Source organism: Vipera berus (assembly GCF_964194415.1).
Source record: "Vipera berus genome assembly, chromosome: 1".
NCBI lineage: Eukaryota > Metazoa > Chordata > Lepidosauria > Squamata > Viperidae > Vipera > Vipera berus.
In genome coordinates, this window is record NC_138202.1 from 351,100,090 (window position 1) to 351,316,854 (window position 216,765).

Consider the following 216,765-nt stretch of genomic DNA (forward strand, 5'->3'; position numbering starts at 1 on the left):
GAAGGGCGGTATAGAAATCAAATTATTAAATTATTAAATTAAATTAAATATTTCAACATATAAAGAACGGTTGCTGGAATTGGATATGTCTAGTTTAATGAATGAGCTATGGTCTTCCCAAGGGACATGGTGGCTCAGTGGGTTAGGACGCTGAGCTTGTCGATCAGAAGGTCGGCAGTTTGGCGGGTCGAATCCCGAGTGCCGCATAACAGAATGAGCGCCTGTTACTTGTCCCAGCTTCTGCCAACCTAGCAGTTCGAAAGCACGTAAAAAAATGCAAGTAGAAAAATAGGGACCACTACGGTGGGAAGGTAACAGCGTTTCGTGCGCCTCTGGTGTCTAGTCATGCTGGCCACATGACCATGGAGACGTCCTCGGACAAGCGCTGGCTCTTCGGCTTTGAAACTGAGATGAGCACCGGCCCCTAGAGTCGGAAACGACTAGCACGCATGTGCGGGGGAACCTTTACCTTTACCTTTATGGTCTTCCCAGTTGCAGTGTATGGCTGTGAAAGTTGGCCCATAAGAAAGGCTGAGCGCCAAAGAATTGAGGCCTTTGAACTATGGTGCTGGAGAAGACTCCTGCCAGTCCCTTGCACTGCGAGGCGATCAAACCGGTCAGTCCTAGAGGAGATCAACCCTGACTGCTCTTTAGAAGGCCAGATCCTGAAGTTGAAACTCAAATACTCTGGCCACCTAATGAGAAGGAAGGACTCACTGGAGAAGAGTCTAATGCTGGGAAAGGTTGAGGGCAAGAGAAGAAGGGGACGACAGAGAATGGCTGGATGGAGTCACTGAAGCAGTAGGCGTGAGCTTAGATGGACTCCAGAAGATGGTAGAGGACAGGAAGGCCTGGAGGAACGTTGTCCATGGGGTCGCGATGGGTCGGACACGACTTCGCAACTAACAACAATAACAAGTTTAATGAAAAGAAGGACGAGGGGTGACCTGATAGCAGTCTTCCAATATTTCAGGGGTTGCCACAAAGAAGAGGGGGGGTCAACCTAAAGGCAGGACAAGAAGCAATGGATGAATACCAATCAAAGAGAGAAGCAACCTAGAACTAAGGAGAAATTTCCTGACAGTTAGATCAGTGGAACGACTTGCCTCCAGAAGTTGTGAATGCTGCAACACTGGAGGTTTTTAAGAAGAGACTGGACAACCATTTGTCTGAAATGGTATGTTTCCTGTCTGAGCAGAGGGTTGGACTGGATGACCTCCAAGGTCCCTTCCAACTCTGTTGTTCTATTCCAGGGGTGTCAAACTGCCAGCCCACAGGCCAGTTGCATCATGCGGAGGCCGCTCCCACCCCAGTTCCGGCAATGCAAAAAAAAAAAAAATAGTGATATGTCGCAACATGTCACGTGACATGGCGAGTTTGACACGTGTGTTCCATTCCATTCCATTCCATTCCATATTTCTATTTCTATTTTGGTTACTTCAGTTATTTCTATTTCTATTTTTATTTCTATTATTTCTTTTATAACATACTTGAAACGCTAGCAGTATCCCCCAGCATACCACTTTTTTTAAGCGTTTATTGTTGACTGGTGGCTATTGCCTACCTGTCGCACACGGCTGGGGGAGAGAGGGACTGGACTGTGCGAGTGGCAGGCTGGCACGTGTGCAGCTTGACTAGTTGAGCTGTATGTGCATGCGCGTGAATGCCAGTCTGCCACTCATGTGAGTCAACCTGCGTGCGTGCACAGGGCACCACTCATGCAGCCCAGTTTCCCTCCCCCCCCCCCCAGCTGAGCTGTCAAGCCGCAAATGTTGGGGACCATTGTGTTACAGGCAATCCTCATCTAAACAAACATTCAATTACCAACTGTTCAATCTTACAATGGCACTGAAAAAAGTGACTCATGAGTGGTCTTCACACTTACCACTCTCAACATCCCCATAGTCACGTGATCAAAATTTGGGTGCTTGGCAACCAGCATGTATTTACAACAGTTGCAGCATCCCGAGGTCACCCTTTATGATCTTCCCAGCCAGCCTCCCACAAGCAGAGTTAATGGGGGAAGCCAGGTTTGCTTATTGATTGCCTGTTTCACTTAACAACTGCAGGGATTTGCTTAACAAGCATGGCAGAATAGGTTGTAAAATTGGGTGTGGCTGACTTTTAACAATTGTCCCTTGATTGTCCCAAAGGTGCTTTTCAGAACTGAAGAAGCTTCTTGGATGAGAAGTGAAACGTCTTCAAGGAAACAACCAAGGAAGTACAGCTGCCTTTTGGAAAAGCACCTTTGGGGTAACCATGACCTGGATGATTGAGAGTCTCCATAGACCAGTGATGGTGAACCTTTTAAAGACCGAGCATCCAAACTGCAACCCAAAACCCACTTATTTATTGCAAAGTGCCAACACGGCAATTTAATTGGAATACTGAGGTTTTAGTTTAGAAAAAACAACTCATACATTAACGTCTTGTGTCTTAAAAGAAAAACACAATAACAAAGCTTTCAATGATAGAAACAACTTTTTACTGAAAGTTTGCATTTGGCATGCTTTTGAACAATGAATGTGATTTTTGCTGTTGTATGCATGCTGATAATTTGTCTAACCTTGGCTTATACTTTGTAAGTTTGAGAGCAACACATGCAGCACTCAGGTGATCTGTTAGTCTGTTTCTGGTGTCAGATTTGATATACCGGTAATTCAAAGCTGAAAACAGTGTGCTCGCTCCGGAGGCTTGTTTTGGCTAGGAAGGGGCTTGAGAAATGGCCTTTTCCTGTGAAAACTTAGCCAAAGAGCGAGGCGCACGTGCCCACAGAGAGGGCTCCAAGTGCCCCCTCTGGCACGCGTGCCAAAGGTTCACCACCACTACCATAGACAATTGCCTTGATTAACAATAGAAATTCTGGTCCCAGTTGTGCATGTAGATCAAGAACTACCTATATAACTTTGGGTTGGAGGCAGGCTGCTGTTGTAATGTCTTTGCAAACTATCCATGCTGCCTTCAAGCACCGGCTATCCTTTGCCTTATATTTGTCACAAGTCTCTAGGCCAGCGTTTCTCACCCTCAGCTGTGTAAAACTTGCCGATTTTTAAAAATTCTCTCTTCCTCCTTCATTAGTTCCCTATTCCTGGAAGGCTTCGTCTTCACAGCTTAGGAATGCATTAACTTTTATAAGTTCAGTGTCCATATACCAGGTAGATGCAGAGACTCTGAAGTTTTAAGGAGACAAATGGATGTCTTATGCGTAAGGCTTATAAACATAATAATAATAATAATAATAATAATAATAATAATAATAATAATAATAATAATAATAATAATAATAATAATATAATAAAGTTGGAAGGGACCTTGGAGGTCATCTAGTCCAACCCCCTGCTCAGGCAGGAAACCCTATACCATTTCAGGCAAATGGCTGTCCAGTCTCTTCTTAAAAACCTCCAGTGTTGGAGCATTCACCACCTCTGGAGGCAGGTTGTTCCACTGGTTAATTGTTCTAACTGTCAGGAAGTTTCTCCTTAGTTCTAGGTTGCTTCTCTCCTTGACTAGTTTCCATCCGTTGCTTCTTGTCCTGCTTTCAGGTGCTTTGGAGAATAGCTTGACTCCCTCTTCTTTGTGGTAGCCCCTGAGATATTGGAACACTGCTATCATGTCACCCCTCACCCTTCTCTTCATTAAACTACACATACCCAATTCCAGCAACCGTTCCCTATATGTTTTAGCCTCCAGCCCCCTAATCATCTTGGTTGCTCTTCTCTGTACCCTTTCTAGAGTCTCGACATCTTTTTTACATCGTGGTAAAAGGACTATCACTTTTGGCCTTGCCCACTTTGAAAGGGCCCCAGGAACCACAAAGAGGATCATGGCAAATTACTTGAGCATAAGGTACATTTTAGTCCTCCTGTTTCATTGTACGGCTGTTCAGTTCATTCAGAAATATTTGCCAAAGGATTATTTTTAAGGGTTTGGAAATGTAAGCACAAAGTCTCTCCTGGGCCATCTCTATCTTTAGACTTGTAGATATAGCAATAGCATTTAGACTTATATACTGCTTCATAATGCTTCACAGCTCTAAGCGGTTTACAGTGTCAGCACATTGGCCCCCAACGATCTGGGTCCTCAGTTTACCGACCTCAGAAGGATGGAAGGCTGAGTCACCCATGAGCCAGTCAGGATCGAACTCCTGACAGTGGGCAGAGTAAGCCTGCAATACTGCATTCTAATCACTGTGCCACCACGGCTCATATCCAGAGATCCCTACAGTGGTGTCTTGTGGTGATGTGTGTATCAAGATAACTTCCAAAAATGATGGGATTGTATCTTTTGTATCATGAGGTTGGCTGTGAGAACAGAAGTTGAGTTATTTTACCTGTGATATCGCAAAACACATGTCATTTGCCCTTTATGGGTTCCCATGGATTCCCCCCCCCAAGCTCTAAAAAGTTAACGCAGTATTTTTGCAGAAGATAAAAAAGATAGCAGCTCCTTTTCAGGAATTGCTGAAAACCATCTGATGTTTTCTATAGAATCCTCAACTCCCAACTATACTTATTCTAACCCAAGTTACATTTTAGTTACATTCCAAAGCCACAGAAACAGTCAGCATTATTGTTGTAAAAAATGTCATCACACGTGGTGTTTCATCCAGAGCAAAATTTTATTCACTTAAAGAAACTCTAAAATATCCAGAATTTCATTAGCATAGAACGTTCTTTTTCAGACTTTTTTCCTCTCAACAGTTGAAAAAAAAATACAGAACTCTTTGTTAATACTAACCATTTTTAAATTAAATTAATAGCCATTTCAGAAGACAAAACTTAGTTGATAGAAAATATTTATATATTTATATATAGGCATGTGTATTTACTGTACAAAGTTTACATTAAGAAAAAAAGTAAATTTTCTCCAATATTACAGACTTAAAAGTTTACGTACAGGGTTTAAATGGTGATTAGGGAGACTCTTGATGTGCAGATGTGCTTCCCTTTAAAAAGAATCAGAGAGACATGACCTCACAATGTCACAGTGCTAATTCTTTTTCTTACAATCAGCATAAAAAGAATAATTAACAAATGATAGCACAGTTTTGTTTCTTGATTTGTTTTGTGTGTGTTCCTGTGAAATATTACCTTAAGATGAGGGGAAAATGTGATTCCTTCTCTTTACTTGCTGGCAGATGCGTCTCTGGATATATAACAGTGTAAACAGAAGGGGTTTACAAGAGTGGAATCTGCATTGAATGTAGAGATGTGGGCTGCCATGTGAACCAGGACACAGAAATTCAGTTGAGCAAGGACATAACCTAAACTTTGTTAAGTGTTTATTATAATAATTACAATTAGTATGATTTCTCTTGCTGTATTCTGTAATTTTCATTCCTGGCATATTAAAAATAATAATTGTAATTTGCAGGTGACGTCTCTAAGGAACTGGCAGGCAGAGACAGTCAGACAGAAATGGCTTGTAACCTCAGGTCAGTATTCCTTTACCTTGGCACCTTTAAGATTTGTGGACCTCAGTTCCCAGAATTCCCATGGCTGGCTGGGGATTTCTGGGAGTTGAAGTCCACACATCTTAAAATTGGCAAGGTGTGGTGTTTAATGTCAAAAATGGACTGAGCCCATAATGTCACCTGTGAACCAGACACTTCTCAGTATATCCAGAACACTCCATGTTTCATTGATCGTACAGATAGAAACATGTTTATACCACTTATATTACTTCCATTCTATGTTTCTGAATGATAAATCCAAAGAATGTTTCAGAAACAAAGGGAAAATAAAATATTGCACCAACAACCTAAAAATTGGGTATAGACAGTAAGCTAAAGCCAATATACCCTGCTTAATATTTATTGTGTTCATAAAAAGGGCAGCTCTGAATAAACAGAGCTTCCACATTCCTCCACAAGGGGGCAGGAGAAACATGGGTTTAGATCATGGATAAGATTAGGATTGGCGCATGCTACTCCAAATGTGTTTAATCAGATTGTTATCCCTCTTGTCAGGAGGCCAGGATGATGGGATCTAAAGTCTAACAATACAGAATCTGGAGGGTACAGGTTTCTCTATTCGTGCCTTAAGGTGAAGTAGTTGTTACTTAGGAGAGGGTGGCAGCTGTGTAGAAGAGTGCAGGAACTATACACATGCACACACATGATTACCTCAACCCCCACCCCACTCTTGCCCTCCGATATTGGAGAAACTCTAATTCCAAACCCCATCACATACCGGTAAATGGTGGTTTACACAGTCTGAAATGAAACAAGACTGGGAGATCACAAAGGAAGGGATTGAGTGGTTAAAAAGATTCCGGAAATCGATAGTAAACCACTTTGAGTTTGTGGCAAAAAAAGTGACAGGAATGCCGTGGTCACCAGCATCCCACACAATTCTTCTTCTTTACACAGGATTAAAGTTCAGATGGCAATTTTCAGAGGTACAGCCACAACCCATATCAGGTCTCCAGGTAAGATGGCTTTATGGCATGTATTTTATTTCAGGCTCATTTTGAGTTTGGCAGCTTGAGAGATGCATATACTGTACAGGCTCAGAGGTCCTGTCTACCCAGTAGGATTATCACACTTTCAAACTGCACCCTGGCGGGGGAGGTTGGAAAAAAGGGCCCATAGTTTTCCAGGCCTTCCCCAAGCTGGAATGCTCTTTGGAGGGGAGAAACAGTGTCCTGCAGACAGCTTAGATCAGAGGTGGGGAACTATGGCCACTTTATGACTTGTGGACTTCAACTCCCAGAATTCCTGAGCCAGCCAAGAAGTCCACAAATCATAAAGGGGTCTTAGTTCTCTCTCTCTCTCTCTCTCTCTCTCTCTCTCTCTCTCTCTATATATATATATATATATATATATATATATATATATATATATATATATATATATATATATATATACATACACAAACACACACACTCTCTCTCTCTCTATATATATATATACACACACACACACACACTCTCTCTATATATATATACATACATACACACACACACACACACACACACACCTCTTAAACAGTACCATGCCTGCCCTCAAGGCCTATTTTGTCAGTCTTTCAGCTTGACAAAAGGTCCTCTCTCACCGCAAAATTCTTTTGCTTCTTTGCCAACAAAACCCAGGTTTGTTGTAATCCTACGGTTTAAATAGTGCCCGAATAATTTGAAATAAGAAAAGTGATACTGAAAATGCTTGGTGTTTGTTTGTTTGTTTGTTTGTTTGTTTGTGGGGTTTTTTTGTGGAAAAAAAGACATCTTTTTATCACGTTTATTATTAACCGTTAATCCACACAGAAAAAAAAGTAATCCAAATGTAAACATTTCAAGAAGGAAGCCTCTGACTTAAGCAAACATATCAAACGTCCATATTGCCAGGGCAGTGTGGGGGCGGGTAGTCCCACCATCTTCTCCTTCCGTGACTTTGGGGATTTTCCGTTTTAAGATCGCAGGCAGGTTTTTCCCAGGCGTGTGAATGGCACAGAGAAAAAAAACAAAACAAAACCACAGGAGCCAAGGACCATTAAAACACAGCAAGCTATATCTTTTGATTACTGGATTCCAGATCTCCCAGAGCAAATCGTTCAAAACGGATAACCATTTTGCTACTGTTAAGGCTGAAGGAGAGAAGGAGGAGAATGGAAATTAAAACAGTTACATGTTAATTTCTACAGTAAAATGAAATGCCAGTGAACAAACAGGTTCTAATTTCCAACGCAGAAAGCAAGACATGACAGCTCTCCTATAGTGCATGCACTTCGAACGTTTTGAACAACTTTGTCCCATAACATTTTCTCATTAAAAAATAATTTTCAGGATAAGAAAACCTCCATTCACATCCCTCTCTTACAAAAAGGGCCACTCTAGAGTATTTGTGAGTCTTGGGGCACTTTTCGGTCTGGACTACAGGTAGTCATTGACTTATGGCAGGGGTCTTCAAACTTGGTTCTTTTATGACTTGTGGACTTCAACTCCCAGAATTAGCGGCCCAGGTGTGTAGCATAATAGGCAAGGTATGAAACATTTAACAAGATGGTAATACAGGTAGTCCTTAACTTACAACAGTTCTTTGTGACCGTTCAATGTTACAACAACACTGAAAAAAGTGACTTAAGACTGTTTTTCACAGTTACGACTATTGTAGTATCCCATAGTCACATGATCAAAATTTGGATGCTTGGCAATTGACTTATGAAGGTCGCAATGTCTAGGGGTCATGTGATTATCTTCTGACAAGCAAAGTCAATGGGGAAGCCAGATTCAATTAACAACCATGTTACTCACAACTGCAGTGATTCCCTTAACAACTATAGCAGGAAAGGTCATTAACTGGGGCAAAATTCACTTAACAACTGTTTCACTTAGCAACGAAAATTGGGGGCTCAATTGTGGTCATTACGTCAAGGACTACCTGTGTAACAATGGTGTTGTGTCATCGAGACTTAATTAGCTTTTTCTTTTCTCTTCTGCCTTTAGTTTCCTTTGCTTGCTATTTCTTTTTCTGTGCTCGACACAACATTGTTTAGAGGTAGTCGTTGACTTCTGAGCAGTTGCTTAGCGATCATTCTAGGTTATGATGGACATAACTTAGATTCATACATCTGATGGCCATCCGCCACCCAGCAGTCGTGTGATTCTATTTTGGGTGTTCAGCAATTGGCCCACATCGACAACCATTTCCAGTGTGTCCGCAGTCACATGACCACAATTTACAACTTTTTTTTGCTGGTTTCCAGCAAAAAAAACACCCACTGCGGACAATGGTTTCACCTACTGTCTGCAGTATTTGCTTAATGACTGCAGAGTTCACTTTACATCCACCACATTCCCTTAATGACAACTGGAGGAAGTGTTATAAAATTGGGTTGGTCACGTGGGTTCCATGACTTACGTCTATCATGACATACGATGGAAATTCTGGGCTTCATTACATTTGTAAGTCAAGGGCTAACAGTACCGTGATCATTCCGCCGAGACCTGAAGACCTGGCTCTTCGAGCTTTCCGGCTCAGGCTGAGTTTTAATTGGGGTTTTAACTGGGGTTTTACATGTTGCAGGGACTTAGTTTAATCTTTTTTTAAATTGGTCTTAATTTTTGTATTAATGTTTTAAAAATTATACCCTGTAAACCGCCCTGAGTCCTTCGGGAAAGGGCGGTATATAAATTCAATAAAATAAATAAAATAAATAAAATAAAGGAAATTTGTGTGATGGATATTATCTATGGGCTACATTTACATATGAACACAGAAATGGATGTTGTATTTTGCTGGATGCTTTACTCACTATTATCTATGAAAAAATGTGCCCTGGCTATTTAGATGCCCAAGAACCCACTAGTTATCAGACTGGGGCCTTTCCTTTTGAGATCCTTTATGGAAGAAAAGCTGGAAGACTCTGAATTTCCCATGCTCTAAAACACATCATATCATCAATTCAAGGCCTTCTGCAGCTGATTAGCTAAATGGGTGTCATCAATCTCTCCACTGCTTTCTGCTATGAGAAAATTTCCAGGGAGGAAAAAAATGTCATGGGTGAAACTGGAACTGTTGAAATATTTAGGCTGCAATGGTATCCCTCTTACTTTAAAACAGACATAAATAGATTTGGATACATCAGAAGCTCAGAACCGAATTGCGGATTCCTCACTGCGTTCTGAACTTGCTTATAGACATTTCATGACCCAACTAGGTAACATCATCAGTGCTAATGAGTGTGGGGTTTGCTCCCTGTTCAGTCCTCAATAGACACATAGAAATAAACCACATTTAAACACCATTCAAAAGAGACAATAAAAACATTAAGTAAACCAAAAAAAAAAAAACAGTACGCATCCTCTCCAGCAACTAACACCCAGATAAGCAGGGATAAATACCAGACAAACAATCAAGCAAAAAACAATAGTCTAATCAAGGAACTACCAAGGAGAAACCATTTCCCCATCTGCACTGGTAGGTCAAACTATTGTATATAGCAATAGAAATTGCAATAGCACTTAGACTTATATACCACTTCACAGTGCTTTACAGCCCTCTCTAAGCAGTTTAGGGACACGGTGGCTCAGTGGGTTAGGACGCTGAGCTTGTCGATCAGAAGGTCGGCAGTTTGGCGGGTCGAATCCCGAGTGCCGCGTAACAGTGAGCGCCTGTTACTCGTCCCAGCTTCTGCCAACCTAGCAATTCGAAAGCACGTAAAAATGCAAGCAGAAAAATAGGGACCACTACGGTGGGAAGGTAACAGCGTTCCGTGCGCCTTTGGCGTCTAGTCATGCCGGCCACATGACCACGGAGACGTCCTCGGACAAGCGCTGGCTCTTCAGCTTTGAAACGGAGATGAGCACCAGCCCCTAGAGTCGGAAACGACTAGCACGTATGTGCGGGGGAACCTTTACCTTTACCTAAGCAGTTTCGAGAGTCAGCATATTGACCCCAACAATCTGGGTCCTCATTTTACCAATCTTGGAAGGATGGAAGGTTTCCTGCCTGAGCAGGGGGTTGGACTAGATGACCTCCAAGGTTCCTCCCAACTCATTATTATTATTATTATTATTATTATTATTATTATTATTATTATTATTATTATTATTATTATTATTATTATTAACCTTGATCCATTGAGAATCGAACTGCTGGCAGTCAACAGCCTGCAATACATTCTAACCACTACACCACCACGGCTTTATATAAAAAGGAGACAAACCCCACACTCCCTAGCACTGGTGATGTTACCTAGTCACGTCATAAAATGTCTGCAAACCAGCAACCAGGCTCAGAGAACAAACACCAAGGACAATACAGACATAAACAGGACTACACTGGAAATTAGTAAAACGACTGCATGTTCAAATTCCCCATTAAATTGTTGTTCCCATTTCAACTGGACAGCCATTTAAAAATGTTCTTGCTTTTAATACAAATAATAATGTACAAACTACAATCTTAAAAAAAAAAGTCCTCTTCCCCCCTTTCTCTTTCACGCATGCAGTAATGCTTCTTCCATTTATAGAAAGGCAGAATATACATTAAAGTGATAAACAGGAACAGTATACAATATTCTAAAAGACAATGGAAGTGAAACATGCAAAGATATATACCACTTTCGACACAACGGAAAATTAGCCAACTCAGCACTTGTTACAATCACTCATCAGTTCAGGTTTTGTTTTTTTTTAAGACTTGGTCTTAATTTATCCCCTGGCTGGGTGGGATAAAAATTTATACATTTCTAATTAGCCCCACTGGAGCTGTTATGGAAGAATCAACACAGGTTTTTAATGTCTCTCTTGGCTGGAAGTCAAATGCACACTAGAGTTCAACGTGTCTTTATTTCAAAACTCGCCTACCAAGGACAAGCACACAATGCTGTTAGGTTTTTGCCTTTTGTGCTTGCTTACATCTTGCAGACCAGGCTGGTGGTAGGAGTGCAGAGAGTGTGTGTGTGACAGAGAAAGCACTGGGGGTGGGGAGGTGAGTTGCTCCAAGGAGCAAGGCGGTTGCACTTTCAGGAGTGGGGAAATTTCATGTAGTCGAGTGTTAACAGAGAGGCAAGAGTTCTTAACAGACAGGTTACTTCAGTTGAGCAGCCCACACCAAGAAAAGAGGCAGGATGGGAGAAGGAACCGTTAGCAGCATCAGGGGCACTCAAGAGTTAAAAACGGAAAGCAGGTGCGTGCACACACAGCTTGTGTGCACAAGGTCGGAGCTGCTGGGTAGATTAGTCACAAGTGCTCATGCAAGAAGAAATTCAGCGATTGCGGGCCAGGAGCTACAACCTGTAAGAGAGAAGGTAGAAGGAAAACATACAAAAGAGAGGAGAGTTAGTTCACAGTCCAAAAGGTTAAAAGGTCAGAAACACGGGGGGGGGGGAGAGATTTGTGTGTTTAGCTATTCAGAGCTCATTTTCCTAACTGAACTGATTCCACAGAAATGTGGGTCTCAAATGGTCAGATTTTTTTTTTTGCTCTGGGCCAGAGGTCCCACGAGAAGAACCCCCAAGGTCAAAATTCTGTTTTGTACTTGACTGCACTGAAAAAAGCTGAACGTTAATGCCTTCTTTTTTTTTTTAACCCCTTTGCCCTACACCTCTCTTTCACCTTTTTTTCCTTCCCCTCCTTTCCTATTGTCTTTGTTTTCATTTTATCTCATGAAATTAATACATTTATTAAACTATTAATAAAATTCTTGGGGGGAAAAGACCTCCTTCTATGAAATCCTGAGAAAAAAGAGTACAGGTACTCCTTGATTTATGACCATAATTCAGTCCAGAATTACTGTCATAAAACATATCGGTCATTAAGTGGGTCACCATGTGACTGTGACTGATTTTGCAACCTTTTTTTTTTTGCTGTGGTGGTTAAGTGGGATCACTGTGGTTGTAAAGCGAAGTTCGCCATGCTGGGAACATCACTGCAAAAGGACAGCCACAGAGGGCAGACAGGAAGTCTGCCATGCTGGGAAGGTCACACTGCAAGAGGAGGGGACAGCCACAGAGAGCAGACAGGAAGTCCACCATGCTGGAAAGGTCACTGCAAGAGGAGGGGGACACACCATAGAGGGCAGACAGGAAGTCCACCATGCTGGGAGGGTTACTGACATAGAAAAAATAACAGACAGAAAGTTCTTCCCAGTCAAAGCAAAATATTACATAGTAAAATCACGTGGTTTGTTTGGGACTCCTCCTTTTTTGTACTCGTTGCCCCTCCCAGAAACAACCCCAAATACCGAGGTATCACTGTATAACAAGTGAACCCAGATGCTGCTTCTCTGATGTGAAATGATGGGAAGCTCAGAAGCAAGAATGTTTCAGTGATGCAGGGAGGACATTGTGTCTGTGTGTGTGTGTGTGTGTGTGTGTGTGGTGCATGTTTCTCACATTTTGTCAGATGCCACAATATTTGTTAGCAGCATGAGAAAAAGGGATTACAGATAGTTCTCAACTTACAGTCACAGTTCTGGGACCAGAATTTCTATTGTTAAGGAAGGCAGTTGTTAAGCGAGTGGCACCCGATTTTACAACTGTTTTTGCCCTGACAAAATTCTGCAGTTGTTAAATGAATCAGGCAGGCATGAAGCAAATCCAGCAATGGACTTTGCTCGTCAGAAGCTGGCTGGGAAGGTTGCAAATGGCGATCTCATGACCTTGGGGTGCTCCAAGCACTGTAAGTACATGCCGGCTGCCAAGTGCCTGAATTTTGATCACAGGAGCATGGGGATGCTGCAACGGTTGTTAATTGCGAGGAGAGATTGTCACTTTTTTTTTTCAGTGCCACTGTAACTTTGAACAATTAGTAAACAAATGATGGTAGATCGAGGACCACCTGTAAGACAGATACCGCTACCTGCATTTTGGCTAGGAGGGCTTCTATCCAGGCTTCAGGGATGTCCACAGCGTTGTCTCAAAAGTCAAGGTGGCAGTTGAAGCTCTGGTTGTTTTTTATGTGCACTGCACATAGGCAGTGTTTCCCAATCTTGGCAACTTTACAATATGTGGACTTCAACTCCCAGAATTCCCCTTCCTTCCTTCCTTCCTTCCTTCCTTCCTTCCTTCCTTCCTTCCTTCCTTCCTTCCTTCCTTCCTTCCTCCTCTCTCTCTCTCTCCCTTTCTTCCTGCCTGCCTGCCTGTCAGCCATTCAGCCAGCTAGCTTCAGGGATGAAAAAATTACTTTTTAAATGGCACAAGACTCTTTGGAAAACTCTGTCTTGGCGCAGTCACACCCACACTGACAACAAATGAAAGTGAAATAAAACATGATTGGTGGGAGGAGACAGAGGAGGCAGATTTAAAGTTGGATGATATTATGATTTGTTTAAAGAAGTCCCACTTTATTAAATAGCCACTTTATTTGGGAAACACACACAAGCCTTCCTTATTATTACCGTAAGTTGTAATAAATATGGAGGTGTCTATCGAACCTGCCACCCTGGGACCACGACTCATTTCTTCATCAATCAAAAGCCTAATAAAAATGCAATTTTGGGAAATGGGTGAGACAAGGAGAGACAATACGTACTCAGCTGATTTCCAGAAGTGTCCTGGGTGAGAAAGCCTCCGGTTAAGCTTTGGCAATTTTTCAAGCATTTCCATCAAGAGGGTGAATTTGGGCCGCTCAGCCACATCAAAAGCCCAACACGCCGAAAGGATTTCCTACAAGATAACAATCATCTTTTTTTTTAAAAAAAATAATCCATAGCATCCTTGGAAAAGAAAGCCATTCCAATACAAAGAACCCACACGGTACAAGTTTTTTTTTTTTAAAAAAAAGCCTGGGTTAACTGCAAGCGGCCCAAATAAGTTGCTCTACAACAGGGATCCAGCATGTCAGCAACTGGTCCGCACAAACAATCAAAGCCCCATCCGCAGGACGCAGGCAGCACACAAAACCACACACCCTCCGGTCCGCAGAAAAACCTCCCTCCACGGAACTGCTCCCTGGTGCCCAAAAGGTTGCGGACCTCTGCTCTACAACATCTACAATCCTTTGTGGCAATGGGAGTTGTAGTTCAAACTATCAGTTTGAAGATGGAGGCTTCTAAGAGCTGCTTCTTGGAAGGAATTGCAAAGTCACAGGCTAAACCTGGAGATTTGATAGACTGAATGTAAATGCAGAACTTCTGCTCAGTCATGTCAACAAATCCAGGCATTAATTGGATACAGAAAACATGAGCCCCCACAAGGGGAAAAGGAAGTCAGAAATCAGGCTGGGGATGTCACTGTCCTGGGAAACTGGACGGGGTGAAAAAGGAGAACCTACAGTTGGTCCTGGACTTACGACTACAACAGAGACTGGAATTTTTGTTGTAAGTCATGATGGTTGTAAATTGAGGCACCCACACGACTGATCCGAATTTAGTTGGGTTTGGTTTTTTTGCCGCAGCCATTAAGTGAACATGGCAGTTGTAAAACAAACACTGATTAAGTGAACATGGCAGTCATTAAGCAAGTCAATGCATTCCTGTGAGGTTTTTTTTTTTTGCCTGAAACCAGCCTTTCTGACAAAAAAAAAACCTTAATCGTATCACATGACTGTAGAATGTGGCAACTGGTCATAAAGGCGAGCCAGTTGCCAAGCACCTGAAATGGAGTCACATGACTGTGTGGGATGCCATTGTTGGAACTCCGGAGCTGCGTCGTAAATATAGCCAGCCATACCAACAGGCTGAAAAATAGCTTTTATCCGTGGGCTGTTAGGCTTTTAAATGGGACATAATCTCTGTGAACTTATGCAGAATTGACTTGGGAGGCCGGTGTGTGGTGTAGTTGGTTCACATGGTGTGGTAGGATGGAGGGTTTGTTGTCACTGTGTGTTGGGGGGAGAGAGCACGGGGGGAGGCTAAGCTAATCTCAATGTACACATGTTGTACTTTGACAATAAAGTTTATTATTATTATTACTGGTTGCTAAGCGATTGATCATTACGTGTATTGCTAATTATTTTAAAGAGGATAGGATACAACGTGGGCCACCTTGAGCTCCTCAATGAAAAGGGAAGTGTAAACCAAATTAATAAAAAGGAGGCATATTTGGATGCCCAAAGAAAGGCTCCTGGAGGTTTGAGAACTGAAATTCAAGTCCCACCTGATAAATGAGACAAAGGTAGAATTTGTGAATGGGAAGCGCATCCTTTGGTGCCCTAGGCTCCAGCTGGTTCTAAGATTCCTGGATCCCACTCTGGGACTCCATGAGGTGGAGGTTTGACCAGGAGGGCAGAGCCCACATCCACTTACCCCGACTTCTTTCCCCAGGCTACTGGCTTGCAGAACTTGTTTCATTCCTTCACCGCTTCCGATCTGCCAAATCAAGGCCTCCGCTGGCTGGCTCTGAAAGGGCCATTCCCTGGCCTGGAGCTCGTACCACACGGTCCTGAGAAGCAAAGCAGTTCCAAGGTGAAGGTCTGCACTGTTGACAGCCAAGTCACCAAATAGGCAAGCAGGCAGTGTTCATTCATTCATTCATTCATTCATTCATTCATTCATTCATTCATTCGTGTGGGCTCCTTTAAAAATCAGCCAGTGGAGCAGAATGCTACATGAAGTAGCAAATTCTTTGCTAGAGGTCTTCAAATAGAGGCTGGAAGATTAATTCTCATAGGGGTGAACACTGTGTTTGCCACTTGAACTTCGGTAGAAAAGGTGGGGTCTAAATAAATCATATGCCAGGCCAACCTGATTGAATTTTGTCTTTTTAATCTTATGGCTGACAGAATCCTGAAGGTGGCACAAGCTGCTGCAAAACACTGCTTTTCTGCTGGCTTTCCAATGGTGTGCTGGCTGGTGGTGTTGGGAATTGTAAACCAAAACATCCCATTGGGAATATTGTTTAACTAGCTGGAGGCAAACTTTGGAAACCAGTACTATGAGAACATGCTCTTGGCATTTTCATAAAATGACTACCAACTCCATATACCAGGAAGCAAACCACACCCCCATCTAGCTTCTGGGCAAATGAACTGTCCAAGATGCTTAATTCTGTTCCTGAATTAACTCAGTGTTCTAGGTTTGTACAATACACTGAACTATTAACTATACAGTGGTACCTTGGTACTCAACTGCTTTGAAACTCATCGAATTTTGTGGTGATACTCATTGTTTGTTTGGTGTTCAGCAAGCCAAACTTGTCAATGTCAGCTGTCTTATGACTCACTACATTATTCCTTATTGGAAAAATTTGGTACTTATTGTTTTTGTTTACTCACTGCACCGTCTAGAATCAATTTATAGGTATCACTGTAAACCTCAGAGTCTAGATTATCAGGACACATTTTAACAAATAGAAAATGCACAAATGACGCCGCCAGGTTTCAACTAGCTTAATTAAGCTGACACAGAAATACAGTGCCAATAAAACTCTAATATCAATCACATATGTTTGAGACAAAGTGTAATTGCCATGTTTTTGACACATTGTCCTTGGAGTTTTCCAACATATAGACCTCATATGCAGGTAGTACTCGACTTACAACAGTTCATTTAGTGACCATTCAAAGTTACGTCACTGACAAAAGTGACCTAGGGCTGTTTTTCACATTTACAACCGTTGCAGCATCCCCGGTGGTCATGTGATCAAAATTCAGATACTTGGCAACTGATTCCTATTTATGACGGTTACAGAGTCCCGGGGTCATGTGATCCCCTTTTGCGACCTTCTGACAACTAAAGTCAATGGGGAAGCCGGGTTCACTTAACAACCGTGTTATGATTTTACCAACTGCAGCGATTCATTTAACAGCTGTGGCATGAAAAGTTGTAAAGCTCCGGGAGATGAAGCGTCGGAGACGAGGTCTAGAGAGCGGTTGGAGGTCCAGCCGATCCGAATCCGACCGATTGCAGTTAAGAACCTTTATAAGGTCTTATCTTGCGGCGATAAGGACGGCGAAGTCTAACTACTTTGCCGCCCTTATCGCGTCCGCAGATAATCGCCCGGCCGCCCTGTTTAGGGTGACTCGCTCCCTCCTTAACCAGGAGGTGAGAGAAGATCCCTTGCGGGGACGAGCCGAGGAGTTTAGTCATCATCTGGCGGACAAAATCGCTCAGATCCGGACCGGTCTGGACTCTGACTGGGCAGAGTCTGATGTGGAGGAATCGGGCGGTCTTGAGCATGTTATCTGGACTGAGTTCGACCCTGTTTCCCCTGATGATGTGGACAGGATCATGGGGAGACTGAGCACCACCACCTGTTTGTTGGATCCGTGCCCCTCCTGGCTAGCTTATGCGGCTCGGGAGGGAACACGAGGCTGGTTCCATGCAGTAATAACTGCTTCTTTGAAGGAGGGTGTCTTCCCTGCCGCCTTGAAGGAGGCGGTGGTGAGACCCCTCCTCAAGAAGCCTGCTTTGGACCCAGCTGTTTTAAATAACTATCGTCCAGTCTCCAACCTTCGCTTTTTGGCGAAGGTTGTTGAGAATGTGGTGGCGCATCAGCTTCCTCTGTTCCTGGAGGAAACTGATTATCTGGACCCGTACCAATCGGGTTTCAGACCCGGACACAGCACGGAGACGGCATTGGTCACGCTGGTGAATGATCTCTGGAGGGCAAGGGACAGGGGTTGCTCCTCTGTCCTGGTCCTATTAGATCTCTCAGCGGCTTTCGATACCATCGACCATGGTATCCTGCTGCGGCGTCTCGGGGGTTGGGAGTGGGAGGCACCGTTTTACGGTGGTTCTCCTCCTACCTCCAGGGCCGCTCGCAGTCGGTGTTGACGGGAGGGCAGAGATCCGCCCCGAGGCCTCTCATTTGTGGAGTCCCTCAGGTTCTCTTGCCTCTCCTGTTCAACATCTATATGAAGCCGCTGGGCGAGATCATTCGTGGTTTCGTGGTGGGGTATCATCAGTACGCTGATGATACCCAACTTTTTCTTTCCACCCTGAACCAACCCAGTGATGCCCTCGCCGTGATGTCCCGGTGCCTGGAGGCGGTTCAGGTCTGGATGGGGAGAAACAGGCTTCGTCTCAATCCCGCCAAGACTGAGTGGCTGTGCATATCGGCATCTCGGGCTAACCAGACTATTCCACCTCTAACGATGGGGGGTGAGGTGTTACCCCCCGTTGATAGGGCTCGCAACTTGGGCGTCCTCCTGGATTCACGACTCAATTTTGAAGACCACATAGGAGCCGTGACCAGGGGGGCTTTTGCACAGGTTCGCCTGGTGTGCCAGTTGCGTCCCTATCTGGACCGAGACGCCCTACGCACAGTTACTCATGCGCTCGTGACCTCCCGTTTGGACTACTGTAACGCTCTCTACATGGGGCTGCCCTTGAAGACCACTCGGAGGCTTCAACTGGTGCAGAATGCGGCCGCGCGAGTTGTAATGGGGGTCTCCCGATACTCCCATGTAACACCTCTACTCCGCGAGCTGCATTGGCTTCCGGTTGCCCTCCGGGTGAAATTCAAGGTGCTGGTTATCACCTATAAAGCCCTACATGGCCTGGGTCCGGGGTATTTGAGGGAACACCTGCTGCCGGCATCAAATGCCCTTCGCCCAGTGCGCTCCCACAGGGAGGGTCTGCTCAGGGTCCCACCGGTAAAAGATTGCCGGCGGGTGACACCCAGGGATAGGGCCTTCTCAGTGGGGGCGCCTGCCCTCTGGAACCAGCTGCCAGTGGAGCTGAGGACTGCCCCCGACCTCCGGTCATTCCGCCGGGGCCTGAAGACCTGGCTCTTTGAGCTCTCGGGCCCAGGCTGAGGAGTAATTTATTTTAATCGGGGTTTTAATTGCACAGGGTTAGTTTAATCTTTTTTAAATTGGTTTTAACTTTTGTATTGCTGGTTTTTAACTCCCTGTAAACCGCCCTGAGTCCTCAGGGAAAGGGCGGTATATAAATGTAATAAAATAAATAAATAAATAAATAAATAAATAAATAAATAAATAAATAAATAAATAAATAAATAAATAAATAAATAAATAAATAAAATGGAGCAAAACTCGCTTAACAAATGTTTCACTTAGCAACAGAAATTCTGGGCTAAATTGGGGTCGTACGTTGAGGACTACCTGTATTCTGCATCCTGATGCTCAAGTATTTTGCTTCTGAAATACACCCCTTCCAGTCTGGGGCCCATCTCAAAGTCTCGGGTGGTAAGTCCCCATTTCTAATTCAGCCAAGGATCATAATACTGAGAACTGTACTACAGGTAGTCCTCAACTTGTGACTACAATGGAGCCAAAAACGTCTGTGCTGAGACAATTAAGAGAGTTTTGCCCCATTTTATGACCTTTCTTGACACAGCTATTAAGTGAATCACTGTAGTAGTTAAATGAGTATCACACTTGTTAAGTGAATCTGGCTTCCCCACTGACTTTAGTTGTTGGACAGTCGCAAAAGGGGAACAGAACAGTGCAACCATCATAAATGTGAGTCAGTTGCCAATGGTCTGAATTTTGATCACATGACCATGGGGATGCTGCAATGGTCGTAAACTGTGAAAAACGGTCATAAGTCACTTTTTCCGGTGCCGTTGTAACTTTCTATGGTCATTAAACAAGCTGTTGTAAGTCAAGGACTGCCTGTATAAACCATCAAGACAACTCTTAACTTAATAATTTAAATTAATAATAACCGGTAGACAAAATGCCAAATATAGTCTGCACATCTGGCTGACTGTGTGACAAACTATAAAAAATTTTAAAAACCGTCTTAAGTTAGACCACAATTGGGACTGTGTTAGGAGAGAAAAAGCTATTTTTTCCTTTTTAAAGAGAGTTGAAGTTTCCCGGAACAGCAATTTTCAAATGTCATGACTTTTGAAATGTCATTAATTTTCACAAGATGTAAAATATAAAAATCAGTGAATGCAAGTTAAACACCCACACCCACAGATGCAAATATTTCACTTGATTTTTGAAAACACGTTAGCATCTTTCCCAATCATTTTTAACGCTTAATTGCATCGCATATAATTGCTCAGTGAAAGGGAAGATCACCTGACTGCCACAGCAACCCAGCCACCCTGAGGCAGCCACAGCTTCCCCAAATTTCCGTCCCTTGGGAATCATAGGTCCTCCTATTTTGGACGCATGCTGTAACTTAGCTCATTTGAGGTACATGGTTCAAAAACTGTTGCCCTAGGCCCGGGGTAAGCAACCTTAGCTCTTTTATGACTCAGGGACTTCAACTCCCAGAATTCCTGAGCCAGCACGGCTCAGCTTGGAAACCTCTCCCTTTCCCCTCAGCATGGTTGGCTCAGGAATTCTGGGAGTTGAAGTCCACGAGTCATAAAAGAGCCAAGGTTGCCTACCCCTGACTTAGACTTATATACCACCACATAGTGCTTTATGGCACTCTCTGAGCGCTTTACAAGGTAAGCATTATTTGTATATTGCCCCCAACAACCTGGGTCCTCATTTTACCGACCTTGGAAGGATGAAAGGCTGAGTCAACCTTGAGCCTGTCAGGATCGAACTCCTAGTTGTGGGCAGAATTTGCCACCAATACTGCATTCTAACCACTGTGCCACCAGGATTCCTGGAGGTCCACTGGTTAGAATTCATGATTGTATACAACATAGTAAGATTTTTCAGGGCATGATATGGGGTGCCATCAAGGCACTGATTGTGTCTTTCTCAACATTCTCCAGCCAAGTTAAAACTGGGCTCTATGGGGGGTCTTCAGATCATCCCCCATCCAAGCGCTAACCCCTTCCAGACCTGCTTAGCTTTCCCCAGATGGCCACACTGTGTTCTTTCCAGAAAGGCAGTATATTTTTTTTTGGCTGATCTTGAGAAGAAGCATCTGCTGTGACCTTTTCTCCTTCTTACCCAAAAGCATAGACATCAGCAGCTTTGGAGAAGGGCAGCTTATCTTCACCTTTCCCTGGAGCCATCTCGCGCACAATCTCTGGAGCCAGGTAGCACAGCCAATCATGGGGCAGCTTCAGTTCATTTTCACGCCTGATGTCAGAAAGGGGGAGATTAAAACAGGGACGGGCTGTAGGAAGAGCTGGCATAATTCAGCAAAGACTGGTTCCCAAACATGTAATTGCTGCACCAACAAAGAGATTCCCTGGACGGTATCTCTTTACTCTCCTACCATCGGGTAGGAGATATAGGAGTATAGCCAGCCGCACCAACAGGATGAAAAACAGCTTTTATCCGTGGGCTGTTAGGCTTATGAATGAGAAATAACTTTTGTGAATTTTATGCAGAATTGACTTGGGAGGCTGGTGTGTGGTGTAGTTGGTTCACATGGTGTAGTAAGATGGAGGGTTTGTTGTCACTGTGTGTTGGGGGGTGGGAGCACAAAGGGAGGCTCAGCTAATCTCAATGTACACATAGTTGTACTTTGACAATAAAAGTTCATTTCAACAAATAATTCTCTACCATGGTGCTTCTCAACTTCAGCAACTTTAAGATGGGTGGACGTGAACTCCCAGAATCCCCCAACCAGCTACATAGTTGCTGAGGTTGAGAAATACTGCTTTATGTCTTAAATCACATGAATTTCTCCCTAGTTAATAGACTAGACTAGACTAGACTAGACTAGACTACTCTTTATTGGACAAGGAATTTGTCTTCAGTGCATAAGTCTCAGTGTACATACAAGCAAAAAAGTGGTAAGTCATAAATCATAGTTACAATCATTAATCCTGAAGCTTAGTTTCTTGATGTACTCTTCCTAATGAGGAGCAAAACAGGTGCTGCTCATCTGTCCAGATCTGCATCATGCTTCCCATCCATCATGCTCCACAGCTCACTGACCTTCCTTCCCCCTTTCAGGGTTGGGTGTTACCAGCCCTAGGCTCCATCTACCAGGAATTACCTGTCTATAAGGGCAAAAAGGGGATGCCTGCAGACTGATGCAACTGCCACAACCCAGGGGTCAAGCCCCCACTTTAAGTGCCGAAATCCTAGATCCAATTTTTAGTTTAAACCAATGGGGTGGAAGGAGATCTTTTAAACACTCTTTCTCTCCCATTCAAATGACCTACTTAACTAAGGAGACATGGTTTAGCTATTCAAATAAACATGGGGGCAAGCTTAACTCCTTGTTATTATATGACCAGTTCATTGGGGAGTGAGATGATTTCTAGAAATGGGGGACCTTTATGAGAATGCCCACTTCCCTTGCCTTTTAATAAAATAACAGAATAACAAGAGTTGGAAGGGACCTTGGAGGTCTTCTAGTCCAACCCCATGCTCTGGCAGGAAACCCTATACCATTCCAGACAAATGGCTGTCCAGTCTCTTCTTAAAAACATCCAGTATTGGAGCATTCACAACTTCTGGAGGAAGGTTGTTCCACTGATTAATTATTCTAACAGTCAGGAAGTTTCTCCTTAGTTCTAGGTTGCTTCTTTCTATGATTAGATTTCCACCCATTGCTTCTTGTCCTGCCTTCAGGCGCTTTGGAGAATAGGTTGAGCCCCTCTTCTTTGTGGCTGCCCCTTTGATATTGGGGCTATCAGGTCACCCCTAGTCCTTCTTTTCATTTTAGTGAAAAAGGGGTACAGATGGGGAGGGGATAGAGAAGAGTCTCTTAAGCTTCTCCACAGCAACATCGACTCAAACCTTGTCACTGATTTTTTTTAAAATTTTCTGCAATCACTGATCAGCCAAAAAGTTAAAATGATGCATTGATGGCATAGAAAGAAAAATCCATTGAGGACAAGAGCAGATGGTCAGGTCATCTGTAGGGTAGAAACACTGGACAATATTCTGACTTTTGCTTCTTAAGATGCTGGATAGTGTTGCCTCAAATTTTAGGCTTTAATATCAGCATTTTAAAAGATGACATTAGCATTTTTAACATGGTAGTCTGGGCCTCTGTTTTTTCAAATTTAAGAAAGCACGTTTTTTCCTTCTTGGCCAAGGCCATTTCTTTGGTGTGCGAGAACTTGCTTTCTTAGGAGCTACACTACACAATAGACAGTTTTTTCGGAAAGTCCTTGAATACTTTCAAGAAAGATGAAAATCTAGCTGGGAGAGGGTAATGTGACCCATAAATTTGTCACTTGTGGAATGTTATCTAGAATCAATGTTTTCTATTGTTCTAACTTCACATGCAATTAGTATCTTTTCCTGTTTGATCGTTTGCTTACTGAAGTATCACATATACAGAATCTATGTATATTTGTTTCTGTACATACTCTATAAAAAGGCAGGAACACCTCGCCCCACCCCCACCCCTTAATAAATGCTTTTTCCTTTGCCCGAATGACTTGGTGATTTGTATTTTCAGATGGACATAGAAGCTCCTTTGCAAAGGTTAAAATATCTCTCTCTAAGACAGGAGTAAAATTCTTTTTTTTAAAATTGAAAAGTTTTACAAAATTTTTAATAATAACCCCCCCTCCCCATCAACCCTCCCCCCTTCCCTCCCCCCCCCCCGGACTTCCCAAAGCAGAATACAGGGTATTACATATAGCAATCTTATGCAAGTGTCAGGACCCACCTCAATCCATATCTTAGGAAATAAGAACTCTTGGATGCAAGTTTAGTCCAAAAGGAAAATGTTTACTAGGATGGAATCGATTGTGGCAATACAAGACGGAATCTGACAAAGTTACATTTCAATCCTATATTAAGCATTCCCATTTCAGCCCCTCCCCTCATCCATTTGGTCAGATGTCAGGCCCTTCCATGGGAAAGGGAACTCTCCTTGGTTTTATGGTTATTGCTTCCTTTTTTGTTCAAATGTTCCCTGTTGTTTGAAGATGCCTAAAGTCTGACCTCTCCCCGCCCCCTTCCGGAGAGATGGCAGAATCCCCAGAATAAGCACATTGTTCTACCTATACATTTATGAAATGTGATATAAATGGATTCTGACAGCAAGCATATGCTAAATATCTATTACAACATTAACAAACTTTCCACCCTTTAACTCCCTTATAACAAAACTAAAGTAATTATAATAACACTTCTATAATTGTAAAAAATATTCATATGCTATTTGAAACTTTTTAGTCCCATATTTGTTCTGAATATAATCAATCCATCTTTTCCATTCCAAAATATATTTTTCTTGTGACTGTTCTTTCAAATATGCTGAAACTTTTGCCATTTCAGCTACATCCATTACTTTAAGTATCCATTGACAGGAGTAAAATTCTTATCGTGCCTAATTCAGGTGCCTGTGTAAATCCTATGTAGCCCCTAACACTCCCATTCCTGAAATGTGTCTATCTGTTTGAATTCCAAGTCTTAAAAAATTTATTCCAATAGTGAATTTTAGCCCTGCAAAGAAAATTAAGCATGTTTCACTTAAAGCTAAGCACTTTGATAGCAACTTCTTTACTTGGATCTATAACTGAAGGGGCATGGATCCCATTGAATTCAACAAGAGGGTTTGAAACAGGGGCTAACAGTCTTTGCATTGAATCAGTGGCACTTAAGACAGTCCTTATTTGGTCCAAATTATGAGCCTGAAAATACAGAAGGCTGTTTTCAACCAAAACAAGTATATCTTGTTCTTTCTTGGCAGCGAGCTGGAAACCAACAGTCTGGGGAAAACGTCATTGGCTGCAGCAATCAGATGACGAGTCAAAAGCAAGCTATAAAGTTAGCCGCATCTCATAGAAAATTTAAAATATATGACTCGTTGCACGTCACACACGTGTATCAGCATTTTATGTCTGTTGGAATGCAGTGGCTTTCCAGTAATACAATAACCAAGTACATCAGATTTTAAAAAAAACCTAGTCATATCATAAGACCAGGCTGTAAATTTGAAAGCAGTAAAACTGAGATTTAAATCCAGGAGAATCAAAAAAGCACTGGGGAATTTCTATTTCTATGCTATGATAGCACATGATATGGTGATATGATATGACATGATAGCAGTATTCCAGTATTTGGGGGGCTTCCACAAAGAAGAGGGAGTCAACTTATTTTCCAAAGCACCAGAGGGCAGGACAAGAAAAAATGGATGGAAACTAATCAAGGAGAGAAGCAACCTGGAATCAAGGAGAACATTCCCATCAGTGAGAACAATTAACCAGTGGAACAGCTTGCCATCAGAAGCTGTGGATGGTTCACCACTGGAGATTTTTAAGAAGAGACTGGACAGCCACTTGTCTGAAATGGTATAAGGTCTCCTGCTTGGACTATTCACTGGAAGATCTCCAAGATCCCTTCCAGCTCCATTCTGATTAGATAGAAATGTCATCATTATGAGACCCTATCACTGAGAAGATCCACATTTTTTTTAATTGAAAAGTTTTACAATACATTTTTTAAAAAGACAAAACCCCTCCCAACCCCCTTTTTTTGCTGGAAACTAGAAGCAAATGCTAATTTCTGACAAAAACATAGTAAATTGTGGTTATGTGTCCATGGGGCACCACAAACAGCTATAAATGTGGGCTGGCTGCAGAAACCAAAATACACTCATGTGGCTGCAGTGTGTATATGTATGGAAACTGGAACCTTAAATCCAGGCCATAAATTCCTTTTTGGGGGTCCACTGTAACTTCAAACAGTTGCTAAGTGACTGATCAGAGACTACCTATACTTTGTCGGATGGATTCTGGATTCCACAGCTAAATCAGAGATGCAGATTTTGAACCTGACAGCTAAGAGAAACCAACAATCATAAGAAACCCACCTTCCTTCTTGAACCACGCCAGAAATTCCAAACAGGCCAAAGTCAGTGATCACCACCTTTCCATTTTCATAGAAAATGTTCTTGGATTTGAGATCTTTGTGCACGATCCCTTTTGCATGAAGGTACCCCATGCCCTAGGGTGAAAAAATAATAATAATCATACACATGTGTATGCATGGGAGGAAAAAAAACGTTAAAACAGAAAAATATAAAATTGTTTCGATCCTGCTTGGTGTTAAACAGAAAAAACATACAATTGTTTCAATCTTGCTTCAGTGCCTATTCAAAATCCACTCAACTGATTCATTACACAGGTGAGTTGTGGTGCTTAGCAAATTGTGTGACGTTAGTCGCTGTAAACCACAGTTAATAGCTTTGTCTGTGAATTCAGATTTATTTTATTATATTTATTTGATTATTTATTATCAATTACCAAAACAGGGTTAAATGGCTTTAGCTTAGCACAGTGATGAAATACCTAAACAATGATTCAATGGTTGTTTGTTTTGAAGGTCCCCAGCAAGCAGCAGATCTGTGATTCACATTATTTTAAGACCTCGCCACAGCCAAGAATCATGAATACATATCTAGGTTTGAGGCCAATGAATAAGTCTTCTGGCTTGGGTCAGGGTTATGATTCTGCTCAGGAGATTCAAGGGAGAGAAAATAGCCTTAAATTAGTGTTTTTTTCCCAACCTTAACCAATTTAAGATATGTGTACTTCAACTCCCAGAATATCCCAGCCAGCACTGTAGTCATTAGGTTGGGATAAACTGCCTTGAATAAATACTGTGTAAAAGGAGAAAGCAATTGGGAAAATAAAAAAAACTTTTAATGTATCTAAATAAAATCCGGAGACTCTTTTACAATTGGAGTCCAGCGCAGTGAAACTGCTCTCCTCCGCCGGAATGAAGCCTAGGAAGAGCAGGTGCCTTATTCAGAAGACACTCAACACAAATCCCTCTGCAGACTCCTTCTTACCTTAATAATCTCCTGAGCTATTTGCCTGGTCTTGTTGATGTCCAGAGGTGTTTTAGGATCCCTGACTACTGAGTGAAGCGTCCTTCCTTTGCAGAAACTAAGGAACAAAGGCAGGCAAAATACATTAGAAAGCTTAACAACAATTGGCATCTACTGTAGAAACGGTACAGGTAGTTCTCGACTTATGACCGCAACTAGGACTGGAATTTCGGTTGCCAAGTGATGTGTTTATTCAGTGAATGATCATATATGACTGATTTTATTGTCTGTCTCTGTCTGTCTGTCTGTATTTATCTATATCTCTATCTATCTATCTATCTATCTATCTATCTATCTATCTATCTATCTATCTATCTATATCTATATCTATCTATCTATCTATCTATCTATCTATCTATCTATCTATCTATCTATCTATCTATCTATCTATCTATCTATCTATCTATCTATCTATCCAGTGCTTTTTTTGTAAAACAAAAAGGTGCCGGAACTCACACATGTCATACAACCCGCCTTGCCTACCCTACAAGGTTCCATCCAAAAAAAGGTGCCGGAACTCCGTTCTGAGCATTCTATGACAAAAAAAGCCCTCTATCTATCTATCTATCTATCTATCTATCTATCTATCTATCTATCTATCTATCTATCTATCTATCTATCTATCTCTATCTATTTCTATCTCTCTCTTTCTCTCTCTCTCTCTCTCTACCTATCGCATTTTTGAACTGCTCATCTTTTTTTTTTAATCCCATTTATATCCCGCCCTTCTTCGAAGACTCAGGGCGGCTTACAATCTAAAGCACAAATCAATGTGCTTAGCAATCTTCCTCAGATGATCGTTTTACCATGGTTGTTTAAAAAAAGATCACATAGTAGTTACGTGAATCACACGGTCATAAAGTGAATGCAGCTTCCCCAGGTGACTCTGCTTGTCGGAAGCCTGCTAGGAAGGTGGCCAATCACAACCAGGTGATTGCAAGATGCTGCAACTATTGTAAATGCCAGCCAGTTGCCAAGTGCCCAAATTGTGATCAGGGAAGCAGGAAGGCGGTGCAACGGTCATATGTTTGAGGTTGGATCATAAGTCACTTTTTCTGAGGCCGTCATAACCTGAAATCGCCATTAGAGGAAGGGTCATAAGTTGAGGGCTACCTTTACACGTCAGAGGGATGGGAGGAAAAATGAGTTGGAGGACAGGGCTAAGCAACTCCTTAAAGAAGCTATGTCTTTTCCTGGGGATGCCCAGCTGCCGTCTGCAGCTGGAATACAATCCAGAAGAAGATTCTTGAGTTAAGGAGATGTTGAGCAATGATATTTTTGTGCCCACACAAGCGCTGAGTGACTTTTTCCCCCTTCTAATTTTGACCTCTACACAGCCTGTTTCATACAATTCCAATATATACCTTCACCCTGACACATCAAAGCTAACTAGCCATGTTCACCATGAAAACACAGCTTGCCCCCCCAACATAAAACTATGCCAGTTTAACTATGCCAGTAGAATACATCATGGATGATATTCTCACAATTCTACATTTTAAAAGATTTCAAAGCAAATTGCTATTGCAACCACTCACTATGGAAGTAAAATTATACCTTAAAAATATACAGACCTAAAAGAAAATCTCCAGTTGGCTTATGATAAGTACTTAACACTGGCACACTGCAACAATTATTTTTTAAAAACTAGAAATTCCATTATCATTAACCCAAAGTAATAACACAATAGAATTCCTTTCAGCATAGATTGCATAACATTTTGCAAGCACTGATACATTTTTATCTGTAGTTTGGTATATTGCCATTAAATGATTAAATATGCAACACATTTAGGTGTATATCAGCTTAGTCTGTACATTTTTAAAAAAAATTTATTGTTTTCATTTTGGTATTACAATTTTACAACTAAGTTGTTGGGCAAGTACATGTTACCATTTTTCTTTTAATTTGATTTGATTTTGTATATTGCTTTCTTTGTATCTCTTTTTTTAACTGCAACCCAATTATTTCCCTTTTTTAAAAAATCAGGGAAAACTAGCTTTTCTGAGTTTGCAAAAGATATTACAGGTTCTTTTCATGAGCATATTCAGCACTTCAGGCTTTCACGTCTCAAGGAAGACTCATATATCACAGAAATTAACACAAGCTCCTAAAAACTCAGCATAGCTGGATATAGAACAGTAGTAACATTTTTATCAAATCTTGGCTGGAAAATGGCTCATGAGCAAAACTCCTTCTTCCTCCTTGTTTTTTGAAGGTCGCTATACAAAATGTTTGTACGGTGACTGGCATTGCTACTAACCCACCTTTAACTTAAACCCAATATACAACATCTAAGCTGCTATGTCTGATGAAAACTAACCATAGTTAAACTGAATTCATACATTTCACTGAAGCATTTCCTTGACTTATCATGACAATTGGGACCAAAATTTCCATTGCTAAATAAAGTGATTGTTAAGTGAGTTACATCTGATTTCGCTATCTTTTTTTGCCATGGTGCAACTGCAAATCACTCTAATTGTTAAGTGAATCACGCAGTCATTAAGAAAATCTGGCTTCCCCCATCGAGTCTGCTTGTCAGAGGTAGGCTGGGGAGGACATGAATGTTCATTCATTCATTCATTCATTCATTCATTCATTCATTCATTCATTCATTCATTCATTCTCTATAGCCACCCATGAGTCAATGACTCAGATGGCTCATAACTCAGAAAATATATTACAATTAAAATCCTATCCTTTGTTGCTCTTGTTGGGTTACATTTTCTAATTGTTTCTGGCATGATGACGAGATGGTGGCCATACAAATTGAAAAGGCCTGAGATCGACCAAGATGATGATCCTTACCTGGTAATGATTGCTAGATGCGGGGGGTTCATGCAAGCACCCATAAAAAGCACCACATTCTCGTGCCTGGTTTGCCGGTAGTTCATCACTTCTTTCTTGAAGAGTTTCAGGTGATCCTGGTTGTTCCCGTCTATCTGCAGCAAACGGATGGCTACCTCGCCATGCCACCTCCCCCGGTACACCTTGCCCCACCGTCCTTGGCCAATAGGGTCACCCAGTTCAATCTGCTCAAAGGGAATGTCCCATTCCTGCAAGTAGACGCTGGTTTGGCTAGCCTTGCGTGAGATCATCCCCCGCCATCGTGATCGCCGGGTTGGCAGGTCGTCAATCTCATCTTCATCATCCTCAGCTTCCAACTTGTTTTGTTCTTGGTCGTCCACATGCTTGGGAAGAAAGGGGGAACAATTGCAGTGATGATGAACACACCAGGCTTGGAATCCCACCACATTTTCCCCAAATGGAACCAACTGTGCAACCAAATCTACTTGGGCTATTCTTTATCCCAGGGTTCCTCAATCTTTTAAGATATGTGGACTTCAACTCCCAGAATTCCTCAGGTTGAAAAACACTGCTCTTCCCTAGGTCATTTCCTATGCCTCTTATGTTCAGCTTTCATGGTTACCTACATATTCACCAAACGAGCTATAATCAACAAAGTAGATTAATTGTAGCTCAGGCTGAAAGGAAGGGTCCTTGGTGCTCACTGAGCTTGGTTGTTTTCTTGCAGACATTTCATTACCCAAACTAGGTAACATCATCAGTGCTAGGAGGGAGGACTGCTAGCAAGTGGGAATTTACCTCTGTGTCCCGTTCTTCAACTCCATCAGTCTCTAAGGGCACCTCAGCATTGCTGGAGAGAAGAAGAAGAAGAAGACAGAATGCATGAACTGATCGAGCAAGATCATCATTATTCTTTGAATGTCCGTGCTGTCAACTCCATTCAGACTCATGTTGCGGAAGAATTCATTTTAAATATTGTATCAAGATAATGCTGCAGCAGATGAGTTACAGGAGGAGGAAACTCAGAACTGAGAAGACAATTCAGTAGAGTGGTTCCAGTGCTGGTAAGGTTGATACGTGTGCTATGTATTTGTACACTTTTGAGAGCTTTATTTATGCAGGATGTATAACACAACCTTGCTACAATAGGTATAGGTTTTTTTTACTCTTGAAGGCCATTTTTCTCTCCTCTTTTCTTTCCTGCCCTCTCAGCAAGTGTTACTAGGAAGATCCAATCATTCTGGCCAGAACGTATTGCATGCAGAAAGTTGGTGTGTTTTTTTTTTCTAATTAGGCCAGGGGTCTTCAAAGTTGACCCTTTTATGACTTGTGGACTTCAACTCCCAGAATTCCTCAGCCAGGCATGCTGGCTGAGGAATTCTGGGAGTTGAAGTCCACAAGTCATAAAAGGGCCAACTTTGAAGACCCCTGAATTAGGCTATAGTAAACACAGGACTTTGGATTAAATGGGGTTCCTCCACTATAAGCCATGAAACCCTCTTTCCACAGGGTACCTTTCCTATCCGAGCAAGGTAAGTTAAGTACAGGGTTAAAGATATCTCATTAAAAGGATTTTGAGTAAGGTTGTCTCAGTACAGCTGGCTGTAGCATCTGGCAAATCAGGTACCCAGATCAAATATTTAGAACTGAAAAAAGAATGTTGTTATATTTGCTGCTGACCACTAGGAGGCACCATACAACTGATTTTGTCCTTGTACTGGAATTTGTAAGAGCCTCCATATATTACATTTACAGTCCTCGACCTATTACTGTAATTGAGCCTGGCAATTACATTCATAAATCACTTTTTTCAGCGCTGTTGTAATTTTGAATGGTGGCTAAACGGCTGGTTGTAAATCAAATACTGCACGTACAGGAAAATACAGGAGACAAATAAAAAGAGGCTTACTTAGTACTTTCCGTAGTTTCAGGAGGCTGCGTTATTTGTGGAGTAGCAGGAATTTCTAAAAGAAAGAATATATGGGGAAAAATGGGCCGATGTTCACAATTCTCAAGTTCTCACTCTTTTTAGTAATTCAATAGTATACATCAAAGAAATATTTAGCTGTAGAGAACTAAAAAGTCAAAATGTATAACCCACAAAGCCACCGGATAAAGCTTGCTTGAGGATGGACTAGGTTTAGTTGGGGGAAATCACACAAGCTCTATGAGCTCCTATCTAGAAGCAATGAAATATTTAATAAAGGAAAGTATTTGTAACTCAGGGTTGAGATGAGGAGTCCTTGTGTGAGCCTGGTTGTTTTCAGACCAACAATCAAGAAGTAAACAATACCAGGCCACTAGAACAGGGATCTTCAAAATTGGCCCTTTTATGACTTGTGGACTTCAACTCCCAGAATTCCTCAGCCAGTATGCCTGGCTGAGGAATTCTGGGAGTTGAAGTCCACAAGTCATAAAAAGGCCAGGTTTGACGACCCCTGCACTAGAATATAAACCGAGAGCAAATCCCATTCCTTTCTAGTACCGATGATGTTACCCAGTTGAGTAATGAAATGTCTGCAAGAAAACAACCAAGCTCAGAGGGCATGGATGGATTTATTGGTTTGTTTTCACATGCAGGAATCTTCCAAAACGGGATTTCCTCTACTGCATCAAAACTATGACTTTCAATCTGAAAAACCATCAATCTTGATGAGTGACATTCACTGGAAGAGAGGGGAAGGGTCAAAAAAAGGCAATATGGCGGTGTAATGGTGTTGCAAACCCTGTCTGTTCAAAAGGTGTGGGGTTTGCATTATGACACCACATCTGCCCTCTTCTCTTTCTGACACCATCCTATGGATACAACAGATATTAGCATAGCACTACTTTTATGCACATTGTCTACGTGCCATTAAAACTCTCGTCTCTCTCATCTTTAATCGGGAGAAACAGCACAACAATTTTTGAACCAAGGTACCCCCAAACAGGTTAACTTACAGAACGGGTCTAAAATGTGGGACCCCTGACTCCCCTGGAGTTGAAATTTGGCAAATTTTATAAAACACTTCATGGCACTGAAATGACCACCAAACAGTTTATGACATAATACAAAATGTCATAAAACATTTCTTGTGCTAATGTTCGTGCTATACCAGGGGTAGGCAAACTTGGCTCTTTTATGACTCGTGGACTTCAACTCCCAGAATTCCTGAGCCAGCATGGCTCAGCGTGGAAACCTCTCCCTTCCTCCTCAGCCTGGCTGGCTCAGTGTTCTGAACCAGCCCTCTTCTCGCAACCCCTAATTAAGAGAAGAGTCTGGAAAGCGTCCAAGGCTAAAAGGCTTCTGCCAAGATTTAATTACGCAGTTAACAAAAACACAAGAGCTTGTCTTCTCAAGCGGAAAAGTTGCTTTCAGCAACCAGCCCCTCCCCAAACACTTCTTTTATAGAGAGCTCAGGGCGTGGTCTCCCTGTGCCTCCTCCCGAGGAGTCCCATAGTCTTTCTTTGTTTGTCCCTGCTCGTCTGCCTCCTACGTCGGGCGTCCTTGAACAGGGCCAGCTGTGGGTCATCATCCTCCGCACTCTCGGGCTCACACAGCTGAGAAGAGGTCCCCGGCTGAGGACTCTGCAAAGCCTCCAAATCATCATCAGCCGGTTCGTTTCCCTCCTCCCCCACATCTGAGTCCTCCGATACATCGGACCCGGCTGTCGGACCCACAGGCTGGCCCTGAGTCACAACACTATCCCGCACCGCAGGGCCCTTCCCTCGGGTCTGCCGATCCGGATGCGGTCGGGATGGGAACTGTTCGTGAAAAGCAGTCACCAACGCAGGGGCATGAACGGCGGTCGCGTCTTCCCATGTGAAGTCCTCCGGCCCGTACCCTTTCCACTCGATCAGGTACTGGAAGCGACCTTTCAGCCAGCGGGAATCCCTGATGCTGGCGACCTCGTACTCGGGGGTGCTGCCTCCATCACGAGTTCCTGATGGGGGAGGTTCCGCTTGGCGAAGTGGACAGGCCGGTTGTTCGGGGACCAACAAGGACCGATGGAAGACGGGGTGCACGCGCAGGGAACGTGGCAGAGTTAAACGATAGGCGACCGGGTTGATGACGGCCTCGACTGGGAACGGTCCAAGGTAACGGTGGTCCAGCTTCCTCGCCGGCCGAGTGGATGGTAGGTTCCTGGTGGACAGCCAGACCCGATCCCCCACTGATAGTGGAGGCGTATCCCTTCTCGACCGATCGGCGAACCTCTTGTAGTCGGCCTTGGCCTTCTCCAGCTGCCGTCGCACCAACCGATGGATCGCCTGTAACTCCGCCATGAATTCGTTCGCTGCCGGCTCCGGTGAGTCCACGGGAGAAAGAGGGAAGAACCTGGGGTGATAACCCACGTTGGCCAAGAACGGTGTCATCTGCGTGGAGGTGTGTTGCGAGTTATTAAAGGCAAACTCGGCTATGGCCAAATAGTCCACCCAGTTGTCCTGCTGCAGGTTAACATAGCAGCGCAGATACTGCTCTAAGATGCCGATGACCTTCTCGGTACCCCCGTCGGTCTGAGGATGATGCGCGGACGAGAGGCAAACCTTAATGTCCAACGCCCGCATCAACTCCTGCCAGAAGCGGGCTGTAAACTGGGCCCCCCTATCGGAGACGACCCTGTCGGGAAGGCCGTGCAGCCGGAACACCTGTTGGACGAACATGCGACTAGTGGCGCGAGCTGACGGTAAGCCGCGACAGGGGATGAAGTGCGCCATCTTGGTCAACATGTCCACCACCACAAACACTGTCGTGAAGCCGGAGGATGGGGGTAGATCCGTCAGAAAGTCCATGGACACAGCCCCCCAGGGTCTCTTGGGCGTTGGCAAAGGCTGCAGTAAACCAGGCGGGGCCCCTGTCGCTGACTTGGCCTGCCTGCATGGGACGCAGGAGGTGACATAAGACTGGACATCGTGTCGGACTCGGGGCCACCAGAAAGTACGGGAGACCAGGTTCAGAGTCTTGAACAGGCCAAAATGCCCCGCAGCCGGGTTATCATGACATTGGCTGAGGACGAGTCCCCTGAGTGGCCCTCCTGGAACATAGAGCCGGTCACGATAATACAGGAGTCCATCCGTGACCGACCAAGGCGAATCTGGCCCCACCTCTTCCTTCCGCTGAGCCACCCACGCCTCCTGCTGCTGCGCCTCCCGGATCCGAGCCCGTATATCCACCGGCTCCCGTACCGCAGCAAAAGACTCGACGGGGATCACTGTCCTGGGCGGAAGCTTGTCTTCCACTCGGGTGTACTCGGGCTTCCTGGACAGAGCATCCGCTCTCTGGTTGTGCCCGCTTGTTATGTACCGCACCCGGAAGTCAAACCTCGCAAAGAAGAGGGACCACCGGATCTGGCGTTGATTCAAATTCCGAGCGGTCTGCAGGCTTTCCAGATTCTTGTGGTCCGTCCGGACCTCGATTTGATGCCGCGCCCCCTCCAGATGATGCCTCCAAGCCTCGAACGCCGCCTTGATGGCCAGCAGCTCCTTCTCCCAGATGGTATAGTTGCGCTCCGAGGGATTCAATTTCCGAGAGTGATACGCGCAAGGGAAAAGGGTACCGTTGGGCGTCGCTGCCTGGAGTAACACGGCCCCAATGGCAATGTCGGAGGCGTCCGCCTCCACGACAAACGGCCGTTGCGGGTCAGGATGCTTCAAGATGGGCTCCTTCATGAAGGCGTCCTTCAAAGCTTGGAACGCCTGTTGTTCGGGGGCGTTCCACTGGAACCGAGTCTTCTTCTGCAGGAGCCGGGTGATGGGGGCTGTCAAGGCAGCAAAGCCAGGGATGAATGTCCGATAGTAGTTGGCAAATCCAAGAAGTCGCTGAACATCCTTCACGCGACGCGGGGGTTGCCAACTCTGCAACGACTCAACTTTACTTGGATCCATGGCGATGCCCTCGGGAGAAATGCGGTGGCCCAAGAAATCAATGGTCACCTGGTAGAACTGGCACTTCTCCAACTTGGCAAACAGCCGATGTTTCCGGAGGCGCTGCAGGACCTGACGGAGATGCCGATGATGCGCTTCACGCGACGGGGAGTAAATCAGGATGTCGTCCAGGTAAATCACAACAAACTGGTCCAACAGATCCCGAAAGATGTCATTCATAAAATGCTGAAACACAGCGGGGGCGTTGGTCAGGCCAAACGGCATCACCGTGTACTCGAAATGTCCATAGCGAGTACCAAACGCTGTCTTCCACTCATCACCCGGCCGAACCCTGACGAGGTTGTAAGCTCCACGCAGGTCCAGTTTCGTGAAGATCTTAGCCTCCCGGAGTCGGTCCAAGAGCTCGGGGATGAGGGGCAGCGGGTAGCGGTTACGCACCGTGATAGCGTTGAGTTTCCGGTAGTCACAGCAAAGCCGTAACTCGCCCGACTTCTTTTTGACGAAGAGCACGGGCGCAGACACTGGCGAGGACGAGGGCCGGATGAATCCACGAGCCAAGTTCTTTGTCAGGAAGTCCCGCAATGCGGCCAACTCGGGCTCCGACATGGAGTACAAACGCCCCACTGGGAGAGGCGCATCAGGGACTAGGTCAATGGAGCAGTCGTAGGGCCTGTGCGGGGGTAATTGGTCCGCCTCTGACTCGCTGAACACGTCAGCAAAGTCGGACAGTACGGGAGGCAAGGAAACCCCTGAGGAACCCTCCACCTGGCCGGCACAGATATGGCGGGTGTGGTCCACGCACTGCAAACTTGGGAAGGTGACCAAGTTCTGAGACCAATAGATCTGTGGATCATGCGCCCGGAGCCACGCCAGTCCCAAGACCACGGGGAAGTGCAGATCCGAAGTGACGTAAAACTGAATGGCCTCCACATGGGTACTGATGGCCATACACACGGGTTGCGTGGCGGCCGTGATAGGCCCGGACAGGAGCACTCGACCATCGATGGTCTCCACAAGCATGGGCGGATCCACCGGACACTGGGGAACAGCCCATTTGGCCACAAAGGCCGAATCCATAAAGTTAGTGGTAGCCCCAGAGTCAATTAAGGCATGGACCGGAATCCCCTCTGGCTTGCCAGGAAGGATCAGTCGTGCCTCCAAAATCAAATGCCGTGGAGGTTCACAGGCACCGTCGGAACGGCGTCGCTCGGCGTGATCGTTGTGGGTCGCCCGATCTTTCACACCGTCTAGATCGGGCTCGGACCGTTTCCCGATAGCAAAGCAGGGGACTTTCTCGGAGCTGGCTTGGTCACTGACGCCCGCTGACGCTTCTTTGGGCAAGAAGCAGCCAAATGTCCAGGGTCCCCACAGTAAAAACACAACCCCTCCGATCGTCGTCTGTCCATTTCCGTCACCGATAGACGGGACCTGGCGGCACCCAGCTCCATTGGCTCCTCCCTCTGGACTGGGGGCTCACGCACAACAGGGGCGGCAGGGGTCTGTGGGGTGGCACGGCGACTCTTACGCTGCTGCAGCCGGGCATCGATCCGCAGACAAAGATGGATCAGCCCATTCAGATCTGAGGGAATGTCCACGCGGGCCAGCTCATCCAACATCTCCTCTGACAAGCCATCCTGAAAGGCATCCACGAGCGCAGCCTCATTCCAGGCGGAATCCTGGCTAAGCAGCCGGAAATCGCTGATATAGGCCTGTAGGGGGCGCTGACCCTGCCTCAAAGCTTTCAGACGTCGGGTGGCGGTCTGCGCCTTAATCGGGTCCTCGTACATGAGGCGCATATGGTCACAAAACCCCCCAAAGTTATCCAACAAAGGGCTAGGCTGTGCCAACAGAGGCGTGCCCCAACGAGCTGCATCTCCCGACAGAAGGCTCAACACGAATCCCACCTTATCACGGTCAGTGGGGAAATCAGCTGCTCTCACGCTGATATAAAGCTGGCATTGTCCCAGGAAGGCAGGAAACAGTTCTGGTTTACCAGCAAATTTATCCGGCATAGCTAACTGACATTTCCTCCTGGGTGGGGGGGCAGCATGTACCTGAGCCTGCAGTTGTGCCACCTGAGTGGCCAGCAAGGTGAGTTGCTGGTTGAGCTGGGCATTATCGGCAAGAAGCTGCTCCATCGTAGTATTAAGGGGTGGGTGGCTGAAAGCAAACTGTTCTGAACCAGCCCTCTTCTCGCAACCCCTAATTAAGAGAAGAGTCTGGAAAGCGTCCAAGGCTAAAAGGCTTCTGCCAAGATTTAATTACGCAGTTAACAAAAACACAAGAGCTTGTCTTCTCAAGCGGAAAAGTTGCTTTCAGCAACCAGCCCCTCCCCAAACACTTCTTTTATAGAGAGCTCAGGGCGTGGTCTCCCTGTGCCTCCTCCCGAGGAGTCCCATAGTCTTTCTTTGTTTGTCCCTGCTCGTCTGCCTCCTACGTCGGGCGTCCTTGAACAGGGCCAGCTGTGGGTCATCATCCTCCGCACTCTCGGGCTCACACAGCTGAGAAGAGGTCCCCGGCTGAGGACTCTGCAAAGCCTCCAAATCATCATCAGCCGGTTCGTTTCCCTCCTCCCCCACATCTGAGTCCTCCGATACATCGGACCCGGCTGTCGGACCCACAGGCTGGCCCTGAGTCACAACACTCAGGAATTCTGGGAGTTGAAGTCCACAAAAGAGCCAAGGTTGCCTTCCCTTGTGCTATACAGTCCAAAATAGGCTATTTCCAAGGCAGCTGCATCTCTGAATGTATCCCAACTTTTCCAGCGAAGTCAGCACATCAGAAGCTCTGTCACTGCTGGAAAGACAGTGGTATGGAAATATCTCTCAAAGGATAACCCAGCACCTCACAAGTTCTCAAGTTGCTCATAACAAGGAGAGGGAAATTTATTGAATTGATTTGTGCAGAGGAAGGTCAAAGATCATACTTTATCATGTTGCAATAACCACACAGCTATAAAACTTTCGACATAGAATAAGAGGAATTGGAAGAAATGATGTCTCAAGAAAAACGCAACATGCAGAAGAGAAGTCCGTCCCTCTCTCTTGCTCTCTGTGCTTACATAAAAAGACCTTTGTAGGAGAACAAAGTGATGTCTGAGCAGCTACCTGTTAGAAGATGGACTTACCTGGAAAGATAAACTGTTGTCTATGCTGAATGTAGTGAGCGGCTGTTTATTTTGGTTTAGGCAGAAAAGGAGAAGAAAAGGAAAAAGGAAAAAAAACAAAATAAAAGGTCACGGCAGTTAGCACATGAGGCGATTAGTGTGTGTGTGTGTGTGTGTGTGTGTGTGTGTGTGTGTAGTAAATTAATCCCAGTTCAAGAGTTAGTAAACTACAAACAAGCAACCGGTGAGAGTGCTTTTGAGTGGAGGCAGTTAGAGAAGCATGCAGACAGTTGGAAAATGCTTGAGGCAGAAAAATAATAGTTTATAGTTTATTATAGTTTATAGTTTATTAAATTTTTATACCGCCCTTCTCCCGAAGGACTCAGGGCGGTGAACAGGGCATATAATAAAAATACAGAAATACAAAAGTTAAGAGAAAATTAAATTATTGCCCAAATAAAACAGTAAAGGTAAAGGTAAAGGTTCCCCCGCACATGTGTGCTAGTCGTTTCCGACTCTAGGGGCCGGTGCTCATCTCCGTTTCATAGCCGAAGAGCCAGCGTTTGTCCGAGGACGTCTCCGTAGTCATGTGGCCGGCATGACTAGACGCCAAAGGCGCACGGAACGCTGTTACCTTCCCACCGTAGTGGTCCCTATTTTTCTACTTGCATTTTTACGTGCTTTCGAACTGCTAGGTGGGCAGAAGCTGGGACGAGTAACAGGCGCTCACTCTGTTACGCGGCACTTGGGATTCGACCCGCCAAACTGCCGACCTTCTGATCGACAAGCTCAGCGTCCTAACCCACTGAGCCACCGCGTCCCTTAATAAAACAGTAAAAATATACAAATATTAAAACCCTAAGTTAACTCCCCATCAGGCCAGGCCAGCTTGTTCAAATAAATGGGTCTTTAGGCCGCGCCAGAAGGAGCGGAGATCCGGGCTCGCAACTTGGGAATCCTCCTAGATTCACGGCTTACCTTAGAAGACCACATAGTAGCCGTGACTAGGGGGGCTTTCACTCAGGTTCGCCTGGTGCGTCAGTTGCGGCCCTATCTGGACCGGGATGCCCTGTGTACGGTCACTCATGCACTCGTGACCTCTCGTCTTGACTATTGCAATGCTCTCTACATGGGGCTTCCCTTGAAGACCACTCGGAGGCTCCAACTGGTACAGAATGCGGCCGCGAGACTTGTCTTGGGAGTTTCCCGGTACTCCCATGTTACACCTTTGCTCCGCGAGCTGCATTGGCTACCAGTTGTCTTCCGGGTGAGGTTCAAGGTCTTGGTGATGGTTTTTAAGTCCTTACATGGCATGGGTCCGGAATACCTTGGGGACCACCTGCTGCCGGCGTCGACTCCCCTCCGCCCTGTGCGTTCCCACAGAGAGGGCCTCCTCAGGGTGCCTCCGGTCAGGGAATGCCGGCTGGTGGCCCCCAGGGGGAGGTCCTTCTCTGTGGGCTATCTCTAGTGGAGAAAAAGACTTGGGTTGTATTGCCCCAATTCTCAAAAAACAAAACAACACGAGTTCCTTTCCCCACCTTTTCTGCTACCTACGGGGAGTCCTTGACTTACAACCATTCATTTAGTGACCATTCGTAGTTACAACAGCACCGAAAAAAAGGGATTTACGACCGTTTTTCACACTTACGACTGTTGCAGCATCCCCACGGTTACATGATCAAAATTTGGGTGCTTGACAAATGGCCTGGATATAATGACAGTTGCGCTGTCCTGGGGTCATGTGACCTTTGTGACCTTCGACAAGCAAAGTCAACGGGGAAAGCCAGATTTGCTTAACAACGGCCCGATTCACTTAACAAATACAGTGATTCACTTAACAACTATGGCCGAAAAGATCATAAAATGGGGCGCAACTTTAACAGCTGTCGTGCTTAACAACAGAAATATTGGGCTCCATCGTGGTCGTAAGTCAAGGACTAACTGTACTGCCAGTCTATACAGCAATAACCCCTGACATTTCTTAAGCTTCTTAACCGAAGGGACATGTCAACCATCATTATCTTGAATGTGCACTTTTAATCAAGATACTTATGGTGAGATGGATTTTTTAAGTGTAATATAGGTAGAGCCATGAGTTTTTTTTTCTAAAAATAAAAGATGCAAACAGACTTAGAGTTATAATTGAGATCGAAATTTCTGTTGCTAAGTGAAGTGGTTTTTAAGTAATCAAGGAGAGAAACAATCTAGAACTAAGGAAAAACTTCCTGATAGTTAGAACAATTAACTAGTGGAACAACCTGCCTCCAGAAGCGGTGAATGCTCCAACAGTGGAAGTTTTTAAGAAGAGACTGGACAACCGTTTGTCTGAAATGGTATAGGGTTTCCTGCCTGAGCAGGGGGTTGGACTAGATGACCAAGGTACCTTCCAACTTTATTATTATTATTAAGTGAGTCACACCCAATTCTACAACCTTTTTCCCATGATTGTTAAACAAATCACCACAGTCATTTTGGGAAGCATGTAGTTATTAAGCAAATCCGGCTTCCCGCTTTGACTTTGCTTGTCAGAAGTTGGGAAGGTAGCAAACGGCGGTCACAGGACCTCAGGATTTTGCAAAAATGCCATTTGCCAAGGGGCTAAATTTGATCACATGACTTCAGGAACACCGGAACAAGGATCATAAGTCACTTTTTTCAGTACTGTCGTAACTTCCAATGGCCAGTAAACTAATGGTTATAAGTTAAGGATTACCTACAGTACTTGATATAGGTAGTCTTCAAATTACAATAGGAATAGCACTTAGACTTATATACCGCTTCACAGTACTTTACAGCCCTCTCCAAGGAGTCTACAGAGTCAGCCTATTGCCCCCAACAATCTGGGTCCTCATTTTACCGACTTTGGAAGGATGGAAGGCTGAGTCAACCTTGAGCCAGTGAGAATTGAACTGCCGAACTGCTGGCAGCTGGCAGTCAGCAGAAGTAGCCTGCAATACTGCTTTCTCACCACTGCGCCACCACGGCTCTACAACAGTTCATTTAGTGACCATTCAAAGTTACAACAGCACTGAAAAAAGTGACTTATGATCATTTTTCACACTTACGACCATTGCAGTATCCCCGGGGCCACGTGGTCAAAATTCAGATTCTTGGCAACTGACTGATATTTATGACGGTTGCAATGTCCCAGGATCATGTGATTTACCTTTTGTGACTTTCTGACAAGCAAAGTCAATGGGGAAGTCAGATTGACTTAACAAGCGGGTTCCTAACAATTGCAGTGATTCATTTAACAACTGTGGCAAGAAAGGTCGTAAAATGGAGCAAAACCCATTTAACTGTCTTTTTTCAGTACCAATGCTTAGCTCAGTACTGTCTTGCTTAGCAGGAAAACTTTTGGGGCTGAGTTTTGGTCATAGTTTGTAACGTTTGGTTTTTCCAGAAATGGAAAAACATCAGTGTGTTTTAGCAAGGACACAAATTCCCAGAGAACATATGGGAAAAGAAATGTATTACAGCAGAAGGTCTTATGAACAGATACCTGCCAAGAGCCTTGGTGGAGCAGTGGGCTAATGCCTCCTTAAGTAACACCAGCTGCCTGCAATTAGTGCAGGTTCGCATCCCACCAGGCTCAAGGTTGACTCAGCCTTCCATCCTTCTGAGGTAGGTAAAATGAGGACCCAGATTGTTGGGGGCAATTAAGCTGACTTTGTAATAATGCCGCCTGGGGGGTGTATGAAAGCCCTAATAAGCAGGCATATACATAGAATGAAGGCTACTGCTAAGCTTGTAAGCCGCCCTGAGTCTTCGGAGAAGGGCGGGATATAAATGGAATTAAAATAAAAAATAAAATAAAAATATGAACACTGTTCTATTCCACAAAAGTTACAGCCTAAGAATATTTTGGAAGTACCCAACTTCGCTGAGCAGACTTGACGTTTGAGTGGTCTGCTGGAGACTCACCACAAAAATGCCAGCAGGCAAAAAAAGGGTTTGTGGCAGGATTTTTAACTGCATACATCAAGTAGCATAACACTTAAGTTTTTTGTTTTTGTTTTGGGCACTCTTGGAACAAGCCAAAGGCGGATCATTGCCATCATCAAAATTGCAAGATGGGCGGCATATAACTTTAATAAATAATAAATGTGGGTTGGGCAGCTTTATTGTTTACATCTGAACGTCACCCAGAGAACTCTTGTTAGCGGGTGACTGATAAAATAAATGTAAACAAGGTGCCAAGGCCAAAAAAAAGTATATTAAGACAAACAGGTTGCATCTTTACTGAGTTTTTATTTTTATCTCTTCTTGGGCTGGGCAGACTACACAAAAGGCAATTCACCACTACTACTAATAATAATAAGTTGGAAGGGATCTTGGAGGTCATCTAGTCCAACCCCCTGCTCAGGCAGGAAACCCTATACCATTTCAGACAAACGGTTGTCCAGTCTCTTCTTAAAAACTTCCAGTGTTGGAGCATTCACCGCTTCTGGAGGCAGGTTGTTCCACTGGTTAACTGTTCTAACTGTCAGGAAGTTTCTCCTTAGTTCTAAGTTGCTTCTCTCCTTGATCAATTTCCATCCGTTGCTTCTTGTCCTGCCTTCAGGTGCTTTGGAGAATAGCTTGACTCCCTCTTCTTTGGGGCAGCCCCTGAGATACTGGAACTCTGCTATCATGTCCCCCCTCATCTTTCTCTTCATTAAACTAGACATACCCAATTCCAGCAACCGTTCCCTGTATGTTTTAGCCTCCAGTCCCCCGATCATCTTTGTTGCTCTTCTCTGTACTCTTTCCAGAGTCTCAACATCTTTTTTACACCGTGGTGACCAAAACTGGATGCAGTATTCCAGGTGTGGCCTTAACAAGGCATTGTAAAGTGGTATTAACACTTCACGTGATCTTTGGCAAACCTGGGCTTTTTGCTCTTCTGAAAACAAACTCACCTGGGAAGTTGAACCGGCTGTCCCGCTGGCCCATGGGAGATGGGTTTGGGGGCGGCGTTGCGCTGGGGGGGTTGGAAGACGGGAAGGGGGCTGGAGAGGACGGTGTGGAAGAAGTGGTAGAAGATGGGTTGCTACTGGAGTCGAGGTGATTGATTGCTGTCGGATGATCCTGTCAGAGATCAAAGCAACACAGAATTCTTGGATATCAGCAACTTCTGAGGAGATGAGACAAAGCTCTCTTCTTGGCTTCCCTTCCTTTGACAGAAAGCTTGGTTTTAAAACTCCGAGATCAAGCCATAACTGGCTATGTCTGGCCAACCCTTTAAGCCAGGATGGGCAACTCACAAGATACTTAAACTCTAATAATAATAATAATAATAATAATAATAATAATAATAATAATAATAATAATAATAATAATAATAATAATAATAATAATAATAATGTTGGAAGGGATCTTGGAGGTCATCTAGTCCAACCCCCTGCTCAGGCAGGAAACCTTATACCATTTCAGGCAAATGGCTGTCCAGTCTCTTCTTAAAAACCTCCAGTGTTGGAGCATTTTAAATCCTAAGATGACTAACTCAATAGATCAGGGGTCCCCAACCCCCAGGCCATGGACCAGTACCGGTCCATGGCCTGTTAGGAACTGGGTTGCAGAGTAAACTGCACGAGAGGAATCTGGGTTGTGCATTCCTCCTCCCCCCCACCACACACACACATCCCGGTCTGTGGAAAAACTGTCTACCACAAAACCTGGTGCCAAAAAAGGTTGGGGACCCTCAGTATAGATTACAATGCTGCTAAAATCTGGCAGCTTGATACAGGTAATCCTCAACTTACAACCATTTGTTTAGTGACCGTTTGAAATTACAACGGCACTGACGGAAGGGACTTTGCTCCACACACTTGCAACTGTCACAGCTGCAGTCACAAGTTCAAAATTTGGGCGCTTGGCAACTGGCATGTACTTACAATGGTTACAGCATCTTGGAATCGTGTGATTGCCATCCGCAACCTTCCTAGCCAGCTTCTGACAAGCAAACTCAAGGAGGGAAGCTGGATTCACTTAACGACTGCTTGATTCACTTAACAATGGCAGTGATTTCCTATCAACCTTGGCAAAAATGTTGTAAAACTGAGTGTGACTCACTTAACTACCTTGCTTAGCAACAGGAGTTCTGGTTCCAACTGTGGTCATAAGACAAGGAATACCTGCGCTAGCTTTCAGTAGCACAGGTTTTACTAAAATGTGTCTGCTAAACACTGTGCGGTGGATTATAACTTTGTCCTCACCCCACATGGCTCTGTGCATGTTCTTTGTAAAACTCAATACTGTACCTTTTTAGCTTGGGCTTTGGGGAGGGTCCCAAACTGTGGTTCTAAAGGCCGGTCCACCGGATTATTGATATCGGAAGGGACACTCTCTGTTCTCCTTAACCGTGGTACTATTGAAGCAGAGAGAAGAGAAAGTCAGCATTTTACTTAGCCTTCTTAAAACTACAACAGCAACATGGAATTCAGAATAACAGAGTTTGGAAGGGATCTTCTAGGATCTTCTTAGTACCGCTTTATAAAGCCCTAGTAAGACCACACCTTCATGGATTACTGCCTTGTCGTGGCGAAGGGGCTTGCGTAATTCAATGAAGCTATGAGCTATGCCGTGCAGGGCCACCCAAGACGAAAAGGTCATAGCAGAGAGTTCTGACAAAACGTGATCCACTGGAGAAGGAAATGGCAACCCACTCCAGTATCTTTGCCATGAAAACCCTATGGACAGTACCAAAAGGCAAAACAATATGACGCTGGAAGATGAGCCCCTCAGGTCGGAAGGCGTCCAATATGCTACTGGGGAAGAGCAGAGGGCTAGTACTAGTAGCGCCAGAAAGAATGAAGCGACTGGGCCAAAGCCGAAAGGACGCTCAGCTGTGGATGTGTCTGGTGGTGAAAGGAAAGTCCGATGCTGTAAAGATTTTTTCTCCATAGGAACCTGGAATGTAAGATCCATGAATCAAGGAAAGCTGGATGTGGTCAAACAAGAGATGACAAGACTAAACATTGACATCTTAGGTATCAGCGAACTAAAATGGACAGGAATGGGTGAATTTAATTCAGATGACCATCAGGTATACTACTGCGGGCAAGAATCCCTCAGAAGAAATGGAGTAGCCTTCATAGTCAATAAAAAAATAGGAAAAGCAATACTGGGATACAATCCTCAAAATGACAGAATGATCTCAGTTCGAATCCAAGGCAAACCATTCAATATCACAGTAGTCCAAGTCTATGCCCCAACCACCGGTGCTGAAGAGGATGAAATTGACCGGTTCTATGAAGCCCTACAGCACCTTATAGAACTAACATCCAGAAATGATGTCCTTATCATCATGGGGGATTGGAATGCTAAAGTAGGAAGCCAAAAGATAACTGGAATAACAGGCAAGTTTGGCCTTGGAGTACAAAATGAAGCAGGGCACAGGCTGATAGAATTTTGTCAAGAGAATACGATGGTCATAGCAAACACCCTTTTCCAACAACCCAAGAGACGGCTTTACACATGGACATCACCAGACGGTCAACACAGAAATCAGATTGACTATATGCTCTGCAGCCAAAGATGGAGAAGCTCTATACAGTCAGTAAAAACAAGACCAGGAGCTGACTGTGGCTCAGACCATGAGCTTCTTGTTGCAAAGTTTAGGCTTAAATTAAAGAAAGTAGGGAAAAGCGCTAGGCCAGTCAGGTATGAATTGAATCATATCCCTGTTGAATATACAGTAGAGGTGACAAATAGATTTAAGGAATTAGATCTGATAGACAGAGTGCCTGAAGAACTATGGACAGAGGTTCGCAACATTGTACAACAGGTAGCAACCAAAACCATCCCAAAGAAAAAGAAATGCAAGAAAGCAAAATGGCTGTCTGAGGAAGCTTTGCAAATAGCTGAGGAAAGGAGGGAAGCGAAAGGCAAGGGAGAAAAAGAAAGATATGCCCAATTAAATGCAGAATTCCAAAGAATAGCTAGAAGAGATAAGAATGCCTTCTTAAATGAACAATGCAAAGAAATAGAAGAAAACAATAGAATAGGGAGGACCAGAGATCTTTTCAAGAAAATTGGAGAGATGAAAGGAACGTTTCATGCAAAAATGGGCATGATAAAGGACCAAAATGGCAGGGACCTAACAGAGGCAGAAGAGATTAAGAAGAGGTGGCAAAATTACACAGAAGAACTATACAAGAATGAGCTTAACGTCCCTGATAATCACAATGAGGTGGTCACTGACCTTGAGCCAGACATCCTAGAATGTGAAGTGAAGTGGGCCTTAGAAAAGCTGAGCAACAACAAAGCTAGTGCAGGTGACAGTATTCCAGCTGAGCTATTCAAAATCTTAAAAGACGATGCAGTAAAAGTGCTACACTCAATTTGCCAGCAAATTTGGAAAACTCAAGAGTGGCCACAGGATTGGAAAAGATCAGTTTACATTCCAATTCCAAAGAAAGGCAGTGCCAAAGAATGTTCAAACTATCGCACCATTGCACTCATTTCTCATGCTAGTAAAGTTATGCTTAAAATTCTACAAGCTAGACTCCAGCAGTATGTGGATCAAGAACTACCAGAAGTACAGGCAGGATTTCGAAGAGGCAGAGGAACTAGAGATCAAATTGCTAACATACGCTGGATCATGGAGAAAGCTAGAGAGTTCCAGAAAAACATCTACTTCTGCTTCATTGACTATGCTAAAGCCTTTGATTGTGTGGATCATAACAAACTCTGGCAAGTCCTTAAAGAGATGGGCATACCAGACCATCTTATTTGTCTCTTGAGAAATCTATATGCAGGCCAAGAAGCAACAGTGAGAACTGGACACGGAAGCACTGATTGGTTCAAAATTGGGAAAGGAGTCCGGCAAGGCTGTATACTGTCGCCTTGCCTATTTAACTTATATGCAGAGCACATAATGAGGAAGGCAGGGCTAGATGAATCAAAAGTTGGAATTAAGATTGCCGGAAGAAACATCAACAACCTAAGATATGCAGCTGATACCACTCTAATGGCAGAAAGTGAAGAAGAACTAAAGAGCCTCTTGTTGCGGGTGAAGAAGGAGAGTGCAAAACTTGGGTTGAAACTAAACATTAAGAAAATCAAGATCATGGCATCTGGCCCTCTCAATTCCTGGCAAATAGATGGGGGAAAAATGGAGGTAGTGACAGATTTTATTTTCCTGGGCTCCAAGATCACTGCAGATGGGGACTGTAGCCAAGAAATTAAAAGACGCTTGCTCCTTGGGAGGAAAGCCATGACAAATCTAGACAGCACACTAAAAAGCAGAGACATCACCCTGTCAACAAAAGTGCGTATAGTCAAGGCTATGGTCTTCCCAGTTGCAATGTATGGCAGTGAAAGCTGGACCATAAGAAAGGCTGAGCGCCAAAGAATTGAAGCCTTTGAACTATGGTGCTGGAGAAGACTCCTGCGAGTCCCTTGGACTGCAAGGCGATCAAACCGGTCAGTCCTAGAGGAGATCAACCCTGACTGCTCTTTAGAAGGCCAGATCCTGAAGCTAAAACTCAAATACTTTGGCCACCTAATGAGAAGGAAGGACTCACTGGAGAAGAGCCTAATGCTGGGAAAGATCGAGGGCAATAGAAGAAGGGGACGACAGAGAATGAGGTGGCTGGATGGAGTCATTGAAGCAGTAGGCGTGAGCTTAGATGGACTCCAGAAGATGGTAGAGGACAGGAAGGCCTGGAGGAACATTGTCCATAGGGTCGCGATGGGTCGGACATGACTTCGCAACTAACAACAACAACAAAGACCACACCTGGAATACTGCATCCAATTTTGGTCAACATATCACAAAAAAAGATGTTGAGAGTTTGGTAAAAATTCAGAGAAGAGCAACTAAGATGACCAAAGGCCTGCAGACTAAAACATACGAAGAACGGCTGCAGGACATGGGTTTGGCTAGTCTAAAGAAAAGAAGAAATAGGGGAGACATGATAGCAGTATTCCAGTATCTGAGGGGCTGCCACAAAGAAGAGGGGGGTCACATTCACCAGAGCACCAGAGGGAAGGACGAGAAACAATGGTTGGAAACTGATCAAAGAGAGAAGCAACCTGGAATTAAGGAGAAACTTCCTGACAGTGAGGACAATCAACCAGTGGAATAGCTTGCCTCAAGAAATCATGGGCGCTCCATCACTGGAAGTTTTTAAAAAGAGGCTAGACAGTCACTTAACTGAGGTTCTTATGCTTGAGCAGGGGGCTGTACTAGAAGATTTCCAAGGTCCCTTCCAATTCAATTCAATTCAGTTCAATTCAATTCTACTCTACTCTACTCTACTCTACTCTACTCTACTCTACTCTACTCTACTCTACTCCAACACTCTGCTCAAGCAGGAGATCCTATACCCTTCTAGAACTATGGCTGTCCAGTCTCTTCAGTGTCACCTCCAGGGATGCAGCACCTACAACCTCTAAAGGCAAACTATCACACTGGTTAATTGTTCTCCCTGTTAGGAAGTTTCTCCTTAATTCCAGGTTGCTTCTCTCTGTTTCCATCCATTCCTTCTTGTCCTGCCTTCTGGTGCTTTTAGAAAATAGATTGACACCCACCCACCTGCCTCTTCTTTGTGGCAGCCCCTCAAATACTGGAACACTGCCATCATGTCACCCCTAGCCCCTTCTTTTCACTAGACTTGACAAACTCAATTCCTGCAACCGTTCTTCATATGTTTCAGCCTCCAGCCCCCTAATCCTCTTTGTTGCTCTTTTCTGCACTCTTTCCAGAGTCTCTACATCTTTTTTATAATATGGTGAGCAAAACTGGATATAACTGAACATAAACAGCAAGTAATCCGGTAAGAGGAAGAAAAATTGACAAAGAATAAAGAAGTACTTACTGGGTAAGAAAGATATTCTACAAGGTGGGGCTTCTTTGGTGCATTTGTTATGACATTTTAATCTGCAAAAGGGAAAAGATAGATTAGGGACAAACTAAGCTAAATGGTGGACAGAGAAAATACTCCCACTGTTTTTCTCAGGAGAAAGCAGGAGGCACGGGTCAGTGTGTGAAGCTGGGATTGGAAAGACCAAATTCAGCCACAGAACTTGGCTAGGAAGCTTTGTGGGTGTCCAGCTCAATCTCCTGAAGCTGTCTTAGATTGAAATTCCCGTTAACCCCAACTAGCATTGATCAAAGCTCATCCAATGACTTCTGTCATTAAATGGAAATAAGAATGCTTGTTTTTGTGAACCTAAGCCAGCATCCTAACCATTACATTATGTTGGGGTTTTTTTGTTGTTGTTTTTTTTGGAAGCCATGGAAAATATAAGCATCATAATCTAACAGTGCTTTTCAATCTCAGCCAGCCTCCTGGTGACTGGGGAATTCTGCGTGTTGAAATCCACACACCTGTACGGTAAAGATGCTGAGGTTGAGACACCCTGATCCTAAAGTTCTACTTTTAAAAGAGTTCTACTTCAACAGTTCTGATTTACCTTCTTAACCTCATTAGCAGTCTTTCCAGTAACTCATTCAAGTCAGTTTCCCAAAAAAGCATCAATCCTGTAAAAGGGCAACTCAACTCATATGCATCAGCTAAACCAGGGGTAGGCAACCTTGGCTCTTTTATGACTCGTAGACTTCAACTCCCATACGTGTGTGTGTGTGTGTGTGTGTGTGTGTCTGTGTGTCTGTGTGTGACAATAATGACTTTTTTTTTACTTCTTGTAGAGTGCAACTGCATCGTCTCCGCCTTTAGAAATCAACCATCCTAAAATCCCATTTTGCAATGTCTCTTTTTCTTCCCTTGAATGCTCGGGGAAAGTTACACAGAGTACTTTCAGCAGCTCTTGCTTCTAATTGTTATTCTCACCCAGTGATCTTCCCCCCCCCCTTTGACCATTTTAAGTTGCTCCACACAGGCATTTTCCAAAGCAGAGACTTTTATTTGAACTGATTAATCACCACAGTCATTCAGTGATTCATTCACTTTTGACTCTCTTCTGGCAGAAAGGCAAAATCTTATAATTACAGGCCCCAGTCCTTTGCTTTTTACTATTCAGGGCATTGTCGGTCAAAAAAAAAAAGCTTTCATTTTTTCATTCTCTTCCCAGGCTCTCTCATTTAGCAAAATATAAACTTTTGACTAAAGAAGAAACATTGGTTTGGGATTCTCCCCCAAACTCCCATTAATTTGTACACGAGTGAGTGATCTTAGGAACCTGGCTGCCTTATATTTTTCTCTACGATCTCTGCTTACTCAGCAGGTAGGCGTCATTTCGTCACTCGCTGGGCAATCAGCAGCTTTTACACAGCAACTCTTATAATCAGCAGCTATTCAGGGGATGGCTGCGTCTGCTCTAGAGCTGAGTGAGCAGTCTTCAGAATATGCAGCTTCTGTAGTCATTCTCATCTCTTTCTGTTGCTGGCGTTCTCGTTTTGCTTGCGGTATTTTTATAGATTATAATTTTCCATTGCAAGGGGGAATGCCCTTATCACCTGCTTACCTGCAGTGTTTGCATTTTACTCCAAACATCATGCTTTTCTGACACACTTGGCACACCTGAGAGAGCCAGGATTTTGTAGAAAACCTGAAGGAGAGGAAACAGAACACAGCTGTAAAAGGTGGCCCTGAATTAAGCAAAACAATATTATTGGTGAAAGATACACAGGCCAACGACGAGGCCGCATATCAAAATACAGGTAAGTCCTCGACTTACAACAGCTCATTTAGTAACCGTTCAAAATGACATCCCTGGAAAAGTGACTTATGACTGACTTTTTTCCCCCACACTTATGATCGTTGCAGCATCCCCAGGGTCACGTGATCAAAATTTGGACACTTGGCAACTGGCTTTTATTTATGACGGTTGCAGTGTCATGGGGTCAGCTTTTGCGGCTTTCTGACAAGCAAAGTCAATGGGGAAGCCAGATTCACTTAACAGCCGTGTTACTAACTTAACAACTGCAGTGATTCACTTAATAATTGTGGCAGGAAAGGTCATAAAATGGGGCAAACTTCACTTAACTATCTTGTTTAGCCACAGAAATTTTGGGCTCAGTTGTGATCGTAAGTTGAGGACTATCTGCTAAGCTTGTAAGCCGCCCTGAGTCTTCGGAGAAGGGCGGGATATAAATGGAATTAAAATTAAAATAAAAATAAAAATAAATAAATAAATCTGTATTATGTGGCTAAATTCTCTGGGGAATGTTTTGGCTTTATTCCTTCCCTACAGAAGACCTAATATTTTAGAGCAGTCTTGTAAATCCAGAAAATAAAAATACTAGTAGAAAGTGGAGCTCCATGGATGTTATAGAATCAAAGTCAAATCTATCATGTCAGATATATTAGACCGTTCACTGATCAAGAACCAATTTTTTTAAAAAAATTCCATTTATATCCCGCCCTTCTCCGAAGACTCAGGGCGGCTTACAAGCTTAGCAGTAGCCTTCATTCTATGTATATGCCTGCTTATTAGGGCTTTCACACACACCCCAAGCGGCATTATTACAAAGTCAGCTTATTGCCCCCAACAATCTGGGTCCTCATTTTACCTACCTGGGAAGGATGGAAGGCTGAGTCAACCTTGAGCCTGGTGGGATGCGAACCTGCACTAATTGCAGGCAGCTGGTGTTACTTAAGGAGGCATTAGCCCACTGCTCCACCAAGGCTCCAAATGCTGTACAGTAGTTAGGTTTTGGCCTGTACCTTGTATCTGATGTAACCATCTGTGCATGCAAACTGAACAAGTCACCAGGAGCCTATGTAATGCTGCAAGGATTTCTAGGATGCTTCTTCGTATTCTTATACCGGGTACTTTCAGGAAGGACTTTTAATGTCAAACTAACCAATCAGAGCTGTCATTTCCTTCCCTCTTTCCTTAAAAGGAAAACAATAGATGATGAAGGAAGGGAAGAGTCAAAACAGAGGACAACCGTATCTGAAACCATCGCAAAACACCCGAAAACTCCTAATAAGCAGTCTTTCGATGGGAGTTTGTCTCAGCATAACCTGCCTTATTTCAGATTCTTATAGACCAGTGTTTCTCAATTGTGGCAGCTTGAAGATATGTGGACTTGTAACTCCCTGGCTGGGGAATTCTGGGAGTTGAAGTCCACACATCTATAACCACGGTTGAGAAACACTGTTATAGAAGCCTGCCAAGTTTTCTCCACTATTGTTTTTGGGTTGTTGCTGGAGAGAGAGAGGCTTAACAAAAGCATCCATTAAACAAGGGAAGAGTAACGTGAAGTTCCTCATTATGGATAGTATGAGGAGTCCCCTATCAGAAAGCAACCCCCAAATAAATGCCCTTAAATCCACAATGCAAAAAAACAAAACAAAAAACAGAGCAGACTCCTTTGCAACTATTTCTTTTTATTTTTATTTTATTTTATTTATTTATTTATTTTCTTTGCAACTATTTCAAAGTCCCTGAATCTGAGTACTTAATTTTGGTAGAAAGCATCCAAAGCTTTGCTTAGAACAAGAGCAGGCAGGTCGTACTTCGGACTACAGATAGTCCTCGACTTACAACCATTCATTTAGTGACCATTTGAAATTACGATGGCACTGAAAAAAGGGACTTACAACCAGTACTTGCACTTTTGACCACTGAGGCATTCTCACAGTCACTTGGTCAAAACTTGGGCGCTTGGCAACTGGCATGTACTGCAGTGTGCCGGGGGGGGGGGAGAGGGGGACATGTAATTGCCATTTGCCACCTTCCCCGCCAGCTTCCGACAAGCAAAATCAATGGGGAAAGCTGGGTTTGCTTAACGACTGCCTGCTTCACTTTACTGCAGGGGTCTTCAAACCTGGCCCTTTTGTGACTTGTGGACTTCAACTCCCAGCGTGCCTGGCTGAGGAATTCTGGGAGTTGAAGTCCACAAGTCATGAAAGGGCCACATTTGAAGACCCCCTGCTTTACTGCAATAATTCACTTAACAAACCATGACCAAAAAAAGTCATAAAATTGGGCCCAACTCACTTAACAACCACTTTGCTTACCAATGGAAATTCTGGTCCCCATTGTCCTTGCAAGTTGAGGGCTACGTGCGTAACTCTCACGATTCCAGACTATTTCTCATAACAGCTTGGGCGGATGAGTTTTGCAATACAGCATATACCTGGATTAATTAACCCCTCTTCCTTCCCAATTCCGCCCCCCCCCCACATAGCCAAATGAACAAGAAAAGTTGTATAAGCAAAAAATGCCATCAGTCTCTTAAGATGATGGTGCTTGTACAGGTAGGTTTTCTTAGGCGGTTCTGGTTACTTCAAACGTTTCTCCTCCCAGCATATTATGCAACTGAGCTGGGAAATTATTCCAGCCCCACCCAGGTCAGTCAAGGACTTGCAGGTGGTCCAAATCACCATGTGACAGAAGCTGACTGGACCTGCATGTTCAACCTTCCGAGATACTTACCTGTGTGTTACAGACAGACCGATATCTCTTCGTACTGTTTGGGGCGATCCCTGGGGGAAATCTAGGAAAAGGAAGATTTTAAACAGTCGACATATTAATTGACGTCAATGTCTTTTGTCAAATGGCCTGCAAGTCGGGAGGGCCATTGAGGTAGAAGCAAATGCGGCAACTTTTCACAACTCGCCAGAATTTCTGATACAAGTCATCCTCAATTTACAACCATTCGCTTAGAGACCATTGGACGTTACAGTGTCCCTGAAAAAAAGTGATTGCAACCAATCTTCAAATGCGTGACCATCGCAGCATCCCATGGTCACCTTTATCGAAATTCAGGAGCTGGGCAATCAGCATGGATTTATGATGGTCACAAAATCTCAGGGTCACCTGATTGCCATGTGTGACTTTCCCTGCCGACTTCTGACAAGCGAAGGCAATGAGGGAAGCCAGATTTGCTTAACGACCAGGTGGTTCATGTCAAGGTATTGGTTTAACAGCTAACCAGCTTATGTGATGTAAGGTGTAGAATGTAATGTAATGATGGGAATGACTCAGCAGGGTCTGTGTCTCTTTAAGAGCCTTTGTATAAAGCAGGGGTCTTCAAACTTGGCCCTTTTATGACTTGTGGGATTGAACTCCCAGAATTCCTCAGCCAGGCATGCTGGCTGAAAAATTCTGGGAGTCTAAGGCCACGTCATAAAAGGGCCAAGTTTGAAGACCCTCTGGTATAAAGGGAAGGCTCTGCTGATGTGTTCTCTCTCTTTTCCATTTCCTGCTGTAATTGTGGTTTGTAGGATCCTGCTGTATTACATGTGTATGTATATTGTTACTGGTGTACGATATTGTAGATAGTGTAAGATAAACCACCGTTTAATACAAACCACTGTTTACTGTGTTTACTCCTGGATTATCTCAGCGCAATAACAACTGCAATGATTTGCTTAACAACTGTGGGGAAAAAGGTTGTAAAATCAGGTGTGTGTGGGGGTGTCATTTAACCGCCTTGTTTAGCAATGAAAATCCTGGTCCCACTTGTGGTCGTAAGTCGAGGACTACCTGTATACTGTATGTCAATTAACTTTCTACCCAGGAAGTAGAGGTGGGCCAGAAGGGGATGGGGACAGAACCCTTTGAGGGACAGGGAACTGGAGGTTTTAAGTTATGAAGTGGGTGCCTTAAGCTTTGCAAGGTTTATAACACCATTTTGTGTTGGGACAAATCCTGGGAATTGAAGGCTATCCATCTTAATTAAACTTTACAGAATTGAGGGAAACTGCTAAAAAGTTTCTAGCAGATTTTTTTTTCCTTCACAACTCTAGGTGGCACCAAATTCTCATTTCTCAATCTCTTCTGGTACTGTATGTCTATTTCTCAATAGAATTTTCTTTGTTTTTTTAAAAAAAAATACTTTTTTTTCCCCAACAGTGGTGGAGGGGATTGCCAGCCCAGTCAGTTGCTGGAAATCTGAGAGTAGCTAGCTCATTTTCCATAAATCCATCAGATTGTTTCAAATAACAAGTGCTTCCACAAGCAGAAGCAACAGGTCATCTTAGATTAAAATAAAATGAAAGAATAACAATTTTGAAAGGGACCTTGTTTCTAATCCAACCGACTGCTCCAGGATATTATGTACCATTTCAGACAAATGGCTGTCCAGTCTCTTTTTGAAATTCCAATAATAGAGCACCCACAACTTCTGGAGGCAAGCCGTTCCATGGCTCACTGTTCTTACTGTCAAGAAATTTCTCCTTAATTCTAGGTGGCTTCTCTCCTTGATGTGTTTCCATCCATTGCTTCTTCTCCTGCCTTCAGGCACTTTGGAGAATAGCTTGACTCCCTCTTCTTTGTAGCAACATCTGAGATATAGGAACACTGCTATCATGTCTCCCCTAGGCTTTCTCTTCATTAAACTAGACATACCCAATTCAAGCAACCGTTCCTTGTATGTTTTAGCCTCCAGCCCCCTAATCATCTTTGTTGCTCTTCTCTGTACCCTTTCTAGAGTCTCGACATCTTTTTTACATCGTGGTGACCAAAACTGGATGCAGTATTCCAGGTGTGGCCTTACCAAGGCATTGTAAAGTGGTATTAACATTTCACGTGATCTTGATTCTATCCCTCTGTTAATGCAGCCTAGCACTGTGTTGGCTTCTTGGGGGGCTGACGACTACAATCAATTTCAGAGGCAACCTTTGTACTTTCCAATCATTTTTTTTTTGCAGATCTCCCTTTTCATTTTATAGCCAGCACAATCAAGCTGAGGCAGGAGAATTCACAGGACGTTCACGAGTGGAATAATAAAAAAAGGCTTTACAGTGAATGAATATATTTGGAATTTGTAATGTCATGAGATGAACTGCAAAGTTTTGGAAAACTGTCTATATTTATCTTCAATGTGGTGTACGATTGGTATGCAAAATACAGGAAGTCTTCGACTTACGAGCACAATTGAGCCCAGAATTTCCGTTGCTAAGCGAGACAGTTGTTAATTGAGTTTTGCTCCGTTTTATGACCTTTCTTGCCACAGTTGTTGGGTGAATCACTGCAGTTGTTAAATTAGTAACATGGTTGTTAAGTGAATCTGCCTTCCCCATTGACTTTGCTTGCCAGAAGGTCACAAAAGCGGATCACATGATCCCGGGACTCTGCTACAGTCATAAATATGAGCCAGATACCAAGCATGCAAATTTTGATCACATGAACATGGGGATGCTGCAATGGTGGTAAGTGTGAAAAACGGTTGTAAATAACTTTTTTCAATGCTGTTGTAACTTCAAATGGTCACTGAATGAATGAATGGTTGGAAGTCAAGGATTACCTGTAGTCGTATTTCCAAATGAGGACAAAACTATAATGATCATCTGATAATCAACAGAAATTCCTAAAATTATCCTTTAGCCTAAAAGGAAGATCTGCATCAGTCTAAAAGGTAGGAGAGAAATCTGATCTGAATATTAATACACTTGCAGAAATAAAATATAGAAGTACTGTAGTTGCCCCAATTTCAATAGAACCAGAATACAGGTAGTTCTCATCTTATGACCAATTCCTTAGCGGTCATTCAACATTACAACAGACCTACGTGGTGGTTATTTATGACCCCCCCCCAGCAATCACATGATTGAATTTTGAGCGCTCAGCAACCAGGCTGCATTTTTGGTGTTTTATGATGGTTTTGCTGAAAACTTGGCATTTGCCATTGCAAAAAAGGTCATAAAATCAGGTTGGTCACAAAACCAATCGGTGACTGTCACAATTGTTTGTACTTCCTTAGTTGCAGGAGAGAAGCTCTACTCTAGTCAAGTGAAACCAGCAGGATTCTCCAGGAATGTCAACATGCTCTAGTAGAATACAGGTGGTCCTCAACTTATGACCAAACATTTGAGCCAAACATTTCTGTTACTAAGTGAGACAATTGTTCAGTAAATTTTGTCCCATTTTATGACTTTTTACCACCATTGTTGAGTGAATCACTGCAATTGTCAAATTAGTGACACGGTTGTTAAGTGCATCTGGCTTCCCCATTGACTTTGCTTGTCAGAAGCAAAAAGGGAATCACATGTCCCAGGGACACTGCAACCGTCATAAATGTGACTCAGTTGCCAAGCATCCAAATTTTGATCAGGTGACCCTGGGGATGCTGCAACAGTCATAACCATGAAAACCGGTCATAACTCACTTTTTTCAGGGCTGCTGTAACTTCAAACAGTCATTAAACAAATTGTTGTGAGTTGAGGACTACCTGTATTGACTCCCTATCAGAAACATGTCCCACAGATTCATTCCCAGACTGAATGATTGGTTATGTATCGTCAAGTTTGTTTGGACTCTCAGCAAGACAGACAGATTTTCTGCATTAAGATCTGTCCCTAACCCAATCTTTCAAATCTTCAAACAGCTCAATCTCAGATTTTATTCCTAGTGTTTTCCCACAAATTCAGGGTCTGCATTCTTCGGATTAGCCAGGTGTTGATCCATTGGTTCTAACAGGAATTGACAAACTGGCTAGTCAACTTACAACAATTTGTTTAATGACTGTTTGAAGTTACAGTGGCCCTGAAAAAAGAGTGGGTTATGACAATTTTTCACGCTTACGACCACTGCAGCATCCCCATGGTCATATGATCAAAATTCAGATGCTTGGCAACTGACCCATGTTTATGACGGTTGCAATGTCCTGGGGTCATGCGATTGCTTTTTGTGACCTTCTGACAAGCAAAATCAATGGGGAAACCAGATTCACTTAACAGCCGTGTGTTACTAACTTAACAACTGCAGTGATTCATTTACCCAGTATGGCAAGAATAGTTGTCAACTGGGGCCAAGCTCACTTAACAAGTTTCTCACTTAGCAGCAGAAATTTTGGGCTGAATTCTGATCATAAGTCGAGGGCTACCTGTAACAGAATAAAAGAGTTGGAAGGGACTTTGGAGGTCTTCTAATCCAACCCCCTGCTCAGGCAGGAAACCATTTCAGACAAATGGCTGTCCAGTCGCTTCTTAAAAACCTCCAGTGATGAAGCACCCACAACTTCTGGAGGCAAGTCGTTCCATTTATTAATTGTTCTAACTGTCAGGAAATTTCTCCTGACCCTGACGTCATGGGCTGAGAGTGTGTGAGTGGACCAAAGTCACCCATGTGGTTTTCACGCCAAAGGCAAAACTTGCAAATGGCTGTAAACGTGGCCTGATTGTTGAGCTCCTGACGTGCAGGAGCAGGTGGGGTGAGTCATGTCGGAACTTCAAATCCAAGTTGTAAGTATCCCCAGATAGGTCTGTCAGAACAGTTGCTAAGCAACAGGTCGTAAGTTGAGGACTAACCGCGTAAACCAGCACATAACGAACGAATTCCCATCGCCCAGTACGCTCACACAGAGAAGGCCTCCTCAGGGTACCGTCGGCTAGACAATGTCGGCTGGCGAACCCCAGGGGAAGGGCCTTCTCTGTGGGAGCGCCAGTCCTATGGAATCAGCTCACCCCTGAGCTTCGGATGGCCCAAGATCTCCAGTCCTTTCGCCGCGGCCTCAAAACACTCCTTTTCCACCTGGCTGACCTGGACTGACAGGCATTTTAATTATGTTTACAATTTTTAATTTATTTTTAATTTTTAATTTTAATTTATTGCACAGAGGACTTTAATTTTAATTTTATCTTAATTTTTGTACTTATTATATGTTATTGTTGTTAGCCGCCTTGAGTCCTTCGGGAGATAGGGCGGGATATAAATCCCATAAATAAATAAATAAATAAATAAATAAAATAACAATTCTCAACCAGGAGCCCCAGCAAGATTTTTTTTTAAATAGATTTTTTTCTAACATTCCCATCAGACCAGCTCTTTAGCGCCTCCTGTCTGTTGGTATTGCTGTGGCAGCTGGGAAAGCCCATTCGGGCAAACCTCTCACATCTCTGCACAAGATATGATGCTTATAATAAACTAACAGTGTGCCAACCTGGTGGAATCTTATAATTATCAGCAAGCAGAATGACCGTTTTTTACTCAGTGAAATGAAGAGGGGAAAAGCTGTGGGGGGAAACTCTTATAAAATGGAGCAGATCCTGGATGCCAGGCAAAGCAGCAGCTTTGCAGATGGACTGTCAAATATTTTATTTCTTTTTTTTAACCTCTCCTTCTTTTGTATCAGTGTTTCTCAACCTTGGGGAAGAATAGTAATAGTAATAGTAATAGTAATAGTAATAGTAATAGTAATAGTAATAGTAATAGTAATAGTAATAGTAATAGGAAAGGGAATAGAATAGAATAGAATAGAATAGAATAGAATAGAATAGAATAGAATAGAATAGAATAGAATAGAATAGAATAGAATAGAATAGAATAGAATAGAATAGAATAGAATAGAATAGAATTCTTTATTCGCCAAGTGTGACTGGACACACACAAGGAATTTGTCTCCAGTGCATAAGCTCTCAGTGTACATACAAACAACAAGTGATAATTCATGATTATTATCATCATAAAATACATTCATCATAAATATAAATAAATGAACAAAGATGTGGATTCAACTTCCAGAATTCCACAGTCAGCCATACTGGCTAGGAAAGTCTGGGAACTGAGCTCCACATCTTAACGTTCCCAAGGTTGAGCAAGACCTCTTTATATAGTTCCTTCATTTCTTCAGCCACCAAAAACAGCATTTCTTACTACATAATCGCTATCAGACCCAACTGCCAAAAACACAGCGAATCCACACCTCAATCTCATTATGAAGCATTTCAAAGCTTTGAACCGTAAAATCATAAGCTCAAAACCACAGATGTATGTGAAATTAGCCTTCTTTGTATTTATATGACTAGGAGCAGAACTAGGAGCCCTTAGGTGACAAAATTGTGCTTTCAGATATATGCATTGCATGTTCCTGCATTAGCAATTTTAATACCTAAAGCAGACATGTCAAACACAAGGCCCGGGGGCCGGATCCGGCCCGCGAAGTGGTTTCATGTGGCCCGCAAAGCCATCCTGGAAACAGTGAGGGAACGGCCCCCACTGCCTTGGCCCTGGCCCAGAGACCCTCCTTCTGCCAGAGACCCTCAGATCTGTCCCACTCCTGCCCAGGCCCCCATAGGCACCCTTGAGGCGAACGATGTAGAGCTGGCCACGCCTACCCAGTAGGCCATACGCACTCTAGCCACGCCCACCCAGTAGGCCACGCCCACCCTGGCCACACCCACCTGGCCCCCTGAGGGCAACCGCAATGCTGATGCGGCCCTCAATGAAATTGAGTTTGACACCCCTGACCTAAAGGCTCAGTTTACATTCATAATCATAATCATAACAGTAAAGTTGGAAGGGACCTTGGAGGTCTTCAAGTCCGTCCCTCTGCTCAGGCAGGAAACCCTATACCATTTCAGGCAAATGGCTGTCCAGTCTCTTCTTAAAAACCTCCAGTGTTGGAGCATTCACCGCTTCTGGAGGCAGGTTGTTCCACTGGTTAATTGTTCTAACTGTCAGGAAATTTCTCCTTAGTTCTAGGTTGCTTCTCTCCTTGACTAGTTTCCATCCGTTGCTTCTTGTCCTGCTTTCAGGTGCTTTGGAGAATAGCTTGACTCCCTCTTCTTTGTGGCAGACCCTGAGATATTGAAACACTGCTATCATGTCACCCCTCGTCCTTTTCTTCATTAAACTACACATACCCAATTCCAGCAGCCGTTCCTTATATGTTTTAGCCTCCAGACCTGTAATCATCTTTGTTGCTCTTCTCTGTACTCTTTCCAGAGTCTCAGCATCTTTTTTTATATCGTGGTGACCAAAACTGGATGCAGTATTCCAGGTGTGGCCTTACCAAGGCATTGTAAAGTGGTATTAATACTTCACATGATCTTGATTCTATCCCTCTGTTAATGCAGCCTAGCACTGTGTTGGCTTTCTTGGCAGCTGCAGCACACTGCTGGCTCATATTGAAGTGATTGTCCACTAGGACTCCAAGATCCCTCCTGCTATGGGGACCCTAAAGTGGCCTGGACTTTTTCTTGAAGACTGTACTTTCTATATAAGATTAAGCAGGGATAGGGAGATTTGAACTCTTGACAAGCCAAACCCTAATCTTAGCTAGAGGAATGCAACAGTAGATGCAGCATGAAAAACAAGAAGCTAGCTCTCAGGCAAATGCATGCAATGTCCTCAGGCTTGATATTTCGGGAATGCTACTGTTTTCAAATGGGTGTTCCTCCTCTTCAGGTAGGATCCCTAAGTAGGTTGGTAGGAATAACAGAATTGGAAGGGACCCTGAGGGTCTTCTAGTCCAACACCCTGCTCAAGCAAGAAACCTTATACCATTTCAGAAAAATGGTTGTCCAATCTTTTCTTAAAAACCTCCAGTGTTGGAGTACCCACATTTTTTGGAAGCAAGCCGATGATGATGATGATAATGATGATGATATTATTATTATTATTATTATTATTATTATTATTAATAATAATAATAATAATAATAATAATAATAATAATAATAATAATAATAATAATAATAATAATAATAATAATAATAATAATAATAATCTCACAGGAAATTTCTCCTTAGTTCTAGGTTGGTTCTCTCCTTCATTAATTTCCACCCATTGCTTCCTCTCCTGTTCTCAGGTGCTTTGGAGAAAAGGTTGACCCCCCCCTCCTTTTTGTGGCAACAGGAATGGTTATTAGTGGTAGATGCTGGCTGCCTTGACACAAAATACTAACTTTGGTTTAGCCACGGTTTATTAAATCCACCATAATGGGCAGGGTTCAATCGATATGCTATAATTCACAAACCATGGTTTACAAACTACAATAGCCGCTTCAGACAGTATGCTATAATATAAGGAAGCAAACTGCATTAATGCTTAGCCTGTATACATAGCCTTGCAGATGCTGCTGAACTACTATTTCCAGAAGCTTCAGCCACAGCCCTGGATTAACCATTAAGCAAAATAAGACTCTGTTTAGGGCATTAAGGAAAGGGGGGGCACCCCAGAGTTATTTACTTATTAAACACATTTGCATAATCGCCCAACTCATGCATGGTAACTCTGGGCAGCTTACCACATTAAAATTCCACAATGTGAAAAACCTATAAACTACCCAACCCCATTTTGATATAATCTAATATTCTAAGATAAAGGTAACAATATCTAGCTGACTTTTGCTGATTTTGAAGAATTAAGCAAGGTCAGAACTATTTGGTAATTGGAAAAGAGACCAACCCCCAAATCCCAGAAGTGTGTACTAAATTCAGGTTTTTTAAAAAAAAAATGGAAAAAGCCATTGGCAAACCACACCCATATTCTTGCTAAGAAAACTGGCAGTTTCTATGTTATCAGTTATCAGGGTTGAGGTAACTTTAGCTGTCAGCATCATTCTCAAGGATGTGGCATTCAAACTCTTTTTTTCTCTTGATCAATCAGCAAGATATTTAGGGTGTAAGATGGCGGACGTGCGGGCGGATCTGTTCGAGTGAGCTCTGCAAGTCTTAGAAAAATAGGTGTCCTAGGAGCCCCCCAGGGGTGTTTACACCCTCTGGGTTGGGGGGATAGTGAGCGCAATAGTTTAGGCAGCTGAAGGATGAAGGTTTTGGACTCCGTTAGCTGCCAGCCCTACCCTTTTTTCAACTGGATGTTGGGGGCGCCTACCTGCTCCCTCGGGCGTTTTTCGGGCCGTTTTCGCGGGCCTGGTGGTTGCGGCGGCCGGCGGCTTCGGCGGCGGCGTCCTCGGCGATGGCGGACCCGGCGTTCACGGGAGGTCCCTGGCTGCTGGCGGCCTTGGTGGCCTTGGCGGAGGCGTTTCGGGCCGTTCCGGGCCGCTTCTGTGGCCGGATTGGTCTTTCGCGGCTTTCCCTCGGCTGTGGCGGCGGCGGCGTTGCTGGTTCGTTCCGGGGACGACGGGGACGGCGTCGGCGGCGGCGGCGTTCTCCGGGGCCGTTCTGGGCCCGCCTTTCCATCGGCCATTTGCTGGGTGTCCTCGGCGGTTGCGGAGCCGGCCTTCGGATGGTCCCTCGCTTCTGGCGGCTTCGGTGGAGGCGTTTCGGGCCGTTCGGGCCGCTTCTGTGGTCGGCCTGGTCTCCCTCGGCTGTGGCGGCGGCGGCGTTCCTGGCTCGCTTGGATGGCGACGGGGATGGCGGCGGCGGCGGCGTTGTGCCGGGGCCGCTTTAGGCCTCCCTTTCCATCGAATGTTTACTCTCGGCTCCATCAGCGTCCTGGCGGCGGCAGCAATGGCGGTGGCGTCTGCAGCAATGCTCCGGTGGTGGCGGTCGCCCTGGCGGCTCAGCGGCGACGCTGTAATCAACTTATTGTTTCCTCTGCTTGCTTTGTTCCTTCTGGATGGCCTGGTACTCCTACTGCTGTTGGTGGCCCCGAGGGTTCCTGGGCTAGCCGGTTAATGCCGGTGGATCCCAGTGGAGCCCAGTGGTCCCTTGAAAGATTTATGTTTCCCGTGACACCAGTTGTGACTCTGGTTGGTGCCATTGGATTTGTGGACCTAAAAGAATTAGATAACTTGGAAGACCCCAATGACTGCAGAATTGGCCATGATAAACTTTTTCGAAGGACAGAGCAGCGAAGGATTTGGCCACCTAGTAGTTCAGACTTTGATGATGTACTATATTATTTTATCCCTGCCTTGGACTGTTCTCTATTGCCATTCACATATCGGCCCCAAAGGATTCAGAGTTCCCTGGGTACTGGCCACAGTGAGAGGGTGGCCTGAACTTACATCTGCTGCCCCTAGAGGTGAGAGCTCTAGGGGACATGCTGTACCCAGGATGGATATTTCGGACTATTCCCCCCTGGTATAGGCTTTCCAACTGTCGTGAGAGGGCGGTGGTTGGCCTATCTTGGGGGACACCCAGCTGAGTGGCAGTGGCTGGGTGGAGGCTCGGGACATCTACTTGTTCTCTGTTTGGTTCCTCCTTAAATCAATTGATTATGGACTGCCTATATCTGGACTGCTTTATGCCTTGTTTGAGGTACTCCTCTACAGACTTGCTCGCCCTCAGGGGTGCTCCCCCCTCCTGGAGGCGGCCCGCCTTTCCGGCCGAGTATAATCTCGAGGAAGGTCCCATTTATTGGGATCCTGAGAGATGGCCGGGCACGGTTACGGACCTCCGACGTAGACCCAACAGGAGGTCTTTGATTTGTTTTTTGTCAAAATTTTTTTGGGGGTTAGGGAGGAGGAAGGGTTCTTTTCTTGGTTGTTTGGACGAGGGGGGCAGTCCATCTACCGTTGTTCAGGCTAGTGCTGAGGCTGATCGCGATGGGGAGGAGCGGGGGTTGGCTGCTTCTGGGGCTCCAGGGCCAGTCGTGGGATTGCCTATTCCCACGACGATAGGGAATGGCAGCAGGTGTAGGAACAGAGGGCCGTATCGGTCTCAGGGAAGGCCTCTCCGCTGCTTACAAGCGGTGAGGCACTCCGACCCTCTGGTTCCGCCCCGAGGTCCCGGGAGTGAGGATGTGCAGCCTCCTGAGCTCCGGCTGGTGTATTTGAATGCCAGGTCGGTCGTTAATAAGGCTCCTCTCGTTCGAGACTTGGTCGAGGGTGAGCAGGCTGACCTGGCTTGCATCTCGGAGACCTGGTTGGGCCCAGAGGGCGGTGTTCCTCTGGTTGATCTTTGCCCACCAGGTTTCCGGGTGCTGCACCGGCCTCGGGCTCAGGGTAGGGGTGGGGGAGTGGCTGTTGTTGTGAGGGAGACCTTGTGTCCGCGGGAGGCCACCGTTTCCCAGACAGTCGGGTGTGAGTCTCTCTTTTTGAGATGCGGCCCTGGTGCGCAGTTGGGCTTGCTGCTGGTGTACCTTTCGCCTAGTCACGCAGCAGCAGCCCTGCCTGAGCTGCTTGATGTCCTCTCGGGGCTGGTGGTTGAGTTCCCGAAACTTATAGTTTTGGGGGACTTCAACCTACCATCGCTGGGAGGATCATCTGAGTTAGCTCGGGAGTTCATGGCTTCCATGGCGGCCATGGACCTGACGCAAGTAATTACGGGACCGACTCATGAAGGAGGCCACACCCTTGACCTTGTTTTCTTGTCTGGACGGTGGTTAGATGATCTTGGTGGGGGCTCTCCAATTATTATGCCCCTGTCATGGACCGATCATCATCTCCTGCGGCTGGTCTTCCGTTTTGCCACCCCCCGCCGTGGGTGTTTGGAACCACTCAAATGGTACCGCCCCAGACGCTTAATGGATCCCCAAAGGTTCCAGGCGGCGCTGGGGTCCCCACCTGCCTCCCTCACTCACAGCTCGGCCGAGACCCTAGTGGAGGCCTGGGAAAGGACGGCCACTGAGGCCCTTGACCGAGTTGTACCCTTGCGGCCCCTGACCCGGTGCAGATCCCGTCGGGCTCCATGGTTTTCTGCGGAGCTCCGGGAGATGAAGCGTCGGAGACGGGGCCTAGAGAGCGGTTGGAGGTCCACCCGATCTGAACCCGACCGATTGCGACTAAGAGCCTATATTAGGTCTTATCTCGCTGCAATTAGGGAGGCGAGGTCTAACCACTTCGCCACCCTTATTGCGTCCGCAGATAATCGCCCGGCCGCCCTGTTTAGGGTGACTCGCTCCCTCCTAAATCAGGAGGTGAGGGAGGATCCCTTGCAGGGACGTGCCGAGGAGTTTAACCAACATCTGTCGGACAAAATCGCTCGGATTCGGACCGGTTTGGACTCTGACTGGGCAGAGTCTGACGATCAGGACACGGGTGGTCTTGTCGATACCATCTGGGAGGAGTTTGATTCTGTAACTCCGGAGGAAGTGGACAGGATCATGGGGAGGCTGAGCGCCACCACATGTTTACTGGACCCGTGCCCTTCCTGGCTGGTTTATGCAGCCCGGGAGAGGACACGCAGCTGGTTCCAGGCAGTTATATCGGCCTCTTTGAGTGAGGGTATCTTCCCCGCCGTCTTGAAGGAGGCGGTGGTGAGGCCTCTCCTCAAGAAGCCTGTCCTGGACCCGGCTGTATTGAACAACTTTCGTCCTGTCTCCAACCTTCGCTTTCTTGCGAAGGTTGTTGAGAGTGTGGTGGCGCATCAGCTCCCTTTGGTCCTGGATGAAGCGGATTATCTAGACCCGTACCAATCGGGTTTCAGGCCCGGGTACAGCACGGAGACGGCATTGGTCGCGCTGGTGAATGATCTCTGGAGGGCTCGGGACAGGGGGCATTCCTCTGTCCTAGTCCTATTAGACCTCTCGGCGGCTTTCGATACCATCGACCATGGTATCTTGCTGCGGCGTCTCAGGGGATTGGGAGTGGGAGGCACAGTTTTACAGTGGTTCTCCTCCTATCTCTTGGGACGTTCGCAGTCGGTGTTGGCAGGGGGGCAGAGGTCGACCGCGAGGTCTCTCATTTGTGGAGTTCCTCAGGGGTCGGTCCTCTCGCCTCTCCTGTTCAACATCTACATGAAGCCGCTGGGTGAGATCATTCGTGGCTTTGGAGTTGGGTATCATCAGTACGCTGATGATACCCAACTTTTCTTTTCGACCCCAAACCACCCCAGTGATGCCCTCAACGTGATGTCCCGTTGCCTGGAGGCGGTTCGGGTCTGGATGGGGAGGAACAGACTCCAACTCAACCCCGACAAGACTGAGTGGCTTTGCATACCTTCGTCCCGGGTTTATTCGGACATTCCACCTCTAGTTATGGGGGGTGAACTATTACCCCCCGTAGATAGGGCTCGCAACTTGGGGGTCCTCCTAGATTCACGGCTCACTTTGGAAGACCATATAGGAGCCGTGACTAGGGGGGCCTTCGCACAGGTTCGCCTGGTGCGTCAGTTGCGGCCCTATCTTAGCCGGGACGATTTATGCACGGTCACTCATGCGCTCGTGTCCTCTCGTCTGGACTACTGCAACGCTCTCTACATGGGGCTGCCCTTGAGGACTACTCGGAAGCTCCAACTGGTACAGAATGCAGCCGCGAGAGTGGTGTTGGGAGCCTCCCGATACTCCCACGTTACGCCTCTGCTCCGTGAGCTGCATTGGTTGCCAGTTGTCTTCCGGGTGAGATTCAAGGTACTGGTAACGGTATTTAAAGCACTCCATGGCATGGGGCCGGAGTACCTCAGGGAACATCTGCTGCCGGCATCAAGCTCCCTGCGCCCTGTGCGTTCCCACAGAGAGGGCCTCCTCAGGGTGCCACCGATCAGAGAATGCCGATTGGTGGCCCCCAGGGGGAGATCCTTCTCTGTGGGCGCTCCGGAGCTGTGGAATCAGCTACCGGTTGAGCTCCGGATGGCGCCCGATCTTCGCTCCTTTCGTCGCGATCTCAAGACATTTCTGTTTGTACAAGCCGGCCTAGCCTGAGGGGGAGTGTTGGGGTTATTTTATTTTTCGTTTTTTAACTTTTCTGGGGGTTTTTAGTGTTGTATTTATATTGTTTTTAACTAGGGCAATTTGTTTAATCTTATTTTAATGTTTGTATTCGCTATTTTATTCTGCCCTGTGAACCGCCCTGAGTCCTCAGGGAGAAGGGCGGTATATAAATGTTATTAAATTAAATTAAATTAAATTAAATCTCTTTGATCCCTCTGTTCTCAAATTCTTTAAAAACTTGAGTTGTGGCATTCTTGGTGTTAGTCTCTGAGCTTGGCTGTTTGCTTGTAGATGTTTCAGGATCCAACTAGATCAGACATGTCAAACACAAGGCCCGGGGGCCGGATCCGGCCCGTGAAGTGGTTTCATGCGGCCCCCGAAGCCATCCTGGAAACAGTGAGGGAACGGCCCCCACTGCCTTGGCCCTGGCCCAGAGACCCTCCTTCTGCCAGAGACCCTCAGATCTGTCCCACTCCTGCCCAGGCCCCCATAGGCACCCTTGAGGCGAACGATGTAGAGCTGGCCACGCCCACCCAGTAGGCCATATGCACTCTAGCCACGCCCACCCAGTAGGCCACGCCCCCCCCGAGGGCAACCGCAATGCTGATGCAGCCCTCAATGAAATTGAGTTTGACACCCCTGAACTAGATAATATCTACGCTCCCTCACGCTGATGATGTAACCTGGTTGGATCGTGAACCCTCCGCAAGCAAACAACCAAGTTCAGAGAGCATCAAAAACACCACAGTTCAACCCTGAGCTACAGATTTCTACTGAAAAACTTGAGTCAGAAGTAGGGGTACCTGAAGATTTGTCAGGCAGAAATGGAGTGAATATCCCCACTGCTACAGCGGGTAGAACATAACCCTTATTTTCCAGAAACACAGTTTTAGGAGAAACTTCCTAAAATCAAAAACTACTTGGTAGCTGATTAAGTACAGCAGGGGTCCCCAACTTGTGGGCCTCATCCCAGTAGTGGGCCATGGCCTGCTGGCCACTGGGCTGCGGGACAGGCTGGCCAGTGTGCACATGTGTGCACGCACACCCCCTCACTTGTGCCAGCGCTGCGGGGCACAAAAATGGGTCGCCGCTGTGCCTCAGGGTGCAAAAACGGGATGCTGCCACGCCTCAGGGTGTGAAAATGGGCCGCCACCACGCTGCAAGGTGCAAAAATGGATGCCGCCACACTGCGGGGTGCAAAAATGGGCCGCTGTCACACTGCAAGGCGTAAAAATGGATGCTGCTGGCAGAAACAGGCCACTGCCACACCATGGGGCACAAAAACTGGTCGCCGCTGCTCTGCAAGGCACAAAAAGAACCGCCACCATGCCATGGGGCACAGAAACAAGGCGCTGCGCCAGGCAAGAATGGAGCAGGGCTAGTGACTATCACACGGGTGCTAGGCATGCCCCGTTTGTGGCATGTGAGTGCTCGCGGCCTCCGTGAGCATGCGTATGCACGCATGTAAAATGTTTCCCCCTCCCTTTTCCTCCAGTCCGCCAACTGACAATGGCCCTTGACTTACAACAGTTCATTTAGTAACCATTTAAGTTACAACAACACTGAAAAAAGTGACTTATGACCGTTTTTCACACCTATGACCATTGCAGCATCAAAATTTGGATGCTTGGCAACTGACTCATTTTTATGATGTTTGCAGTGTCCCAGGACCATGTGATCCCCTTCTGCGACCTTCTGACGAGCAAAGTCAATGGGGAAGCCAGATTGACTTAACAACTGTGGCATGATAGGTTGTAAAACTCAGGAAAAATGTCTCACTTAGCAACAGGAATTTTTGGCTCAATTGTGGTCATAAGTCGAAGACTACCCGTATTTAGAGTTTTGAAAAATGCCCACTGTGCTTAGAAAGAGGAATTGCTAAAGATCACTGTAAACAGCACAAAAGAAATGAATCCTGTTGGGCTACCCAGTGCACCAAGCAACGTGCAAAATGACTGTACTCCATCCATGGGTCCGATCTGAAATTCTCTTCCTCTCAAAAATGCACTTTGAAAACAATTTCCCTTTTATCAGCTTGAAAGAGAAGCCTTAGGGGAAAAATAAGACACAAGAGAATGCCTCTACTCCTCTCCAAATTTAGTCAAGCTTGAGTAGATAATCATCTGGTAGGAACATTGTAACTGGGTCATTCAGTGTAAAGCAGGGGTCTCCAACCTTTCCAGCTTTGTGGACTGGCGGGGGTGGGGTGGGGGGGGTGAGAGGAGATGGTTCTGTGCAAGCAGCGGGTGCAGAGATGGAGCATCGATCACGAGCGCAAGACAAATCTGGGAGCCCTCCAAATGAGTGGTCTTCAATTCCCAGAATTCTCAGCAACAGCTAGCCTAGTTGACGAATTCGGAGAGTTCCAAGTCCATATAGTCTTATTTAATTCTATTTTAAAGTGTACTTATTGTATTGTTTTAACTCGCCCTGTAAACCGCCCTGAGTCCTTCGGGAATAGGGCGGTATATAAAATCAATTAAATAAATTAATTAATAAATATACTTCGTAGGGGGCCAAGATGGTATAAGGTATGGGAAGGCAACTGCCAAAATTTAAGAGAAGGACCGTCAACATTCCAATTTAAACCCCAAAGGGCCAAAAAGGTAAATTAAACCTCAGTGCAAACTTGCTGTGGCAAACTTCATAGACGTTCCATAGTTTGGATACATTCCCTCTAGAGATCTGTGTTTTTCAAACTCGGCAACTTTTAAGATGTGTGGGCTTCAACCCCTAGAATTTCCGACCTGGTAAGTTGGCTAGGACGCTGAGCTTGTCGATCAGAAGGTCAGCAGTTTGGCGGGTCGAATCCTGAGTGCCGCGTAACAGAGTGAGCGCCTGTTACTCGTCCCAGCTTCTGCCAACCTAGCAGTTCGAAAGCACGTAAAAATGCAAGTAGAAAAATAGGGACCACTACGGTGGGAAGGTAACAGCGTTCCGTGTGCCTTTGGCGTCTAGTCATGCTGGCCACATGACCACGGAGACGTCCTCGGACAAACGCTGGCTCTTTGGCTTTGAAACGGAGATGAGCACCGGCCCCTAGAGTTGGAAACAACTAGCACACATGTGCGGGGGAACCTTTACCTTTTTAAGTTGGCTAGAGAATTCTGGGAATTGAAGTTCACACACCTTAAAAATTGCCAGTTTGAAAAACACTGCTCTAGACATTCCCCAAAGATGAGAAGAAAAATAAAGCGACAAAGCAAAAAAAAAAATAGTTCCAGTCCTGTTGATTTCTCTGAGATTGAGGTACATACCCCCTTCAGCCTTCTGAAAAAAGCAATTAGTAATCTGCCAGAATTTGAAAGATGCCCCCTACTCCAAATAAGGTATGGTGGACCCCGTACGGGCAGCATCTGGGCTAGCTGCAGATCCCTAGTCAGACTCCTGAGCATTTCACTGTTAGAAATAAAGGGATGGGTGTACACAGGTGGTCCTTGACTTACAACCATTTGTTTAGTGACTGTTCAAAGTTGCAACAGCGCTGCAAAAAAGTGACTTATGTCCAGTCCCCACACAACCATCATACCATCCCCCAAAGTCATGTCATGAAAATGTGGGTGTTTGGCAACAGACACGTATTTACGACATTTGTAGCATCCCAGGGTTTGCAATCTTCCCAGCCACCTTCCAACAAGCAAAGTCAATGGGGAAAGCCTGATTTTCTGAACAAGCACATGATTCAGTTAATAAGCGCAGTCATTTGCTCAACACCCATGGTGAAAAAAGGTCATAAACTCAGATGTGACTCACTTAACGATCGCCTTGCTTAGTAACCAAAATGGTGGGCTCAGTTGTGGTCATAAGTTGAGTACTACTGTGTCTTGACTCTCCAAATATTAATACGCATATTTTCAAATACAAATTTCTTGGCTAGATTAATCAAAATAAAAGCCAAGTTAACAAAACACAATTCCCATCCTCAGACTCGCCCAAGCAAATAAACCAAGGCACGTGTGGTTTTATATTATGGCCTGGTTCACACAACATATTAGATTCCCACAATATGCTACATCACGAAGAACCCAACACCATCTTGGAGAGATTCAAGTTTAAACATGGGTATATCTTGATAATCACTGAAAGTATGAAAGAAGTCAGAATACAGGGACTTAAACACTTTGGGGAAGTACTTTGTTAGCTTTCTCTCCTGCACTTATTTTTTTTTTAAAAAGCTGTTATTAAGAAACAGTTGGTCCTACTATTCCGAGGTCAACTTTCTGCAGCTTTTTCACCCCCTCTGGAGCAGGAATAAAGTTTTCCAAAACAAAGCATCTCTTACCAAATCTAAAAAGACACAAAAAGAAAGAAGGGAGAAAAAGTGAGTCACAATCATGTATAATTCATGTTAACGTACAAGAATCACCTTATATTGGAGTCAAACAATTGAAAATATCTGACTCAGGACAGCCTCTCTGTCAGATTTCACAAGAAGATTTTGCAGCTCTCAAAATGCTTAGGGTCAAATCTGAGACTATTTGCATGTGAGTCAGAACAGTGTTTCTCAACCCCCAGTCACTTGAAGATGTGCGGACTTCAACTCCCAGAGTTCCCCAGCTAGCATTGCTGGCTGGGGAATTCTGGGAGTTGAAGTCCGCACATCTGCAAGTGACTGGGGGTTGAGAAACACTGATCTGAGCAAAGCAATGAAAATGCACATATATCAATCTTTCCTGGGCATACTTTTGTTTTCCGATCTAGCTAATGGATTCTGAAGACAGCTAGTCCCTGATTTACGACAGTTTGAGGTTACAATGTTGCTGAAAAAAGTGACTTATGACCCATCCTAGAAGTTACAATCAACCAGCCATCCTTGTGATCATGTGATTGAGAATCAGATGCTTGGCAACCAGCTCGCATTCACAACGGTTGCAGGATCCTGTGATTACGGGATTGCAATTTGCAATTTTCCCAGCCAGCAAAATCAACAGGGAAAGTTATAAATTGTGATAACAGCAATAGCATTGTAAGTTTATATACTGCCCCATGGTGCTTTACAGCATGTTGAAGCATTACTGGAATATTGCCTCCAACAATCCTGGGTCCTTATTTTACTAACCTTGGAAAAGCGGAAGGCTGAGTCAACCTTGAGCCCCGTAAGGATCGAACTCCAGGCTGTGGTCAGAGTTTGCCTGCAGTATTGCAGTTTAACCACTGAGTCCAGTAGGGTTTAGTTGTGATAATGTGGTGCCTCTCTTTAACAACCACAGTGACTCAAGTAATGACTGTGGCAAAACAAGTCATAAAATTGGGTGCAGTCACATTATGCCTCGCTTAATGATGAATTTTCCAGTCCCAATAGGGGCTGGGGGTGGGATGACATGAAGAGAGCAACCATTGGAACTGGGTTGTAAATATTCCCAGGGAAGTCCATTGTAATTTTGAATAATCACTAAGCAACCACTCTTCTGGCAAAAACTGTCCATTCGGATGAATGGATTTACACTTACAACCATGTGTTCTACTTAACAACCACTGTGAAAACGACTTACAACCAGATTTCTGGCCTCACCACACTCGTAAGTTGAGGGCTACTTGTCAGTCATTCTAGGTGGCCACACCCACTTCAAATAAACACCATTGATGACCCAATGAAAAACAGTGAAAAATAACACAGTTCTTAACACCTTTCCTGAGAGTCGGAAGTGATTTTTTCCCAGGCTCAGGAGCAATGCAGAAGGCTTTAAATGGGCTATACCAGGGGTAGGCAACCTTGGCTCTTTTAGGACTCGTGGACTTCAACTCCCAGAATTCCTGAGCCAGCATGACTCAGCATGGAAACCTCTCCCTTTACCCTCAGGATGGCTGGCTCAGGAATTCTGGGAGTTGAAGTCCACAAGTCATAAAAAAGCCAAGGTTGCCTACTCCTGGACTATGCTAATATGGATAGCAAGGAGAGGAAAGAAGGACTCTTACTTCATAGGAGGAACTTCATCTATCCGATTGCCGAGTTGGGACTCATGAGATTTGCTCCTGGTGAGGGTTGGGAAGTTAGGCAGCAGCTGGAAAACCTTTCGGCTGGGTGGAGGTGGAGTCCGTGGTGGCTTCCCTCTCTTGAGCTGGGGGGTGGTTGGTGGGGTAATGGTAATGCTGTGAGGAGTTCTGAGGTTCCACCGCCCACAGTGAGTGGGGAAAACAAAGGATTCCAACAGGTTATCGGCAAAGGTAGGGGGACCTTGACTCGTAGGTAAGTTGTCTGAAGAGGGGATGGTGGAGATGGAGACAGAACGGGACTGTGGGCCGTTGCCTTTCAAATGGGAAAGGTTGCCTTGTATCCACGTGAGCCCTGGAGGGCAGGGGGAAAGTTCAGAAGGGGGCATCAGACTGGTTTCCCGGCAAACATCAGGTGGATTCCACATCAGATGGTCTTTGTGCTCTCCACCTGCATGGAGATATGAAGACACAGTTCATGAAAAGCCATACATGAAACAATGAGGCGCACAGGGGACACGACAGACTAAGGCAAGCGTTCCTGAACCTTGGTGACCAAAGGCTCTCCAAACCCCTCCTCCTCCTCTTCAGAATCATCCGACTCAGCTGCCGGAACCACAGGTTGACGCTGAATCACAACAGATGATTAGGGGACTGGAGGCTAAAACATATAAGGAACGATTGCTGAAATTGGGTATGTCTAGTTTAATAAAAAGAAAGATTAGGGGTGACATGATAGCAGTGTTCCAATATCTAAGGGCCTGCCACAAAGATGACACAGTTAACCCATTCTCCAAAGCACCTGAAGGCAGGACAAGAAGCAATGGATGGAAACAAATCAAGGAGAGAACCAACCTAGAACTACGAAGAAATTTCCTGACAGTGAGAACAATTAATCAATGGAATGGCTTGCCTCCGTAAGTCATGGGTGCTCCATGACTGCAGGTTTTGAAGAAGAGATTGGACAACCATTTGACTGAAATGATATAGAATTTCCTGCTTGAGCAGGAGTTGAACTAGAAGACTGCCAAGGTCCCTTCCAACTCTGAAATTCTCTTACTGAAAAACACTGGACTGAGGAGATGGATTTTGGGGGGGGGGGGATGGCAACTATAATTTCACGCTAACACCTACCTGTCTTGCTCCAATTCCATCCTCTACCCTTTAGTGGAGAGGTCTTCAAACTTGGCCCTTTTATGACTTGTGGACTTCAACAACCAGAATTCCTCAGCCAGCATGCCTGGCTAAGGAATTCTGGGAGTTGAAGTCCACAAGTCATAAAAGGGCCAAGTTTGAAGACCCCTGCGTTAGTGTCTCTTGTATAGAGACAAGTGAGTCCCTGATTCAAATGCATAATGGGCTGTGAGGATAAAGAAGACGAGAGGAAAAGCTGCAGCCTACACAACAGTCAGAGAAGAGATAGCTCACAGTAGGAGCAGGGTAGAAACAGCGTCTCAGAAGGGAACAGCCTAGTTCTCTGGAAAGGAGACGCAAGAAATATTTTCAGACTTGCACGATTCTGTTACCCAATCAAGTTCATACTAATGGTTTCAATAGAAGAGAGTATCTATAGCTCAGGGTTGAATTGTGAAGTCCTTGATGCTCTCTGAGCTCGGATGTTTGCTTGTAGACGTTACCCGTCTAGGCAACACCCTAATAGTTACTTAATAATACTTACTTAATAATAATACCCTAACTAGGTAATATCCTAACTAGGAAACTAGCAAGATGAACAATCAAGTAAAAGACAATACCTTAACTGAGGAACTACCAAGGAGAAAATCCACACTGGCAGGACAAGCAATGGTTATATAAACAGGGAACAAACTCCACCCTTTGATGATATTACCTAGTTGGGTCATGAGACGTCTGCGAGGAAACAAACCAAGCTAGGAGAGCACCAAGAACCGCCACAGACATAGACAGGACTACTTTGTAAATCAGTAAAATGACTTCCTGTTTCAATCCCCCCCATTAAAATGTTGCCCCCATTTCAAGTAGGCATGGCTGAGGAATTCTGGGAGTTGATGCCCAAACATCTTAAAAGTCACCAAAGTTGAGAAACACTGCCTTAATGCATGCCACGATAGCTGAAGGCATGAATAAAGTCTTAAAAACGGAAGTGGGGAATCTTTTGTTGTTTTGCCAAGAATCATATTCTTGGGACGGTGAGGGTAGAGAATAGTCCAGCTAGGGCTTCATGGGGATTGTGGGAGATTCTGAACCCAAAGCAGGCAGCCCTCCATAAAGTAGGGGAATAGGAAACCTAAAATAAATAAATAAATAAATAAAAATTTAATTTCACTTCCCTTGAATTTAAATTAAATGTGGTTAACTGGACTATTTTTTCCAATCAATTTTAATACATTCTCCTTCTTCCAGGTTACATATTTTGATCAGGTATTATTAGCTTTGGAACTTGGGAGGTTGGGAGCTTTCATGAGCTCCCTTGAAACTCCCTGCCTCCTAGTGTTCAACCCACCTTAACTCTTCCAGCCACACCTTCCTAAAGTCTAACCTGCCCATGTGCAAAAAAAAACACAAAAAAAACCCCGAAACCCCACCCCAAAATAAAGAGATGGAGGGGATTTTGGAGGACTTCTAGTCCAGTTCAGGCAAAGAAATCCTGAACCATTTCAGACAAATGGTTGTCGAGTCTCTTCTTAAAAATCTCCAGTGTTGGAGCACCCACCACTTCTGGAGGCAAGCCGGCAAGTCGCAACTCCTCCCGCAGCCCATTTTTCACACTCCCCTCTTCCCGCCGCAGAGCCCCAGCTCCCTGTGAACTCAAGGAAAACGTCTCCCTTCCCAATTCCCCTTCTCTTCTCCTCCCGCCTTGAAAAATCCCCATTGTCCCCAGAAGCCTTTGTTTACCCATCCGCGTTGCTTTCCGCAAGCAGGTGAGGGCTCCGTTCAGCCGTGAACATTCTTCCATGCTGGCCCCGTATCTCTTCATCGTGTCTTTGACTTTGGAGTCGTTCATTTCCAAGAAGGCATCGAGGGTGAGGTCCTCTGGAATCCTCTGCGGGAAAAGAAGGGTGGGGAGGGGAGATAATTTCAGATAATTTCCTTCTCCCCACCCGCAGGAAAGTTTTCAGAGATTAAGTTGAGGGTTGCTCTCTGCAGTATTTGGGGACTGAATGAGTCACCCTTTGTGGACAGGCGATGATGAAGGGTCTGACCAGGGTCAAAACAGAGACCTCTACACAATGCATTCAAAGCATGCAGCAGCTGCTTTGGCCCGTAATCCTTCCTGCATTTCTTTCTCTCTCGCTCTCTCTTTAAAACAAGAATAAAGGAAGAAGGCACGGCTTTTGTTGCTGCTCAAGAGTCCAGTCACTTCGGCTTTCGGGCAATGACGAAGCAGAAGCGGGAAAGGCTGGCCGAGGTTCATGCACCATCAACCCTACGCTCTCCCCTACAAGCAAAAGAGCGACATTGTGCGCTGACCTTTGTCGGAATCGCAAGGTTGCCAAAACTTTCCTCCCAGCATCGCAAATAGCTAGATGAGCCTGTTACAGCCAGCTTGCAGGAGCACATGCCAAATGCTTTAAAGAGGCTTGGGGCATGTCTGGCTGGCTGGTATGGGTGTTGTGCTCCAATGCAGTTGGAAGAAACAAAATTAGGGGAAGCAGAGTTTAATCAGCCCAATAAAGCTGGGGTGGGGGGGAACTTTCAATAATCTAAGACTGAAGCTGAGCTAGGGGTTGGTTTCCACCTTCCAGAAATAACAACAACAACAATAATAATGATGATGATGATGATGATGATGATGTAACAGTGATACCCATTGTCATCGGGGCACTGGGAACTATGTCCAAAAACTTTGCAAAATACATCAAGAAATTGCAGCTTCCTGCAATAACTCCAGCAAAGCTACAAAAGACTGCGCTACTCGGAACATCTTATATTTTAAGGAGATACCTGGTTGATACCTAGGACGCTGGCAGCAACCCGTGTCAACCATTAGTGCCAGTCAGTCTGAGTGTTCAGTTGACTGAGTTTCATGTTTTATGAATAAAAGTTTTATATAATAATAATAATAATAATAATAATAATAATAATAATAATAATAATAATAATAATAATAGGAATATCTACAGGAAATACCATTTGCCTGCAGGCAGGTACTGAGGGAGACCACGAAATAGGCAAAGTGATAGAAAATAAAGAAGCTTAAATGCTTGGCAACTTTAGAATTCAAACACACCTGCCACACAACACCCCAGAGTTAACAACTGTCGATAAGATTAAAAAAAATCTGGACAGTGGATATGGAGAGATCAGAAAGATAGTAACAATTCTAATAGGTGTCTTGGATGCAAATTCCAAAACTTCTGCAGCACCACTTGAATTACATCTGTACTGACAAAATCACCATCAACCAATTGCAAAAGGCAGCTTTACTTGCAACAGCTTACATCCTGTGACAATATCTTAAAACCATAAAACATCAACATCTGCCTATACTGGGTCCTTTGGAAGGACTTCTAAAGGTAGACAAAAATGCCATATCCTCTAAACATCTGGCTGTGTGACAAATCATAATTATAGGGTGATCTATAGTTAGATTCAGTCAAAAACTGGGGGAAATAATTCAAGTCCTAACCAAGGACCTAAGAATTATTGGTAGCATCTGAGGATATAGATAGTTCCAAGTAAGTTGTTATTCTTTTTTTAAAAAATAGGGCATTCGGGTCTAACAAATTTAAAGTGTCCAAACATCAAGAGAGTTCTATAGATATTGCTCCAAGAACTCCAGTCATGACTGGTATAACAGCAAATTTCTTTTTCTATCAGCATTCAACTTTGATCTGCACGTCGTGATATTTTGTAATTTTTTTTCAGATTGCTTTTCCTAAGTCCCAGGTCACTTAGTATAACAACAATGAATCAAACTTTCTTGTTTTCAAAGTGTTATATCAGACATGTTAAGAAAATTATTATTCATAATTATTATCACTTACATAGGATCTGACTCCCAACAACTCTAATGCTAGAGGCCAACATGAAAACTAAAATTGATTTATATGAAACTGGCTTTTAAACATAATTCAAATCAATGCATTAATAAGATTACTCTCCAAAAGCAGGCAATTAGTATTATTTAATAGTCTCTCCTTCGGCCCATTGATAATTACAATTTCATAAGGGCTCTGGGAAGCCTTGAGGGGCTTGTGTACATATGCACGCGCATAGACACACACACACACATACACACACACCAGCTTCAGTTGTACAATAAATGTCTATGGAGATTCTCAACGTCCAAATCATGGTTGTCCCAAAGGTGCTTTTTCAAAAGGCAACTGGACTTTGTTTTTCCTTGAAGACATTTTGATTCTCATCCAAGAAGCTTCTTCAAGTTCTCCAGAACCAAAGTGCTCCAGAACTGAAGAAGCTCCTTGGATTGAGGAGCGAAATGTCTTCAAGGAAAAACAAAGTCCAGTTTGCCCTTTGAAAAAGCACCTTTGGGACAATCTTAGCTCCAAGTTATTATTATTCCCTCCAATTTGAGAACCAATTTGTGAGAGGGAGAGAAAGCCTTTCCGTAGGCCACCGACCCAACCAACTAATCAGTGCAAAGTGCAGATGGGATTCAAAGTGAGAGCATCCAGATCCATCTCACAAGGACCGAGCTGCCTCAGCTGTCAAAATACAGGCTTTGCCTTAATACATGAAAGCGCAAGGCGGGAGTCTAGAAAGGAATAGGGCCGTGTGCAGCCCAAAAGCATGCCAGGGAGGGTTAGATAACTGAAAGCAGGCCAAGATCCAAGTCACGAAGCTAAGGAGCTGCAGCGTGTGCTAGAAATCTGTTCTAACACCAGATGATGCAAGAACATGGCTTAATGTATGCTGTACTGTCACAAAACAACAGCTTTTTGCTTCCAGAAGGGGTGGTTTCCCCACTCCCCTTCCTTTCATCCCCTGAACAAATAACAAAAAAGAAAGAAAGAAAAAGCAAGCCAGAAGGCATAGAATTGGAATTACCCACCCTGAGCCACATCAGTGAGCTAAAGCAGTGTTTCTCAACAACTTTTAAGATTCGTGGACTTCAACTCCCAGAATTCCCCAACCAGCATGCTTGGTTGAGAAAGATTGACTTATACGCTGGAAGGATAATGATGATGAGTAACAGAATAGAATAACAGAACAATAGAGTTGGAAGGGACCTCGGAGGTCTTCTAGTCCAACTCCCTGCTCAGGCAGGAAGCCCTATACCAGGGGTAGGCAAACCTTGGCTCTTTTATGACTTGTGGACTTCAACTCCCAGAATTCCTGAGCCAGCATGGCTTAGCATGGAAACCTCTCCCTTTCTCCTCAGCATGGCTGGCTCAGGAATTCTGGGAGTTGAAGTCCATGAGTCATAAAAGAGCCAAGGTTGCCTACCCCTGCCCTATACCATTTCAGACAACAAGGGTTGTCCAATCTCTTCTTAAAAACCTCCAGCATTGGAGCACTCACAACCTCTGGAGACAAGTCATTCCAGTGAAGGTTGACTAAAGTGCTGAGTGCCCGAAATGCAGTCACGCAACCAGGGGACCATTAGGATTTTGGAACCAGGTCGCAAATAATGTTTTTTGGGGGGAGGGGGTTCTGTTGCAATTTTCACTGGTTGCAACAGACTCCCCCCCCAAAAAAAATATTTATTTATTTATTTATTTATTTTAATTCCATTCATATCCCGCCCTTCTCCGAAGACTCAGGGCGGCTTACAAGCATTAGCAGTAGCCTTCGTTCTATGTATATGCCTGCTTATTAGGGCTTTCACACACACACCCCAAGCGGCATTATTACAAAGTCAGCTTAATTGCCCCCAACAATCTGGGTCCTCATTTTACCTACCTCGGAAGGATGGAAGGCTGAGTCAACCTTGAGCCTGGTGGGATGCGAACCTGCACTAATTGCAGGCAGCTGGTGTTACTAAGGAGGCATTAGCCCACTGCTCCACCAAATAGTATTTACAACCTGGTTCCAAAGTCCTAATGGTTACCTGGTCACATGACTGCATTTCGGGCACTTGGCATTAACAGCTTTTTGCAGCATCCCGCAATCCCATGACTTCAATTTATGGCACTTTTGTCAAAAAGCCTGTTTAGTTCTGGGCTTTGAGAAAAACACACCACAGCCAACAATGGGTTAATGATCGACCATGCTAAAACACTGCGGATTCAACCATGGTGTTGTTAATGACCACCATAAAAATAGTAATCAGTCACATGATGAACCACTTTATTACCCTCGTTACGATTATGATCAGCTCCATTCTGGTTGTAAATCGAGGACTACTGTACAGTAGTATGAAGTCAGGAAAAAACATAACTCAGGTGATCTTTCATCAAGCTTTGCATATTTTGCAAATATAGGTAATTATCTGTATCTTGGCCGGTTAGTTTAATGTTCAGCGTAGGGCGATTCCTGAAAATGGGTTACTTCAGGTTAAGTATGTTGCTTGGAGGACAACAGACACACCCCATTATTTGAGTAAGGCACTGACTATCCTGGATAATTCAGAATAAGAACTGGAAGGGACCTTGGAGGTCTTCTAATCCAGCCCCCTGCTCAAGCAGGAGACCCTATGCCATTTCAGACAAGTGGCTGTCCAGTCTCTTCTTAAAAATCTCCAGTGATGGAGCTCCCACAACTTCTGGAGGCAAGCTGTTCCACTGGTTAATTGTCCTCACTGTTAGGAAGTTTCTCCTTAATTCCAGGTTGCTCCTCTCCTTGTTTCCATCCATTGTTTTGTTGTCCTGTGCTTTGGAAAAATAAGTTGACCTCCTCTTCTTGTGGCAACCCCTCAAATACTGGAATACTGCAATCATACCACCCCTAGTCCTGTAGAATAGAACGGCAATGTCTTCCCACCAAACCAGAAGATGGATTTTCCCTTCTTGTCAACCTGATTCAATCCTGTGTAAGGTATTTCAGCTTCCAGATATAAAGGCCAAACTGCAACATAACCCTGAAGTGGTTTGCAAGTGGCACCTGACAAGAAAGAAAACTGGCTTTGCCACAAGCACGCATTTATCTAGGCCAGTGCCAAACTGGCAGCACCCACATGGAAAAGTTTACATGCCTTTAAGAGGGATTAAGAGAATATTAAAAGGAGTGCCAATGTTGCATTTTTACCAGCAGAGCAAAGAATACCCTTAGAAGCTGGCTGGTAAATATCCATGCACAGTGGAGTACTGAAAGGGACAGACTGAAAACGGAAAAACAGAGAGGAAGAAATTGACAAAACAGTTTGATCTGCCCCTTCCATAAACATACACTTATTTATTTACCTGACAAAGTAGGTTAAGAAACAGTGATGGGCCCAAAGTCACCCCATTAGGGATATGCCAAACATTTCCCTGCAAAACATTTACAGTCCAAACGTTTGGTAAATGGCACATTTCAAGCGCAAAGTGGAGTGGTTTCAGAATTTTTGCCAGAGCTTTGAGCTAGACAAAAAGCTATCTTGGGTATGAAGTACCGTTGGTTGTGTTTGAGACAGGTCGCTTTGTGGTCTTAAATTTGAAACAGGTTGTTTTATGAGTTTGGAGTTATTGCCCATCAATTCCAAGGATGAAAGTGGATGTGCCCTTCATTTTGCCTGCCCTAATGCATCACTGCTTAAGGGCTGCATACCACTGCAGAATACCGTAGTATGCCCTATCACCCTACGCCTAATCCTTGGTGATCTCCAAAATCTAAGCAGAGAGGAACCTTGTTAGTTTCTGGATGGGAAACCACCAAAACATCTCCAGGCTCTTGGTCAACGTTTCTTAAACTTGGCAACTCTTTTAAGATATGTGGACTTCAACTGTCAGAATTCCCCGGTCAGGCATATATCAAAACCACAGCAAATGACTTCCATTTTATGACCAAGAAAAGTTTATGGACAAGACCGTGAAATCTTCAGAAGCTAAGGTCAACTCAAAGGCGACTTGGTAGATGATGCTGGATGACAGTCGCACCCCATAAAATCACACAATCAGCCACCAATCAATGAAATTAAAAAGTAGCATGAGGCCGAAGAAGTCAAGGGTAAGGAGGGCGGCGGGGGAGAGGGATGGAAGAAGAAGAGGATGTAAGATGGTGGTCGCCCCCAAATGTTTGGGCACCAGGGACCAGTTCCATGGAGAGAGATTTTTCCATGGACTGGAGAAGGTGTGGTTTCGTGTGCTGCCTGCATCCGGGCCGGTTTCTGGCACGACACGGACCCATTCCAGTCCACGGACTGGGGGTTGCGGACCCCTGGTCTAGAGCAGGGGTCCCCAACCCCCGGTCTGTGGACCATTACCGGGCCACAGCATGCCAGCAACCAGTCTGCACAAACAAGCAAATCCCCATCCCCACACAAAAGCACACACCCTCCGGTCCGCAGAAAAAACTCTCGTAACTGGTGCCCAAAAGGTTGGAGACCTCTGGTCTAGAGGTTACGGCTCCAGGTTAGAAATCATGTGGGAAATAGTAGGAGAAAAGAGTATTGTTTGCCACGTTGAGTTGTTTTAAAAAATAATGAAAGCAGGATATAAAACAAGTAAATAAAAAAATGGAGGGAGAAACGGCACCAGCAAACTAAAATCAGGGATTGAAAAGTCACTGAAATTGTTTTAAAAAAATGTCTAGAGAAGATTGAACATAAAACACAATCTCAGAAATATATCGTAAATAGTTCCAGATAGGAGATTACCATGAAAACCATAATTTTGTGTAGCTGGAGAACATGCTCCAATCTCCTCAACTGCCGCTTTCCTGATATGCTGGACAATTCCTGCCTTTACCAGCTTAATTGCATATCTTCTCTGGGGATGAGGAGAAAGGTAATGCAAACATCTGGAACATTCCAGGTCAGGGAACACTGATTAGTCTGTTCATTAACATAATTATGCGTGCTGAAAAACTGGCAATCTCCACATTTCATGAGCTAATTTTCTCACATAATCGGTTGCCAGAACTGGATCCTGGAACATGTTGTTAATGCTTGCCAATGGGCTGGCTTGCACCCAGGATCTTAAAAAGATCTGCTACCGATATCAAGTTTGCAGAGGAGGGTGGGCGTACAATAAGTACTCATGCGAATAGTTGGTTTTTGCTCACTCCTATGTCTATACTTATTAAAAAACTTTCAATGTACAACTTTTGTTTTGGAAAAAGAAAAAAAAATCAGCCAATACTGTCAGCCCAGATCTAAGGACCTTGTTGGTTTTCCTGATGAAAATACACGGTCATGGAAAGATGGCTACAGCCAAGTTCTTTGCAGAGTTGACATACCCCCTCACTATTGTTTTGTCTAAGAGCATGATTTAATAGGGATATACAGCATGGGTCATAGTAATGAAAATTTGGGGGGGTGGGAGGGTGGGGGGAGTAAAAAAAAGTTTGAACTGCTAGGGCTTCTGAGCAATCCAGGAAGATTGCTGGTTACTTAACAACGTTAGGCTAGAATACTTGCTCAGCACGCTTAGTAATGCATTTGAATTTTGCGACTGCTGCTTAAGTATCAAAGGTCAGAATTCAGGCTGAGCAGAATCTGGGACACCTGTCAGCCCAAGAGGAATGCACTCTTCACGCACACAAACACACACAACTGCAATATTCTATCTCAAGCAAGCTATTATTAGCAAACAAGATCAGTACCAACTTTGAGAGCTGTGCAGAAGCCTCGTTCTTATTAAGACTTGTCCCTGGGCTACGCTGCCCCAGCTAGTAACTGGGGGAGCTCAGAGGAAGCATCTCATGCAAATATGTTCCCTGAATCTAGAAAGCTAGCATACAAAGGACAGAGAGTAATGCTGGCAAAGACTTAATCCTTAGTATTTAGTTTGCTAAATTATTCCAAAGGGAGGCTGGTAGGCTTAGAAAACTTCTAAGCTAAGAAAACCTAAATTGAGAACGCTTGTAATTTAAGGAAGGAGAAAAATTCAAATGAAGACTTAATCCCTGATGCTTGCTTTTCTAAATTCAGGACTGCTGTTTCAGTCCCTTGCTCTTTTTAAATTTGGTGGGACATTCAAATCAAAGGTTCCCCTCTTGCTCAACCCATCCAAGTTTCATCACAGGAATTTTAGAACATCAGAATGGAAAATAAGGAAAAAAAATTAAATGCAGCCAAGGTGATTATATTTAGATTTTCCTAGTGACTTTAATTTGGCAGGCTGACAGGGGAATTCTGGGAACTAAAGTCCCTACATCTTACAATTGCCAAGATTTGAAATAGACAAGTGGCCTGATGAATTTACCATCTAAGTGTAAGTCTATTATTATGAAGGAAAATCCCACTTTGGGAATCATTAGGAACAGATCTACCAATATCAGAATGCCACTATAAGACAGTGCAGCCATGTTTGGAAAGTTATATAAAATTTAACTCAGCATTATCTCCAAAAGGACTTGGTGTGTTTTTCAAAAGAAAGAGAAATCAGGTAAGGAGCTTCAGCAAAAACTGCATCTCTACCATCAGAAGGATGTTTTAATATCCTTTAACTGGAATTTACATTCTAGGTCGGCAGTTTGGCGGGTCGAATCCCGAGTGCCGCGTAGCAGAGTGAGTGCCTGTTACTCGTCCCAGCTTCTGCCAACCTAGCAGTTCGAAAGCACGTAAAAATGCAGGTAGAAAAATAGGGACCACTACGGTGGGAAGGTAACAGCGTTCCGTGCGCCTTTGGCGTCTAGTCATGCTGGCCACATGACCACGGAGACGTCCTCGGACAAGCGCTGGCTCTTCGGCTTTGAAACGGAGATGAGCACCGGCCCCTAGAGTTGGAAATGACTAGCACGCATGTGCGGGGGAACCTTTACCTTTACCTTTAGATTCCAGCACCTGGGCTTTCTACAGTCTATTCTGGGTACATTATCTTTATAAATTATTTAAAGGAGGGAACAGAAGAGACAGTCATGAAATTTATGGATAACACAAAGCTGGAGGGATTCCTAACAGCTCAGAACATGGCCTCAAGTTTCAAAATAATCTTGAGAGACTTGAACCTTGGGCCCTATCCAACAAAACAAGGTTCAATGTTGAGAAATACAAGATCCTGCACTTAGACAGGAAAAACCAGATGCACAGGTACAAGATAGGCGGGAGCTGATGAAGAAGAATCTGGGTATCTTGGTAGATTAAGCACAAGCCAGCAATATGCAGTTTTGGGCTAAGTCAACAGAGATATAATGTCAAGATCATAGGAACTATTAATATCACTCTCTGCTGGAACACTGCCCAGTTGTGGTCATCAAAACAAAAAGGATGCTGAGGAACAGGAAATAATGCAGACAAGAGTGAAAAAGGTTATAAGAGGCTAAGAGGTCAAATCCTATGAAGTGTGCTGCACTGCAGTGTGCTGCAGCTGCCACAAAAGCCAACACAGTGCTAGGCTGCATTAACAGAGGGATAGAATCAAGATCACGTGAAGTGTTAATACCACTTTACAATGCCTTGGTAAGGCCACACTTGGAATACTGCATCCAGTTTTGGTCACCACGATGTAAAAAAGATGTTGAGACATTAGAAAGAGTACAGAGAAGAGCAACAAAGATGATCAGGGGACTGGAGGCTAAAACATATAAGGAACGGTTGCTGGAATTGGGTAGGTCTCGTTTAATATCTCAGCGGCTGCCACAAAGAAGAGAGAGTCAAGCTACTTTCCAAAGTGCCTGAAGGCAGGACAAGAAGCAACAGATGGAAACTAGTCAAGGAGAGAAGCAACCTAGAACTAAGGAGAAACTTCCTGACAGTTAGAACAATTAATCAGTGGAACAACCTGCCTCCAGAAGCAGTGAATGCTCCAACACTGGAAGTTTTTAAGAAGAGACTGGACAGCCATTTGTCTGAAATGGTATAGGGTTTCCTGCCTGAGCAGGGGGTTGGACTAGAAGACCTCCAATGTCCCTTCCGACTCTATTGTTGTTGTTGTTAGATCAAGGGGAGAGATGATAGCAATCTTCCAATGCTTGAAAGGTTGTCACAGAGAAAAGGATGTGGACTTATTCTCCAGTGCTTCCAAGAGTAAGAGTAAGAGAAGAATCAGTGGGAAGAAATTTTACACTACAGAGAGAGAGCCAGACCTGAAATAAACAGGAATTTCCTGATTATGAGAGCTACTAAGGTGTGGAATAGTTTGTCTTCTGAAAATTATGTGCTCTATCTCTTGAGGATTTCAAAGAAAGTTCAGAGGGACATTTGTCTGAAGCTGTGTTTTTCAACCTCAGCATCTTTAAGATATGTATAGACTTCAACTCCTAGAATTCCCCAGCCAACACTGGTTAGGCCAATTCTGGAAGTTGAAGTTCACACAACTTAAAGTTGCTCAGGTTGAACAATAACGGTGAAGGGTTCTTCCTGGGCAGCAGGCTAGACTAGAAGACCATTAATGTGTTTTTCCTAGATTCCTGTTACCTTAACCACTATGGCTTTGGGTAAGAGATTTTAGCATTCTTCTTTAATCTATGCACAACAATGAACATTCAAGTCTTGAGTTTGGGTTGTGTCTTTAAAATAAACCATAAAAATGAGTTGGCTAATTTGGGAAATTCTGTGTAAATCACTACAAGTAATCCTCAACTTATAACCATAATGGAACTTGGCCATCACTGTTGTAAGTCACGATGGTCGTAAATTGGGTCACCTAAATCACTGAGCCAATTTTATGACTGTTTTGCAGCAGTCGTTAAGGGAACACCACAATAGTTAAACAAACCAATGTTTCCTGTGGGTTTGTTTTGCTGAAAACCATGAGTCCATGCCGGTTTTCAGCAAAACTGTTATAAAATGCGGTCATAAACTCTTTTAAGTAAATTTACATAAATTGTAACTTCAAAAAGTCACACAGCAATAGCAATAGCCTTTAGACTTATATACCACTTCATCATGCTTTATAGCCCTCTCTAAGCAGTCTACAGAGTCAGCAAATTGTCCCCAACAATCTGAGTCCTTATTATACCAATCTCAGAAGGATGGAAGGCTGAGTCAACCTTGAGCTGGTCAGGATCAAACTCCTGGCTGTGGGCAGCATTTGCCTGTAATACTGTATTCTAACCACTGTGCCATCATGGCTCAAGGCTGCCTCTAATCAACACAAATGAATTTACCCAATCAGACAAAAATGGGGTTGATCAGTTTCTGGCTTGGGATGCAAACATACGGTAGTCATTATCCACTTATTTCTTAGATTTGTGTTTGTCTAGTACAGCAGAGCGCAGTAGCAGTGAAACTTCTCAAAAAGAAAGTTCAGAAGTACAAACCTATCTAAAAATAATTTTTTTTACTACTTGATATGGTTTCCCTGCTTCGGAAATAGGGGAGATTGGTTGCAGTTGTCTAATTGTACAAGCAAAGTTATATCAAAGGTGTCTCTAAGTGTCATATCCTAGGAGCCAACACCAGTACTGATCATGCGGTATGTAAGACTGATGGATTGGTTTCCTTTTGCCAACAATTCAGAAGTTACTTGCTAAAAAAAAACCATGATGTAAATCAGTGCTTCTCAACCTTAGCAACTTTAAGGCATGTGGACTTCAGTTCCCAGAATTCCCCAGCCAACTTTGCTTTGCTGACTGGGGAATTCTGGTAATTGAAGTCCACATGCCTTAAAGTTGCCAAGGTTGAGAAACACTGATAGAAATAATAATAATAATAATAATAATAATAATAATAATAATAATAATAATAATAATAAGAAGAAGAAGAAGAAGAAGAAGAAGAAGAAGAAGAAGTTGGTCCCTTTATAATAATAATATAAAGTTGGAAGGGACCTTGGAGGTCATCTAGTCCAACCCCCTGCTCAGGCAGGAAACCCTATACCATTTCAGGCAAATGGCTGTCCAGTTTCTTCTTAAAAACCTCCAGTGTTGGAGCATTCACCACCTCTGGAGGCAGGTTGTTCCACTGGTTAATTGTTCTAACTGTCAGGAAGTTTCTCCTTAGTTCTAGGTTGCTTCTCTCCTTGGTTAGTTTCCATCCGTTGCTTCTTGTCCTGCTTTCAGGTGCTTTGGAGAATAGCTTGACTCCCTCTTCTTTGTGGTAGCCCCTGAGATACTGGAACACTGCTATCATGTCCCCCCTCACCCTTCTCTTCATTAAACTACACATACCCAATTCCAGCAACCGTTATAAATAAAAGAAGATCTAAACCTCACTTATCAAATTTAATAAGAAGGTCACTGGAAGTAGAAGGAAATGAGACAAACATTTCCAAACTAACTTTGAACACTGAAGTCTAATGAAGTTTCTTATCAGAGAAGGGGCGGGGGAGGGGGACAACTTTCCATGCTAAATGTGATGTTTTTGGTACCTGCCATTCCACCCAATTATCTCACTTCCGACCATTGCAATCTCCCCAATGAATCCAGCTATCAAATACGAAAAACAAAGGGGGAGAAATATTGAAGAGTTCACTTGTTCAAACATGCCTTTGGTTTTTTTTAACTGCTTGGAACATATCCCAATACAACATGTACAGGTAGAGAGAGAGAGAGAGAGAGAGAGAGAGAGAGAGAGAGAGAGAGAGAGAGAGAGAGAGAGAGAGAGAGAGAGAGAGAGAGAGAGAGAGAGAGAGAGAGAGAGAGAGAGAGAACAACAACAAACATATCCAGGGAAGGATCAGAAGGGACGTTGGAAGACAAAATAATCCACATCGGGGGTTTTTTTCCATTATTTGCTTCCTTGCTCAATCTTGTTTCGTTAATCAAAATCTCAACAGAAGGTTGCCAAGGATGGAGTTTCGGATAAAACTGTGTTATAGAATAAGCAGAGGATAGAACAGCTTTGAAGGGGGAAAAAATCAGTTTCACAATCTAAAGAACTTCGCCTCCCCCCGCCGCCCATTCCTTCAGTCTAAAATTAGCTAATTGTGCTGCTGAATCTATAGCACTCGATTTGCTTCAAGTCTGTATTTAATACTTCACAATTATGAACAGAACTAACCTAGAGAGAGAAAAAATGCTCTTTTTCCAAGTGATAAGGCCAGTTAGGGGACAGCAGGCTGATTACAAAACACTTGAAATTGGATGTATTAGTAGATGGTTTATTAGTGATTTGTTTTTATAGGCAGCCCTCCAATTATCACACAAATGGGGCCATAGCTGGATTCCCCAATTGGGAATTGCTGGTTGCAGTGCCCAAATTTGGATCACATGATCACGGGAATGCTGCGATCGTTAAGTACGAGGACCAATTGTAAGTAATTTACCAATCGAACGTTTTCAGTGCAGCTGTAACTTTTATTGTTTGCTAAACAAATGGCTGTAAGTCAAGGACTACCTAGAGTTGTACAGATAGTCCTCGATTTATGACCACAAATGAGCCCAAATTTTCTGTTCCTAAATGAAACCTTTGTTAAGTGAATTTTGCCCCATTTTGCGACCTTTCAAGCCACAGTTGCTAAGTGAATGAGTGCAGTTGTTAAATTAGTATCCCAGTTGTTAAGTGAAACTGGCTTCTCCGTTGACTTTGCTTGTCAGAGGATCGCAAACAGGGTATCACATGATCCTGGGTCACAGCAAAGGTCATAAATTTGAACCAATTGCCAAAGATCTGGATTTTTGTCTCATGACTACAGGGATGTTGCAAAGGTTGTAACTGTGAAAACTGGTCATAAGTCACTTTTTTTACTGCCATCGTAATTTTGAACAGTCACTAAATGAACTGTTGTAAGTCAAAAACTACCTGTACATCATTCATCAGTGGTGAGAGGCCACCAGGAAATCCCATGTTGTAAGCCAGACTGGAAAATCAAAAGCCCATCCAAGGACCTTGGAGCCAGTGTCAAGCACTCCTCTGCTGCTGGCTAAAAAATACACATGGTCCTCAATTTACGACCGGTCACTTAGCAACTATTTGAAGTTAGGATGGATATCCCACAGCTGCTTACAACTCAATTTTGAAATGACAGCTGGGTCACATGATCACATTTTGGATGCTCACCTTTATGGCCATTTACAGCATCCCATGGTCACATAACCATTTTTTTTTTGGTTTCTGGTGTTTATTTTCAGCTTCCAGCAAAAAATGCCCATTGGGTAAAACAGATTCACTTAACAACTCTAACATATGCTTAGCAATCACCTGGAAAAAAAATGCCCCAAAATTTGGACCAGTCACACAGTGGCCTGTCTAACAATCGCAATACCTTATCACTGTAATTCCAGACATGATTATAAGGTCTGCCTATAGTTCCAAAAGGGACGTGGTGGCTCAGTGGGTTAGGACGCTGAGCTTGTCGATCAGAAGGTCGGCAGTTTGGCGGGTCAAATCCCGAGTGCCGCGTAACAGAGTGAGCGCCTGTTACTCGTCCCAGCTTCTGCCAACCTAGCAGTTCGAAAGCCTGTAAAAATGCAAGTAGAAAAATAGGGACCACTATGGTGGGAAGGTAACAGTGCTCCGTGCGCCTTTGGCGTCTAGTCATGCTGGCCACATGACCATGGAGACGTCCTCGGACAAGCACTGGCTCTTTGGCTTGAAACGGAGATGAGCACCAGCCCCTAGAGTTGGAAATGACTAGCACGCATGTGCGAGGGAACCTTTACCTTTACCTTATAGTTCCAAAAACATGTATAACACATGTATAACAAGAGCAATAGTGCATAGACTTATATACTGCTTCCTAGTGCTTTACAGCCTTCTTTAAGCAGTTTATAAAGTCAGCATATTGTCCCCAATGATGTGGCTCCTCATTTTACTGACCTCAAAAGTATAGAAGTCTGAGTCAACCTTGAGTTGGTCAGCATCGAATTCCTGGCAGTGGGCAGAGTTAGCCTCAACTTACAACTATTACTTTAGTGACTGTTTTAAGTTACCACAGCATTGAAAAAAGTGCCTCATGACTGTTTTTCACACTTGTGACCGTTGCAGCATCCCCATGGACATGTGATCAGACTTGGCAACTGACTCACATTTATGACAATTGCAGTGTCCCCGGAGTCATGTGATCATCACCTTTTGCAACCTTCTGACAAGCAAAGTCAATGGGGAAGGCAGATGTTAGCAGCATTGACACCAGATTCACTTAACAACCGTGTTACTAATTTAACAACTGCAGCAATTCACTTAACAACTTTGGCAAGAAGGGCTGTAAAATGGGGCAAAACTCACTTAACAGCTGTCTCAATTAGCAACAGAAATTTTGGGCTAAATTGCAATCGTAAGTCAAGGACTTCCTGTACTGCATTCTAACCACTGTGCCAGCAACATATGCTTCGGTCTCTGTTAAAAACCTGAGCCAACTGCTGAGGGAAAAGCCGGTTTTATAGCCTTGTGGAAGGCCAGCAATTTTGCCTACAACCACTTTGTGAGGTAGACAAAACAGAGAGAGACTACTAGGTATTGCATCTGTGGGCCAGCTCCCTCTTATTTTAATCCTAAAGCAATCTTATTTAGTAAGCTGACCTGAGAGAAACTGATTGATCCAAAATCCCACAAGAATGAGCTCCACTTTTTAAAATCTTTTGTTATATATATATTTTAAAAAACCTAGCAGTAAGCTTGCAACTTATATCTCCTAAAGAAAAGAAACGAAGATTCCTCTGTGGTGCTGAGAGTGTTTCCCTTAGGTTATTGCAATAAGATGAATTAAAACCCAGGTCCTAATCCCGCTGTGTAGGGTTTAGTCAGTCCCTGTTTGGAATACTGGGTCCAGTTCTAGAGACCTCACTTTAAAAAGATATTGATAAGATTTTGTCCAGAGATGGGGTACAAAATGGTGCAAGGCCTGAGGGACAAAACATATTAGGAGAGATTGGAGGAACTGAAGGAACCTGGAGGACAATACATATTGGAGTGGTTGTCCAATCTCTTCTTTAAAGTTTCCAGTGATGGAACACCCAAAACCTCTGAAGCAAGCTGTTCTACTGATTAATTGTTCTAACTGTCAAGAAATTTATCTTTATTTCTTGGTTCTCTCCTTGATTAGTTTCCATTCATTGCTTCTTGTTCTGCCTTTGGGTGCTTTGGAGAATAGCTTGACTCCGTCTTCTTTGTGGCTAAAGGTAAAGGTAAAGGTAACCCCGCACATGCGTGCTAGTCATTTCCGGTGCTCATCTCCGTTTCAAAGCCGAAGAGCCAGCGCTTGTCTGAGGACGTCTCCATGGTCATGTGGCCGGCATGACTAGACGCCAAAGGCGCACGGAACACTGTTACCTTCCCACCGTAGTGGTCCCTATTTTCCTACTTGCATTTTTACGTGCTTTCGAACTGCTAGGTTGGCAGAAGCTGGGACGAGTAACAGGCGCTCACTCTGCTACGCGGCACTCGGGATTCGACCTGCCAAATTGAAGATCTTCTGATCGACAAGCTCAGTGTCCTAACCCACTGAGCCACTGCGTCCCTTTGTGGCTACCCCTTAGATATTGGAAGACCGCTATCATGTCTCCCCTAGTCCTTCTTTTCATTAAACTACTAGACATATTCAACTCCAGCAACTGTTCTTTGTATGTTTTAGCTCCCAGTCCCCTAATGGCAACAGCGATAGTACTGCTTCTCATCTTACTTTACAGAAATGACTTCACAAAAAAAGTGTAGCGCAAGCTTCCAGCAGAGGTAATGGGTCAATTACCAGTGGAACAACCTGCCTCCAGAGGTGGTGAATGCTCCAACACTGGAGGTTTTTAAGAAGAGACAGCCATTTGCCTGAAATGGTATAAGGTTTCCTGCCTGAGCAGGGGGTTGGACTAGATGACCTCCAAGGTCCCTTCCAACTTTATTATTATTATTATTATTATTATTATTATTATTATTATTATTATTATTATTATTATTATTATTATCTGAGTTTAAACATACTTGAGATAAAGACATGCACATCATCCAACAAAAAATAAAATAAAATAAAATTTAAAAAATAGATATAAAAGAAACTCAAAGGGCAGACTCAATGGACCATTAGGTCTTTTTCTGCCATCGCTTTTCTACGTTTCTGTCTTCTTGCTGCCAGCCACCACCTTCACCATTATTCCACTCTATTCATAGAGGGCTGGAGGAATAGAGGGATGAGCAGATTTTGGTGGTTTCACCTACCTCAAGAACCGCAAAATCTGGGCAGAGAAGGTCTCTCACACTCCGCAGCGTGACGGGCTGAGTGTCCTTCGTGCTGGCAGGAACTTTCCCAGTGGCCCAGTTCCATAAACACTCCATTGTTCAAACTGCAATCTCTCCCCCAAACTAAAGGATCTGACAGCCAGTCATTAGCCTCACTTTAAACATAGGCTTTCCAGATTTAAAATGGAAAGCAAGCAAGCCACCGTTTGAACAGGGCAGAGTTTTCCCACCCCTGAAATCAGGAGCTGCTCGGAAAACATCGGCCTTGGAAAGACTAGCCGCTCTGGGATCTGTGGAGTCAGCAGATATTTTAAATTGTAGTCAACCGGCTATTTATGAAAAAAAGGGGGGATGGTCTCGGGGCTTTCCAACCTGTCTGGAAGATTTATTTTTGGAACTGGCTGAGCAGAAGGGAATAAAAAAGCATCCCGATGCTGGAGAAATAAAAGGGCAGAGCAAACGAGAAAAAGGGCTGATGGTCTGGAACGCAGCTCTCTTTGCACTTCCCCAGCTGAAGATGACGATGTTATTCATTCAGCTGAGTCCGACTTTCGGCAATTCTGTGGGCCACGTTTCTCCACTTCTTCCTTGCACTATTTCTTTTGAATTTTTCTACGCTCTGGCTGGTGTCAGCTTTGATGCTGTCCAGCCACCGTGTTCTTTTACTGCTTGGTTTCCTTTTAGCGCTAACTCTTCCCCCCACATGATGTGGCAAATTAAGTGAGACCCCCGTTTTTGTTTTTGTTTTTTTGCCTTCTAGTGACAGGTCTGGTCTTCTGAACCTGCTCTCGGGGATATTTGCAAAAGGGTCTGCACTGTTAAGGAAGTGGAGATCGTCCTGGACCAGAACAAACACTGACTGGACATGGGTGGTGAAAGTCCCTCCCTGAGAAGCGGGACGCCCCAAAACCACAACCGGTACCCAAGGCCCACAGCAGCACTCAACTGCTTGCTTCAAATGTGGAAAGGAGGGGAATCGCCCAGCCAAGTGCTGAGCCAGCCATGCGGGGAAGAAACCAACCCTTAAGCCCACAAAGAAACCCACCAAGCCACCGCCACGGATCTGGAGGGAGTACAACTCATAGATGTCTCTGGAGATTCTCAGTCATCCAGGTCATGGTTGTCCCAGTGCAGATGGACTGCTGAATCTTGTCCAACCAATCCAGGACAAGACTGAGCAGTCCACCTGCATTTAAAAGACAAAGGCTACTCTTTGGAAGACAGCAAAGTCCACATTTTGGACAGAGAGAACTGCTGGTTTGAAAGAGGGGTCAAAGAGACCATCTATGTCAAAATTGAACAGCCCTCTCTCAACAGAGAGGGAGGGATCCAACATCATCTATCTCCAGTCTACAACACAATCCTTACAGCAGTTCCAAGAAGGCTCCACACCCATTTGCACCACTCAGGTGTCCCTGAGGACACAAACAAACCTCCACGTGGCCTCAATGACTCTCTAAAAGAATGCAAATGACCAGCTGTCTTCAAGGAGTATGAATCCTGCCATTCCACACCATCCAGTCAGAGCCGAAGAAGCTTCTTTGGATGAAAAGCAAAACGTCTTCAAAGAAAAACAAGAAAGTCCAGTTGCCTCCTGGAAAAGCACCTTTGGGGCAAGTCGTAGAGTTCTCCCCACCGTCCATGGGTGGCGATGGAACTCCGACCAACCCAGCGGAGGGCCCTGGAAAAATCTGATACCGACTCCGACAAGAGACAACTAGAGAGACCAGTGCGAAGACACACAGAGTTTTCTAAAACGGACATGCATAGAAAATGGGTCAAAAGTAAAAAAGAAAGAAAAAAAGCAGTCAACAAATATGCTGCAGACTGACAGTTGGAAAGCCTTGGAAAAGATACTCAGATCTATGCCCTCAAATATCAGAAATGTGCAAGTCATGGTTTTCCCTGTGATGTTCTCTGAAAAAGAAAGTTGGACTTGGAAGGAGCAGGATAGGAAGAGTACAGGTAGTCCTCGACTTAAAAAGGTTTGTTTAGTGAGTGTTCAAAGTTACAACAGCACCGGAAAAAGTGACTTGTGACAATTTTTCACACGACCGTTGCGGCGTCCCCAGGGTCACGTGATCAAAATCCAGGTGTTTGGCAACTGACTCATATTTATGATGGTTGCAGTGTCCTGAGATCATATGATCATCTTTTGTGACCTTCTGACAAGCAAAGTCAATGGGGAAGCCAGATTCACTTAACAGCCAAGTTACTAACTTTTATATACATACACACACACACACACACACACACACACACACACACACACACACACACATATACATATACATATACATATACATATACATATATATATATATATATATATATATATATATATATATATATATATATATATATATATATATATATATATATATATATATATATAAACATAATCACCTTGATATTTGATAAACAGTGTGTTGTCTGGGTTTATATTTACAAACAATCAATAACAATTAGTTTCTATAATTCCATAATCCACATAGTAGCTTTCCTTGATTTTCTCTTCTTCCAATAATATTCTCATTTATCAACCTTAAATTAGTACATTTCTTAGTATTTTAATAGACAACAATTGAGTATAAACATTTTTCTAGTATTTCTACACGTGTTACTAACTTAATAACTGCAGTGATTCACTTGAACAACTGTGGCAAGAAAGGTCTCAAAAGGGGGCAAAACTGACTTAGCACCTGTCTTGCTTAGCAACGGAAACTTTGGGCTCAACTGTGGTCTTAAGTTGAGGACTACCTGTACTGAGGCCTTTGAACTTTGGTGTTGGAGAAGACTCCATGGACCGTATCATGGACACTCAAGAAAACAAACCGATGGATCATTGAACAAATGTAATGGCATGTGGGAAGACCTTGGGAGACAGTAAGGCTGACGTCAGCCTCCTGAGGTAGTCCAGACAGGAGGCATCCCCAGAAGAACTAAATATATTTTACAGTAAGTTTGCATTAACAGAAACTTGCAACTCTGAAAATACTTTTCTCCTCTGTTGTCTTTCCAGCCCAAGAAACTAGAAGAGGTCCCTTCTGAGATTTTTGCCATGACCGTATTTCTGTTGGCGGGTCTGAGCTGCCTTTTATCAGAGCCTTTTCCCCGGGATCATTCCCATTACAACAAATCAACCCAGAGTACTCCGTCGAGGTACAAAAGATCTAGCTCAAATTATTCTATTTTGGACACATTATACAAAGACCCAACTCTCTGAAGAGGTGAAAAGGAAAAAAAAGAAAACAGTGACCAACCACAAGGTTGAGGGACTCAGTTACAGCACAATGGGTGCACCATTAGAAGACTCAAAATATCTGAATAATAATAATGATGATGATGATGATGATGATGATGAAGAAGATGGAAGGGACCTTGGAGGTCATCTAGTCCAACCCCCTGCTCAGGCAGGAAATCCTACACCATTTCAGGCAAATGGCTGTCAAGTCTCTTCTTAAAAACTTCCAGTCTTGGAGCATTCACAGCTTCTGGATGGAGAAAAACTTTCAACACATAGTCCTTGACATATGAACATAATGGAGCCTGCCCATTACAATAGTATGTCAAGATGGTCATAAAATGGGTCGGTTACATGATCGACCTGATTTTACAATGTTTTTTATGGCGGTTGTTAAGCCAAGTGTAAATGTTGAGTATTACCTCTATGTGGTCACTAAGAGTAGACCTCAACTTCCTGAACAAATTGACATTAAATTTTATATGGCAAGGGGAAAAACCAAGGATTAAAATGAAACATCTGCAGGATGTTAAAGAAAATGGGGGTTTTGGACTACCAGACTGGGAAACATATTATCATGCAGCAGCGTTAACTTGGATTCGAGAATGGATAATTTTAAAGAATAAAAGATTATTAACTCTAGAAGGCCATGATCTGCAATTAGGCTGGCACGCATTCCTATGGAATGAGAAGCAAGGGTTATATCAACATTTTCAAAACCATCGGATTAGACAAGCGCTACTTAAAATTTGGAGTAAAATTAGAAAACAAAATTACATTAAATTACCAGTCTGGTTGTCCACCCTTGAAGCAATAGTCTACCCAAATTTGTTTAATTTGGAAAACAGTACTACATATAAGGTTATTACGAATGAAATGGGAGAACTGAAATCTAGACAGGAACTAGAACAACAAGGGATAAAATTGGAATGGTGGGCTTACCTACAGATACAAACACGATATGGGAAAGATAAGAAAGAGTGGGGGATAAATATTCAAGAAACTGCATTGGATAAAATTTTATTGGGGCCAGATGAGAAACAAATAAGGAAATTATATAGTTTGCTATTGGGGTACAAAATGTTTGAGGAACAAGTTAAAGAACCAATGCTAATATGGGCTAAAAATTTGGGATTTGGCATAGATTTTGATATCTGGAAAACTCTGTGGAATAGAAATAAAAAGATAACGCTGGCCTCAGCTTATAAAGAAAATTTATATAAAATGTTTTATCGGCGGCATCTCCCCCCAGCACGATTAGCCAAAATGTACAAGACAATATCCCCTAGCTGTTGGAAGTGTTCCAAAGAATTAGGTACTTATTTTCATGTTTGGTGGTCCTGTAATAAGACGCAAAAGTATTGACAAAGGATTCGGACATGGCTAGAGGAAATATTAGGACGGAGAGTCGAATGTAGACCAGAATTTTTCCTGCTTGGCATAACAAAAGAGAAACATAGCAAAGAAGAGTTATATTTAATAATACATATCATCACAGCAGCGAGAATGACGTTCACCCAGAAATGGAAAAACAGTGAAATACCGGAAGAGAGTGAAGTGATAAGTAAAATTTGGGCGTGCGCAGAAATAGACAAGTTAACTTTGGAAATTAAAAATAAAGACCAGTCAAATGACTACAAAATTTGGAATAAGTTTTACTCATGGTGGGAACAGAAAGGAAGGTCACAACAGAAACACACAGGATGCTGATTTCACATATTACTAGAATAAGGTGGTTGATAAGATTGAATATTCTATAACTGTATATAAATGATATGTACATAAAGTGTATATATGTATATAAAACACAAAAATGATGTAATGACAAGAAGGACTGTCAGACCATTAACACCTTGTCCAAAGTTTTAAATAATAAAATTTGTTATAAAATAAAATAAAAAATTTAAAAAAGGGTAGACCTCAACTTGATAGCACATAATCAATCCATCAATTGAAAAAGGGACATATAAATAAAGACGGATAGAAGAAAATGACCAGAAATTGTAGAGATTAAGCTGAGGCCTGCAAGAAATGTCTCAAACAACAACAACAATTATCAAGTTACAGAAGGAAAGGCAAAGAGATTTTGGAAAGGGGTACATTGGCAATGGATGAGAGCAAGAAGGCAGAGTGCGGTAGCTCACATTTTTAATCTCTCTTTTCTCAGGAGAAATGAAACTGTGGCTGGCCATTGTTGTGCGCCTAGTGGGAGGGAGCTGCAGCTCAGAACAGACTGAGAACGCATAAAAGAACTCTTAGCTAATTTAAACAAATGCCCGTCTTGAGGGCCAAATGGTTACATCATAGTGTACTGAAGGAACTAGCAGAACTGCTAGCTGTAATCTTTGTGAAAGAACTTGCCAAAAAAAACCTAGGAGTGCAAACACATTAGCAGAAGGAGTCAGAAAGATTCTAGACAGACTTCAACTATGTGCTAAAAAGAATGAAATTACTAAGAGGAAATATAAAATTCTCCACCAGGGAAGAGAAGGGAAGGGTTACCCAGCTGCTCTCATTCCTAGGACAGGATTAGAACTCACAGTCTCCTGGTTTCTGGACCAGCCTCTTTAACCAGTAGACCCCCAACTCCCCCACAAGCCATAGCCCACTATCGGGCCTTGAGCCGATCAGAAGCGGGCTGCAGAAGTGGCAGGCAAGCAGGTGTGCATGTGTGCATCCCTCTTGCACAAGCAGTGGGTGAGCACATGTGCACATGCTTCATTTGCACGAGCAGCGGGAACGGAATGATCCTTTCTGTTCACATACACACACACACACACACTAGTCCACAAAGGCTGAAAGGTTGAGAAACTCTGTACTAGATCAAACTAATCTAATCTAAACTAAACTAGCAAATTAGTCACAGAAGCACAGAAGTAAACTGACAGCTATCTACAGATATCAAAACACCTAGAGTTCCCTTTGGTGAGATGGGCAGCTATATAAATTTGATCAATAAATACATGATTAATAAATCAAAAGATTACTGCATTCCAAAGGAGGTAACTTGTTTTCTATTTTTCAGAGACTATGAATAAAATCTATAGGGAGGTTAGAAGGAAATTTCCCAGTAGTAGGAACTATTAACAGCCGAATACACTGCCTCGTGAAGTATGTTCACTCAGCAGAAGTCTTCAGAGCCTGGATCTGCACTGAAGGGAAGTTAGACTAGATGACCTCTGAGGTTGTTTCTAATGAAAATTAGTCTACATGTGATTTGTTGCCAGTTATCACATCTGTATAGTCCAGTATGACTCTATTGAAGATTCACACACAAGTTCCTTGTTTGGAGCTTAAGATGTTGTGCAAACCTAACCAACTATGTTTTATTCAGCAAACAATTAGCAAGCCATGGCTCAGCATGCTATAGAAACTACATCTAAACCTCACTGCTTAAAAGAAGTGTATTCTTTTAAAGCAGGGGTCTCCAAACCTGGCAACTTTTAAGACTTGTGGATTTCAACTCCCAGAATTCCTCAGCCAGCCAGGGCTGGCTGAGGAATTCTGGGAGTTGAAGTCCACAAGTCTTAAAGTTGCCAAGTTTGACGACCACTGTTTTAAAGATTGAAAACAGCAATTCTGAGAAAGGAAGGCTAATGAGGATTTATTAATATGGTGAAGCTGGCAAAAGCCTTGTTACTGGACAAGGCAACCATCCTTGAGACACTGGAAGTGTGACTAGCAGCATTTTCTGTGAAATATTGTTGGGGGATGTATGGCACAACTCTAAGTACTGTGCAGTAATCTTTGATTTATGACCACAATTAGGACCAGAATGTCCATCACGAAGTGATGCGATTGCTGAATGAACCCAATTTCACGGCATTTTTACCACAGTAATTAAGCGAAAAACGCAGTGGAATCTGGCTCCTCCCACTGACTCTGCTTGTGGAAAGCTTCTAGAAAGATCACTTGCCTCCGCAGGCTTGAAGGGCTAGAAACTTGCCATTTTCCTCCCAACAGAAAAGCAGACATTCACGAGTTAAATTCCCCAGCTATCAGCCACTCTTTCTGCCCAGTTGTAAAATAAACATAAGGATTAGATCTTAAGAGTTCGGGAAAATGTGTTGCTAAACAAGATTAATTTTTCCCCTAGTGGAAAGTTGAGCAGGGAAATTGGTTAGACGTGATAACATCTCACGCATTCTGCTGATGTGTGTCTTTTACTTGAAAACCCAGGAAGAAGTCAACAAAATTGTGCAAAAGCTGTCAGACCTCATCCCGCAGAAGGAAAAGCTGACATGAAATACAATGCATGACGATGAATAGATATCTTTCCCGCTGCGCTCTTCCAAATAAAAGAAGACGTGTGATAGGCAACTGGAAAAATTACCTTGCAGTGAATGCTTGTGTGCATTCCAACACTCTTTTCCAACACCCTTTTCATGCCAACACCTTTCAAACCACTCTGAGGGAGGGGAAAAACCCCCACAAAGTTTCCTCTTTAGAAAGAAATTACCGTGTAAAGCCTCGTGGAGGGAACATTACACTAACAGCTGCCAGAAAATTCTGTAAAGTTTTGGTGAGGTTGAAAAGCAAACTCATTCTACGGACAACGAACTCTGGAGATTATGTATTGAGGAAGAAACTATGTCATAAAAACAGACGACCAAAAAAACAATCAAACCTCCCCACAAAAGCCATAAGAAGGCATAAGAAATCAGGGCATTATGCACTGAATACCTTTCTGCACAAACAGAAACGTTACAGTTAGTCCTCAGCTTATAAACACTATTGGGACCAGAATTTTTGCATTAGAATAGAATAAATAATAACTCTGTTTTTCACTTTGAATGTACACTAGTCGGCATACATTAAAATGAAATTTTGTTGCATGCAGTTCTCAAAGGGTCACCACCTCCAATATACACTACGTAAATATGACAAAAATAAATACAGAATTATGCACATATATTATGCACATATATTAGATGACACAGAGAGACAACACAGTCTAGTTCTGGTTATGTATACATATGCATGGCGAGAAAAATGAATCTTGCGAGTTTACCTGACGGATGGCATAAATTGAATGTGTCATTGAGGCCACCTGGAGGTTTACCTGTGTCCTCAAGGTCACCTGAGTGGTGCAAATGGGTGTGGAGCCTTCTTGGAACTGCTGAAAGGACTGTGTTGTAGCCTGGAGATAGATGATGTCCTACCCCATAACTCTGTTATTCTATTATTCTATTGCTGAGCAAGGCAGTTGTTCAGTGAGCTGTGCTCAATTTTACAAACTTTTTCCCCATGGCTGTTAAGTGAATCACTGCAGTTGTTAAGTGAATCACATGGTCATTAAATGAATCTGGCTTCTCCCATTGACTTTGCTTGTCGGAAGCTGGCTGGGAAGGTCAGAAATAGTGATCGTGTGATTCTGGGATGGTGCAACCATCACAAATTCCTGCTGGTTGCCAAGTTCCCAAATTCTAATCACATGACCACAGACAACCTTTTTCAGTGCTATTGTAATTTCAAATAGCCGCTAAATGAGTGGTTATAAGTGGAGGGCTACCTGTATAGCAATTGCAACAAAATTAAAGTTCTTAAAGCCTCCAGCTTGCCTCCAGAAATTATGAGCGCTCCATCACTGGAGGTTTTTAAGAAGAGACTAGACAGTGACCTATCTGAGACGGTATAGGTTCTCCTGCTTGAGCAGGCGGCTGGACTAGAAGACCTCCAAGGTCCCTTCCAGCTCTATTCTATTCTAAAGAGAGAGTAATATTAAATAAAAAATAGGAAGTCACCTATATCCATTAACCACGACAATTATTCAATTATACCCATGAGAAAACCACGGACTTTGTTTCCCTTACCTGGATGACGTCCTTCCGCAGGTTAACTAGATGTAACCAGTCGCTAAGCCTGGGATAGCTGTTCAGCTCCACCGTCCTGTCATTTAAAGGGAGGCTGAGCTTGCACTGTAACTGGATACTAATATAACGGACCAGTTTCACCTGTGGAAGGAGGAGAGAAAGATTAAAATGGCTCCAAGAAGTGAGTCCGAAACAGCAGAATGGGAAGGAACTGGCATGGATTTCATCACATTCACAAACTGAAGTCAGGCGGCCTTTCAGTGTCGCTCATTCTGCCAAGGGTTAGCAGCGCATCAAGGTATTTTATCACTGTCCCTTTGCTTGGGGATCAATGCTCAGCCTCAGGGTCTATGGAGATTCTCAGTCGCCAGGTCATGGTTGTCGCAAAGGTGCTTTTTCAGGAGGCAACTGGACTTTCTTGTTTTTCTTTGAAGACCTTCTAAAACAGGGGTGTCAAGCTGCACCCACCCCATTGCCGGCAATGGCAAAACTGTCCCGATACGTTGCGCGATGTCACGTGACGTGGCGAGTTTGACATGTCTGCTCTAAAAGAATGCAAATGACCAGCTGCCTGCAAAGAATATAAACCCTTCCATTCCCCACCATCCAGTCAGAGCTGAAGAAGCTTCTTGGATGAGAAGCGAAACGTCTTCAAAGAAAAACAAGAAAGTCCAGTTGTCTCCTGAAAAAGCACCTTTGGGTAAGCCTCAGTATTCTGCGTGTGTAAAATGGGAATAACTGCATTTTTATAACTTGGAGAGAAAACGTAAGTGGTGTTACATTCCTTCTTGTCAAGACAAAAAACATGTGATCCAGTTGGATTTCTTGATGTTATTTTCCTTCAAAACTTTTTTTGCTTTCTCACCCTCCCATCTCCCTTTTCCTGTCTTAGCTTTTAAGCAAATACAATTACCAGGCCCTTCTGAGTACCTACAGTTTCAACTCTACAAAGTGATCGCTTGACTTAGGAGATGCTGCATCTTTTCTGATAACAGGAGCAAGTAAATTTTCTCCTGGTTCAACAAAATTAATCAAACTATTATAAATATATGCGTGTATGTTTATACACACATACAAGTGTATGTGTACGCACACACTAAGTAACACCTTAAAAAGTAACGAGCTTAAGATCAAAACCTCTATTCTGATATGAGTTGTAGTGGTTTCTTTTCAATGCTATACTCAATTTTGGATAAAAAAGCAATATAATTTTATGCTTATAATATTATCAACTGAATTGTAACTAATATTTGTTTTCTATTCTCAGTATTCTGCTGTTTAAATACAATATTAATAATTTTTAAACACATTATACAATCAACGTATAGAAACAACACAAATGTACTAAGATTTATAATATCATAAAAAGGGGGAAATAAGTAAGGTATCCTGAAACTGCCTTGATTGGATTTCCTGAGATCAGGACTAGGAATAGAGTACTGTACAGGTAGTCCTCAACTTATGATCACAATTGGGACCGGAACGTCTGTCACTCAGCAAGGTGAGTTATGCCCAATTTTACAAACTTTTTTGCCATGGTCATTAAGCAAATCACATTTGTTAAGTGTCTTCCCCCATTGACTCTGCTTGTTCAGAAGCTCCCTGAGAAAGTTGTAAATAGTAGTCACATGATCCCTGAGATGCTGCAATCATTGTAAATACATGTTGGTTGCAAAATGCATGAATTTGATGTGATGGAGGGATAGTACGACAGTCATAAGTGTGAGGATCGGTCATAGGTCACTTTTTCAGCACCACTGTAACTATGAATAATTGCTAAACATACGTCGAGGAATATTTGCACTTCCCAATGGTGGAAGAATTAAAGTCTACAACATTGGGAAAGAGCGAGCTGAGATAAGATACCTCCAACTAGGCATTTGTTGATTTGTTCTGTGATTTTAGAAGCCACCTTAGTCCGTAAGACTCTGGACAACTTCTAAGGTTAAAAGCAGAAAAGCCATAAGACAATTATAATTCGGACTGCAAGCATTGGTTAGATAACAATAGTGTATCAGAGGAAATTCTACAGGGGCTCGGCATCCACCCTAACCAAGGTCTGTTGAAGGAACAAAGGTTTTCAGGCTGCCTTGGAACATCATCAGGGTAGAAGCCACATGATGTCTGGAGGGATGCAGAGGGCAGGTTTTGCAACAGGGAAGAGAGATGATGATAATGATGGTTTCCAATCCTACATGGTTAATTACAGTTATTATCTTTCATTCTAGAGACTGGGAGAGAGAGAGAGAGAAAGAAAGCGCCTGCAAGAGTATGTTGCAGTGTTTAAGGGTATCTACTGTAGTTAGGTGACCTTGAATCATGGCTGACCCCTGGTGAGGATCTAAACCAGGGGTCTTCAAACTTGGCCCATTTATGACTTGTGGACTTCAACTCCCATAATTCCTCAGCCAGCGTGCCTGGCTGAGGAATTCTGGGAGTTGAAGTCCACAAGTCATAAATGGGCCAAGTTTGAAGTCCCCTGATCTAAACAAATACCATACACATCACAGTGCTTTTCAACCTTGACAAATTTAAGATGTCACAATGTAGGCCTGCTGCCTGGGGGATTCTGGGAGGTGAAGTCCATCCATCTTAAAGTTGCCAAGGTTGAAGAATACTGTTCTATCTGTTGCAGTTCCAGGATGTTCCAATCAGTGGTGGGATTCAAATATGCGAACAACCGGTTCTCTGTGTGGATGCCGCTTCCGGAAGTCCATTCTAGGCCTGGGCAACAAAAAAATTAGCTACCGGTTCTGCCAAAGTGGTACAAACTGGCTGAATCCCACCACTGGTTCTAATGATATTCCCAACACTGTCTTCCCTTCTCCTTCGCTCAGCCTTGCCAAGCATAATCAGTTTTGCTAGCTCATTATCTCTTTGCATGACATGTCCAAAGGCTTTTCCTTCTCAACTGTCACCTCCATGAAGCCATCAGCTTTTGGCTGGCCCACCACCAACTGACAACCATCTCCAGATTTAAACTTTGAGGGCATCTACCTTCTTTCTTTCTGCTTTTTCTCAATGTGTAAAGTAAAATCTTGAAATCAACTATTGTGATTTATTACGCTTCCATATTTGTGCAACTCAAGATAGCACACATAATGCTTCCTTCTCCTATTTTCCATACAACAACAATCTTAATAAGGTTGAGAAAAAGAAGCTAGCCCAAAATTACTCTGTCAGCTTAAGGGAGAACTAGGATTGGTTGTTGTTTTTTAGTCCAACAATTTGCCATTATAGCAAACTAGCTCTCTGATCTTCGCTGTTTATGAAAAAGACCAGATGAGAATCCTATACAGGAAGTCCTCGACTTATTACGATCATATTGGAGCCTGTCCATTATGGTCGTAAGTCATAAAAGATCATAAAGTAGCTGAGCCATGCAAAGAACCTGATTTTATGACCTTTTTAGCAGTGTCATTAAGCAATCGCTCTGGTTGTTAAGCCAACAACCAAACCCATTTTTCACAAAGGGTCATTTTTGCCAAAGGCTAGAAGTAAATGTCAGTTTGGGGCAAAAAATGTCATAAACCACAGTCACATAAATGTGGACCTGTTGCCAAGTGCCTGAAATGTGTCACATGGGGGGGAGACAACCTCAGAACTGGGCTATAAATTCTATAAAATATGAATATATTTTTATGACTATAAGCTGCCCAGAGTTACCTTATGGCAAGATGGTCAGCCAATAAATTTAATACACAAACAAACAAACAAACAGCTAGCAAGCTTGGGGGGGGGCGGGTCCGTTGAGGATTACCTGTAATACCGTAAGATTATTAGCCTCAATCCAATTTATATCATAGATTCTCAATATTTCAAGTATTTTTTTTAACATGGAAACTTCTCTATTCGCTATCCTTTGCAACTTTCCATAATGTGGGCTGTTAAAGTTTTTTTTTAAAAAAAAATAACATCACCACAGGGATGATTAAAAAAAAGAGGTCAACTTAGACTACAATGCTGAAGCTCCACCCCCTTTAATGTATTGAAAAGGGGACAGGGCTTTGTTTGTGTGGTCACTGATGCCATTTTGACTTTTTGGAGCAGTTTTGTAGACACACCTGTCTAACCTGGTTTTTAAAATCACAATTTTCCTAAATGAATCCCTTTGTGTACAAAATTTTGACTTGATAAGAGGTTGACAGCCCAAATCTTTGCAGCACACAAAAAACATAAAATAGGGAGGGAGGGAGGATAAGGAAATGGCTTCCGATCTTCTTGACAGAGATTATATGCAAGTTACATTTATATTTTGCCTTCTGTCTTAATTTCATTCTTTGCATAAGCTAACCTTTCTGATCTTCAAACTCATAAATCACATGCTTATTTTTCTCTTTTTTTCAGCAAAAAATCCATAAAGGGCCAACTCATAACTTTTTCTCATGGCTTTTGCACTATGTCAGCTTAGGAAAAAAACAAGTTGCACAGTCATTTCTGAAATCAAATACTCTTCCCCCTGGGGCAATTAGAAAAAAAAAATCTGAAATGACAAGCTACAAATATCTTCTTTGTTTGATAAATAACATGCTCAACTTTTCCTATGCCTATGGCCATAACGTTTTTCCTGTGCTAATTTTCCAGTAATTTCAGTAAGAAAAGCACACGGCCCTCTAGGCCAGAATAAATGTGTCAGGCATTAAAATGTTATAAGACCACTTTTATTTTGTTTGTGGAAAAAAGTTTCAGTTGCCCTAAAGGAAGTTTGGGGAAAAAAATGCAGAGACCTTCTCAGTGTTATCTGTTTTTCGTGAACTAATTGTTTTTTCTTCCATTTTGTTTTCTGCATCTCTTTCCCTACTCCTCCCAAACCAACTAGACCAGGGGTGTCAAACTGAGGGCCGCATCAGCACTGCGGTTGCCCTCAAGAGGCCGGGTGGGTAATGGCCAGGGTGGGCGTGGCCTACTGGGTGGGCGTGGCTAGAGTGCGTATGGCCTACTGGGTGGGCGTGGCCAGCTCTACATCGTTCACATCAAGGGTGCCTATGGGGGCCTGGGCAGGAGTGGGACAGATCTGAGGGTCTCTGGCAGAAGGAGGGTCTCTGGGCCAGGGCCAAGGCAGTGGGGGCCGTTCCCTCACTGTTTCCAGGATGGCTTCGCGGGCCACATGAAACCACTTCGCGGGCCAGATCTGGGCCCCGGGCCTTGTGTTTGACATGTCTGAACTAGAGGAAAACTACTTATAGGCGGCTTGAATCAAATTTTTATCGTCTGGATGGACTTACCCAAAATCCTCTTTGTTGCCTGCCTGCCAGGAAGCCAGGGTTGGCCAACTACTCTCATTTGCTAAGTCCAATTCCAACAATATATGGAATCATTCACAAGTGATGCTTTATGACATCATCGAAGTCTAGAATCTCCAGTTAAAATAATCCAGCATGCTCTTGGTTCATCTGAAACAACTAAGAAAGTTGGATCTGGTTACTAATGGGTAGAAATTAGGAATAATCAGGACTATAGGTTATTTCACAGCCTTTCCTATGGGAGTAGGAACCTAGTGATGGGTAAGCAAGTCTGGACTATGGTAGACCGTAATGACTGAATCAAAGTCACCCAGCTGGCTTTCATGCTCAAGGTGGACTAGAAGTTATGGTCTTCTGCTCTGTAGCCTGATCACTAGACCACCAACACTGTTGGTTCTGCTACAGTAGGAGGAGGAATGGCAGAACCTGGGGGCAAGGTAAAAAGAGGGATCAGCCTAGAATCCCCATGTAGCCACAAAGGAACTAATTCAACTCTCCCTTGAGTGTTGTTGACTCCAAGCCCCATCTTCAGCAGACAAGAACTCAGGGTTTCCTAATTTCTAGGACCAGCACCTTCACCACTACAACAAACTGGCTCAATATATCTTGGCCCTAGGCCAGTGATGGCGAACCTTTTAGAGACCGAGTGCCCCAAAACTGGCCCCCTCTGCCCCTGCTCCACTCCCACGCCACCCCAGCCTGCCCCTGCCCACCCACAGGGTCACTCACTGCCTCCATGGCCCGCTGCAGATTGCCCAGGTGGCCCAACAGTGCCATGGCGGCCATGCCCTCTGCCCGTGCCCCGCAGCATCATCTGCGTGTAACGGGGCACAAGGGCGGAGTCTTGTCCTTGCTGCCCAGCTGCCATGTCCTTGGCTGCGCTGCTCCGTGCCAGCTGTGCTTGGGGGCAACTCTCCTCTGGGGGGGCTGCTGGTGAGGAGGGGGTCATGGGGGGAGATGGACCTGGGGCGATGGCGTGAGTGCCCACAGAGAGGGCTCTGAGTGCTGCTGCTGGCACTCGTGCCATAGGTTTGCCACTACTGTCCTAGGCCAAAGAAGAGATGCAGTGGGAGTTTGGTTCCAGCAGGCAAGGAGGGACTGGTAAAACAAGTTCCAGCAAGAGGGAGATGATGTCAGTACAGAAACACCATGGATTTCTATCTATCACTTGGCGGGGGGCTGCCTTGTTCTCCAGTACCATGGGCACAATCTAAGGGTTCTCTTGGATTTATAGTCCCTGCCAAAGTAATAGGTTGATGCTGTGACCTGGAGAAGCTTTGGCCAGCTTTGGTTGATCTGACTGTGATACCTCTACGGTCCGATAAATGCTTATGACAGCAATTCACCTCTTTCTCGTTGCCAGGTTAGGTTACTGCAATCCATAAGGTCTTTGGTATGCCAAATCCCAATTAAGCAGTCAGCCGTGATGGGATTATAATTGTAATTTCAACTTTTTAAAAACTTCTTTGAGGTGAAAAATGACAAAGTGTAATAAACAGGGCAAAATAATACCACATTGATTACGGTCAAAAACATTAGTATACTGCAGTGCCTAAAACAGGCACAAACTAAAAAAGGATCCATGTGTTAGTAATATAGTGCAAGCCTGTTTCCCCGAAAGTAAGACCCGGCCTTACTTTCTTTTGGGCTCTGAAGTAAGCACTACTGGGACTTACTTTTGGGGAGGGCTTACTTTTTGCACGTGAGGGTGGGGTGGGGTCTGTGCATGGGGTGGAGGTGCAACGCAGCAGCGAGAGCGTAGTAGCAGACCAAGTATGGTACCGGTGCGGGTAGGTGGGCGGGCCGTGTACCCTTCCTGTGCCAGGCCAGCCCCTGAAGCCCCAGGGCAGCTGTGCTGGGTGGTGGCGGGAAGGGCGCCAAGGTGAGGGCAGCCAGGCCGACACTTCTCCGGCCGAAGTGGGGGGCTTTTGCCTCGGGGAGGCCACTTTCCTGGCCTGGCCAGGCCAGGCCCACCTGAGAGGTGAGCGGGGAGGCGGCAGCCCAGGACCAAAGCGGCAGGTGGAGCCGGGAGCCTCGGGAAGGAAGGGTGCTGAAGCGAGCAGGCGTCTTTCCGTCAGCACCTGTGTCGGCTGCCCCTTCCCCACGGAGCTGGAGAGCTTGCCACACCACCTCCCAGGTGCCCTCGCTTTCCCCAAGAATTGCATTTCTTTAGTTACCTGACTTCCAGCCTGTCCCGTTTCTCCTCCTCTTCTGTGTGCAGGGAAAAAAAAGAAGTTTGTGAGTGTGGTGGTTGGGGGGGGGAAAGGTCAATCAATCAATTCCAACTTCTCGCAAAAAAAAAACAACAATCTCCCGAAGTTGGAATTGACTGACTGACTTTCCCCCCCCCCCCCGCCACAAACTTCTTTTGTTTCGCTGCATGCGGCAGCGGAGGAGGATGAAGGAGAAACGGGGGTGGAAGTCAGGTAAGCAAAGAAATGCAATCCCTGGGGGAAGTGAGCCCATCTGGGGGGGGGTTGGGGGGGTGGCAAGCTCTTTCACAGGGAAGGGGCAGCCAGCCGGCATGGGTGTTGAGGGCAGGACACCTGCTCGCTTCAGCGCCCTCTCTCCCCGAGCCTCTGGCGCTCCATCTGCCACTTTCGTGGCTCTGTGGTCAGAGCCGTGAAGAGGGCCGGGTGGCCGAAAGCGCCAGCAGTCTGGCTCGGGAGTGAAAGGGAAGAGGCTGGACAGGTGAGGGGGGGAACCTGCTTTCAGCTGAGCCGCGTTGCGCTCACCAATAGCACGGCCATGAGGCCTGGCGGATTCCCATCTGAGCCACATGAGGCCGTAGCCAGGCCTCCCATACCTACGGTAACCCTAACCTCCACTCCCCCCCAACCCTAATAGGAGATGGAAAGCCCTGGGGGAAAAAAGGGTAAAGATGGGTGGGGAAGAAAACGATTTTTCCCATCTGTTTCCAAAGCAGTTTGGAAACAAATGGGAAACAAGACCTGTTTTTTCACAAGTTTTCTGGGGGTTTTCCAGGCCTTCCCGTCTCTAACCCACAGTGCCTAATCCCAACTCTAACCCACACTCCACCCAAGGCAACAACAATGCCTAACCCTAACTGGAACTCACACTCCTAAGGTGTCTTACCTTAGGACCACCACAGCCAGGCCTCCCACACCCCGACACCTGTCGCACCACTTGACTTCTTCAGCGGCCGCTTGCTGTCACTTGCGGCTGGACGGCATGTGGTGCATTGCACCGTTGCCACTCAAAGGGCTGGGGGAGGGGGGTGAAGCTACCCCACACGCCCCGCACCTGTTTACCTTACCGGTAGGACCGCTGCAGCCAGGCATGCTGTTGCCCTTGGTTGAGGCAGAAATGGCCCGAAGCACCACACGCTTGACGAGTGTCGGGGCATGGGAGGCCTAGCTGTGGCAGTCCTACCGGTAAGATGAGCAGGGGACTTAGGGCAGCTTCATCCCCCCTACCCCCACCCTCGCCCCCAAACTAGGTCTTACTTTCGGGGGGGTTATATTAGGCCCACCCCCAAAAATCAAGCTGGGGCTTATTTTCGGGGGGGCTTACTTTTAGGGAAACACGGTAGCTCAATTTTTTTTACACAGTATTAAATCTACAATAAAGAAGCATATTGACTTGCTTACTTGCCATTTATATACAACTGTCTACATATTTTTTAACAATTAAATGGAAAGTCAAAGGTCACAATTCAGACTAACGCTAACTTTCTCCAGAAGGGAATAGAGGGGTTTCAAATGAGTAACTATGGTCCTGTTGACTTGGAATTCTGAAAGTTCTTGAGAACTTCATGGCACCAGGTTGGAGAAGACTGAGCTAGATCTAGAAGGAGGAAAGTTTGAGTGCTCCAGAGCTGAAACTGTTTAAACAGGTCCTTCTCAGAGTAAAATTGAGGTGGGAAGTAGAAAGACAGAGGCAAGATTTTATTTATCCTGGGTTGATGGACAGAAAACCCAGGTGTCTTCCTTCCATTTTCCAATGCAAACAACTCAAGCTTGCTTTAGGGTCCACACTAAAATTTTCATAAATTTCCTCTCTCAAAAGGCTGAAAAAACCACACACCAATTTTCAGTAACTGAAGCCACAAGTCTTTCCGGGGAGGGTGGGGTGAGAGAAAAAAAGGTTGGGGGGCAGATGATACTCCAGGTTGCCCCTCCCTGATTTAGACTATAACATTTTAAGAAGAAATTCTGCATACCTCTTTCTTTTGCAAAACCATCACGTTTGGAGATGTTATCTGAGAACTGGATAGGACTTGCTCATCAGAACAGAAACTCACAGAGCTGAGAGAACGAGTGAATGACTGAGCAAACTGCCAGGATATTAAACTCCCACAGATCTTGCCCAGAGTCAGCTATGGGAAGAAGGGAAAGCTGCCTATTTAGATAATAGCCAACTGTCAGCCCTTCGAGGTAGACCCAGCCAGGAACCACACTCCACAAGACTGCTGGAAGTCTAGTTTACTGACATAGACTAAAGCAATGGAATCTTGAAAAATCTGCCTGCATTTTCCCTTCCTTTTAGACCTAGGAAATTAAGACAGCATCTGTTTGAATTTCTTTTTAATGTTTTCTTTGTTCCCCAGGCTTAAAATATATATTTATAACTGTCACCACTTAGTTTCTCCAAGATTCTATGGCTCTCAGAATAACAGAATAGGAAGGGACCTTGGAGGTCTTCTAGTCCAGAGGTCCCCAACCTTTTGGGCACCAGGGACCGGTCCCATGGAGAGAGGTTTTTCTATGGACAGGAGGGTGCGTGGTTTTGTGTGCTGCCTGCATCCCACGGATGGGGCTTTGCTTGTTTGTGCGGATCGGTTGCTGGCATGCCACAGCCCGATACTGGTCCACGGACTGGGGGTTGGGGACCCCTGTTCTATTCCAACCTCCTGTTCAAGCAGGAAACCCTATACCATTTTGTACAAATGATTTTCCAATCTCTTCTTAAAAACCTCCAGTGATGGAACACCCACAACTTGTGGAGGCAAGTTGTTCCACTGATTAATTGTTCTATCAGGAAATTTCTCCTTAGTTCTAGGTTGCTTCTCTCCTTGATTAGTTTCCATCCGTTGCTTCTTGTCCTGCCTTCGGGCGCTTTGAAGAATAGCTTGACTCCCTCTTCTTTGTGGTAGCTCCTGAGATATTGGAACACTGCTATCATGTCACCCCTTCCCCTTCTCTTCATTAAATTAGACATACCCAATTCCTGCAATTGTTCTTCATATGTTTCAGCCTCCAGTCCCCTGATCATCTTTGTTGCTCTTCTCTGCACTTTCTCCATAGCACTGCAAAAAGCATAGCCAGGACTGTATGACCTGGTGTGGATCGGGGAGGGGAAAGGAGGGGGGAGGCAAAAGGTTGGATCCTCCAAATTTCACTTCACATGGATCTTATGGAAGTATAGAAATGTATACGGTGAATTTGGCTACATACATTCACTCTCACCTCAACCTCCCTTGCCCTATTTCAGGGGTAGGCAACCTTGGCTCTTTTATGACTCGTGGACTTCAACTCCCAGAATTCCTGAGCCAGCCATGCTGAGGGGAAAGGGACAGGTTTTCATGCTGAGCCATGCCAGTTCAGGAATTCTGGGAGTTGAAGTCCACGAGTCATAAAAGAGCCAAGGTTGCCTATCCCTGCTCTAGTTGCTACACTACATGAAGGGAGCATCCCAGGTCAGGTGGAATGTAAATTTAACAAATAAATGCTGCTAGATGACCCAGGACCCACTGTGACATGCTTTCAGAGATATTTCCTTACCAGATCCCTCAATGCTTTCAACAATGCAGAGATTATTATTATTATTATTATTATTATTATTATTATTATTATTATTATTATTATTATTATTATTATTATTATTATTATTATTATTAATTTTATTTGTATACCGCCCTTCTCCCGAAGGACTCAGGGCGGTGAACAGGGCAGTACATGTTAAAAGACAAAATACAAAAATTAAAAGAGATTAAACAAAATGCCCACAACTCTTACAATAAGTTAAAACACATTAAAAAGTAGGTTAAAACACATTAATAAAACCCAACCCCATCCCATCAGGCCAGGCTAGCTTGTTCGAAGAGGTAAGTCTTTAGATCGCGCCGGAAGGAGCGGAGGTCGGGCGCCATCCGGAGCTCAACCGGAAGATGGTTCCATAAATCCAGCGCGCCCACAGAGAACGCCCTCCCCCTGGGGGCCACCAGTCGGCATTCTTTGACCGGTGGCACCGAGGAGGCCCTCTCTGTGGGAGCGTACTGGGCGGAGGGAAGTTGACGCCGGCTGCAGGTGCTCCCCAAGGTATTCCGGACCCATGCCATGTAGGGCTTTGTAGGTCATTACCATCCTAATATACTGTCTTCACTGGATTCCACTTGGGGTACTTTCAGAGACACATCTGCCTTGAAAATAGCCCATGTTGAATAATCTAGCACAGTCAGCATGGGAGATGTTTTATGACATTTTGTATTACATCATAAAATGCTTTGTGATCATTTTTATGTCCTGAAATGTTTTATAAAATTGGCCAAATTTTATAAATTTGCCAATTCCATTGTGAGTTATAGCCCCCAGATTTTGGATGCATTCTGGACACATTTTATAAGTTAACTCATTTGAAATACCTTGGTTCAAAAATTGTTACCTTATGAGTTTTAGTAATATATAGATGGTGGTGAAAATGCTGGATTAGAAGATAGGAAATAGGACTAGGGGAAATTTAGGTTTTTAGTCCCCATCAGCCACAGAAGCTCCCTGGTGGAAACTTGACTCAATGTCCCAAAGGTGCTTTTTCAAAAGGCAACTGGACTTCCTTTGTTTTTGCTTCTACATTCAAGAGGCTTCTTCAGTTATTTGAAGAAGCTTCTTGGATGAGAAGCGAAACATCTTCAAGCAAAAACAAAGTACCGTATTTTTCGGACCATAAGACGCACCTGACCATAAGACGCACCCTGTTTCTAGAGCAGGAAAACAAGAAAAAAAATATTCTGAACCAAATAGTACCGGTATACTAGGAAGGAAGGAGGGGAGAGAGAGAGAGAAGGAAGGAAGGGAGGGAGGGAGGGAGGGAGGGAGGGAGGAAGAAGGAAAGAAAGAAAGAAAGAGAGAGAGAGAGAGAGAGAGAGAGAGAGAGAGAGAGAGAGAGAGAGAGAGAGAGAGAGAAAGAAAGAAAGAAAGAAAGAAAGAAAGAAAGAAAGAAAGAAAGAAAGAAAGAAAGAAAGAAAAAGAAAGGAGAGAGAGAAAGAAAGAAGGAAGAAAGGAGGGAGGATGGAGGGAGCAAGGAAGAGAGAAAGAGAGAAAGAAGGAAGGAAGGAAGGAAGGGAGAAGGAAGGAAGAAAGAGAGAAGGAAGGAAGGAAGAGAAGGAAGGAAGAAAGAAAGAAGGGAGGGAGGAAGAAAGAGAGAAAGAAAGAAAGGTAGGTACCAGTAGTTTCTTTTCCCTGAATAGGTTTTCTAAGATGCCGAAGCAATTTCAAACAATTAGCAGTATTATCTTGCAAATGGGAAATCACTTCCAATAAACTTCACAGAGAAACCTGCAGGGACAACTCCTCACGGCTTTGCTGGGGCAAGTCGCCTATGAGGTTTAGTTCAGCAAAAACTATTTCTTTAGTAGCGAGGTAAAAGAAAGAAAATGTGCGCGCGCAGGGACGGGGAGGCAGTCAGAAGGCATGGCAGGCACGTCCGTATTTCTTCCCCTGCCGACCAATCACACGGGCGGGACGGAGAATTCCACGTCTTTATTCAATCACGTCTCTCCAATGGAGCTCATGGACGGCGTTGACTGAACGGGAGACAAGTGTTTTCGCTTACCTTCGGACCATAAGACGCACCTCGTTTTTCCACCCACTTTTGGGAGGGGAAAAGTGCGTCTTATGGTCCGAAAAATATGGTAAGTCCAGTTGCCTTTTGAAAAAGCGCCTTTGGGATAATCATGACCTGGATGACTGAGAATCACAATAGACATCAATAGTCAATCTCCTTCAATCCAAGGCCCAACAGGGTGTAGGGTTAAGATGTTAGTTTCAGTTTCAGTTTCAGTTTTATTTGATTTGTATACCGCCCTTCTCCCTAGGGACTCAGGGCGGTTCACAAGGGATATATAAATAACAATACAATACAATACAAAAGTTAAAAAAGATTAAATAAATGCCCAGTTAAAAACAGTAATACAATTCTAAAACAACAATTTAAAACCCAAATCCCCCGTCAGGCCAGACCAGCTAATTCAAATAAATGGGTCTTCAGGCCACGACGGAAAGTTCGGAGGTCTGATGCCATCCGGAGCTCCACCGGCAGTTGGTTCCACAAAGCCGGGGCACCCACAGAGAAGGCTCTCCCCCTGGGGGCCGCCAGTCGGCATTCCCTGACTGGAGGCACCCTGAGGAGGCCCTCTCTGTGGGAACGCACAGGGCGGAGGGGAGTTGACGCCGGCAGCAGGTGGTCCCCGAGGTAACCCGGACCCATGCCATGTAAGGACTTAAAGATCATAACCAAGACCTTGAACCTCACCCGGAAGACAACTGGTAACCAATGCAGCTCGCGGAGCAAAGGTGTAACATGGGAGTACCGGGAAACTCCCAAGACAACTCTCGCGGCCGCATTCTGTACCAGTTGGAGCCTCCGAGTGGTCTTCAAGGGAAGCCCCATGTAGAGAGCATTACAGTAGTCAAGGCGAGAGGTCACGAGCGCATGAGTGACCGTGCACAGGGCATCCCGGTCCAGATAGGGCCGCAACTGGCGCACCAGGCGAACCTGGGCGAAAGCCCCCCTAGTCACGGCCACTATATGATCTTCCAGGGTAAGCCGTGAATCTAGGAGGACTCCCAAGTTGCGAGCCCTATCCACGGGGGGTAAGAGCTCACCCCCCATAGAAAGAGATGGAACATTTTGAATGTCCCGGGATGCCGGAATGCACAGCCACTCAGTCTTGTCAGGGTTGAGTTGAAGTCTGTTCCTCCCCATCCAGACCCGAACCGCCTCCAGGCAACGGGACATCACAGCGAGGGCATCACTGGGGTGGTTTGGGGTCGAAAAGAAAAGTTGGGTATCATCGGCATATTGATGATACCCAACTCCAAAACCACGAATGATCTCACCCAGCGGTTTCATATAGATGTTGAACAGGAGAGGCGAGAGAACCGACCCCTGAGGAACTCCACAAACGAGAGACCTAGGGGCCGATCTCTGCCCCCCTGCCAACACCGACTGCGAGCGTCCCAGGAGATAGGAGGAGAACCACTGAAGAACTGTGCCTCCCACTCCCAATCCCCTAAGACGCCGCAGCAAGATACCATGGTCGATGGTATCGAAAGCCGCCGAGAGGTCTAATAGGACTAGGACAGAGGAATATCCCCTGTCCCGAGCCCTCCAGAGATCATTCACCAGAGCGACCAATGCCGTCTCCGTGCTGTACCCGGGCCTGAAACCCGATTGGTAGGGGTCCAGATAATCCGCTTCATCCAGGACCAGAGGGAGCTGATGCGCCACCACACTCTCAACAACCTTCGCAAGAAAGCGAAGGTTGGAGACTGGACGAAAGTTGTTCAAAACAGCCGGGTCCAAGGCAGGCTTCTTGAGGAGAGGTCTCACCACCGCCTCCTTCAAGACGGTGGGGAAATAGCCCTCACTCAAGGCTTAGGACAGTAGTAAGTACCAGCACCAAGCATGGAAGCCCACTAAACTACTGCAGTTTAGTTACTCTCAACCTACTTAAAGAGTAACTGTTATGAAGAAAATTGGGAACGCTAAGCATATTACCTTTGAATGAATGAATGAAAGGTGGAATACGCATCTAATATACATTTAATAAATAAATAGTCATTAGTGATGTTTCTCAAGAGAATTTGGAAAGTGAAAACATCCTGTGTTAAATCTTTACATGCCTGTTAATGCCTCTGACACAAATATGCACAATGTGTTGCCTTTCATCACTTTCAGGCTAACATCCTTACGAAGAATGAAAATGTTTTTTCTCAGAACTGGGTAAAGATAGTCTTTCCCCATTTATCCCCATCATCCAGCACCATTTACTGCTTTCTGTGTTTCAACATTTCCTTCCACGTTGCCTACTTTTTCCAGAGACCCCATGGCTATTGAATTTTGCTTCTTAGTTAAATGAAATGGGGGGGGGGAAATAAACACTCCTCAGCTTCACATAGTATTTTATAATATTTTAATTAATCTTCTTAGGAACAAGCATCTGGAACCTCTAGATTTTATCTAAAATTAAAATCTTAAAAGTAAGATTTTGTCCAGGTAATGATTTAACAGCTAACCAGCTTATGTAATGCAAGATGTAAGATGTAATGATGGGAATGACTCAGCAGGGTCTGTGTCTCTTTAAGAGTCTTTGTATAAAGGGAAGGCTCCGCTGATATGTTCTCTCTCTCCCGTTTCCTGCTGTATTAGTGTATGTATATTGTTCCTGGTATATGATATTGTAGATCAGGGGTCTTCAAACTTGGCCCTTTTATGACTTGTGGACTTCAACTCCCAGAATTCCTCAGCCAGCAAAGCTGGCTGAGGAATTCTGGGAGTTGAAGTCCACAAGTCATAAAAGGGCCAAGTTTGAAGACCCCTGTTGTAGATACTGTAAGATAAACCACAATTTAATATAGACCACTGTTTACTGTGTTTTCTCCTGGGTTATCTTGCGCAATAAAACTGCACCCTCTGTCAGATTTTACTTAAAATTAAAATTAAAATCTTAAAAGCAAGATTTTACTTAAGAGCCAGTGCAGTCCTAGGCTTCTTTAACACAGGGATAAAACCAAGACCACATGAAGTGTTAGCACTACTTTCTAATGTCTTGGTAATTTAATTTAATTTAATTTAATAATTTAATTTGTATACCGCCCTTCTCCCGAAGGACTCAGGGCAGTGAACAGGGCAATACATAATAAAAAACCAGGATACTAAAATTAAAAAGTAATTAAACTACAATGCCCGTAATAAATTAATACATATTAAAAGTTAAAACCGATTATAAAACCCAGCCCCAACCCATCAGACCAGGCCAGCTTGTTCAAAAAGAAAGGTTTTGAGATCGCGCCAAAAGGAGCGAAGGTCGGGGGCCGTCCGGAGCTCAACCGGCAAGCGGTTCCAAAGGTCTGGCTCTCCCCCTGGGGGCCACCAATCGACATTCCTTGATCGGAGGCACCCTGAGGAGGCCCTCTCTGTGGGAGCGCACTGGACGGAGGGAAGTTGACGCCGGCCGCAGGTGTTGCCGTAGGTAATCCGGACCCATGCCATGTAGGGCTTTGTAAGTCATCACTAACACCTTGAACCTCACCCGGAGAGCAACCGGCAGCCAATGCAGCTCACGGAGCAAAGGTGTAGCATGGGAGTATCGGGAAGCCCCCAGCACAACTCGCGCGGCTGCATTCTGCACCAGTTGGAGTCTCCGAGTGGACTTCAAGGGCAGCCCCATGTAGAGAGCATTACAGTAGTCTAGACGAGAAGTCACGAGCGCATGAGTGACTGTACGCAAGGCATCCCGGTCTAGATAGGGTCGCAACTGGAGCACCAGGCGAACCTGGGCAAAGCCCCCCCTAGTCACAGCTGCAATATGCTCTTCTAAAGAGAGCTGTGAATCTAGAAGGACCCCCAAGTTGCGCGCCCTATCTACGGGGGGTAATAGCTCACCCCCCATGGCCAGAGATGGAATAATCGGAATTTCCCGGGATGCCGGCACGAACAGCCACTCAGTCTTGTCAGGGTTGAGTCGAAGCCTGTTCTTCCCCATCCAGACCCGGACCGCCTCCAGGCAACGGGACATCACGTCGAGGGCATCACTGGGGTGGTTTGGGGTCGAAATAAAAAGCTGGGTATCATCAGCGTACTGATGATAACCAACTCCAAAACCACGAATGATCTCACCCAGAGGCTTCATGTAGATGTTGAACAGGAGAGGCGAGAGGACCGATCCCTGAGGAACTCCACAAACAAGGGGCCTCAAGGTTGACCTCTGCCCTCCTGCCAACACCGACTGCGAATGCCCCAGAAGGTAGGAGGAGAACCACTGAAGAACTGTGCCTCCCACTCCCAACCCCCTGAGGCGCCGCAGCAAGATACCATGGTCGATGGTATCGAAAGCCGCTGAGAGGTCTAATAGGACTAGAACAGAGGAATATCCCCTGTCCCGAGCCCTCCAGAGATCATTCACCAGCGCGACCAATGCCGTCTCCGTGCTGTACCCGGGCCTGAAGCCCGATTGGTACGGGTCTAGATAATCAGCTTCCTCCAGGAACAGAGGGAGCTGATGCGCCACCACGCTCTCAACAACCTTCGCAAGAAAGCGAAGGTTGGAGACCGGACGAAAGTTATTTAATACAGCTGGGTCCAGGGCAGGCTTCTTGAGGAGGGGTCTCACCACCGCCTCCTTCAAGGCGGCGGGAAAACTACCCTCCCTCAGAGAAGCAGTTATCACTGCCTGGAGCCAGCCTCGTGTCCCGTCCCGGGCTGCATAAACCAGCCAGGAGGGGCACGGGTCCAACAAACACGTGGTGGAGCTCAGCTTCCCCATGATCCTGTCCACGTCTTCAGGAGTCACAGGATCGAACTCCTCCCAGATAACATCGACAAGACTGCCCGTATCCTCATCATCAGACTCTGCCCAGTCGGAGTCCAGACCGGTCTGGATCTGAGCGATTTTGTCCGACAGATATCGACTAAACTGCTCGGCACGACCCTGCAAGGGCTCCTCCCTCACCTCCTGATTAAGGAGGGAGCGAGTTACTCTAAGACCACACTTGGGTCCAGTTTTTGTCGCCATGATATAAAAAAGATGCTAAGACTCTAGAAGAGTGCAGAGAAGAGCAGCAAAGATGATTAGGGGCCCAGAGGCTAAAACAAATGAAGAACGGTCGCAGGAATTGGGTTTGTCTACTTTAATGAAAGGACTAGGTTTGACGTGATAGCAGTCTTTCAATATCTAAGGGTCTGCCGCAAAGAAAAGGGGGTCAACCTATTTTCCAAAGCACCTGAAGAACAAGAAGCAATGGATGGAAACTAATCAAGGAGAGAACCAACCTAGAACTAAGAAGAAATTTCCTGACAATTAGAAAAATTAATCATTAGAATGACTTGCCTCCAGAAGTCATGGCTTCTGATTGAACAACCATTTGTCTGAAATAGTATAGAGTTTCCTGTTTGAGCAGGGGGTTGGACTAGAAGACCTCCAAGGTTCCTTCCAACTGTTAAGGTTGATGCTGAACTTGGAGCTTGTTGCAAGCCCAGCAAACTGGCTCTCCCTGCCTGCTTTTTTTATTTCTTGTTATGAGAACACACAGGAAACTGCCTTAGAGCAAGTCCAACAAGCTGAATATTTCTCTCTTGTCTACCGAATTTGTCCAACCTAGCAATTTTCAGAGTGCTGGGACAACAATTTTGCTAACATATCTGGAGTGTTCTCAACCAGATGCAAAATGTGATTATCAAAGTGTGTTTTGCACAAGCCATAAAACTGATGAACTCAATTGCGTCTGTTGCTTCCTTGGGAGTTAGAAGAGCCCATGAATATCTTCCAGAGGCCTCACCTTTGCTTCCTGGACAGAAAGTGCACTCTAAAGTAAGAAGATTGAATTTAAAAGCATGTAACAGCAAGAGAGGTGTGTGTGTGTGTGTAAGAGAGAGAGAGAGATACAAAAAAAGACAAGAGAATGAAACTAGCACACCAACCCACACTATGTTGCTTTTCCAAACTAATCTGCAAAAACTTCTCACAGTTCTCCATCCTATAAACTGTATGAAGGTATAGCCCCCCCCACTTGCCGTCCACTTTTTGCTATTTAGTGGTAGACTGCTGTTAAATTTGGAGGCTTACATAATTTTCCCACCCAGCAAGCTTGCCTTCAAAAGCTGTGGATGCTCCAACACTGGAGTTTTTTAAAGAACAGATTGGACAAGCATTTGTGTGAAATGGTTTAGTGTTACCTGCCTCAGCAAAGGGTTGGACTAGAAGACCTCCAAAGTCCCTTCCAGTTCTGTTATTCTGTTAAGCTTATCCAGAGATAAAGCCTTACCACCTTGCTCTAATTCCCTGCTTTGTTTAATACATTTACTATATAGAGCAATGCTTCTCAACGTTGGCAACTTGAAGATGGGTGGACTTCAACTCCCAGAATCCCTCAGTCTACCCACCTTTATGTTGCCAAGATGCATTGTTTAAGTTTAAGTTTATTGGATTTATATACCGCCCTTTTCCCGTAGGACTCAGGGTATTTCTTCCATCAGTTCCAGGCACCACAAATTTTATTTCCTTTCCCAATTATAGTTCCATAACAAGATTTGGCCAAAGGTCAGCAACCAGACTCTGCAGTCTGAACCACAAACACCCCATTTAATTTCTCCATGAATATCTGCACTTTTATCGCATCGGGCACACTGGACCAGATTAGGAAATACAGAAGAAGTAGCAGATCTTAGCTAATCACAGAATACAGTTATAAACTAAACATCGGGATGGTCATATACATAGGAGTTGAGCCTTTAGCCAACCCCATTCTATCCCAGTTGAGAAGTCAACCTCAAATAGGACTTAAAAACAGTTCTTCTATCTTCTCTTCTGTATACACTGAAATAAGCAAAGTGGCAACTTCTCTATCACTCTGGGCCACCATCGGTTTAGCCCCCTCCAAGCACCCCTGTTCCTCCTGAGATTGGTACACAAACCATCACATCACTTCATAAGCAATTCTCAACTTCAGGTTTCAGCCCAGCGAGTTACACAGCCTGGCTAGCTAAGGAATTCTGAGAGTTGAAGTCCACATGGCTTAAAGTTGCCGACTTTCAGAAACATTGAGGTTACAGGTGGCTTCAGCTAGTATCCAGGTAGACGAGATTTTCTACTTTTCCATTTCAGAGACCCAATGAAATCACTTTCGGCTGAAACCTGTTATCACACCATTGCTGTGCCTGCAATCTTGCAATCCACATCTCTGAGCTTGCAAGCAGAGATGGTGGAAAGCAGGGGAAGAAGTGGGTCTGGCCCATGGACATTCTCATGGCTTGGATTTGGGGTTTCACGGCAGTACTTTCAATCAATCAATCGGAACAAAGCTGTAAGAGACCTTGGAGGTCTTCTAGTCCTAGCTCAAGCAGGAGACCCTGTACCATTTCAGACAAGTGACTGTCCAGTCTCTTCTTAAAAACCTCCAGTGATGAAGCACCCATGACTTCTGGAGGCAAGCTGTTCCACTGGTTAATTGTTCTCACTGTTCGGAAGTTTCTCCTTAATTCCAGGTTGCTTCTCTCCTTGATTAGTTTCCATCCATTGTTTCTTGTCATGCCCTCAGGTGCTTTGGAAAATAAGTAACTTATTGGAAAATAAGTTACACTCAAGAAAGTGTAATAGGTTGAGCCCCTCCTCTTTGTGGCAACCTCTCATACGCTGGAACGCTGCTATCATGTCTCCCCTAGTCCTTCTTTTCTGTCGACTAGCCAAACCCAAATCCTACAACCGCTCTTCATATGTTGCAGGATTTGGGTTTGGCTACTCTAGAGAAAAGTAGGACTGGGGGGACATGATAGCAGTGTTCCAGCATTTGAGTGGTTGCCAATTTCCCACAGAGGAGAGGGTCAACATGTTACACTTTCTTGAGTGTAATGTTCCAAAGTATGATCCATAACATTCCCCAAAACACAGTTCTGTTTTATTGGAAGAGGACATCCGATCGTGCCTTGCACCAAGGAATAAAAACATGGCTCATCTTTTTTGATCCAATACAGATAATTTTCGACTTACGACCACAATTCCCACTGCTAAGCCCAGGGGGCTGTTAGGTGAGTTGTGCCTGATGTGACGACCTTTTTTTGCCATGGTTGTTAGGTGAATCACTGCAACTGTTAAGTGAATCGCACAGTTGTCAAGTAAATCCAGTTTCTGCTATTGACACTGCTTGTTGGAAGCCAATTGTGAAGGCTGCGAATGGCAATCACATGATCCAGGGACACTGCAACCATCATAGATAGATGCTGGTTCCCAAGTGCCCCCAAATTTTGATCAAGTCACTGTGGGAATGCTGCCACGCTTCTATGCGCAAGCAACAGTTGCAAAACATTTTCTTCCTTGCCGTTGTAACTTTGAACAATCGCTAACAAATGGTTTTACGTCAGGGATTACACGTACAAGGGGCTCCATTCCACTTAACAGCAGAAGCAACAGAAGCAGAAGCATGATGAAAGACCCAATAAAAAACAGAAGCACCTAAAAAAAACCAATCCTGCATCCCCCATCTTTAGAAGCCCCTTTATTTTTATTTTATTTATTTTTATTTTAATAATATTTCTATACCGCCCTTCTCCCGCAGGACTCAGGGCGGTGAACAGGGCAAGAATAAAAATACAAATTACAAAAGTTAAAACTAAATTAAATAAATGCCCACATACTAAAATAGATATTTAAAACCTAATAAATAGCCCCCGATCCCCCCATCAGGCCAGGCCAGCTTGTTCAAAAAAGTATGTTTTTAGCTCGCGGCGAAAGGAGCGAAGGTCGGGCGCCGTCCGGAGCTCAACCGGGAGCTGATTCCATAGCTCCGGGGCGCCCACAGAGAAAGATCTCCCCCTGGGGGCCACCAGTCGACATTCTCTGACCGGTGGCACCCTGAGGAGGCCCTCTCTGTGGGAACGCACAGGGCAGAGGGAAGTCGATGCCGGCAGCAGGTGTTCCCTCAGGTACTCCGGCCCCCTGCCATGGAGGGCTTTGAATACCATTACTAATACCTTGAATCTCACCCGGAAGGCAACCGGTAACCAATGCAGCTCACGGAGCAGAGGTGTAACGTGGGAGTATCGGGAGACTCCCAACACAACTCTCGCGGCTGCATTCTGTACCAGTTGGAGCTTCCGGGTGGTCCTCAAGGGCAGCCCCATGTAGAGAGCGTTGCAGTAGTCAAGTCGAGAGGTCACGAGCGCATGAGTGACCGTGCATAAATCATCCCGGCTTAGATAGGGCCGCAACTGGCGCACCAGGCGAACCTGGGCGAAAGCCCCCCTAGTCACAGCTCCTATATGGTCTTCCAGGGTGAGCCGTGAATCTAGGAGGACTCCCAAGTTGCGAGCCCTATCTACGGGGGGTAATAATTCACCCCCCATAGTAAGAGGTGGAATGTCCGAATAAACCCGGGATGAAGGTATGCAAAGCCACTCGGTCTTGTCGGGGTTGAGTTGAAGTCTGTTCCTCCCCATCCAGACCCGAACCGCCTCCAGGCAACGGGACATCACGTTGAGGGCATCACTGGGGTGGTTTGGGGTCGAAAGGAAAAGCTGGGTATCATCAGCATACTGATGATACCCAACTCCAAAACCACGAATGATCTCACCCAGCGGTTTCATATAGATGTTGAACAGGAGAGGCGAGAGAACCGACCCCTGAGGAACTCCACAAACGAGAGACCTAGGGGCCGATCTCTGCCCCCCTGCCAACACCGACTGCGAGCGTCCCAGGAGATAGGAGGAGAACCACTGAAGAACTGTGCCTCCCACTCCCAATCCCCTGAGACGCCGCAGCAAGATACCATGGTCGATGGTATCGAAAGCCGCTGAGAGGTCTAACAGGACCAGAACAGAGGAATGCCCCCTGTCCCGAGCCCTCCAGAGATCATTCACCAGCGCGACCAATGCCGTCTCCGTGCTGTACCTGGGCCTGAAACCCGATTGGTACGGGTCTAGATAATCCGCTTCATCCAGGACCAGAGGGAGCTGATGCGCCACCACACTCTCAACAACCTTCGCAAGAAAGCGAAGGTTGGAGACAGGACGAAAGTTGTTCAATACAGCTGGGTCCAAGACAGGCTTCTTGAGGAGAGGCCTCACCACCGCCTCTTTCAAGACGGCGGGGAAGCTACCCTCACTCAGAGAAGCCGATATAACTGCCTGGAACCAGCTGCGTGTCCTCTCCCGGGCTGCATAGACCAGCCAGGAAGGGCACGGGTCCAATAAACATGTGGTGGTGCTCAGCCTCCCCATGATCCTGTCCACTTCCTCCGGAGTCACAGAATCAAACTCCTCCCAGGTGATATCGACAAGACCGCCCGCGTCCTGCTCGACAGACTCTGCCCAGTCAGAGTCCAAACCGGTCCGAATCCGAGCGATTTTGTCCGACAGATGCTGGTTAAACTCCTCGGCACGACCCTGCAAGGGATCCTCCCTCACCTCCTGATTCAGGAGGGAGCGAGTCACCCTAAACAGGGCGGCCGGGCGATTATCTGCGGACGCGATAAGGGTGGCGAAGTGGTTAGACCTCGCCTCCCTTATCGCAGCGAGATAAGACCTAGTGTAGGTTCTTAGTCGCAATCGGTCGGGTTCGGATCGGCTGGATCTCCAACCGCTCTCTAGGCCCCGTCTCCGACGCTTCATCTCCCGGAGCTCCGCGGAGAACCATGGAGCTCGACGGGATCTGCATCGGGTCAGGGGCCGCAGGGGTACAACTCGGTCAAGGGCCTCAGTGGCTGCCCTTTCCCAGGCTTCCACTAAGGCATCTGCCGAGCTGTGAGCAAGGGAGGCAGGTGGGGACCCCAGCGCCGCCTGGAACCTCTGGGGATCCATTAAGCGTCTGGGGCGGTACCATTTAATTGGTTCCACACTCCCACGGCGGGGGGTGGCAAAATGGAAGACCAGCCGCAGGAGATGATGATCGGTCCATGACAGGGGCATAACAATTGGGGAGCCCCCACCAAGATCATCTAACCACCGTCCAGATAAGAAAACTAAGTCAAGGGTGTGGCCTCCCTCATGAGTCGGTCCCGAAATTACTTGCGTCAGGTCCATGGCCGTCATGGAAGCCATGAACTCCCGAGCCAACTCAGATGATCCTCCCAGCGATGGTAGATTGAAGTCCCCCAAAACTATAAGTTTCGGGAACTCAATCACCAACCCAGAGAGGACATCGAGAAGCTCAGGCAGGGCTGCTGCTATGTGACTAGGCGAAAGGTACACCAGCAGCAAGCCCAACTGCGCACCAGGGCCGCATCTCAAAAAGAGAGACTCACACCCGACTATCTGGGGAACGGTGGCCTCCCGCGGACATAAGGTCTCCCTCATGACAACAGCCACACCCCCACCCCTACCCTGAGCCCGAGGCCGGTGTAGCACCCGGAAACCTGGTGGGCAAAGATCAACCAGAGGAGTCCCTCCCTCTGGGCCCAACCAAGTCTCCGTGATGCAAGCCAGGTCCGCCTGCTCACCCTCGACCACATCACGGACGAGAGGAGCTTTATTAGCGACAGACCTGGCATTCAAGTACACCAGCCGGAGCTCAGGGGGCTGCACTTCCTCACTCCCAGAGCCCTGGGGCGGAGCCAGAGGGTCGGAGTGCCCCACCGCTCTTAAGCAGCGGAGAGGCCTTCCCTGAGGACGATACGGCCCTCTGCTCCTACACCTGCTGCCATTCCCTAATGTCGTGGGAATAGGTATTCCCACGACCAGCCCTGGAGCCCCGGAGGCAACCGGCCCCCGCCCCTCCCCCCCGCGAACTACCTTGGCACTGGCCTGAACAGAGGTTGTTGGACTGCCCCCCTTGTCCAAACAACCAAAAAGAGTACCCTCCCCCCTCCCTAGCCCCCTAAAAAATTTGGAAAGAAAACTAATCAGGGGCCTCCTATTGGGTTTCCGTCGAAGGCCCCTACCCGTGCCCAGCCATCTCTCGGGGTCCCAATAAATGGGCCCTTCCTCGAGATCGTAAGCGGCTAGAAAGGCGGGTCGCACCCAGGAAGGGGGAGCACCCCTGAGGGCGAGCAAGTCCGTGCAAGAATATTTAAGGGAAGGCATAAGGCGTAGTCCAAGTAGAAGGCAGTCCACAGTTGATGGTCAGTCAGTAAGGAGGATCTAACAGAGATGAATAGGTGTATATAAAGGGCCTGCCTTAACAGAGGTAGTCCTCAACGTATGACCACAACTGAGCCCAAAAATTTATGTTGCTAAGTGAGAAACTTGTCAAGTGAGTTTTGCCCCATTTTTCTTGCCACATTTTGTTAAGTGTAATCACTGCACTCGTTAAATTAGTAACATGACTGTTAAGTGAAACTGGCTTCCCCATCGACTTTGTTCGTCAGATGGTCGCAAAAGGGGATCACGTGACCCCGGCACACTGCAATCGTCATAAATATGAGTCAGTTGTCCAGCATCTGAATTTTGATCACATGATCATGGGGGATGCAGCAACGCTCATAAGTGTGAAAAATGGTCATAAGTCACTTTTTCCGGTGCCATTGTAACTTTGAACAGTCGCTAAGCAAAATGTTGTAAGTCAAGGACTACCTTTATAATGGGGTTACCTAGAAGCCAAAAGATAAAATCCTCACCGCCCCCGTGGCTATTATTCTACCCAACTCCCTCCCAATGATCCAGGGCAATTTTAATCACACTGCAGTCTTGGCAACTTGCATTTAAGCAAGTCAACTTCTAAACTAATTCCTTAAACTAACTTCTCCCAGATATTATACAATACGTTACTGTGTTTTTGTGGGTTTTTCTGCATGGCTGGTCAGCCCGTGCTCTGGGACGTTCACATCTTGATGGACAAGAAGGTCTTACGCAAAGACCTTTTGCATTAGTTACCCATTTAAGTTACAGGAAAGACTGGCTCTAAAGTAGGGGAAAGGGGAAAGCTGCTTAGGCAGTGGTACACTGGGAAGTCCTCCACTCCAGGGACATTGTCGCACTGCTCGGAAAGGCACTGAGGCATTTATCAGATATATTTGCGGGCCCTCCCAGCAACCGTTCAATCTCTGCCTCTCCCTTTGCATCCTTAGCCCAAACTGGCTACGAGCCAGATGAACATATACATAGAATGAAGGCTACTGCTAAGCTTGTAAGCCGCCCTGAGTCTTCGGAGAAGGGCGGGATATAAATGGAATTTAAAAAAAAACATGGCCTCCCTGCAGAAAAGGTTAAATCATTAAAAGGAAACACTGGAACAGTTAATTAATTAATCAGTGGAATGACTTGCCTCCAGAAGTTGTGAATGCTCCAACAGTGAAAGTTTTTAAGGAGAGATTGGACAACCATTTGTCTGAAATGGTATAGGGTTTCTTGCCTGAGCAGGGGGTTGGACTAGAACAGAGGCCCCCAACCTTTTGAGCACCAGGGACCGGTTCCCGTCAAAACAGGTTTTTCCGTGGACCAGAGGGGGTGTGGTTTTGCATGCTGCCTGCATTCTTGTTTGTGCAGAGCGGTTTCTGGCATGCTGCAGACCGGTGACAGTCCACAGACCGGGAGTTGAGGACCCTTGGACTAGAAGACCTCCAAGGTTCTACTCCAGTTGCCCTCCGGGTGAGATTCAAGGTGCTGGTGATGACCTATAAAGCCCTAAATGGCATGGGTCCGGATTACCTTAGGGAGCACCTGCTGCCAGCATCAGCTTCCCATCGTCCTGTGCGCACCCACAGGGAGGGCCTCCTCAGGGTTCCGCCGGTTAGAGATTGCCGGTGGGTGATTCCCAGGGGGAGGGTGTTCTCTGTGGGTGCGCCCGCCCTTTGGAACGAACTGCCGATGGAACTTCGGACTGCCCCCGACCTTCGCTCGTTTCGCCGGGACTTAAAAACCTGGTTGTTTGAATTGTCTGGCCTGGACTGAGGGATTTTAAATTATATTATATTATTAAATTAAATTAAATTAATTTTAAATTTCAATTTTAATGTTATCTTAATTTTGTGGGCTTGTATTAATTTAATCTTATTTTATTCTCTCTTTTTGTATTGTTTTTAACTTGCCCTGTGAACCGCCCTGAGTCCTTCGGGAATAGCGCGGTATATAAATTCAATAAATAAATAAATAAATAAATAAATAATACTCTACTCTATTCTACTCTATACTATACTCTATACTCTACTCTATTGTCTATTCCAGGGCTTTTCAACCTTTTCAGCCATTGTACCACTTTTAGGATATAACAACATCCGAGTACCACTAGTTGCCTAGCAAGGTGTCAAAAACTTGATGACCAAAAAGAAAAAAGAAAAAAAGTGATGAAGTACAGGTAGTCCTCGACTTACAACAGTTCGCTAAGTGACTGTTCGAAGTTACAATGGCACTGAAAAAAGTGCCCCCCAAGCCACAGCCGAGCAAGACACCTGCCTGCCCGCCTGGTGGCGCTCTTCCTGCTGTCCGAGGGTTTCATTGTTGTGAGCGTTTCTGATGATGATTGACAGCGGGGGTGGGGTGGGGGTGTTTGGTTTTTATTTCTCCCATCTGCTGGGTGGTTGCAGCAGGTTTGGTCACTTCACATGACCCTGGGACACTGTGACCGTCATAAATATGAATCAGTTGCCAAAGATCTGATTGTAAATCACAAGACCCCGGAGATGCTGCAACATTCCAGCTGAATGGTGCTTCTTCTGGGCTCAAAAGCGCCAGGATCAGCGCCAAGCTCCAGCTGGAGCCTGGTGCTGATCCTGGCGCTTCCGCTGAGCCCTGACAGCCCTGCAGTTTCAGCCATGTCTCGGTCAGGCTTTTGAGGTGCTGCCACCGGTTCAGCTTATTCCCCTCCCCCGCTACCACTTTTCTAGGATGGTCGCATACCACCTGCCAGGTGCCAATGTACCACAGGTGGTACCGTACCACTAGTTGAAAAGCCCTGCTTCTATTCTATTCTATTCTATTCTATTCTATTCTATTCTATTCTATTCTATTCTATTCTATATTCTATTCTATATTCTATTCTATATTCTATTCTATTCTATTCTATTCTATTCTATTCTATTCTATTCTATATTCTATTCCATTCTATATTCTATTCCATTCCATTTATTCCTATTCCTATTCTATTCAAAACTTGCAAGCATTGCCAGTCTTCATTTCTTTCGTCTTTCGCTTGATTGCATTTATGCACTCCTATAGGAAGTTAGAGTTGTCAATGCAGGTACTCCTCGACTTAGAACCATTCATTTAGTGTCTATTTGAAGTTACAACAGCACTGGAAAAAGTTATTTATTACCATTTTTCACACTTACGACCATGGTAGTATCCCCCATGGTCATGTGATCAAAATTCAGATGCTTGGCAACTGCTTCATATTTATGAGAGTTGCACTGTCCTGGATCATGTGATCACCATTTATGACCCTTCTCAGCTGGCTTCCGACCAGCAAAGGTGGAAGCTGGATTCCCTTAATGACCATGTGGTTCGTTTAACAATTGCAGTGGTTCTCCTAACTGCTGTGGCAAAAAAGTCATAAAATGGGACAAAACTGACTTAACCACTGCCTTGCTTAGCAACAGAAATTTTGGGTTCAATTGTGGTCATAAGTTGAGGATTCCCTGTATATTTCTGCTGGATTTTTCCAGTCCAGATAGCTGTATTTTGGATGTTACATACAGGTAGTCCTTGTTTAGAGAGAGGAAGGGAGGGAGGGAGGGAGGGAGAGGGTGAAGAAAGAAAGAAAGAAAGAAAGAAAGAAAGAAAGAAAGAAAGAAAGAAAGAAAGAAAGAAAGAAAGAAAGAAAGAAAGAAAGAAAGAAAGAAAGAAAGAAAGAAAGAGGGTGGGTGAGTTTGAGGGAGGGAGGGAGGGAGGGAGGGAGGGAGGGGAAAGAATGGAGGGAAGAACAGGGAGAGACAGAAAAGGAAGGAAAGAAGGAAGGGAGGGAATAGGGTCACACATACAGACACCACAGATCCCCTCTAAGCCTTAAAAAAAGCAGATTATAAAAACAAAGCAATACATTCCCTTCTGCTTGTTAAGTCAAACTACGCAAAGAAAATCTTTCTGTGCCAAAAATTTCAAATAATAGCATGTCTATAAACACAGAGGATTGAAAACATCTGTCGAAAATGTAGAAATACACAATGAAAGGGGCAGAGGACTGTTCCCAATTGTCTCAATGGCATATTTCTTAATGGAAATTGTTAGCTATATCAATTGCTTCTCTCAGTGAATAATTATATTTTCTGAAATGCATATTTTACCAGAAAAAAATTTCACAAACCAAAAGATTTTCCAAGTGACACTTACTGAAATGTCAGAGCTCATTTTCGAAGGGTTGGGAGGAGGACAGATAAAATACAGTAGTTTAAACTAATACAATTGACAAGGTAGAAAACTGAATTAGCTGCTCTGGTTTTCAGCCTACTGTGCTATGCATTGACTCAATTTATATGTTGCACGTGCTAGGGTCTATTTAATCATGCTGTAGTTTATTAAATAAAATTCAATTGGCTAAATTCGCATATGTCTGTAATATTTTTCAAACTGGGCAACTTTAAGATGTGTGGACCTCAACTCCCAAATTCCCCAGCTAGCATGCTCAGTGAGGAATTCTGAGAGTTGAGGTCCACTCATTTTAAAGTTGCAAAGCTTGAAAAATATTGCTCTGTATTATCAATTATAATATCAAGCCACAACAGCTGGTAAGTCAAAGACAGCTATATGAAATTATCGCTTCACAAAGATTTTTCAACTTTGCTGGGCTGGATAGCCCATTTCAGATTAGGAAAAAGATCTTAAGGGCTTCATACCAAATCTCTGAATCAAGATCATGTGAAGTGTTAATACCACTTTACAAGGCTTTGGTAAGGCCACGTTTGGAATATTGCATTCACTGTTAGCTGCCACGATGTAAAAAAGATGTTGAGACTCTAGAAAGACTACAGAGAAGAGCAACAAGATGATTAGGGGACTGGAGGCTAAAACATATAAGGAACGGTTGCTGGAATTGGACATGTCTAGTTTAATGAAGAGATGGATGACGGGGGACATGATAGCAGTGTTCCAATATCTCAGGGGTTGCCACAAAGAAGAGGGAGTCAAGCTATTCTCCAAAGCACCTGAAGGCAGGACAAGAAGCAACAGATGGAAACTAGTCAAGGAGAGAAGCAACCTAGAACTAAGGAGAAACTCCTGACAGTTAGAACAATTAATCAGTGGAACAACGTGCTTCCAGAAGTTGTGAATGCTCCAACACTGGAAGTTTTTAAGAAGAGACTGGACAGCCATTTGTCTGAAATGGTATAGGGCAGGGGTAGGGAACCTCAGCTAAAGAGGTGTTGGACTAGAAGACCTCCAAGATCCCTTCCAACTCTATTGTTGTTGTTGTTGTTTGATCATAGTCATGTGATCCAAGTTAGGATGCCTGGCAACTGGCATGTGTTTATGACGGTTGCAGTGTCCCAGGGTCATGCAATCAATTTTTGCTACCTTCTGATAAGCAAAGTCAATGGGGAAGCCAGATTCACTTAGCAACCAGGTTACTAACTTCACAACTACAATGATTCACTTAACAGGTCTGGCAAGAAAAGTCATAAAATGGGGCAAAACTCATTTAACAAGTGTCTCATTTAGCAATATAAATATTGGGCTCAATTGGGCTCATAAGTCGAGGATTACCTGTGCTGTTAGGAGGGACTAATCAGTGTCACCCAGCCAGCTTCTATGGCTAAAGGAGGACAAGTACACAGTGTGCCAATGTCTAGTCTTAACCATAACACCAAACTAGCACCAACTGAACTACAAATAGTTCTCAACTTAGAACCAATTGTTTAGCGATCATTTGAAGTTACAACCACACTGAAAAAAGTGACTTATGGATGGTCCTCACAATTACGACCATCGCAGCATCCCCAAGGGCACATGATTAAAATTTGAGTGCTTGGCAACTGGCATGTATTTATGACAATTGTTGTGTACTGGAGTCATGTGAATGCTATTTGCAAACTTCCCAGCCAGCTTCTGACAAGCCATGTCCATGGGGGGAAGCTGCATTCGCTTAATAACTATGTGATTCACTTAACAACCATGGTGGTAAAAGTTGTAAAATCAGGCGCAACTCACTGAAGAATTACCTTGCTTAGCAATGGACATTGTGATCCCAATTGTGATCCTAGGTCGAGGACCATCTGTATTTTGATACTTCTTGCAATAAGCATAACTGAAGGATCTGTATTCTTGCTTCAGTGCTTGTTAGCTTCTACTTCTGATATAGACTGGGAGAAAATTTATTCGTTTATTAGATCTATGTGCTGCCTATCACATCTCCACCTTGACAACATGTCTCCAAAGAAAACACTGGGTAACAGCTACACACCCTAGGACCAATTCATGTGGCTGATAGTCATCTATTAAAAGGGTTAAGAAAGGGGAATGAAGATGCTACAGAAATGTTGAGGGCATGCCTATGACAACAGGCGGAAGGGATGTTCAGTGTGAAAAGATTTCCACTATGTGGGAGAAGAGAATTTAGGATGCTGGAAATTCTGTGCATGAAGAGTCTGTCTTCTGTCTATCTATCTATCTATCTTTCTATATACAGTAGAGTTCCCCCATGTTTTTTGGACTGGTGGGGGGGGGGAGGGTGGTTTTGTATGAGTAGCCAGCAAGCGCATGCACAATTCCATTTACGTGAGTGGCGTAAATGTACACCTGCTGCTGACTTAGAGCGCGTGTGCACCCGCTCGCCTGTAAGGATGCGTGTGCTTGCCAGGCATTTCCGCAGCCCAGTTGAAAACCTCTCACGGCCCACTAGTGGGCTGTAGCCCATAGGTTGGAGACCCCTGAACTACAGTATATCTACTTTTATCCATCTCCATTCATCCATCCATCCATCCATCCACCCACAATATATCTATATCTATATCATCTATATCAACTATACTATATCATCTATATCAATATCTATTTGTCTGTGGGTCTGTCTATCTCCCCTTCATGGATTACTGCCTTGTCGTGGCGAAGGGACTTGCGTAATTCAATGAAGCTATGAACTATGCCGTGCAGGGCCACCCAAGACGGAAAGGTCATAGCAGAGAGTTCTGACAAAACGTGATCCACTGGAGAAGGAAATGGCACACCCCTTTTGGACAGCACCAAAAGGCAAAACGATATGACGCTGGAAGATGAGCCCCTCAGGTCGGAAGGCGTCCAATATGCTACTGGGGAAGAGCAGAGGGCTAGTACTAGTAGCGCCAGAAAGAATGAAGCGACTGGGCCAAAGTCGAATGGACGCTCAGCTGTGGATGTGTCTGGTGGTGAAAGGAAAGTCCGATGCTGTAAAGATTTTTTCTCCATTGTTGTTGTTGTTAGTTGCGAAGTCGTGTCCGACCCATCGCGACCCTATGGACAATGTTCCTCCAGGCTTTCCTGTCCTCTACCATCTTCTGGAGTCCATTTAGGCTCACGCCTACTGCTTCAGTGACTCCATCCAGCCACCTCATTCTCTGTCGTCCGCTTCTTCTATTGCCCTCAATCTTTCCCAGCATTAGGCTCTTCTCCAGCGAGTCCTTCCTCCTCATTAGGTGGCCAAAGTATTTGAGTTTTAGCTTCAGGATCTGGCCTTCTAAAGAGCAGTCAGGGTTGATCTCTTCTAGGACTGACCGGTTTGATCGCCTTGCAGTCCAAGGGACTCGCAGAAGTCTTCTCCAGCACCAGAGTTCAAAGGCCTCAATTCTTTTGCGCTCAGCCTTTCTTATGGTCCAACTTTCACTGCCATACATTGCAACTGGGAAGACCATAGCCTTGACTATACGCACTTTTGTTGACAGGGTGATGTCTCTGCTTTTTAGTGTGCTGTCTAGATTTGCCATGGCTTTCCTCCCGAGGAGCAAGCGTCTTTTAATTTCTTGGCTACAGTCCCCATCTGCAGTGATCTTGGAGCCCAGGAAAATAAAATCTGTCACTACCTCCATTTCTTCCCCATCTATTTGCCAGGAATTGAGAGGGCCGGATGCCATGATCTTGGTTTTCTTAATGTTTAGTTTCAACCCAAGTTTTGCACTCTCCTCCTTCACTCGCAACAAGAGACTCTTCAGTTCCTCTTCACTTTCTGCCATTAGAGTGGTATCATCTGCATATCTTAGGTTGTTGATATTTCTTCCAGCAATCTTAATTCCAACTTTTGACTCCTCTAGCCCTGCCTTTCTCATGATGTGCTCTGCATATAAGTTAAATAGGCAAGGCGACAGTATACAGCCTTGCCGGACACCTTTCCCAATTTGGAACCAATCAGTGGTTCCGTGTCCAGTTCTCACTGTTGCTTCTTGGCCTGCATATAGGTTTCTCAAGAGACAAATAAGATGTTCTGGTACTCCCATCTCTTTAAGAACTTGCCACAGTTTGTTGTGATCCACACAATCAAAGGCTTTAGCATAGTCAATGAAGCAGAAGTAGATGTTTTTCTGGAACTCTCTAGCTTTCTCCATGATCCAGCGTATGTTGGCTATTTGATCTCTAGTTCCTCTGCCTCTTCAAAATCCTGCCTGTACTTCTGGTAGTTCTCGATCCACATACTGCTGGAGTCTAGCTTGTAGGATTTTAAGCATAACTTTACTAGCATGAGAAATGAGTGCAATGGTGCGATAGTTTGAACATTCTTTGGCACTGCCTTTCTTTGGAATTGGAATGTAAACTGATCTTTTCCAATCCTGTGGCCACTGTTGAGTTTTCCAAATTTGCTGGCAAATTGAGTGTAGCACTTTTACTGCATCGTCTTTTAAGATTTTGAATAGCTCAGCTGGAATACTGTCACCTCCACTAGCTTTGTTGTTGCTCAGCTTTTCTAAGGCCCACTTCACTTCACATTCTAGGATGTCTGGCTCGAGGTCAGTGACCACCTCATTGTGATTATCAGGGACGTTAAGCTCATTCTTGTATAGTTCTTCTGTGTAATTTTGCCATCTCTTCTTAATCTCTTCTGCCTCTGTTAGGTCCCTGCCATTTTGGTCCTTTATCATGCCCATTTTTACATTGAACGTTCCCTTCATCTCTCCAATTTTCTTGAAAAGATCTCTGGTCCTCCCTATTCTATTGTTTTCTTCTATTTCTTTGCACTGTTCATTTAAGAAGGCATTCTTATCTCTTCTAGCTATTCTCTGGAATTCTGCATTCAATTGGGCGTATCTTTCTTTTTCTCCCTTGCCTTTTGCTTCCCTCCTTTCCTCAGCTATTTGCAAAGCTTCCTCAGACAGCCATTTTGCTTTCTTGCATTTCTTTTTCTTTGGGATGGTTTTGGTTGCTACCTCTTGTACAATGTTGCGAACCTCTGTCCATAGTTCTTCAGGCACCCTGTCTATCAGATCTAATTCCTTAAATCTATTTGTCACCTCTACTGTATATTCAACGGGGATATGATTTAATTCATACCTGACTGGCCTGGTGCTTTTCCCTACTTTCTTCAGTTTAAGCCTAAACTTTGCAACAAGTAGCTCATGGTCTGAGCCACAGTCAGCTCCTGGTCTTGTTTTTACTGACTGTATAGAGCTTCTCCATCTTTGGCTGCAGAGCATATAGTCAATCTGATTTCTGTGTTGACCGTCTGGTGATGTCCATGTGTAGAGCCGTCTCTTGGGTTGTTGGAAAAGAGTGTTTGCTATGACCATCGTATTCTCTTGACAAAATTCTATCAGCCTGTGCCCTGCTTCATTTTGTACTCCAAGGCCAAACTTGCCTGTTATTCCGGTTATCTTTTGGCTTCCTACTTTAGCATTCCAATCCCCCATGATGATAAGGACATCATTTTTTGGTGTTAGTTCTATAAGGTGCTGTAGGGCTTCATAGAACCGGTCAATTTCATCCTCTTCAGCACCGGTGGTTGGGGCATAGACTTGGACTACTGTGATATTGAATGGTTTGCCTTGGATTCGAACTGAGATCATTCTGTCATTTTGAGGATTGTATCCCAGTATTGCTTTTCCTACTCTTTTATTGACTATGAAGGCTACTCCATTTCTTCTGAGGGATTCTTGCCCACAGTAGTATACCTGATGGTCATCTGAATTAAATTCACCCATTCCTGTCCATTTTAGTTCGCTGATACCTAAGATGTCGATGTTCAGTCTTGTCATCTCTTGTTTGACCACGTCCAGCTTGCCTTGATTCAGGGATCTTACATTCCAGGTTCCTATGGAGAAAAAATCTTTACAGCATCGGACTTTCCTTTCACCACCAGACATATCCACAGCTGAGCGTCCTTTCGGCTTTGGCCCAGTCGCTTCATTCTTTCTGGCGCTACTAGTACTAGCCCTCTGCTCTTCCCCAGTAGCATATTGGACGCCTTCCGACCTGAGGGGCTCATCTTCCAGCGTCATATCATTTTGCCTTTTGGTACTGTCCATATGGTTTTCATGGCAATGATACTGGAGTGGGTTGCCATTTCCTTCTCCAGTGGATCACGTTTTGTCAGAACTCTCTGCTATGACCTGTCCGTCTTGGGTGGCCCTGCACGGCATAGCTCATAGCTTCATTGAATTACGCAAGCCCCTTCGCCACGACAAGGCAGTAATCCATGAAGGGGTTTTTCTCCATAGGAACGTGGAATGTAAGATCCATGAATCAAGGAAAGCTGGATGTGGTCAAACAAGAGATGACAAGACTGAACATCGACATCTTAGGTATCAGCGAACTAAAATGGACAGGAATGGGTGAATTTAATTCAGATGACCATCAGGTATACTACTGCGGGCAAGAATCCCTCAGAAGAAATGGAGTAGCCTTCATAGTCAATAAAAGAGTAGGAAAAGCAATACTGGGATACAATCCTCAAAATGACAGAATGATCCCAGTTCGAATCCAAGGCAAACCATTCAATATCACGGTAGTCCAGGTCTATGCCCCAACCACCAATGCTGAAGAGGATGAAATTGACCGGTTCTATGAAGCCCTACAGCACCTTATAGAACTAACACCAAAAAATGATCTCCTTATCATCATGGGGGATTGGAATGCTAAAGTAGGAAGCCAAAAGATAACCGGAATAACAGGCAAGTTTGGCCTTGGAGTACAAAATGAAGCAGGGCACAGGCTGATAGAATTTTGGCCACCTAATGAGAAGGAAGGACTCACTGGAGAAGAGCCTAACGCTGGGAAAGATTGAGGGCAATAGAAGAAGGGGACGACAGAGAATGAGGTGGCTGGATGGAGTGACTGAAGCAGTAGGCGTGAGCTTAAATGGACAGGAAGGCCTGGAGGAATGTTGTCCATAGGGTCACAATGAGTCAGACACGACTTCGCAGCTAACAACAACAACTGTCTATCTATCTATCTATCTATCTATCTATCTATCTATCTATCTATCTATCATAGATAGGGAACATGACAGTTGTGTTCAATGAAAGCATAGTCTTATCCTAGCTAAGATAATTGCATAATAAACACAGAATTACTGCTTCAGGCAAAACTATGCAGTTTTATTTATGCTCATTCAAAACATTCCCAAGATAACTTTCAATGTTAGAAATCCTCCCCAAGCAACTCACAATAAAACTCCATGCTATGAAAACCACGTAATGACAAAAAGCACTCAGTACTGATAAAATCCCCAGATGAAAAGAGTGAAAATTTTTCACCCAGTCAATACAGTACTTTAAAAAAAACAAGACATAAATGCAGTTCAAACTAGAATAGATTTATACAATTCAACATAATAAAAATATTTTCAAGTTTTCTCTTTAAAAACTGAATGGAGCCACTGCAGAAAATATGTTCAGATGCATTGATGGTTGGATGAATGGATGAATAGATAGATATACTGTGGATGGATGGATGGAGATGCATATAGATGTACTGCAGATAGACAAGACACAGAGACAGACAGACACTAGACAGGCAGACAGACTCCTTATGCACAGAATCTACAGCACCCTAATTTTCTCTCTCTGCACATTGGAAATCTGATCCAGGTATACCTTTAATACTTGAGTTTTCAGCAACCACTGGGTGTTGTTAGTTGCGAAGTCGTCTCCGACCCATCGCGACCCTATGGACAATGTTCCTCCAGGCCATCCTGTCCTCTACCATCTTCTGGAGTCCATTTAAGCTCACACCTACTACTTCAGTGACTCCAGCCAGCCACCTCATTCTCTGTCGTCCCCTTCTTCTATTGCCCTCAATCTTTCCCAGCATTAGGCTCTTCTCCAGTGAGTCCTTCCTTCTCATTAGATGGCCAAAGTATTTGAGTTTTAGCTTCAGGATCTGGCCTTCTAAAGAGCAGTCAGGGTTGATCTCCTCTAGGACTGACCGGTTTGATCGCCTTGCAGTCCAAGGGACTGGCAGGAGTCTTCTCCAGCACCATAGTTCAAAGGCTTCAATTCTTTGGCGCTCAGCCTTTCTTATGGTCCAGCTTTCACTGCCATACATTGCAACTGGGAAGACCATAGCCTTGACTATACACACTTTTGTTGACAGGGTGATGTCTCTGCTTTTTAGTGTGCTGTCTAGATTTGCCATGGCTTTCCTCCCGAGGAGCAAGCGTCTTTTAATTTCTTGGCTACAGTCCCCATCTGCAGTGATCTTAGAGCCCAGGAAAATAAAATCTGTCACTACCTCCATTTCTTTCCCATCTATTTGCCAGGAATTGAGAGGGCCGGATGCCATGATCTTGGTTTTCTTAATGTTTAGTTTCAACCCAAGTTTTGCACTCTCCTCCTTCACTCGCAACAAGAGGCTCTTGGGTACACTATCTGAAACCTAACTTTGCAATTAAATCAAGGCATTCGGACTATATGCATTTATTTTGCAAATTGTCCAGTTCAGTTTCTGTCTCCATTATATCCATGATGCACAGAGTGATACAAAAAGCCTTGCAAAAATTTAAATTCCTCAATCTTTGTGACTAGTTATACCCATCAAAAAGAAATACAGCTTTTAGATTTAATTTGAAAAGCAAACTTCCAGCTGTGTGACTGGTAAAGTCAGCAAAAGAGCAGAGCAGGGTGTTTGGGGATCAACAGATAATGGGAAGATTTTAAAAATTACAGAAAACATGGGTATTGTTCTGAATCGTTTACAGAAACGTAAAATGGCCATAAAAAAGGCTGAGCGCCAAAGAATTGAGGACTTTGAACTATGGTGCTGGAGAAGACTCCTGTGAGTCCCTTGGACTGCAAGGCGATCAAACCGGTCAGTCCTACAGGAGATCAACCCTGACTGCTCTTTAGGTGGCCAGATCCTAAAGCTAAAACTCAAATACTTTGGCCACCTGATGAGAAGGAAGGACTCCCTGGAGAAGAGCCTAATGCTGGGAAAGATTGAGGGCAAGAGAAGAAGGGGACGACAGAGAATGAGGTGGCTGGATGGAGTGACTGAAGCAGGAGGCGTGAGCTTAAATTGACTCCAGAAGATGGTAGAGGACAGGAAGGCCTGGAGGAACGTTGTCCATAGGGTCGCGATGGGTCGGACACGACTTCGCAGCTAAGAACAACAAAATGGCCAACTTTAGCACAATTCTGCTTGTGTCCAAAAAGGCAAAACCAAAAATCCAGCTCCTATAATAGTTCAAATATTAATATTTTGTTTAGTTTGCAATCCGATTTAACAGATAAATACAGACATGCAATTTAACTCAGGATGGGCTGCCAAAAATCTTGGTTATTAAGCAGAGCAGATCTGATAGCTGGAAGTCAGGGTTAGCTTATGTGGGCAAAAGAACCAACCTGATCCCATCTTTTCTGATTAACAAAGGGTATTAAAAAGCAAAAGCTTTGTGAGTTGAAGCTCATTGATTGATCAAGTCATTTTTGATTCTTAAAGACCACACAGATCAATTTTCTTCATGATGATCAGTCCCTACCTTGTGTTTCAATGGTACCCAACATTGTACAACTAGTCCTCGACCTTCAATGGTTCATTTAGTGACCGAAGTTACAATGTCACTGAAAAAACTGACTTATGACTGTTTTTCACACTTATGACCACTGCAGCATCCACATGTGATCAAAATCCAGATGCTGGGCAACTGGCTCATATTTATGACGCTGTCCTGGGGTCACGTGATCCTCTTTTGCGACCTTCTGAAAAGCAAAATCATTGGGGAAGCCAGATACACTTAACAACTGTGTTACTAACTTAACAGCTGCAGTGATTCATTTAACAACTGTGGCAAGAAAGGTCGTAAAATGGAGCAACATTTTAACAACATAAAATTTTGGGCTCAATTATGGTCATAAGTCGAGGATACCTGTGCCCGCATTACCACTCCACAGGTAGTCCTGAACGTACAACCATTCGTTTAGCGACCGTTCAAAGTTACCAGGGCACTGAAAAAAGTGACTTAGGGACAGGTCCTCAAACTTATCACTGTGGTCAAGTGAGCACAATTCCCAGAATTCCCCAGCCAGCAGACATTTTAAAGTTGTCAGGTTTGAAAAACACTGACTCAGCGATTCCACGCATCTGACAAAATCAACTGGCAGCTCACAAAACTTTTTCATAACAAGGGTACGAATGAAGAGTTTATGAACTCTTTTCGTAAAATTTGTTAGTGAGAAAAAGTCCTTCTAAACTCTTGATTTTTCCGTGGATTAGAAATAAACGGGTAATACAGAAATACGATATACAGCAGAAAAAAGTATGCCATAATTAAAACAGAACATAAAGTAGGGAAGTGAAGAAAAATATAATTCAAATGTTGTAATGCATAAATTAGAGGCTGGGAGGGAGGGGATAGGTTTATATTTTACCAAGAACAGCTTAATCCACACAAAAATCAAGAAGGATCAGTGAATTTGGGGGGGAATATACATTTTCCAAAGTATTCTTTAACTGCTCGCTGAGGACTGAGCAGACATTATGGTCACAGAGTGAATATTAAGTCTCTTTTACGGGCAGGCAAACAAATTAAATAACAAATATTTATTCTTCAGAATGGATAATAAAACAGAATATCCAGGAAGAGGCTCAACCAGCTGTGTGACTCACCAACCCTGAGCACTGCAACATTTTGATGCAGCACCTATTGGTTCCTGCCCCAACATACTTGAGGTTATCCAAGCATTGCAACACAACCCTAAAACTACCCAGGAAAACCCAGACTTGAGAAAAAGCACACCAAATGTTGCCAGTGTTTGCAACTGTGGCCAAGATGCATATTTTCCATTTGTAATATGCCCATTAAAAGGAGCCTTTTTTTTAAAGTTCCACTTTTAATTCTCAGGGTGACGCAAGAATTATGCAGAATGGAGGAATCATCACGTGATTTTATTTTATTTTTTTTAGCAAGAAAATAGCTATTTCCCCCATTGGGTAAATGCCATGGTAGTCTCCAAAAATACAGCTCTAGTTTGAGAGCTTTGCCTCATTTGCAATCATTCACTCTGCTTCTCTGGTCAAATAGAACAATGTTGGTATTTGATTCCTCCATTTGGTCCTTGTTGCATCTGCAAAATACAGGTAGTCCTCGATTTACAACAGTTTGCTTAATGACCGTTACAAAGGCACTTAAAGAAGTGACTTATGATCGTTTTTCACACTTACGACTATTGCGGCGTCCCCATGGTCATGTGATCAAAATTCATATTTATGATGGTTGCAGTGTCCCAAGGTCATGTGATCCCCTTTTGTGAACTTCTGACAAGCAAAGTCAATGGGGAAGCCAGATTCACTTAACAACCGTGTTGCTAACTTAACGGCTGCAGTGATTCACTTAACAACTGTGTCAGGAAAGATTGTAAAATGGTGCAAAACTCACTTAACAACTGTCTTGCTTAGCAGTGGAAATTTTGGGCTCAATTGTGGTTGTAAGTCGAGGACTACCCTTATGTACCATTTAAGTTCTCTGTCAAGAACAGATACATGCACAGCACAAGCCAACACATCACTAATCTTACCACAAACATTTCTTACATACATTAAGCATGCGGGGTGTTAACATGACCTTGTCTTATAGGCCACACTTAGCAATCACAATTGGGACCAGCAACTCAGTCACTAAGAGAAATATCACATAAATACGACTGACTTACGATGTCATTTCCAATTGGACAATAAATAAGTCACCATGAATTATTAAGCAAGACATCATGTAACTGCAAATGGCAATTTTACTGCCAACTTCTCCACTCACTGTACTTGTCAGGAGATGGCCATGAAGCATGCAAATGGTGATCAAGTGTCTGTGCGACATTGCAATGGTCATAAATGTGAGGACTTATGATAAAATTACTTCTTCAATGCCCTCATAACTTCAAACAGTTCCTAAACAGGCCTGATGTTAAGGAAGGTTTTACCCGTACTCCTTGATAAGTCTTAAACCATTCACTAAGCATTCATTTAATTCATTCAATCAAATGCTTCATTTCCATCATCTAGTGCTATCACATTCAGGAGCCAACCTTAAATTCTATATTTACACATTTAAAACAATGTTCAACTCATGCTTATTAATGCTATTGCACCCCTTTTTCTAAATCAACAAATATGCATAACATTCCTGCTTTTGTCAAAAATCCAATTGGTGCCTCCCGCTTTGTCTGGTACACGATCACACTGCGCTTTCCAAACTGTGCTGTTTTGTTTTTTATCATATCCCTTTTGATCATAATAGCTTCGCAGGTGCACCTTTAACCAGGACACAGAAACATATCAAGCTGGCAGGAATAGCCAATACTCCAGAAGATAGGCTTAAGATACAGGAGGATCTGGACAGACTCGAACACTGGGCACTATCTAACAAAATGAAATTCAATTGTGAAAAAGTAAGGTTCTGCATTTAGGCAGGAAAAATCAAATGCACAGGTATAGTATAGGTGGTACCTTGCTCGATAGTAGTAACTGTGAGAGGGATCTCGGAGTCCTAGTGGACAATCACTTAAATATGAGCCAGCAGTGTGTTGCAGCTGCCAAAAAAGCCAACACAGTGCTAGGCTGCATTAACAGAGGGATAGAATCAAGATCACGTGAAGTACTAATACCACTTTACAATGCCTTGGTAAGGCCACACCTGGAATACTGCATCCAGTTTTGGTCACCATGATGTAAAAAAGATGTCGAGACTCTAGAAAGAGTACAGAGAAGAGCAACAAAGATGATTGGGGGACTGGAGGCTAAAACATATAGGGAACGGTTGCTGGAATTGGGTATGTGTAGTTTAATGAAGAGAAGGGTGAGGGGTGACATGATAGCAGTGTTCCAATATCTCAGGGGCTGCCACAAAGAGGGAGTCAAGCTGTTCTCCAGAGCACCTGAGAGCAGGACAAGAAGCAATGGATGGAAACTAGTCAAGGAGAGAAGCAACCTAGAACTAAGGAGAAATTTCCTGACAGTTAGAACAATTAATCAGTGGAACAACCTACTTCCAGAAGTGGTGAATGCTCCAACACTGGAAGTTTTTAAGAAGAGACTGGACAGCCATTTGTCTGAAATGGTATAGGGTTTCTTGCCTTAGCAGGGGGTTGGACTAGATGACCTCCAAGGTCCCTTCCAACTTATTATTATTATTATTATTACTATTATCTATTTCTTTCTTGGATTCCATTTAGTAATTTATTCTCTTTTTTCAATTGCTCTTCTCACATTCCAAGGTGCAAGTTTCCATAATTATAGTGAACACCAATGGATCCATAAGAATCTGATTCCATACTCCACCATGTCTTTGGTCAATTTCAGCTTTTGCATGCAGTAAAATTTGTGGTGGAATCGGGCTAAAGGAATAAAGAGGCGTTCCAGCATACAGGCGCTTCATTCTATGGGTGAAAATGACATAGAGCATAGGCTGTAGGAGATGACCCAGCTGAGCCTGAGGGAGGGGTCAAACAGATCATAAGTCACGAGTCCCTGCACACTCACAAGAGATCTAAGTCTAGCCAACCTGAATGCCTCTGTCAAGGTTGAATTGCTAGTATGCTTGCTAACCTCTGTTGCTACTCAACTTGCCATAGAAATAGGGGTGGGGGGGAGGGAAAGCCTGGGAAAAGAAATGGCAGTGTCAAGAAACCGTCCCCAGACCATGAGATCCAAGGTCATCAAAAACAGGCATTTGACGGAGAAGTGGACCGTTCCCATAACAAACAGAAAGGATGTGATTGGGCTACACGAACACAACATGGTGGGTGGGGGTTATGGAAAGCCATTGTTAGCTAACCAGAATTTCGTGTGGGAAAACTAGAGCTGATTTTGCTTCTTCACTGCCGATATATGTATTCAATAAAGCTGATCTCTTATGGCACCTTAAGACCATAGAGTTTCCTCAATGTTGGATTCGCTAGCCGGACGGTTGACAGCCTTCCTTATGTGCCGTTCATTTTCCTTAGCGGTCAGTTGGTCAGGTTCTTGTAGAGCAGGGCTTTTCAACCAGTGGTACGGGTACCACCTGTGGTACATTGGCACCTGGCAGGTGGTACGTGACCATCCTAGAAAAGTGGCAGTGGGGGAGGGGAATGAGCTGAACCGGTGTCAGCACTGCACAAGCCTGAGCAGGAGATGGCTGGAGCTGCAGGGCTGTCACGGCTCAGCGGAAGTGCCAGGATCAGTGCCGCTTTCCAGATGATCGGTGCTTCTTTGGCACTGTCAGCTGGAGCTTGGCGCGGATCCTGGTGCTTCTGCTGAGCCCTGAAGAAGTACCAATCATCTGGAAAGCAGCACTGATCCTAGTGCTTCTGCTGAGCCCAGAAGAAGCACCAATCAGCTAGAATGTTGCAGCATCTCCAGGGTCTTGTGTTTTAGATTCAGATGCTTGATTCATATTTAAGACAGTCACAGTGTCCCAGAATCATGTGACGTGACCAAAACCTGCTGCAACCACCCAGCAGATGGGAGGAATAAAAACCAAACACCCCCACCCCACCCCACCCCACCCCCACTGCCAATCCTCAACAGAAAAGCTCACAATGAAAACCTCGGACAGGAGGAAGAGCGCCGCCGGGCGGGCAGGCAGGTGTCTTGCTAAGCTGTGGCTTGGGGGGGCACTTTTTTCAATGCCACTGTAACTTTGAACAGTCACTAAATGAACTGTTGTAAGTCGAAGACTACCTGTACTTCATCACTTTTTCCCTTTTTTTTTGGTCATCAAGTTTTTGACACCTTGCTAGGCAACTGGTGGTACTCGGATATTGCCATATCCTAAAAGTGGTACAATGGGTGAAAAGGTTGAAAAGCCCTGTTGCAGAGAGCTTAAGCTTGCAATCAATCTTTATACTCATTCGAACTGGCTAAATTTCCTGATTCCCCCGACATTGAGGCCGGACTAATGAAACCTTCACCTACCTGTTTCCAAGGGAATGCAATCAGCCTGGCAAGATTATGGTAAAATAACTGGTCAACAATAAAGAAACTGCTTTAGCCTATTCACAGAGTTATTATTCTAGTTCTTAGCTCCCCCAAAAAATTTTTTAGTAGAATAGAAGATGCAAGGAGTCCTTGAAGTACAACCACAATTGGGACTGGAATTTCCATCACAAATCATTGTGGACATATGTTGAATCGGACCCAGTTTTATGACCATTTTTACAACAGTGGTTAAGCAAATCACTGTGGTCAAGTGAATCAGCGGTCATTAAGCGAATGCCACAGTGGTAATGCGAACCCATTCTTCCGAATTGGTGTTTTTGTCATAAACCAGCAAAACAGGTCACAAATTGTGATCACATGACTGCAAGACACAGCAACCAGTCATAAATGCGAGCCAAGTGCCTCAATTGCAATCACATGTCCATGGGGATAATGCAATAGTTGTAACTATGAGGACTGGGTGTAAATGCGAGGAATGATTTTTTTTTTCAGGACCACCATAACTTCAAATGACCGCTAAACTAATGGACGTAAGTTGAGGACTGCCTGTAGTAGATTATCTTTACTCAGACCTATACCTAGTAATGCACTGCTAAATATTCAACAACTGCCTCTGGCATTTCTATAGCCTCTTATGATGCCAGGCTGCTAGCCACAGAAAGAATGATTGGCACACCAACACTGGAGGGTTTTTGAGAAGAGAGTGGACAGCCGTTTGTCTGAAATGGTATAGGGCAGGGGTGTTCATACTTGGCATGTTTATGACTTGTGGACTTCAACTCCTAGAATTCCTCAGCCAGGCAAGCTGGCTGAGGAATTCTGGGAGTTTATTTTATTTATTTTGAAGACCACAAGTTATAAAAGGGCCAAGTTTGAAGACCCATGGTATAGGGTTCCCTGCCTGAGCAGGGGGTTGGACTAGATCAGGGCTTTTCAACCTTTTCACCCATTGTACCACTTTTAGCATATGGCAACATCCGAGTACCACCAGTCACCTAGCAAGGTGTCAAAAACTTTATGACCAAAAAAAAAAGGAAAAAAGTGATGAAGTACAGGTAGTCCTCGACTTACAACAGTTTGCTTAGTGACTGTTTGAAGTTACAATGGCACTGAAAAAACTGCCCCCCAAGCCACAGCCGAGCAAGACACCTGCCTGCCCGCCTGGCGGCAAACTTCCTCTTATCCGAAGTTTTCATTGTTGTGAGCATTTCTGTTAGGATTGGCAGCAGGGGTGGGGGGGGTGTTTGGTTTTTATTCCCCCCCCCTTCTCCTGGGTGGTTGCAGCAGGTTTTGGTCACTTCACATGACCCTGGGACACTGTGACTGTCATAAATATGAATCAGTTGCCAAGCATCTGATTGTAAATCACAAGTCCCTGGAGATGCTGCAACATTCCAGCTGATCGGCACTTCTTCTGGGCTCAGAAGCACCAGGATCAGTGCTGAGCTCCAGCTGGAGCCTGGCGTTGATCCTGGCGCTTCTGCTGAGCCCTGACAGTCCTGCAGGTCCAGCCATCTCTCGCTCAGGCTTGTGCGGTGCTGCCACCAGTTCAGCTCATTCCCCTCCCCCGCTACTTTTCTAGGATGGTCACCTACCACCTGCCAGGTGCCAATGTACCACAGGTGGTACCCGTACCACTGGTTGAAAAGCCATGGACTAGATGACCTCCAAGGTCCCTTTAAACAACATTGTCGTCATCGTTACTGTTATTGTCTGCCACACCACCAACCAGAAGCTAAATGCATTTTGGTCACATAAACCAAGGAAGGCACTTATTCCAAAAGTTTAAAGCATCTGGACTAAAATAGACAAAATAAGCAATATACGTAATTCAATGCTGAGCACCTTTATGAGCTGAGAGATCCATTATCCAAAATAGTGACCGAGTTTTGAAAAGTATGTTGGTGGAACAATATTTCAGGATCAAAAGGCATGTGCACATGTGCACTCACCCACCCATAGACGAATGCAGGATTCCCGCCAACATTAAATATTATTTATTGGCTATTTATACCACCTCAGCAACTGGCAGCACCTGGTCTAGGCTTGGAAGCTAAGTAGAGTCAGGCCTGGTCAGTATTTAGATGGGAGATGATGTCATGGAGACCGAAAATTACACTGGGAAATCTTAAAAAAATATATCCCAGAAGGCAGTAATTAAAACCATTTCCGAATCACTGCCAAGAAAATTATACGGGTATATTCAAGGAGCTACCATGGGTCAAACTCTGAGGGAGCTGATTTTCCTTCCTTGCTCTTTATACAATAACTGAGCAAAACTTTCAGTACACAAGCTTAACTTTGAAGAAAAAAAAACATGACGTCAAACCAACAGAAAAACAACACACACCACAGGAGGGCAAAGTTTGCTGACATGATTTTATAACTAACTTTAGAGATTTTTGTTTGCTGACCTGGTTTCTTCCAAAAAATAAAAAGCTACACTAGGATTTATTTATTTATTTATTTATTTTTAATTCCATTTACCGTATATCCTGCCCTTCTCCGAAGACTCAGGGCGGCTTACAAGCTTATAGATTTCAGGATAGATATTAGAATCCAATCCTTGATTTAAATCGACTTCAAAACAATAACAAAACTTCAAAACAAGAAACCAGAAAAGGCCCTGGGGGAAATGCAACGAATGTTCACAAACACACTCACACACACACACACACACACACCCTTCGACATATGGATGTCAGTCGGGTTTTTTAAACAAGGTTTTGATCTCAAATATGCTCTATTCAAAACTGAAGACCAGAAACTTCTGAACTTCAAAAGGAAAATACACTCGGTAGCCAATGAGGTCAAGCCAACAATCTCACAGCCTCAATTTTCCACTACTGAGAAAGATCTGCCTTGTGTTTTCACACACACACACACACACACACACACACACACACACACACACAAAGGGGCTGGGTTCATCCAAGAAGCTTTAACCAATTTAGTGAACTTCTTAAGTGGCTGAATGCATTCAAGATGCTAAATCTGTTTAGGATTAACACTAGTTAGGTGTTTGTCGGCTTAGTCTGCTGGGCAAACTCATTATTTTTTGGGTTGAAATACAGATAGTCCTCGACATACAACAGTTCATTTAGGGACCGTTTGAAGTTACAATGGCACAGGGGAAAAGTGACTGATGACCGTTTTTCACACTTATGACCACTGTAGCCTCCCCATGGTCACGTGATCAAAATTTGGAGGCTGGGCAACTGGTTCATATTTATGGTGTTCGCAGTGTCCTGGGGTCACTTTTTGTGACCTTCTGACAAGCAGAGTCAATGGAAAACCCAGATTCACTTAACAACCGTTTTACTAATTTAACAACCACAGTGTCTCACTTAACAATTGGGGCATGAACGGTCGTAAAATGGGGCAAAATTCACTTAACCAATGTCTCCCTTAGCCCCAGAAATTTTGGGGTCAATTGTAGTCTCTGCGTAACTCCAGAAAGTGGATGAAGTCAGCCACTGCAGTTAGTTAGCCATGCAGTCACGGCTGTATCTTTTTCTAGGAAGATCTTAAAGCCAATAAACAGCAGAGATGATAAAACAAGATTTTTAAAACCCTTAGATTTTACTACCAAATAATTACAAAAACATTCCAGGTTTCTCCTATTACTGCTGAATTATGACCATTCTAAACCCATACAAGTCTGCATTAAACCTTCTGATGAATTCATGCGTAGGGCATGGTGGTTACCATCTTGGCACTGCAGGATTTCAAGCTTCCAGGGTTATCTGGATGCCAGCTAGTCAGCTAAGAAGGATAACAACTAACTAACTCCACTTCTTTCCCGCCCTTAGCATCCAAAAGTACAGGTTGTCCTCGACTTACAACCATAATTGAGCCCAAAATTTCTGTTGCTAAGTGAGACATTTCTTAAGTGAGTTTTCCCCCATTTCACAACCTTTCTTGCCACCGTTAAGTGAATCAGAGCAGTTGTTAAGTGGGTAACATGGTTGCTAAATGAATCTGGCTCCCCCATTGACTTTGCTTGTCAGAAAGTGGTCAAAGAGGATCACATGGCCCTGGGACACTGCAACCGTCATAAATGTGAGTCAGTTGCCAAGTGTCCGAATTTTGATCACGTGACCATGGGGGATGCTTCCAGGATCGTAAGTGTGAAAAATGGTCATAAGCCAATGATTTGCAGTGCCCTTGTAACTTCAAAAAGTCACTAAACAAACTGTTGTCAGTCGAGGACTACCTGTACTGGAAAATGATAACCCACTACTATGACTATGACATTCCAAGTTTCTCCTATTCCTGAGAAACAATGGTTGGAAACTGATCAAAGAGAGAAGCAACCTGAAATTAAGGAGAAACTTCGTGACAGTGAGGACAATTAACCAGTGGAACAGCTTGCCTCCAGAAATCATGGGGACTCCATCACTGGAGGTTTTTAAAAAAGAGACTGGACAGTCACCTGTTTGAAATGGTATAGATTCTCCTGCTCAAGCAGAGGGCTGGACTAGAAGACCTCCAGGGTCCTTCCAGCTCTATTCTATTCTATTCTATTCTATTCTATTCTATTCTATTCTATTCTATTCTATTCTATTCTATTCTATTCTATTCTATTCTATTCTATTCTATTCTATTCTACTCTACTCTACTCTACTCTACTCTACTCTACTCTACTCTACTCTACTCTACTCTACTCTACACCACACTCCATATACTATTTTTTTCTTTCCAACATGAATGGACCAAAACAGAGAAAGTGGCTTGTAGCAAGTGATAATAGTAACTCTTTAAGGATTTAACACCAAGGTCAAAACAAAGAGATTATTGTGTTTGAACAAACAGCCATTGCCTGCTCTTTGGGCTTTAAAGCATCAAAGAAGGCTTAACAGTCCAGATGTGGGTGAGTCGGCTAGAAGGCAGGGAGTAACTTCTACCTTAGGGTTGACTCCTTAGCAGGTTTGGGGAGTTGAGTTATCTCAGTGAAAAGGACAATTATTTTTTTAAAAAAAACAGGTGTAAGGATAGATGGGAATGACCTTGGGCAGGGGTAGGCAACCTTGGCTCTTTTATGACTCGTGGACTTCAACTCCCAGAATTCCCGAGCCAGCCATGCTGAGGAGAAAAGATGTTCCCAAGCTGAGCCACGGTGGCTCAGGAATTCTGGGAGTTGAAGTCCACGAGTCATAAAAGAGCCAAGGTTGCCTACCCCTGACCATGTGGAAAGAAGGAAAGAGATGCTGCCCAGGGGACTATCGGAGAACAGAGGGTGTAGCTCCCAGCTGCATAAGCGGCAGAGAAAGAAAGGATCCTCCCTAACTTACCGGTATTAGGCTATAAAAAAAGAGGCTGGCAGCAGATCTGAACTGTCAAACGTGCAAGATTCTGTTAATGTGGCCTTACATAAAGTTGAATTAACTCATTAGTCTGCTTCCTCTCTGCCCTACCTAGGAAGGCTGACATCAGGTTGCTAACCCACATTGATAAAGCTATTAAATAGGAGTAGAACTTGAGAGTCTAGCTCAGGGGTAGGCAACCTTGGCTCTTTTATGACTCGTGGACTTCAACTCCCAGAATTCCTGAGCCAGCCATGCTGAGGAGAAAGTGAGAGGTTTCCATGCTGAGCCATGCTGGCTCAGGAATTCTGGGAGTTGAAGTCCACGAGTCATAAAAGAGCCAAGGTTGCCTACCCCTGGTCTAGCTTTATATTTCTGTTCAGACTCAAATGTCAACCAAACAACTTTGAACCAATTTTTTGTCCAGCCAGGTTACTTACTGACATTTTAAAGTGAAATCTGGTTTTCCTGAGACCTTTGACTTAAGCAGATGCACAAGCTCAGATGATCTCAGTTGGTCTTAAAACTGGATCAGACCTGATCAGTACTTGGATGGGAGCCATCAGGAAATCTCAGAGCTGATTGTGCCCATTTAAGACAGAAAAAAAACCCAAAGGAAAATGAATTTCCCAGAAGAAACTATAAACCCCCTTTCATATCAATATCAACAAAATTACAATGTCAGCTCGAGAAAGAATTTACTTTTATGGGAGAGGCAAGACTAAAAAAAACAAGCAAGTACAACCATGCTGGGACACTAGGAATTAAAAAAAACAAAATGCAAAATCCTCCATAGAATTTGGTGCAACCCAAATTACACAAAAGTTCGCAACACATTTGAACAAGTCAGTGACAAACCCAGCAACTGCATTTATAGTACAAATACTCCTCAACTTACCAGTTGATTAAGTCAGCGTTTCCCAACCTTAGGAACTTGAAGATGCGTGGACTTCAACTCCCAGAATTCCCCAGCCAGCTATGCTGGCTGGGGAATTCTGGGAGTTGACGTCCACGCATCTTCAAGTTCCTAAGGTTAGAAAACGCTGGATTAAGTGACCGTTCGAAGTTACAATGGCACTGAAACCTTTTTTACACTTAGGACCACTGCAGCGTCCCCTTGGTCACATGATCAAAATTCAGACGCTTGGCAATTGACTCATATTTATGACAGTTACAGTGTTCTGGGGCCATGTGATCCCCTTTTGTGACCTTCTGACAAAGTCAACAGGGAACCCAGATTCACTTCACAACCCTGTTACTAACTTAGTAACTGCAGTGATTCACTTAACAATCGTGGCAAGAAAGGTCATAAGACAGGGCAAAATTCACTTAACATCTGTCTCACTTAGCAACAGAAATTTGGGGGGGGGGGTCAATTGCAGACATAAGTCAAGGATACATACAGTGCTTTTTTTGTAAAAGAAAAAGGTGCCGGAACTCACACATGTCATACAACCTGTCTTGCCTACCCTACAAGGTTCCATCCAAAAAAGGTGCCGGAACTCTGTTCTGAGCATTCTATGAGAAAAAAAGCCCTGGATACATGTATAGATGTAATCCTCAACTTACAGTCCCAGTTGGGACCAGAATTTCCATTGCTAAGCAAGGCAGTTGTTAAGTAACTCACACCTGATTTTAATGACCTTTTTTGCCCGCTTGCTGGAAGCTGAGGGGGGGGGGGGAAGGTTCACAAGTGGTGGTCACATGATCCCAGGATGCTGCAACCATCATAAATACATGCCAGTTGCCAAATGCCTGAATTTTGATCTCATGACCGTTGGGATGCCGCAAGGGTTGTAAGTTGCAAGGACTACTCGTGAAGCACTTTTTTCCAGTAATGTTCTAGCTTTGAACGGAAAAAGGGAAAACGGAGAAAGCTTTGAACAACCGTCCTAGCAAATGCCATCTAAAAAGTGGGCAAACTTTCAAATTCTCTAAAGCTCAGAACATAACCAGATGTTACAGAAAGCAACCAACAAACTCAGTTGTTTCAGACAAGATCTTAAATTAAGGACCTTGATTAAAAGCACTGATCAAACAGACGACTACTGAATTAAATAAATATAGCAACTGGCAGAGCCCTTTTTCACAGCCAGCTGAAAGAAGTCACTCAAAACACTGGGTTTGGGATTGTGTTTTAAATAGTTAAAAACTTTTGCAAGAACGCTAAATCTGATTTCAGAATTAACTGATATTCTGAATTCTCACAATACGGTAAACTCTTGATTTTCAAGAACTAGGTTTAATGGACATTGGATTCAACAGACCAAATTCGACTAAACTTTCCCCAGAAGAACGAGTCCAATATTTCTGAACCAGGAAGGGCAACCTGTGTAATAATATAATTATCGGTCCCCACCCTGTTCAATATCCTCCCCCCCACCCCGAAGTGAGGCAGGGCCCCTCCCCCCAAGACTCTCCTGGTCTTCTATAAAGGAATTAAAACATGGCTCTGCAGCCTTGCATGGGGAGCTCAGAGGAGCATGCAGCTGTGGGGCTGGTTGGTACCCAGAGAAATCTCCTTTCACCTTTGTAACTAAGTTTTGACAGATTTTAATCATCTTTACCTGCTTTTCAAAAGTTCCTAAACTTTTAATATTTATATGCTGTTTTTATATTTTAACAATGTATTGTACACTGCCCACAGTCCCACCCAGAGGGAGATGGGTGCTTCAGAAATGTGAAAAATAAACAAACTCTTCCTCCATTAAGTTATTTTTCTTCACCTCCAGAATGGCACAGTAAATGACATCATTTATATCGTACCTACATAACTATATTTTCATTTTTGCATAAAGAACAATTACACGAACAACATAAATTACGTACATCGAATGGATATATGTTTTTAATGCAATGGCCTCCAACCTTTTGAATGCCAGGGACCAGTTCTATGGAGGGCATTTTTTCCACGGGGAGTGGTGGTGCATGGTTTCACGCGTTGCCTGGATGCATGTGCAAATGGGATTTCGCTCACTTGCGTGGCCTGGTTCCTGGCAGACCACAGACTGGTGCCGGTCCACAGCCCAGAGGTTGGGGACCCCTGCTTTAATGGACATCCTTTCCCCCTCCCCACAATTGATGCATTGCATCAATCTTCTACTGTACACCGAATGATAAATTATACTAGACCTGATTTTACGATCTTTTTTTTGCTGCAGTTGTAAAGTGAATCGCTGTAGTTGTTACGCAGGACATCACATGATTGCAACTTGTGACCTGCTGGCTTCTCTAATGAGTTTTTCAGAAGCCAGCTGGAAATGATGCATATGGTGATCATTTTGACCTGGAGGCTACTACCATCGTAAATGCACAGCGGTTGCCAAGCATCCAAATCGTAATCATATGATGATGGGCATGCTACAATGGTCGTAAGTGTGAGGACTGGTCATAAGTCATTTTTCTCAATGCCATTGTAACTTCGAATGGTTACTAAGCAAAATGGTCATCATCATCATCATAATTTGGAAGGGACCTTGGAGGTCATCTAGTCCAACCCCCTGCTAAGGCAGGAAACCCTATAACATTTCAGGCAAATGGCTGTCCAGTCTCTTCTTAAAAACTTCCAGTGTTGGAGCATTCACCACTTCTGGAGGCAGGTTATTCCACTGGTTAATTGTTCTAACTGTCAGGAAATTTCTCCTTAGTTCTAGGTTGCTTCTCTCCTTGACTAGTTTCCATCCATTGCTTCTTGTCCTGCCCTCAGGTGCCCTGGAGAACAGCTTGACTCCCTCTTCTTTGTGACAGCCCCTGAGATATTGGAACACCGCTATCATGTCACCCCTCACCCTTCTCTTCATTAAACTACACATACCCAATTCCAGCAACCGTTCCCTATATGTTTTAGCCTCCAGTCCCCCAATCATCTTTGTTGTTCTTCTCTGTACCCTTTCTAGTGTCTCGACATCTTTTTTACATCGTGGTGACCAAAATTGGATGCAGTATTCCAGGTGTGGCCTTACCAAAGCATTGTAAAGTGGTATTAGTACTTCACTTGATCTTGATTCTATCCCTCTGTTAATGCAGCCTAGCACTGTGTTGGCATTTTTGGCAGCTGCAGCACACTGCTGGCTCATATTGAAGTGATTGTCCACTAGGACTCCGAGATCCCTCACAGTTACTACTATTGAGCAAGGTACCACCTATACTATACCTGTGCATTTGATTTTTCCTGCCTAAATGTAGAACCTTACTTTTTTCACCATTGAATTTCATTTTGTTAGATAGCGCCCAGTGTTCGAGTCTGTCCAGATCCTCCTGTATTTTAAGCCTATCTTCTGGAGTATTGGCTATTCCTGCCAGCTTGGTGGTGTCTGCAAATTTGATGAGTTCCCCATCTATTCCCTCGTCCAAATCGTTAACGAAGATGTTGAAGAGCACTGGGCCCAGAACAGAGCCCTGGGGCACCCCACTACACACTTTCTTCCATGTAGATGCAGTTCCATTGAGGCTGAGTACGGCCTGTCAGCCAGCTACGAATCCATCTGGTGGTGATGCTATCTAACCCACATTTTTCTATCTTATCAAGTAGTAGGTTGTGATCTACTTTATCAAATGCCTTACTGAAATCCAAGTAAATTAAATCTACAGCATTCCTCTGGCCCACTAGTTTTGTCACTTGGTCAAAGAATGCAATAAGATTTGTCTGGCATGATCTTGTCCGGCATTATGTCCGGCATTATGGAACCAACTGCCGGTTGAGCTCCGGATGGCATCAGACCTCCGATCCTTCCGTCGCGGGTTGAAGACCCATTTATTTGAACTAGCGGGTCTGGCCTGATGGGGGTATATGGGTTTTTATAGGCTTGTTTTATCATTTTTGTTTTAACTTGGGCATTGCTTTAATTGTTTTTTAATTTTTGTATTGTTATTTATATTTATGCCCTGTGAACCGCCCTGAGTCCCTTAGGGAGAAGGGCGGTATAGAAATCTCAATAAATTAAATTAAATTAATTAAATCTGTTTTTGACAAACCCATGTTGACTTTTAGTGATGACTTTGTTTGCATCAAGGTGTTCGCTGATTTGTTGTTTATCTTTTCCAGAATCTTCCCAGGTATTGAGGTCAGGCTGATAGGTCTGTAGTTTCCAGGATCTGTTTTTTTCCCTTTTTTGAAGATGGGAACTACATCAGCTCTCTTGTAGTCCTTTGGTAGTTCCCCAGTGCTCCAGGATCTTTGAAAAATATAGTTCAGTGGTTCTGAGATCACGTCTGTCAGTTCCTTGAGAACTTTGGGGTGTAATCCATCTGGTCCTGGTGATTTGAACTCGTCTAGGCTGGACAGGTGCTCACTTACCATTTTCTTGCCTAACTTAACTTGCGTTTCTATTCTGTTTTTTATGGCACTGGTTTTGGTAGATTGGACTGTTTTTTCCCTTTGTGTAAAGACAGATGCAAAAAACGAGTTAAATAGTTCTGCTTTCTCCCTGTTGCTTGTCACCTTCTTGCCACTTTCCCCCACTAATGGACCAATCATTTCCTTAACTTTTTTCTTGTTTTTTATATGTTGAAAGAAGCTTTTTTGTTATTTTTGACTTTGGTCGCAACCCTTAGTTCATTTTGAGCCTTAGCTTTCCTCACTTCATCTTTGCAGGCATGGGCTATTTGCTGATATTCTGACTTAGTTATGTGCCCCTCTTTCCAATTCTTATACTTGTCCTTTTTATCTTTCAATTTATCAGAGAGTTCTTTATGCAGCCATGCTGGTTTCTTTTGAGAGCTGTTATTTTTCTTCTTTGTTGGTATTGTACTAGACTGGGCCTTTATTATCTCACTTTTCAAAATTTCCCAAGCTTCTTGAGTTGTTTTCCCCTTTAGGATTCTCATCCATGGAATTCTTCCCAAGGACTCTCTAAGTTTATTGAAATTAGCTCTTTTAAAGTCCAAGACTCTAGTTTGGCTGTGTTCTATTGCTTGTGCTTCCAGAATGTTGAATTCCAATATTGCATGATCACTTCCCCCCAAGGTTCCTGTGGCTTTGACATTTTCTATCATTTCATCTCTGTTTGTGAGAATTAAATCCAATATGGCTGATCCCCTAGTTCCCTTCTCTACTTTTTGGGAGAGAAAGTTTACAGCACAGACAAGGAAAGGTGCTTTGGTACACACAGTCTCAAAAATCAGCGTCCTAATCTGCTTCTAACCCAATTTATTCTCCTGAGTGATGCAACTGGAAACAGGGAATGAGGAAGCAAAACATTCTGGGTGTTAAATGAGGATATGGATATGTAGAAAGCTAAGTAAAAACCGGTCTTGTTGGCACTTCAGTGGCAGACTTCCAGAGAATCCCAAAGCTGTAAATTAACTGAGACATTAAAAAAAAAAATCCCACAAGCTAGGGACTCATCGCCAGCATACTGTGCCCAAGAAATCTGCATGGAAAGAGCCATGGAATTGCCCTCAGGAGCACAACTAGAGACTTTATTGTACTGTTACTATTTTTCCCCTCACGTGCTTAGGGCATCCTATGACATAGGAGAGCCCAATTTCTACTATCTTCAGAAGTTGGCAAGCCTTCAACCCAAGGCCTGCACACCAGTTTTGACTATTCTCTTAGAGATTCCACCGAAAAAACAAAATAACAGAATAACAAAATTGGAAGAGACCTTGGAGGTCTTCTAGTCCAGCCCCCTGCTCAAGCAGGAGACCATATATACCATTCCATACAAGTGGCTGTCCAGTCTCTTCTTGAAAATCCAGTGAGAGAGCACCCACAACTTCTGAAGGCCAGCTGTTCCACTGGTTAATTGTTCTCACTGAAATTTCTCCTTAATTCTCTCCTTCATTAGTTTCTATCCATTCTTGTCTTGCCTTGTGCTTTAGAATCTACAGGGCTTTTTAACCAGTGGCACAGGTACTACCTGTGGTACATTGGCACCTGGCAGGTGGTACGCAACCATCCTAGAAAAGTGGTAGTGGGGGAGGGGAATGAGCTGAACCGGTGGCAGCACCGCACAAGCCTGAGCGAGAGACGGCTGGAGCTGCAGGGCTGTCAAGGCTCAGCGGAAGCGCCAGGATCAGCGCTTCTTCGGGGCTGTCAGGCCTCAGCGGAAGCACCAGGATCAGCGCCGGGCTCCACCTGGAGCCCGGCGCTGATCCCGGTGCTTTTGCTGAGCCCAGAAGAAGCGCCGATCAGCTGGAATGTTGCAGCATTTCCAGGGTCTTGTGGTTTACATTCAGATGCTTGGCAACTGATTCATACTTATGACAGTGACAGTGTCCTGGGGTCATGTGAAGTGACCAAAACCTGCTGCAACCACCCAGGAGAAGGGGGGGGCGGAATAAAAACCAAACACCCCCCACCCCACCCCTGCTGCCAATCCTAAAAGAAATGCTCATAACAATGAAAACCTCGGATAAGAGGAAGAGCGCCGCCAGGCAGGCAGGCAGGTGTCTTGCTCGGCTGTGGCTTGGGGGGCACTTTTTTCAATGCCATTATAACTTCGAACAGTCTCTAAGCGACCTGTTGGACTACCTGTACTTCATCACATTTTTCCTTTTTCCTTTTTTGGGGGGGGGTCATTTTTGACAACTTGCTAGGCGACTGGTGGTACTCGGATGTTGCCATATCCTAAAAGTGGTACAATGGGTGAAATGGTTGAAAAGCCCTGCTTTAGAAAATACGTTGACCCCCTCTCTTCTTTGCGGCAGCCCCTCAAATATTAGAACACTGCTATATCACCCCTAGCCCTTCTTTTCACTTAGAATATAGACATACCCACGTCCTGCAACCATTCTTCATATGTTTTAACCTCTACTTCCCTAATCGTCTTTGTGGCTTTTTTCTGCACTATTTCCAGAGTCTCAACATCTTTTTTACAGTATGGTGACCAAAACTGGACCCAGTATAGTTAAAGTGAAATGTTAAAGTGGGACCAGGAGAAAATCTGAAGTTGACTGAACATTATTTTACACACAATTAAAAGAATTCTATCAAATCCATATAATCACTTCCTGGATATTTCATTATTTATCCCTTCTCTGATACATTTAAAAATTACTATTTAATGGTAAACTTTGAAAGAGCATTGAGGGGGCCACAGGATGCCCAAAGAGCTGCAAGTGATCCAGCTACATCCTATAAAATTCTTCTCACAGAATTCCTAGCCTGGAATCCTAGGAGTTGAAGTCCAAGAAAGCTGATTAAAAATAGCTCTGCTGTAATACCATTTAATCATTTAAAAGTATGTGATCATCTGCTAAGCATGCCAACACCACAGGACTGAATTTTATGGCCATCCTGCCCAGATGAGTAAATCATGTTGGAAAATGTGGCATTTTGCTGGAAAATGGGAGACCTCTGAGAACTGGGAGTGGAACGGTGAGCAGCAGAAGGGAAAACACACACCTCTTTCCAATTACACACTTTCCATAGACATCCTTTGTAGCAAGCCATAATCACTTTAACCGTAGTTTACTGAACCAGTCCCCTTCATGGATTACTGCCTTGTCATGGCGAAGGGGCTTGTGTAATTCAATGAAGCTATGAACTATGCCGTGCAGGGCCACCCAAGACGGAAAGGTCATAGCAGAGAGTTCTGACAAAACGTGATCCACTGGAGAAGGAAATGGCAACCCACTCCAGTATCTTTGCCATGAAAACCCTATGGACAGCACCAAAAGGCAAAACGATATGACGCTGGAAGATGAGCCCCTCAGGTCGGAAGGCGTCCAATATGCTACTGGGGAAGAGCAGAGGGCTAGTACTAGTAGCGCCAGAAAGAATGAAGCGACTGGGCCAAAGCCGAAAGGACGCTCAGCTGTGGATATGTCTGGTGGTGAAAGGAAAGTCCTATACTGTAAAGATTTTTTCTCCATAGGAACCTGGAATGTAAGATCCATGAATCAAGGAAAGCTGGACGTGGTCAAACAAGAGATGACAAGACTGAACATCGACATCTTAGGTATCAGAGAACTAAAATGGACAGGAATGGGTGAATTTAATTCAGATGACCATCAGGTATACTACTGCGGGCAAGAATCCCTCAGAAGAAATGGAGTAGCCTTCATAGTCAATAAAAGAATAGGAAAAGCAATACTGGGATACAATCCTCAAAATGACAGAAAGATCTCAGTTCGAATCCAAGGCAAACCATTCAATATCACGGTAGTCCAAGTCTATGCCCCAACCACCAATGCTGAAGAGGATGAAATTGACCGGTTCTATGAAGCCCTACAGCACATAGAACTAACACCAAAAAATGATCTCCTTATCATCATGGTGGATTGGAATGCTAAAGTAGGAAGCCAAAAGATAACCGGAATAACAGGCAAGTTTGGCCTTGGAGTACAAAATGAAGCAGGGCACAGGCTGATAGAATTTTGTCAAGAGAATACGATGGTCATAGCAAACACTCTTTTCCAACAAGCCAAGAGACGGCTCTACACATGGATATCACCAGACGGTCAACACAGAAATCAGATTGACTATATGCTCTGCAGCCAAAGATGGAGAAGCTCTACACAGTCAGTAAAAACAAGACCAGGAGCTGACTGTGGCTCAGACCATGATCTTCTTGTTGCAAAGTTTAGGCTTAAACTGAAGAAAGTAGGGAAAAGCACTAGGCCAGTCAGGTATGAATTAAATCATATCCCTGTTGAATATACAGTAGAGGTGACAAATAGATTTAAGGAATTAGATCTGATAGACAGGGTGCCTGAATAACTATGGACAGAGGTTCGCAACATTGTACAAGAGGTAGCAACCAAAACCATCCCAAAGAAAAAGAAATGCAAGAAAGCAAAATGGCTGTCTGAGGAAGCTTTGCAAATAGCTGAGGAAAGGAGGGAAGCGAAAGGCAAGGGAGAAAAAGAAAGATACGCCCAATTGAATGCAGAATTCCAGAGAATAGCTAGAAGAGATAAGAATGCCTTCTTAAATGAACAGTGCAAAGAAATAGAAGAAAACAATAGAATAGGGAGGAACAGAGATCTTTGCAAGAAAATTGGAGAGATGAAAGGAACGTTTCATGCAAAAATGGGCATGATAAAGAACCAAAATGGCAGGGACCTAACAGAGGCAGAAGAGATTAAGAAGAGGTGGCAAAATTACACAGAAGAACTATACAGGAATGAGCTTAACGTCCCTGATAATCACAATGAGGTGGTCACTGACCTCGAGCCAAACATCCTAGAATGTAAAGTGAAGTGGGCCTTAGAAAAGCTGAGCAACAACAAAGCTAGTGGAGGTGACAGTATTCCAGCTGAGCTATTCAAAATCTTAAAAGACGATGCAGTAAAAGTGCTACACTCAATTTGCCAGCAAATTTGGAAAACTCAACAGTAGCCACAGGATTGGAAAAGATCAGTTTACATTCCAATTCCAAAGAAAGGCAGTGCCAAAGAATGTTCAAACTATCGCACCATGGCACTCATTTCTCATGCTAGTAAAGTTATGCTTAAAATCCTACAAGCTAGACTCCAGCAGTATGTGGATCGAGAACTACCAGAAGTACAGGCAGGATTTTGAAGAGGCAGAGGAACTAGAGATCAAATTGCCAACGTACACTGGATCATGGAGAAAGCTAGAGAGTTCCAGAAAAACATCTACTTCTGCTTCATTGACTACGCGAAAGCCTTTCATTGTGTGGATCATAACAAACTGTGGCAAGTTCTTAAAGAGATGGGCATACCGGACCATCTTATTTGTCTCTTGAGAAACCTATATGTGGGCCAAGAAGCAACAGTGAGAACTGGACACAGAACCACTGATTGGTTCAAAATTGGGAAAGGAGTCCGGCAAGGCTGTATACTGTCGCCCTGCCTATTTAACTTATATGCAGAGCACATCATGAGAAAGGCAGGGCTAGATGAATCAAAAGTTGGAATTAAGATTGCCGGAAGAAATATCAACAACCTAAGATATGCAGATGATACCACTCTAATGGCAGAAAGTGAAGAGGAACTAAAGAGCCTCTTGTTGCGGGTGAAGAAGGAGAGTGCAAAACGTGGGTTGAAACTTAACATTAAGAAAACTAAGATCATGGCATCCGGCCCTCTCAATTCCTGGCAAATAGATGGGGAAGAAATGGAGGTAGTAACAGATTTTATTTTCCTGGGCTCCAAGATCACTGCAGATGGGGACTGTAGCCAAGAAATTAAAAGACGCTTGCTCCTCGGGAGGAAAGCCATGGCAAATCTAGACAGCACACTAAAAAGCAGAGACGTCACCCTGCCAACAAAAGTGCGTATAGTCAAGGCTATGGTCTTCCCAGTTGCAATGTATGGCAGTAAAAGATGGACCATAAAAAAGGCTGAGAGCCAAAGAATTGAGGCCTTTGAACTATGGTGCTGGAGAAGACTCCTGCCAGTCCCTTGGACTGCCAGGCGATCAAACCGGTCAGTCCTAGAGGAGATCAACCCTGACTGCTCTTTAGAAGGCCAGATCCTGAAGCTAAAACTCAAATACTTTGGCCACCTAATGAGAAGGAAGGAGTCACTGGAGAAGAGCCTAATGCTGGGAAAGATGGAGGGCAATAGAAGAAGGGGACGACAGAGAATGAGGTGGCTGAATGAAGTCACTGAAGCAGTAGGCGTGAGCTTAAATGGACTCCAGAAGATGGTAGAGGACAGGAAGGCCTGGAGGAACGTTGTCCATAGGGCCACGATGGGTCGGACACGACTTCGCAGCTAACTACAACAACAACTGAACCAGTGTGCAATAGCTGATGCACAACATTGAGCTGTAAACCAAACCCATAAAGTAGGCTATTTTTATTTCCTTCCACTTTAGAGGCCTCGGCCTTAAAACGTTTGAATACATTTGTGGAAGTTTTTAATTGTGAAATTCAACACCACAGTTCAATCTTTTTCATTGCAAACTTACTTTTCTCCCAAAGTAAGTAAAGTAAACCTACCAACCGAATTCATGAGTTGCATAACATGGCCCGCTGACTTGAGTTTTGCAGATTGTGCGAATCCAGCTAATGTATGTGTAAGCCACCATTCATAGCTTCTTAGCCCAGTGTTTCTCAACCTTGGCACCTTGAAGTTGTGTGGACTTCAACTCCCAGAATTCCCCAGTCAGCATGCTTCAAGATTTACTTTAACTCCCATGCTAGTTTATGAATTCTGGGGGTTGATATCCACACATCTTCAAGTTACTGAGGTTGAGACCTATTCCACAAATGACAGCTTAGTGCAGCAAGTAATCTAGCTGTGAATCCAGGTGTAATCTTTCCTGATCAAAAGCATGCTTTCCTGGTCACAAGGCTCCTTCTTTGAACATAAATATACATTTGATTGCCCTACAAACCAGCATACCATGCTAAATTAACAAAGGATTAGATTTAATTAAAGTAGTATTTTCTCCTACATAACTTTGAACCATTTACTGATGAAGATTTTCTGCTCTTAATGGAAAGTCGTTGTTGTTTTTCAGAAAAACCATGCTCTGTTTAGTGTGGCTGAAGGAAAATGGAAAATGTTTAATGAACTGCACATGCAATAAAATAAAATCCATGAAAGCAAGAACAAAAACAGGAAAATGTGGGGGTTTTCAGAGCTTTGCCCCCCCTCGTGTTATCACCCACAAAGACAAAAACCCTGCCCACCCCCCACCTCTTACTGAAGTCTCACATTCTTGTACAGTACATTTGTACTCTCTCAGATGTGCCTTTCCTGTTATTGAGGCCCCGCACAAGTTTTTTTTTCGGCCCTGCACGCCATCCCATCTCAAAAGCAGAGGGACGAACACACACTTAAAAACTTTGGGAATGTTTATTAGACCGACCCCCCAGATCCGGGTTGCAAAATTCCAAACGAGCACTACAAAGAGCTGCAAAAAACTATGCAAAGGACTCCCCAAGCCCATGCTGCTACCTGCTGATCACCTGGATTTTTGCAGCCCTGTGTTATTTGCTCCTAAACAACAACAAAAAAATGATTCACAACAATGAATTCAAGAATTATGTGTTCCCCTCACCGGGACAGGGGATTCCAAGAGCTGTAATCTCACCACCCTGCCGGCGCGGGAGCATAAAAACCCAAACTTCTAAAATGGAAAGGTGAGATTGTCTCCCACTTTCCTTGGAGCAGGAAGCCCAGCGGCTCAGCCCTCATGAGAAGAATACAAAGAAAGCCCAAAGCACAGGCACTGCAATGAGTCAGAGGTTTACTCCCACAAGCTAAAACCCTGCAAACTCAGCCAGGCTCCAAACATTCAAGAGATTTCTGAACGGGCAGCCTTCACACAATGTCCTTTGACTAAGAAGTGGATCCATGCCTCGTCGGCCCTTCCTTCTCTGATCCAGCCGCCTCTCCCAGATGCTGGAGCTGCAGGCGTGGAGGGACCCCAGAGTCACAGCCCTTTAGGAGGGAGAGCGAATTCTCTTCCGTTTGGGTCTCTTACCTGGCACAAACCATCGGCCCTTCCTTCTCTGATCCAGCCGCCTCTCCCAGATGCTGGAGCTGCAGGCGTGGAGGGATCCCAGAGTCACAGCCCCTTAGGAGGGAGAGCGAATTCTCTTCCGTTTGGGTCTCTTACCTGGCACAAACCATCGCTTCTCCCAGCTGTCAGTAAGTGGCTGCCCTTCCCACCAGGAAGTCCACCGCTCGAGAGATTTACCTGGACTCCTGGCTCCAACTGTATAGCAGTTTATCAATGGCAGGGCAGCTAGACCGGTCCAACCCTGTCAGCTGTGTCGTCACAGCCAAACCCCCCCCCCCTCTCCGCCCTTCTTCCTGTTCCCCCCACTGCTACCGGATCAGCATGAAGTCAGTTAGCAGATCTCAGCCAGCTTTGTCCGCGGGGCCAAATGGTTCGGCTCCCTGGGGAAAGAACCAAAGCAAAGCCAGGCATCCTTCGGCTCTACCCGGTGAAGCTCAAAAGGATCCACTCGCGTTTTTTCTTGCCATGGGCCTGGAGGATTCATAGTCCTCGTGCTGTCACGCCAGCGGGGCTGCGTGACGACCCCTTTGCATCGGGAAAGGGTTGGAAGAGAAAAGCAAGGCACCGGGAGGTCTCAGTCACGCCGGGTCTCAGGAATTCAACCCTGCCTATAAAAAGGGATGTTAATCGCTTTCCACCCAGAATGTGTTTTGGTTGTTGTTGGGGTTTATTTTATTTTTTATTTTTTATTTTTGGAAGACAAAGAATAACTCGGCCAGCTGTGTGAGTAGGCAGACAAAGGGAAATGTTAGGTTCTTAAAGGGTGCACAAAGATGGAGAAATACAGAAAGGCTTACAGTGAGTAGTGGACTGTGAAGATGGTAGAAATTGCTGAAATAGCTCAGGGGAGGGGTTTCTTCAAACTTGGCCCTTTTATGACTTGTGGACTTCAACTCCCAGAATTCCTCAGCCAGTAGAATTTTCTCTGTTTTCAGCAAAAAGTCCATACAGGTAGTCCTCGACTTATGAGCACAACTGAACCCAAAATTTATGTTGCTAAGTAAAACATTTCTTAAGCGGGTTAAGTGGAGTTGAAGTCCACAAGTCATAAAAGGGCCAGGTTTGAAGACCCCTGAGCTACACAGACCTTCTCTAAGGGGATTAGGGAAGGAACAATTCTGTAACTACTTTTATAAAAAAAAACACCTTACAGTACAGGTAGTCCTCAACTTACAACAGTTTGTTTAGTGACCATTCAAAGTTACCACAACACTGAAAAAAGTGACATTATAACCAGTGTTCACACACATGACTATGGTAGCATCCCCAGGGTCACGTGATCAAAATTCAGACACTCGGCAATTGGGTGATATTTATGACGGCTGCAGTGTCCCTGGGGTCACGTGATCCCCCTCTTCTGTGACTTTCTAACAAAGTCATTGGGGAAGCCAGATTCATTTAACAGTTTGTCTAATTTAACAACTACCGTGATTCACTTAACAACTGTGGCAAGAAAGGTCGTAAGATGGGGCAAACCCGCTTAACAAATGTTTTACTTAGCAACATAAATTTTGGGTTTAGTTGTGGTCGTAAGTCGAGGACTACCTGTATGGACTTTTTGCTGAAAACAGAAAATTCTACTGTTTGGCAACTGACTCATATTTATGACGGTTACACTGTCCTGGAGTCACGTGATCCTCTTTTGCAACCCCATTGACGAGCAGTCTATGGGGAATCTGTGTTACTAATTAACCACAGTGATTCACTTAACAACTGTAGCAACAACTGTAAAATGGGGCAAAACACACTTAACAACTGTCTCGCTTGGCAATGGAAATTTTGGGCTCAATTGTGGTCATAAGTCGAGGGCTACCCGTCCTGTAAATTCCACTATTCTGACTTTATTTATCAAATTTGTATTATTCTGGAAATGTAACCGTTGCCAGTTATGTTTGTGCGCCAGTGTTTGGCCCAATTCAGCAATTTCCTCCCTCCCTCCCCCAAAAGAATATTAAAGGAAGGCATTTTCTCTCCAGCCACCAGGCAGAACATTCCTGTCTTCTCTCAGCATACTTTCCATGGAGGTAATTGCTCCCTTGTGTCAGTGCAGCAGTGAATAATTTATTGGCCTCTCTTGGCTGACACTGATTGAAAGAAGAAAGACCATCTAATTAAAAGAGATGGAGGAGAGGGTAGATAAAATCCATTAGAAGAATGGATGGACAACCACAGTCTACCAGCCAGCCAAAGCATTTCCGAATCCAGAAATGATAAAGAAAGACTGGCATAAAAGTACCTAGCGGCAGGATTTCTATCACCTACCAGTAGATGTTTTCTGTTCAAGCAAATACCAGAAACTGAAAGCCTTCCTTCCTTCCTTCCTTCCTTCCTTCCTTCCTTCCTTCCTTACCGCCCTCCATGTTTTTCCTTTCCTTTCCTCCCTCATGCCCTCCCTCCCTTCTTTTCCTTCCTTCTTTCCCTCCCTCCATGAACTTCCTTCCTTTCCCTCCAATCCCTCCCTCTCTCCCTCCCTCCCATCCTCCTACCCTCCATGTTTCCCCTTTCTTTCCTTCCTCCCTCTATGCTCTTCCTCCCTCCCTCCCTCTCTTCCTGCCTCCCTTCCTTCCTACCGCCCTCCAAGTGTTTCCTTTCCTTTCCTCCCTCATGCCCTCTCCCCCTTCTTTTCCTTCCTTCTTTCCCTTCCTCCCGCCCTCCATGTTTTTCCCTTTCCTTTCCTCCCTCATGCCCTCCCTCCCTTCTTTTCCTTCCTTCTTTCCCTCCCTCCATGAACTTCCTTTCCCTCTATTCCCTCCCTCCCTCTCTCCCTCCCTCCCTTCCTCCCACCCTCCATGTTTCCCCTTTCTTTCCTTCCTCCCTCCCTCCCTCCCTCCTTAAAAATGTATGCATTGCCAATTTGCAAGGCGGCCTACAATCACTTTTTCTTCAGTCACTTTTTTCCTAAGTTGCAACCCCTCCTCCTCAACTGATGAGAGAGCTGGCTGAGCAGCATATATTACCTTTTCCAATTCTATAATGTAATTCTTAGGCACGCGTCGCTACATGGAATAAAAATTGTGCCAGCATGTGTGCTGAAGAAGGAGCAGGGCACATCACATTTATATCAAACTAAGTTTTTGCCAAAGCCTTAGGCCTCTCTTTAGCAGATCCTCCCAGTGCTGAGCTCCACATTCATTCCTTTCTCCAATAATAATAATAATAATAATAATAATAATAATAATAATAATAATAATAATAATAATAATAATAATAATAATAATAATAATAATAATAATAATAATAATAATAATAATAATAATTTTATTTATATACTGCCCTTCTCCCGAAGGACTCAGGGCAGTGAACAGGGCAAATATATAAAAAATACAAAAATAGATGTTTGGGATAAAGAAATCATCTTATCTGTGATTTACTAGCTTAGAAGTCACAATTTTGAGAACTGTGAGGTTATCGGTCTTTTATGAACAAATCTAATCTCCTCAAGGCAACAGATGCAAAATCCTTGATTATCTAAAAGTAAAGACTCTGCTGAGTCAAGCTCAACTCTTTTGCGGCAACAATAGCTAAGTGGTTTTGCACAGCCTTCTTACGGGATGTGTTTTTTTTACTCCCTGGCTAGTCCCAGAATTTCATGGAAGTATTGTCATTGTATATCAGAAGTTCCAAGCAAAGAGCTTTTTTTTTTTTTGGCAAGTTCAATAGCCCAAAGTCCAATAAATTTAAAAACATCCAAATATTTAATAAATCCCTCTAGTATGACTCCAAGAACTCTGATTGTACTGGTATATTGTTTTCAATAGTAGTAGCAGTATTGAGTGTACATGCCACCCGTCAGGCTCATGGTGGTTTACAACAAGGATCCCCAATCCAGGGGCTTTGGCGGAGACCTGTTTGGAACCGGGCCATGCGAGTGGCAGGCTGGCACATGCACGTGCCATTCAACTTGTGTGAGCAGCAGGCCAGCACGTATATGTGCATGAGCGCAGTTTGACTTGTGCGAGCAGCGGGCTGGTGTGTACCCATGCATGCAGCTTGACATGCATATGCGCCAGCCGGCCACATTTACTTCTCTTCCCCCACCCCAGATTGCCAAGCCTTAAAGGTTGGGGACTTATGCCCTACGCCATTTCAGATAAATGATTGTCCAGTCTCTTCTTAAAAGCCTCCAGTGGTGGAGCCCCCACAACTTCTGAAGACAAGCTGTTCTATTGGTTGCTCTCACCGTTAGGAAATTTCTCCTTAGTTTTAGGTTGTTTCTCTCCTTAGTCAGCTTCCATTCATTGTTTCTCGTCTTGCCTTTTGGTGCTTTGGGAAATCGTTTGACCCCTTTCTTTTTTGAATGAGCCCCTCAAATTTTGGAACGCTGCTATCATGTCTCCTCTAGTCCTTCCTTTCATTAAACGAGACACAAGTCAGGAAGTCACAGTCTGGAGAAAATGTGGTCTGTCTAATCACTAAGAGTCAACACAGACTACAGATAGTTCTCGACTTATGACGGTCATTTAAAGACTGTTCGGATTCACGGTGGATTTGTAAAGGACTTCTGGCCTCCATAAAATGTTACCTTCCCCTCTGATCATGTGACTGTATTTGGGATGGTTGGCTACTAGCCCACATTTACAACTGGTTGCAGTATCCTGCAATTATGTGACTGTGATTGGTGATGTTTTTTGCCAGTTTCTGGCAAAAAAAACCCCTACCCTATTCCAGAGAATGGATTTGGAATTATGACCGTGGGATTTGCTTAATGACCACCACAAAATGGTTGTAAAATTGGGATCCCATCATGTGGGTGCCCTAACGTATGATCTTCATGACTTGCGACTAAAATTCCAATCCCAACTGTGGTCATAAGTTGAGGATAATTGTAGATGACTTTTCATTATTGTCATCATAGGGGAAAGTCCTGATTTGTAGATTTGAGAGATTTTCATTATATTAATGCAGTGAAAGCCAGTTTGATGTAGTGGTTAAGGCACTGGCCTAGATAACAGGAGACCCCAGGTTCTAGTCGTACCTTAAGCACAAAGCCAGTTGGGGAATCTGGGATCAGCCTCTCTCTCTCTCAGCCCTAGGAAGAAGGCAATGACAAACTATTTCTCAAATCTTGCCAAGAAAACTACAGGGACTAATCCAGGCAATCGCCAGCATCAATGCTGACTCGAAGGCACACACACATACACACACACACACACACAAAGCAGTGAGAACAAGGTAGAACAATGCTATAACAGTCTTTGCTATTTCGAGCAGGGAGAACATTCTTTTTATAACAGGAAAAGCAATCCTTTTGTTTAAACTTTCCTTGTGTCTCCAGAATGATAGACGCGGCCCTTTTTTACATACTGATCAATGATGTTATTGTTTCTGTATTACTGTGTTCCTACTATGTAAACTTTAATATCAAGGTAAATGTCTACTGTCATCAGTTTGCAACCTCTACCTCAGGGCTTTTCAACCTTTTCGCCCATTGTACCACTTTTAGGATATGGCAACATCCGAGTACCACCAGTCGCCTAGCAAGGTGTCAAAAATTTGATGACCCCCCCAAAAAGGAAAAAAGTGATGAACTACAGGTAGTCCTTAGTGACTGTTCATTTACAATGGCACTGAAAAAAGTGCCCCCCAAGCCACAGCCGAGCAAGATACCTGCCTGCCCCCCCCCGGTGGCGCTCTTCCTCCTGTCCGAGGTTTTCATTGTTGTGAGCATTTCTGTTGAGGATTGACAGCAGGGGTGGGTTGGGGGGGGTGTTTGGTTTTTATTCCCCCCCCATCTGCTGGGTGGTTGCAGCAGGTTTTGGTCACTTCACATGACCCTGGAACACTGTGACCATCATAAATATGAATCAGTTGCTAAGCATCTGAATGTAAATCACAAGACCCTGGAGATATTTATTTTATTTTATTTTATTTTAATTCCATTTATATCCCGCCCTTCTCCGAAGACTCAGGGCGGCTTACAAGCTTAGCAGATGCTGCAACATTCCAGCTGATGGGCGCTTCTTCTGGGCTCAGCATCGACCCACCACTCGCTCAAGCTGAGCTGCACAAGTGTGTGCCAGCCCACCACTTGCGCAGCCCGGTTCCGAACAAGCCACACTCCAGTAGTGGGCCGTGGCTCAGTGATTGGGGACCTCTGGTATAGAGTCTTCTGCTCAAGCAGCGGGGTGGACTAGAAGACCTCCAAGGTCCCTTCCAACTCTATTATTCTACGTTCTATGTATAGGCTTCACATGAGGCCAAGGAAACCTTCTGGCAATCCCCGTTTTCCTAAGCCCTTTCCGCAGTTTGATAAGGTCAACACAATCATGGGGCTTTTTATAATGAATGAAGCACACAGGGACTTACTTTTAGTATTCATTGGCTTTCTCAACTGTCCAGTATGCAGTAGCAATAATGTTTCTAGTTCCTCAATCTTTTCTCAAGCCAACTTGCACATCTGGCATTTCCCTTTCCACGTAGGGGTCTTTGAGTTATACAAACAAAGAACACTCACAATATATCCTTAATGAGAATTCCCTTCCACTTCATCATCGTTCTACTTCTGCAAAACTAGGACTGCTTTAGCTTTATCTAATGTCTAGTATATAATGTCTAGTATGGAGCAGTGGGCTAATGCCTCCTTAGTGCAATTAGTGCAGGTTCGCATCCCACCAGGCTCAAGGTTGACTCAGCCTTCCATCCTTCCAAGGTAGGTAAAATGAGGACCCAGATTGTTGGGGGCAATAAGCTGACTTTGTAATAATGCCGCTTTGCGGGGGGGGGGGGAAAGCCCTAATAAGCAGGCATATACATAGAATGAAGGCTATTGCTAAGCACATTGGTTTGTGCTTAAATTGTAAGCCGCCCTGAGTCTTCGGAGAAGGGCGGGATATAAATGGGATTAAAATAAAAATAAAAATAAATACACTTATGCTCCCAAACACCACAATCAGAGGCTATAATCGGCAGGGCGGTTGCACAAGATATGAGACTAAATCACCTCTAATGCTCAACATTCCTTATGCAATCTCTACCTACAATGAATGCCCTCCCTTAAGGATTTGCATGCCAAGAACACTACATGAATTCATATTTTTACAAACAACAAAGCGTGCAATGAATATACCTACATTCCAGGGAACAATAATTTTCTGCCTACTTTACATTTTTAAAAGTCTATAATAAACCGGAGTTTTCAGATATCACACACAGCTGCACAGCCATCAATGCATAATAAAAATACCCCCTATGGGTAGTTTTCAACTTACAACCATTTATTTAGCAACCATGTGAAGTTAAAATGGCAATGACAAAAGTACCTTACAAGCAGTCCTTGTACTTACGACCATTACAGGCATCCCCTAGTCACATGAGCAAAATTTGGGCGCTTGGCAACCAGCATGTATTTACAACCATTTCAGTGTCCCAGCATCATGGGATCACGTGACTTTCTCAGCTGGCTTCCGACCACGTGATTCAGTTAACTGCAGTGTTTCACAACAACTGTGGCACAAAAAGCTTATAAAATTGTGTGCCATTCGTCTAACGACCACCTCGCTTAGGCAAAGAAATTCTGGTCCCAATCGTGGTTATAAGTTGAGAACTTCCCGTATTGCGTTCAATACGGGATTGTGGGTCTCTTATTGGATTTAGGAGTCCTTCAAACATCTCTTTCCTTGCATTTGGTTCTCTGAAATATTTCTGGGATATCATAGGAAATGAGTGCCTTACCCTAGTCTGTACAGTACAGAAGCAATTCCCAGCAAGTTTCATTAACAAGCCTCTAGGAAGCATTTCCTTATCCCAGGGGTCTTCAAACTTGGTCCTTTTATGACTTGTGGACTTCAACTCCCAGAATTCATAAAAGGGCCAAGTTTCAAGACCCCTGCCTTATCCAATGAAAGGGAGGAAAACTAGTTAATGAACTATGCATTTGGAAGGCAAAACAGTGTTTCAGAGGACATAAAGACACTCCCACGGCACGTGTCTCCTTATAGCTGCTGCGTCTTTTTAAAGAAAAATTTGTTCATTTTTAATTTCATGTTATTGTACTTCTCTTGTTTCTTTTTATTGTTTTATTCCTTTGTTGTTATGTTTTGCATTTTTATCCTTTGAAATTTTATTTCATTTTATCATTTTATTTATTTTATATTATTTTATCTATTCGATCGTTTTATATATTTCCTCCCCCACTTTATTATTGTAAGCTATCCAGAGGAGCCCCACGGTGAGTGAGTTGGTTGGCAAATAAATAATAAAAATAAATAGTTTTCTTTGTTTTTAATGTTTCTATTGTTATATGATTGCTAGAGTGGGGGGGTTGGGGTGGGGAAATTATTTATGTTTTAATGGTAAGTTGCCCAGAGTCACAAATGTGAGATGGGTGGCGGGTTAAATTGAATACATATAAATTAAATAATTGAATAAATACTTTATCAGGACTGCGCAGCCATCTTCTGCAGTTTGATCTTGGGAAAAGATACCCCCAAAATACCTTTTCTTCTTTGAAACCTCTTAATCTGGAATGCTAGCCCACTTCAGTATTTAAGAGAGCCGTGCAGAATTAATTCACTCATGACCCTTTGCTATTTCCCACTTTCAAAACTCCAGGCAAGGCTCTGACTGGCAACTTGCACACACGCGCGCGTACACAGACACACACAGACACACACAGAGACACACCAACAAAGGTGTTTGTCTAATGCTTCACTCAAAAACTGTGTCTTAAGAAGCTGTTCGGTGCTCCAACTGACTGCCAAGACTCAGAGACGTGCAGCAGCCTTGTAAGGTTTTCGGCAAGGGGAAAAAAAACACCTGTCAAGGATTGAGAAAGACAGCATGTCGCAAGCTAAGACGGCCCCATCATTTCCCTTTTGCCTGTAGCAACATTGTAAAGACAGGGAAAGTACCCCAGAGATAGGGAAGCTGCTTAGTCACTGCAAAACCAACAGAGTTATTGAAAGAGTGGACAGGCTGATAAACCATCCCAACCAGAGCATTTCAAGAAAGTCATAAAATACTTAACAGTTCATATAGTGACCTGTTCGAACGGCACTGAAAAAAAGTGGGTTAGGACCATTCTTCACACTTACGACCGTTGTGTTGTGATTCAGGGTCAGCCTGTGGGTTCGGCAGTTGGGTCGGATGACCCAGAGGAGGAGGAGGAGGGGGGTGTTGAAGAGCTTGATGAGAGTCCTCAGCCAGGCCCCTCTCATCTGGTCTCATCTGTGTGAGCCTGACAGCGTGGATGAAGATGACCCACAGCTGGCCCTGTTCAAGGACGCCTGATGCAGGAGGCAGTCAATCAGGAGTAAACAGAGGAAGGCAATGGGGCTCCTCGGAAGGAGGCAGAGAGAAGCCACGCCCTGAACTGTATTTAAGGGGGAATGCGTGGGAGGGCTGGTTTGCTGAAGGCAACCGCTTGAAAAGCTCCTGTTTCTTGGTTTGTGTCTTGTTCTATTTGTTTTTGTAGCAATAAATTTGGCAGGCGTAATTCCAGCCTCTTGCCTTCTTGTAAAAGGGGTTGTCCCTGCCTTTTCTGCAGGGCCGGTAGCAGGCTGGTACAGAACACGTTGCAGCATCCTAATGGTCATGTGATCAAAATTCAGAGGCTTGGCAACTGACACATATTTATGACTGTTGCAGTGTCCTGGGGTCATATGATCCCCTTTTGTGGCCTGACAAGCAAAGTCAGTGGGGATGCCATGTTACTAACTGAACAACTGCAAGAACTGTTGTTAAAAACTGTGGCAAGAAAGGTCATAAAATGGGGCAAAATTCACTTTACAAAGGTCTCACTTAACAATAGAAATGCTGGACTCAATTGTGGACGTAAGTTGAGGATTACCTGCATCAACAGGTGGAAGGAAGAGGGGAGTTAAGGCCATCCCACACTTGTCACATCTTGAACTGTGGAACTGCCCATCTTGGTTCCATCTTGGGGTGTTTTACCCCTTCTTCATGCAGGAAGAATAGCAAAGCTCTACCTCAGGTTTAAGAAGACCCCCTCTGACTCAAATGCAAACGTAAGAATGGGCTACCCAAAACTCACAAATCAAAACTCATGTTCAGTTAATACCCACCACAATCCCAAGATTCTTTGTGTTCCTATTTAGAATAGAACGGAATTCTTCATTGATCAAGTGTGATTGGACACACAAGGAATTTGTTTCTGGTGCATAAGCTCTCAGTATACACATATACTAAAACATAGTGATAGGTCACAGATCATAAATCATAGTTACAATCATTAATCATAAGATACAAACAAGTGATAAATTATGCCAATAGGAGAAGATAGTAGGAACGATGAGAAAAAATGAGAAAGATGAGAATATAGCAATACAGCCTACTGCATGGATGCTGTGGGAATTAAGTGTTCAGCAGTGTGATGGCACGGGGGGGGTGGGGGGAAATCTGCCCCTGAGTCTGGTTGTTTTGGCATGCAAAACAAACCAAAATTACTGTGCAAAAAATGCACAAGGAATCAACATTAACCGATCACAATTGGTGTGCTTTATAACATGAAAAGGCTATCATTCAGCATGTAATTCACGGTGCACGACTATGCTTTAACATGATGCTCTGGTACAATGTATGGGTTTCTGACACTGAGCTAGAAACTTTCCACGTCCATCTTAGCCTAGTCTAGCTTGTTGCACAATTGATTATGGGCCAACCAGTTGTAGTTGATACTTAGGGACCACACAGGTAAGATTTTTTTCTCCAGGATAGTCTGTCCATATCTGTTGTGATTCAGGGTCAGCCTGTGGGTTCGGCAGTTGGGTCGGACGATTCAGAGGAGGAGGAGGGGGGGTGTTGGAGAGCTTGCTGAGGGGGTTGGAGAGCTTGCAGAGGATAGCCTTGAGGCTCCGCAGAGCCCTCAGCCAGGCCCCTCCCATCTGGTTACGAAGCAGACCCAGCTGTGTGAGCCTCACAGCGTGGATGAAGATGACCCACAGCTGGCCCTGTTCAAGGACACCCGACGCAGGAGGCAGTCAATCAGGAGTAAACAGAGGAAGGAAATGGGGCACCTTGGAAGGAGGCAGAGAGAAGCCACGCCTTGAACTGTTTAAAAGGGGAATGTGTGGGAGGGCTGGTTTGCTGAAGGCAACCGTTTGAATAGCTCCTGTTTCATGGTTCGTGTGTTGTTTTGCTCTGTTTGCTTTTGTGTCCATAAATTTGGCAGGCTTAGTTCCAGCCTCTTGCCTTCTTGTAAAGGGGTTTTCCCTGCCTTTTCTGCAGGGCCGGTAGTAGGCTGGTACAGAACAATATCCTGTTCCTTCCGCTCTTCCAACTGTGGACCAGTTGCCACTGTAACGATGTCCATTCACCTTGGCACTGGTGGTCTTCTCTTTCCTTTCATCTTTCCCAGCATCAGGGCTTTCTCCAGAGAGCTGGGCCTTCGCATAATATATCCAAAATATGCTAATTGGAACCTGACTGTTTGTGCTTCAAGTGAGAATTCTGGGTTAATTTGTTCAATGATTCATCGATTTGTTTTCTTAGCGGTCTACGGTATTCTCAGGAGTCTTCACCAACATCAAAAGCATCAATACTCTCCCTTCTTCAAACTCCAATGTTCCCTTCCATCACAGTAAATATTATGGTTTGCACAATTCTGATCTTTGTAGCTATGGTTCAACGTTTCTCAATTTTGTCACCTTTAAGATGTGTGGACTTCAGCCCCCAGAATTCCCTAGCCAGCTTGGCTGGCTAGGGAATTCTGGGAGTTGAAGTCCACATATCTTAAAATAGCTAAGAAAGGAAAACACTGGTACAGACGTATCACACTACTTGAGTATCTTTTCCTAGGCCTTCATGGCTGCTCTTAGTGCTGGTCTACAACATATTCCTTGACGGCTTGTTCCTTTACTGTTGATAAAAGGCAGAAACTATCCGCCATTTTGTCATCTTCATTGTCAGTTCTGGTTGTTGTATCTGTTATCATTAGTTTGGTCTTCTTTATATGTAATTTTAGTCCCATGTTTTCACTACATCCCTTGACTTTCATTAGATCTTGCAAATCCTTTGTGCTTGTGGCTATTAGACAAATGTCATCAGCACAGTGCAGGATGTCACGCACACCCACCCATAAAATTGGATAAGAAAAAGATATCGAATTCACCTTTTGCTGTCATGCAAGTTTTCTATGTACACAAAAGATTATTTCGGTGTGTATTTCTCCCTTTTCCTCAAATTATTCACTGTATAGGCAGAGATTATGAAACGTTTTCCTCTTGAGATCTGCCTTGACTAGATAGGGATTACTCTAACAGGCCTGGCCACAGGCAAAGATTGGGCAGAGTCAACAAAGGTGAGTGTTATCTATATTCAAGATGTGAGACGGTGAAAAATAACTGCATCCAGGCATTGACCTTCCCATATTTGTGCAAGGCATCCTCTACCAATTTTGCAGCTACAAGAACATAACAGGACAAAGTAAAGTTCACACACTGTGATAAACTGTACTTTATTTCATCACGAATTACTGGAGAAATTACAATTTCCTGAAGTCACAGAATAGCAAGTCATAAACCAAGGCTTTTGACTGATTATATGCCGGAATAGGACAACTCGCTGCAGCCAACCCACAGCAGCCAACTCAACTGCTGGACAACTCACCACAGGACAACTCAATAATTCAATTTAATTATTTAAAATAATTCTTAAAATATTTTAATTTTTGTCATTCACATTTCATTTTGTCCCTCCTTTGGCATCCTTTCTTTAATGATTCTTTTCCACCATTTCTTTGATATTAGTGTAACTCTTGTCCCAGGGTAAGTTATCCCGCGGTGCGTTGGCCATGGCGAAGTGTCTCATGGTGAGTTGGCTATGGTGAATTGGCCACAAGTTGGCCATTGTGAGTTGTCCTAGACCAGGGGTAATACAGTGACATATAAGGGTCTAGGACAGGGGTAGGCAACCTTGGCTCTTTTATGACTCATGGACTTCAACTGGGAGTTGAAGTCCATGAGTCATAAAAGAGCCAAGGTTGCCTACCCCTGTCCTAGACCCTTATATGTCACTATATTAGTGTCAACTCTCAGCAATGACACAAATAGACACTCTCCATGATGAGCTGTCCTTAACCTGATCCTTCAGCAATTCCAAAGATACATCATTGCTATTGTAACTGGGTGTGTACACCGTCGTCTTCTCTCTGCTTCCACCTTTCCCAGCATTTGAGCCTTCTCCAGAGAGCTAGGTGGTTGTATAAGGCATCCAAAGTAAGATAATATGAGTCTGGACATTTGTGTCTCAACGTAGATCTCTGGCTTGAATTGTTCAATGATCCATTTGTTTGTTTGCTTGGCTTTCTACAGGGAGTCCTCAGCTTAGGACCAGTCACTTTACAACCGTTCAGAGTATGACAGTTCAGAACGGGTGCTTCACAGCCCTTAACACACTTCTGATCATCATAAAATGTTGTTCCTTCTTCCTACGGTCACACAATCACATTTCGGGCACTTGGCAACTGGCTTGCCTTTAACAACCAGGAGCAGAGTTCTGTGATCACATGACCGTGATTTTCAACATTTTTTCTTGGTTTCTGGCAAAAAACACACCCCATCCATTCAGACTGTGCCATTTGCCCAAGTATTGCATGATTCATTTAATGACCACAATGATTCACTTAATGATCATTGCAAAAAATGTTTTTTAAAAAAGGGACTTGTCACTTGGGTGCCTCAACTTACAACCAAGCAATTTACAACCAGATTTCCAGCCCCAATTGTGGTCATAAGTTGAGGACTACCTGTATAGTATTCTCAGGAATCTTCTCCACCACCAAAATCCAAAAGTATCAGTACTTCTCTTATCTTGCTTCTTTAAAGTCCAACTTTCACTTCCATAGAACGTCAGAACCACCGCCTGCACAATTCTGATCTTTGTAGCTACAGACACATCGTGGCATCAGAATATCTTTTCTAAGGTGTCCCTTGCTGCCCTATCAAATCTTAGCCTGAGGCTTATTTCTTGATCGCTGATTCCTGTTAATACAGTAGTCCTTGGTTAACAAGGGTAATTGGGACTGGAATTTCCATTGCTAAGCAATCTGATCACAAAGCACAATGTCACATGACCACATCGCTTAATGAAGAGCAATCTTGGCACTCCACAGGAATTGCTCTTGCTAAGTGAGTCCCAGGCCGCTGGCAGCTGGCAGCTGGCAGGGGAGAGTGTAACCAACATACCGGAGCAACATGCAACCTTCCCTGCTGGCTTCCACATTGAGGTTACTCATGGGAAGCCAGTAGGGAAGAAAAGAAATAGTGGTCATTTTAACATAAAGGTAAAGGTAAAGGTAAAGGTTCCCCCGCACATGGGTGCTAGTCGTTTCCGACTCTAGGGGCCGGTGCTCATCTCCGTTTCAAAGCCGAAGAGCCAGCGCTTGTCCGAGGACGTCTCCGTGGTCATGTGGCCGGCATGACTAGACGCCAAAGGCGCACGGAACGCTGTTACCTTCCCACCGGAGTGGTCCCTATTTTTCTACTTGCATTTTTACGTGCTTTCGAACTGCTAGGTTGGCAGAAGCTGGGACGAGTAACAGGCGCTCACTCTGCTACGCGGCACTCGGGATTCGACCCGCCAAACTGCCGACCTTCCAATCGACAAGCTCAGCGTCCTAACCCACTGCAATTGTCAGAAGCGAGACTGGCTGCCAAGCACCCAGATCACAACTGTATTACCTCACGGGTGCTGTGACAGCCAAAACTTAGAGGACTGGTTCCAAATCTTCTTTTTCAGCAGCGTCGTAATTTCCGTTCCTGAACATATGGTTGGTAAGTGAGGACAGCGGTCCCCAACCGCCAGGGGGAGGGAGAGGAAGGTCCAGCACAAGCAGCGGACAATCGTGCAAACGCATGCAGCTCCATTTGCACAAGCGGCAGGCACTCACAACCAACACTTGAAGGAGTGTAGCTGTGTAAGCACACGTGCTCACCTTCTGCTTCCACAGCCCGATTCCAAATGGGCCACAGCCCGGTACTGGGCCGTGGCCCATGTGTTGGGAACCCCTGATCTATAAATCAATCCTAAAAGGCAGAAACCACCTATCACCTCAATATCCTGTACTGTTCAAGTAGCATCTAACTAATCAGCTTTCTTTGCAGAAATGTTTTTAACATGTGTCTGTAGTAGACTACTACATACTTTTACTTGCTTAAAAGGAACAATAAATATTTTTGGCCTTCCACTACAATAAGATTTGGGAACAGCCCATGATGGAATGTTAGAATGGAAATTACAAAAATCGAAAAGTCATTCGTTTCTGTTCTTTTATTTGCTAAAATGCAAAATATCATATCATTTGTATAGACTTGACTTTTTTCTTAAATTCAAACTAAGTATTGAGAAATGTATGGCATCCCTCCAAAAAGAATGTTCCAGATTTATTCTTGTTCCAGATTTGTTCTTGTCATACACAATATGACCTGTTGTCATTAATTTGGGCTTTATACTTAGTTCCATTTTTTCACTGCGCTCTTTCACTTTCATTTCTAGAGTTTAACCAAAAAAAAAGAACTGAACAAACCTATAACACACACAAAAATAAAACTGGGTAAGTCCTGATTTGGCTTCAACTTGGCCTGGAAGCAAAGCAAAAGACAAAAGAAATAATTGGAAATCATGTCTTTCCTACAGCTATGATCGCAGGAGAGCTCAGCTGAGCTGTTGGGAAGCTCAAGTACAGAAGAGCAGAATAAGCTGGCAAGGGAGCAGTTCCAATTTTTTGATGTCTTTTAGAAAACGATCCTTTGCAAATAAAAAGCGCAACTGAGGCCAAATACCAAATATCCAGAAGAGGATATTTGTAGCTCTGAGTTGAACTGTGGGGCCCTTGGGGCTCTTGGGGCTCTCTGAACTCATTTGTTTCCTTGCAAATGTTTCATTACCCATCTAAGTAACATCATCAAGCAAGCTGAGAGAACCAAGGGCCCCACTGAAGCAAAATGTTTTACTTCGAAATCCTGATACACATTAATGAGGAATTACAGGACCCCAATGCTTTGCATGGACACAATCCTGACTATAAATCTTGCAGAAAATTTTGGAGGAAATCCTCTCTGCTAAGTTCTTGGCATTTGTTAAGCCGGTGGTCTGCGTTAAAACAAAAATATGTCGCAATCTTGTAATGTTATAATGATTTAGAGCACTGGAGAATGGATTCAAACACCACTCATCTAAAAAGCACTCTACCTTTTATCTAATTCACAGGCCAGAGTAGCAAAACACAGCCTGGTCCCATAAAATTGTTCAGAAAGCGTTTGACATAGGTAGTCCTCACCTTACAATCACAATGGGGGGGTTGGAAAATTCATCAAGTGGTGCAGTCATTAAGTGAGGCACCACATAACCGCATCTTATTTAATGGACTTTTTGTGATGGTCATTAAACAAAACAACACGTAACCAACATTCCCACCAGCTTCCCCATTGATTTTGCTTGTCGGAAGCCGGCTGGGAAGGTCTCTAATGGTGATCACGTAACTGCGAGACGCCATGATTGTTGTAAATATAAATAGCTGGCAACCATCCAAATCATAATCATGCGACCACAGGGACATTGCAATGGGCCATAAATGTGAGGATTGGTTGTGAGTGTCTCCTTTCAGTACTGTCGTAACTTTGAATGGTCACTAAGCAAATGGTTGCAAATCGAGCACTATCTGTATTCCATTCTCTGGATTCCCGAGAGAGTGTGAGATGAGGCTGAAGCTCCCATAACCTAAAAATAAAGCAGCAAGCAGGCACACAGGACAACAAAAGCCAGGAATCTTGACCAAAAGATTCTTTAAGATCCCTTAATGCATTATTAAGAACTAAAGGAGAAATGTCATCAGAAAACATCGATAGATAAAAAAAAAACAAAATCATCAACAGGTCCTGTGGCCCAAGAAAGCAAGGGCTTTTGGAGAGAAACTGAAGCCCATCTACTCTTGGAGAGTCATTCAGGATCTAGCCTTGGAGGCTTCTAACCCTGTTTCCCAAAAAGTAAACCCTACCTCAAAAATAAGCCCTAGTTTTGGGGTGAGGCACACACCTAAAAATCAAGATAGGGTGGGGGTGGGGGGGTGGAGATGCCCCACGTGCCCCATACCCACTCACCTTGCAGCCAGGCGTCTCCTCGCTAGCCCACTTCTTCTGTGGCATCTCCTGCAGCCAGGCATGCATTTCTCAGTCACAGGCCTTTCCGGAAGGCCACTGCAGCCGAGAACCGAGCTGTGGATTGAATCCATAGCTTGGTTCGCGACTGCATAGGCCTTCCAGAAAAGCCTGTGGCTGAGAAATGCAGGCCGGAATGCAGCTGCAGAATGAAGCTGCTCCTTCAGTCAGAATAATTGGGCCGGCTGGGTGGGGCTGTCAGTGCCAGGGTTGAGTATAAAAGACACCCCGTGGAAATAAGACCTGGTGCCAATTTGGAGGCAAAATAAATAAATAAATAAATAAATAAATAAATAAATAAATAAGACCTGGTCTTATTTTCGGAAAATACGGTATCTCTGAGGCTCAGTGTTTTTCAAAGTTGGCAACTTTAAGATGTGTGGACTTCATCTCCCAGAATTCCTCAGCCAGCAACCTGTTCTAGCTAGTGCCTGGTGGCTTATTTGAGGAAGACATGGTGGCTGGGGAATTCTGGGAGTTGAAGTCCACACATCTTCAAATGGCCAAGGTTGAGAAACTATGCATTTTACTTCCACAGCAAAGCAACAGAGAGAGCTATTAAACTTCAGACAAAGTCCACACGGGGCCATGTCAGAAGAAAGACAGATAACAGCTCTTGCCGAGCTGCTGCACTTAATTCCACCCCAGCTGGCTCATCTCATTTGCTTTGAAAAGAAGGGGAGAGACCGCAGGATATTTTTAGCAGCCAAACCACAATAGAACAGTCACAAGTTCCCAGCAGCCTATTGGTAGAACTTTCTCCCTTCTCAACACACACACACACACACACACACACACACACAGAGAGAGAGAGAGAGAGAGAGAGAGAGAGAGAGAGAGAGAGAGAGAGAGAGAGAGAGCGCCACAGCCTATGAGGCTGGAAGGATGGCGACTAACAAATGGTTGCAGATATCTCCACACCATCTTTTCCCACTTTGTTTAGCGATGTGCTGGATGAAAAACAGGAAAGTACTGCAATTTTCTTTCTTCCAGGGGCCACAGAAGCGCAAGTAGAAGGTAACATAGGCAATGCCATGCAAAGGAAGGAAGGAAGGAAGGAAGGAAGGAAGGAAGGAAGGAAGGAAGGAAGGAAGGAAGGAAGGAAGGAAGGAAGGAAGGAAGGAAGGAAGGAAGGAAGGAAGGAAGGAAGGAAATAGAATAATAGGGGCTGGAAGAGGTCTTCTAGTCCAACACCTTACTATTCCAGTCAAATGGCCGTCCAGTCTATTTTTGAAAAACCCCAATAATGGAGCAGCCAGAACTCTGGGAGGCAAGATATTCCAGTGATTAATTGTTCTCACTGTTAGTCTTTTTTTCCTTACTTCTAGGTTGGATCTCTCCTTAACAAGCTTCCACCCATTACTGGATCCTGATGAAGATTTTTCTTTTGAAGGAAGGGAGGGAGGGAGGGAGAAAGAGAAGGAAGGACTCAGAGATGAAAAGGTTCATTTCTCATCTAACAGTCAAGCCTTTCTAACAGCATCCTCAGCCAGATATATTTCCCTCTGCAGAAACTGGAGACTCAGCTCCCTACTATTGTGTAGTGGGTCCGACGCAAGAGAGACGCCAGCCGGTGTGTGAGTTCAGCTCTTTATTGGAAGGGGAAGTGAACTGAGGAATGAGGGCTACCTGGCCTCCTTATATACCTGGCCAGGTAAGCTAACAGCCAATGGGGTTGGCCCTAGGTTTCCTGCCGAAACTGTCCAGGCCAACGCCCCCTGATGGCTGTTGCTATGCAGATTCCTGCATACATAACACCCCTCCCCCCTTAGAGAAGACCCACATAACAACAACAACATGCAACTACTATAACTATGAGTATATATATAAAAAAAACAGTGGTGTCCTTGTGTGAGGGTCACTTGCACACATAGTCCGACAGGTAGGCTGGTGTCCTGTGTGGACGGGTGGATCGTCTGGGTGTGCTTGGCCCCTGGGCTTGGACCGTGGGTTCCTGAGGCCTTTGTGCAGGGCTGCAAGGAGCCGGCATCAGGAAGTCCTCCTCCTCTGGTCCCTGCCCTGTGACGTCCTCAGCTGGGTTGACCCCTCCTGGAGTGTGGTCCTCCTGTTGATCGTGTGCGTTGAGTTCAGGGACGTGTGTGACGCGCTCAGGGGCATGTGTGACGTGCTCAGGGACTCTTCCTCTGAGCTGATCGATGTGTCGCCTTATGCGTCTGTCCCCCTCCACCCCTACAATGTACGAAAGGGGTCCTGTTTTCCCAACCACTGTCCCCGGAACCCAAGGATGTCCAGCCCCATAGTTCCTTGCCCAGACCAGGTCCCCCAGGTTGAGGACCCTGTGTGTGGGTGATGATGGCAATGGTGATGGTAGTGATGCTGGTGGTGATGGTGATGATGGTGATGATGGTGATGTTGCCCTACCGGTTTCGGCTGCTACCCGGTCTGGGTGTAGGCGGTCCAGCTTGGTGATGAGGCGCCGTCCCCATCGCAGTTCTGCTGGGCTCTTGCCGGTAGCCACGCATGGTGTTGTGTGTTGGGCTAGTAAAAATTTGGCCAGTCTATGGTGCCAGTCCCCGCTGATGATGCGCTGGAGTGCGTCTTTGGTCGTCCTTACCATCCGTTCGGCCTGCCCGTTGGTAGATGGATGGAAAGGTGCAGAGGTGGTGTGCCTAATCCAGTTCGCCTTCAAGAACGCCTGGAAATCAGCAGCAGTAAACTGAGGCCCATTATCAGACACAATTACGTCGGGGAGGCCGTGTGTGGCAAAGAGAGCTCTGAGCACCTGGATTGTCCTCCCCGAGGTCATGTTGGGGACAGGGACTACCTCTAACCACTTGGAGTGACTGTCCACCACTACTAAAAATAGTTGACCCTGGAATGGCCCCGCATAGTCAATGTGAATGCGGGACCATGGCGTGTGTGTGGCCTCCCACCGGTGTACTGGTGCATGTGGCACTTCTGGCCTGGATCTCTGGCACGTATAACAGGCCTTGACCCGATACTCAACCTCCTTATCCAACCCGGGCCACCAGAGGTAGCTCCTAGCCAGTGCCTTCATCCTGACCACCCCCGGGTGCCCTTCGTGTAAGGAGTCCAATACCCTGGCGCGTAGTGCGGGTGGAATGATGACCCTGCTACCCCAAAGGAGGCACCCTTTGTGTGTAGAGATTTCATCGCGTCTAATGAAATAGGCCTGAAACTCTGGTCCCGGGGATTTGTCCTGCCACCCTGTGCAAACCCATGAGTGCACCCTGCCCATGATGTTGTCTGTGGCTGTGTGGCTGGCAATGTCCTTGGCAAGAACTGGGCACTCGGGTAGTTCCTGCAGGGCTAGGATCTGTGTGGCTGGTGCTGGGTCTGGGTCGTGTGTGTCTAGGGGGAGCCTACTTAGACCGTCTGCGTGGCCCATCTCCTTCCCTGGCTTGTGTACCAGCTTGCAATTGTATGCTGCAAGGAAGATGGACCACCGGAGCATCCTGGGGGACAGAATCTGGGGGGTTTGCCTGTCTGTGGTGAACAGGCCCAGGAGTGGTTTGTGGTCCGTGAAGACAGTGAACTCCCTGCCATATAAGTAATCGTGGAATTTCTTGATTCCTGCCACGATTGCCAGGGCTTCTTTGTCTATTTGGGCGTAGTTTCTTTCTGCTCCAGACAGTGTCCTAGAATAGTATGCTATGGGGACTTGTGCCCCGTTGGGCTCAAGGTGGCTTAGGACAGCGCCCACACCATAAGGGGATGCATCGCAGGCGATACAAATGGGCTTGGACTCGATGAAATGGGTTACTGTGGACTTGTCCGACAGCAATGCCTTCAGGGCCTTGAAGCTCTGATCATGGGTGGCTGTCCAGGCCCATGTTGCCTGTTTGTCTAGCAGCCTGTGGAGCGGTTCAGCGATGGCTGCCTTGTGTGGGAGGAATGTATGGTAGAAATTCAGCAGACCCAGGAATGCCTGAAGCTCTGCTTTGTTCTTGGGTGTGGGTGCTAGTTTGATGGCCCTCACCTTGGATTCTGTGGGGTGGATTCCCCTGGCGTCTACTCTGAACCCCAAAAATTCTGTGGAAGGAACACCTATGCTGCATTTTTCCTTTTTGAGTTTGAGGCCAGCTGTGCGCAGCCTTGCCAGCACTTCCCTAAGCCTCCCTGCCAGTTCCTCTGCTGATGCTCCTGCGATCAGGATGTCATCAAAATAGGGGCAGACTCCTGGAATGCCCTTGAGTGTCTTTTCCATAACCTCCTGGAAAATGCCGGGAGCAACGCTGACTCCAAACTGCAGCCTGTTCACCCGGAACGCCCCCCTATGGGTTACTATGGTTTGGATGTCAGCTGTTTCCCTAGTGACCGTGAGTTGCTGGTACGCCTGTGCAAGATCGAGCCTTGCAAAAATGGCGCCGCCTTGGAGGGAAGCGAGAACGTGGCTGACCGCGGGAACCGGGTAAGCGTGCGGGTTTAGGGCGCGGTTCACCGAGCATTTATAGTCGGCGCAGATCCTTATTTCCCCGTTGGATTTGAGGGGGGCCACGATGGGGGTTTCCCACTCCCCTCCATCTACAGGCTCTAAGATTCCCTGGGCCACCAACTTGTCTAGTTCGCGCTCGATTTTGTGTTTGAGCGCAAACGGGACTCGCCGCGGCTGGACCCTAACGGGGGAGACGTTCGAGTTAAGCTTGAACGATATGGGGGCCCCGGTGTACTTGCCTAATGACCCGTCGAAGACGTCGGCGAACTCCCGGCAAACAGCCTCAACGGAGTCCCCCTGGATCCGATGGATCCCGGATACTGAGATTCCCAGGGCCTCAAACCAGTCCAGCCCGACCAGGCTGGCTCTGCGGCCCTCTACCACTACAACGTCCAGGTGCCCTTCGCGACCCTTAACCCCCACTGAAATGGTGGCCTCCCCCTTCACCTTGACCGGCGAATTCTGAAAATCGGTCAGGGTTAATTTAGTAGGCCGTAATTTAATCCATTGCTTGCTCCGGCTAATTATGTGGTTAAGGGTCTCGTCCGAAATAATCGAGACCGCTGATCCGGAGTCAAGCTCCATGCTGCAAGGGACACCTTGCAAACGGATTGTTAATCTAATTTTGGGTTTGAGCAGCCGGCGGCTACCCGTGTGGTTAATGGCCAGCTGGCTCTCGACATAGCCAATTTTTGTTTTGGTGGGGGCCCCAGTACCTTCGAACGGCGGTTCCTCCGGCTGCAGCTCGTGGATCTCCTCTCGGGGGCGGCGGCTACGGCAGACGGCGGCTATGTGGCCTGTTTTCTTGCAGGCCCGGCACGTGGCGGACCGGAACTTGCAGAGGCTGCGCATGTGGTTTCCACCACACCCTGCGCACCTCTGGGGAATGGCAGTGTTGCTGGGAGGCCTGGGCCTGTCTGGGCGTCTGGCTCGCTGGTCGGGGGTCGACTTCCGCTGGAGGAGGTCGATGCTCAGGTCGTCCTACTCTGTGGCCCCTTGCCGGTGGACGCTGGTTGCCTGGTTGCCGGGCCGGGTTCCCTGGCAGGCTTGGACGGCCCCGCAGGCCGCTTCGTGGGCTAGGATGGCGTCCTCGGCTTCCTGGAGAGAGAGCTCCTCTCTTTCGAACAGGCGCTCCTGCAACCGCCTGTCGCGTAGGCCGCAAATCAGCCGGTCCCGTAGTCACTCCTCCAAATTTGTGAACCTGCAAGCGACGGCAGCTTCCCGTAGGGCGGCGAGGAAGTCGGCGCCGGTCTCGTCGGGGCGCTGGTCCCTTTTCTCGAATTGTGACCATGCGGCCACCTTGGAGCGCCGGGGCCTGAAATGTGCGTTGAGCCTGGCCACGAGGTCTCGGTACACGACGGTGTTGATGGCCTCCTGGGGGAACAGGTTCGCGGCGACTTCCAGCAGCGCTGGTCCCCCAAGGCAGAGCAGGGCGGCCGCCTTTGCACCGTCCTCCGATATCTGATTGAACCGCATGTACAGTTCAACGTGAGCCAGGTAACGGGTCCAGGTTTCGGGGCGGCGGGTCTCGAATTCGCGGGGTTGTCCGGCTCTAGCCATGGCGGCAGTTGGTCGTGGATGTGGCGCTTGGCGTTGCCGGTTCGGCTGGCGGTCGTGGGGGGAAGAAGGAAAAATGCCTTTCCCTTCAGCTCGCGGAGCGTTTCCCCAGTGACTTCAGCTCTTGGTCGGCAGCAATCCCACCTTCGTCGCCACTATTGTGTAGTGGGTCCGACACAAGAGAGACGCCAGCCGGTGTGTGAGTTCAGCTCTTTATTGGAAGGGGAAGTGAACTGAGGAATGAGGGCTACCTGGCCTCCTTATATACCTGGCCAGGTAAGCTAACAGCCAATGGGGTTGGCCCTAGGTTTCCCGCCGAAACTGTCCAGGCCAACGCCCCCTGATGGCTGTTGCTATGCAGATTCCTGCATACATAACACCTACTTTGCAGCATCTTCCTTCAATGTTGTTTTTCAGTGGTGCTGCACTGCAATCACCAAAACAAAATCCTATAAACCCCCTTTCGCATTTTAGTTTGTTTCTTTCTAAAAGGAAGCCCCTCCTAAGCCAGCAGTCCACATTGATGCCACATGATCGAGGCAAGGCCTACCAAATGCCAAAAAAGGTACATTTCTTCCTGTACGATAGCACTGTCGGGCACAAGTTTAAAAACAAAATTATCAAGGCAGCCTTTTTAATAAGCCCATCAAAGGTTTCTAGAATTGGGGTGGGGGGGGTAGGGGTTTCCAAGAACTCATCCAGCAGACACAATAGCTTAAAATAATAAGCCATGACCAGATCAGGTTTCATCCTTTGATAAAGCGAAGCAGAATCGCCAGCCATGCAAATGACATCTTTTCAGATGCAGAGATGAGCAGGTTTGTCTGAAGGATTATCCAAAGTTTGTTGAAATAAACACAGGGTGGCTGGACTCCCGTCTCTGAAAACATGCAGGATAAGAGCTGGATGGGAGACCACCAGGGAATCCTACAGTTGAAGGCTAGATCAGTGGCCCCCAGCCTTTTGGGCACCAGGGACCAGTTCCATGGAGAGAATGTTTTCCACGGACCTGAGGGGGCGTGGTTTTGCATGCTGCCTGTATCCTGTGGATGGAGGTTAGCTTGTTTGCGCGGCCCGGTTTCTGTCATGCCGTAGCCCGGTGCCATTCCATGGACCAGAGTTTGGGGATCTTTTTCTTTTAACATATGCCTTGTCTGGTTGTAGAGGCCACCTGTTGGCACTGTACTTGTCTACTGTAGTCCACAAAGCCATCAACGACTGATGCAATGGAAGGCTTATTCTACAGTTAGCTTCTCATCCCGGCAGGCTGATACTGTTTGGGGCTGAGAGAGGGACTGGTTCAAAGTGACTGAGTGGGTTTTCCTAGCTTGAGTCTCTGTGCTCCTAGTCTGTCACCTTCAATACTGGCTCTCTAGCTGCAACCTAGCCTAGAAAACCAAGAAAATATCCCAGAAGTCTGCTCATCACTTCTGTATTTTTGCCAAGAAAACTCCAGGGGACTGTCATCAGAAGAAGACGAAGTTTATCGTTTATTTATATTCCAGTCCCCAAGTCAAAACTGTACCCATGTTTTGCAAAGCGCAAAAAAATCAGTAGGTGGAAAAGCAAAATGAGCTGAGCTGGCTTTGTATGTAAGATTTCAGGTATCAGTTACCATCTGGCTTGTGTGTTCCAAAGAAATACACATGAAAGGAGTTATGGGAGCTGAGAAGAACGGAATTTGAAATTCTGTGAGCAGAAAACACAGCCCGGCTAACGAGCAAAGGTGAAAAACAGCACCTCTCCAGAATTCGTATCAGTTCAAGTGCAGAGACAACATTTCTACACCCCTTTTCCTTTTGGAGGAAGGAGAACATGGCCAGATGTGGGGGAATCAGCACACATACCACATCCTCAAGACATCCATTTTTTGCATCTTCGCATCAGTCAGTCTCCCAGTCCTCACCAAAATACACACACAATTGGAAATATGTTGCCTGAACAGAACAGAAGAAAGGGAGGGACTTTGGAGGTCATCTAGTCCAACCCCCCTGCTCAAGAGGAAATCCTGTACCATTTCAGACAAATGGTTGTCCAATCTCTTCTTGAAAACCTCCAGTGTTGGAGCGCTCACAATTTCTGGAGGCAAGTCGTTCCACTCCATGTGTCTAAATTTAATTTTGGCTTACACTTCCATCCAATATTGGTTACCAGAGATATTTGATAAGAGTTTAAACCATCTTTCGTCTCATTCTCCCATGGCTCCTTCTTATTCTAAGAAGATGTGTGGACTTCAACTCGCTGACTTCTCCAGCCAGCCACAACCAGGATGGGGAATTCTGGGGGTTGAAGTCAACATATCTGAACTGTGGTGGTACAGTGGTTAGAATGCAGAATTGCAGGCTAATTCTGCTGACTGCCACTGGTTCGATCCTCACCAGCTCAAGGTCGACTCAGCCTTCCATCCTTCTGAAGTCGGTAAAATGAGGACCCAGATAGTTGGGGCAAATGTGCTGACCACTTAGAAAGGACTAATAAAGTGTTATGAAGTGGTATATAAGTCTAAGTGCTATTGCTATCTTAAGGTGGCCAAGGTTGAGAAACACTGGTGTAGTCCAAGCTTCTGGAATCCACTACTACTGTCAAAAAGCAAGTCAATTTCTGACTTCTGATCTTAAAGTAGGCAGGCTGGGGGATTCTGGGAGTTGCGAAGGTTGAGAAAGACTGTTCTAGGGTGCCCACAAGCACAGCAGTACTGCAGTATTTGAGGGGCTGCCCCAAAGAAGAGGGGGTCCAATTATTCTCCAAAGCACCAGAGGGGAGGACAAGAAACAATGGTTGGAAACTAATCAAAGAGAGAAGCAACCTGGAATTAAGGAGAAAGTTCCTAACCATAAGGACAATTAACCAGTGGAACAGCTTGCCTCCAGAAATCGTGGGTGCTCCATCACTGGAGGTTTTTAAGAAGGGACTAGACAGTCACTTATTTGAAATGGAATAGGTTCTCCTGCTTGAGCAGGGGGCTGGACTAGAAGACCTCCAAGGTCCCTTCCAGCTCTATTCTATTTTATCTCCTCTGGCCCCAAACCATCACAAATGTCCTGAAAGTTGCAGCTTCTATAAATCACTTTTATTTACAGGCATCTCTGGGTCCACTTAGTCATTCTTAGAAAATAAAAATAGTGACTGCCTATCTTGCAGATTTTACTAAACTCTTGTCTGCCCACCTAGAGGAAAAGAAATAAACAGCGTGGGCATAGAAGAAACAGCTTTACAGTAATTAGGTATAAGGCAACCACAATATCTTCCACTTTACTCAATATTATAAAGGTGTCTCTTGGTCAATTTAACCCAGCAGGAAAATTAGACTTTTTTAAAAAAAAAAAGCCCATAAAGCTGTTTCCACCTGATAAAACCAACCCATACAGTCAAAAATATACTAGTGCAGCCTCAAATCGGGAGGTCTTTAGGAGTGTCGTTCCAGTGAAATCCCCTGTAACTCCAAACCACATCCTTCCTTCCTTTCTTTTATATCCAGCTCGCTGACAACTCCCAACCAAGTTTTAACAAGCTGTAAATTCAGTTCCCCATGCAGCTCTCAGCATCAGCCAATTCTGAGCTTATGGGTCCCCAGAGAGCTTTCTGAAGCCGCAAGTCTGTTTGTAGTAGTTAAATATGCACAGCAAATAGACCGAGTGGAAATATCCAGCAGGTGGAAAACCAAAGGAGACCTAGGCAAACATATGCTCGATTCAACCTACAACGGCAGCATGCGCTATCCTCTTTTAGCTATGCCCCACGACACTGAACAATGACCCAGTTTGTCCGATCTCTGCACAAAAGACTAAAAGGGGGGGGGGCAAAAATGGGCCTCGGGACTGGGGTGTGTGTGCGTGCTGCTTCTCTCCCCAGGCAGCCTTTGCAAAAAGGAATTACAAAGACCAAATCCCTCTCTAAAGCTAGAATTCACCAGCCCTAAACACCATGACTGGCAAATCAAAAGAAGAAGCGAGACACCTTATGTCACCACCTGTGTTAAGTAACCATTTGGTGTGAAATTGTGTCATGTTTAATTACTAGTTTATTTATAAGCCCTCAATGTCTCTCATCTTACTTTTCGCCATTCTTGATCTTCCAGAAGCCACAGGTCCAAAAGACCAGCCCAATATAGGTAAATCCTCGACTAACAAAGTCAGCTATTGTTCAGAGTTACAATAGCAATGAAAAAAGTTACTTATGACCATTTTTCACAATTAAGACAGACTCATGTTCATGTGATCAAAATTCAGACGATTGGCAACTGACTCACATTTAGGATGGTTGCAATGTGACAAGCAAAGTCAAGGGGGAACACCCAGATTCACTTAACAACCGTGTTATTAACTCAACAACTGAAGTGATTCACTTAACTGTGAAAAAAGAAAGACCGTAAAATGGACGTTTTTTGGCTCAACTGTCATCATAAATCAAGGACTACTTATACGGAACTAGTTTGTATGGTTGAATCTATTATACAATGTCTTGGTCACTGTATTGTGATTGGTTTAAGTCTGGTTGTTTTCTTGCTTGATTTATAGAGTTTTTATTGTAGTACTGTATATTATTTTTGTTGGTTGTGGTTGACTGTCCAGAGTTCACACATAGGATGGGTTGCCATATATATTTTGTAAAACAAGTACAATAAAATAAATACATTCACCCCTCCCCATCTTATTTCCTTTTTTTCTTAAGACTACTAGACCCTTGAACATCTGATGAAGGGATTGGATTGTGAGCTTCCATTACAGTGCTTGGTTCCTATTCCCAAACCTTCAGAAAGAATTCCAACATTCCTTCACCTGGAAAAGCAAAGAAGGTCTTGAAAATTATCTGGGCAACTTCCAACTGAACAACCATAGGCGTAAAAAATATAATAGCATCCAACCAGTGTCAGTTTGATTTGGTTTTAGAACATCTGAGCAATCTCTTTCAGGGCGAGTCTGCAAAACCACCATGATGCCATTCATCTTATTAAACAGCAGAGAACTCATAACATGTAGCAATGGTTTCTCGTCATCTCTGGGGACAGCCCAAGGAGTGAGGCAAGAATTCCCACCAACGGCAAAGCAACTGACGGTTAAACTCTGCCAAGTTCCAGCACTTCAACGTTTCTCCAGCTGAACTACAGCAAAGCCAAAAACAAATCAGATGAGCTGCTGAACATAGATGCGGGAATCACTGAGGCAAGGAAGAGCTAATCTAAAATAAATGCACTTGTAGATATGCCAAGTGATCCATGGAAGCTATTCAAGGGTCACTCCAGATGCCACAACAGTTAAGAATTGACAAAATGTTGTGTTCTGGAGTTGGAACATTCCAAAGAACTTTGGCACATTCCATTTTCATTCTAGACCAGGGGTCTTCAACCCTGGCAACTTTAAGACTTGTGGACTTCAACTTCCAGAATTCCTGGCTGAGGAATTCTGGGAGTTGAAGTCCACAAATCTTAAAGTTGCCAAGGTTGAGGACCCCTGTTCTAGACCACATCCGCTCAGTCATTCCAGAGATGGTCCAGCAAGTTTCAAAAGGAAAACTGCTGGAACAGACTATTTTGAACATCTTACTACAGGATTTTTCTTTATAAAAGACTTTGAGCGAGCGGTCACTGTTACCATCAGCCTCATCAACTACCCCTACGGTGACACGAACTGTAACAAGTGATCTTCCACTAGTGCCAGCTTTAGAAAAAGATCTACCATCTGCAGAGAGTTTACCACCACCTCTGCGTGAGCAGTTTCTCCTGCTCTTCTCATTCTGTAAGACAGAAGGCTGCAGTAAAGCCTGCCCTCTGAGCCTTTTCCCACCCAACATTCACCATCCTATAAGGCCACCTCACCTGATCTCCTCAAAGGATTGCCTCTGTCTTCTACCAGATTTGGGATTTGACTTATTGGACTTATTGGAGGTGTTACTTTTTCCTCCTGTGGATTGCCAATATAATCCCGTTCATAAGATCCTTCCTATGTGGTCTGACTTTTCTCAACAGGAATCAAGCACTTAAGGATCCATTCGAAGCAGTAGCTAAGCAGCTAAATGTTATGGACAAATAATACTAGGCACAGCTAATACCCACCTTCTCCTGCAAGCTCCCACCCCTTCCTTTCCCGGGCATGAAATCCTGTTTGTCAGCAGGAGACCAGTTTCACAGACACCTTATGCAAAGAACAACAGCCTTACACCAAATCAGATCTTTCAGCCTTACTCTAATGACAGGGAAGGCTTCTTTGCATGCTAATTTAGGAACAGTCAGCGTGGTGGTCTACTAAGTGATGTTTATCCAACTCAGGAGGTCCTCTCTGGTTTCAATTGAGGTTCAAGAAGATGCCCTACAATTTCACATGGAAGAGAAAGAAACGGGAGAAGCACATCAGGACAGACTTCCAGGTTGTATGCTAACCCATAGTTTGCTGCTTCCACCACAATTGGTCAGGTTCATACAAAACACTGTTCATCTTAGGTGAACAGCAAGATGTTGACACTCTGCCTCTCTCTTTCATGCATAGTTTTTCCCCCTTCCCACTCTGGGCTTGTTATTGCACGTAATCTTCGATTTACAAATACAATTAGGACCAGAATTTTCACTGTTGTTGTTGAGCTAGCCCTGCTCAGTTTTATGATGTTTTTTTGCCACGGTTGTTAACTGAGTAACTGCAGTTCTAAGTGAATCATGCAGTCATGGAGTGAATCTGGATTCCCCCATTGACTTTGCTTGTCAGAAGACAGCCGGAAAGATCATAAATGACAACCACATAAGATACTGCAACCGTTATAAATATATGCCGGTGACCAAGCGCCAGAATTTCGACTGTGGGAACGTTTCACACATAAAGAACATTATTTGGGAAGCACCTGGTAGTCACAGGCATTATGTCACATAAGCCTGAAATAAGACACTCAAAGAAGTTTTATAATGTCATTCTGAAGCAATGGCTCTTACAATTTCTGTTTACAGTGACCATGTTTTCTTGGGGGAAAACAGGACAAAGACATTCATAAAGATAAAAAAAATCAAGTATTTATAACTTTCCTTTATAAAGGAAAATTCAGTTGTAAAATCAAGAAAAACATTACAGAAATGCTAATAATAATGCTAATAATGCTAATGATGATGATGATGTCGTCGGGGCATGGGAACTATGTCCAAAAACTTTGCAAAATACATCAAGAAACTGCAGCTTCCTGCAATAACTCCAGCAAAGCTACAAAAAACTGCGCTACTCGGAACATCTTACATTTTAAGGAGATACCTGGTTGATACCTAGGATGCTGGCAGCAACCGTGTCAACCATTAGTGCCAGTCAATTTGAGTGTTCAGTTGACTGAGGTTCATGTTTAATGAATAATTTTTTTATAATAATAATAATAATAATAATAATAATAATAATAATAATAATAATAATAACAACAACAATAATAATAATAACAATAATAATAATAATAATAATTTGGAAGGTACCTTGGAGCTGGGGGGCAAGTAACAAGAGCTCACCCCAATGTAAGGAGTTCAGGTCTTGAACCTGGGCTTTCAGCTGACAAAATCAGTGTCTTTAACAGCTGAGCTACCGTGAAATGGGTACTATATTTGGCCATTCCTTTTGCCAAAAACAATTTAAAAATTGCAGCCCCACCTCTTGCTTTCACAGCTTTACCTTTTGTTTTCACCATAATGGAAGTTCATTGTTAAAAAAATAAATTATAAACCACCTGAACAACTGAAAGCTACCTTTCAATAGGGGTCAGAAGAGTTCACCTGTTTTTTCCCGCCCACAACTTTGCCCAAATTCACTCAGTGCCACTGTAACAAAAGCAGTCCAAAAGAACAAAAAAGAAAATTTAATAACGTTGGCACTCAGAAAAAGGTGAAAGGATCAACTCCCATCGAAGAACAAACAAGCAAAAAGAGACATAATATACTAATAAATTTCCTAGAAAATAACAAGCAAAATTGTTTAGAACAATGATAAGCTAGGATCAGATGAGCAATATTAAATTTATTTAGAGTATGGCAACAATATAAAGAGAGATGAGCATAAAGTTAGCAGACATTTTTATTGTACGGTTTACTTCCTGAACCAGCTAGCACAATTACAAAACAAACCAATGAAATAAAAGAAGACGTTGGACCCTAACCCTGAAGATGGAACTTCTCACAAGATTACAGTTACTGTGGGGTCCTTGCTGCTCTCTGAGCTTGGTGGTTTTCTTGCAGATGTTTCATTACCAAACTAGGTAACATCATCAACACTAGAAGACTGGGGGATTTGCCGTCTATTTCTATACAAGTGGCTTGCCCTGCATTAATGCGACTGTTTTTGGTGGTTCCTTGATTAGGTTGTTGTTTACCATTGGCTTCTTTGTCCTTGATTGGGATATTGTTTACTTCTTGATTGTTGGTCTGGTATTAACCTTGGTGTTAATATAAAGCAACTTTATTTAAGAGTGTCTTAACTGAACTGATGACCCTCCCCGAGCACACAAGGTACCCATAATTGCCCATGGAAACCCAGGTTTTTATTTTGGGTTGTATCAGCAGTAGCCTGATTTCATTAGGGTCTCTGGAGAATTGGGGCTCCCAACAGGGAGGGTTCTAGGCCTAAGTATGGTAGGCCAGGGGTTCCCAACCCCCGGTCCGTGGACCAGTACCAAGCCGCAGCATGCTAGCAACTGGGCTACACAAACAAGCAAAGCCCCATCCACGGGATGCAGGCAGCACACAAAACCACACAGTCTCCAGTCCACGGAAAAACCTCTCCACGTAACCGGTCCCTGGTGCCCAAAAAGTTGGGGACCTCTATGGTAGGCAGTCACCTATGATGTGAAACTTTAGGGAGCGCCAAAATTGAAAAGACTTCCAAAATACAAAATGCTGATAATCTTTCCTCGTTGCTTTAGAACTTTTTCTTTCTATGCTTTTCGAAAACACCCTCAACGTCAGTCAAGTGATAGTGAAGAGCACACGACCCAGATGTTGCAAGTCACACAAAAAAATGTGATTACAGCTATGGACCTCAGGAAGCAGATAATGTCAGCCTGGGAAGGTAATCCAGACAAGAAGCATAGTGGGAAGTACTAGCTGTATCCTTATTACAAGGTTACATTAATAGAATTTTGCAAGACTACTCCCTCACCTTTAAAATCCAAGAAACTAGTGTGTGTGTGTGGGGGGGGGTCCTTCTGAGATGTTTACCATGCCTCATTACTTCTGCAGATTCATCTGCCTCTTTCTGAATGTTGTCTAGTTTGCAATTCTTCCCTCTGTCTCCAAAGGTCATTCCCACATGTCATTACTGTAAGCCTTCGTAGGTGATTGTTTGGTGGACTGTTTTTGATTTAAGCAATGGCTTCTAGGGACAGAATGTCAAAAGAGCAGACCCATTTCCCTTGCCCTTAAGAATCTGTAAAAGCGTTTCCCACTACCCACCCAGCCCCCATTTCGAAGGAGATATGTTCCAAATCTTTCAGGCAAGCTCTGGAATTCTGGAAAAAGATGTCCTGAATTCTATGTACAGGCTACCCCAGCCGTTTTGCAAGCCATGATGCACCCTGAATGCTCCAGGATCCAGAGACAATAAATTACAGCTTTTCTACATCTTTGGAATGCAGTGTTTGCTTTCTTTTATTTGCAAGTCAGATCCCCACCTCACTGCCTACAAAGGACTTTACCACACTTGTATCTGAAGTGGGATGCTGGCGGGAGCTAGTTAGTGGCTCACCCATAAAGTGCAAGCAAGAGTTCAAGGCCTCACCAATGGTCCATATCTGCATCTACAAACATTTACCAAAATGGCAATGGTCAAACCCAGACATTCACTAAGCAGAAGACAAACAGCTGCTGATGATCCTCCTCCTCCTCTTTAATCTTTCATTACCTCTTAAGATATCAGATCTGGAATACAATACAACCCTTTGGATGATCGCTAGATGGAAGCAAAGAGACATCCAAACAACTAGCTGTTGTGCTGCCATCTGTTGGTCGGGTCTGAAAGTTCATATATGGTAACCCTATTATGACCTCATCGGCTTTGGTTTTTTTTCCCCTCCAGGCAGAGATGCACAATCCCAAACAAAGTACTCAGTTACACCCACCATCGTTTATGTTTTCTGAGAGTTATCATAAGGCCGATAGAGGGTCCAGAGACAGTTGTGTAACCAAAGATTAGGCTGCAACTGGGGCTGTGCAAGTCCGCTTTCTTCCCCAATGTGCTTTTAGTAGACACTAGGAGGCATCAGAGACATTCTCACAGGCATTGTATTCTCTATCAGCTGCAAAAGGAACAACATGAAAAAGTGGGAGGACTGGATAATCCTTCCACCAAAATTATCTCCCATATTTGTCGCATATTTGTAGGAGCCAGATGTTCTTGGAGAAATGCCAAGGTTGCTTGGTTTGGATTGTTTTGCTGGAAAGCACAAGTACTGCAAAGGAAAAAAAAATCCATCTTCCCACCAAATACTCCCAGTTGATAATTTAAGACAAAATTCAGCAACAAGGCATTTGGGGATATAGTCTGAAATACTTAAAATCAATGCACAAATTAAAATGGACTTTTTGGGGTGGGTGGGGGGTGAAGCATCAAATCATACGAGATTTCAGCATTTTTACATGAAATGAATTAATGTCTCATTGGATGTGGCATCTTGAAACTTCAACCAACATAGTAATTAAGTTTTTTCTTTTCATCCTGCCCCTCTCTCTACAACCTTGTTTCAAGCTATGAGTAAGGCAGGAAGCTTCAGAAATTATTCACCAGGTGTTGCAGATGAGACAATCCAATTAAACTACAAGTGAGAGAGGGAAAAGAAGGGACAAAGCATATTGGCACCTATATAAAGGGGTGGTGATAAGTAAATTAAACTATTATAAAACTGCTCTAAAAAGAAGATTCAGTTTACCAACCAAATCACAACCATCACAGCAATGGAAAAACCGTCCTGAAACGTTGCGCGACATCACATGACGCCGTGAGTTTGACATGTCTGATCTATCACACATCCTCGAACCACTTTCCCAATATCAATAGAAGAGTTCAGGGTTGAACTGTAGGATCCTTGGTGCTTTCTGAGCTTGGCTGTTTTCTTGCAGACATTTCATGACCCAACTAGGTAACGTGATCAGTGCCACATCACTAATATTACCTAGCTGGGTAATAAAACATCTGCTAGAAAAACAACCAACCTCACAGAACACTAAGGGCCACATTATTCAAGATGCTACAACAAAGAAGAGGGCATCCAGTGCTTTCATGTGACCAGCCATGGTCAGTTTGATAGTTTGGGTCACCACCTCCCATCTCTTTAATTAAATGGTGTCCTTTTTTGGGACTGTTATTTACTGGGATTGTGGTGATATACCATGTGCGTTGCTGGAGCAGCTAATGGCTCTTCAGTAACCCAGACTAGCTGTCTCCTGTCCTGCAATTGGCTAGCTCCAGGCAGCAAGAGTGGGTTCAAACCTATTGGCTGCCGGCTAGGGGCTAGAGCTAGACTATATATTGTGGCTGGTTGCAGCCAAGTTTCAGTACAGTTCTAGCAAGAATAAAGTATGTGTTATCCTGTACTCAGCCTCATGTCTTCCTTCCTGCACCAAAGAGCCCACTACTTAACAGTGGTGACGAAGGTGGGATCCTGTTTCGCCGATTAAGAGCTGAAGTCAACGAGGGGTTGGCAGCACACGCCGGAAGGAAGAGGCATTTTTCCCCCTCATCTAGGCCGGCTAGCAAGCCACACTAGCAGAATCCGAAGATAGCAGGAATCTGAAGGAAGAATGCCGAAGGTCGGCAAATTAAGAGAATTTGACGTGAAGCATCCGGAAGAATGGCCATCTTACCTTTCGCAAGTAGAAAACTATCTGAGAGCAAATCAGATCGCGGAGGAAGGTCTGAAGGCCGCAACGTTGCTTTGTGTGTGCGGCCCAGCAACCTTCGACTTGGCAGAGAATCTTTTTGTGCTGACGCCCATCAAAGCAGTCTCATACGCAGATCTTAAGAAGAAGCTAACCGGGCACTTCCAGCCCAAGATGTCTGAGATGGCTTGGAGATTCAAATTTGACCAACGAGTGCAGCTACCTGGGGAGACAGCTTCAGAGTTCATTGCGGGCCTAAGACAGGCTGCACGCCTTTGCAAGTTCTCAAACTTAAAAGAACGACTAAGAGACCGGCTCGTCTGTGGCCTTCAGGACAGAACGCTTCAGCAGAGACTGTTTGCTAGACCCAACGTTTTCCGAGGCACAGGACGAGGTGATGGCCGACGAAGCTGCCGGGGACGCAGTGCAGACAGTTCAGCTTACCAAACCTTCAAAAGTCAAAGAATCGGTCCATCCTGAGGTCGCCAAATGCGCCAGAGAATCGTCAGAGGAAGAAGAACCCAAAATCAACAGACTTCAAAGGCAATCCAATGCGCAACACCACAACAACCACCAGTGAGACGACGGTTACAAGGCAGTTCTCTTACCAAGATGTAAGGGGTGCGGAGGCAACCATCTTCGCACCAATTGCAGATTTCGTTCGGCCACGTGTAGAGCTTGCAGAAGAACAGGCCACATCGCGGTGGTTTGCAGAGCCCACCAGAGAGACCAGCCACCCAAACACCAGTCGGAAGAACTGACTAGGAGAGGTACTGGAGCCCAGGGTCCAGTTAGTGTGGGATTCTTCAGAAGCCGTAGAAGCGTGTGCTGCACCGGGGCTCGACGCCCCCTCAAACCCAAACTTAAGCTCTTCATAGAGCTACAAGGAGTTCCATGTAAGATGGAAATGGACTCCAGCTCTGCAGTCTCAATCATTTCACAAGACACATTTGACTTCGTGTGTAGGTGCAGTAACAATTGGGCTAAACTAAGACCCTCAGATATCATTTTAACGGATTTTCAAAACGCTCACATTAAAGTTAAGGGTGAAGCCACGTTATTGGTAAAATTTAAAGGGTTTTTGGGGCACCTAGATGTAATAGTAGTAGGGGGCCAAAGAACGAGTCTTATTGGACTTGATTGGTTTGATGCCTTAGGTATTCAGATTACTGGCATAAACCGGACACAAACTGCAGACCTCATGTCAGTGTGCGAAGAATACGCGGATGTTTTTGATTCAACCCTAGGGACAATACACAGGCCCGCCTATTTCTTTTAAGTTAGTTCCTAACATTGTTCCAATTAGGGTTAAACCTTGCAGGGTCCCCTTTGCCTTAAAACACATAATTGATTCCGAAATCGATAAGCTTGTAGAACAGGGCGTGTTACAGCCTGTTGATGGGGGGGGGAGTGGGAAACTCCTATTGTCAACCCACTGAAAGCCAACGGGGACGTTCGCATTTGCGCTGATTATAAATGCACATTAAATAAGGCCCTCAAGCAACACACTTACCCAGTCCCAGTGGTGAACCATATTTTAGCCTCCTTGCAAGGGGGAACCATTTTTGCTAAACTTGATTTAGCACAGGCCTATCAGCAATTGCCAGTTGATGAGGCCACAGCTACAGCTCAAATGATGGTGACTCACAGAGGGGCGTTCAAAGTTAAACGCTTACAGTTTGGAGTCAGTGTTGCACCGGGTTTTTTCCTAGGGATTATGGAACGGACACTTAAGGGAATCCAGGGCGTCTGCCCTTATTTTGATGATGTTCTTATTGCAGGGGCATAAGGCTCAGGGCTGTTTTGCAGAGGCTTCGCGAAGCAGGCCTCAAATTAAAAAAGAACAAGTGTAGTATTGGGGTTTCATCAACAGAATTCTTGGGGTTCCGAATTGATGCTAATGGCATTCACCCCGCTGATTCTAAAGTGAAGGCCATTAAGATGGCTCCTAGGCCCAAATCAAAAGGAGAGCTTCAAGCATTTTTGGGTCTCCTAAATTTTTATCATACATTCCTACCACATAGCAGAGCCCCTCCACAGGCTAGTTGACAAAAAAGCTCCTTGGAAATGGACTAATTTACATGAAAAAAGTTTCCAGGACTTGAAAGCACTACTGTCTGAAAAATTGACTGTAACTCATTACATAGAGTCTAAACCTGTATGTCTTGCAAGTGATGCATCTCCCTATGGGGTGGGGGCAGTCTTAAGCCACACAGAGAAAAATGGGAAACAGGTTCCTATTGCATTTTACTCAAGGACCTTGTCCTCTGCTGAGCGCAAATATGCCCAGATTGACAAAGAGGCCCTGGCCATAGTTGCTGGAATTAAAAAAATTCATGATTACTTATATGGCGGGGATTTCACTGTCTACACTGACCACAAACCTCTGTTGGGACTGTTCACAACAGACAAACAAACCCCCACATACTATCTCCAAGAATGTTGAGATGGTCTATTTTTCTGTCTGCATACAATTTTAAACTAATTCACAAACCAAGGAAGGAAATGGGCCATGCTGATGGCCTCAGCAGACTACCACTGCCACTAATGAATCCAGCTCCAGCTCCTGCTGCTAGAATACTGTCCATACAGGACATACCTGAGTTTCCCCTCCATGCAGGGGACATTGCTGCTGAAACTGCCACAGATAAAATACTTAGTAGAGTGTTGTCATGGGTATACATGGGCTGGTTGGAAAAAAGTCCAGGCTCTGAATTTCAAAGTTTTTTTCTCAGGAGACATGAGTTGTCTGCACATAAAGGGTGCATTTTATGGGGGGACAGAGTCATAATTCCCACTTCCCTAAGAGACAGGGTTTTACACTCATTACATGAAGGCCATCCAGGCATTGTCAGAATGAAAGCTTTAGCTAGAAGCTACCTTTGGTGGCCTGGCCTTAATAAGGCCATTGAGAGTCAAGTCCATGGTTGTTATACATGCCAGCAATCTAGGCCTGAAATGCCTCAGGCCCCAGTTCACAGGTGGGAGGAAACGCACACTCCCTGGTCTAGGATTCACATAGACTACACTGGGCCTTTTCAAGGGCAACTCTTCCTGATAGTAGTGGATAGCCACTCAAAATGGCTGGAAGTAATTCCAGTTCCTAATATGACTACTGCTAGGACCATCCAGGTGCTGAGAAAACTCTTTGCAACACATGGGTTGCCTGATGTCTTAGTTTCTGACAATGGGGACCAATTCACTGCTGCTGAATTTCAGGCTTTCCTTACAGCTAATCTCATCAGACATGCAACGTCTGCAACCTTTCATCCATCTTCTAATGGTCAAGCTGAACGCATGGTGAGGACAATGAAGGAGGCACTCAAGCGCATTGTCACAGGTGACTGGCATCACAGATTGGCAGATTTTTTACTCTGCCAGCATTTTACACCCTGCACAGCCACAGGTAAAAGTCCTGCAGAACTACGTTGGTGGAGGTGTTTGATTACTAAACTGGACAGGTTGCATCCAGACAGAGTGGCAGCAGAAGCCTCTCAACCAAAGCCTCCGAGGGGGCTGCACATGGGCGATTGGGTTTGGGCCAGGAACTATGGTCAAGGGAATTAACCAAATAACCAAGGCATCTAGACCCCTATCTTATCAAGTGGGGTTGGAGGGAGGGTGAGTTGTCAGAAGACACATTGATCAAGTTAGGAAAAGGTTTCCAGAATGGCCACTAAGTGAAGACTGCATCACAAGTCCCTCCCAAGGTCCTCAAACTTGCGGCCAAGCCAGCCCTCACTTGGACCACCAGGGTTTTTCCTTCTGAGCGGAGATGGAATCTGAGGAAGAACCGGGTAGCACGGGAGTGCAACATGGAACCCCTGACGAAGTGAGCCAGCCGAACTTCAGCAACTGCTGTGTCTACTCTGCCGGACAGACTGACTCTAGGGTGGGCCAACCTGGTGAGGCCAGCCAGAGCGTTTCGATTCCCCTTGACACAGGAGCACAAAGGGACATGGGTCTACCCAGCCCACTGGGTAAGCTGGTAGACCACAAAGTGATGGGAACTCCAAGACATTCCTCTAGGCCACACAAGCCTCCTGCATACCTCACAGATTACATTTTAAAATAAAAGGATGTATAGTGTTGTAAAACTTGTTACTACTAACTACAGAAACTTGTGCATTGTGAAACTGCCATTACTGCAATGTAAGCCTGTTCATTAGACGTTGTTTAATCTCATTGTAGCCACAGTGAATTTATTATTTATTATTTTTATTATTATCACCACAGTTGTATGTGAGTTGATTAATAAGTCTTGACAGCTGTCAAGACTAATCGCGGTTGTCATAGTCTGATCTAAGAGGGGAGGGGTGTTATGTACTGGGCTTGTGGTGATACACCACGTGCATTGCAGGAGCAGCTAACGGCTCTCCAGTAACCCAGACTAGCTGTCTCCTGTCCTGCAATTGGCTAGCCCCAGGCGGCAAGAGTGGGTTCAAACCTATTGGCTGCCGCCTAGGGGCTAGACTATATATTGTGGCTGGTTGCAGCCAAGTTTCAGTACAGTTCTAGCAAGAATAAAGTATGTGTTATCCTGTACTCAGCCTCGTGTCTTCCTTCCTGCACCAAAGAGCTCACTACTTAACAGGGACCTAGGAAGCACACCTTCCCCATAACAGCACCTGTCCTCTGGAGTGAGATTTCCCCCATCCCCACACCCAAGAGCTGCATGGCTCCTACTCTGTTGACATTCCAGAAGGCTATAAAGACCTGGCTATTCTCCCAGGACTTGGTCTAGGGTAGACAAACTCCCTATTATAGACTGTATGTGGTCTGGATTGCTATTTTCTAACTTACTTTGCAATTTTTATATTACTTTCATAATAGTATTCGTATTCGTTTGTGTGTGTGTGTGTGTGTGTGTGTGTTTTAGTTTGTGAGCAAACCAGAGTGAGTAGGAATTGGGGCCACAAACATCAAATCAAATAAAAAGACATATTTATCTATGACTTTCACATTATCTGACTTTGCACAAAGCATGGAACATACACTGATCCCCTGGGCTCAGTTTGCACAACACAGAGTGATGTGGAATTACAGATACTGCAAAACAACACTCCTTATCCCTGGATATTGACCACGTTGGCTGAACATGACTAAAATGAACCACAAATGGCAGGCCACAAGGTGCCCATATCAGCTCTAACATAATCCACTCAACTCCCCCCACCAAGCATCTCCAATGGACACCAATGACCTCATTTTCTTGTCTTCTCTGGTTTCTTCCAATACAAGCCAAGCACGTAATTACACAACATCACAGGATAATGTAAGGACCAAGACCGGAGAGTGAGCCCGTCTGGTGTAATGGTGAAGATAATGGGTTAGAAGCTAGGCGACCATGAATTTGAGTTCTAATCCCGCTTCGGGCACAAACCAGATGGGTGACCTCGGGCCAGTCCATCTCTCTCAAATCTAGGAAGGTGGAAGCCACTTCTGAAATCCTGCCAAGAAAACTTCAGGGGCTTGTCCAGGCAGTCATCAGGAGTCAACACCGATTTGAAGATACCAAAGAGAATAGTTATAGTTATAGTTTATTTGATTTATATACCGCCCTTCTCCTTGGTGGGACTCAGGGCGGTTCACAGGGCATACATAAGAAACACTATACAAAAATTAAAAAGAATTAAATCCATGCCCAATTAAAACAGAAGTACAGATTAAAAACAATTAAAAGCCCATAATCCCCCATCAGGCCAGACCAGCTAATTCGAACAGATGGGTCTTCAGGCCCCGACGGAAAGTTCGAAGGTCTGGTGCCATCCGGAGCTCCACCGGCAGTTGATTCCATAAAGCCGGAGCCCCCACAGAGAAGGCCCTCCCCCTGGGGGCCACCAGTCGACATTCCCTGACTGGCGGCACCCTGAGGAGGCCCTCTCTGTGGGAACGCACAGGGCGGAGGGGAGTCGATGCCGGCAGCAAGTGGTCCCTGAGGTAACCCGGACCCATGCCATGTAGGGCCTTAAAGATCGTGACCAACACCTTGAACCTCACCCGGAAGACAACTGGTAACCAATGCAGCTCGCGGAGCAAAGGTGTAACATGGGAGTACCGGGAAACTCCCAAGACAACTCTCGCGGCCGCATTCTGTACCAGTTGGAGCCTCCGAGTGGTCTTCAAGGGAAGCCCCATGTAGAGAGCATTACAGTAGTCAAGGCGAGAGGTCACGAGCGCATGAGTGACTGTACACAGGGCATCCCGGTTCAGATAGGGCCGCAACTGGCGCACCAGGCGAACCTGGGCGAAAGCCCCCCTAGTCACGGCCACTATATGCTCTTCCAAAGTAAGCCGTGAATCTAGAAGGACTCCCAAGTTGCGAGCCCTATCCACGGGGGGTAAGAGCTCACCCCCCATAGAAAGAGATGGAACATTTGGAATGTCCCGGGATGCCGGAATGCACAGCCACTCAGTCTTGTCAGGGTTGAGCTGAAGTCTGTTCCTCCCCATCCAGACCCGAACCGCCTCCAGGCAACGGGACATCACGGCGAGGGCATCACTGGGGTGGTTTGGGGTCGAAAAGAAAAGTTGGGTATCATCGGCATACTGATGATACCCCCAAAGAAAGTTACCAAAGAAAAGTTGGGCGCTCCAACAGAAAGAAGCAGAGCATGTAGAAGTCACCTATTTATACTCTAGCCCAGGAGTAGGCAACCTTGGCTTTTTTATGACTCGTGGACTTCAACTCCCAGAATTCCTGAGCCAGCCATGCTGGATCAGGAATTCTGGGAGTTGAAGTCCACGAGTCATAAAAGAGCCAAGGTTGCCTACCCCTGCAAGTTATCTGCAAACAGAACAGTGATTCCAATTCTGTGATTCTGTGTTTTCCAGCCAAAATTTATCTTGGTAGCACAACAGCCCAGCTTCCCGTGATGTAATCTTTTTAGGAAAGGCTTTCAAAGGAAAGCATCTCCGCTTGAAGATCTCCAATTAAGAGGTCACCACCTCTCTGGGTCACTGATTTCACTGCCGACCTATTCTAACAAAGAGGAACATTTCCAAATATGACACATGTTCTCTGCTGATAGTCCAGGACTGATAATGGGAATGAAGAATGTTTGTATTAGATAGCTTCTTATTACATACCGAGCAGGATAACAATAGCAAGAAAGCAGGAAAGCAAACCCTGATGGTGGCACAGGGAGTACTTGATTTATCACCCCAGTTGAGACCAGAATTTTCTTTGCTAAGCAAGGCAGTTGTTAAATGAATCGTGCCCAATTTTATGATTTTTGCCAGGGCTGTTAAGTGAATCACACAGTCATTAAGCAAATCTGGCTTCTTCAATTGACTTGGCTTGTCAGAAGCCAGATGGGAAGGTCGCAAATGGAGATCACATGGCCTTGGGACGCTGCAACTGTCATAAACACATTTATATTTATATTTATATTTATTAAATTTTTATACCGCCCTTCTCCCGAAGGACTCAGGGCGGTGTACAGGGCAATAAATATCGAAATACAAAATACAAAAGTTAAAAAAGAATTAAATAATTATGCCCAATATAATACAATAATTAAAACTATGCTAAAACCCAAACCCAAACCCCAAGCCCATCAGACCAGGCCGAATTGTTCAAATAAATAGGTTTTTAGATCGCGTCGGAAGGAGCGAAGGTCGGGGGCCATCCGGAGCTCAACTGGCAAGCGGTTCCATAGGTCTGGCGCGCCCACAGAGAAGGCCCTCTCCCTGGGGGCCACCAATCAACATTCTCTGATCGGAGGCACCCTGAGGAGGCCCACTCTGTGGGAGCGCACTGGACGGAGGGAAGTTGACGCCGGCAGCAGGTGCTGCCGTAGGTAGTCTGGACCCATGCCATGTAGGGCTTTATAGGTCATTACCAGCACCTTGAATCTCACCCGGAGGGCAACTGGCAGCCAATGCAGCTTGCGGAGCAGAGGTGTAACATGGGAGTATCGGGAGACCCCCAACACCACTCGCACGGCTGCATTCTGCACCAGTTGAAGCCTCCGAGTGGTCCTCAAGGGCAGCCCCATGTAGAGAGCATTGCAGTAGTCCAAACGAGAGGTCACGAACGCATGAGTGACTGTACGCAAGGCCAGTTGCAAAGCACCAAATTTTGATCACGTGCCCACGGGAACGCTGTGACAGTTGTTTAAATGTGTGGACCAGTCATTTTCTTCACTGCCATCATAACTTGGAACAATTGCTAAACGAATGGTTATAAGTTGAAGACTACCCACAATGCCCATTGTCTTGTTTGGGCCAACACAACCGGAGGGCGGCATATTGCCAAATCCTGGGAATAGTATACAAAATGACCACAACCAGGATCCAAACACTCAGACGGATGAATTATAAGTCACTGCGTCACACAATCTAGCCAAGATTAACTACCAACCTCACATCACATAAAAATCAAGCCCTGTCTCATTTCCACCCAAAGAAAATAAACTCTGTGAAAACCATGACATATTTGTAATATTTAATCCAGCCAGTCACTAACCCGGTCAGGGTATCTTCTCCTGACAATAAAGGATCATATTTACCAGATGAAAAAGCTGCCACTCTAATAAAATGGGGATCCCTGCGTACTTTCTACATTTTTGTTTGGGTGATCTTGTAAGTTCTTAATACTAAAAGAATACTGAGGATGATTTAATATGCAAATAAACCTTTCCCTATTGTTTGAGCGTGAGAAAGGAGTTGAGGAGTGTGCAGGTAAACCATCAGTTAAGGATGCCATGCTGCTCAATCTTAATGGAGAGTTTACAACAACACACCCTTGCCTGTCTAGCCCTCCAGCTCTTTTTCTTGGAGGACTGACAGGTAAGACTGCTGACCTGCTGCTTAAGTTTCCAAAGTAAGCTTACCCTGCTATTGACCTGGTTAAGCATGCCAGGCTAATCCAGGCTGGGGGAGGGGGGAGGGGGGAGGGAGAAAGGGAGGTGGGCAAGGGGGTTGTGCAAGTTCAGAAGTGTGAGCATCAGGAAGTGCTAATTGGATAAATTGCAAAACTGAGGTGCCCCTCTGGAATGAAGGTTTTGCAGACGATTGTCTGGTTTGCCTTGAGGGCATGAAGAAAAAAAATAATTTCAACAGACTTTAGCACAGTCTTCTTGCACTTTGCTCATTTATTTAAGAGCAGTTAATATCCTTTTACCTTTTGGAATTTGGAAGTGAGGGTTGGGATGCTTTGACGTGACAAACTTAACACCCAAACCAAAATAAACCCTGTTGTTCTTCATGGATAGAAGGATACACTTATCTATAAAAAAGCAAAGACTCTGTAACTCAAACGTGACCCCAGGTGATCCCTATTTATAGTAATTATCTTGACACCCGTATGAAAATCTTTCCCTTCTTTCAGAATTTTCTTTCAATTTTCTATTTAAGCCCACAACCTTGGATAATAATGGACCAGGCTCCTTCCTATCTATGTATCAAATAGGCCCAACCCTACCCTAACTTGTTAACTCCGAACATTTTAACCTTACTGTAACTGTCACAATGGAGGACAAACCGGCAGAAGACTAGCAGAGCAAATCCACAAATGCCAACTAACAACCGGAAGACATGATGAAAACTCTTTAATTGCACAACACAACTGTGAACATCCAAAAACTCTAGGGAATTTGTGGAAGCCTAATACTCAGACAAATCAGCCACTAATAAGCACACAAGATAACCTACATTCACACACTATTCAAGAAAGACAATCAAAAAGCTAACAAAGAAATAAAATGACCAAAACACCTCTTGGCCAGCAATCAACACCTGAATAAACAGGGATTAACACCAGGATTAATACCAGACCCACAATCAAGCAGTAAACAATGCCCTAATCAAGGAACTACCAGCTCAGACAAACACCAAGAAGAAAACAACACTCCCACCTATACCAACAAGCCAAGTCATCATGTATAAAGAAAGAGCAAACCCCACTCCCTTTTAACACTGAAGAGGTTACCTAGTTGGGTAATAAAATGTCTGCAAGAAAACAACCAAGCTTAGAAAGCACCAAGGACCCCACTTAACTTTTTCTTCTGAGATCAGCCAAGGTGCCAGACTAACGTTAACCATGTTCACTCAACCCACTTTTCAGAATTTGCACAGCCCCACTATACAGGTAGGCCTCGACTTACAACAATTTGCTTAGTGACCATTCCAAGTTACAAGAGCACTGAAAAAGTGACTTATGACCATTTTTCACACTTATGACCGTTGCAGCATCCCCATGGTCATGTGATTTACATTCGGATGCTTGATAACTCACATTTATGACGATTGCACTGTCCCGGGATCACGTGATCGCCTTGTGCGACCTTCTGACAAGCAAAGTCCATGGGGAAACCAGATTCACTCAACAACCTTGTTACTAATTTAACAACTGCAGTGATTCGCTGGACAAATGTGGCAAGAAAAGTCGTAAAAAGGGGCAAAACTCACTTGACAAATTTCTCACTTAGCAACATAAATTTTGTGTTCAATTGTGGTTGTTAAGTAGAGGACTATCGGTGCCACAAATCACCAACATAGGCTGGGATTACATGTTAAAATATGGTTGGTTGGTTTGGTTCAGCATATTATGTAAATACAGAGAACACGAAAAAAAAACAGGAGCTAATTTTGTTCAAACCCCCTCCACCTCTAACAAATAAATGCACCCCAAGATGCCAGAGTGTATATCCTGTCTCAGCAAAAGCCATCAAGGGGAGTCAAAACTATCCAAGCAAAAACAGGGCAGAGGAATCCCCTCCCTTAAAAAAACCCTATTGTTGCAGGAAGATAAGTCACTTATCTCCACCCCTCTACAAGTCAAAAAGAGACTATTTCCTTTCCTTGCAGCATGGAATGCATTGAGACACTCCGTTATATACACATTCCTTTTTTTTTCTTCCAGAAGAATTTATAAAAGCATTTATAAAAATAAGCCAGTTTAGGAAAGATTGGCAAAAAGCCATTTGGATCTGTCTCTTGGGAGTTTCTCTATTATCAAGTGTTTTCTGTTGTTTAGGCTGCTTGATCGGTTGCTTGGAGGAATTTATTTTCAGGCAAAATAAGAAGGGGGGGTGGCGTCTATAAACCAACACGCTTCAATAAACAGCAATATACACTGAAATTGAGAATATAACACCTCTTTACTGCAAGGAGATTTACCTTTCCACAACAGGTGGGAAAAGACTGAAGGGGAAATCGATTCTCCAGGAACGGGGATCTATAATTTCCATGGGGGCAGGGGAAGAATGATTTACTGGATGATGGCAATATAAATTAACTCATCCATACAGGAGAAAGATGGGCGAGCCCAATGGGTTAGGTTAAAATAGGACTGGATGAGGCTGACTCCTCAACGTGTGGCCCGAACTCAGATCCCTGGCTCAGTATGTCTTGTGAACTCAGCGCATTGGATGAATTCAGTTAGCCATGGTTAGGTCAACCAAGGATTTAGTATGCCTTGCCAAAGCAGCCAAAGAGAATAAGATCAGCCCGCAATTACAGCCAAAGAAAACAACATCAGTCGCACTAAGGAAAACAGTAGCAGTTACCGCTGGGTAAATGGCTCCCGTTCCCAGGAAAGTGAAGATATTTTTTTTAAAATAAATAAATAAATAAATCCGGGTAAACTATGTTGGAGAGGGGGGGCGTAATTAAATCAGATACAACCTTCCAGAGAGATCCAAACGCGCTCGTACATTACTGTCTTAACGCCTTTTCGATTCGTTAAGGACAAAACCCAAGTATGCTTCCATCCCCGTCCTTTTTCGCTCATCACCTCCACTAGTCGCAAGAAACCACGCGCAACGTGCCTCTTTGGGCATCTACTTAAGCAACCGTCTTCCAAAATTGGCTTTATTGAAGAGTTCTTTTGAGGGGAGGGAGGGGTTATCTCCTTAAGTAGCCTCATGACTCCCCAACCTGAAGTAGGTATCCCTCCCCCCCCCTCAAAAGAACTCTTCAATAAACCAATTTTGGAAGACGGTTCGGTTTGCTTGAGAAAGACAGGGAAAGTTTACCACCACCCGCCGCACATCTCCACATTTCTGGGGGGAAAAAACCTCCGTGGGGAGGAAGCTGGAGGGGATCGGACACCCACCCCACCCATCAACCCCACTCAAAAATAATAATAATAATAATAATAATCCCTCCGGCTGCTTCCCAAAGCAGGACCAAGGGAGGCGAGCTGCAAAGCTCCGAGGAACCTCCAGGGGGCAGCCAGGAGCCAGGGAAAAAGGCAGGCGCTTTGCTGCGCCCTGGTGATGGTGGGGATCTTTGCAAGCGAGACGCCGAGGGGCTACCCCGGGGGCGCCCTTCGCGGCGGGTGGGGCAGAGGGGGCGCCTCGCTCTGCTTACCTCCAGGGTGCGGATCTCCTGCTGCGTGAGGTCGTTGGATGCGGCGCACTTGGTGCGGAGCCCCTGCAGGCTGGAGAGCGAGATGTCGATGAGGTCCTGAAGCTGCCCGCATTGCTGAAGCGCGTAGCCGGCTCGGCCCAGCCCGGCTGCCGGGGATCGCCGGCAGCCACTGCCACTAACGCCACCACCGCCGCCTCCTCCTCCTCCTCCTCCTCCAGCTGCTGTCCCGTCGCCGCCTTCCCTCCTCTCGACCATCTTCTGGGCACCTCCACGCGCGACCGTGGCTCTATCCATGTCTCGGCATCAGGGCGGCTGCTGCGAGAGGGCTGCCCTGCGCCGGAGCGAGCGAGGGAGAGAGGGCGGGCAGGAGGGAGGGAGGGAGGGAGGAAAGGAAGGGCTCTGGCCCGGCTCCGGCTGCCCCTTCGAGTCCGAGGGAAACGATCGGGGCTGGAGCTTTGCAGCGCCGCCGCCGCCGCTTTTATTGCCTCGGCCGCTTGCTCAGCGCCCGGGAAGATGCCCCCTTCGAGTTCATCGGGGCATCCGCGTTAAAAGGAACGGAGGGCACCGCTTGCACATCGCGGAGACCTAGCAAGGAAAGGAGGGGGGGGGTAAAAATTGTTTTTGTGTATGTGTGCGTGTGTGTGTGTGTGTGTGGGAGGGGGGGGGGTTAAGAACAGCAAAATAATTGCTTAGCCGCCGCCGCTGCTGCTGCTGCAAACTCGCCCCGTCTGGCTTTCTCTCCTCAAGGCTTCTTTTCTTTTTTTCTTTTTTTTAAAATTATTTAAATAAATATATAAATGAATCCCTCTATCAGCTGGCGCCAGGTCAAAGCCGACTGGGATGCTGGGAGTTGTAGTTTTAATGGGAGAGGGAGGAACGGCTAGGCCCCGCCTCCCCCCTCTCTCTCCCCGCCTCCCGCGTCCTCCTTCTCCGCCCACTTTGTGAGTCTGCAAACCAAAACAGTCCGCAGCATTGCGAGCCTGCCTGGGCGCGACATTATAGTAAAGGCCCGTTACATTGGGGGGGCGTCGGAAGTGGTTTTGGAGGCGGAAAAGTGCCCCCCCAGTCCTGTAAGCTCCCTTTGGTCGGCCCCTCCCCTGCCAGCTTAGTCTACCTTACACAATTGTGTTGTGATGGGAGAAAAATAAGTTTTGTACTGCATTTAGTGATAAGCACATAACTAAACAGATAGAAGTAATACAGGGGTTGACCAACCTTGGCAACTTTTAAGAGTCGCGGACTTCAATTTCCAGAATTCTACAGCCAGTCAGGCAGGCTGGCTGGAGAATTCTGGGAATTGAAGTCCACGCCTCTTAAAATTGCCAAGGTTGGATACCGTTTTTTTACTACCGATAGGCCAGTCTGAAGTTTAAACTTTTCCTCTGCTGCGAAGCAGTGGTTGGCTTTCAGCCCACCAGCTTTGATTCATTCTACATTTCCAGTTTCACATGACACAATGAATCATAAACTTGGATGTCTAGCTTGGCTCTTTAATTTGTGGTTCAATGTCTAGTGCAATCCCTGGCACCCAGGTCCATTCAGCAAACCATGGTTTAGTTAACCAAAGAACAATGTGTTTGTTTTTATTTTTATTTTTTTAATTTGTAGCCTGCTTTTCTTCCTGGAGGTCAAAGCAGCTTGCAACGAGAGGCTTCTTTCATTTTATCAGATGATATGTTGTCGAACACAGTCTTTCAGTTTTGTGGGGTCCACCCCATGGTTTTCTCAGCTGTTTTTCACAAAACTGTAACTAGGCACATGGGCTGGTTTTACACAACTCATGCTAAGCTCAAAGGTGGTTGACCAACGTGTGACTCAGTGTGCTATGGAAATATAGCACTTGTATGATTGATTTATGGTTTGCTGTGTTATGCAAATCCAGGAAACAAGACTTCTCAGAAGCTAGCAGAAGAGCAGTAATACCCCACATGACACAACTAGGATAACTGGATGATGTGATATGCAAAGTCTTTGTACATTAAAGCAAAATGTGTACACGTAGCCCAAAATTTCTATTGCTAAGCGAGATAATTGTTAAGTGAGTTTTGCCCCATTTTTTTTACCTTTCTTGCCACAGTCAAGTGAATCACTGCAATTGTTTAGTAATAGGGTTGTTAAGTGAATCTGGCTTCTCCCCACTGGCTTTGTCAGAAGGTTGCAAAAGGTGATCACGTGAACCTGGAACGCTGCAGCTGTCATAAATGTGAATTAGTGGCCAAGCATCCGAATTTTGATCACATGACCGTGGGGCTGCTGTAACAGTCGTAAGTGTGAAAAATGGTCATATGCCATTTTTTTTCAGTGCTGTTGCAACTTTGAATGGTTACTTTGTTTCTGTATGGCATTCAGGGCTTCTGTTCAGACAGGACCCTTGACATGTAGACTTCGACTCCCAGAATTCCCCAGGCTGGCAGATTCTGGGACTTTTAAAGATGCCAAAGTTGAGAAACATTGGCTTTAGAGTCTCATGTGGTTGTGGATTCCATATCCAGACCATAATGTTCTCTGTGGGCGTTCTCTGTGGGCGCGCCAGACCTATGGAACCGCTTGCCGGTTGAGCTCCGGATGGCCCCCGACCTTCGCTCCTTCCGGCGCGATTTAAAAACTTATTTATTTGAACAATCTGGCCTGGTTTGATGGGTTTGGGGTTGGATCTAATTTTAACATAGTTTTAATCATTGTATTATATTGGGCATGATTATTTAATTCTTTTAACTTCTTTTAACTTTTGTATTTATATTCTGATATTTATTGCCCTGTACACCGCCCTGAGTCCTTCGGGAGAAGGGCGGTATAAAAATTTAATAAAACTAAACTAAACTAAACTAAATGGGGTCTTGCCGATACATTGTTCAATGTTCAATTTGCAATCAGTGGAATGCTTGCATTAGCCGTGTAAGGTAGGCAAGATTAGGGACCAAGAGTTGCTAGGAGTCGCGAAGGTGATTTAGTGAGCTTTGAATGTTGTAGCAAAATATTTAAAGCCTATTAAAGCATTTCTCTATTTTAACATGTACCGAACACAATCAAGGCAGAGTTGTTTTGAGGTTCTTATTCTTTCCACTTCACTGGAAATCAATCATATGTTTTGTAATGGCTAAGCATCCTCCTTCTTTTCTCTAGTCAAACCACATTTCATCATAGCATGGTTGAAACATGATTAGCTAGTTTGTGCTTCTGGGTGTCATCTTCAAACCACTTCTGTCAAGATTAAGATGGTGGCTATGACTGAACCCTCGCCCTTTTTTAATGGGGTCCTGGCCACCATCTTGACTTTTTGGATGCCTTCCAGACACCCTGGCTGAGTTCACACACACTTTTGCTGTGTTTACAGAACAAGCTTAATGGGGTTTTCACACGACTACTGCAGCATCCCCATGGTCATGTGATCAAAATTTGGACACTTGGCAACTGGCTTATATTTATGACGGTCACAATGTCCTGGGGTCATCACCTTCTGATTAGCAAAGTCAATGGAGAAGCCAGATTCACTTTTTACTAACTTAACAACTGTAGTGATTCCCTTAACAGCTGTGGCCAGAAAGGTTGTAAAGTGGAGCAAACTATCTTACTCAGCAACAGAAATTTTGGGCTCAATTGTGGTCATAGGTCAAGGACTACCTGTATGTTGGGCAAACTTTAGTCTATCTCGTTGATTTATGATTTAACAGATTATGTGACCCTCCCAATTGAATTCATTCAGTAACCTTCCCCTCCCCCACTTCAAAAAAAATCCCATGTTAGGCCAACCCATCTGCTGAGCCCCAAATAAAGCACCTAGGATTAG

The 216,765-nt window shown here is 44.6% G+C and overlaps 1 protein-coding gene across 1 annotated transcript; it reads right to left on the bottom strand.

The window, feature by feature from the left end:
- Positions 1 to 6,946: 6,946 nt before the first annotated feature.
- On the bottom strand, positions 6,947 to 213,895 carry KSR1 (kinase suppressor of ras 1). Its single transcript, XM_081346632.1, has 20 exons — positions 212,979 to 213,895; positions 102,918 to 103,058; positions 76,721 to 76,868; positions 73,832 to 74,297; positions 69,195 to 69,199; positions 54,132 to 54,192; positions 51,210 to 51,293; positions 49,601 to 49,662; positions 45,038 to 45,144; positions 43,697 to 43,865; positions 38,817 to 38,858; positions 31,737 to 31,791; positions 30,626 to 30,677; positions 29,828 to 30,210; positions 26,978 to 27,074; positions 25,997 to 26,130; positions 21,214 to 21,345; positions 15,689 to 15,824; positions 13,975 to 14,108; positions 6,947 to 7,583 (listed from the first exon to the last, which is right to left on the bottom strand). The coding sequence occupies exons 1-20, from the start codon at positions 213,270 to 213,272 to the stop codon at positions 7,505 to 7,507; spliced, it is 2,781 nt and encodes a 926-aa protein (XP_081202758.1). The 5' UTR covers positions 213,273 to 213,895; the 3' UTR covers positions 6,947 to 7,504.
- Positions 213,896 to 216,765: the final 2,870 nt, after the last annotated feature.

Excerpts from the sequence above, each read along its gene's own strand:
- KSR1 (XM_081346632.1), bottom strand. The coding sequence starts at position 213,272 with ATGGATAGAGCCACGGTCGCGCGTGGAGGTGCCCAGAAGATGGTCGAG. Across the intron at positions 26,131-26,977 it reads TAGCTCAGGAGATTATTAAG|GGCATGGGGTACCTTCATGC; the intron begins GTAAGAAGGAGT and ends TTTTCACCCTAG. Across the intron at positions 7,584-13,974 it reads CACTTCTGGAAATCAGCTGA|CCTTAACAGTAGCAAAATGG; the intron begins GTACGTATTGTC and ends TCTCTCCTTCAG.